This window comes from Musa acuminata, chromosome BXJ3-1 (assembly GCF_036884655.1).
Source record: "Musa acuminata AAA Group cultivar baxijiao chromosome BXJ3-1, Cavendish_Baxijiao_AAA, whole genome shotgun sequence".
Classification (NCBI taxonomy): domain Eukaryota; kingdom Viridiplantae; phylum Streptophyta; class Magnoliopsida; order Zingiberales; family Musaceae; genus Musa; species Musa acuminata.
The window spans coordinates 10381163-10640036 of record NC_088349.1 but is presented as its reverse complement, the minus strand read 5'-3'; the positions used below and the strand labels follow the sequence as shown (position 1 = coordinate 10640036).

General features: G+C 39.0%; 29 protein-coding genes, 5 long non-coding RNA genes, 3 other non-coding genes and 1 pseudogene across 59 annotated transcripts; 12 read left to right on the top strand and 26 right to left on the bottom strand.

Moving 5' to 3' along the window:
* The first annotated feature begins 909 nt into the window (after nucleotides 1–909).
* On the top strand, nucleotides 910–14214 carry LOC135629072 (omega-amidase, chloroplastic-like). Its single transcript, XM_065136223.1, has 10 exons — nucleotides 910–2402; nucleotides 2485–2601; nucleotides 3888–4112; nucleotides 4420–4513; nucleotides 6441–6515; nucleotides 6856–6934; nucleotides 12329–12344; nucleotides 12953–13033; nucleotides 13250–13332; nucleotides 13730–14214. Exons 1-10 carry the CDS (start codon nucleotides 2178–2180, stop codon nucleotides 13806–13808), a joined length of 1074 nt encoding a protein of 357 aa, XP_064992295.1. The 5' UTR covers nucleotides 910–2177; the 3' UTR covers nucleotides 13809–14214.
* A 3675-nt stretch (nucleotides 14215–17889) lies between these two features.
* Nucleotides 17890–19294, bottom strand: LOC103991089 (protein BIG GRAIN 1). The gene has a single exon (XM_009410453.3). It carries the CDS (start codon nucleotides 19170–19172, stop codon nucleotides 18099–18101), a length of 1074 nt encoding a protein of 357 aa, XP_009408728.2. The 5' UTR covers nucleotides 19173–19294; the 3' UTR covers nucleotides 17890–18098.
* A 4117-nt stretch (nucleotides 19295–23411) lies between these two features.
* LOC135628412 (uncharacterized) lies at nucleotides 23412–28644 on the bottom strand. Its single transcript, XR_010492843.1, has 2 exons — nucleotides 28538–28644; nucleotides 23412–23861 (listed from the first exon to the last, which is right to left on the bottom strand). It is a non-coding gene; the product is annotated as an uncharacterized LOC135628412 (long non-coding RNA).
* On the bottom strand, nucleotides 28254–28402 carry LOC135630108 (small nucleolar RNA snoR135). Its single transcript, XR_010493633.1, has one exon. It is a non-coding gene; the product is annotated as a small nucleolar RNA snoR135 (small nucleolar RNA).
* An 11938-nt stretch (nucleotides 28645–40582) lies between the features above and the next one.
* Nucleotides 40583–44097, bottom strand: LOC103995048 (AP2-like ethylene-responsive transcription factor AIL1). Its single transcript, XM_009415542.3, has 9 exons — nucleotides 43709–44097; nucleotides 42501–43098; nucleotides 42338–42420; nucleotides 42205–42213; nucleotides 42017–42105; nucleotides 41878–41951; nucleotides 41733–41783; nucleotides 41511–41587; nucleotides 40583–41366 (listed from the first exon to the last, which is right to left on the bottom strand). The coding sequence occupies exons 1-9, from the start codon at nucleotides 43953–43955 to the stop codon at nucleotides 40825–40827; spliced, it is 1770 nt and encodes a 589-aa protein (XP_009413817.2). The 5' UTR covers nucleotides 43956–44097; the 3' UTR covers nucleotides 40583–40824.
* Nucleotides 44098–46218: 2121 nt separating this feature from the next.
* LOC135628295 (uncharacterized) lies at nucleotides 46219–49013 on the bottom strand. Its single transcript, XR_010492817.1, has 3 exons — nucleotides 48703–49013; nucleotides 47281–47374; nucleotides 46219–46634 (listed from the first exon to the last, which is right to left on the bottom strand). It is a non-coding gene; the product is annotated as an uncharacterized LOC135628295 (long non-coding RNA).
* Nucleotides 49014–51875: 2862 nt separating this feature from the next.
* On the bottom strand, nucleotides 51876–54499 carry LOC103991100 (growth-regulating factor 1-like). Its single transcript, XM_065135209.1, has 6 exons — nucleotides 53690–54499; nucleotides 53190–53521; nucleotides 52703–53111; nucleotides 52524–52623; nucleotides 52178–52436; nucleotides 51876–52082 (listed from the first exon to the last, which is right to left on the bottom strand). The coding sequence occupies exons 2-6, from the start codon at nucleotides 53518–53520 to the stop codon at nucleotides 52075–52077; spliced, it is 1107 nt and encodes a 368-aa protein (XP_064991281.1). The 5' UTR covers nucleotide 53521; nucleotides 53690–54499; the 3' UTR covers nucleotides 51876–52074.
* Nucleotides 54500–54999: 500 nt separating this feature from the next.
* Nucleotides 55000–61378, bottom strand: LOC103991112 (E3 ubiquitin-protein ligase SPL2). Of its 2 annotated transcripts, XR_672185.3 has the most exons (7): nucleotides 60969–61378; nucleotides 59285–59392; nucleotides 59009–59179; nucleotides 58782–58903; nucleotides 58389–58508; nucleotides 55564–55895; nucleotides 55000–55445 (listed from the first exon to the last, which is right to left on the bottom strand). XR_672185.3 is itself a non-coding variant. In XM_009410473.3 (6 exons), exons 1-6 carry the CDS (start codon nucleotides 61329–61331, stop codon nucleotides 55616–55618), a joined length of 1164 nt encoding a protein of 387 aa, XP_009408748.1. In that variant the 5' UTR covers nucleotides 61332–61378; the 3' UTR covers nucleotides 55494–55615. The 2 variants fall into 2 exon arrangements, 1 of the variants encoding a protein (XP_009408748.1); XM_009410473.3 differs by lacking the exon at nucleotides 55000–55445 and having other exon boundaries at nucleotides 55494–55895.
* A 327-nt stretch (nucleotides 61379–61705) lies between these two features.
* Nucleotides 61706–62619, bottom strand: LOC135629066 (germin-like protein 3-1). The gene has a single exon (XM_065136216.1). It carries the CDS (start codon nucleotides 62559–62561, stop codon nucleotides 61842–61844), a length of 720 nt encoding a protein of 239 aa, XP_064992288.1. The 5' UTR covers nucleotides 62562–62619; the 3' UTR covers nucleotides 61706–61841.
* A 151-nt stretch (nucleotides 62620–62770) lies between these two features.
* Nucleotides 62771–67499, bottom strand: LOC135629065 (oryzain gamma chain-like). Its single transcript, XM_065136214.1, has 8 exons — nucleotides 67234–67499; nucleotides 67038–67159; nucleotides 66837–66952; nucleotides 66558–66631; nucleotides 64223–64487; nucleotides 63843–63974; nucleotides 63557–63692; nucleotides 62771–62906 (listed from the first exon to the last, which is right to left on the bottom strand). The coding sequence occupies exons 1-8, from the start codon at nucleotides 67443–67445 to the stop codon at nucleotides 62866–62868; spliced, it is 1098 nt and encodes a 365-aa protein (XP_064992286.1). The 5' UTR covers nucleotides 67446–67499; the 3' UTR covers nucleotides 62771–62865.
* Nucleotides 67500–69238: 1739 nt separating this feature from the next.
* Nucleotides 69239–71140, bottom strand: LOC135629068 (uncharacterized). Its single transcript, XR_010493144.1, has 3 exons — nucleotides 71008–71140; nucleotides 69749–70867; nucleotides 69239–69380 (listed from the first exon to the last, which is right to left on the bottom strand). It is a non-coding gene; the product is annotated as an uncharacterized LOC135629068 (long non-coding RNA).
* On the top strand, nucleotides 71106–74084 carry LOC135629067 (guanine nucleotide-binding protein subunit gamma 4-like). The gene is made up of 5 exons (XM_065136217.1): nucleotides 71106–71255; nucleotides 72413–72465; nucleotides 72907–72951; nucleotides 73025–73069; nucleotides 73784–74084. The coding sequence occupies exons 1-5, from the start codon at nucleotides 71106–71108 to the stop codon at nucleotides 74061–74063; spliced, it is 573 nt and encodes a 190-aa protein (XP_064992289.1). The 3' UTR covers nucleotides 74064–74084.
* Nucleotides 74085–75255: 1171 nt separating this feature from the next.
* LOC103991192 (SPX domain-containing protein 5) lies at nucleotides 75256–81680 on the bottom strand. The gene is made up of 6 exons (XM_065136215.1): nucleotides 81270–81680; nucleotides 81075–81207; nucleotides 80099–81006; nucleotides 79870–79978; nucleotides 76051–76780; nucleotides 75256–75976 (listed from the first exon to the last, which is right to left on the bottom strand). The coding sequence occupies exons 1-3, from the start codon at nucleotides 81579–81581 to the stop codon at nucleotides 80633–80635; spliced, it is 819 nt and encodes a 272-aa protein (XP_064992287.1). The 5' UTR covers nucleotides 81582–81680; the 3' UTR covers nucleotides 75256–75976; nucleotides 76051–76780; nucleotides 79870–79978; nucleotides 80099–80632.
* LOC135629156 (uncharacterized) lies at nucleotides 75493–75939 on the bottom strand. Its single transcript, XM_065136344.1, has one exon. The coding sequence runs from the start codon at nucleotides 75937–75939 to the stop codon at nucleotides 75493–75495; it is 447 nt and encodes a 148-aa protein (XP_064992416.1).
* Nucleotides 81681–83903: 2223 nt separating the features above from the next.
* LOC103991210 (protein TIFY 10b) lies at nucleotides 83904–86090 on the top strand. Its single transcript, XM_009410576.3, has 5 exons — nucleotides 83904–84184; nucleotides 84421–84631; nucleotides 85170–85447; nucleotides 85526–85583; nucleotides 85684–86090. The coding sequence occupies exons 1-5, from the start codon at nucleotides 84028–84030 to the stop codon at nucleotides 85781–85783; spliced, it is 804 nt and encodes a 267-aa protein (XP_009408851.2). The 5' UTR covers nucleotides 83904–84027; the 3' UTR covers nucleotides 85784–86090.
* A 2043-nt stretch (nucleotides 86091–88133) lies between these two features.
* On the bottom strand, nucleotides 88134–92478 carry LOC135628789 (uncharacterized). Of its 5 annotated transcripts, none has more exons than XR_010492989.1 (9): nucleotides 92075–92478; nucleotides 90561–90708; nucleotides 90316–90466; nucleotides 89480–89605; nucleotides 89310–89390; nucleotides 89001–89193; nucleotides 88902–88928; nucleotides 88658–88821; nucleotides 88432–88571 (listed from the first exon to the last, which is right to left on the bottom strand). XR_010492989.1 is itself a non-coding variant. In XM_065135695.1 (8 exons), exons 1-8 carry the CDS (start codon nucleotides 92294–92296, stop codon nucleotides 88330–88332), a joined length of 1434 nt encoding a protein of 477 aa, XP_064991767.1. In that variant the 5' UTR covers nucleotides 92297–92478; the 3' UTR covers nucleotides 88134–88329. The 5 variants fall into 5 exon arrangements, 3 of the variants coding, with proteins under 3 accessions (XP_064991767.1, XP_064991768.1, XP_064991769.1); XR_010492990.1 differs by having other exon boundaries at nucleotides 88902–88925; XM_065135695.1 differs by having other exon boundaries at nucleotides 88134–88571; nucleotides 88658–88928.
* Nucleotides 92479–96571: 4093 nt separating this feature from the next.
* On the top strand, nucleotides 96572–107645 carry LOC103991246 (uncharacterized). Of its 2 annotated transcripts, none has more exons than XM_009410634.3 (11): nucleotides 96572–97040; nucleotides 97154–97296; nucleotides 97381–97563; nucleotides 97715–97814; nucleotides 97909–97939; nucleotides 98561–98603; nucleotides 100770–100922; nucleotides 101525–103694; nucleotides 104458–105841; nucleotides 107065–107148; nucleotides 107253–107645. In XM_009410634.3, exons 2-11 carry the CDS (start codon nucleotides 97235–97237, stop codon nucleotides 107309–107311), a joined length of 4269 nt encoding a protein of 1422 aa, XP_009408909.2. In that variant the 5' UTR covers nucleotides 96572–97040; nucleotides 97154–97234; the 3' UTR covers nucleotides 107312–107645. The 2 variants fall into 2 exon arrangements, with proteins under 2 accessions (XP_009408909.2, XP_064992281.1); XM_065136209.1 differs by having other exon boundaries at nucleotides 96572–97070.
* A 143-nt stretch (nucleotides 107646–107788) lies between these two features.
* Nucleotides 107789–115114, top strand: LOC135629063 (uncharacterized). Of its 4 annotated transcripts, none has more exons than XM_065136212.1 (7): nucleotides 107789–108043; nucleotides 108403–108817; nucleotides 110455–110560; nucleotides 111057–111759; nucleotides 112115–112362; nucleotides 113036–113127; nucleotides 114178–115114. In XM_065136212.1, exons 4-7 carry the CDS (start codon nucleotides 111111–111113, stop codon nucleotides 114794–114796), a joined length of 1608 nt encoding a protein of 535 aa, XP_064992284.1. In that variant the 5' UTR covers nucleotides 107789–108043; nucleotides 108403–108817; nucleotides 110455–110560; nucleotides 111057–111110; the 3' UTR covers nucleotides 114797–115114. The 4 variants fall into 4 exon arrangements, with proteins under 4 accessions (XP_064992284.1, XP_064992283.1, XP_064992285.1 ...); XM_065136211.1 differs by having other exon boundaries at nucleotides 110455–110663; XM_065136213.1 differs by lacking the exon at nucleotides 110455–110560 and adding an exon at nucleotides 109168–109176.
* Nucleotides 115115–115843: 729 nt separating this feature from the next.
* On the top strand, nucleotides 115844–121056 carry LOC103995067 (phosphoinositide phosphatase SAC2-like). Its single transcript, XM_065135069.1, has 15 exons — nucleotides 115844–116200; nucleotides 116436–116640; nucleotides 116710–116875; nucleotides 116988–117210; nucleotides 117275–117351; nucleotides 117423–117610; nucleotides 117676–117773; nucleotides 117836–117969; nucleotides 118043–118165; nucleotides 118248–118575; nucleotides 118651–118772; nucleotides 118845–118925; nucleotides 119058–119207; nucleotides 119814–119963; nucleotides 120792–121056. The coding sequence occupies exons 1-15, from the start codon at nucleotides 116111–116113 to the stop codon at nucleotides 120886–120888; spliced, it is 2232 nt and encodes a 743-aa protein (XP_064991141.1). The 5' UTR covers nucleotides 115844–116110; the 3' UTR covers nucleotides 120889–121056.
* Nucleotides 121057–121390: 334 nt separating this feature from the next.
* LOC135628133 (small ribosomal subunit protein uS2y-like) lies at nucleotides 121391–125028 on the bottom strand. The gene is made up of 5 exons (XM_065134609.1): nucleotides 124844–125028; nucleotides 123250–123512; nucleotides 122967–123164; nucleotides 122217–122424; nucleotides 121391–121752 (listed from the first exon to the last, which is right to left on the bottom strand). The coding sequence occupies exons 1-5, from the start codon at nucleotides 124968–124970 to the stop codon at nucleotides 121607–121609; spliced, it is 942 nt and encodes a 313-aa protein (XP_064990681.1). The 5' UTR covers nucleotides 124971–125028; the 3' UTR covers nucleotides 121391–121606.
* A 5832-nt stretch (nucleotides 125029–130860) lies between these two features.
* On the top strand, nucleotides 130861–136502 carry LOC135628662 (uncharacterized). 2 transcript variants are annotated; one of them, XM_065135467.1, is made up of 5 exons: nucleotides 130861–131025; nucleotides 131999–132877; nucleotides 133016–133216; nucleotides 134737–134932; nucleotides 136115–136502. In XM_065135467.1, exons 2-5 carry the CDS (start codon nucleotides 132041–132043, stop codon nucleotides 136297–136299), a joined length of 1419 nt encoding a protein of 472 aa, XP_064991539.1. In that variant the 5' UTR covers nucleotides 130861–131025; nucleotides 131999–132040; the 3' UTR covers nucleotides 136300–136502. The 2 variants fall into 2 exon arrangements, with proteins under 2 accessions (XP_064991539.1, XP_064991540.1); XM_065135468.1 differs by having other exon boundaries at nucleotides 131984–132877.
* Nucleotides 136503–138549: 2047 nt separating this feature from the next.
* On the bottom strand, nucleotides 138550–141348 carry LOC135629548 (ethylene-responsive transcription factor 1-like). Its single transcript, XM_065137069.1, has 3 exons — nucleotides 141041–141348; nucleotides 138907–139817; nucleotides 138550–138796 (listed from the first exon to the last, which is right to left on the bottom strand). The coding sequence occupies exons 1-2, from the start codon at nucleotides 141282–141284 to the stop codon at nucleotides 138919–138921; spliced, it is 1143 nt and encodes a 380-aa protein (XP_064993141.1). The 5' UTR covers nucleotides 141285–141348; the 3' UTR covers nucleotides 138550–138796; nucleotides 138907–138918.
* A 3808-nt stretch (nucleotides 141349–145156) lies between these two features.
* On the bottom strand, nucleotides 145157–145228 carry TRNAP-AGG (transfer RNA proline (anticodon AGG)). Its single transcript has one exon. It is a non-coding gene; the product is annotated as a tRNA-Pro (tRNA).
* Nucleotides 145229–145362: 134 nt separating this feature from the next.
* On the top strand, nucleotides 145363–145434 carry TRNAP-AGG (transfer RNA proline (anticodon AGG)). The gene has a single exon. It is a non-coding gene; the product is annotated as a tRNA-Pro (tRNA).
* Nucleotides 145435–146313: 879 nt separating this feature from the next.
* Nucleotides 146314–147946, top strand: LOC135628798 (uncharacterized). Its single transcript, XM_065135707.1, has 2 exons — nucleotides 146314–146587; nucleotides 147440–147946. Exons 1-2 carry the CDS (start codon nucleotides 146504–146506, stop codon nucleotides 147881–147883), a joined length of 528 nt encoding a protein of 175 aa, XP_064991779.1. The 5' UTR covers nucleotides 146314–146503; the 3' UTR covers nucleotides 147884–147946.
* A 265-nt stretch (nucleotides 147947–148211) lies between these two features.
* On the bottom strand, nucleotides 148212–153539 carry LOC135628590 (26S proteasome regulatory subunit 7A-like). 2 transcript variants are annotated; one of them, XM_065135338.1, is made up of 6 exons: nucleotides 153229–153539; nucleotides 152329–152410; nucleotides 150513–150604; nucleotides 150259–150320; nucleotides 148865–149014; nucleotides 148212–148661 (listed from the first exon to the last, which is right to left on the bottom strand). In XM_065135338.1, exons 1-5 carry the CDS (start codon nucleotides 153310–153312, stop codon nucleotides 148900–148902), a joined length of 435 nt encoding a protein of 144 aa, XP_064991410.1. In that variant the 5' UTR covers nucleotides 153313–153539; the 3' UTR covers nucleotides 148212–148661; nucleotides 148865–148899. The 2 variants fall into 2 exon arrangements, with proteins under 2 accessions (XP_064991410.1, XP_064991411.1); XM_065135339.1 differs by lacking the exons at nucleotides 148212–148661; nucleotides 150259–150320 and having other exon boundaries at nucleotides 148886–149014.
* A 7-nt stretch (nucleotides 153540–153546) lies between these two features.
* Nucleotides 153547–155797, top strand: LOC135628591 (uncharacterized). The gene is made up of 2 exons (XR_010492902.1): nucleotides 153547–153803; nucleotides 154297–155797. It is a non-coding gene; the product is annotated as an uncharacterized LOC135628591 (long non-coding RNA).
* On the bottom strand, nucleotides 154101–155788 carry LOC135628589 (uncharacterized). 4 transcript variants are annotated; one of them, XM_065135337.1, is made up of 6 exons: nucleotides 155591–155788; nucleotides 155277–155510; nucleotides 155069–155155; nucleotides 154856–155005; nucleotides 154572–154769; nucleotides 154101–154470 (listed from the first exon to the last, which is right to left on the bottom strand). In XM_065135337.1, exons 2-6 carry the CDS (start codon nucleotides 155373–155375, stop codon nucleotides 154321–154323), a joined length of 684 nt encoding a protein of 227 aa, XP_064991409.1. In that variant the 5' UTR covers nucleotides 155376–155510; nucleotides 155591–155788; the 3' UTR covers nucleotides 154101–154320. The 4 variants fall into 4 exon arrangements, with proteins under 4 accessions (XP_064991409.1, XP_064991406.1, XP_064991407.1 ...); XM_065135335.1 differs by having other exon boundaries at nucleotides 154106–154470; nucleotides 155281–155510; nucleotides 155591–155760; XM_065135334.1 differs by having other exon boundaries at nucleotides 154104–154470; nucleotides 154856–155155; nucleotides 155281–155510; nucleotides 155591–155786.
* Nucleotides 155798–160088: 4291 nt separating the features above from the next.
* LOC103991330 (protein NEN1) lies at nucleotides 160089–163962 on the bottom strand. The gene is made up of 6 exons (XM_009410743.3): nucleotides 163569–163962; nucleotides 163311–163468; nucleotides 163068–163114; nucleotides 161855–161918; nucleotides 161050–161714; nucleotides 160089–160466 (listed from the first exon to the last, which is right to left on the bottom strand). Exons 1-6 carry the CDS (start codon nucleotides 163945–163947, stop codon nucleotides 160232–160234), a joined length of 1548 nt encoding a protein of 515 aa, XP_009409018.2. The 5' UTR covers nucleotides 163948–163962; the 3' UTR covers nucleotides 160089–160231.
* Nucleotides 163963–169336: 5374 nt separating this feature from the next.
* LOC103991337 (transmembrane emp24 domain-containing protein p24delta9) lies at nucleotides 169337–172141 on the bottom strand. Its single transcript, XM_009410758.3, has 4 exons — nucleotides 171782–172141; nucleotides 171469–171678; nucleotides 169999–170075; nucleotides 169337–169666 (listed from the first exon to the last, which is right to left on the bottom strand). The coding sequence occupies exons 1-4, from the start codon at nucleotides 172025–172027 to the stop codon at nucleotides 169522–169524; spliced, it is 678 nt and encodes a 225-aa protein (XP_009409033.1). The 5' UTR covers nucleotides 172028–172141; the 3' UTR covers nucleotides 169337–169521.
* Nucleotides 172142–177415: 5274 nt separating this feature from the next.
* LOC135629092 (cystathionine gamma-synthase 1, chloroplastic-like) lies at nucleotides 177416–183329 on the bottom strand. The gene is made up of 11 exons (XM_065136266.1): nucleotides 182709–183329; nucleotides 182190–182293; nucleotides 182012–182085; nucleotides 181760–181928; nucleotides 181455–181514; nucleotides 181153–181356; nucleotides 180987–181073; nucleotides 180548–180655; nucleotides 178042–178137; nucleotides 177856–177974; nucleotides 177416–177717 (listed from the first exon to the last, which is right to left on the bottom strand). The coding sequence occupies exons 1-11, from the start codon at nucleotides 183184–183186 to the stop codon at nucleotides 177591–177593; spliced, it is 1626 nt and encodes a 541-aa protein (XP_064992338.1). The 5' UTR covers nucleotides 183187–183329; the 3' UTR covers nucleotides 177416–177590.
* Nucleotides 183330–184087: 758 nt separating this feature from the next.
* On the bottom strand, nucleotides 184088–217188 carry LOC135629059 (uncharacterized). Of its 2 annotated transcripts, XR_010493141.1 has the most exons (6): nucleotides 205995–206302; nucleotides 203086–203142; nucleotides 202780–203000; nucleotides 201378–201449; nucleotides 184616–188239; nucleotides 184088–184485 (listed from the first exon to the last, which is right to left on the bottom strand). It is a non-coding gene; the product is annotated as an uncharacterized LOC135629059 (long non-coding RNA). The 2 variants fall into 2 exon arrangements; XR_010493142.1 differs by lacking the exons at nucleotides 201378–201449; nucleotides 202780–203000; nucleotides 203086–203142; nucleotides 205995–206302 and adding an exon at nucleotides 217051–217188.
* Nucleotides 203213–205592, bottom strand: LOC135628278 (protein BOBBER 1-like; annotated as a pseudogene).
* LOC135584871 (uncharacterized) lies at nucleotides 206502–208416 on the top strand. Of its 6 annotated transcripts, none has more exons than XM_065136199.1 (5): nucleotides 206502–206650; nucleotides 206818–206984; nucleotides 207124–207246; nucleotides 207698–207800; nucleotides 207976–208416. In XM_065136199.1, exons 2-5 carry the CDS (start codon nucleotides 206890–206892, stop codon nucleotides 208297–208299), a joined length of 645 nt encoding a protein of 214 aa, XP_064992271.1. In that variant the 5' UTR covers nucleotides 206502–206650; nucleotides 206818–206889; the 3' UTR covers nucleotides 208300–208416. The 6 variants fall into 6 exon arrangements, with proteins under 6 accessions (XP_064992271.1, XP_064992272.1, XP_064992273.1 ...); XM_065136200.1 differs by having other exon boundaries at nucleotides 206520–206650; nucleotides 206827–206984; XM_065136201.1 differs by having other exon boundaries at nucleotides 206525–206650; nucleotides 206859–206984.
* Nucleotides 208721–211430, bottom strand: LOC135629057 (29 kDa ribonucleoprotein A, chloroplastic-like). The gene is made up of 4 exons (XM_065136196.1): nucleotides 211047–211430; nucleotides 210695–210796; nucleotides 209578–209874; nucleotides 208721–208989 (listed from the first exon to the last, which is right to left on the bottom strand). Exons 1-4 carry the CDS (start codon nucleotides 211404–211406, stop codon nucleotides 208927–208929), a joined length of 822 nt encoding a protein of 273 aa, XP_064992268.1. The 5' UTR covers nucleotides 211407–211430; the 3' UTR covers nucleotides 208721–208926.
* LOC135629058 (expansin-A10-like) lies at nucleotides 214817–216430 on the top strand. Its single transcript, XM_065136198.1, has 3 exons — nucleotides 214817–215254; nucleotides 215337–215649; nucleotides 215738–216430. Exons 1-3 carry the CDS (start codon nucleotides 215122–215124, stop codon nucleotides 216042–216044), a joined length of 753 nt encoding a protein of 250 aa, XP_064992270.1. The 5' UTR covers nucleotides 214817–215121; the 3' UTR covers nucleotides 216045–216430.
* A 15868-nt stretch (nucleotides 217189–233056) lies between the features above and the next one.
* On the bottom strand, nucleotides 233057–254277 carry LOC135629659 (ATP-dependent 6-phosphofructokinase 5, chloroplastic-like). Of its 3 annotated transcripts, none has more exons than XM_065137373.1 (14): nucleotides 254058–254277; nucleotides 239762–240125; nucleotides 239464–239545; nucleotides 238697–238770; nucleotides 237800–237911; nucleotides 237160–237255; nucleotides 236960–237061; nucleotides 236776–236850; nucleotides 236419–236559; nucleotides 236154–236270; nucleotides 235980–236066; nucleotides 235490–235570; nucleotides 233741–233869; nucleotides 233057–233452 (listed from the first exon to the last, which is right to left on the bottom strand). In XM_065137373.1, the coding sequence occupies exons 1-14, from the start codon at nucleotides 254206–254208 to the stop codon at nucleotides 233285–233287; spliced, it is 1779 nt and encodes a 592-aa protein (XP_064993445.1). In that variant the 5' UTR covers nucleotides 254209–254277; the 3' UTR covers nucleotides 233057–233284. The 3 variants fall into 3 exon arrangements, with proteins under 3 accessions (XP_064993445.1, XP_064993444.1, XP_064993446.1); XM_065137372.1 differs by having other exon boundaries at nucleotides 235980–236084; nucleotides 254058–254275; XM_065137374.1 differs by lacking the exon at nucleotides 254058–254277 and adding an exon at nucleotides 250060–250236 and having other exon boundaries at nucleotides 235980–236084.
* Nucleotides 254278–255807: 1530 nt separating this feature from the next.
* LOC103991426 (transcription factor ILI3) lies at nucleotides 255808–256468 on the bottom strand. Its single transcript, XM_009410890.3, has 2 exons — nucleotides 256240–256468; nucleotides 255808–256149 (listed from the first exon to the last, which is right to left on the bottom strand). Exons 1-2 carry the CDS (start codon nucleotides 256339–256341, stop codon nucleotides 255994–255996), a joined length of 258 nt encoding a protein of 85 aa, XP_009409165.2. The 5' UTR covers nucleotides 256342–256468; the 3' UTR covers nucleotides 255808–255993.
* Between the last annotated feature and the right edge of the window lie 2406 nt (nucleotides 256469–258874).

Below are 258874 nucleotides of genomic sequence, written 5' to 3'. Positions count from 1 at the left end.
CAAGAGTGGGTGAGGAAAAACTCTGTACGAGCAACTGTTGGAAGATGCCAAACTCTATCGGAAGGAGAAAATGGATTGGAGAGTGTGAGCATATGGGAATCATAGATCATAATGGATTGGAGATCCTGACATCAAGTTCTTGTCCTCTCATTCTGGATTGGGTTTGGTGGTGTGGCCCGCTTTTCTTTCCTTTTTGTCCTTGTTCTGGGCCTCCACTCTGCCATGCCCTGTTTTCAATGTGCGTCTAAGGACAAGGTATCTTGCTACTCCAGTGATAAAGATGGATTGGTGTCCTGGGGAGCAGGACTCGTAGTTGAAGGGTCTGGCTCATGCTGTGCTCTGCTTTCTTCTCCTACTTCCAAAGCATCATATAGGTTAGGTTAGGTTAGGTAATTGGATACTAATTGCATCAGTGGTGGCCTAAAGTTTTGGATTTTGGGTGTAGATAGAGACGTTCACCGGAAAAGCATCATGATTTTGGGTGTGGATATTAATTGACGTTCTACCTTTAGCCTCCTTCCTGCTTGGTGGACAAAAGACTTGGCGTGCCATCCCATAGAACATGATCTTGTGGCATGGACAATGTTGATTGGATGATTGTACCCATGGTTGGTAGACCTGGTCCAAACACTAGTTATTCTATGCATGATCCATTTCTTGGTGTGGGTATATATATATATATGGTGAAGTCGATTGACTCTTAAGCACAATTATCATAAGAGCAATCGACGTCAGATAGTGTATTAGCTTTCGTTGCTTTCAGTAACATCATTGACGGGGACTCGAGAAGGCTAACATTGCGTGCAAGGGAAAGAAATCATGGACGTTTTGGACCAACATATCCATCCAAAGATCATCAAAATTGTGGAGGAGAAATATTTAACGGATGGATTTTGTTCTTCCCCTTCGGTGGTGATCTTGAAGAAGCAATCTCCAAACTAATCCTAACCTTAACCTCGACCCCTGTTAAAAAGATAAAAAGATCGGCTAAGGTTACAATTAGTTTGAAGGTCTTAGAGAAGCATTAAGAATTGGTTAAAAATACGAGTCTTGAGTAGAAGTCGAGGTTTAGAAAGTCCTATAAATAATATCAAGAAATAGATGAATCTTTTTAGTAACCTTTAAACAGTAGCATAAAGGAAAGAACTCCTATAAATATAGGTATCAAGAAGGTCGATCGCCTAAATAGATCAACCCCAGAATCCGTAAGGGTTCTATCATCATTATAAGAATTTATCCCTACTTGAAGCTTTGGAAAAGGAGGAATGCAATATATCAAATCACCGTGCCAAAAGGGTCTTAATTCATGGATGAGAACCGAGTCTTAATGGTACCATCTTGTTCATGCATCAGACTTATTCCAAGAGGAATTCTTCCTGCACAAATCATCTCCTTGCTTCCAAAACCAAGATAGGATTAGCTAGATCAACTAATGTAATGAATCAGACTTGTACCGTCAGAACTGAGATCTGAGAACAGGGGACCCTCTCATTACAGGCATGTTTCTCGTACCAGGAGACATATGCTAACACAAATCCAATCTAACAATATATTACCTATATATGGATAATTTTAATATTTCTAACGTATCGAATATTAAAATTATATTTTTTATGATAAGATCATTACAAACAAAAGAAATATTAAAATTATATTTTTATCTTTCATTTTCATATCGATCCAAATATCAGTTAAAGATAAATAAAATTATTTATTTTATTTTTAGGACTATAAAGATCTTAATATAATTTTTTAAATATAAAGATCGATACGAATAAGATCATAATTAACCCGAAGAATCCCTCTCATCAACACCAACAATACAACACGAGATGAATGGCACCGGACCAGAAAAAGAGAGGTCTTGAAGTAAATTGAGAAAGAGATAAACCCTAGAGAAAGGGGAGGGTCGTACCTGAGGGATCCGACGTGCCACCACTGCTGAGACGGAGCAAAGATCGGAGTTGCGTCAAGGGCTTCGGTCGGAGCAAGAGAGGACAAGGGAGGTTCCTTTAGGGTTTCGAGGGTTGAAGAGAGAAAGAGAGACAAGTGTAATTTGAGGTACAAGACGAGGGTATACCGTGAAATCTTTGGCCGTCTCCGAACCTTAAAATCCTCCGACGGTAAACTTACCATACATCGCGGTCGCGACTCAATATATCGCACACGACTAGAGTATGAGAGGGGCACTCGCCGTCCGCCCGTCTGTCGCTCTTCTCGCCGCCGACCTGTTCCCCTCGTCTCGCCGCGGCTTGCTCCTCCCCCACCGCCGAAACCCTTGCGTCGCTCCCCGGCCGCCTCGCCACCGGCTGTCCACCGTCTCCGCCATGGCCTCCGCATTCAAGCCCGAGGAGTCAAGGGTTCCGCCGGCGCTCCAACTACCTACTCCGCGCGTCTCCAAGGTGCGGTCTTTCTTTAATGTCTTCTCCTCCCCCTTCGGCTCTGGATCTGCAAAGTTCTGATCTTTTTGGCCTATTCTTGTAGTTCAAGATCGCTCTCTGCCAGTTGTCAGTGACTCCGGACAAGGAGAGGAACATCGTCCATGCTCGCAAAGCGATTGAGGAGGCCGCCCGGAAGGGGGCGCAGCTTGTTCTTTTGCCGGTAGATTCCGTCAAATCAGATCCTATGTTCTTGGAATGCTTTCTGATCATACTTCCGTTTGTTATTTCGATTATCCGCACATAATTCAGTTTGAATAAGCAAAAGAGTATGATAGGTAAATGTTCCATCTTCCATTTGTTGATTAGTCTTCTCAATTCCTCTTTATTCTGCAACCAGAAAGCTTCTCCATTTAAATACATTATTCAAAAAAGCTCTTCTCTAGCTTATCTTTTCTATTAGTCAGCAGCATACTAAAATGAGTTTATTTAGAGAAAACATTTGCTACTTTCTCAAGGTGGCAACTGCAGTTAGAGCTCTCAAGATTTCATTTGCTAATGGGATAAAGCCATCTCAGAATCAGCACCAATAATTAATTGTAATCTTCAACAACAGCACTCAGTCTGTTAGGAAAAGAAGAGTATATAAGAGAAGAATAAAGAAAATGACCAGCCTCATTAGCATGCCTCAAAGGGTTACAAATGTATATATACACATTAAGAAGCCATGTGGGAGAAAGTTTTCTTTTTCGGAAATCTCGTTACCCACAAAAGAGACCTTTGCAACTCTTTAAATATCACTTTTGATATACTAAACAATTTGCTTAATGTTTATGACAATTTTATTTGAATCTTAGACACCAAATAGACTAAGAAAATGGGACTCTAGGGGCTTCCACAATATAAACTAAAACAATGATGGAATACATATGGAAATGATAGAAAATAAATATTTAAACCTATTGCTGGTAGGACTTTGTAGAAAGCTTGATTAACCTTTTCTTCCCTAACTTGACCAGGAGCAGATTGAAACAATGTGGAACTTTATTTACTTTTAAGAAATGGTATGTGCCCAAGGGATCCTTTCTGCCTACTATCATTTTGCTAAGTGAAACATGATGCAGAGACACTCATGACCACAGAAAATAAATTTAGGTATGACACTTCTCACAAGAGCTTAGTTCCTTGAGAAATGAACCTTTGATAAACATTTTTGATCATCGGTTGACCATCAAATGGATCCAGTCTGGTTGGAGAATCCATTCCATTAATTGGTTTATCCTCTTCCTATTCTATAGAGGTCAATGATCCTGTAAAGATTGATAACTTCATGGTTGCTTAGATCTCTTGAGGTGACTATTTCATTTTATTATAGAAGGTGTCTTTTTCATGTAAATTACAGTATTTTTGTTAGGAATTTACTTCAACGATATTTTATGCCCTTACTGTTATCTAAATCACCACCTTTGATTAAATGGTTTTAGAATTGATTGGTGTAATTGTTGTTAGGAAATATGGAATAGTCCATATTCAAATGATAGCTTCCCAATCTATGCTGAGGATATTGAAGCCGGAGGTGATGCAGCTCCATCATTTTCAATGCTGTCTGAAGCTGCTCGCAGTCTGCAGATCACTATAGTTGGTGGATCGATTCCAGAACGTTCTGGTGATTGCCTATACAATACATGCTGTGTATTTGGCACAGATGGAATTCTCAAGGGTAAACATAGAAAGGTACAGGACAAGTGCTTCTGTTAGTTCTTTCTACAATGTGCTTTTGACGTCATATGTAATTCAATACTTCACCTTGCTTACATGAACAGTTTTGCTGGCGTGTTTTATATGACTGTTTTCGCTTTTGTATGTCTTTTTCTTTAAGAGATAATTGGTGAGGTGACAATTTTATGAACAGGGTTTACAGAGTCCTAAAGTCTTCCTTTTTCTAGTGGCATATCTCTTGTGCTATCTCCTATTGCTTTTCAAAAGTTCTCCTCATGATATAAATTTGACAGATATTTTATGTCAATATTTGATGAGGCAGATACATCTTTTTGACATTGATATTCCGGGGAAGATTACATTTAAGGAATCAAAGACGCTTACAGCTGGGGAGCACCCTACTATCGTGGACACAGGTGTGGAACATGGCATTCAATCATTAGTTTAAATGCATGCTGCTTACAGGATAATTTGCATTGTAAGCTAATCAAACTAACTTATAGATCAGAGTGCAGCCTTTTTTTTCTTGATTTATTTTAATTGTACTCAAATAAACTTAATGCATATTATCTTATCATATGAATTGCTTTCTGAATTGTGTGTATCATTGTTGTAGTGTATGCTTATTTGGAAATGTTTTTATGGATTTGCAATTTTATTTATTTCTATAAGTTTCTTTCATCTTGTAGTTGTAAATAAATGATTTTCCATCTCTTGAATAATATGATAGCTGTTTAAAGCTTTTCCAGTTCAGCTGGGAATTTTAAATTTAAAGTATCTGGGACAATATCAAACACGAAACATTTGTCCTTTAAATTCAGTTTGTATCTGAACTTAAAATAAATAACTTTTGAGTGGTATTGATGCTGATTTCCTATTCTTTATTTCATAATATTGCCTATGAATGGTGAGAAACTGAGTGCTTTAGCTGATGTTTTGTTCTGGAAAAACTTATAATTTACTTTTCTTGCGTTTATGCATATCTTTTACACTCATCTTTACTTTCTTTTTTGTGTAAAGTGGCCAAAAAGGATGCTTCTGTGCAACAAAAACTCCATCACAAAGGGACTGAACTCTGTTTTAAGGTGCAGAACTCAATCGTAGAAACATTATCATTAGGATTATATCAACCATATTAGTGGACTAACAAGAATATGAAAGCAACTGAGGGAGCATCAAAGCATTTACATTTTTTAGATTTAGCCTTAAGAACACATATGCTTGAAGTGATCCATTTGAGGCAGGAGGAGGCTGTTCATGGCCTGATAAAGAGGAGGTAAATTATTGGAATGTGAGAGAACCTGATGGTGACCACATATATAGATGATACATTGGTGAAGAAATGGAAAATTTTCCTTTACTTCTAACTTTGAAGCCAACCAAGATGAATCATCAGTTAAGGTAGCATTCATTTCTCATGGAATGTGTCATACTTTGTTGCAACCAAGAGAAATATAGCAGAGTCTTAGAGATATTCATTTGATAATTTAAAAAACTCCAAACAGGATAAATTTAAGTGCAACTAGTAAGAATCCCTGTGACAGAAACAGTAAAAGGACCTGCATGATTCTATCGAAGAGAATGTAACTTCTCTAGGGTAGGTTTCCTTCTTAAATGCTCAGGCCTTACAAAACTATTCGGTCTCATGATAGAGATGAAAGTGATATTACTGAAATTGCAGATATAGGAGTCATTGACAAGTAATTTACAACAAGCGAGGACATATGAGTTAGATGATTATGGTAATGGTTTTTGGAGCAGCAAAACCATCAAATGTCAAAGGTGAGGCAAATGAATTGTGGAAGAGTGAAGGGAATATATGACCTAAGTAATTGGAGAATTCATGGCGATTGGAACACCTGAGAACTTAATAAAATAAGAATATAAGAGAAAAGGAATGATGTGTGAAAGAAGCAGTAGAATATAATAGAAAAATATTAACAAAGGATAGAGGAACATCAGAATCTAACAATATTCATGAAGTACTGATTGCTGATATCAGTATCAGACTGGTGGATAAAACCTTGATCTGTGGTGTTTGGCTTTTGACCTGTTGCTATCGGTTTTCCATTTTCATATCGTTTGCTAACTTGTGAAAGTAAAAGCTTCATGGATTGCTGGAGCCAGAAATTTTTATTCAGTTACATGAAAAGCTTGGTTGAAATTGCACTTGATATTTGACTAGCTAAATTCACTTTGTTCGTAGTTTAACATTTGGTTTGTTGAAATTGATGTATTATGGTTTCTTGCCAATTTTTATTTGAGTGTCTAATTGTTTATGAATTTTGCAAAATTATAGATTGATCCTTTAATATAAGCTTTCTCCTATTATTTTGGTTGCAGATGTAGGACGCATTGGTATTGGTATTTGTTATGACATTCGCTTCCAGGAGCTAGCCATATTATATGCAGCAAGAGGTCCACTTCGTTATACTTTTGGAATATCTGCACATCTTTTTTAAACTGAAAGGCTTGTTTTAAATGAATTTCTGGTTTATTTTACCATGGCAAACTGGAAAGTCTCAACTATATCTGCATTCTTGGGGAATATTTGTCATTGCTATTTTATTTGTGAATCACTATCTTTTTACTATTCTCCTGCATTTTAGTTATGGTTCATTTAGTTTTTTTTTTTTTTGGACATCATAATTATCTTTCGTTAATTGGCTAATGTCTTTTTTCATTTAGTAGTTTCATTGACAATTGATCTATTGTATCCATTCACTAATTGTATAGATATATATTCTTTTTGTTTCAGGTGCTCATTTGCTATGCTATCCTGGGGCATTTAACATGACTACTGGCCCCTTGCATTGGGAGTTGCTGCAAAGGGCAAGGTAATCATTGAGAAATGATGGTATTTTAGCTAAGTTCTTGGCCATGATATATTTAAAGAGTTACATGCCTCTGCTCTGATATTTCTTTGTTCATATGGATATGTCCAAGAAACGAAATCCTGGATCTATATGAACAATGGCGATATACATAGGGTATATCACCAAAAAAAAATAACAAAAATAGTTAAAACGATGGTATACTTCAGTACAATATAGTATATTGCATATTTGATACTTTAGTTCTCTATAGCAAGGTATGTAATTTCGAATAATACTGCCCAGTATATATATATATATACCGAGCGGTATATCAAACGGTATACCGCTCGGTATACAGTTTCATATCGTACCGAGCGAACTGTCACGGACAAACTTCTAAATAGGATGTTTGATGTAATGCTTATGTATGTCCGTGTCTTTTGGTATGTTCATGCCTTGTACAATATGTAGAGGGACGGTCGAAGGCTTAATAGTCCCATTTTAGTTGGGTTGGTGGCCTCTTTAGGCTTATAAATAAAGATTGTGTCATGTGGACACGTGCGAGAGATTTTCGATATGTAATGGATCATTTTACCCTTTGTTGTGCAACTGTTCAGAGCTTGTAAAGTCTGTTTGTAATTTGCATTGTCTATGAAGTGTTTTTCGGAGATGTTTGCTTGTGGATCTCGATTGAGGCGTTCTCTCTAACCCGTTCTCTCTTTTGTTGGTCCTAAGGGACAATTGGAGGCTTCGAGGAGGCTGACCTTTGCGGACAGACACGCAAGGGTGCCGCACGACTTAGGAAAAACCAGCTAAATCCGTGACAGATGGTATCAGAGCGGGACAAGCACTCATAGAAACACTTAGCATGCAAACGTGGGGGACCTAGCGGGGCTGCATTGAGGGCAGTCAGCACACGCGCGACCGTTTGGGGGAAAACGGGCATGGAGATGTAGGGAAAAGGAGTCGTTCGGAGGAGCGAGCATCTGAGATTGGCATTCAGAGGAATGGCCAGCCCTTCGCGCAAGAGGCACCACGAGAATAGGCAAGCCTAGAAGAATGCGGAGCACACAAAGGCTGGGATGGTTGAGTTTGAGCTACGGCTCAACGTTGACAACAACACTTGATGGTGCTCAAGATAAGCGAGGCGCTTGGTAAAGGATGAGACCATGCAAGGTAGAATGAGTTGCTCAACGACCAAAAGAGTTATGCAAAGCTCACAGAGGTGAGGGGAATTGCTAACTCGAAGAATTTGGTACTCATGCATGGGCTTGTATGCGGACGATGGAATGTTCGTGGTCATCCCAAGGCGACCGAAACTCGGCATCATGGAGCATTGAAACTTTCTCTTCGGCATGTGAAGGATACGTCCGTAGGAGGCTGAAGTGTGCAACGAGTTCAGCATGTTACTAGGCCTTGAGTGGTGCAGCGGGGACTGTATTGACGTGGAGTCGCAATCTAGCAAGTGTGTTTGCAGGAGACAGAATAATGCATAGTTTGTTCAGCAGATCGGAGTAGTCCAAGGGGATGGTGGTCTCCGAAACGAAGAGAGATGTTGCTCCAATGGGACAGTTATCTAGGAGGGATAAGTCACGGCTCTCCAGAGGGAGAATCATGTGGGACGGACCTCACATGTTGAGGAGGAGTACCTCGACAAACAACAACTCTACGAAGCTCAATGGACTGAGCAAGCGGCGAGGAGTTGTCGCATGATCTCGCTCAAGAGAATGCATTGGTGGATGCATTGCGAGATCAAGTGGGGGAGCGACCCAAAGCAACTTAAATGAAGGCACACTTGGAGTCGATGTGGAGATCGGACTCAAGGGAGGGCTGACCCGTGGAATGGTGGGCGCGAGGGCCACCATCGACTTAATGCAAAAACGAGGAGCGGAGTAACTTGTGTGTAACTTGGCGAAGTACCCAAGCCGCATGAAGAGAGCCAGCATAGAAGTTGGAACATGGAGCGGAGGCACAGTGCTTTCCTTAGACAGAGGTCAAGGACATGAACTCTTGCAGAGGCAAGAGTAGAATCATGTTGTTCCATGGGTCCTTCATTCTGACGGAACGGACTCTTCTTGCATGGTGCCAAAGACGAAAGGAGCTTCTGGGCACATGCACCTTATCTCGGAGAAGCATTTGATAGAGGAACTAAGGCGACTCAATTTGCGGAGGCGAAATTGGGTTCAGAAGGCCTTAGCACGGGGCAAGAGGACTCGGAGGTGGTACTCTTGAAGAATATGCCACAGTGTTGCCATTCAAGTTGCCATGAAGGAAGCGGTGTGCAGCGGAGATTGTACTGGTAGGAGCAGAGACCTAGGACCTAGACAATGGTGCACAAATTACAGTGAAGTCGGTGGACTTCGAGAGCTACTAGGCGACGGACTATCCTAGAGCGGTGCTTCATCTAGGTGTGACCCAAGAGTGGGTGGATAAAGGTCGATTGCCAAAGAAGCGAACAAAATCGAAGGTGGAAGAGACTCTGCGATGTATTGGCAGAGGCCACACATGGAGGGTTCACAATTCGAGTTTATTCCATAAGGATCAGAATGCAATGGAGATGTCACCAGGAGGCGACATGGTGCAGCGAATCGTGGTGGAACAGTTCGTGGCAATACGATACACACGACATAGTCCTGTGAGGGACTAGATCATACGGAGGTATGATCGGGAGCTACTGGAAGCTCCACTTCGGTGAACAACACGACGGCAAGAAAGGCTATGGATTCAAGGAGTGAAGGCCATGGTACCGTAGAGGCGGATCTTCCGTGAGTGCATCGAATTTTGCATCGGATGAAAACCTTGGTCATCAGCATATGGGGGCTGGGTTCCACCGAGGGAAAAGTTCGAATGCAAGTACCAGTGAGTTCCATGGGAGGGACTTGATTATGCAGAGGTATGATCGAAGCAGCTGGAGAGTTGGACTGCTTCAGAGCTCATATTCGCTTAAGGGAGCCCGGCAAGTCAGAGGACAAGGTCGAGTAAGCGAACGTTGCTACCAAGGAAGCTAAGGAGAACAGAATCGGTGCAAACCCTACAACGTGATGGCAGAGGCCATGCATGGGAGTTGCAGTCTGTCTTTCCATCGACCAAACAGACTGCTCAGAGAACACAGAGGTGTTGAAGCAAGGGGTCGAAAGGGGCGAGGAAGCGACGACGAGTCCAGAGGGACTTAGCTACCCAAAATCAAGCATCAGTTAGAATGGAGGTAGACTTGGAGGAGTGCCATAGAGGCATATCTACTGATTGTGAAGAAAAGGGATGCAGATGCGAGGCGACGGATAGTAGTGCCATGGGCATGGCAGCGCCATGGTACCGCGGAAGCGGGACTTCCGTGAAAGTCATTGATCCCTTGCTCTCATGGAGGGAGAGCGCTTGGTCGTGAAAGGGGCCGAGGAGGTGGAGCATGCAGAGGCAATCTCCAAGTACCGAGACAAGGCTGAAGGGCAGAGGCCGAGGAACTTCGTAAGACCGGTGTCAATGAGCTTCTCATCAAGATAGCCGAAAGTGAAGGACTTAGGGTCATGCAAGAGTGCATAACCAAGGAATGAAGCAGGCAGTACGCGGTGCTGTCCCTTTGCTACTCAGTGGAGTAGGCGGCAGGGTTGATGGAGAAGACGGTACAATCCCAAAGGCGACCAAACCTATGAGAGAATTACTCCAAGTTGGGGTGAAAACTTCCTGCATTCAAGAAGTACGATGGCATTGAGAAGGTGAATCACAGTAACTAACTCAACGCAAGGAGTGCAAACACTTCAAGTGCTTCAGAAGTGTGAGCAAAGAGCAGGCGAAGGCCAGTAACCAGCTCGATGCATGGAATACAACCTCGAGGAGGCGAGCGAAGTCAAGTAACCTTTGCCTTCTCAACTCTTACGAGAATGGGTGAAACCGAGTACCCAATTCTCTTATCTATCCAGCAGAGGAGCTCTGCACAAGTTCAAAGACCCTTCGAAGATAATGGAAGATAATAGTTGTCAAATCCTCACCAACGGTGATCAGTGCTACTAAGAGTAGATTGTCCGCTTCATTTCCCAACGAAATGCCAATCGAAAGCGGAAGTGATGCGAACCTACTTGGATGTGACAACTAAGTGAAAGAAGAGTCAATGAGCAAATTTTGTGTAGGAAGGACCCAAAACTTCAGAAGTTTGCGAGACGATGCTCGTTAAAGCTCCAACAAGTATCCACCCAGTTCAAGCAGCATGAGGAATTTGAGAGACTAGCACAGTAAGGATGGTCTTTTCCTTCATCTGGGGGATCCGCATGAATCAACAAGGATCAACACAATTCAGCCAACCCCACACCAGAGTCCGAGTCATTGGTGAGTTGAAGCAGCATGGCGGATCAAATGTTCGACTACTCAAAAACAACAGCGGAGAGCAGCTAGGAGCCAAGAGGCGCATTGTAGCTAGAGCAGAAGATTGAAGACTCAGCAAAGGCGATGAGTTGTAGTGTCGACAAAGGCTTCAACGAGGACGTCGAAGGAATAAGTGGGGGAGAATGTCACGGACAAACTTCTAAACAGGATGTTTGATGTAATGCTTATGTATGTCCGTGTCTTTTGGTATGTTCATGCCTTGTACAGCATGTAGAGGGATGGCCGAAGGCTTAATAGTCTCATTTTAGTTGGGTTGGTGGCCTCTTTAGGCTTGTAAATAAAGGTTGTGTCATGTGGACACGTGCGAGAGATTTTCGGTCTGTAATGGGTCATTTTACCCTTTGTTGTGCAACTGTTCAGAGCTTGTAAAGTCTGTTTGTAATTTGCATTGTCTATGAAGTATTTTTCGGAGATGTTTGCTTGTGGATCCCGATTGAGGCGTTCTCTCTAACCCGTTCTCTCTTTTGTTGGTCCTAAGGGACAATTGGAGGCTTCGGGGAGGCTGACCTTTGCGGACGGACACGCAAGGGTGCCGCACGATTTAGGCAAAACCAGCTAAGTCCGTGACAGAACGTCGAAACTCCGGTACGGTACGAAATTGCATACCTTACTCTATAGTACATACTCATGCACAGATGTTACCTTGACATCCTTGCTACTTTATGCTCAAGGATTTTGCATAGGAATGCACCAGACAAACCATAGTTTTGTTCATTGTACATAAAGGTTGTGTAGATAGCTTTGGTGTCTGGTCATATCTATCAAATATGCTAGGCTTTTGTTTTCTACTGTTCCTATTGCAGTGCAGCCAATGACCAACATGGAATTTTTGACTTTGGCATCTTTGGAATAGAATGTGCCTAGCCTCATGACGGAACTTACAACCTGTGTATCTATCTTTGCCTTCATGTTTGTGTTATACTAGTTTGTTGCATGTCATGGCCTGAAAGAAAGCTTGATATTAAATGATGGTGCAACTGTAGTTTTATTTTCATGGTTATGTAAGTTTTACTAATACCTTTTTTGTTTTTTTCACTCCAGGGCTGCTGATAATCAGGTACACAACTTTCCTTCTGATATGTATTCTGATTTGCATTGCTGGGCTGAAAATTTGAGCATTTTAGTAAATGAGAAAAAAGATCTAAGGCATGCAATTACAAGAGATGAGATTATAAAGATAATATGTTATGTGCTTAGTCAAACTTCATAGTCATCAGGAGCTAATGCACAACACTTGGTCAAAATTTGAGCCGCCCGATTGAACTCTGATCTCTTTATTACGAGCGTTGCTGTTTTGTGACTTTTGAATGATACCCTAAGTATCGCCTTAGGGTATCATCACAATATCTTTATTTTCCATGTTAAGATACACAGGTTGATCACAGAGAGAGGCTTTGCAGTTAGAACCGTTTTGCCCCTTGAAATGCTCTTGATTGCATAGTTGCACTCTTAAGCCGAACTGTCTGATTATATGTTATGTGTACATTATGCTGTGTTTGAATAAAAAGAACCATGGCAGAGGTTTCGACAAGACTGTGTGCACAGTTTATTTGTCATGAAATGATAAAATATGTTTGAAAATACATAGGACACTCTCAGCATATTTTATCTGTATTAGTTCGGACTCTATTGGCTCTATTTTTGTGTTTGTTTCCCTTTTCTCAGTTATTTGTGGCAACTTGTTCGCCCGCTAGAGACTCTGGTGCCGGTTACATTGCTTGGGGACATTCCACACTTGTTGGACCTGTAAGTATTATCTGGACTGCAGTGTATTGTGTGTGTGTGCTAGATAGTTTGTGGGAGGATTGAAGGATATTGACGTCACTTTGGAGTCATGATGTCAGTATATACCAAATATTGCAGCTGTTACATATTTCTTTACTAAATAATACTGCATTGATTATCATCATTTTCAAACTGATAGCTGAGTTATTTTTTTATTTGACTATTTGACTTGATCAGTTTGGAGAAGTGATTGCGACCACAGAGCATGAGGAGGCAATCATTGTTGAAGAGATTGATTATTCATTGATTGAACTCAGAAGGTATTTTATTAACATACTGATAAGTTGCTGATTATTTGAACAGTTATATTATTAATCATTCAAATCCTGCTCTTCAATAAGATCAAGAACAAATCTGAGTTTCATTGCCATCATACGTTGCCAGAAATTATAAATTATGATTTATTTACCTTTTTGATCCCCGGTGTCTTGAAGTCACATACGCCTCATCTGGAGTATGTGATGCATACGGTGTTAAGTTGATCCCATAGCTCTATTAACATGAATCAAAATAAAAGAAAAAAGCAACTTCAATAAGAAAACTAAGTATATAAACCACACCTCGATTCTGGAATTAGAAAGCTTATGCATTTTATTTCATTTTCAAGGTAATAAAATGTTGTTGCGTTTTCAAGCTGTTTCTGCCTGATTGTTGCAGGTCAAACCTGCCTTTGGCAAACCAACGGCATGGCGATCTGTACCAGCTAGTCGATGTTCAGAGGCTGAACTCAAAGTAGATGATGCTAAGGGTTGCTGGTGCTTTCTGAAATAATGCAACAGATTCACATGCATGTTGAAAGACTTCTTTAGCAAATGACTTCTTTAGCAATCGGTCTCATTCAGAATTCTTCCCGTGTTGTGGTGTTCGCTTCTCTGGATGAGAAGTGAAACAAGGAACTGACTACTTATCCTTCCAAATAGTGTGATAGAAATTCTGACAAAAGCTCCGATGGATCTTTGATCATAGAATGAGTTATTGGATTGCTATCATGCTGGCTATAATGGTTCCGATAAGGATAAACGTTTTGCTTTGACCATAGGGGTTGTAACTGAGGGTTTGAACAGATAGCAACAAAGATGTGACTGTCCAATCCAAATTGACTTTGATGTGTGTTAGTGCACGCGGAGTGGCCCATTCAGATACATCAGTATCTATTAGATACATGTTGATTGGTTTCTTTGGATCCTTCGTTTCTACTCACTTGTCGGGAAGTGCTTTGTCATAGCCACTTAAGTCAGCGTTGTTGAAACAAGCATCTTTACTCCTAAAGCAGTTGGTGTCCCTAAATCTGTAGTCAACAAAGGCTGCATTGTGGTGTGCAGTATTGTCCACACTCAGTTGGCTTCGGTTGTGTTTGAATCCTTTGTCTGCTTCGCAATATGGACGTGTGCGTGCGATGATGGCGATGATGATGATGATGATGATCTTAAATCCATCTGCCTCCTGCACCGTACTGAACAATGAGGCGAGCAATGAGTGACGGTGGGTGATGGAGGATCTCCACTGGATGCGGGTCCCAAGTGGGAGACACTTTGATCGCGCCCCTTCTCACCGTCGCCGCTGCTTCTGCTTCTTTCTCCTTCTTCTTCTTCCACCACTACCAGTACTCGCTGCTCTTTTCTTCTTTTGCTGCTTCGTGTTTCCACGCCTTGCAGCGTCGCCTGTCAGAACCCTGCGCGCATTAACGCGGCACGACAGCTCTCTCTCTCTCTCTCTCTCTCTCTCTCTCTCTCACTAGCTCATAAAAGAGCCCACCACTTCCTCGTGAAAGCATCGGACATCAAATCCACTCGGTTGCTGCTGCGTTGGGACTTTTAAAGCGCAGCAGCAGCAGCAGCAGATGCCGTCGTCCAATGACACGTCCATCAGTAGTGATCGGGCCCGGCAGCTTCACGGGATCCCCGCGTTCCTCCATGGCAGAGACCCACTCCCAATACTTCAAGCCCTACCGCACTGTCTCTCTCTCTCTCTCTCTCTCTCTCTCTCTCTCTCTCACACACACACACACACACACAAAGAAAGACCAAGAAGTAAAGCAGGATTGGATTCGATACAGGAGAGAACGGGAGGAGGAAGTCGCATGCACGTACGCAGGTGGGGGTAAACGGGCTATCCGTTCCACGCGTGGAACAGTGTGTGTCAGTTCGTATACATTATATATATATATATATATGGAGACTTGTGTTGCTTTGGCATTGCATATTGTATGCAATAATAAATCGAAGCTTGTACCGCAACCACTGCATAATGGATCGGATGTTCTGATGCGGTATAAAGAAGATAGACAGAGAGAGAGAGAGAGACAGAGAGAGAAAGAAAGAAAGAAACAAAAGAGAAAGAAAGAATAAAAAGCAAAAGAGAAAAAGCTAATGCTCCTCCTCCTCCTCCTTGGCACTTTCTCACTCCTCGGGATCGTCACTCTGTCTGTCTCTCTATCTCTCTTCACTGTTTGTCTTCATCCTTCTTTGATTCATTCACCCCTCTCGACTCCTTCAAATACCAAGAAAAAGAAAAAGGCAAAAAAAAGTAAGAGAGAGAGAATGAAAGAGGCTGGCGAGGACTTCTTGGAAGCTGTACACACTTGCATGCGCTGAAGGGATGTGATTTATATTAATATCCAGTAAAATATTTTTATTCATTATAAATTTAATCTTATTTTCAATTACATCATATATATATATAGATATATAGATAAATATAATCGAAAGATGAAATATACTTTTGGAAGTTTAAACCTAAAGCCTAAGTTTCAAGGGACTATTGCAACAATACCAATAAACACCTATCACTTTGAAGAAATATAGTTTATATCACTAAATAACATGAAGAAAAATACATTACTGGCTAAAATTAGCATTGAAAACAATTAACATTTCATATACAGCACAAAGAGAACGATTCAAAATCATTAGGCTGTTCTTTCAAACCTTGGATTCAATGAAGCTAATTAGGATTTGTGTATAAGATTACTTACTTGTCATGTTCAACTAGCTAGCATCATATTAGCATATATATATATATATAGCACAACAATTCCTCTCTCTAGTTCCTCACAATTATCAACATACTTACATGTAGCCATCGTGCCACAACATGTCCTAACATGACTTAAGCTTAGGCGTGATGTTCAAGTTCCAAAACCATGTGCATCAAAACTCCTATCTATGAAATAAGATGTTGAGCTCTCATGCTTTAATCTTGCATTGTTTCTAGTATCCCTAGAAGACTACACTACAATAACACATGTTCTATCTCCCTATAGAGGGGGAGGTGTGGAATGCTTATTAAGCATTGATGTGGTCTTTAGTTATTGTCATCTTACTTGGGAGAGGGAGAGCACACAAAGAAAGAGAAAACATATGTTCCTATAGATAGGTAGGATGTAGTTCACAATACTTGATTTGCATGAGAACAAGTAATATTAGGTCAAAAGTTGAAGAGGTCTGAGTTGTTCAAACTTGATGAGATACCAAATTCGATGTAATTGATTCCTCTTGTCGATTTCAATCTTTAGCTACATGTCCTCTTGTTGATGTGAGGACACTAAGCCATGGCATGGATTATTCAATTGCTAGGCTTGAGTTCAACCTAAAGCTATCAACATCAAAAGCCAACCCTATCCGAAGCAACTATGGGTCATCTCAGTAGCAATCACCACAAATAGGAGGACAAGGACTGTTCTCAGTGAGCAATTCTAATTTCTCTTTGCAAGTTGCTAATGGCCTCATGCATTTCATATTTGCATGGATGACTGATTAGCTTGCAAAGCAACATCATCAGAGTGCCCACCCATAAGATCCTAATCTTCCTCCACCATTGATTCAATGCTGGAGACCACTTCACCAACCATAGATAGGGTTGTCATAGAGAATGTTCGCATGAAACCTTGGTAAACTAATCCCTTAAAAAGAACATTTTTCATGTGAGAGGTAGGTGGCTTTCTCAAGAACCCTAGAGATAGAGATGCTCAATGTTTTTTTGATGTTGGCTAAAGGACAATCACTAGATATTTTAGTGTAAATGATCACAAATCTCCATTATATTTATCGCATGATAAGATAAAAAAATCTATTTATACTTCACTAAAGAAAAATATTTAATATTTAACGAAAATTTTAGATAAGTGTCGTATTAGGGTTCGAAATCATGTTTGGTATTAGTTGTTTACCGAATAGTATTAAAATTTAATTGATGATTATTATCTAGTTAATTTTTTTATCATAATCATGAAATTTGATGTGACAAAGAAAATTTTAATATTATGATATGACTTGGATTGGATTCCACTTTGATACGACATGAACGAACGAGTAGGATGGGCTCAATCTACTTTGTGCGCATCTCAAAGCATGATTGACGTTGGTGAGGGAAGGAGACCATGGGAGGAAACTATGGGAAGGGGGATCCTCTTCTACCCATCCATCATCATCATCTATTGACTGAGGAACTCATGAAGGCTGAAAGGTAAAGAAGGTGAGGGAAAGGCCACACCACCACCGCATCTAAGTGGCACTCTCATTAGCTCACACACCTAAGAAGAAGAATAAACTTTGGGTGCTGTGAATGATCTCAAAATGATGGCTACTTTGATCGAGGCCCAATCAAACTGACCAAGTTTCTATTCTAAGCAAGTGTTCCATGGAATCCCTTTTTATCTACACCTTACCATATAATAACAACATATCATGATATTCTAATTATTTAAGATCAATCAAATGGATAAAGCTCCTCCAAAAAATAAATATATACTCCTTAATATATCCATGATATATATATATACACACAAAGTCATTGCCTTGAGATTCGTGAGAAAACAATTCAACTAAGGAATCCCACAATTTTATTATTATTATGGGATATTTCATGTCAGTTTTCCCAATCAAAATAAAAACCATTTTCCTATTTGCCATTTTTTATTTAGAAAAAAAGGCTAAAACTACAGAGAAAATTACATTTTAATTAGATTTTTTGGGGGGCTCCCATCTGCTTAATTTTCCCCATTTGATTCCAAATGGTTTCTTTTTTGTTACACGACAATACCACGAGAAATGGCGCGATTGGTACCGGGATGCGTCGTCTCGTAAACGGGAAGCTCGTGCCTGTAACCAACTCCGCCTCCTCCTCCCGCACCCATAACCGTCAGATTCTCCAGCTCGAACAGATCCGAGCTCGCATCGCTCATGTCGTCTTCCTCGTCCTCGAACCTTCTTAGGAGCTCCTCCACCCTTCTCCTCGCCTCATCCCTCGACTTCCCCTTCGCCGCCTCGGTCGCGAACGACCGCCGCCTGATCTCGGTCCCGGCCCCCGCGGCACGATCGCACGCGTAGACGCTCTTCTGGCCGCACGGCCGCAGGTCCTCGCCCATGATCACGCTCACAGGGTGGAACCTCACCGACCTCTTCACGCCCTCGTCGTCCGCCCCCGGCGCCCGTCGCGACGACGGCGTCTTGACGAGGCACGGCCGGGAGTGGGACGACGCCGTGGAGCAGGCCGGGTCGCCGACGTGGACGGCTGCGGCGGCGGCGACGGTTAAGGTTGAGGTTTTCGACTTCTTGGGGTTCTTCGCTGCGGCAGAGAAGAGGGCGTTGAGGAAGCGGCCGAGGCGGGCCCCCGGCGACGCCGGCGCCTTGGGTCGCCCCGGATCGCTGCGATTGCTGCGGATCGAGCCCGACTTCGTCTTCTCGCTGTGGTGGACGGCGGGCTGCGGGGTGGGAGGAGGAGGACGGAGGACGGAGGGGGACCGATCCGGCGCCATCACGCCGATCCGGATAGGCCTGAACCGGGCGCGGTGGCTGGATGCAGACTCGGGCTCGGAGGAGGAGGAGAAGCCGCCGTAGCTGGAGTTGTCGGAGGAGCTGGAGGTGGAGATGGGCAGGAGGCGGCCGGGTGGGGCTACCGCCTTCCCGCTCACCGCCGCGGCAGAGCGGTAGGACGGGGCGGGCAGCCTGGGGGAGGCGAGGGCGGCAACTGACGGGTTAGGCTCACCGCAGCCGTCCGACTCATCCATGGAGCGGTAGATGGCGTCCAGCAGCGTGGAGGAGAAGGACGGATTCTCGTGGCCACGCCGCGGCCGCTCCTTCCCCCATCTCTCCATTTCCATAAACCCGAAACAGAGTAATTCCAGTCACTCTTCTCTCTTCTTTCGAGTCTTTGCTGCTACGTCTCCTCTGCAAAAGAAGAGAAGCGAAGAGCGGGGGAGAAATGGAAGTGGGGAGGAGGCGGTGACGGGCTCTCCTTTATTATGGTCACTCGATGCGCGTGCGAATGCTGACGTGGCTCTTTTCTTTCTCTTTCCTCTCCCTGCTCTTAAGGTGTGGGGCTCAGATGGTCTCCACCGTTCGATCCTCTTCGATGTGCGGCTGATCCGGGGAGCCCACGCCCTCCAGGTACGTCCACCCGTTCGTTTTCTGGCGACTTATGTTACGATTGACTCCTCCGCAGGATGAGGAGGCCCCACGGCGAGAGTCGTGCCGCTTCACCAGTCGCGAGGCAGGTAAACGTAACGGGTAGATATTGGTTGGTGGCAATAGTGCTGCTCCTGCTACTCTCGCTTCCTGATTTTGTCGTAGTGCGCTAGTTCTAGCCGCCGCTTAACTTACGACCATACCGGCGCGCTCCATTCGCGGGTCGTGACTTAAAGTGGCGGGTGGATCGTGTGACTCACATGAGGCCGACGGAAGGCAGCGTGACGAGGTTCTAAATATGGCACCATATAATGTGGCGTTAAAACAAGTGGACTGGACCCGTGACGCCAATATTCCTCACCTTAAGTGGCCCCCACTTGTCATATCGGTGGGAAAGCCCGTTAAAATTAGCGGAGCTCGAGTCCACACGTTGCTTTGGACTCGGGGGTAACGGGTGGGTAGGACTCGGAGGGACAGGGGGCAACGGATGGTGGGGTCAGGGACAGTGCTTGGTAAGTAATCTATTGGTGGTATGCTTGTGGGACCGCCGTCGCAGACGGACGGGCGCACGGGGATTCCAATCTTGGAGTCGGGGAAGAGCTTTTCTTTATGGACATCAAGCTGTCCCCTCCCAAAGAGGGAAACCATTCTCATGCCTTTCCAATTCTTTGGATTAATCCGTGCATTTATTTTCTCTCTGTCTCCTTCCAAAAACGATAAGAAAAAGAAAACCTTGTCACCTTAATTGTATGACACATCAGGATAGTCAGCAAAGTAGTGTTCTTTTTATGACTTGGGATGATCCTCACAAATGTCAAGAAATATCTTAAATAGGAGTGTTCTGCTTATGATTTATGGAATATGACACAATGGATTTAATCTTACAATATAGGATGACTCTTTCTAAACATTGGTGGCATATATAGTAGAAAAGCAAATCGTGGGTATAAAGGTGTTTCTAAGAAAATCTACAGATATTATGATTAGATAAGCTGAGTGAAATAGGGTTCATTTTTCAAGAAAAATAGAGAAAGACCTTAGAATAGTATTAAAAATAATTAAAATGGTTTTGGTTTAATTACAGGATGATGAAAGCTTATTATTTGGTAGAGATATTATTTGTGAATTAATTTGTTGCTATTGCTACATGTTTTAACAGGCATTGTATCACTTCTCAAGAGAGAGAGAGAGAGAGAGAGAGAGAGAGCAGGTACCATCTAATGCCTCTTAAATTAGTCAACAACTCCTAGATGATTAGATCAACAACAAGTTTCTCTAATCTACAAACTTGATGCCAGACAAAACCCTAATTATGGGGCTATGTAGACTTGTAATATGAAAAAGCACCATAACATTGAAAACTGGACATCCTAAGAGTTGACTTAATGTCTGCAGACTTTCTCCACTTGCTGCTCCTAATATTAAAGATTATGTCTTAGTTTATGTGCTGCATGCCTAGTATTACAATTGATCTAGCAATACTTGCATTGTCCATGCCCAATTGGCTGATTGTAGCAGCTAATTAAAGCATGTGTTGTTGGGTTATATAATTGCAGATTTAATAGGAAGCTTGGGATGTGGATGTGACTGCTAGTTTAAAGGGGTGCAAAAGGGTGAGTAGGCCTTAACAAAAAAATCACAACATACATTTTAGTAGGTGAAGCTCTAATCATTTGTCCTGATGGCACCTGTTGTAGGCTTTTAGGCAGTAGGGTGCTCACTCCAAGCTGAAGTCTAGGCAACATGCTTGCTTCATTTAATTATTTTATATTAAAAGTGCATAGGATGTGGATGTGTGTAGGACTGTTCATTATTCCGTCTAATTCTTTGTTTTTTCTTAAAAAGTTTAGTTTTATAATTTATATGATTTAATTTGATTACTTCTTTAAAAAATCAAGTCAAAATAATAAGTTATAGTTATATACAACTTTATATTCTTTTATGAAGTTACTTTCAGTACTCGAAATTTTAGTTACACTCACTCGCTGCTTTGTCATACAGGCAAAATAAAAAATAAAAAAAATCATATTAGTAAATAATAATAATAATAATAATTATTATTATTATTATTATAGTTTTGATCAGTAATACTGAGTAACTGGAAAGGTTTGGACTGAGTTAACTTTCATATATGTCATATATGGTGGAGTATATATATCACTATAGTGGCTTTTCGCCACTTTGAGTTAAAGCAGTGTGTCATGGGGATCAGAGAGAAAGAAGCATGCAATTCACATATATTCACATGAATAGAAAGAAGAGCAGCAGTAACAAAGAAGATAGATAGATAGATAGAGAGAGAGAGAGAGAGAGAGAGAGAGAGAGAGGGCAGTCAAGGTGGAGCGATCCCTAGGAAGGAGGTGGGGCTTAACGGGTTCGGGTCGGATCTGAGCCGGGTCCGGTTCAATTTGGGTGGAACCCAGTGCCACATAGCCGGCGAGGAATCTCGGGTTCGGATCTGGTCTCCAATTCCAAATCCAATTCCTCCTGACAAAGTCTGACACGCGTGAGGCCGACCCACGTGTGGCCGCTTCTATCTTTTGCTTTGGTGAGTTCCAAGCGCTCATGGGTGGGTTAAACCGATGGAGATCTGCCGAGCTACTTTGGCGGATCCTCTTTTAGCCTTTTATCGAGGTTGTCCATCTATTCTTTCCTTGTTCACCACAAGTCACTGTCTTCATGTGGCGGGGTGGGCTTTTCCTGTGGTTTCTTTCTTTCTTTCTTTCTTTCTTTCTTTCTTTCTTTCATCTCTTACTATTCACTGCTGTGAAGTAGTTTTTGGATACTTTCAAATATTTATATATTTTTGGGCTAATGACTGATCAACTGTCCATATTATCATGGCATTACCATTTTCAAACTTATATATACATATATAAGATACAATATTCGAGAAAAAACAACTTTTTTTTTTCCGGCTCATTATGATGTATGATTACATTTTATTTCAATTTAATATATCTAATATACCTTTTAATTTATAATTTAAAATTAAACCAGTAAACACAAAATGTATTAATTAGTAAAAATATACAAACTTTGTTAAGGGTATTAAAGTTAGTTGTAGTGTTATTGTGAGATTTTTGAGTAAAATGTTCATAATGATATAAAAAAGTATTATTGACATCTCATCATAATGTAGTTGATACTGACGGTTTCTTATTATGTGATCGATACATCAATTGACACTTCATGATAAATTGAATTTTAGCATCTGACCGTTACGATCTTATTCACAACTACAACATAAGATTGTTTGATAACACTCCACACACCGTAGAAGACATGTAATCATTCACGATATTAAATTACGATCACAAGTGCAACAATCATAAATCTCATCTCAGAGGGAGAAAGAAGGTCGAGGATTTGTGCCAGAGCAATAGAATGGTGGCGCATAGGATCCGACATGATCGCACCACCGAAGCTCCTTGAACCGAAAGGTTAAATCATGTCGTTGCAATGGCCTGATTTAAGCGATGGGTGGGCGGCGTGGGAAACTTGATGTGACGATGCGTGACACAAGTCACTGAGAATCCTTCTAAATATGATTATATAATACCATATCCCCGTTTCCAAATAAGGTCAGATGATTTAAATTTATCCTTCTCTTCTTCTTCTTGGTGGGTGTTTGGGAAGAAGTCACATGAGCTGTGGGCAAAAGACGGGGAGGTGATGAAGGGATGTGAAAGGTTTTCTGTTTTTTCCTCTGGTTGGTCGAACATGGAAGAATGTCGACCACCACGAGGGCCATGTTGGAAATCTTGTGTCATCCCACCCTCCATCCACTGCTGCCTGCAAGGCAGGCAAGACGATCACGGTCTATAGCAGCTGTCGCCCCCCGCCCCCACCCCCCCACCACTTCATGGCTGGTCCGAGGAACATGATGGATTATGTAATACCATATCCCGTTTCCTCTTTAGATCGTTCCAATATCATACTATCGATTGTACTACTTCTTTTACTTAAATCTAATATTTTTGTACTTTAGGGTGTTTACATCAGCACACCATTACCCCTGATTCATATTTCAGAACAATCTTTTACTCTCTACTTTTTCGTCATAATCCTCCTGAGATCTTTGCGTGTTGTTGCCAACCTATTTTGAAACATCTATATATCCACTGAAGGGAGGGGCGGTGGTTGCGGCAGTACCTGGTGAGTGTCCTGCTTCAGATTCCACCAGCAACAGAGCAGACAAGCTACTACTTGAAGCTGTGCGGCATCTGCAGTAGTGCACCAGCACCCACCATATCTACAGCTCCTGCCTGCTAGGGTTGAAAGCACCACAGTCTGCATCTGACATTGCCGCATTAATCCCTCTCATGCATATAAAGCCATGTACTCTCTCACTCTCATCTGTAGCAGCTTGTCAGGGACCATACCTACAGAGATTCAAGCATTTTTCAACATTTCAGTAAAGCTATCAGAATCCACTAAACTTAGAATAAGAACTTCTCGCATGCAATATTTATTGGGATAAATATTGAACAATCATAACCACATGTCCACATTAAAGGGGCAAAGTGTGACATCTCAAGGATGCTTCCCAAAACTATAGCTTATAAATAAATCGAAGACAAGCATCCAAGGCACTGGCGAATCAGTCGTTGGCAGTTGATCCGATCATCCTATCCTCAGATCATAATGGCCCAAACATGGGAAGCCTTGTTTTTCACAGGCTTAATGGGCCACAGCTGGTAGTTGACTTGTCTCAGTACATATCCTTCTTGGGATACAAATTGGACACCATAGGGAGGCTTAAATTTTAACAAAACACAGCCCAGTGTACAAAGGCTCCAGCAATTGCAGGTTTGAGGAAGATCCACATTTACAGTCTCATCTATACAAATAGACGATCTCCGTTACTCGCATCACCGAGACCACAAAAAACTTAAGACATCACTAAAAAGTGGATAAAGCATTTCGACAAAAGCCAAACAAGGATCTAAATCATGGATACATCGCAAGAGAACAGTCTACAAAGTATCTTGTTCATCATGGAATTCCACTACAAAAGCTATAAATCACCTTAACCAACTCTGAAACATTTCTATCAAAAAGAATGTACATGGCGCGAATCACATACAGGATCTCCCCCAAATCAGCAATTATGCCATTTAATCTTCAAACACAGCAGGGGAATGAAGTGGAACCAATTGGATTGACCAGCCAAAACCCAGAGAAAAAAAGAAAAGAACAGTACGATCTGCATCAACAGTCCAAAGGAATCATTCCCTTTAATGGAAAATAGACTCAGCATTTTTTCCATCCAGCACAAGTCCAATGATGGAAAACTCGAATGTGACCAAATTATTTTCAACATGACAAAAAAAAGGGACAATCTTTCAGGAGAACCTACCGCAGACCTGCCTGGCTCAAGTTTTCATTTCAATACATAAACCATCCCCACCCAATTAAGAGAGAAACTGGTCTGACTTAAACTAGTCAGGTAAGTGTGGGTACTCGAAAAAATGAACTCATTGCCACCAAGGAATGACAACAAAAAGGATAACTACTCAACCGTGCAAAACTGTCTCAAACTCATCTTTGGGCACCTGTTTACATACATATAACCATTCCAAACCTAATTAACATTTTGCCATGGGAAACCCTGCCATATAAGAATGACAATGGGTAGGGCACCCACGAATTTCAACTCTTATCAATTTGTGAACCGAACAATCCAGACACCTTAAAGAAAAAAAACTATGCATACACCAAAACCCATTGAAAGCTCAAGTTGGATATCTTTTTGACACCAAGTAATTGCTCCTAACACAACTAGGGACTCTAATCTGACTTGTGTCAGGATCCGACTTGATGGATAACTTGCCTATTAGCACAATCTGATGGAGACAGAATAATTGAACTATATATTTCATTGAACCTAAACCTTCGGCTATTAAACTAAAATTAATAATACTAAATCTATCATCCTTACAAGTCAATCTTAGTATTAGCACACTTCTAATGTGAGACTAATATAAGTGCTGTAATCTCCCCCATTTAAGGGTTTGACGTCCTCATCAAGGCCCAACATAACTCAAAACTAAACTTATGCATGTGAGATAACCCAATGATGGCTCCACGTGACAAGTACTCCAATGCCAGCTACCCTTCCACAAGCTGTTCTCTCTTTCTTACTCAAACGGTTCACCATGACCCAACTCTGATAACAATTGCCACAACACAATCTTACGTGATAATTAGCTTATTAAACACAACTTGAAGGGATAATTAATCTAATAACTTCAACCTAAATGACTACCAAAATACTTTCAGTGTGTGACTAGATGAGGCGCTTTAACTTAAGTGAATTGGAAAGACAAGTACCAAAAAGAAAAACACAATTAATTCTCATCCCAATGGGTGAGCCTGGTTTGGTCATTTAGCTTATTAAACACAATTAACATTTTAAGCATAATTATGGATTTAAGTAACTTTTGAACTGATTTCCAAAAGCATTGATTTAGAGAAATTTATTAATTTTGTGTGGTTTATAATGGCTAGATGAGTAGCAGAATGTTTTCAGTTGGAACAGAGCTCACATAAATAAATTTCATATGGACGAGGCCTAAAACAAACATGGCTTGGCCCATTACACCATTATTAACACTGATTCTACATAAAAAATCATTTTAATATAGAAAGTGATACTTAGCAAGCAACACACAACATAATATTTTTAGTGGAGGAAAAAAAAGTTATGTAATCATCCACAAGTGGGGCCGACTTTAAGAAAAAATTAACCTTTCTATGAAAACTTATATAAACCTGGCCAGAAAAATCAAGCACCTCATCATGACCAAATACATAGATCAATGCTAGACCTTATGCTAGCTAGCTATGAAAAAGCATTTTGGTACTTTACATTTTATATAGTCTTTAAAATGTAAAGTACCAAAATGCTGTAGGTTATATAGTCATCATGACCAAAGTCTTTATATAGTCTTTATATACCGAAGCGTACCACTCGTAACGGGCGATACATACCGATCCGATAGGTTACCGATACACGGACCACCCAATACTGCTACAATGCTACAATGCTACAGTACTATACTGTAGCACTGCTACAGTATGAAAAGTATAAAATTATTCGGTACACCAAGGTGTACCGCTCGATACGCCCTGATGTACCACCAGATACACCGGTACCGTACCATACCGAGCCCGGATCGAAACACCGGTACGATACGATACGATAAACCTTGCTTTAAAGAACAAAAAACCTACGTTAATCACAGTTAACTTGAAGGCATTGAAGACAAACAACATATGCAATAAATTTCATATTTAGAGATACATCTTATGCTAAAATTTGTAATAACAAATATGTTGTTTCCTAACTTTGCAAGGATATATATGCAAAACACCATAATTTTTAGTTAGAAAGAGAATAAAAAATCATCAAAAGAGTTTTCTAAGAAAATAAAATTGGTTAACAAAACATAAACACACCATTTCTTGGACAAGAAATCATAAATACCACATTTCTTGGTCAACAAAACATAAAGACCCCATTACCAAACTACTTAGGGAAGAAGGTTAATTGATGCCCCAGTCACACCACAATGGATTTGAATTTGGACATGAACTAGAATATAAGAATTATACTTGTTAAATAGGCTATAGACCTTTTATGAAATAATCAATTTATACATTCCATTGCCTCACAATGGAACAGGTTTATACAACAATCGAAATGTTGCACATAAACCTGTCACACTAATGTGAAAAAAGTCAAATTGACCAATTGTCAAACTATTTATCCTCTTTCCACTTAATGCAGACGGATATATATATTTAATAAAAGAAGAAAATTATAACTTGATACAAATATAAAGGGAGATCAAAGGAATTAAATGAGTGTATGGCTAGGAGGAAGTAGTGCAACAGGAAGTGCAAAGCATGAAGCTCCTAAAGTATTGATCAGTTATTTACATTTAGTTTAAGACATGTGGAAAGTCCATAAATTTTATGCTTCAACACAACTAAGCATGCCACAGTGACGAGAGGGAGAAGGACAGTATAGGTGAAGATGTTAATGATCAACTATTAAATAACCATTCTTAGAGCCAATGTAATCAACTGTGAAACAGCCATCTAGATTGATCGTTCAATTCTTCAAACATACCATACAAAATGTCAATTTAAAATAATTTGTTGCCAGACAAATTTTATCCATCCATCATCATGTCAAAGTAACAAGGGAGACGTATTTCAATGCCGCTGAAAAATGAAAATGTCCAAAAATGTAAGCTTATCTACTCAAATGTTGCTCCAGAACAAGTCAATCAGAATTAAACAATTGGCATTAGATGAATGATTAAGGCAAAGTCCAAGTCAACAAATTTCGTCAAAATTTAACCTGGTGGAGAAAAGTTCTAATATGAAAAACAAATAAACATATCATTGCTGATTAAGAAATAACGTCGCATAAGCCCATAGAAGACCTAAACATAAGATCTTCACTTTTAACACTACCTACATTTTTGCCTTCACCAATGTAAGACTAATTTTCCTTTCCAAGAATTCCACAGCTTATTTTTCCTTTTTCTACAGAAAAACGAATGTGAAAGACCTCATTTTCACTTCCTTTTAATTTATCACGAAATGCCGAAAGTAACATGACCATAACCCGAAAAAGTTGAGCCTAATTCCACCTTGTCGTCAACTACCATAAAAAACCCTCCTTCAAGATCAGGAACAACAAGAGATCCTAATAGAACGAGAAAAAACAAAAAGAACGATAACGGTACTGCTTTTAGTACGGTTGTAAGGAAAATGATTGTCGAGATACCGGTTGCAAGATTAGGGTATACCAACTGCCCATTTTCCCCAATATTGATCTAGCAGGAATCACTTTCGGCAAGAAATGCATGGTAGAATAGCATCACGCCGATACACACCATCCTGCCTTCGATCATTCGTACCGAAAGCCCAAACCCCCAAACGAAACCCAAAAACGATCTACAGACATAAAAAAGCGATCGGAAACCCCCAACACAAGAAGAAACCAAGTAACAAGGGAGGCAAAGAAAGAACTATCCGATACATTAACGAGAAACGGTGCCATGAGGAATCAGAGGATTCATCAGATGACGGCGAGACTTTCAATCTCCAGCCGCCATCGCCGTCGGGGAGGAACAAAGTCGGTCACAAGAGGATGTATATATAGAGCGGGAGAGGACACCGCTACTTAACCCTATTCTGTTAATAACATCCGTTATATATAATATAACGGGTTTCCGATGTAGCACATTTGTTGAGTCCGTTACGTCAATGGTAACAATGCTAAGTCTCATTTTGCACTTTGATTAAATATCTTATTTATTTACAAGATAATAAAATTAAATGTGTAAAAATATTATTTATAGACTCAGAAAGATAACTAAATTATTAACTTAATAAGTTTTTAATCATCACTCTAAAATATTTAAGATCAAATTAATTATAATAGACATGTTAGTTTTGATACTAGATGTATACTATTAATTTCATAAGGTAGCATGTTGGATAAGAGAAAATAATTTTATTTTTATTTTTTTTACAAAGGATAAATAATGAGGGCATGATTGATCCTATGACTTTCTATCTCGGAGGTTGATTGGACTCCACGTACGAAGTGTTGATTAATTAATAATAATAATCATATTAATCATCAAGCAACACATTATGTAGTCTTCAGTGTCAGCCATCACCCTAATTTATCAAAATTCAAGCTTCCTAGTGTTAGTTCAAAGATAAATCATCAATTTGAATTATGAAAATTATATACCCTCAATTCTAAATTTTATACATTTTAGAGATTGTTCAACAATAATTTTTTAGGGGATGTGAAGAATCTCCAAATCAAATCTCTAAGTTAAAATGAGATGAGAGAAAAAAATTTTACGTCCGAAAAAAAAATATTTGTAGTATGAGATTCTTAACCTTTAGCAAAAAAAAAAAAATTATAGTCATAATCTATTTCTTTCTATTGCTCACGCGTATAAAGAAAAATTATGATCCAAACTTGAGATCATAAGAGTGTCCGAGGTGACTTTACGATAGCCCTGAGGTGGCTTGAGATGAAAGGTGTCGAGCTCTTAGAGCATCATCTATATTAAGATAGATGTTAGCGAAAATTTTCTGAATCAATTTTTTTGACGCTCAAGTAGTAACTAAGATATCTTTATATATATGAATATTTTTTAGGAAAAGTAATGAGAATTATCTTTTATATATAACTTTGGAATGAACAACTTGTAATTACTTTAATGTCTCGCTGTTATGTTTTATCCATATGGATGATAGGGAAAGTTAATCTAGAACGGTTTACTTTCGACCTTTATAGTGAAGATTGACTTGGACCTTTTTTTTTTACATTGACTTTCATATAATGTTTATTCATTGAATGATAATTGACATAATAGATGATATATATTTCTATCATGCTTAACTGTTAACATATGATGTTTAACCATTAATATATTTTCCATCACAATAGTAGATATATACTTTGGAAAATATCTCTTCCAATTATATGACATGATATATATATAATCACAACACTGTCTTCTAAAATGTATCTAAACTTGCATGGATATATACCATGAGAGATCATTTCCTTGATCATGCAACATCTTATTGTGGCATTTTGATTTATAGATACACACAGAATGTGGTGGATTCATTCAGATAATTTCTCATATAATTTCTGATAGCTTTGTCTACGTTCTTCCACTCCATCCATTAATGCTTTCTCAATCCCCGACCGAAGCTGACGCTGCATCCTTGCTTTCTGCATCCTTCGTCTTTACAGTACTCTTCCCATTTTCTTTGTCTTCAACTTCTGTTTCAAGTTTGCAAAACCAGCCAAATTAATCTTAATAATAGATTCTAAATGTTCCATTCATTTTAAATCTTGTACATCCTAATATATATATATATATATATATATATATATATATATATATATATATATATATATATATATATATATATATATATATATATATATATGAGTAAATGAGTGTTGATGGAAATCTCTACTTACCCCTTTGACGGCTCAAGGAAGGTGCAGCTTTTGGTTTCTCATGCATGAAGATTTTGTTTCTAAAGTTTTGCACCATAGGATCAGGTCTGTTGAAAAGAAAATTCAGTGACATTAGAAAAATGCAAATCTATCACAAGATGTTCTTTAGCATAGTATTATAAGTTTAATCACAGAAGTTTCTCTTCTTATTTTAAATGGTGTACAGTTAATTACAGAATAGATGAAATTATTTGGATGGATTCAACAATGAGTTTTGGAATGCTAATTCTGATTAAGTTGGTTGATCTATCAATTTTTTATATACATTAAACTATTCTTTGTTGGAATCCTTTTCTTTTTATTTTATAAATCAAGTCTATCTATCTTATTTTCATCTTTTTACCTTATATCATATATATTATAAATCTGATTAGATTTTATTTATAGTTATCGGTTAATAAAAAAATTATTTATGATATAATTCGTAATTTTGATTGGAAGGACTCTCTTAATTATTTATTTTAGACATTCTATTCTCACCTATAAATAAGTAAGACATCACTCAACACAAGAATATTATATGATAATATGCATGAGATTTTTTATTTATTTTTATCTCCATTTAATCCTTATTTTATTATTTATAGTGGTTCTATAAAGGATAAGAAGAGGATAGTTCTCCTTACAAATCAATATTATTATATTTTATAGATCGGATTGTGTTTAGAAAATCAAGTAAAGATATTCAAAATGAAATCCGAGAGTACACACATCAAAAGGTATTCTATAGATCGGTGTTGTTGCTATTTGATTTCAGATTCTAACATTAAGTTTATTCCACATAATAACATGATTATGATTTTTATGCTTATAATTGATATCAAAACTAGTTGTTTTAAAATAAAATATCTTAAATCGTAAAAATATATAGATATATTTTTGAATAAAAATTGTGTTCTTGTCATCACTCTCACTTGCATGCAAACGATGCAAGTTTCCTCGTATACATGAGGTTGCTACCTTGATACGTGTCGACGGGCCATCGTGGTTGATTTGTTGTCCATGGCGATGCAAGGTGTCGAGCATTGGAAGGGATGCTATCAATGTTGTCATAGATGGTAGCCTGTTGCTATCGATACAGTGTAACGGGTGGTCAACAACCTACTACATGTAGTGGAGTTATCACTATTGCCGGCGACAGCATAGTAGAGGGTGACAACCTATTGTGATCGTCGACCTTACAGTGGGCCATGACATTGTTGCAACGATGTTACGATAGGTGGTAGCCTCCTATTATTGCTGGTCCAATCATTGTGAGCGATGTCGAAGAGGTAATGAAGGGACCATAAAACTTTGGAGATTATTTCTTATTCATTTCAAAAAAAATAAATTATAAATTTTTTATAATTTTCTCATATGAAATATTAGTAATTTTTATTATTATGATATTTAAATTTTAATTATTATTTTTAGATATTTGTATATTTCTTCCCATGTATATGTTTAAAATTACGAAAGAATATTTTTTTTCACATAAAGATATGATTTATGTTTTATCATAATTATAATAATCATATGAGTTTTTTATATTGATTAATATTAAATAATTTTTATAGTTATTATTTTATTATTATTGAATTATTTCTGTATATATTAGATTAATAAAATTTGATGAATATTATTTTAACTTATATCTCTAAGTCTTATCTAAATAGTAGCTATCAAAATGGCATAAGATGATAAACTTGTGAGATGTGAATTATAATAAATATTTTATTATTTATAAAATATTTTAAATTTTATTTTATATTATTGTATTAATCCTTTTGTCATCAATATGGTTTGGACCAATGACTTATTTAATTATATTAAATAATTATTTTTTAAATAATATTAAAAAATAATATTCACAATGACATACATAATTAATAAATTAGAATAATCCCAAAATATATTAATAATTCATAAAAACTTAAAACATTAATTTTTTTTTATAGTGATATTTTCATACATTCTCAAGTTTTTAATATTCTTGCACTCTCTTACTCAAATTATTCAAAATTATTAGAGCATATTCAATTTACATTGGGTATATTAAATCTTGACCTAGTATTGCTTGAAAGGCCTATAGATTTGATTGATTATTTTATTAATTATCTAAAAAATCTTAGGAATATAAATTTTATTAACCTAATTATAGTATGAGAATAATACAGTATGGTAATACAAGATTCCTAGAAAATGATAAAATCAATAAAAGTAAAAAATCTTGAAAGATTATTTTTAATATAAAGGAGATATGGATTGATGCTTCTTTATCATTTCCTATTCAAGAGGTATTATTTATGAGATTATTGAATGAATTGATGTGGGTGAATAACAAAATAACATTAATAAACTATTATATGATGTTAATATCATTATTAATAATCTTATAAAATAATCAAAGTCAATAATTTTGAGAAAATCTCAAAGGAAAAGGAGCTCTATTTTTTTGTGATTATATAGTACATAGGAATCGAAATAGATCCCTTATCATTTTCACAATATATGAAAAATAATAATTTTGAAAGGTGATACAACGTAAAAAAAGAAGAGTTAAAATTGATGTACTATAATAGTTTTTAGGAACTCGTTGAATTATCAAATAAATATAAAATAATCAATTATAATAAGTTTTAAAATAAAATATGACTCAAGGGGTAATATTATACAATATAATGTTAGACTTGTGGTCAAAGATTTTTCTTAAAAAGAAAATATAAATTATAATAAGATTTTTTTTTAGTTTCTATAAAAGACACGATAAGGATCATCATGACATTAGTAACTTATTATGATTCTAAATTATATCATATGAATGTAAAAATAATATTTTCGAATGAAGATTTAGATAAGAAAATCTACATAGATCAACCTATAGGATTCGCAAAGAAGGAAAAAAAAGAAGTTAGGCTTATAAACTTAGAAAATCTATTTATAACCTTAAACAAGTTTCTAGATAATGATATATAAAATTTTATAATACCATTACTTCTTTCGAACTTGAGAAAAATATTATTGATCAGTGTATATATATTTGAAGGTTAATAAGAGTAAATTTATTATATTGGTATTATATAGAAATGATATTTTGCTTGCCAATAGTAAATGTGGTTTATTGTATAAAACAAAAATATTTTTTACTAAGAATATTAAGATAATTGATATGAATAAGGTAGCTTATATTATTAGTATTAAAATATTGAGAGATAAATCTCAAGAATTATTGTGACTATCTAAGAAAAAAAATATTGATCAAGTGTTAGAGAGATTTAGTATGCAACTTTGTTTAGTTAATGAGATAACTATTATCATAGGTGAAAATTTTAGTGAATGTCAATATCTTAAGAATGAATTTGAAAGAATCAAATAAATAATATTTCTTATATATGCATAGTTGAAAATCTGTGCTTATATCTATATGAAATCAGATATCAATTTTACAGTTTGAATGTTGGGTGGATACTGAGGCAACCCTAGAATGGAATATTAAAAGTTATAAAGAAAATAATGAGATATGTATAGAGGATGAATGGTTATATTCTCAAATATAATAAATCAAATCAGCTTGAAATAATGGAATATTCAAATGTTGATATTATAAATTATCTTAACAATAGAAAGTCTACTTCAGGACTAATATTCATATTAGCTTAAGGGATAATTTCTTAAAGAAGTGTAAAATAATCACTTATTATATCATCAACAATTGAAGTTGAAGTTGTGACATACTTTGAGGTCGGAAATCAAGTTTTATGATTATGAAATTTCATTTAAGGTCTTAGTGTGATCGACTGAATTATCAAATTGCTGAAAATATTTTATGATAATACTATAATAGTTTTATTATCTATGGATGATAAGTACTATAGTGGTTCCAAAAATATATTAAGATAAACTACTTGTTAGTTTAAAAAAAATCTAGAAACAAAAGGTATCAAAACCTAAGTACCAATTTGATAGTTGTTGATCTAGAAGGCTTTGTAGTTTAAAATATTTAAAAAATATATTCTTAGAATAAGGTTTGTGAATAACTCATAAGAGATATGATAATACATATTTAAGTGGATATTATTATTGATATTTTTTACCTAATTAAAAGTATTTATTTTTATTATTCTCTATATATATTTATGTATATACATATTATAGTTGAACATCATAATGTGATTGTCTTAATAAAATAAATTATAAGAATAATTATGAATTAAATTAGGAAAGACTAATAGTATTGTGATACATAAAAAGAAATATTGATGATATATAATCACTATGACTCATATTAGTAATCAGACTTAATAAAATATTATTATATTTATTGACTTGTTTTAAAATTTATGACATGAATAAAAGATTTTTTCAAAAATTTTTAGTTTAATCATAGAAGTTTCTCTTCTTATTTTAAATGGTGTATAGTTAACTAATTATTTCGATGGATCGAACAGTGAGTTTTGGAATTCTAATGTTGCTTAAGTTAACTAATTCTTTGATTTTTGACATACATTAAACTATTAACTTATTGTGAGCTTTTTTTAATACTAAATTAAGCGAACCTATTTTGCTTATATCTTTAGCATATTTAATTATATGAGGTATATTATACATTTGATTGGATTATAATTATAGTTATTGACTAATAAAAAAATTATTTATGATAGAAATCCTTAAGAGATGATCTTGATTAAACGAACTCTTCTAATTATTTATCATAAACCTTTTGCTATCGCTTATAAATAGATAGAACCTTATGGGGTTCAATATAAGACAATGAGATTATAAATCTATTATTATCTTTATTTAATTTATATTTTCTTACTTATAATAGTCATGTGAAAAAGAAAAAGAGAAGAGATGAGTCATTTATGAATATTAATTTTATTACATTCTATGAATTAGGTTATAGAGCATGTTCTATGAATCAAATAAAGATATTCTAAATGACATTGCAACGAAAGATATGGATAGTCTTTCATTATCTTTTTTAATTTTAATTTTAATATTAAATTTATTTTATATAATAATATAATTATAGTTTTGTGCTTCATGAAAGAATACAAAGATATGTGATGTGATAAGAAGTATAGCATTAAAAGTAGCCCTGACATTGCATATAGTGAACTTAAGCTACAAAAAGTTCTACGTTACCTCAGATATGTTTGAGGAGATGGACCCAAGTATTGATGGCATTTCGGGCAAGAGTGCAATGTACCATCCTGGAAAGCTCGATATATACAACCCTTGCAAACTACAAGATTAACCAATTATTAGAGGTTAGTGGTTTGTTCTTGCATAAGCTTATCTAAATCTTGATGTCGAAAGAAGAACAACACAAGCTGATGCAGCAATGTGGAGGATATATATTAGTCTGATGTGATGATAAGAACTTGGAATGATGAATACAAATCTAGGAGTCATTTCTACAAGGAAAGGTAAGAAGATCATTAGAAACAAGCATGAAATGATAGCTATAGTTACATGTATCCAGGCATGCAGTGATCGTTGTCGCGTCGTTGATGATATCCGAACAAAGATGACAGGTTAAGGGTTTGACGATCGAACTCTTTTTGATCATCACACAGCCATCTTGTTCCATCCTGATCTGGTTCTTCAAGCTTGGCTTCACTCTTCTGAAGAACTCAATCAACCTGGTACCTGAATTCACAGCATTCAACGATGCAAAGTGATCAAGATTTCGCATTCAAGTGATTGCATGTAGGTTGAAGAAAGAGCAAATAAATGAATGCCGAAGAAAGTTACCGGGATGGGGTTCGAGAGGAGAGATGAACTGCAATTTGCACAGCTTATATAACATTCTCCAAGAGAGAGAGAGAGAGAGGGTGAGATGAATGAACTCCAAAATGGGAAGGGAAAGGTTCAGGAAGAAAGGAAATCGAGGAAAAGATTCACAGTCGGGAAACACTGCACGTTCATGGCGGAGAAAGGAGAAGAAGTACGCGCACTTTCCTTGTGCATGAATCGAATGTCGAAGGAGAAACGCATCAAATCACAAATCTTCGGACGAGGATCGACACGAATTGCTCACGTGTTTGAGCTATTTTGTTGCGATCCGACTTAATAGGATAACTGGCTCTTCAGTTCTGACTGGGCTTCACGTGTCAAAAATTGATTGGATACCACTAAACATCATTTGATTATAATCTCTAATAAAAAGAAATATTGTAATTGAGTTCTCAACAAAATTATATATATTTTTATGATATATGAGTCAACGCAATAATAAATGATACGACTATTGTAATCCAAAATTCTTAAAAACAACATTATATATATATAATGTATATACACATCCAAAATCAGTGTCAAAGCTAAGAACTCTTGTACATGTTGATTCTTCACTAATCAACTATCATCTGGTTCCTAATTAAAACTCTAAATTATATTAGCACCCTTTAAAGACTCATTATGATTATAATAATATCGGCTACATTTTTAGCACTTCAAATTTTGTTGAACTTAAATTAGCTAATGTTAACTGTAATTAAGGATGATTACATATATGAATGATCTTAATGATTGGATATATATATATATATATATATATATATATATATATATATATATATATATATATATATATATATATATATACATTATTATCAAGATTTTAAGCATAAATATGTTATAGGATATGTATGTAAGAAAATGATCTTACGTATAGGTGCAAAATTAGGTAACATCTTAATTAATAGCATAGGCTGAATTGTACGATATTTATACATGTAAAACAAATGATAAACTATGAATGATCTCCTCGTAGATACTTGTAATATTTTGTTATGAGAAAAATGATAAAATTACTAGCATAAAAATAATGATAAAATATTCTAATTACTTGGGTTTTTATTGCTGGTAATATTAAATTATTATTTTGTGGCAGTTTTATATTTTGGATAATTTTCTGTTTTTAATTGATAAGTAGGAATGAGATATTAATAGCAATCGTGGCACTTCTTATCATACAGTGATCAGAGAGATCTTTTACCTCAATGTTCATGAATGACAAAATAAGATCCCTGTGAAAGGATTATGATGTCCATTACAGTACCCCGGAATTACTGTTATTCCATATACAATGTCAAAAGCTGATGGCAAGATGAGATGGTTGCTGTTGGGTGTAAAGAGATGAGACTGTTCGTGGACAGAGGCAAAGGACAAGCTGTAGGTGGGTTCTCTTTTGCCCTCTCCTTCCCATGCAAGGCAATCTCGAAGGGAAGGAGTTTGGCCATGGCTTGCATGCTGCCATTTTGGTGCTACAGACAGGGTTGGAAGTTGTGAGGAAGAGCCGTGGGGGAAGGTGGGGATCTGAGTGTGACTGCATGTTGGAATTGAAGACACAGGTGACAAATACATGGAGAGGAATGATTGGAAGTAGAGACGGTCCTTGTTCATGCACCTGCTCAGAGGTGTAAGACATTATCATAATGTTTTGAGCTCTGATAGGCATGTAACATTGAGAGAGGGAGCGAGAGAGAGAGAGAGAGAGAGAGAGAGAGAGAGAGAGAGAGAGAGAGTAAAGGCTAGGGAAGAAGAAGTGAGAGATAGTGTGCATGCATGGTGCATGCATTTGTCTTGGAAATGCTGCGCTGCTTCGTTTTTATTGCTCTTGCCCTGAGCACCTTATGGTTAAACATAAAAGGAGGATGGTTCTCTCATTGACATATAACATGAGAAGGATTAATGTGGCTACTTTATTCTAGAGTTGCAAAGATTACTGTAGTGGCTTCATGATGATGAAGATCACGAATGAATGAATAAATATATAATCATTCTCTTCATAGTTTATGCATTGTTTGTCACCACTGTCACAAGGAGATTACATTTCGCTTCTACATGTATTTTTAATCTTTCACATAGTTGGATTAAGTTGTAAGTCAAATCGTATAATATATCTTATAACTTTACATCAGGGTTGATGCTGACAACACCTGTACAAGTTCATGAGATTCTGATCTCAAGTTATATATTATTATTACTGTGCATTCATCTGAAAATTACTATGTTCATATTATTAATATTTCTTTTCATATTGACAGTAGCATGTCAATATGTAATGCCTTTTGGCTCACAGGGATGCTGAACTCTGTGGGAATGGTTTCTGTTGCTGTTCATAAAGAGAGAAGGCGTGAGTGACATGTATTAGATAGCAGGAAGAGGGTATCTTGTCCTCTAGATCTTGTCTGCAAAGTGCCCTGTAGAGAGAGAGAGAGAGAGAGAGAGAGAGAGGTGCACGAAAACAAAGAAAGCAGTGTGGCATGGGAAAGGTGAGAAGAGGAGCAGGAAGACGGATTCATTCAATATGGAAGAGAAGAGGAGAGGTGGCGTTTGCCAAATGAGGCACGCAAGGTAAGGCCATCAACCCGCCTTTTAATCTTTCCGTCGCCACGCCACCTCCGAGTCAAACCATGCACTGTGGTCTTCGACGTCTTTGCACGATCCTATCATAACATAATGAGGAGAGAGAAGAGAAAGGCTTCCATGGCATTAGAACTGCGTAATAGATTGGACGAATTTTCGAAAAAAATTCTTTTTTTTATTTTTATTTTCTCGAGAAACGTTTCTTATTTTTAAAATTTTCAAACAGATTTTTCACTTAATATCTGAAATATTTGTTTTCTTTTTTATTATCTATGATCGATTGATAAGGGAGAATCAATCAATCCGATTATAATATATATGTTTATATTATATTATAGTATTTTTAGTAATATTACAAAATATTATAATATAACATAATATTTTTATATAAATATTATAAAAAATCTTATGTTTAAAAAAATCAATCGATCCATAAGAAAAATAAGCGAAAAATAGTTGACAAAAGATATTTCAGGCATTATGTGAAAAAGGGATATTATTTAAAAATTTTGAAAATGAAAAGTGTTTCTCAAAATATATCTAAAAAGAGAGACTTTTTTGAGAATTCATTCTACTAAATTCATGGATGCATAAAAACTAGCATATTATTATGAAGCTTATTATTTATGATCCCTTTTTATTTATTATTTATAATTTTTATTATTGATAATCTTTTAAAAAATAAAAAAAATTATTTTATTATTTATAACCTTAGCATTATCGATTTTATTTATTTTTTCCTTTGTGTTTCTTTCTCGTAATCCTTTATTTCATCTTAGCATTATTGACGTCATTCGCTACCACCGATTCTAATACCGCTCAATCGTCTTCTCAATATTGTACTTAAAAATATATATAAGAGGAGAAAGATGAGAAAAAAAGATATTTACGTTTATTTATAAAGAGATAGTTTAGAAATATTATAATAAAATAAAAAATAAGGATTATGAATACTAAAGATTGTAAATAGTATATATATATATATATATAATTAAATGGTTTGTATTTGATCTAATAGTTTATCAATCTAATAAGATTTATAGGAACTTACAATCCCAATAATTGATCTAAGAATATGATGATTGAGGAATTCTCCTTAAAAGATCAATGACCAATCCCAACTCTTTCAAAGAATATCTGTATGTGATGTTTATCTTTCTGAGGGCCGCATTATTTGATTTTGGTTTGAATATAAAGATTCTAGTCAATAATGCATTAAAATAGTGTCTCGTCTCTCTGCCATGTTCTTTTCAGCTTTTCACCGTAAAGCCTATAGAATGAGGACTTGTTTTCTTCTTTCTTGGATTGTGCTCCCCATGCCTCTATCCCAACAAATCCTTCACGCAAATAACATTTATTTTACGGGGGTTTCCTTCTGATCATGAGAGAGACGATCTCTGACCTTTTACCAGTTACAGAAAGTTCATGGGGAACATAAGTCTTGGCTGCCTCCTACCAGCTGGTGTTAGAGCTCCAAATACTAAAGCAAACAACGCAACACATCACCACCCACATCATACCATCCACCCCAGAAATAGAAGAGACAACAAAGCACAAGCGTTTGCGAGAGCTCTTCCTGTCCCTGCTAGTTCGGATTGCCTTTCGGCAGCAGCAGCAGCATGCATGATCTGCCTCTCGACGAAGATGAACGCATCAACATAACACTTTTTAACTGTAATGTAGGATAAAGACTTCTGAAACATTCATTACATGGATTGTTGTCATCTTCTTAATCGTAAGGTAGAAGCAAATGACATGTCAAAAGTGTCTACTAAACAAAGATCTGATAGGGTGTGTCACCAGTAGACCGAACACAGCTAACTGTGCTTCAAAATTGCTGTCATCTTTGTAAGGTAGAAGACAGAAGCCAAAAAGATACCTAAAACCCACCTGCTTTGAGCTTTTACTCAGTCATTCCATAGGGCAAACATTGGAAGTTGATTGACTGCTGGCAGTTCTGTAGGCCGAGCTGCTGCCACCATCCAATTCATGCTTCCTCCATCCCCATTACCTCCGTTACTACTGCCATCCCCACACTCATATTTCATTGCAGTAGGGTACAAAAATGCCTGAGAGAAGTCCCCACACATGCTGTGATACGAGATGGGGTTGCCCGGAGAAGACGAAACCACCGGTGCAACCTCGGCTACCAGCAGCCGGTTCGAAGTGTCGTCAAGCTTGGGGTTACATAACATGTCGCTGAAATCATCATCAGCACCTGCAATGCCCGACTTTGTGACGGCAGGAGACGGCCGGTGGTCTGTCTCCAACGACATGGGGCTGCTGTCCTTGGGCGGCGTTCGTTTGGCGAGATCACCGCCGATGAGATGGTTGCTCGAGCAGATGCGCTTCACGTCGTACCTGCCGATGTCAAAGTTTGTCACCGCATTCGGTCCCCGGAACTTGATTGCTGCGATGTCATAGGCTTCTGCGGCTTCCTCCTGAGTGCCTGCAGATGCATTGCGTCGTCACAATTTACATCAAATTGTAGATCATTAGATGCATTCGTTGGGCCTAATGTAGCGAATGATCGAGCGAAAACAAGAGAGCCAGAAGAACCATCCATGATTCCATGCATGAAGAAGGAACTCACTGAATGTCCCAAGGTACAAGTCCTTGTTGCCTGCCACTCTGCCGATTCTAGCTTGCCATCTACCATGCTGGTGGTGCCTGCGAACATAGAAGAAAGAGAAAAAGCTCAAGAGAAAGCATGGGGATCATCATGGCACCGAGTAATTGGTTGAGGATAAAAGCTGCAAAGCAGCAAACCAAAAAGATGGAGTTGAACGAATGCTAAAGTTGGGCTTGACAGGACCTCGTCACCCCTCTATAAACAGATGCTCCTCTTGAGAATCCACTGCTTTTCCTGAAACAAAAGAAGACATGGGAAAGGCTAAGAGAGAGCGAGCGAGCGAGCTCATATGAGCAGAAAACCAGCATGCTTGTGCCAAGAACAAGACCTTCGTAAATTGGCCACAAACTCTTGTCGACTCATGTTCTTCATCTCTTCCAGTTCCTTCTCGTAGGTGCTCAGCTGCGACGAGCAACCACAGGGGATCAAAGAAGCTGTAACGATGCCAGGGACTGGGAACCACTTACAGGTAAGTTTGTGTGAGTCGTTGGTCCCCAGTACTTGAGTGCAGCCAAGTCATATGCTCTTGCTGCCTTCTCTTCCTTGTCATACCCTCCTTTACATCGCCGGCATCAGAGAAACATAAATCAGTACATGGGTTGATGAGAGAATTCAACCGACCAAGCTTTAATGCCACTACATCACCTTCCCTTACCTAAATAAACTGCCGGAAGGAACGGGAATCGAGCGAACAAAGCAGTGAGAGAAAGACAAGAGTTAGTGACCTCCCTAAAGAACACTCACAAAGACAGCATTCGACTGGGATTCGAAGGAAAAGGAGTTGCTACCTTGCCTTCCTTTCCTCGTCTGGCCTTCCTTTCTGCAGCTGTTATCCCACAGGTGGGCTTCATACCTTCCCGTCCACCTATGCCTGCAGCGTTCATTAGCAAAAGACATAGCAACGAGGATGAATCGAGGAAACCACACCACCGTGTCTTCACGGAGACCCACCTTGTGACTCCCCTATACTGCGAGGTTCGTTGCCCGAAGGTCTCGATGGACTTGCGGGGAACCGTCTCACGAGCTGCGGATTTAGCATTCAAGCGGCTCGGGTCGTCGGCAGCCTCCGCCGGAGCCAATTCATGAGGCACAGATTGCAAACCCAAACCAGGACTCATCGAAAGGCTTAGCGATCTGACGCCGTCGGCCGGTTGCTTCTCCGGGGCATACGGGTTCTGCCGGAGCCACGACTTCATGCCGGAGATGGAGATGGAGCCGTCCGTTCCCACGCTGTAGATCGGATCCGTCGCGAGTGGTGAGGGCCGGAGGGTGGTGGGATCCTGAAACGGGTGGAAGGATTGGATGTAGTGATACGGGTCATGCACATCTTCCTCTGTTCGTCCCTCCGCAGCGGGGATGATGGAGGGCGGCATGTTGACATTGATTCCAGGGTACATGGCATGGAAGTGGGAGATGGGTTGCTGCAGGTTTGGACTCTCTTCATTGGTGTGCTCAGAGTAGCCACCCAAGAAGTCCTCGAACTTTGGCCCTTCCTCTTCTGGGTTGGAGCTGCCGTCGGTGGTGGTGGCAATTGCACCATACTTCCAATCTACATGCAACCACCGCTTGATGTGTCATATATTCCTCAAGATCATTTCTTGAATTAACTAGATCGAGGTTCGGGAGAAGGAAGCATCAACATCCTCACCAATGCAAAACCCTAATCAGTGAGAGCTTTTAGGACCGAAAGGAAATGATGATGAAAAGAAATCAACCGAGTCAAACAAGGAGAAACATCAGAAAGCAGTCAAAGGAGACGAGATGATTACATGATGGAAGATCGGAAACCGAGTAAAAGAACATGGCAACAATTAGTTACACCACCATATCAGAAAGGAAAAGGAACAAAGCACAAGCAGGAATACCAACTAAGATCATCTTTTGTTGATTGGCAACTGCACAAGAGCTGCTGCTATGTACTACAATGAAAGATTTGTAGCATGAGAAGCCATAAACAGAACCAGATGAAATCATATAGCAACAACAAACAACAACACAAGAAGGAAAATATAAACCCTAGTCGAAGGCCAAAACACATCGAAATATGAAAGCCAGTCATGAAGAAAAATGAAAGATTAGAGGAAAAAATGGGTAATAATATATACAAATAAAAAAGTGAAGAGACTACCAAAGAGGAGGAAATCGATCAGTTTGGCTACCTGAAGCACAAGGAGTATGCCTCAAATGTGGCGGCTCCATGAGGCAAATGGAGCCATCAGACCGCAGAGGCATGAGAACAAGAGGATTGGAAGAAGCAAACCCCAGCTCAACCCTACCATCATCACCTCCTCCTCCTCCACCGCCGCTACCTTCTCCACCACCTCCGAACTGGTCCTGCTCGCAGCAGCAGGAGCCGTCCCCTCTGGAGGAGGACAAGGAGAAGCCAAGCCAGCCGCTCATCTCCATCACATGTACTCGATCGGCACCCAAAAAAAAAATAAATCCAACCCAGAAACCAAGAAAGGAAATGATGAGAGACTCGCTGGGATCCCAGTCTCCCTCTCGACTCTACCTGGTGCTCAAACTCCAAAGCTCCCACCCCCCCTCGCTTCCCTTCCCAGACCCAAGAACGAGGTGGTGTGCAGATTAAAACGAGCATCATGGGCTTGGCCTTGTGCGTAGTAGAATTTATTTATGCGTCGACAGAATAGCAAATAAAATATAGGATATGAGGAAAGGAGAGAGAAACCCTCCCATCTCTCTCTCCCTCTCTCTCTCTGTCTCTTTCTGTCACTGTGTCTCTACGTCTGCGTCCCGGGTCTTAGCTTTCTGTCCTCGGGTCTCGTTCCATGACTCCCATCATAGATACGTCTTGCAGTGGGGAGCAGACCAAACCCATCTCTCTATCTCTCTCTCTCTCTCTCTCCCTTTTCCAGGTGCAACCTCACACACTCTTAACAATTACAACTCAGTCTTGATGTGTCCATCATCACATATTGTTTATATTAATGATAATATAATATTTTATCAACCATAGATAAGCAAAGAACTACAGTAATCAATACACTGTCTTATAATGTGCAGCAGAAACATAAAAATATACATAATTAATCAGAAATATTTTCAACCAGATATATATGCACACTGCTTGCTACAATCAGTATTCAAATATGAGAACTCTTACAACAACTGCATGAAGTGTTGCAGCACTCTAAAAACAAGTTCGTAACTCTCACAAGACATAAATAACAGCCATTGATTGATCTTACAATGACATGATAATAAAAGTTTACATGTGCCACTGATATCATATAAACATTGGCATCTTCTACACAACATACAGTACCAGTGCACAGTTGCCTCTGATGTAGGGTTCCGGGATCATGTCATAGTCTCATGTGTACTTCGGACTGCATCTTGATGTACCAAGGTTGACCTTCGCTCATAATGTATTGTCTGCACTCCAACATTGTTTCCTAAAGACTCTACTCGACACTTGCAGCGAGATTAACTGAGCTTGTATTAGTGTATGACCTGCAACTGAGGACTGGCGTTAGATATTAATGGTGGAAGACACCAAAGACCATGAATGATGCAGTAGGGCAGTAACATCAATCCATGCAACAAGGTGTATATTTACATGCCAACAGAACATTTCCCAACTTAGTGCTACATGTTGATCTTGCTCATTCTTTACATGTAGAGATCGCTAATGGGTGAAGGAGTTTAGTTTGTGGAACATGGCGAAGCTGGGGTTGTTCTTCTTGTAGGAGCTCCTAAAACCCGACCGTCACTGTGACCAGTTTGCTCTCTTCTTGTCGTGGCACCTGCCCACATCTGTCTTCTTTCTGCTTCTCTTCTGCTACATCGATCTCATCCTTTGATGCCATGAACTCCATGTACCCAAGAGATAAACTTCGTCGTCGTCACGTTGAAGAAAAATCCGAGCTTTGCCTCTTTGCCGCTCGGTCGACATGTCTCCTCTACTTTTTCTTCAAGGCACATGCATTGCCGTCTCTCTCTCTCTCTCTCTCTCTCTCTGTATATTATATATATATATATATATGTATGTGTATGTGTTCTGTGTCTCTCTTTCTAAGCTAGGCTACATCAATGGTAAATAGCTGTGGGAAGAGCTGCTGCTAGTTTTCACTGCAGCAACAAAGGCTAAAGTACAGATCTAAGTTGGCTGATGTATACAATTGGATTGAAGATGGAATGGGTGGAGTTCCCGAGGAAACCGTGAGGGGGATCTTCCCAGGGATTCAGATGCTTGATGCGAGTCAAGAGAGGCCTTCTTCGCAGGGATGCAGCAGCTGTGTGTGTCCCGTACATGATTTGAGCTTTCATCTGACTTATTAAGGGGGTTGGAAGGGAGAGATTAGGGTCCCAAATCACAGGTTATGAGGCATTAACAATGGGATTTATTGGATTTAATATGAAGGAACAGTATTTTAGTCCACATTATCAAACACAGGAGCTTTTTAATCTGTTGAGTTCAAACATGCAGTCCATATCAAATTTTGTTAGTTGCATTAAGTGGGATTCCTTGGGAATCAGAAAGTTGTAGAATAAGATGAGCCTTAAATGCTCAGTTGTGCAGGAGAACAGATTGTGAAGATGACCAGCATCCTGCTATGAACATGGATCAAAGAACAGGAGAACAAATTCAAAAGAAGATCACAAGTCCACACCATTCCATTACAAAGTTGTTTCAGTTCTTTGAACATTACCTGCAACAACAAGAACAGAGATGTTGAGTTTATTATGCATTTTAACAGTACATGAGAGACAAATGCTAACCCAGTTTTTAGCTTTAGGACATTGGGAGCCCATTACAACTGGGAAACAAATCAAAGAGTGTTCAGTACTTTCTCTTACATGTGAAATTTACAAATCACTCTCATGGTAGAGAAAGAAAAGATCAGAGAGAAACACCTAAAGACATCTTTGCATCCTTGATCTCGACTTATATGCTACATCCACATCCAAATCATAGATCGTCTCCAAATGCAGTTATTCCGAAAGCACTTTCTTGTATGTTTCTATTGAGACTGGAATGGAGCTTGAGACTTTGGTTGACTTGATTGCTCTAAACAGCCTGTTGTAGCATCCGAATGAGCAGATTCCAAATCGATTCCTGGTCTAGCATTCAACATCAACGAAAACATTCAACATCATGAAGACTCAAATTAGTGTCGATAAAAACAATGAAAAATGATGGACATGACAAATTATGATTGTTGAGCTAAATTTACAGCTTATACTTGTTTTATTATTAAGACAATTAAGGTTTGTGGTACACCTTCAATACCCAATAGTTTCATACAATACAAGAATAAGCAGCTAGTGCTGGGAACAGTGAGGGCAAAGATAAACAGGGATAAAATTAGATCCAAGAAGAAATAAAAAGGATAGGAAAACACATTTATTTTTAACTATGGATACTATAAGGGTTCATTGAGACAGTTTCCATTTTTTTTTTTTCTCAGCTGATATGTAGTATGAGAAAGTGTCAGTGTCAGGTGCTCAACAAACAGACGTGACTAAAATATCTGTTCGGTATAACAGATTATATTATGAGATATTGGTTGAATTTTTTTCTCAATAAATAAGACAAAGATAAATTCTCATATCGGACTACATAATCTGACATACAGACTATAAAAAAAAAAGAGCATGGATCTTGACATGGTCCTAAATAAGAAAATTTACATGGCTCTGTGGCTTGAACAACACTTATGCTACAGCAATTGCAATCTAAAGCAAAAGGTGATAAACTCAGGCATACCGTTTCCACCAGTAGAGAACCTACAGTTGTGTGGAAGATGATGAACTGGATATTGGGGTTTGCCCTAAAAATAAATGAACAGTTCATTCTTGCCCTAAGAAAAATACTGAAAGTGAGTAGGATACAGGAAGCATATAGAAAATAGCAGTAACAATGACAACCACATGCAGATGGAACAGCAAAATTTTGTTTGCAGAGTAGGTTCGGTTTTGTCTTGCGTATTGGTTTGCAAAACTCGAATTTGCTTTGCTTATATCTTATGAAAACAGTACATCATATAAAAAAGACGAGCATGGGGAGTCTGATCTACACATAGGAAGAATATGAACTGAACTTCACATAGTCGAATATAATACATACATCATGGAACATTTCTATATAATGCTATTTACAAGATAAAAAAGACCTCAAGCGTCAATCGTAAACAGAACTTGGGTAGAGTCCCACAGATAAAGGAGCAAAGGAAATTATGATGGACCAACAACAACAACAACATCAACTACTTCGGATCGACTACATAGATATTTCCTGTAGTATCTAACAGCTTGCTGGCTTTCGGACGTGCACAAAGAAATTGGAGCATAGAAAAAAGTTATTCGGCATCCGAATATTCTTGTAATGCCCTATCTACTTGCTGGCCTTCGCGCGTGTACAAATGGTATGGTGCATAGAAAAAGGTTAATCAGCATATGGATATCTAAAAAATGATGGAACCGTAATACAACGAGCTTAGAACAACATGACCCAAAATACATAAGCCTGAGATAATTGTGTAGGAGGCAGATCTAACCCTATATTTGATCATATCCATTCTCTTGCTTCCAACCTGGATCGAAATCAAGGTGTCACATTTACTTCGGCTACACAATAGTTAAACAACTTTCACAATCAACCGGTTATTAGAGGTCTCATGGTGCTTAGTTTCAGAAAACAACCTGAATCCATTAAGCTTCAAGAAGGAGCAAATTGGCTTCAAAGTTACCTCGGTAATGGGATGAAAGCATCGTTCATTACTTGTTCATAAATCCTTCAGTGTGCAAGTCCATTATGCTTGATTAAATCAGCACTACCGATGTGTGAATCAAAGGAATAACATTTTTAGTCGTATTCTCATAATCATGACCATAATGACTTTATGAACTTCCCGATGTTGAGGATCCTTCATCAAGATCAGCAGATAAATAGCATATAAGCGAGCCAAGAAACCATAAATCTGCGCGCATCAAGAGATAATAGGACAATAATTCCTTGCGCAGTTTGGAAACAATTCAAGACAAAAATCACAAAGGACCCAAAAAAATGCCTTTCACAGAGATGTTTCTACCAAACATTCAAACAGTCAATTCAGCAGACGAGTGATATGCAAGCAAGATTGTTTCTAATTTCACAATCCAAATAAGGGGAGGAAAAAAGAAATCAAACCAACGGCGTCGGTCGGAAGCGCGGCAATGCCTGCCTATTCCTCCGGGGACAAAGATGCAAGTGGCGGTCCTTCGATGGAGAAGCCAATCGTCAGAGGACACGGCGGCCATGAAGCCAGGGTGAAAACATGAGACGAAACCGGAGAATACGACGTCGTCGACGACGACAAGAGCGCAACCTAGAGGGGCCAGGCGGCGGAGGGCGCCGGCGATGGAGCGGAGACGTCAGGAGATCGAGAAAGAAGGTTCGGTGGCAGGCAGTCACGGACGGAGATCTCCTTGTGCCACGACTTACGTCACGAATTCACTCGAGACTTGTTGTGATTAAAAATTTTGTTGGATAAACAAATTTCAGTAGCAATTGTGAAAAGCATGAAAAATAATATAATATAATATATATATATATATATATATATATATATATATATATATATATATATATATATATATATATATATATATATAAAAGATAATTTGCATAAAAATCTCTAACCGGGTCGTCATGCACGCACAAGAACGAGCTATCAATCGACTGGAGCCCGACCAACACTAACAAGCACTCATTCCCGATCACATGCCCACCTCGTCATTCAGCTTACTTAACAAAAGGCTCCCGATATTGACTTGTAGATCAAACTGTGTCGACTTATCAGCCACGATATATTTGTTCACTAACATGTGAATAGCATGAAAAAGAATATATATATATATATATATATATATATATATATATATATATATATATATATATATATAAGATAATTTGCATAAAAGTCTCATTTTTCTTTCTTTTTTTTCCAAGCATCCCGTTTTATTTTTTCTAATTCGAGTAATGCTCAAAATATCTCTTATCAACTTTAATAATATTTTTTTTCTAATTTTTTTTATCAGTTTTGAGCCATTACAGTATTTTTATTTGATTGGTTTATAATGTTCTTCAATAGCATTACGTTTTTTTTCAATAGTATTACTGTATTCTTATTGAGGCGCTGAAAATATTTTAAAATTAATAAAAAAATATTATAACTAGAATCATATTATGGTTTTTTAGTTGTCATTACTCATAAATCATTAAAATATTATAATTTTATAATACTTGTACTTGGTTCGATAATGGTTATAAGTTTATTTTGATTGTTTATAGTGTTTTTAAGTAAGTTATATAGTATTTTTATTATGGTGGTTAAAACATTATAACAAGCTAATTTTTTATCCCTATTTGGATGATGTTATTTTTAAACTATTATGATATATATCAAATATTTTTAATATGTTTTGATTTTATTTGTCTAACTTACAATTTGTTTTAATATTGTAATGTTATTGTATTTTTGTTGATATGCTAAAAACACCATGAGTAACATCATAGTATTTCTTGATAGTTGTCATTGTTCTTGATCATTATAACATCAAATTTATAATATTTTAAAGTAAGTTTTTGATATTTCTATTTTGGTGACTTATAATATTCTTAAGTAAATTTTATGGTATTTCTATTGTGGTGATCAAAATAACATGCTAAAAAACACTGTAATGAACAAAAAAAAAATTCATTTGGATTGATCATAGATATATTGGACATTATTTGGAAACAAGATTATCATTTGTAAAAAAATAAAATCCAAAAATATATTTTGAGAAAAAATAAAAATAACTTCGTCTTCTCTCGCCTGAATGATGGACATGTATAAGAACACGAGACGTGGATACGTGATAGTCATTGAGAGATTACGGTTCCACTCTCGTTCTCTCTATCTCTAATTCATCAATATAAGTGGTCTCGTAAAAAAGACAAGAAGAGAGAAAAAGTTTCATAAAAAAGATAAGAAGAGAAAAAAATGATAGTCAATTAAAAAAAATAATCCAAGAAAAATAAGGAAGAAGAACTAGATTTGCTCCTGAAAAAATATTTTATTTGTCAGTTAAGATAAGATGAATGACCGCTTGAATCAAAAAATTATTAATCGATAGTGATTTTAAGATTAGTAGACGGTGCCCATATAAATTAGATAAAATTCTTTTCAAATAGTATCGAAAAGTACGATCCTAAATCCAAATCTATTAGTATTTAATTTCTGAGATTAAAATTTTTCACGTAATGTATAATATATTATTAGTTTTATACTTACATCTCTCATCATCTTGCTTTTGAGCAGAGTGTGATTATCTCTCCCAGACTCGGCTTCCAATAGATTGTTGTTTATCTTTCCCAGTTTTGCATTCCATCAAACTCTGATTGCCTGGCTACCCAAACTGGGCTTCGTCTCCATTGGAAGCTGGCTGTGTTTCCAGAAACAAGGAAGCAAGCACCGAGGAAACTTGACATCTCTTTTGGTCATTCAATTGATCTTTTTTGCTGTTCCAGTAGAAATGAGAAAAACCACCAACCTCACTGAATCTACAGAGACCTCCATACCATGTTAAAATTTGCAGTCCATTTAAACACTTCAGCTGATGGATGGGAGAGGATAAATCCATTTATATCTTGAATTCATCTTGTGTCTCATACTGTAATGTGCTCCAAGCTTCACATCAAGCTTTGGTAGCCATTGGGACAACTCGTCAAAAACCTTCTGTAAATGAGCAGGTGGCACTCTCGTAGTGTTAGCTATTAATACACTGTGCTTGAACGAGAGTTCTTTTGCGGACACCAACATACTGCAATGAACGCATCACACATAAACTCTATCCAAAAAAATATTTGGTTATCCCTTTCTTTGGGAAGAATTCTTCGTTTTGCATCAGTGAAACAAAGTAAAGCACCACATGTTCTTGCCCATTTTAGGGCTTATCCAAAATACAATAATTGTTGTAGGCACCAAAGAAGATTTCTAGTTGATGTTTTCTTGTCTATTTTAGGGCTCATCTAAAAGTGTTGTGAGAGCAAAGGATTTGTTCATCGCATGGCTGTGAGTTCTACCATGATATTCCAGATCTGGTACCACACAGATTCACAAAATCTAATGAGCATCGTTCAAGAAACAAGGCAGCAAAAACTGCTATTCCATCACTGGAGCTTCTTAAGACAACACTGCAGACACTATTAACTGCATTAGCATGAAGAAGACGGAGGAACCTATCATCTGTTTTGCTGCCTTTATTTAGTGAAGGCTAGTGGTTTATTTAGTTGGACGTGTCTCGATGTCCAATCTCCATCGAGTTGGGAAAGTAGAATGAATCCAGTGAAACTGAGCCAAGTGAGGAGAAGTCACATCTTAAGCAGGTAAGTGAAGATACATGGAACTCGAGAAGGTCTTTCCAAGTTTAAGAACAGAGAGAGAACCGAAAACAACAAAGCAACCGCTCTTCGTTCATCTCAGCAATATATCTGTCGGCAGGAGAGGCAAATCATGCGCAGCCATGAGACTTTTACTCAACCATCTGCATCAGAAAAGGCAACGATGTGAAAGATGAGAAGAAGGTGTATGAAGAGGAGAAAAGAAGCAGCAGTGTGGAACAGGCAGCGAGGGTGGCACCACTGTAACACGGCGGCGCAGTCACAGGCATGTCGTGATTCGCCACAGGAATGGTGATGGAGAGCCGCGTCTTCAGGTCTGGCGCTTGCTTCGACTGATCCACCGCCATGCCCAACCAAGAATCCACCACCCTCGATGGTTTCTCATCAAGAAAGCAGTGGAATGGCCTCAGGTTCTGTGCTGGCTCCTCCCTCTCCGCCTCACCTTTTCTCTGTGTCTTGAAATCAGCACCAAGCACGAAGTAGTGCTTCTCTTCCTCCTGAACCACCCACAAACAAACTCCGATGTGAGAACGACTGCTTTGCATATGGACATGCCTCTGTTTTGTCTTCTCAGGAGAGCTCACCTCCACTGGGCCAAGCCTGAACGGCATCTCCCTGCCACCCCTGCAGGCTTCTGAGAAGAAAGGGTGTTCGTTCACATCCTGCCTGAATCCAAGGATGCTCCTGCTCTTTAAACATTTCGATAAGCTTCACAGCCCAACACCAGAAAGACTGAAAAGGAAATGGTGGATGCAACGCATACCTGTAACCGGAAGAGTCATCCTGTTGTGAGTGCGCCATCATGGGAGGAGGCCTCGAAGAGGAGGAGGAAGAGGAGGAGGAGGAGGAGGAGGAGGAGGAGGAGGAGGAGCAGGGGAACAGGAAGTGGTGGGTGTGATGAGGTGTGGAGAGTGAGAGAGGAGGAGGAGGAGGAGGAGGAGGAGGAGCAGTGGGAGGAGGGAAGTGGGAGGAGATTGGGGTGGTGGCCAAAGACAATTCCACAGGCTTTCTTGAACGGCTCTTCCCCCTGTGCATGTGCCTCTCGCAGTACTTGGAGTCAGGGAAGGCCTCCTTGGAGCACCGCCACTTCTTCCCATCTGTTCTTCTGCACCTCCCTGGCTCCGGATCCACTGCCTTCCTACCGTCACCCACCTGATAAGCTTCCCATCCAACTGAGTGCAGTAGACCAGCTTCGTCTCAGGAAACAAAAGCATCCAAATGGCAGAGAGCGAAGGAGAGCAAACACTCACCCGTGGGGCGATGAGGAAGGAACGGAAGAGTTTGAGGCTCCACGAAGAGGCTCCTCCTGATGCAGAGGATGAGATCGGGAGGCACGGGGATGCCTGAAACCATGTACTTGAAGATGAGGGCTTGGAGCTCCAACTCTTGCCACTGGGATGCAGTGAAGGGATACCTGCTGCCCCCGCCCACCACCATCATCATCATCCTCCTCCTCCTCACTCGAACCAAAACCGCAGCACCAACGAAGAGAAGCGGGGGAATGAAGAAAGAAAGCTGGCACTGGCAAGCATCAAAGAAAGAGAGGAGGAGGAGAGAGGCAGCGGCATCAACTTGTAACATCCTGCAATAAAATAATAATAAGCAACTTTTGTCTGGTTATGTGACAACAGTAAAGAAAGGGGGTGGTTTTGTTTGCATAGGAAGCGTCATTCAGTCAAGGGGAGGGAGAGAAGGTGGGGGAAGGAGGAAGGGAGGGGAGAGGAATCGCAAGACACTGTTGGGGACGCACCACTGCACTGTGGTCAGAATATGGCTTTAGCTTGCGTTTCGATTGCAAAGCAGTGTGTTTAAAATGAATGGTGTCAGGAGGGGGTGCAGCTGCTGACACTGCCACCTGATGACAGTGCGCAGTTCTTATTGCGACTGACATCAGATGGAGAAGCAAGGGCAGGGTCAGGGATGCAGCGCTCTCCTCGCCCATCTCTGAACCCAGCTGCTGTTCCTCTGCTGCCTTTTGTTGCTGCTGCTGCTCTCTGACTCCCCTGCCACCTTTGCAGAAACCCACAAGCAAAAGGAGAGCGGGGGGCGGGCTGCGACGAGCCTCAGAAGACAGAGGGAGAGGTGATATTATAATTGGACGGCATGTGGGTGTCTGCAATCTGCCCGAGCGACCGAGGAAAGAAGGGTTGGAGTACAGTGTACTCCCACTTATGCTTCTCACTTGTGCACTGCTTTTTTTGAATTTCCAACTCTCAGACAAAGTTACTGCTACTACTTGTTCACCTGATGCCTTTTTTTTTTTTTTTCCCTTTCTCCATTTCATTTCCTGTGCTGCTTTCGTCTGGGTGGGTGCCTCTTCTTCTTCTTCTTCTTCTGAGGGAGGTGAGGTGAGGTGTTCCTTGGTGATGCAGTAGTTCTCCATGGTACCCTGCTAAATGCTTCCTTCGGGTGCATCAATTCACACAAATGTGATGATGACGGTGATGAGGCAGAGGAATCCAAGAGGGTTTTCCATTTTCATTCGGTTCTTCTGCATCAGAGAGAGGCACTGCATCTTTTGATCAACCAGATGGCTTCCGAAGTAGAATTCTAGGCCTGTGAAAAAGGTCTGCAAGTGAATCACTGTTTCCTATCAGATAAGATTATGACCAATAGTAGAACTGGAAGCACAAAGCTGAAATTACAGTTGATAATTAGATCACCTCACAAAAGTTGATGCAGATAAGGCACTATTACCTCTGAATCAATGCACAGGTGGAATGCAAAATTAGAAATAGCAGCTGCATCCATTTCTGCAGTTAGAAGCTCTGATATTACTGATGAGATGGAAACAAGACACAAACAAGTTAGCAAACGGGGAAAACACAACTATATTAGTCGGATCTGACACACATGTTGATAACCATGGGGGAAAAACAAGTCTGCCCATTCAATCTCCTCTTCCATTGGTTTTGACCACATAGAACAACTCCAGTCTATATGGTGCATTCAAAGAATTTTAACATAGAAACTAAGAAGTCAGTTTGAACTGTCAGAATTTAGTAGCATGAAAAAGCAACTAGCCAAATTAAGCATCAGACAAGTCTTAAGAGAACATCATACATGAGATGAACGGTATATGAAATAATGTTTGTGACAAACTTGAGATGAACAGTATCCTATAACATGGTGGTCGTATGGTTACATCATACGGTAAAAAAAAAAAATGTTATCACCTGGCAGAAATGCCTCTCATCCGGTTGAAACAGGAAACTAAAAAAGTTCAACAGTGTAGCTATCAATTACAAAATTTAGCAGATGATTTATGTACAGCATCACTGAGATCACCTATCTTTTGAGTTGGAAACCTTCATGAACTGCTGGCCCCATAAGTTAAGGACTATTCTGATCAGTAATCATGTATGATGTTCCTTCCAAACAGCAGGTTAGCGAACAAACAGTCAGAAGCATTAACCAGCCGTAAAAGTGAACATAAAAGAATCCTGCATCGTCTGATTCTAGGCTCGGATAATCTTGTGTTTCCAATCTTCTAGCCATTCTACATCCTGTGACAAAAATAAAAAAAATATGAGAGCAAGCATGAGTCAGATATCTCTGCAACTGTCTGCTGATTTTTCCAGATCCCCTTTCATTTCATCTATCAAAGATTAGTTATAGGTTTACCATATCTGTCCAATTGGTTACCCAAAAATGAGATCCAAAGAGTTCGTGTTCCTCAAGATTCATATATTCTAATGGAAGACCGAACATCTTGACAACACAAAGGACACTTTGGTGAGGAGTCATGCACCACAGATGTTGCACAGTGTGGACAACAAACAAGATGCCCACAAGGAACAAATGCAGTTCTTCTTCGTCTTGATAAGCAGATGACACAAAGTTCCCCATCCGGTACATCCTCCTGTTCCATGCTGCTCCTGGACAAAGCCTCATTATTTAAGTCCTCATTCTGTCTTCTTCTCCTCAGTCTCCACTCTTTCCATTTCCACCAGTTCCTGCATTATTATCAATAAATTGCTGACCTTATTATATGATTTAACTCATTATTATACATGATGGAACATAATATGAACATAATATCACCAAATACCAGGGGACATGCCACCCCCAAAAAGTTTCTAAATACATAAGCTACGCAAACACACTAATGCCGTCCACCTCTGCACTCACAGATCCGAGTCATATAACTAGAAAATAGATATTTCAGTGATAGAACTGTCTCATGTGATTACAGAAAGCAATACTTCATATTCTAGGTTAGAGAGCTGAATAATGGAAATTCTTGAGGACCAGTGTCATGGTTAGTACGACATAGAAGAACAAAGACACCTGCAGTCTTTTGTTGTCCTTGTAAAATAATATCTTCCAGGTGCCTAAAGCGTACCACTTTTAACTCCACAAACGCATGCAAAGCATTAACAGGAATATATGAGCATTGTATGTGAGTGCAGTTACACTTTAAGCACACGTTCTAATAAGGCTATAGGTGGAGGTATATGCAACAGGAAACCAAGCCAGTCTGGTGCTGCCGAACCGCATGAATAATACACTAAAAGTACATTTGCAAAACATGTTATGAATATAGCATATCACTTGCACATCTAATGGAGCTTGAATCACTATACCTCATGTTCCTTGACATATATTATACTGATATTGACAATGACAACATACAAAAGAGTTTGCAGATCAAGACAAATAGGAGTGAGATAACTAGGAAGAAGTTACAAGTCAGCCAAAAATTCCACTATCAAATCAAGGTTTTGGTTACTATATATAGAGGCCTTATACACAAAGTAACATAATAAGACTGTTGATGAGTAAAATGAAGAAGGCAATTCAAATAGAATCTTCAACCTAAGGTCTATATGTATGCTGCTACTTAATCATCCACTAAAGTAGAAATAGTAAACATTTAACAAGAGAAGAAATAGCAGCAACTAATCCATGTGATGATTTTAATGACAGTTTGATCTTTAACAGTGAACTCAGAAAAGAGAAATACAAGGATTTAAATACAGATCCAATACCAATTTTGAAAACCCATTGGATAAGTGCCGTTCCTGTATACTGGATGATATACCAAATTATACTATCCAGTATCATCAAAAAAATAAAATATATCTTAATTATTTTAAATTGTAATGTTATCCTATTGATATCAGATATTTGTTCTAATATTGCTACTTGGTCCTTACAGATAAATACTGAGCACTTACCAGTTCAATCAACATTTGATTACTCAAAGAATATTGTGTGTGTTGAATACACATGAAAGCCACCGCTCATCAGATATAACTAAATTCACTTGCAAGAGCATTGCCAGCACAGTATACCAACATTTTTCACCAAACAAGGACAATAAAGAGATGAAGAACATTGGCTTTTAATTTGGACTTCAACAATTGTTTTTAATTTGGATAGCAACCAAAATAAAATTTAGAGAAAAGAAGGTTCTCTCTACATTACATATTGTTATCCATCTCTAAAATTAATGGCTTGGTGGCAACACATGTACATTATGCAGCAAAAAAGTTCACACTAGTTGTCAACCACCACCTTTGCTCCAAGAAAATTGGAAAAGCACTTCAGTACATTGAATATAAGAACTATGGAGATATTTAGAGTTCCATTGACTCTTGAGAATTAAAATTTAAACCATGGCGTGGAAACTCTGGGATAGGATTACTGAAAAATTTTGGATATGTAAGAGAATCTAAGGACCATATTGGTTTCAGGCTAAAGATTAATGAAAGAAGTTATTTACTAAGCAACTGAAAAGTTCATCAAGACAATATACTTGCACAATACATATACTAACTTCAAAAAGAACATAACAGTGGGGAAAAAAAATTACAGTAGATTTTAGAAAAAAATATCTCGGTGGTAAGTTTACGACAAGTAGGACAAAAGGTCGTGTAATAACGATCAAAAGGAAAATTCTGATGGCGCTGGGGTGTTTGCCAGCTGCCAAAACAGTTTGTTCAGTGGATACCAGCTAGCTAACTTGGTTATTGTGCCCCTGAGGCTGGAAAGCAGGATAAAATAGGAGGGGATGATGACAGGCAAAATAGGGAAGCCAGAAAATAAGGAACAATATTTGCCTATCATTTTGCAAATTAGACCTCTTTTTTAACCTTTCCAACAACAATTAAGAAAGGCCAGCAGCGGATCTCCTCCCAAGAGGTACCTAGGCTGTGACCCCCTCTTGAAGTCAGGATCCATGATGCCCTATTCCCCTTCCTAGGCCATGATAAATAAAAAGAGTCTTTAAGTTGAAGGACTAGTTTCTCTTTCAAGGTTGATCTGTTTAAACAAATCCTATAAACGAATGGATTCAGGCCTCACATGAACCAGTTTCAAGAATCAATTGGTTCAGCATTGTTCATATGATAGGAGCACAATTGGTCGAAACTGAGTCCTTTCATGTTAGTATACACGTTCATCCTTATGCATATGTATGTGTCCAAAGAGTGCACAAACAATACCTAATGACGGCATAACCTAATATACCAACAGACAGAATTCCAAGCAAAATGCCACTCCAGAACAGGACTCCAGCATCGAAATTAAGCTCAGCCACAATTTCATCCTTTGTCATGTCAGACCTGCACCAAATAATAATAATAATAATAAATACAAGCAATGATACATACCTCCATATAATAACAAGGAAACATTTAACAAATATGCAAGTACTTTATATGGAGTGTGCAAATTCTAAAGGTGAATGATAAATTGGAAATTTAACTACAGAGGCAGCAAATTATCTGTCCTTAGATGAATTTGACCATAACAACACTTAGATCCAAAACTAACAAATTACACATAAAAAAACAGTAGCCTATGGAAGACACTGAATGCCCAGAGTTGATGCTTACAAGAAACAAGGAAGCTCCTGGCATGATTTTATCTCAATAGCTTCATCTCTTGGTCTGCAAATGCCAATTGCAGTAATCTCCTTTCCAACTGGAAGGATTTTTTCTTCATCCAACAAAGCCACCTTTAGAAACACAATTTTTCATCACGAATACTGACAAAGCGAGCATAACTAAAACTAATGTGAAGAAGACAATACAAAAAATGGAATTAGAGAACAAGAACATACAGGATATCCAGAACCAAAGAAGACCTGGAAGAATGTGAATGGAGGAACTTGAATAGGGTGCAGCTCATGATAAACTGTAGTGAGAGGTAGTGGGTGGGCTGACCCATCCAAATTAACATGAACATAACCAGAATTAGGCCAGTCACCGGCTTCAACAAGAACAAACGAAACCTGCAAAATCAAGTAGAACATCTTCAACATTTCCACATTTACAATAATGTTTAACATATATATGCAACAAGTAAATTTAAGAGTTTGTGGACAAAAAGTATTCACCGATTTCAATAAGCTTGAGCTTGACCTTTGTTCCTTCAAAGATTTTGCAAACAGTGCATGGAGATCAAAATTCCATCTGAACATTCCCCTCCATTCATTGTACAAACACTTGATCATCAAAAGAGAAGAGAAGTGAGATCATAATGCAAACCACTTTGGTGTTATATCAATTCTAAATTAACCACTTTGACATCTATTCTAGATCTGAGCAATGCCGTTTTAGATTGAAGGCAAGTTATATAGTAGAAGTGTCATGACTCAAGACCTAAAAAAGCAGTACTCAGAATCAGCTCTTTGTGGATGGATACTCTCACATGCTAACCAAAGTGATAACCCACAATTAAGGTCAGACTACCATGGGGCATGACAATATCCCACACTCTAATAATGGATGTCATTTATCAGATCAATCCACATCACTCACAAGTCCACATGAATCACTAGGAATCCCCACGGATGATGTATAAGGAATAGATAATGGGTTGAACTATTATTTATCATTTTTTGGAACTTCTGATCAGATCAAACATGCAAGTTTGAGGAAATTAATTCACCCTTAGCATCAGCGAGATGGTGAAACGTTATGGAAGCGATGGATATCTGTATAAGCTCTCTTTGTGGTAGATTCTATATTTTTTATTATTATTTTATTCGTTTTATTTTCTGGTCCCAGTGACAAAAATTACTTGATGCAGCAAAGGATTACTTGCCTTATCTTGTGAAAATCAGGCACTTGAACTCCATCATCTTCACTGTCAGAAGTAGAACCACATAGACATCCTCTGATACTAGATTATTATTTTAAAGCTAACCCACAAATAAGTTCAACCATCAAAACAAGTTTTGTCATAACCGTGGCCACAAGTGATCAACCACTTATCTTCTCAAAGAATCTTAATCTTAAAGTCAATTAACAAAATACTTGGCAAAAAATGTGTACATTTTTCATCTAACCATCATTTCACAACTGCTATTAATGTTGTGGTGAGAGAAAAAAGTGTCTGGGGGCAAACCATACTTCTTGTTCTCTCCCATTTCCTCTCCATTTTTCCATAATGTCTGTATTGAATTCAAACATAACCCTCTTTCCCATCTCCCTTTTCCTACTCGTATTTCCAATTCTCTCGACCTAGCTGAAATCCAATATATCTCTTGAAGCCATGCCAGAATGATGCATGCTATGGCTGCCTAAAAACCCAAAAGCTGAATGAGACATGTAACCCTAGGCACCTAACTAAATTTGGCTTGATTCTGAAATCTAGTTAAAGTATAATAGAATTAGGTACCCAAATCTAAATTTTCACAATCATCCAAAGGTTTGACAATTTCTAAAATGGAAATATCGTTTTATAAGAACATCAATCTAAGTAATAGAATTATTTATATTTTCTCTTAGGTTAAACTGCTTCCTACATTTTCCTTTGATGCTTAGTGTCCCCACAAGAATTTGCATATGATTGGAAAATGACTTCAATGATTACAAGAATTTACCAGCAATAGCATACGAATATTCAAGATATGTAACCAAAGTGTGTTTGCAACGCTGAAATAGTTAAGGGCATAAAATGATCTTGTACTAAAATTGGAGGTATAATTAGGTTTAGTTTGGAACACCAACAGCAGCATGACAGAGTCTTTTTCGCACACCTCCAAGAAAAGAAAGTGAAGAAAGGGAAGGATTTACCATTTGGGTGTTGAGGATGGCGACGGCCATCTCGTCGGAGCCCCGAGGGGTGAGGACGCCGTTTGTCTCGGAAACCGCACCGTCGCTGAGAGCCTCGACGGCGGAACTGGGCTGGACACGGCCTCGAACGACGACGAGGAGAGGATCTTCGTTCAAGTAGTCCGCGGAGGAGAGGATAGCACGGAGGCCAGAGATGGGGGCGGAGGGAGCGCAGCTGATGCGGTCGAGGGCAGCGGAGGTGGTGGCGTACTTGACCCAGGAGGCTGCTGACACCGCGGCGAGTGCGAGGCCGAGGATGGCGCCGTCGCAGGCGACCGCGAGCCGCGCGAGAACCGCTGCCGTCCCGTGGTTGCGCAACGGCATTCCCGTCGACGAGTTCTCGTTCTTGGATTGGGTCGGTCCGGGCTGGGTTTTTGCAGGCCTTTATATATATAAATATATATATATATACGTATATGTACACATATATATACGCATATATACATACATACATATACATACACACACATATATATATATATATATATGTATATACATATATATACGTATATGTATATGTATACATATACATATATATACATACATATATACATATATATATATACATACATATATATATACATGTATATATATATATATATATATATATATATATATATATATATATATATATATATATATATATATATATATATATATATATATATATATATGAACATAATTCTCATTAAGTGAAGATGATGGTATTTAGTGGAATGCCATTATAACAGTAAGATTTCAAGATCACGCATATTGGTATAACAGTAATAGAACGGTGTTCGATCGCAAGTTTAGTCATGTTCATAGATTTTGTGCATGCGTTCGACAACATGATCATCCTCCGAGGTTCCTCTGAATCCTCTGCACATCCTGCCCAGAAATCTTGAAGGCCTTCTTCAAGACCTCCTCCGGAAACCGCGGGTCCGACCGGAACAATGTCGTGGAGGCGAGCTGTGCCCCGGGATTTTGGCTGTTGAACCCCGACAGCACCACCGCCGGCGTCGTCGGGTCAAGATTGTACAGGAAGTGGACCAACCCCCTGGAGAACAGGAACGTATCGCCGGGACGAAGTTGTTGGGTGTAGAGGCGGTGTGAGGTGTCGACGAAGCCCACCAGCAGCGCCCCCCGGAGGAGCAGCGCTGCCTCGGAAGCGCGGGGGTGGGCGTGGGGCGGGACGAGGCCGCCGCCGACGATGTCGACACGGGCCATCGCCAGGCCCTGCGCGTTGGCGCCGGGGAGTGTGGTGGCGTTGGTGGTGGTGACGCTGAAGCCGAAGAGGGCAGTGGCGGCGGCACCGTTGGGTTGGGAGAGCGCTGAGGTGGCGAAGTGGGCAGACCGGGCGAGGGTAGGATCGATGCAGGGGCGACCATTGAGGTGGAAGGTCTGGGCAGCGACGTCGGCGACGCAATAGTCGAGAAGGAGGTCGGGATCAGCGCGGGAAGGAGAGAGGGAGAGTAGTAGTAGTAGTAGTAGCACAACAATGAGAATGGCTTGAGAGGGATCGACGACTCTCTCCATCGATGCACTTGTTTGGGAGGAAGGATGAAGAGACATGGAACTCGAGGATGTTTTATGTTTGTGTCGTAAATGGATGCACGAGGTCGTGGGTCATGATGCTGCTTGAAGGTGGAACAAAGGTCAGTCATGTAGGTTGCCTTCTAAGTAGGGCTGTGTGATAGTCTAATCTAAACCTAGCTTGTAAGCTTGAGCATACATAAAGTACAAAGATGCATATGAACGATTCCAAGCATTCACAAGAAATGTAATCAAAGTGACATCATCATTTTTTTTACTTTTTTATTCATATTATAAAGATATGTTTTCTTCAAATTCATATAATAATCGAAAATGTTCACCTTTATACAGCAATTATAGGATAGGAAGCACAAGTTGCAATGCCTGCATGAACAATTCCCAAAATTAGTTTCAAGATGTGTACAAGGCAATGTCACTAAAGGATATTCTACATCTCGAATGAAAGTACACCAAAAGGGGAAGACAAATGGTTGAAGCCAAAAACATGTTCATGGAAAAGACCAGCACTCTGTAGATTTGAAGTAAACTACATGTAGAAAGTGAGTTTGTGTGACATGGAAAGTGCAGCAATCTAGAATAAATGGTGGAGAAAACGATACAATGATATTGAACACATTTGATAAACATCAAAAATTTCTGATAAGGAAAACGATAAAGATGATAACGGTCAAGAACTTTGTTGATAGCACATATTAGAGCATTCTAAATAGCAGCCAATGTTATGAGGAGAGGACTTGATTATGGTGTTTTTTCTGATCATAGGGTAGCTGACGTCATAAAACGTGAGATTTTGTACTAGATAAGTAGATATTTATCGATGTAAATTGTAATTCTGGAGTTCAATCTAACTAAATAATATGACATGACAACAAAAAATGGTCCTAATTAGACTGTCCAAGTTACAGTTTCTAAACTTCTAGTTCAAATTCATAAAACTTAATTATATCTGAAGATATATATAATGATTGCGGTTCAGTTATTATCGTAGATACTGCATTCTGAGATTTACTCACCACACATGTTCTTTCCCAACTCCATCTTGAAGTAGCCATCAAGACCCCAGTCGCTGCCCCAAGAGTTCTTGATTAGCCAATATGGAATGCCATTCTCGACGCCATAACCAACAGCTAGAACAGCGTGATTCACATCCTACATATCATTTTTCACATAATTTCAGAGGCCTGCTCGTAGTCTATTCAATTTAACCATCCTATGTGATAAGAAGAATTGGGAGGACTATACAAATCAAGCATCTACTAGTGACAAACAAAATCAGATAATGATGCTATTGGAAGTTACCAGTTCAGTGTTGCCACAGGTCTCACTTGTGTAAACTCCTCCCTTGTAGAATCTGAAATCCCTAACTACTTGAAATGCGACACTTACTGGACGAACCAAACCTACTGCATGCTTTAGTTCATCTTCAGCACCCTATAAAAATAGTTGAAACATAACAAGTGTTGCTATGTGCATCTATGCAGTTAGGACAAGAACTAAACTGTTTGAAAATGCAGATATACTGAAGACAAGATAGTAGTAAATTTTATGCTTTCTTTACTAGCCACTGACCAACTGGTATATGGGAGGGCAGTTTACATTTTCCTTCATCATCCACAATTTATTAAACAAACTAACTACCATGTTCTTATGAAAACTAAGATAAAAATATTGTCCCTTACCTTGGTGATGTTTACTGAGGCAGTGACTTTGACACCAACATTCTCAGGTTTAAAGCTACAGATACCATTTGTTGCAGAATACGGATATGACTCTTCAGTATCAATTCCTCCATTATACTTTATGTATTCAAAGGCTTGAGAAGGCAAGCCTCCGTTGCATCCAAAGTTGTTAAAGGCACGAGCACAGTCGACTAGCTGCTGTTCTGATAGAGAGATGTTCTTCCCAGTCGCCTGTGCATAGGCTGCCTCCAGCGCCCCTGTCGTGCTGCCAGAACATAGGTCATATCAGTTGCATTCACAACATGGTGAGACCGCTGCTGATAACTTAAGGGTCCAATTGGCACACCATAGAGCCAGCAACGTGCTTTTGCAGGTCACTTTCCAATCACATGTTTACAGTTATACATAAGCATGTACTCCCAAAGGCATGACATGGCATGGCATTCAGCACAATTCACATGGGAAATCATGAATGAAGTTAATGATGAGAGAAACTACTGGGTTCAGTCTTAGAAAAGATAAGTTGAAACTGCATGATAACTTCAAGAGCAAGTTGACATGCAATTGTTGGTAAAGAAAAAACTAGGAAATTCTCTGAACAATCTGCAATATTAAAACAGATCATTAAGAAAAGGTTTACTATTCCACTACTGTATATTTTCCCCAACAACATTAACAAAAACAAAAGCATCAATGAAGGATGTAAAGATTGAACTAACCATTACCTACCATCAGCAGAACAAAGGTGAATGGCACAAATGTTATATTGAAACTTTGGTTTCACCTTTGGATTTTCGTGAAACAAATCTTGGAAAAATTAATAACAAATTTAGTTTTGGGCATTAACTGTTAGTAAACCAAATATAATTTAATTCATAATGGGAGAACAGAAAACAAAAAAACTACGATCAAATTTTGGTTTAGAAAAGTTGATTGTACATATGGTTTAGGTTGGCTTGAAAATTCAACTGGATCAGAAGTTCTAGCTCTAGTTGTGGCTAGCAAATTAAAACATAAAGCCAATAAACTTCATGCATGATATGGTAAAGCAAGAATAAAAAATCTAATCTCCAGTTAGAGTGAAAACATGTTAAAATTATTGGAAAATTAAATAAGAAGTTGACAAAATAGAACAGAAAAAAACCTAATAGTTGTCTTAAGCATAGTCCTAGGTTCCAAGCGAGCATTCATTGAAGAAACAACCAAAATAACAATCAGGGGAAACAGAAGCTGTGGAAAATAGTGACAATATCTCCCATGTGACTAAAGGCAATAGTTTTTGGTGCATTGCTGCTACGTGGAGCAACATGCCACGTGACATGCTCGCTTGTTGGCACATGACAATATCTCCCATTTGGCCAAAAGGACTATTTCGATCCCTTGAATAGTTTCATTTTTATAGTTCATTTTACTATTTTCTACTGAGCTTATTTTCCTTTTGATTTTTCTAACAATTTGTTCGATTTATTTGTGTTGCTGGTGTCAGATTGTCCTCCTAATTCTCCATGAACCTACATGTAACAGATTCAAGACTACATTATATCTTGGGTGGTTTTCTCAACGAATGCTTGTACGAGGCCAAGGAATACAATTAAGACAGATTATGTGGCTCTGGGTTTTAATTTGTCATCTCTCTTTAAGTTTAACATCGAAACATAGATTTTTTTTTTTTGATCTGACAATTTAAGCATATTCCTCTCCGATTAAGACAAAACAAGGTGCTAACCCATCAAGGAAACAAAATCTCTAATATAATGGACATAACACAGGAAAGCTATGGGAATAGAAGCAAGTCTAGAAACTAAATTTTGCATTTTGCATTAACAGCTTAGATTTTTTGCATTTTGCATTTTGCATTAACATCTAAACTTAGATTTTTTTTTTTTTTTGATCTGACAATTTAAGCATATTCCTCTCCGATTAAGACAAAACAAGGTACTAACCAGTCAAGGAAACAAAATCTCTAATATAATGGACATAACACAGGAAAGCTATGGGAATAGAAGCAAGTCTAGAAACTAAATTTTGCATTATTATCCTATACTGTTGAAACTATACTTCTGTGTCATCTAATTGGATAAGAAATATATATGAGGTTCATTTGTGCGAACATCAATTCAAAGCAGTGCTGATTTGAATTCCCATTTCAACATTTATTTCATCTATTTAACTAATATAAAGAATGACTACTTAAATTCCCAGTGACGGAAGTTCCAATTTAGATCTGATGGGGAATGACAATTTTGAAAAACATGACTAACATATTTTCAAACTCTGTTTCACAATTGGTCTGAAGAAGCTGATTTAAAGGAATTTAATTAACAAGATTGGGTACCTGAAGGTCCAGCAAGATCCACAATGACCTTGATTCTTGACTGGGCTCACTATCCCTACCTCCCTCCAGTCTTTCTGCAACAAGGGTAAAAATATAATTTTAATTATGACACCTTGTATCCCAAAATTTTAATTAAATTTTGTGGATGAATCTCTGACGTCCATGGACCGACCAAATGCTATCTTGATCATCATTTGATCCAGATCAGACGATGACCATCGTGATCCATGCGAAAAGATACGAAAAGGAAAGGAGAGAGAACGAAGGTCTCCGTGATACCGTATCGGGGACGACTGCATCAGTCAACAGATAGTTTCCGCGGTCGGTGGCAGAGCAGTTCTGAGCGGCTCCGAGTCGACCCGCCTGGAACTCTTCCCAGCTCCAATCCGCGAATCCTGATCCATATCAGACGGCCATCAACAGGTCAATCGATCGCATCATAGATCAGACGGCTGGGACCCCACTGGTCAGTAAACTCACGGTTGATCGCTAGGGTATATGGCAGTCCCCGGCGGTTGGTGGACCGGATGAGCTCCAAGTTCTCCACAAATATCCCGAACCGGCGCCGTATCTCCGCTGCGGACCCGTAACTCTTCCCGTACCTGGGAAAGAAGAAGTGCGTCATACGGCGGCCTGCGGCGACGAGAAGAGTGCTGGGAGGGGTCTTCGCGGTTACCTGTGGGCGAAGCGGGCGAAGTCGAGGGCGTGGCGGGAGAGGCCGAGGGCGCGAATGACGGTGGCGTCGGCGGATCTGACCCGGTCGGTGACGGATCGGATCGGGTTGGCCTCGTCGAAGGTGGCGAAGGCCGTGGACGAGGAGAGAATGAGGAGGAGGACGCTGACGCCGACGGCGACGGCGAGGGCCGGGTGGTGACGATCGGTGGCCATTGAATGGTCGATCGATGGGCGAGGGCGTACAAAACGTGACGGTGTTTTTATTTTTATTTAGCAGTGGTGAGTGGAGAGGGTTGGTGCATGGATGCGGCTGCTTTCTTTTAATATTATGCGCCATTGACCGCGATTCGTACCTTCCATGTCATTGGGGAATCCAATGGAACCCAGTGTGGGGGCAACACGTAGGTGATACGAAACAGCGGTAAACATGTGGCGAGACGCAGTTAGTATCCGAAGGCGTGCGTTCGATTAATGCTGCCAAGCTGTCGGGAGTCCATCCGAGCCGTTCATTTCATTGCAATCTGACAACTCAACGGTCCATCTGATTTCATGATCATCCAGCACTAATGCGGCGTGCTCCCTATTTAACAAGGAAGAGTCCATCCAAGCCGTTCATATCATTGCAATCTGTCATCTCGACCGGCCATCTGATTTCGTAATCGCCGTGCCCTTTTATGGAAGAGGCAGTTTGAAATCCAAACTCGACGCATTTGGTAGGTTCACGACAGATATAACCAAGAATTAGTGCACTGGTCGGATTCAAAGGATTGCCATCTGGTCACACACCGAGAACATAAAAATGACTCGCTAATCCAAAAAATGTGGCAATTCAATTCTTTCCCTCTTCGACGATTCTTATCAAAACACTTCGGATAGAGTCCACGACCGAGGTCGTCACTCAAGAGGCACGACAGACAGCATTCTCAAGCAGTAGAAATAACAAAGACCACCACCAAATAGCAGTGCCAGGATGGAGCCATTTCAACAATCACAATCAACAGCTTCCAGTCAACCATCTCAACCTGTGTAGTGGTGAACAAAATGTCCAAAACAATCCTTTGGTGCCAAACAGGATTCCCTGCCTGAGTCGACAGGAAGGAAGCGCAACTACTAGATTGAGGAAACCAAGATATCAATAGCAACATTTTGATCCTCAAAAAGTTATCATTAACAGTTTGCCATGCATGCATGTGTCCGACAGAATTCACCTTCTAGCCACATTCTCTACCATTTCTTCCATATGTTTCAGCATATCCTTTGAATAGATTCAATCCCTTTCAAGTTGCTTCGGAGACACGACAATCTGAGGGCTCCAAACTCTCCCTGTGTAAAGCTTCATAAACATATTTTCTTTGTTTGTCATGGGTTCCCTACAGACCAGCTTCATCTTAGTTAAGCACACAACATTGCAGCATACCGATTCTACAATAAAATGCATGAATCAATGAATCTATATCAGAAACCAAACTGGTGTGATATATTAACTGATTCGTTAACTTCAAGAACGTGAACCCAGGTCGTGATAGTAGACTCATCTAACACTACAAACTAACTCAAATCTCATCTTACTTTTGGTACAAGACTAAACTAGCGTGTCCTAACATCCCTCGCTTATAGTTTGATGTTCTCCTCGAAACCAAACATAGCAGAAAGTAAAATCTTAGTATGGTGTATTTAGATCATGACATGTCTCTTTTTGTCATGAGTAGTTCTTTACCACCGAGGTGCCATACCGTGCCCAATATACTTTCGTACTAAGGTCATTCATCATGGGCAATACTAGGTTCGGTACCATCCAACACAATTAACTTCATAAGCTTGTACCACTGATACTTATGCTCAAATTAACTGTAGTTGACTCAACTAGCCCTATAAACCAAATCAAATCTCAATACGTTAGATGTGAGACTAAACCTGAGTGTCCCAGTTCCCCAACTTATGTCCTATATAGATAGGATACATGGTATGAATGATTCGTACCACGACATAGACTTGCAGCTACCACCTTACACAAACATTCTTCATTCAGATAAAATGGATATAATCTTCAAAGTCTACAAACTCAACTATACTATCAGCAATTGCAATTGCAGATAAGATAGAACACAAACATTAACTCTCCACCTCAGCAAATCCAAATTGATCCGTCTGTAAACAAACAAACAAGAATTAAATGAAACAAAAAGTATAGCACACAAACTAAGCATCAAAAGGTTCAGCAAAATTCTGGTGAACAGCATGTGTACACCAATGTCAGGTTTGTTCATGAAGGCCAATAACAATGACATAGATAACAAGAACTTGTGATGAAACATGACCAAAACTAAACTCAAAAGCCTTGACATTATATGAAGCATATAATTCTATGTAGATGCTCATGACAAGAATCAGGTCCAAGCTTCAATATCGAAATTTATAGATCAGAAGCATATTCTACATCTAGAATGCAACCAACAATTTCAAGCACAATAAGTAATTAGATGTGCCAAGAATTCGATGTACTTGTCGAATCATACGAGTCAAGCAGTGAGCACGACAGCGCCACCGGCGGCCTTGATCTTCTTCTCGGCGATCTTCGACACCAACTTGGCCTTGACGACAACGGGGCAATCCGGGGGCAGCATCCCCTTGCCCAGCACCTTGAAGTACCCAAATTGGGTGACGTCAATCAAGGGGGCAGCATCCCCTTGCCCAGCATCCCCTCGTCATCGCGCCGCCGCTACCTTCGGGTTAGGGTTTCGGGAATGGGGAACACAACGGAACGAAGAGTAGTAGATTCCCAAAAGCGGGGTTGGTTTGGGGGGGGGGGCAACGGTATATGATGCTACCAAGGAGTTTACAGGCTTACGGTGGCCCAGTGGACCTGTTTAGCCCAATTGGCCTACTAAGGTTCAGAGTGGAATTGACAATTATTTATATGATAAATGATTTTTAAATACTAGCTAAAAATAAAAAAAAAATATACATACAAACATAAATAATATTTTCTAAACATCCCCGATTTTTTTTCTTTTCATTAACATAAGCCATCTCATTACCATCATCATTCTCCACAAGAAAAGGAGGATTGATTTCTAAATTTCAATAAACATAATATTTAAAAATAAAGAATGATATATTATTTTAGTTTTAAATATTTTAATTGCAAGAAAAGTAAGATTAGATTATCAAAGCCAACTCCACGTGGTACATTTTTAGCAGGTAAAAGAGGGGACAGTAAAATGTGGTGTAACTGAGAAAGTACATGTGGCAGCATCTTTATGGCCCTCCTTTAACTCAGACCCAGATGCAGAGGACGCAGCGCCATGTACGACTCAGGGATGAAGACCCCCAGGGCCCACCATTGACTAAATGCCTCTGCCACACACGTGTCCTCTTGTACTCGTACCCACTTGCTTCGCTGTCACCACCCCAACTACGCAGACCAAAATTAAGTTAAACTTATTTCTTTAAAGAAATTATTTATATTCTATCTAATTATTATTATTATTATTATTATTATTATTATTTTGTGCAGAACAACTGCTTTGGTGTTGCAGCAGTCTATGAGCTTTATTTGAAAAGCTGCAGCATTGTCCCCATGCTGCTGCAAAATCCACATGTCACCTGCACCCATCCCAAGTGATGAAGCCCCCCTGCCATATGATACAACCCATATATATATATATATATATATATATATATATATAAACACACGGGAGTAATAAAAACCGGAATGGGAGCGTGAATAGGCAATGGGAAACGAGAAACAGGAATCGCGAGAAACGGATCTTACCGCTCGTAACTTCCGGCTGCAACTCCCTCCGCATTTAAGCGAGACAGCGGTCCACGCTCGACCCGAAGTCGTGACGCTTCGCCGCCGACTCGAGACCGATGGCCGCGGCGGAGGCGTTGGAGGAGAAGCAGGCGGATGCTACGCAGGCTCCCCGGCCCCGGTCGCCGCGGCGGTACACGGACCTCTGCGGGCGCCACCGGCTGCAGGCGCGGGTCCAGCTCTTGAGTCGGGAGATCGGCTTCCTTGAGGTAAGACTCTGCTTCCCCGATCTCCAATGTCTCGATGCCGATGCGTGGAGATAGAAAGGGTGAGTTCACCGTGAGGCGTCTTTGGTTTATCCTGTGGTCCTCGGAATGATCCGTAGATGAGACCACCCTGGTACCTACCTCACATGAACTGGATGCACGTGAAGTGCAGTGGGAAATAGGACCAAGACATTGATCCACCTTTGCCTTTTTATTCGATCTAATTTTCATGTTGATCAACAGCCATTGTTCAAGCCTGAAGAAGAAATTTTATTCAGTAACAAGAACGAATGAGATTCAACTTTGTATATTACATACAATGTTAGGCTATTTGATCGCATTTTGTGATCTGGGAGGAAGTAATGGAGGAAAGAACAAAGTCTATGGACGAGCAACAGGAGCCCTGTTGCTAAGTACATAGTTCAGCAACTCTTTTCTCAGTGTACAAGACAACTTGAAGAACAGTATTACTGGGTAAAGAATTGCTGGTACTTAACCAAACAGAGGTGGGGGTAGTTTCTTTCCCCACCATTTTGTTTGTTGTCCATTTGTCCTCTGGGAAAGTTTAGTACACTTTAACAGTTCCTTTTACATGTTTTGCCTGAGTCCAATTGTTAATTGTCTCTGATATGTGAAGTATTTTTCTTTAGTGTGAAACATTTTGGATTCTGTTCTATGAAAATTTTATGAAGTTATTTTATGTTTTATTTCTAACTAATTTCAAGGAAGAACAAATGGAGTTTTTGCTTTGTTCTTCCTTAAGTAGAGCAATCTATCTTTTCCTTCTCAAGAAAAAAGAAATCAATCTGTTATCTTGGGTATATTACTCCATGATGGGGCTGTAGCTGTAATACTTGTTAGAAACTATGGGAAGGGCTCCTCACAGGTTGAAAATAAACAATTAGTACTTTTGGATTGTACAAAAAATACATCTTCTGTGCTTGGTTCTTCAACAATGCACTCCCATTCTTTGTGCTCTTCATATAAAACCAGCACAAGTCTTCTCATGGTATCTGGGTAATATTGTGAAACTCATGTAGCAATGACTATGGGTATTTATTTTACAATGTTTTTCTACCACTCAGATTTTCCTATGCAGATCTGTTCTGATTTCTTTTTCTTCTTTTTTTGATGAACTAATCAAGACTTGATTTGATCAGGAGGAGTTACAATCAGTTGAAGGGCTCCAACTTGTCTCTGTATGCTGCAAAGAGTATGTTATATTCAGCTTCTCTCTCTTAAACAAGTACAATTATGCAGATTGGTGATTGAGAGGGAAAACTAAACTTTGATAAGGAATCAATATATAAATCATTTGAGGCATATTGCTCCTATTCTTTTTTTTTAATGCAAGTAAATGTGCATTAAGAAGAACAAGATAGTTACATACAACACCAAAATTTCTGAAGATAAGAAAGTTTTACAGTAGTAATGAAAACAAATTTCAAGAAGAGCATTAATCTTACTGATTGCACCTCCAAGCTGATATGGAGAAATATTTCTCCTATTCAAGTCAGCTGATCTGCCACATGATTTAACAAATTCAAACTGAAAAGATCAGATACTAGTATAGGATTAGTCTCTTTGCAAAAGCCAACACTTTCTAACTATTTCCTACTTTTATAGCAAGTAATCATTGTCATGGTGTTGTCAGGGTTGATAAATATGTAGGGACAACTCCAGATCCTTTAATCCCAACGTAAGATACTTTGAACACACTCTTTATTTTGGAGATTCTTGCTAATATACTTACAGCATCCTTTGGTAATCAGATATAAGAAGAGACATAAGTCCTGCTGCTTCTCGAGGTGGCTCCGGTAATGTCTATTTCTTCCAAGTCCCTAACGAGAAGTGCATTTTCCTAACAAAAATTGTGTACCATCTTAAAAGCCTAACACTGGTAGTTCTGTACAAAGTTACTTTGTTTCCACTTCTTCTCCTCTAATTATTTCCTTTTAACATAAATTGACTTCTTTTAGTTCTGTGAAGTTATAGCAGTGTTTGAAAATGGTCTATGTAAAGAAGCAAAATCTGCTGACACACATGAAATCTCAAACTAAATAATTGTGTTCCTTATTATCTCTGGCTACTGGTATGCCTGCTATGTGATGCAATTGCTACTTCTCTTTCATTCTTCATTTATTTATAGGCTTTTGCTCAGTTTATAAAAATCTGAATAATGAGTTATCACACTTTTTTTTTCATGCACTACAAAGGAACAAAAAAATAAAAAACAAATGCATGCTCAAGTGCTATCATACTGTTTGAAGTATTACCTGGAGGGTAGAAATATGTACTTGCACATTCTTATGAGGTGAATATCTTACCATCATCTTCTCCCAGCATTATATTCAGCATATTGAGAATCCTTGCATAACAGTTGTTACTCTTTGCATGCTGATGTTGTCATTAGTGTCATCTTGCTTTCTGCCATAATGAGTGACCATCTACTCCTTCCACTAAGCACTTGGTCTTCCAAGTTGCTGCTTCATGTGGCTGAGATCTTAACAGAGGAGTTCATCTGTGGGCAGGGCAATGGTTTGCTTCAATGCGACATGCTTCACCGGTGGTTGCTCGAGCTGGCAGAACAGACCTTGTTGCACTCGTAGACCCAACGGGTCCTGCTCCTCTAGTGGTGGATACCCTAGCAGAAGCTGCTGCAGCGTTTCCTGCTCCAGATTGCGCTGTGTCATCCCAAGTCTCTCATGTCCTGGATATTCTTGTGGATGTGTCTGTTCTTGTTCCAACTGTACCAAGGTACGCCTTTGCCCTACATGTTTGTGTTGTATTAGCCACTGTGTATGTGAATAATAGATCACTTGATGTTCTTCAGTGTGCTGATTTCTTACTAAGTATTTGTACATCTCTTCTTTCTTTTGGTATCTTAATAATTGCAATTAATACAGAAACATGCCTAGTGAGCACTGCTTTTCCAATAAAAGAACAGGTAATTTCTCTCTGTTTCATACTTGGTTTATTCTGTTGCCTACTGAAAACAAAGGCAAATATCATGTTGATGGGATTCGAAAGGTAAAAGCTGTTCACAACACTTTCCATAATCTTAAGTGCTTGACAAAACTGGGATACCAACCTCACATACCTTCTCTATCATGAAGCCAGATGCATTATTATGTAGTAATTTCTGGTTATTCTGCATTAAATCAAGCTACCAATCATATGACAATATCCTAATAATTCTTGTTTCTGAAGTTGTGTGTGGCCTCATATTGTACTCTCTTTTATAGCTAAATCTGTGCATACTTTGGAGGGTGAGTCACACTAAACACCTCTGATATGTGAACTAGAAAGATTCACCTTCGAGACAGATAAGCTTGGCACCATTGAGAAGCATATTTTGACTAACCATTATGCTCTTTTTCTACCTATGAGGCCACATATGAGGTACACTTCAGCTATATTCTCTTTCGGTGATCTACTTTTAGAGGCTCTGTTGATTTGTTCTAAAGTATCCACTACCAGTTGATCTAATTGGTTTTTTAGAAGCATGAAATGGCAATGGGAACAAGAAGATATCTCATACTGACATCTTGTGTGTGTGTGTGTGTGTGTTTTTTTTCGTTACACTAAAATGGATTATCTATGTTTTTTTTTTTTCTCAACACAGCTTTCTATATTTTTCTACCGAGGTTTAGGACGAACATTAATAGTGTTGTAAATGATTATCGTTAGAAAGGGAAAAACAAGATATAAAAAGATGTGAAATGAAATAAATATTTTTTTATTAATCTTAATGATGATAAAAGAAAATAATTGGGACTTACGATCTTGTTGTTGTACATCAAAACGGATAATAGTAAAGAATTTTTAGTGAAGACATGTTTCAAAAAATAAAATTTAATTGGTCTTTATAAACTCAATTAGTGACACCTTCAACCAAAAAAGAAAAAAAAACACTTATTCTCACCTATATTTTCTTCACTATGTGTCTTCATAATCTCGACTACCAAAAACACAAAGCTGATTCCATTCTAATGATATAAAATGAGTCTTGAAGATGGAATTCTTCCATTCTCAGTGATTCTTTTCACTTCAAATGACAAGTAGTATGTATACTTGTGAAAGAAGAAAGACTCGTGCATAATCCAGCGGAAAATTTGTGCAATTTTTTTCGCATAACATAAAACTACTCTTGGAATCCTCGAGATTAAGCAACGAGTTTTACTCGTTGGAAATTGGAAACGCTCCCTTTCTGTTCTTCTTTCATTTTCTTTTGCTTTTCCTATGCGATTCGATTCTTATCCTCATCCGCCAAGCAAATAAAGGTCGGAAAGCCTCTCCGGGTCCGGGGCCCAACCATGGTTCGGGGGCTGCCCGGGGTCGACCGCACAGCCCGCGGTGAGTCGAGGTTCCGCCGGAGGAGCTGCCTCACGGCGGCGATCAGCTGCTCCGCCGGATCCACCGCTGCGGCCTCAGCCGAGCGGAAGCTTCGGCGGAAGCTTGCATGACGGCCCATGGCCTCCTCGAGCGAGATGAGGGGCCCGGAGCGGCGGATCTCGTCCTGGACGGCCTCGGCGCAGAGACCGCAGATCCACCGCCCGCCGTGCCGCTCCCGTACGCCGGCGATGTACGCCGGCGTGCACTCCTCCATGAGCCCGCAGCAGTCGCACGCCGCGAACTCCACCTCCACCGCCGCAGCGTCTCCCCCGTTTTTCACCGTCGCCGACATGACCGAGAACAAATCTAAAAGCACGCTTGGCCGAGATCTAAAAGAAAAGAAGCCCCGGATTATGATGTGCTCGATCTAGATCTACGAAGAAGGGAACGGAACTGCAAGTACCGAATTGGAAGGGGCAGGGCGGGCGATAGATATGATGATATGCAGGTGGGTGGTGGCTACAGCTCCGTCTCAGCAAAGGCGACCGCGTTGGTCGATTGCTTCTCTCTTTCGTCCCCACTCAAAGCGGCCGCCGATGGCACCTTCTTCTCTTCCTCTTGAACTTCAGAGGACGCCATCTCTCTTTCTCTCTCTCTCTCTCTCTCTCTCTCTCTCTGCTAAATCACTTGTTCTTGCAATTTAGGGTGAGGGCGCGTCGAGGGCATTTTATTTGGTGGCGAAGAGGGCGTGGGGAACGAGAGCGGGGCCGCAGCCGCGTCAGCAAGAATGGGATGGCATGACATGCCCTGCTCGCCTCGGAACGAGGCTTTCTCCCAACGCTACCCTTCTTTCCTACCTGTCCTCTGATTACTTAGCTGGAAGCATTCCCAATCAGAGAGCAGGTAGCCAGAAGGGCCCGTTAAGTGGTAGGTCTCCAATTCTTTGAAGGCGATTATCACGTCTCTGCGACGACAGTGCCAGCTGTCAGCCAACTCATCTCCGGCGACCACCACTACATGCCACCTCTGACGCTATCCCACCGGTGACACGATGGAGCGACGTAATCACGGTGCTACGTGTCGCGTTAAGGAATCCCGATGAGCAGCGCAAACGACTACTTTACCCTTCTATCTTTTGCTTGGGCCTGTCGTCCACGGATGAGCCACCTCATCGCACCCGTCAGCGTCCGAATCTGACGGCAGCAAGCAAGCAAGCAAGCAAGCACTTGACATGATAAATAATTAACTAAATAAACAAGAAAACTACTACTATTCCCTAATCCTTATGCGCCACAAAAACCAGTTGTAATCATGCCACCTCGATGAAATTAGTTTTCTATTTTTTTATTTTCTTATTGGCTATCCAAATATATTCCAATTTGCTACATCCGTTGACAGAATGAGATAGAAAAAGAAGGCATCTAATTCGGATTCAGTAATAACGCATTAGAACAGAAGGGTATGTTTGTCAACACAAAGACTAGTTATTGGTAGCACAATTGACAAAACGACCACATCCGATGCAGTACCCATTACGATTAACTAATGAAACATGAATTGATGATCCTTAATTGGGTGGGGCCATCGTGTACAATGGATACTCCTGTTGTCTACTATTGTACTTGATGGTTTGGACAGAGACGCAAGCAAGAGGCAACCCATCATTCATTCACCCACCAAAGAAAAGGAAAGCCACAACCACCTTCTGCCTATCAACTTGGGACTCCGAGCATGGCAATGTATCGATAACATGTAGATTTCCCGTCGACCCAACACAATCGAACCCCACTCAGTCATCTCATTAGCCTCAAATGCTAACATCACTGTTCCTGTAAATTCAACATCACAAGCATCTCAATTGCAACAAATAATAAGCTACCAAGATCTTGCTTCGAATAATATTACAATTTTGGATTTTATCAGTGTATAATAATTGGGAGATATCTAGACCCCCAAGTGTTTAGATTCACATCATATCGGCCTTGCCTTGCTAATCCATCAAAATGCACCTTCATAACCTAGTGTTTTGAAATCTGCCTACATCATTACCAATGTCAAGACTGTCCAAAGCGTGTATTGTAGTCTCTTAATTATCATACTACTGCAACAAATATATACCATCCATAACACCTCAACATAGTTCCTCCCGATCGTCAAGCGATAAGAAATATGTTGTCATTGTACGATAAGACCACCAAATCGGGGAATTCACCGGTCTCCAAGGTAAAAGCATCAATGATATCACGTATTTTGTTCAACAACTATATCAAATCAGGTAAGGATCATTAAGCATACTATTCCTTCCACTGGATTGTTACCCAGGTTGCTTAAAAGGGAACGGTGAATTATGGTTTTAAGCTTCATAGCAATGCACTCATGCCACGATTTATACAAGCCTAAAAGTTTTACTTTATGACGTTGGACAATTTTGTAAAGAATTTTGATGCTATATATGACCAGCATAAATTGATGGACTAATATGTCTTTAACAAAGGAATTCTGTAGGGCTTACCTATCAACTATTTATGTTTCTCTTGATCTTAGGAGTAGGGTGGTTCAATGTACTATCGTTTGAAAGGGTAAGGTATAGAAATATGGTTTTCATTTGTTGTTTGACATGTGTTCAAAAGACTGAAGTTTGAACTTTAAAGTTCATGAATCAATGGTGGCAATTGTTGTATGATTTCTTGTTCTTGTCATTGCTAACATCACAAAACACATCCCAAAACTTTTTATTTTTCGTGTTTCGCTTATTCAAAGGTACACAGACACAAAAAAACTTTAAAGCCAGCCATGGCTAAGAAATTGTCTTGGTTTTCGCCATTATGACCCATTGGGTGGACCTAAAAGTTCATTGACTCCAAATTTCTTAACTTGGATCAGAGGATTGACCAACCATGTGAATGACAATTCCACAAAAGTTGGTCATTCAGATAGTTCTTCTCATCAAGAATATAACATCACAAAACACATCCCAAAACTTTTTATTTTTCGTGTTTCGCTTATTCAAAGGTATACAGACACACAAAAAAACTTTAAGGCAGCCATGGCTAAGAAATTGTCTTGGTTTTCGCCATTATGATCCATTGGGTGGACCTAAAAGTTCATTCGACTCCAAATTTCTTAACTTGGATCAGAGGATTGACCAACCATGTGAATGGCAATTCCACAAAAGTTGGTCATTCAGATAGTTCTTCTCATCAAGAATATAACATCACAAAACACATCCCAAAACTTTTTATTTTTCGTGTTTCGCTTATTCAAAGGTATACAGACACACAAAAAAACTTTAAAGGCAGCCATGGCTAAGAAATTGTCTTGGTTTTCGCCATTATGATCCATTGGGTGGACCTAAAAGTTCATTCGACTCCAAATTTCTTAACTTGGATCAGAGGATTGACCAACCATGTGAATGGCAATTCCACAAAAGTTGTTCATTCAGATAGTTCTTCTCATCAAGAATATAACATCACAAAACACATCCCAAAACTTTTTATTTTTCGTGTTTCGCTTATTCAAAGGTATACAGACACACAAAAAAACTTTAAAGGCAGCCATGGCTAAGAAATTGTCTTGGTTTTCGCCATTATGATCCATTGGGTGGACCTAAAAGTTCATTCGACTCCAAATTTCTTAACTTGGATCAGAGGATTGACCAACCATGTGAATGTCAATTCCACAAAAGTTGTTCATTCAGATAGTTCTTCTCATCAAGAATATAACATCACAAAACACATCCCAAAACTTTTTATTTTTCGTGTTTCGCTTATTCAAAGGTATACAGACACACAAAAAAACTTTAAAGGCAGCCATGGCTAAGAAATTGTCTTGGTTTTCGCCATTATGATCCATTGGGTGGACCTAAAAGTTCATTCGACTCCAAATTTCTTAACTTGGATCAGAGGATTGACCAACCATGTGAATGGCAATTCCACAAAAGTTGTTCATTCAGATAGTTCTTCTCATCAATTCCTAATTGAACAAACTTCCCACTTCTTTGTTGGTGACACAATTACTTTGTCTAAAGTCATACCCACAAATTATTCATGCATCCTTTGTGTTTCTATACATTAGAGTCAGTAACACAGTGAGTTGGTGCCTTGTTGTGTATGCTCAGTTTAAGGTGGATAAATATTTACTTGATGATGGCAAGAGTTATAACGTTTGCAAAGAGAAAATGGAATGGTGCAATGAACTCTCTATATCATTGTGAAGAAAGGGGTGAGCAAGAAACCCTGACAACCTAATCTGTAATCAAAGAATCAGGGAGAGGAAGACTCACCGACACCTTCTTCTGAGTGGAAAGGCACACGAAATCCTTCCCTCGCACGCCGCTCGACGCGATCCCGTAGGCCAAACCCATGCTCCGTGCCGATCCCCTTAGGAAAACCCTGGAACCAGATGTAGGGCTCGCCATGGCTTACTTGGGAACAGCAAATTCGTAGGGCTCGACAAACACCGATCCCCTTAGGAAAACCCTAGAACCAGATGTAGGGCTCGCAATGGCTTACTTGGGAACAGAGAATTCGTAGGGCTCGACAAATGGGTGGCATACGGCGGTCGAAGCCGGCACCGATTCCACGGCTCTCCCTTCGGTTGGATGGTGGAGTTGCGCATTAGGGTTCGGCATTGGAGATCGGAGAGTGCGACGGCGACGACGACGACTGGAAATAGAAGAAGCATTAGAGATGTCTGTTTGCCTCTCCCGCCGCAAGAGCTCTATATGTTCTCAATCTCCTATTTTCTATTTATTTATCTTTTCTTTTTATTTCTTTCTTTCTTCACTTTATTCTCTTTTTTTTTTTCCTCAAATCGTTTCCTTTATAAATTTTATTTTCTTTATCATATATTCTATTTTTAATATTTCTATGTATTTATATTTTTAATATTTCTATTAGACACTTTAATAAAGATATATATATATATATATATAATTAATGGAAGGAGGATTCATTTGATGCAAACTGGTTGTTGATACATATCATGTCTATTGCACGTGACGACATGAACACATGAGATGGATGATGATGCACATCGAGCGAGCATCAAAGGATGGGAATGGGCGAAGGGAGCTGCAAGGAGTGTAGCAGATCAGCGTCCGGCAAGGTCAGAGGCGGCAGCGAGAAGTGACCATAAGTTGAGCTTCCCCTTCGCAGCTCTCGCATGGTCACCAGCGCAGCAACTGCGTTCCTGAACACTCTCTGCTCAACCATCATCACAGCTTCGTCTCGAGCTGCTGTTGCTGCTGCTGCTGCTGCTGCTGCAGGGAACATAGAGTCCATGGTGCTCTCGCAATCCTTCACCAGCTTCGAGATGAGGTCAGTGGTGAAGAAGGGCTGCTCCAACACCTTCTCGATGAAGGGCAACCTTAGCAGGCCTCCGGTTCGCTTGTCGTACTTCTTCAAGATCTTTGCGAGACCTGTGATGACAACAACTCCAGTGAAGCAGCTGCGCGTATAGCAGAGAAGAAGAGGTGGGTTCGAGGACCTGTGTAGTTGACGCTGCTGTAGTTCACCAGCAACACCATCTCGCCATGGAGATTGACCATCTCGGTTCCGATCCTTCCGTACTCTGCCGCCGCCGACGTCGCAGCTACCCTCTTGATCCTCTCCTGCAGCTCCTGCATGAACAGCATAGGAATCCTCAGATCATGTCATCCAAGAATTACTGTGATGATCGCACCATCTGCCGGATGATGAACTCCTCCTCCTGGTCGACGAAGAAGGCGTTGAACTTGTCGATCTCCGAGTCCAAGAGGCAGATGAACTCTGCCTCGGCTTTGGAAGATGGTTGGGTTGCAGAGATGAGCTTAACCAGCTTCTTGAGGTCCTTGTAGCACAGAAATTTGTCCCTCCACTCGGGCAGGCTTTCCTCAATCTGCCTCTTCAGCCTCTTTCCAAACTTCATCGCCCTCTCTCTCTCTCTCTCTCTCTCTCTCTCTCTCTCTCTTGAGCTGCCTGCATAAATGCGTAACGTGGTGACAGAAGTCACCATTTATAATCATCTCGAGAGCATTGGAAGAGTAGAGGGAGGAATATTTGGAAGCATATGCTAAGCTTGCTGGGCAGGGTAGAGAGAGATTAAGGGTAAAAAGACAAATGAAAGGAAGCCACGGAAGGAGGGTGAACTCAGATCATCCTCCGGTGCAACAGCATATTCCATCAGACAAAAGCTACTTAGTCTCACACTTACTGTGCTATTCCAATATGTTAAAGACGGACACTATCCATCCGCCCAAAGGGAATTTGTCTTGATGTGATTCATGTTAAAATATGATCAAATCTTATCATCATATCTTTTTCAAGCTCAAGTTAAAATATGATCAAATCTAAAGTGAAAGAAAAACATTATCTTGTCTTGTCTAGAGAGAGAGAGAGAGAGCATTGAACCCTTTCTTTATGATATTTAGGATCTGACACTGATCTGATGTGATGATTATCTTGGTTGATATTAACAATATTTATAGCAATTCCAAGATCATGTGCCACTGCATGAGTGGTACGAAGACCCTTGATGTGATCATCCACTGTATATTTTAAATATAAATTAATATTCAATATCATTTTTTTATATTATAGTTGAATCAGATATTATATTAGAAATGTTTACATGTTGATGGGTAACTAACATGAGCATTCAGTATTCGTGGTATGTTAATATTATTTTTTTAATTTCTAAATTTTCCTATAATATTTTTTAAAATTATAAGATTATCAAAATAATTTAGCAAAACACCAACATATTTTTTATGATTAGTAAGAAATTAATATTATTATTATTATCAAAATAAATGAGTAAGAAACTATTATTATTATTATTATTATTATTATTATTATTATCACTTACCTTTGCAACAAAATTTTTTTTTTCTATAAGATAAAATTTTATTTATTTATTTTCAAAAGATATTTTATATTTATTTTACATAATTATATTTTATATTTATTTTATATTTGGGTCATACAAAAATGTTTGTAAAATTATATATAGTTATTTTTATTTTATTTAAATAAAATATGTGTATTTAGTTTTAAATAAATATTAAAAAATCATATAATATTCAATAGACTTTTGAAATACGACTTTACTAAACAAACACCAATATCAATATATATTTTAAATGTAATTATTTATCAAACACTCGAAGCATTCCATAATTATATATTAACTCAAACTCTTTTCTTCGATAGTACACTAAAAATATAAATATGTTGACCGACAAAATCTGGCTCAAGAAGTTAATTATAATCGAGATTGTGGCTTAGTGTTGTGATTTTTCATGTTACCAATGATTTTTCTCAAGAGCGAAACTTCGCTTTTCTCAACGACGTTGGTCGCTGGCCAAATGTAAGAGCAAAGCTTTACTTTTCTCACTGTTCTGATACCAAAAAGAATAGAAGATAAGAACAATTATTGAAGAAGCGAAGAAGCTTTATTGAAGAAATGCTCATACAGTTGGAAAAATTTTATCTTCTATCAACGCTCTTTCTCCCCGACATAATCCGATAGCAACACAACATCTCCATCTCACTAAATTAAGCATTCAAAGGTGAACGATCAAAAGTGACGATGAATATGCCATGTTGCTTCAAACCATAGACTTCAAACTAATCAGACGCAAGCATCTCACCGACGACATCACATCAGTAACCAGTGGAGCATAAAGGTCCTTTCTCTCGAATCCATTAGGAATATGGCATCAGCATTATACTCCAATTATACATACTTGTCCAAATAAAACTAGTTTCTATTAATCTCCTTTTGAGAGCCTTCTAAGCCTCCATTTTATGAGGCCACAAATTTGTAGCCTAATCAGCATTAACAAAGCCTAATAAATAAATTAATGTCAAGAATAAGTTGGATCTTTCTTTTTTTTCTTCAAATTAAATAACAAAATCTATTACGATTTCAAAAGTCACCTTAACACAAAATTTTTGATATAAAACACAATACTCGCTCTATGATATATTAGTTTATATTCAAATCAAATGTGTAAGGAGATTTGAGCTAATTTACATATAGTTTTCTTTTGTAATTGATATGATTGATCTATTATTGATCAATCGTATCAATTACGGAGCAAGATGTCTTTGGTCCGTGACAGGCCCAGTAAGGGCCCAAGTCAGCCCAAAACGATATGTACCTTTTCCTACAAATAACAAGAGTTAAGGGGCTTATATGTAAAATGAAGTCAATACAGCTAACCTCTTCGGCTACCGCGGTTTCCCGTCGCTTCAAAGGATCACGTGCTTTATATCCGCCTCCTGTTCCATGTGCACACTTACTTCGATGTATATATAAGACATGGCGAAGGTTGTGTGAAGGCAAAACGAAGGCGGGAGGAAAGGCGGCGGTGACCTTATCACCAACCAATAGAAGAGAAGAGGGGGAAAAAAGGAAGACCTTTAAAGTGGAGCTTCGGAGGCGTGGAAAGGAAGACATGGATGCCGCGATGGGGCGGACGCAAGGGAGGTCCGGGGAGAAGTCTAACTTCGCTGTCGTCTGCAGCCTCCTCAGCCAGTACATCAAGGAGAAGGGCAGCGTCGTCGCCGACTTGGGCCTCGGCGTGCCACCACCGCCTCTGGACGCGCCTAAAGGTGAGAGCTTTCCCCTTGTTTACCTCTCTTCGCTTCAGACGGTTTATGTCAGAAATTTCTCCTTTTGATGAGGGTTTCCAGCTGATATCTTCGATCATCGGGGGTAGATTGGAAATCCCGACCACTGAAGATGAATCGAGCAGAAATTGCCATTTCTTCCTTCAGATTTCCCCTCCCGGAGAACCCTTTCTGATCCAGAGTCGCTGATCCTTGTTTGAATCTTTGTTAATTTGTAGGTAAATCTGAAGCGTTCCGGCCTCCTCCGACCACCATGATGTTGTTGCCCGGCGCGGACGTATCGGGCGGCGAGGGAGAAGGGGAGAGGACGGGCGAAGAGGAGCTCCGTGTGGACACAATGGAGCTGTTCCCGCAGCGTGCCGGTTTCGGGCCTTCCTCCGTCACGGCTTTGGCGGCGGACGGGAAACTCGGCGACGCATCCGATGTCAGGTCTGCATCCCAAACCGTATCCCGCAGAAAACGTTTTTGCCTGACGGAAACATCCACAAGAACCAAGAATAAGTCGTTTTATTAGCATTTCTGTTTTCCGTTTTCTATGTGTTTAGAAACATAAACACCGAAGACCAAACATGCTATTCACATGCTTCAAAACAATAGCAATTTTGGATGGTGGAGGAGGCAAACAACAGGTCTTGCCCTCCTATTTGTGTTTCCTGTTTTAGGAATTTTCACAAGCACAAGAATTTTCACAAGTCTCAACTATCTTGGATGAGTTATATGGATCTTTTGTCGCGCATCCAGAAAAAAAAAAAATTAATTAAGTTTAGAACACTTAAATCTTTTTCTCTATCTCTCTTCGTACGACGAGCATTAATTATTTCATTTCTTTTGACTGTCGCATCCAGAACAAGTTAACAATTACGGATAATTGTATGTTCTTATGGAAGACAGCAACTGTGTACTTCTGGAAGCAACATCAAGCACTGTGTCTCTAATGTTCTTTCATGGGATTATGGGATTCTTGCAGGGAACCAAAAAGGGCACAGTTGACAATCTTCTATGGTGATAAAGTCCTGGTTTTTGACAGTTTTCCATCTGATAAGGTGAAGAACCTGATGCAATTAGCAAGCAAGGTGACTTCCACCATGCAAAACTCCTGCTATGTGGAACCTTCATCATCAGCTTTGGCAGCTGCAGTCGTGGATCATACTACTAATTTGTCCGATCAAGAGACCAAGTTCACGACTTCTTCTGTGAGCAATTCAGTCGCTGCTCACAGCGATCTGGAAAGAACAGCGCAATCTGGTAATAAGACTCTTCTTCAGCTTGGTTTGTAGAGTTGGTTCCTGTTGGTGCTTATTGTTTGTGCTGGTTGGAATGCAGATCTTCCCATAGCTAGAAAATCTTCGCTCCAGCGGTTCCTCGAGAAGAGAAAGGATCGGTAGGTGGAACTCACTCATGTCGTTCGCTAACCTGTAAATGAGTTCAATGTTACAAATGGTAATACTAGTTTTCTTACGTGAATATTGAAATATTCACAGGATCAGTGCGAAGTCACCTTATCAAGTTACTGGTTCCTCTGAATCACCTGCTCCTGTGAAGCCAGAAGATGGCAAACCATGGCTTGGCTTGGGTCAGTAGAACTGGAAATGCAGACTTGGCCTAAACTTAAAAAGAGGAGCAAATAACCATACGTTGATGTACTAGGCAAAGACCTGCTTGCTGTTCTGATCTCTCTGAAGAGGAAGAGGAGTACTGCAATTTTTAGGACGGACAAGCACAAGAATTTGGCTTTTGAGGGTTCAGAAGTTGTAATGTTGTCATGTTGGTGAGAAAGGGGATTCTGTCTTTGTAGGCAAACTCATGGCTGTCATATGGAACCCAAGATGAAAGTGTAGCAAGCATCTGTGTTACTAATTGCAGATGATCAACTTACCTTTTATGTCTATTGTTGGCAATTTGGATTGTTCTTGATAAGTAATGAGTGTTTGATAGGAGAATTCTCCAATGTACAGATTTTGTGATATCAGAAAGCATCAGGTTGGTTCTTGTGAACCTTCAGAACAGAAACATGAAGATGTGCTTTACACAACAACAATCTGATTTATATCAACCTCCCATCTCTTTTCTTGGCTAAATCATGCAAACTCCCTCCCTCTTGGCAAATGGGACATCAAGGAAGAGAAGATGACCCTACTGATCCCTGATACATGATTAAGCTTGAAAAAGTAGTAAGCTTATGTTGAGTCATCCCAATCAAGTTCTCACACAATTTGATCTCCAACATAAGGATAGACTCTCAATCTACTCGCTCTAGTGATGTTGATATAAAAGAAAGAAGCCACTCATCAACTCATAAGGGTTAGAAGCGATTGTCTACCAGAAACTCCTCTTGTAGATTTTTAGTGTACAGCAGACATAGACCGTGCACCTAACCTTCAACCACTGAGGCAGAATGATGACCCAAACAAACACAATCCAAATCACAGCTAAATTGTATGGCTTCATAAAGGTGTTCAATGATGCATTATGGTCGGTCGCTTGACATAAATAAGACCAAGTGCAGAAGAAGCATTTGTCGTAATGAAGGTTTCAGATGGACCCAGCCAAAGTCATGCCTTGAAACGGAAGTTAAATCTAGTGACATCAAGAGGCCTCAAGAGATAGGCATGCTCCTGGAAAGGAGTTCATGGAATGAATGATTCAGGGACATGAAGATGGGGGAAGAACAAGATTTCTAAGGATTAGGAAAGTGACAGGGACATGAAGGTGGCCTTACACTCGTTGTTTAGTGCCCCACCTGCACGAGGTGCAGAACCGAAGACAGAGACTGGTGGGGGGAGAGGGTCAAACTTACAGCTAGGTTTTCAGATTCAGTAGGTGTACTTCCTTTTTCTGAAATGATATTATGGAGCTGTCAAATGCCTTTTCTTGCATTTGAATGGGTCCATCACACAAGGGTCACAGTTACTTTAATCACAAGTGGCCACCCAATTTGATCACCATGGGCCAGATTTTTGGCAGCACTCTTGTGTAGCCAACTTGCGTTGCAAGTTTGACTGGTCCTCTCTAATTGTGTATGGAGAATTACAACTTCCAATTAGCTCTGTGACCAGGAATTCATCCTGTCATGCTCACATTTCAACCATTAGTTTGTGCTGGGGCTGGCTTACCAGTATGAGTTCCACCCACCGGCCATATTTCCAATACCTCTATCCTCAGTGGACAACTGAGTTGTGACAAAAGAACATCATATACGTAAAGCTTAAAAATCCAACCACAAATCTAAAGCACTACATAAATGGCCAGGAGATGATACATCGCATGAAATCCCCCATTCAGGAAAACATTTTGAAAGAACCTTCTATTTTATTTTACCTTTTCATCGAGGAGGTGTCCTTGTTGGAATAATTTATGATCCTGTATGTTGACTAATAAAGTTGGTTGACCAAGCAGAATTATCACCAGTAAACTTTGGTGGCAACCATTGGGAACCTCATGTGGATGACATTTTACTAGTTACTCACAGTTGCAACAGCTACAAAAGACTATTCTTTAATTTTAAGGCAAACAAAAAGATGCAGTTAATAAACATGCATTTATTAATATGAAATGCAATGTGGCCTGATACCTTGAAAATAATGTGGATGACACAAGACACAGCAAACCTCAATCAGAGCTTTTGTTGCAGCATAATAATTTCTTTGATCATGATCATTCTCTGATGAATATCAGCTTGATATAATATTTATTCCTGATGCACATATATTGTCAATTTCAGCTTAAGGAATAAAATCATGAAACTTAGAATGTTTCCTTAATGTAGACAAACAGTAGGAGAATGGCTCACACACCAAAAACCCTTGATTGGGACTTAAAAAGATACATGTTCTGATGAAATCATGCTGGCCAACCTAAGTAGCATGTTGGCAACCAACGAAAAACACACAAATCAATTTGGATCCAAACAAACATATGATTAAAAAATATTAAAAAGGAACCATCAAGCTTAACATAAAATTATATTGCATGCATGTTACACTATGAAAAATGCAGCCAAATACACTTGGTCAAAACATACATGTTACCTAAATATCTGCTAGTGTGTCATGCAAGAATTGATTTTGATACCCAAGATGTGTATGGCAATATACATCTATGCCCATCCTATACGTTCACAACCACAGCTAGTTGGACCATACATGTATCAAACCTTGCTTGTTTCCCGTGTAGATTTCATTTCTATCCTCATCATAGAATAGAGCAGTTACATCTTCAAGGGCTTCTCTAACAGTGCTCCTAATAGAAGACCGACCTGTTTTGCCTCTTCTCTGAGGACTGGTCTGCAATGCAGGATCACTTGCAGATATCTTAGCTATGCACTTCCCAGTCAGGATGTTGCTCATATTGATGGAGCCCACAGCTGAAACTGCAGAGACATACAAAATAACAAAATTAGGAATGTTCTATATGCATTTCTATCCCAACAAAGCAACATGGGAAGGCATTCTTAACCGTCTCCCTCATCACCACACCCTTCTTCAGCTTTGCAATAGGAAATTATCAGATCTTGGTCACTGGTGATATAGATGTTATTGGTATTACAATCAGGATGCCAAAGCAAATGGTCCTCAAAAGAGGTGACTAACTCCCCACGGAAGTTCCATACAGCCACTGTCCTGTTGCGAAATGTCAAAAAAAGATGGTTCTCATACAAAAAGATGAATGCCGATGGTGTCATGAACTCTGTCCTGCTAACCTCAGTCAACTCTGAATTTCTCACCTGCTTCATAGAAAAGGTAGCTGTTATACTTGTTAGGAGCTATCATTAAATAGGCAGGAGAAGAAAGATACTTACGTCAAGGATTTGAAGGTTCTCATTTTCTTGCTTGACCAGAAGCTTCTCATTGAATTGCTCTATAAAGTCGACCTTTTTGTTTCGGTGTAATAGGTGATTAAACGATTTCAACACAGTTCCATCCTCAATGGAAAGTATCTTTAATGGAACATAACTTGGTGTTCTATTGAATATTAACAGCATAATTCCTGGGCTGTCATAAGTTAATTTGGGAATATTAGATGCATACAAGATGAATTTTAATAAAGCCAATAACAAACAGTAGCATCTATGGGTACTTATGGGGGAGAAACATTCAGAAACAAAAACCTGATTTTTATCTCCTGCATGTTCTTATCTGATATCGCATACAAAAACTTGTAGTTCTTGAGATCAAAGACCTTGTAGATGCTACAAATAATACATACAATAGGAAATTAATAGAAATGACTGCATGTTACCATGACATGTAGAATAAATTCATCAAGGAGATTGCTTACCCATCCTGGGCTGAGTATGTCAGAACTTTGCCATTTACATCATCAAATTCGACAAAACCAGGCCACTTGAGAGATTCACTTTCAAAAAGAGGGAACCCAGCATCTAACTGGTTCCTTTTGATGTACCTGTCAATAATTAATTTAATGCAGAGTGAACTTTAGATATCAATATTCTTTATATATGACTGAAGTTGTTATTAGAACTAACAACTAACTATCGCAGCATATACTACCAAAACCAGATGCAAACAAACATCAGAAGGACAAGAAATTGAAGTAAGCCAAACATCAGTTCTATTTCAGTCCAGAAGTCTGACATTGAACATAAACATAATTTGCACTTTCCTGGATTTAGCTTCAGAAATACACTACTGAAAACAGATTTTGAACCATAATCACCATGTTTTCTCCCTACTACTAGCAGTCAACTGCAAGCCAACAACACCAATAAATTCTATTATGAAGAAGTAAATAACAAAACAAAACTGAGAAGTAATTTGCATCAAACAAAAATAGATGAGTCATTCATATGAAATTACATGCCAAAGCAAAAGTCAAAAATCCTAATCTAATAGACCCTTGACAACTGTTATTGCTAGTTCATTGATGCTTGAAATTTTAGTTCTACTTAAGAGTCTACTATGCCTATGAAGTATGGACTATAACCATTTCATATCTGGCCTTTTGCACACACAAAGCTAATTCATGTAATCAATCAAGATACAGAACATATTCTTCCTCACAACACAGCAATCCGGTTTGAAAGAACTCAAAGAAGGAAAAATTCATACCAATCATTTCCAAAACAGTTTAGCTGAAACAATCAAGACTCTTACTCTATTGGAGTTGTCCTGCACTTCAAGGAACTGAAATGATCTGATGCATAAACTGAGACTGTAATAAGTGAATCATTGTTCTTATTATAAAAGAGACTTCTAATCACTTCATCAGGACTTATATTCAAGAAGCATATTCGTTCATTAGTTGCTGAAAAACAGAAAAAAGCATTTGTCAGCACTAAAGATCAAGAGAACAAATAAGGTCCAAAAGGACAAAACAAATATTAATCCAAAAAACTTACACCGACTAAAAGCAGCACATAGACCAGAGTATGCAAGAGCAAATATAATGTCCTTTGCTGAAACAATCTCGATGATTTTTGATCTTTTTTTAAGAAACTGCAGCTTTACAAACCAGTGAACATTGTGATCATAGGCGTCAAACTCCTCCTGAACCCAAAAAATAATGATTTCAGTTCTAAGACACAATGGCACAGGTTTTAGGTGAAAATATAAGCATAAAAAGTTAATATGAAGCTATAAATCCTATGTTCAGAGTAAGATATTATCATGTTCAAAATATCCCAGAAACAAACACAGAAGGGCAGATGTCTGCAACATGCTTCCAACATGACCATGTTTCCAACAGTCATTTTAAAATGATGAATGATAATAGGGTACTTATCCAAGTTAGTTTTCGACATTGTCTTGTACAAATCACACAGAGGAAGTAATATGTTGGCAAACAAAATTATTAATAAATGGATGAAAATGGTCCCCTTTCATGATTCTGAAGTTTCATCTTTGTCTTCTGATTCATATATAAATAATGGTGCATCTACAGAATAAGTTTCTAGTTCCACAAAATAAACCACATATAACTAATAGCTGAGCTAGTCAGGAGCTCCTAAAGCATGCCAATATCTGTATTCCGATTACGAAATAGAGAGGTACATTTAACCAATCGAACACCATAGTACCTTTATGAATTGTAACGAGTGGCCCCATGGCTTGAAAGATGATATAATTCAGATTTTGACAGAAAAGCACAAAAATAAATGCATAGAGATGGTTGATATATGTGATAATAAAACAAGAAAGCATGATCGTTAGATTGTGCAGACTCTATATTGTCGCATAAATAATTAGGTGCCTAGGTCATACATGTTGGGTGCTTAAGTACTCGGCAGCACAGCCTCTCCATGTTTCAGGTGGAGAAGCTACTCAGGCATAAGTTGGTGCCTACGCCAGCTAGAAGTGGCATAGATTTGCACATGAAATAAGTGACAAAGTAACTATCTTTGGATAATAGATGAAAAGTACTTCCCCAGGAACCAATTGCATCATTTGATCATATACTTCAGCTCCTCGGAAAGGCCACCTGGAGATTAACAACTGCACCTACATCCCCTTAGTTCATTGCTCTAACCATGCAATGTAATCACATCCCAGCAACCGCCATCATTCCAAACCATATTTACACGGCAAAATAGAGCCACCATGCACTTCAATCAGGTTTCAAAGAGAAGGTTGTACTTCGCAGGCCGATCAATATTCTTAGGCACAAAGCTAATTAGAGTACTCCCAAAAGGCCTCTGACACCAAATCCAAATCGAACCTTAAAACAAACACAGCATTCCCAGAAAGAACAAGCTTCCAGCCCGTAGTTGCGACCTATCGTCACGCAGTTAAACGCTAGCAGCAAATATCAGGCCCAAACTCCGAAAGTCGGTCAGCAATTTCAAAACCCTAACAAGCGAATGCTCTAATTCTCACAACGAACCATCAAAAAGCAACGAACAGACCCGAGACGCACCTGAAGCTGGATGTTCCGGAACTTCTCGGTAGCGTCGGAGGCGACGCCGCGGGCCATGCAGGGGAAGCCGCCGATCTCACGGCGCTGGAGCTTCCACACGGAGTTGACGCAGTCCAGGCGCCTCCGGCGCTTCCCATCGGTGGAAGCGCCAGTGTCACATCCCCGCTTCTTGGCGGTCACGCGGAATCGGACCCGGACGGGGGTCTTCTTGTGGTTCTCCATTCCCCCGCTCGCTGCGCCCCTCTCCGGTAGCAAATGGGGGGAAGGAGAAAGATAAGAGGGGTTAGATGAAACCGAGTGGGTCTCAGTTTTGGGTTAGGGTTTCGGCGAGCTCCATGGAGAGAGAAAGAGAGTCCGTCTCGTCCTCCGACCTCCGTGGAAAGATGTCAAGGAAGGAAGCGGTTCACATCCTCAGAAAAAGAGATCTAATAAAGCCGGTGGCGCGGGTTTGAAATTTGAACCCGGTTTCGGTTAAAAGTGCGGTCAATTTGGGTCTTAAAACCCGAACTCAAGTCCGACCCAAATTTCTCGGACATCGATTTCCAAACGTCAATCCATTAAGCTATCGGATCGGATACGCATCGAGGACATCCATAATTTTTCACATCAATAGACAATCCGTAGAGGTTCATAATACCGTACCATACCAACATTTCGATGTTCGCTCGATACGATACGAAATGATATAACAAACGATATATCGAACGGTATATATATATATATATATATATATATATATATATATATATATATATATATTTTTTTTTTTTTTCCTTCCCCATGCGAGACGACAACGTCGATACGACATGACGTCACCGAGACGATACGACGTCGCTTCGTTTATTTAAATATATAAATATAAATAATATATATATATAATCCGAAATAAGTGTCTTGGTAACATTGTCGAATGTCACATTTTTCTAAAATATTTATATATAAATATAAATAATATATATATATATATATATTATTTTTTATTCTGTCCGATAACAGATAGTCCACATATACTATCGGAACGGTATATATTCGGTGTATCTCTCTCTATGTGTTTCCTTTAGTGGATGAGAGAGAGAGAATCAAATTTCTTTCACCCCGTGTTCTTTCTCAAGTCTTATGAGTGAACAAAATATAAGCATTCCACTGGAACAACACTCATTCAACTTCTACAGAGCATAAAATTGTCCAGCTTTTTCTCTCAGACTTCAATGTGTTGGTGTCTGAAAGCAATGGTTTCAGGACTTCAGCTGCAGCAGTCTCTCTCATCTCTGTGCTCCTTGTGTTGTGTGCGTGTGCGCGTGTGTGTGTGAGAGAGAGAGAGAGAGAGAGAGAGAGATCTCAAATTTTCTTTCACTCCATGTTCATCTCGAATCATATGAGTGAACAAAAGGAAGCTTGAATCATTTTTCTATTTAGTAAAAAGGCAAAGAAGTATCAGAAAATAATTGCACTGCATAAGAGCCAGTGACAGCACATGAAAGAAAAACTTATAGGCCATAGAATGCACAACTTTTTCCTCATGCCTCAAAATGTTGGTGTATGGTAGCGGTGGTCCAAGATTTAAGCCATACACACACACTCTCTCTCTCTCTTTCTCATCTCTCTCAGTTTTCCTTTTCTTTGTTTGTGTGTACGTGTGTGTGAATGAGAGAGAGAGAGAGAGAGAGAGAGAGAGAGAGAGAGGACTCTCAATTTTCCTTCACCCCATTCATGTTCTTCTCAAACCCTACGAGTGAACAAAAGGTAAAGAGGATTGAATCATTTTCCTTTTAGCAAAAAAGTCTTACAAGTATCTGAAATTAATTGCACTGGAACAGTACTCTTTCGACTTCTTCTAGATAACATGGGATGCTCGACTTTTTCCTCATGCCTCAAGTGTAGGTGTCTGGTAGCAGTGGTCCAATTCTCTCTCATCTCTCTCATCTTCTTTGTGTGTGTGTGAGAGAGAGAGATATATATCATGTTTCCTTCACCTCATATTCTTCTCAGATCCTATGAGGGAACAAGTGTTCTCGTCAAGGCCAGCCACATACCTAACAAATCAAGAATGCAGCAGCACACTCATTCCATGGCTGATCTCTGCACACATTACATGCAGGAAAACACCTTCTGCTCCCCAGCTTTATATATATGACATTTGAGCTATTGTTGAGAGAGATACTGAACTCAAATAATTTCTAATGTGGTAATGACTTAATATCTGCCACTATGCCTCACACCTATTTTCAGCTATCATGTTCAATGTCTCACTTTTATGAACTAAAAGTACCCAATTGATTTGTAATGAAAATAACCAAACCATGTGTTTAGATAATTTATTGAATGCATTGGGAAAGTGGTTTAATTTTAATGTTAGTGACAATTATAATGAGCAAAGATTTTTCAATATATATACTAAATGGAAAAAAATATAGATTTGACTCATCATCTATGTATATTTCTCAAGTTAGGTTTTTGTTTATTTTGATATATATATATATATATATATATATATATATATATATATATATATATATATATATATATATATATATATATATATATATATGACCAATTTTACTCATCATCTATTGGCTTTGTTTTTTCAAAAAAATGTAAGTAATGAAAATATTCATGCAATATGCATATTTGCCATCTCTTACATGAATTGTGTGTGAGTCTTTATTAGCTATATGGATATCAAGATGATGTTTAATGAGCCTAATGCTTAATTTTGTGTTGGCCATATGGCAATGAAAAAAAAGACCTCTTTGCATAGCTTTTTATATCACAAGATCATGCTTTATCTGACAACTACTGAATTAAGTAATGTTAATAATGTCAAGTCTAAGATATGATTCTCATGAAGCCTAAGATTGATAGGTGCAGACACACATTTAAATAATTTATCCTCATGTACCTCATTATAAATAAGCTACAATATTGTATGTACAATCCTTCAAACTCAAAACTCTTGTGAAACTATATGTATATTCAATAACTTGTAACAAAAAAATGAAATGTCATAATTCTTCAATGTTAAAATATTCTAAAACATGATTGGCACAGACAGAAAGAAAGAAAAAAAGTTCCATTTTAAGGTAGAATATACAGATAATTCTTACAAATAAAAAGCAATTTGCACTGTATAAAATTTCCAAGTATGAAGTGACAGTGTATGTTCTACTGAGACAGTCATAAACTTCTACTTTGCATGTCAAAAATACCTCCTCAGCATCTTCATATTTATTTGTTCAGCTTTTTTTTTTGCTGAACTTATTATCCATAATTAATGTGTTATTAAACAAGTCAAGTATTTGGTTAGTTTGATCACATAAGATCAAAAAAGGGATCAATATGACAAGGACTTTTGGTTAATTATTTTTGATATGATTGGGCAACAAATCACAAGTAAAAAACAAAAAGTGCTTTTACATATCTATCCTTTTAAATTTTAGAAATAGTGTGTTTTGGTGTCTCATGTAATCCCTCCAAATATTTAAATCTTTCATATAATCAATTAACATTAATTATTTTTAGTTAATTTCTTTTTTCTTCTGATTATTATAATCATATATATTTTTTAATAAAAATAATTAATATTAATTAAGTTTCAACTAACAGTCAATTGATATAGAATATACAAGTATATTATATATGAATAACATGAAATATGAGTTATTTTGCCTAAAGGAAATTGATAGGAAGCACTTCTTCCCCTCAAAGCTATAGTTTTTCTAAAAGAATGATAGCAGTTGTTGCCAACTATTCACTGCTCATTTAACTAAAAATTCATGTCTTCACCACTTATCATGCCACATATTAAAATAAGCTAATGTTAGGTTGATTGCAATGTGGAAAATGATCAACTAAAGCTCCAACAAATATAGGAAAGAGTGAAGTCAACAAAGCTGTGTTATATTGTAAACCACACTTCTTGATCACAGTGCAGAGGGAAACAACACATCTGTTCATTGGCATCTTCTTGTTGTCCATCACATAGATAGTTTGCAAAGAGAACTTTGATCATTTTAAGTAGGCAATGCTATCACTCATCACCTAAATTGATGTAGAATTAGCTACAATAACCCAAAAGAGAAGTTTGATGTTCAAAAATGTTCCTCTATAAAATAGGACTATTTATTTTATATTAAAAATAATAAATCATTTATCATTTTAACACTCTTTTTTTCCTTTCAGAGTTTTATTTGTTTTTTTCTTCCTCTATACCTTCTGATATATATAAAAAATATATAGATGTAATTTTATTAAAATAATAAAAAAATTATTTTATGTATACCAATAATATTAAAAATTTAAATTGAATCAAAACATCATATGGAATTTTTTTTATTGGTGGATTGAAGTAGAATAAAACATTTTTGAAACTGACACAAATATCAATTTCATGTTATTTCCTACTCCAGTGAGGGGTATAATAGGCAGTTCATGTTTCCATCAAGCGCCGCTAAAAGCTGTCTTAAAGCCCCACAGAACACGCTCTCAAAACATATCAGCCTCTTCTCTCTTCTTCTGTCTTCTCCTCAAGCTCTCTTTCTCTTCCCTCAAGCTCTCTTCTCTCTATCCATCCGAGGAAGACGAGATATAGAGCGTGACGAGTACTGCAAACGCCACCTTCGACCATTTCGTGACACTACGTTCGGACTCGGAAGTCTCCTGCATCGCTCCTATTGGCACCCACTTCGGTCTCTTTTTGCCCGGATCCCAGATCGAGACCGGGGATCCGTGGAGGCGCCGCCAAGGTGCGTTTTTGATGAGATCCTAGAGCCGATGCCTCACCTCCCCGCGGCTTGAAGACCTCGACCGGGCCATCGGGGGCTTCGTGGCCTCAACCGGCGCTCGATGCCCCCGCATTGCCGGCGCCCGTGGCGAATCTGTCGAATCTGCGGGAGTCCTTGTGGGGGCGTTTGTTTTCTGTCTGGGCCTTTGACTTCGAGGTGGATCATCTGGTGGTTGGTTTGATCTGGTAGATCTGAGTTACTCTTCCTATCTTGACGTGTGTACAAGATGCGATTTTTATTACTTAGATCGGCGCACGATGGGGTTGGGTGAAGAGGTCGCCTGTTTGAAATCTTGCAGGGTTTGAGTGTTCGGGGATTTTGGATCGTGGAGGAGTGGAGTTGCCACTGAACTGATAAAGGAGCCACTTTGCTGTGTCGAATGATGAATTCCGACGCTTCTCTCGATTGCGCTTTGTTTGAGCTCTCGCCAAGGCGGTCACGGTGAGAATGCTCCTTCAAGATGGTTTCGAGGTTCCATTTTTTTGGCAATAATATTGAAAGGAAAACAAATATCACCTTTTGCAGGTGTGAATTGTTTGTATCGGGAAATGGGAAAACGGAGAAGATTGCATCTGGTTTCTTGAAGCCGTTTGTCACACATTTGAAGGTTGCAGAAGCACAGGTCGCACGGGCGGGCAAGTCAATAAAGCTTGAGGTTGATAGATCGAGGAATGATGGCTCATGGTTCAACAAAGGAACTCTTGAAAGGTTGGATTGAGATATGCTGCGACCTCTGCACCTCAATTTGGAGTCTTTAGACCATTTTTTATCATTTATGATGTAGCATACTCCATGAACTATTAATTGATTGAAAAAGAGCTTATGTTCAATTTTCATTAAGAATAAGTATTGGCCGCAGGTTTGTTCGGTTTGTTAGTACACCTGAGGTGCTGGAATCAGCCAATACATATGATGCGGAGATGTCACAGTTGGAAGGGGCTAGGAGAATATATTCACAGGTGATAAATGCACTTAATTGCAGAACATATTTATTTGGAATCTGAATTAACTTTGTTTCACTATTGTCTGAAAATGCACTACTTTTTAATCCAGGGTGCAGGAGATATGCTTTCTGGCACATTAGGTATATCTGGTTTTTCCATATGGTTGTTATCTCAGATACCACTTTCGTTTCTTGATGAGATAATGTATCGTTAGAGAGCCTTCTTACTGTATGTACTTGCATCTAGTGGAATCGTTAAAAAAAGTGGTCCTCTTCTATGACATCCACAAATAACCCTATTGAGTTTGGTGTGTCTTGGATATGTGCAGCATTTTATATGCCATTTATCCTGCAGATAGCTGGAGACTAATTTTTATTACTGTGGATGACTTGTATACATTTGCACTGTCCAATTAAGCTTTAAATCCTTTAAATAATTATATATTCTTTTTTCACTTTGTTATCTCAAATTCTCAAATTGTGTGGGCTAACCTTGCCAAATCATCTTGATGACTGTAGGTTAGGAGAAAAAGTAGCATCAATTTTATGTACATAATGCATGCTAAGTGTGATGGTCCTCTATACATTAGAAACTTATGTTTTCCCAGTTTTAAGTACCTAATCGTTTTATGATGCCAATCAGAATCTCGTAGACATTTGTAATCCATGAGCATGCCTTTGGTGTTCTTGTTTTTATTTGATTTATAACTTCTGTATCAGTTGCATCTCTTGTTAATGCAAATTTTTTGGTTTTCTATTCAGGTGAAGGCGATACAAATACTGTAGCAGCTACAGATATAACAAAGTAACATTATCTTCTTCTTGCTTACTTGAACAAACAAGGATGAAATTTATTATTTGTTGTGGCAATGGCAACATGAATTCTTATTTGAAGTACCATTCTCTTTAACTTAGAGATGGACCATAAACAAACAATCAAATCAATAATGCAATCCCAGAATAACTTGCCTGCTAATTTTGCTCTTATAATTTTAGAAAAAAAATTAAAAATGCAAATCATGAAAGAAATAAGTGGTTAATATTTTTATTTGATTATGCCATTTAACTTCAGTATGATTATTCTTGGAATTATTACTTAACTAGGTCTACATGGGCATAGTATCACCTTTAAACTTGAAATTTCTAATAAGTTGTTTCTTTAAATTAGACAAGGGGACTTCTCTCTGACATATTAGTGTGTATGACATGTACAACTGACCAGTTTACAAATTTGCACCTGTACTCAGGTGGGTGCTGATTGCCTCCCTATTACCTATCTTTATCTTAAGGAATCCTATTTTACTTTATTTTTTTTCCCCAAAAACTCCCTGCTACTGTTGAGCACAGTAGTATTTTCTTTTAATATCTTAATCTTTGGCTTTTATTAATTCAAGTATCTAGTCTTATCCTCAAGCTATCTTGTTGCTAGTCTTTATTCTTTCTCTATGGACTGCTTGGCTGACTGTGGGCTTGTCAAATTAGGCCTATAGCACCTGGATTTCAACCTGTTGGTTGGTGTGGTTAATCATCATATAGCAACGAGCAGAGCGCTAAGATATACAGACAGAGAGGAAGTTAGAAATAGTGGAAGGAGGGGAAAACGAAATTGAAGGATAATGATGAAGATTCTTCTCCTTGTTATTATTATATGGTTTTAAGAAACATATATTTGTTAGGAAAGGCTTTCTTCTGATAAGTTAATGTTGGGGGGAATCCTAACAGTTAACAATGAGGACAGCTGGGAGTAGAAGAGTGTGCCCAGTAAAGCTGACATCATTGTGGCATGGATGCATTATAAGTTGGACTGCAAACTGCAGGTTCAGTGATTGACAAATAAAAAGTAAGCTTAGCTGAATGTAATCAGGACAATTGGAATCATTGAACATATGTAGGTCACAGTACATTTGAAGGCCTAGTAGGACTTGGGATGTCAGAAAATATGGAGATTGCAAACACTTCAATGAAGGTGATTCTGACTTTGATAGGAACTGATAACATTGTAAATTGTTTTGTATACCTTTGCATTTACTCTTCCATTAGGCTTCTATCAAATTTTTTTTAGGTCAGAAATTATGGAACTTCAGATGTTGTCCTTACTTTTAATCCTCATTTACAAGTGAATTACCTCCAGTTTGTGATTGGACAATTCCTGCAAACCGATTTCATTCCCAAGTTTCACCTCTCTGATTTAACCTAACACTTGATTTATAATAAACTCTTCTGCTCACTGCATCTGAAGCCTAATAATGAAATAAGAATTTATAGCAAAGAAAATGTTCAACACAGCAAGTATATGATTCTTTGTATTGAGAAATTAAATAGAGGATATTTACAGGGGATTAATTATTTCTCATAGTTGTACATTTTCCAGGAAGTAACATAATAGAACTGAATTCTACTGTAGACCTTACTACTAGCAATAAAATTATGCATGATTGCTCTTATGATGAGATTAAACCTGCTCAACTCTAGGGCCAAAAGTAGTTCTTTTAGATGCATCATATCTGATTTGGCAAACTTACCTTCATGTTGCCCATGATCAGTATGCACACCTGGCTGTTAAGAAGTAAGAAAATCAAGTTGAGCTGATACAATAACTAGATTGGGTTGTAGTTAACTAGTTATATCTTACACATTTGTATCGTATACTTTACTGCAGGATATCATGCCATGTGGATCCATAAAAACCGTGATTCTGAGATATCTTTCTGTTTTTTCTTAAACCTGCAATTTGATTTCTTTTGGACATCCAGTAGACATTGTCATCAATCAATTCCACTGTTTGTAATTGGGAGTATTTCTGTGCCTGTAAATATGAAAATAATCTGCCAAGTTCACTGAATTTCCTGTATGCATTTGCCAAAGGCTCCAAGTCTGACAATTAGTTGAAGTTGAAAAAGTAAAAGACTAGTGATAAAATTACTTCCTGTTTCTTCAGCTAGTAGTATGTCATTTATGGTTTCCTTTGCAGGAAGGAGCTTCTGAGAGCGATTGATGTAAGGCTTGACACTCTTAAGCAAGATCTGGCCACAGCTTGTGCTCGGGCATTTTCTGCTGGTTTTTCCATTGACAATGTCTCTGAGCTTCTTCTCTTTGCAGAATATTTTGGTGCAAATCGCCTAAAGTAAGTTTTGGATCTCTAAATCCGATATATTATTTATACAGCCAAACAATGAAAAATTGATCTTTTTACCAGATGTAGCAGTTGAGGGAGACAAAAATTGGTTAATAGTCCTTGGTCTAAATTTGTGTTGATGTACCGTAGTTCTACTGCCAATTAAGATTTTCTAGGCCTTATAATTTGGGTAAAAGGTGTTGTTTGACTTTAACTTCCCTAGATGTTTGGGTATTTTGATAATTATTTGCGAACATAGTGAAAATTTTAATCTCGATTTTTAACCACAATGTGGAAACACCTTGCATCCAATTATTGAAGCACTTTATCTGTGGCACTGAGATTCATCATGGTAGTTGAGGGGTTTTTTCTATTGTGATGTTGAGGAAATACTCTGTGTGGTCTATTTTAGTCATATGCATTTTAGCTGAAAACATTCATATTTTTTAATCATGATAAACAGGATACTGAGATTGCATATCCAATTTATTTTTCTTTCTTGTCTGTGTTTGCTGTTGATTTCTTGTTTTTCTCATATCGACTAATGTTTTCTGAATTTACAATGATGTTGATATTGATAATAACTTCCAAACTTGTGGTGTTGGCAACAGTGATGCATGCAATAAATTCATCGTGCTTTGCCAAAGTCACCCTGAGCTTACGAGCCAGCAGCAGTTGCAGTCTATGCCTTTACATTTGAAAAGCTTTGCTGATGTGAATACTCGATCATCCTCAAGCTCAGACATGTCAATAGATGAGCCAGAGTTTGAAAATGATGGTGCTCCTACACCACCTGATGGTGGTGATATCCAGCTTCACAAGTCCAACATAAGACAACCATCACGGCTGAATACAACAGAGTTATCAGGCACATCTCAACAGGCCAAGCCCATCCAATGGCGGAGGGCAGTGTCGGAGGAGCCTCTTCCTTCTGCTTCATCATCTAATGAGCCAGCTCAGCTGGATGTAGGAGGGAGTTTTAGGCGGCTTAGTGTGCAGGACCGGATCAACCTCTTTGAGAACAAACAAAAAGAACAGTCTGCAAGTTCTAAAAATATCAACACTGCAGGTGTTGTTAATAGGGTAGTAGCAGGTAGAGGGGAGCATAGGAGGCTCCCTTCTGATGTTTCAGAGAAATCAGTGTTGAGAAGGTGGAGTGGTGCTAGTGACATGAGCATCGACAACAGCAGTAATAGTAATAGTGTTAATGGCCAGAAAGAAAGTGGAGGTGCTGTTGGAACTCCTGCAACTGGCAATTTACAGCTTCCATCAAAAAATAAAACTGAAGAGACCGAGACACTTGGGTTGAAGGATACTGCAACATCACAATGCCGGTTGGATCTTAAAGAAAGAACAACAGATACTTCTTCTTCCTTACAGTCCGAGTGCAGAGGATTTTTTGGCAGTAGAGATTGTCTAAAGGATGAGGATGTCAAGTTCACTGTAACTAAAGTCGGACCAGACTTGGAGGAGGAGCAGGGCAAGCATCATATGAGTGCTTCTGTGAGCAGGGTGGATTACTGTGGACTGGGTGATCAAGATGCTTCTAGGACCCACCAAATAGGCTTTCCAGAAACTAGCAACAATGCTGACCTGAAAGATCATGCAGCCTGTGTTATCCAATCAAAGGAAGAAAAACATGTGCAAATGGAAGACCAAGCAGCTTCGCCAGAAATATCACAAGCTCTATCAACTGCTAGTGAGAAGGTTAGTTGGACAGATCAAGAAATTCTGCCGCCCCCAAAAAGAGGGGTTCCTTTGCAAGCAGATGGTAATGGGGTGAAGGACCAAGCAAGGCTAGTTAACCGATTTCGAAAATTTGGGAGAAAAACAGATGCTGAAGTGAAAGAAGTGAAAGCAAAAGATCCATCAGATTCTCAGTTCAAAGTTTCATCGGATTTTCCTTCAGAGAGTGATCTACAGAATTCTCAATCTCAGAGGAAAACTTTTCCTGTAAGAGTGGAAGAAACAGGGGGAAGAAATGCTGGTACCTCTCGTGCAACAACAAAAGAAGATGCCAAGTACCAGGGTTTAAATTGGCGTCAACAACCATCTGTTACTGAGAGAAGTGTGGATGAAAGAAGACGTCATGAAATAAATCAACCGCTTGCCTTTCCTTTAGAGATTGCTAAGGAAAAACTGGAGGTAGTTGAACCACCTTTTGCACAATGGATGGAGCAGGTTCAGGTTATGATGCCATTGAAAGGAAACCAAGAGTTAAATGATGAATTATGGATGAAGGCTAATGAGTTGGAAAAGCTTTTCGCTGCACATAAGCTCAGAACTCTCAGTGAGCAGACAACTTCCTCTCGAAGAAGCAGACCAGTGGATGTCCAGGAGGATCATGTTCCCATGGTAATGGAGAAAAGACACACAGTGGTCCTTCCTGATCACTTGCCAGAGAAAACACTTATGAGGGAGACTTCTAACAGTAAGGTAGACTTTGATGCCAATTTCCTGGAGAAGGTAGGCAATAAGGAGTATGCTAGTAGCATAAGCCAAAATCTTGAAACTCTCAGTCCATCAGATGATTCTAGAGGAAAGTTTTATTATAAATACATGCAGAAGCGGGATGCAAAGCTATTAGAAGAGTGGGGAACAAAAAGCGCTCAGAAGGAAGCAAAAATGAAGGCAATGCGAGACAGTCTGGAACGTAGTCAGGCTGAGATGAATTCCAGATACTCCAGATCTGCTGATAGACAGGGTTCAAAATACACTCATCGTCTTGCAGAAAATCTGAGATCTTTTAGCAATAGCTCGACATTAAGAAGCAAAAACCAGGTGGTGATATAAATTGTCCTTGTAACAATCTTTTATTTTTAATGTTTGTGCGTAAATTTCATCTAGGGTTGTCATAGTATAACTGCATATTAATTAGTCTCCAGATTATAGAAATGACATCCTTAGATCTGGAGTAAATCCTGACTGCAATTTCGGAATACTCAATGAGCTCAAGAATTTTCAATTTTCAATTTTCAATTTTCATGTCTGTTTCTCTTCAATTACATGCTAACTTTATGTAACTAGTTGAGTTCATGTTGTGAGATATATGTCTGACCAAAATTCTTACTATGGTTATGTCTGTTCTAGACCAAATATAATTGCAGAACACATTGGCCCTAGCTCTCTGCATTGGTACAAACCTCCTGATGTGCTGCCTTTTTTGTCTATTCAAGACTAGAGAGGGCTGAAATTAGCAGTCAAGGAAAAAAAAGGGAAGGACATCATAGCTTGTCTGATCACACTGAATTTATAGTGAATTCTTTAGGTTCTATTTTCACTGTTTGGCACCAATCAAATATGTGGTTCATATTTTTAAAATCATTATAACATGTATAACAGTAACTGAATATGCATTTTCTTTGGAATATTTGTGATCTCTCTTTATTCTGTAGCAAAATATCTTCGACTCTTCTTTTACTTGCTTGTAGCTGTTGATAATCTGCTGATCAATCAGTTGTATTTCCTTTAAACATATTGTACAGGTGATCTAATTTTTCTACAATAGTTTTTGGCTAAACAAAAGTTGTGCTTCTGGTAACAGGCTGTCGGCTCTGCTCAGGAAGAGGAGGATGACCTGGAAGAATTGTATGAACAAGTTGGTCAAGGCCAAGATGCATCATACAATGGTCCATTTGATGATTATTCTTCTAGAAGTGCTAACTCCATTAAACTTCTCCCTGCAAGAACTTTGCCTTCTTCCACACTTCGGACATCAGTAGCTTCAGCTCAAAAGCCTTCTGGAAAGTCTGCCAAATCTGTTTCCACAAAACACAGGTCTCAAACTGAAAATCCTCTTGCTGAATCACTTCCCAACTTCTCTGACTTCAGAAAGGAGAATGCAAAGCCATCAGCAGCAGTTAATAGGGTAAACACACGAGAGAAGGCAAAAGTCCTTTCTAGAAGCAAGAGCATCATTGAAGAGACTAACCTTGTTAAGGAAGCCAAGCCACGAATGTCTCAGTCAATGAGAAAGAGTACACCTATTCCTGTTGAATTCAAGGACCTTTCTCCTGTCAATTCTGATAGCCTTGATCTCACATCCTTTGGGTTTTCTAGGGCACAAACAGATTCTGCTTTTATCAATAAAATCCAGAAGAGTGGGGAGTTTAAACCATTCTTAAGGAAAGGGAAAGGTACAGGTTCTGATTTTGGAGCTAATGTAGCTAAACCTAAAGCCTCTATGATTTCTGAGGTAAACAAGGATGGAGAGCATTTTGAAGGCAAAATTCAGCAAACGGATTCGCTTGACCTGGATAAACATGTATTGGAGAGATCGTCTGTCGAAGGAGATCCTAAGGTTGCTGATTTTCCTGTTGACTCAGATAGTGAAAAGCCAAGACAGAGTGTAGAATATGAAAATTCTGATGATTTTGTCTCAGAAAATGGTGATGTTCAAAGGTTCCTATCCCAAGCAGATTATGATACAGCTACTGCTTCTCCAAAGTTCGAAACTTCTGTAGGCAACGCACAAGAGTCACCAGGAGAAAGCCCTCGATCATGGAACTCACAACACCACCATTCATTTTCTTGTGTTCATGAGGCAATATCTGTAGATTCACCTGCAGGTAGTCCGGCATCCTGGAATTTACACCCTCTGAACCAAATGATAGAGGCAGATGCTGCTCGAATGAGGAAGAAATGGGGAAGTGCTCAGATGCCTATGATTGTTGCTAATGCATCCCAACAATCACGCAAGGATGTCACAAAAGGTTTTAAGCGATTATTGAAATTTGGAAGGAAGAGTAAGGGTGTAGAGTCTCTAGTAAATGACTGGGTGTCTGCTTCAACAGCTTCAGAAGGTGATGACGACACAGAAGAAGGTCGTGATTTGGCAACACGACCAACAGATGATTTGAGGAAGTCGAGAATGGGGTACTCACTTCCAAATGATGGGTTCAATGAAGGAGAAATCTTTCCTGAACAAGGTAGCATTCTTTTCCTCTTGTATAACTTCTTCACCATTTTTGACAAATGGGATTCTGTTATTCCTTTCATAAATGTTGCTTCCTCTGATCATGTATTTTACCGCAGTTCAGTGTATCCTAAATTAATGAGTCCTTTTTTCTTCTATGCTCGGTGCATGGTGGTATTGCTGTATCATGCCAGGCAGTTCGTACTGCACAGATATGGAGTCTGAACATGGAATGCACATACCAATTCTATTGATTAGTACCCCCTTGGTTGGTTTTACCGGTTGAATATGTTGAATCCTCTAAGTGACCCATTACTTATATAAAGTAGGATTTGGTCAATGGATACCTCAATTTCGCCCTGCCAATTCATGGGTTGCCCTGAAGGCTTGACCTATGAATGCCTTTTCTGCTGGCTAGTCGCTAAGGGTCAAGAACATTGGTGCTTAAGTGGAAATTATATTTTTTGCATATCCTAATTTTCCTTTCTCTTTCTTTGTCTCTTCTTTTATTCAATGTTAGTACATCCACATTGATACGATGATGTACTGTGCCTTACCTGTTACATGTGGTGGCAGCCACCTGGCATGGAATTTTTCTATGAAAAGGGAACTAATTAACTTATCCAAAAAGTCATCATCAGATATTGACTTGTTATATCAAGCTTGAATTCCATAAGGTTCTTGTCTAGATGATTGCTCTGCTTTTTCACAGGCTTGTCAGAAGTCCTCACTTGCCTGACCAATGCTTTCTTTTGTAGTCACCAAAATGTGGAAGTCTTCAATCATGTAATGTTTAGCCTTGGATGCAACCAACTCAGAATAACAAAAAATTTCAGCTTCATGCAGTTTTTTTTCATTTTGATCATCGACTGTGAGAGCCATATTATCAGAAAACAAAGATAGGGTTCAATTCAGGAAACAGCCACTAATAATAGGTGATGGGATGGCTGGTTTAAATGGTAAAGATTATATAAACAAAATCTGATGGTCTTTGAGCTGTTGCAAGGATGTAAAACGTCAATAAGATACTCAGACGTGTTCTTAACCTTGCAGTTAACCATATAACTCCGTCAAAGAAGGTATTTGTTGGACAAAATATAGAGTGACTTTGTATATCTTTTGATGACCTCCTGATCCATTGTCTTTTCTTCTAATTGGTGAATCATGACATGAATATATAATATATAGAATTTAGAAACTTATTATGCTAAGATTGCATATGTTTGTTATATGCAGCTCAATTGTTGCGCAGCACCATTCCAAATCCTCCTTCAAACTTCAAACTGGGAGAGGATCCTCTAACCGGAAGCTCCCTGAAAGGTAACAACAGCATCCTGATTCTGGACCTCACATTTGCCGAGTATTTCCGTGAGATATTTTGTATCTTGAATTGGCTTCTTACATAGTGCCTAATTTATTTGCAGCACCACGCTCTTTCTTCTCTCTGTCTTCATTCCGGAGCAAGGAATCCAAGCCCAGGTGACACTGGATTACCTAGAAGCTCAAAGTAACGACACGATATGGCTTAGGTACATATTGTTACAATTTTCCAATAGATGCGATGTTGCAGCTCTAGTGTGTTGTATGTATCCTTCCATCTCAGTTCTTGTTCGTGGGTTCTCGACCACAGTCATCTGTTGTTTTGTTGTAGATTTGGTTGAGTAGAATTTGTTAGGCTATTGCATGGCCGACCGAGGTGTTCTTTTTTCAGTTGTAGCATGTCTTTATATTACCAAAATTTGTCTGAACAGGAACAAGCAAGAGTATGGTAGTAAGCAATCGATTTGTACAAATGAGAAGGCTTGCTCTTTATCTTATTCTTCTGTTTCTTCCTTTCTGTGGTTCATATATTCTTGTCACAGAGACCAATCATTCATATGTTGTTCTATATATGCTGTGCATATATTAGGAGGTTGTGTGTCTCTTTACAAGAAACAGTTCTTGGGTTACTCTTCGCCAAGTAGGCCTCATTGTAAGTCCATGAACAAGCCTATTTTGGCGCTCGAGTTCTTTCTCCGAACACCTTCGGTGCACACCTTTGGCCGGTGGTCGAGGAACGGCTCAGCGTGGATGCCGGAGTACAGGAGCAGGTGCGGCCCCGAACACCTCCCGTGGCCATCGACCGTGATCGATGCATCGTTCTGGTTAATCGATCGAAGGCCGAGCTACTCATCTCGTCATTGAAATTATGGTTCTGATGAGGGGTCTGATACAAGTATGCTCTCTAATACCTTCTCCTGCCTACGTTCTTCGGTGTCGATCACCTATTCTATCGTCTTTAGAGAGAAAAAGAAGAGAATTTGTAGATCCTCATCGGAGTATTTACCTGGGCTTTTCCATCATTGAACCAAACAGGCATCGAATTCCTGTTTCGCCTGTACATATGCCTTCCATTCTTCCACTATGTCTTCTCTTCGATCATTTGGACTTCCGAGAAAGCTTCCATCTTGTCTAATCAATGGAATGAATACATTAAACTGCATTCTACTTGATGCCTGTAGTTGTGCACTCCATTACGCGATCTGTTCTCTCTTCTTCCTTCTTACGTCTGTCTTATCCTTTCTGTGACTGCAGGTTTTTATCCTCAATAGAGAAGAATGGAGCACCATCAACTCAAATAAATTACGAAGTCAATTAATGCAGCACGTCCTTCCACCATTCATGACGACAACCCCACACCAAATCTTTGAGCTGCAGTAACCCACCCACCGCAAAGCAAGACAGAGACCCGCCCTGAATGATTCCGTGGCGACGGGGACTCCACAACCGCCTCATCTCCCACCTTCCGTCACGGCAGATGTTGCGCATCCTCGTGGCCTCACCGCTTATGGTGAGATGGGCCTCGTCCGGGGGTCAAATCTCGCTTGAAAGGCACGGGAGAACTCCCCTTGCCGCGCGAGCCAAAGCGTCGCGTACCAATTGTTTTCTTAAGCGGTCTTCCATGGGTTAGAGCCCCAAAAGCTCCCTGCTCCCTGTTCTTCCTTGGCAGGTGCGCATCTAAGACTTGTTTCTTCTCCTTTTCTCGATTGCACAGGAGCTATTCATTATGTTTTGGTCTGCATGAGTCAGTATGATTCAGATTTCTGCTGTTTTAGTTGTCCATGCATGTGATAAAGCAGGAGTGCATGCTCGTATTTGTTCTTTTGCTTCTGTTTCTTCATCTCAAACTAAATGCTACAATTGATATCATGGTTGATGCATTCAAGATCTGTTTTTTCTCCCTTTTTTCCGCCGTTAAATGTTTGATTGTACAGGACTTCCATCATGCTTTTGTACAGATGTGTCCGTACAATTCAACTGTGTATGCTTGTAATTGCCCATGCATGTGTTGTTTTGCAGGAATCTGCAGTAAGTTATTTGCTTCGTGATCAAATTTGTTATTTTGCTTCTGTTGATTGGTCGATGGATGAATCTCCTTAGTGAAAAGATGCCTGCATTCAATTCAGAACCAATGGGTTCTATTATCTTCCACAATTCAGAACCAATGGCTATTCATGTTCTTCTTATTTGGTTCTAGTCGCTTCTTAGTTTTGCATCTTGGTGTTTGGATAAGTCTGTTTGACATCAATCGTGCGAAGATATAATGTATTTTTAAGCTCAAATGCTCCTTGCTGTGAATTCTCTTTGCTGTTTCTTACTCTGGCTTTAAAGTTTAGGCCATCTTTGTGATTTTTTTCATTTGATTTAGTGTTGAAGCATTTCACCGATTGTCCAAGAGGGCACTAAAGTCTCATTTTGGCAACAATTTATCATTTATTTTGGTTATATGGTGGGCAAGATGGCCTACATGGTTTATTAAAAGATAAATATCAAATGGGGCAGAGAAAAAAGAAACAGACCTTGAATTGTCTATATATTTGGTTTAACAATGTTTGCATCTCAACAATTATCTGTGGTTGCTGATTACCCTCGAAATGTTTGACTAAATGCATTACTGCAGTTGGATTTCAAATTCAGGTGGGTAGTATAGAGCTCTGCTTTTTTTCTTCTCCGTCTGCAGTTGAACTTTTCACAAACATTTTTTTGGGGGTAAGTTCCACTAGTATTTTCTTTGACCCAGAAGGGCACTACCTTTCATATTCCTGTTGTATATGATACCAACATGAAGACCTTTCAATACAGATCTACCAAGTGAAAGATTTACATCTGTATCAGTGGTATTATGCCTGTAGCAAGTAAAAACCTGCTGAATTTTCTCTATGGACCATTTCCAATATTAGACACTGGTATGATAAGAGAATGGTACACCTTTCAATAATTTATGCTCTAGCTTGTTCTCTCTGTGAACTAGTTTAAATAGTACTGAAAGATATTGATAGGTCTAAAACTAACTCATTTTGCAACTTGAGGATAAGGTTTTGAGATTTAAATTATTTAGTTTCGTTTCTTTAAAAAAGAAAAACAGAAGGGTTGACCCATAAAATATATCAAGGCCATCTGTTTCTTTATGAAAATCAATATGATTCTTCTTTTAGTTTTGGATTTGTGGAACATAACTAGTTGACTTTGGTGAATAAAATAGGAAAAGAATGAGATCTGTATGCAGCTGTACAATATTAGAATAGCCTTAATCAATCTGATGCTCATCCCTTATGGATTTATTTTGTACTCTGATGATATAAACAGGAGGAACCATAGCAGACAACTACCTCAAAACAAAGTATAGTGAAACATTATAATGGGAGTGGTTCAGTGAGCACAAGTTGATCCTGGGTGTACTTGTGACAGATTTGTAAGTGGTGTTTGATGACTTACAAATTGTCATCCGAGAGTAATATTCTTTATCTGTGTAGAGAATCAGTGCAGCACATATTTATACCCGATGGTGTTTGATTGTAAGTAGTATTTGATGATTCACAATCTGATGCTTTATCTTGCAGGCTTTAACAAAATTCCTTGTGTTTATATTTGTTGTGGTTAGAAACTTGCCATTATCTTAGGAGATGCAAGTTTGACAATGAGTCATAAAGCTCTAGTTATTATTTTTTTAGAAGAAAGCAAACTCTTGAATTTTATGTGGTGTGCTCTAACCACATTGATATGTAATGTAACTAGTTTTATCTTCTATGCAAGTTATTTCTTACTATTAATTTCCTATACAAAACATTCTGTTTCCTTTCAATAATTGATTGTTTGATTTAAAAAAAAAATTGAAGAATGTATTTTCACTTTTATTTCCTTGATATTACTTAATGTGTGTTTCATGTTATTCTCTGTTCTTTGCACAGTTGTTGTCACTTCAGAGTTCAGACATATCTAAAGGTTAGAAGGGGAGGAGGAACATGGCATCTCTTACTCCAGGGGTACTAATAAAGCTTCTCAAGAACTTAAATACTGACATAAAAATATGTGGAGAATACCGGTCAGTTCTTCTTCAAGTAATCAGCATTGTGCCTGCTTTGACTGGCTCAGAGCTTTGGCCAGACCATGGTTTCTTCATAAAGGTCTCTGATTCTTCGCATTCGACATATGTTTCATTATCTAAAGATGACAATGACCTGATCTTAATGAACAAGCTTCAACTTGGGCAATTCATCTACATTGACAAAGTTGAGGCTGGAACCCCAGTTCCAGTCCTTGTTGGTGTGCGACCTGTGCCTGGAAGGAACCCGTGCATTGGGAATCCAAAGGATCTAATGAATATGTTGGTATTTTCTGACGCTTCAGATACAGCCGATCATTTAAAGAACACTTCCAGGTCATATGAATTATTTGAAGGGGAAAAAGAGAGCCCAAAACATAGAGTAGACATCAAAGAAGAGAAGAATGTGGTTGCTTCTCGATACATGCAAGGTGTTTTAAGGAGTAATGTGAAAAGTTCTGGTTCAGAATCTTATTCTATTAATGATAAAATTGAAGAAAATAGTAGTGTTATTGAACCAGAGAAGAAGACTATTCCTTCCAGAGTCAAGCACGAGACTAAACGTCAGGGTAAGCATTCAAGCAAACACATCTTCACATGAAAGTATATAGAGATCTATTATTATATTATGCTCATGACTTACTAGTAGCTGATAAAGATAGACAGGCCCTGAAAATCCTCATGGCATTACCCAGCTAATCTCTCTCTCTCTTTCTCTCTCTCTCTCAATTTCTCTCTCTGAATGACAGCTAGTCATTGTTAGTATCACAAGAGTAATCATAATCTCCCTATTATCTATCTTTATGAAAGAGCTGTGTCATTATTCAATATGGACAAGTCAATCTCTATAGCAGTGAAGTTTCAATGTGTAAATTAGTATATAGAATTTCTCTTTAGATCATTGATGGTTGTTCTTGGTGCTAGTATTGCAGCCGAAACCTACAATTCCATGTATTCAGAACAAAACAGTCAATGAAAAGCAGGAAAATTATGTTGCTACCCTTAAAGATGATGCAAAACCTCTGAAGAACATGTCTGTCAAATCTAATCCTATTATAAAGAAGATGTCATCTTCCAACACCATGTCCTCTTCATTGAGCAGCAATAAAAGAAGAGTTGCGGATGCCATCCCATGGGACTCTCTTCCTGCCAGCCTAATCAACCCTGGGAAGGTAATTGACAGTATCATAAATCACTTGCAGAGAGTTCTAGTTGGCATATAAGTTTATAAGAAAGCAGTCTAATCTAAGACAAGGAACTCTTCCATCAATACATGTATGAGTAATTAGCAAATTTTGATAGTTGGAAAGTCCAAAAAATGAAAAGGAACTCATATCGACAATCTAATTTTCTTTTGTTCTTAATGTTTGAACAACCATTAAATGTTCAGTTAGACAAGGAGATTTATGTTAAATCATGCTAAAACATACCTTTTTTTACTGTTCTTATGCCATGTTTAGGTAGTTGACACCCTGGATTTTAAACATAGAAGTCTCTTATCAACATGCTAGTGGGATAAACTTAGAGCATGGACAAATCTTTCTCTTAAAGCAATTTCTTATGAGTGATATCTGTTTTTCTATCTTTTGCAAAAGTTTGTTTATTCTCACATCTAGACCCCTTGTCTTCAATGCCCTGGTACATGTATATCTTTCCTTCGGTTCTTTGTTGGTGTCAGTCTCGCCTCTTAGATATTTCCATTGCAATTTCTCCTCAAGTGTAATCAAGTTTTTCTGTCATGAAATTAAAGTTGCTTGATCTACATATTTTGTTCTACATTATCACTATGAGTTCTATATCATGTGCGTGTACCCTCCACTTACTTCTTAATTGTTCTCTAAATAGGGAATGGTTAAAAGAAAAGAAATAGCTTTTCTAGTAGCAGCTGAGGCCCAACGAGAAGCGGCTACAGCTGCAGCTCTTGTTAAAGGCCTTAGGTGAGTATGTTATTGAAAATATTTGTCATATTTTTTTCTTCATATTATCACAGTTATTAAAACTTTGAGCCAATCAAACTTTTTATGCATCTTCCATCTTAAATACTCTTGATGCTGGTTTCCCAAGGGAGCTGAGGTTGTTGTTAATCATTGTTTTATTCTTCTGTAACTGATAATGTGGTTTCTCCTATGAGTACTTAGGTTTTTGTCCCAGTAGATAAATCCAGGGTATTTTAAAGTTTAGGGGAATCACAGATGGCTCTCTTAGCTGGGCAAGCTCAATTATTGGGATAAAATGGTTAATTTTTTGGTCTAAATTCTGAATGAATTATCACAACCCTAGTGAAGCACATTTCTTAGCTTAGATTTTGATGGAACAACCATCTCTACTTAGTTTTTCATGTTGTACTTAAGTAAGTGATGCATTCTTGTTAATTTAAGCACAAACTTGCTATGCTGTTAGCTTTCTCGCTCGTGGAAAAATGTTTCTAGAAGAACTTAAAAGAGTATTGATTGCAAGGTTACATGTTATGTGCAACAGATATGATAACTTCAGTCCCATCATAAAAGTTGAAAACTTCCTTCTGTATCATCCAACACAAGGTTCTAATGCTTAGATCTATAACTATGGTTGTCTCCCCTATAAAGATTTGCATGAGCATATGCAGCCCCTCAATGTTCTAACCTCTGTATGAAATATTATGGATTCTGCTAAATGATGAAATCAAATAAAAATGGTGGGTATGAATGATTGTGCATGGAGTGTTATAAATTTCCAAATGGAACACGTTTGTGGTTTTCTTAATTTAAGTTAATTTCATTAGAAAAACTAAACGAATGAAATCTATAAATGAGGCCAGGAAACCTTGGGCATCACCTGCTATATGGTTTCACATAAATTCACATTTTCAAATGATAGGATATTCATCTATTGAGAAATGGATAGCCTATTATTGAACTAATTCAAGTTTGATGATCCTTTTTCCACTTCCTGTCTGTTGTCATCCTGCCCTTTTTCTGAGCTAAAAAAGTCATGCTTCTGGTTTTCAGCATATTTGCAGATCTACGCAAGTCTTCTATGGAGGAGAAGCTCCATGTCTCTCTGGCAAAGTTCTTTTCACTACATCAGCTCTTAGATCAGCCAAACATAGCCATTGAGAAAGATAACTTGACTGGGATACCCAAGCAACTGGCTCAAGAAGGAGAGAAGCTGATTATGAAAACTGCATTGCCTAACAGTAGAAGGGTTCTAAATGCTCCAAACCCTGCAGAGGCATCCTGTGGAAATGAAAAGATAACATGGTCCAGAGGGGATGGCTTGAAGGAGATCCAAGAACTAAGGGCCAATCTCCGACAGGAATCACGGTCATGGTTCTTGAGTTTCTTGGAAAATGCTCTTAACAGTGGCTTCTATGCAGAGTCTCGAACGAAGAAGGGTGTGAAGGATCGTAGCGGAGGGCACTCCAAGGAATCTGATGAACTGATTGCTGTAACACTTTCACAGCTCAAGGATGCAAGTACCTGGTTAGATCAACTTCGAAAAGATGCAGGCACTGAAGCAGATGGATTACTCGGGACCATCGATCGGTTGAAACAAAAGATCTATGTCTGCTTACTTGAACATGTCGAATCAGCTGCATCGGCACTGGAAGTACGAAAAAAATCGTGATTGATGTTTCTTTCAATTCTGAGCTTTTGAGGCTCTCAGGTTGCAGAATCCTCTGAATACCACATTCGACTGGAAGGTCCTTCCTCTAAAATGGTGAAGAGCATTTCCAGGTGAAGAAAAAAATTTAGCATCTGCTTGCAGACATATACATGTTTCCTCAGAAATTGTTCAACTAATTTGCTGTTGTCAATCGATACAGTTTACGCACCAGAAATACTTGTTCTCTCACTCAACATGAGCTATACTTTGTTGGTTGATCCAAATTACTGTATGTCGATATATGACAAATTTTAGAACATGAATGCTATTTATTTTGCATTTCTGGCTTCCTTTTGATACTTCCAAGTTTAGGATTGAGATATCATGATCCACAATTAGATCAGCCATATATGTGTGTGTGTGCACGTGCAATTTATAAAGGTAAAGATGCTATTTTTAACTAAAAAGAATGCATTAAATATTTTAGATAGTTAGATTCTTATTGAAATTTAAATATTTAGGGGTAAATTTATAAAGGTGATTAAAAATATTTTATATATTTCTAAATATTTCTAATTGAAGTTAGATAACATTAACTACAATTAGCTATGTGAAATATCTTAGTATTCGAAAGGATATATGTGAAGGATTTTTTATCATGAAAGATATGCATATTATATTAAAATTTATAAGGGTAAATATGATATTTTAAAATTTTAAATAAAATAGCATATGAATTTTTTTTTATATTTTTGATTTCTTAGGGATATTTAAATAGTTTAGGGTAAATATGCACATTTTAGATATTTAAATATTTCTAACAGAAATTAGATAATGTTAACTACAATTATCTATGTAAAGAGAGAAATATATATTTGAAAAACCTTAACATTTGAAGTATGTATACGTGACATATTTTTTTTATATTACCATAAAATTATAAGGGTAAATGTAATATTTGTAAATTTTAAAAGGATATATATGTAAAACCGTCTTTTTGGTTTCATAGGTAACTATAAATATGGAAGACCGTATCTGTAAATTTGACCGACGAGAATCTGACAGGGATTCCGCCGTAATCTTCTTTGTTGCTCCGCGGAGCTCGCGATTTCAACTGTCACACGAGTTCTGCTTCCGGACGCTCCCCCCTCCTCCAAATCGGGTGGTGGCGAGAACGAAGAAGGCATCTCCATTGTTGTTCTATGATCAATACCTCTTCGCTCCCTTGTTTGCTCTCGAGAGCAGACCTTTTCATGGCGGATTAGTCCTGTCGCTTGTCATTTTCCTTCGGTTCGGTATCGACCGGCCGCGGAGGGCGAGACGTGGGGTTGTCGCATGGCAGCGGTGGAGGAAGCTGATGCCGTCGCCGGCGGCGGCCGCGGCCGCGGGCGCCTCCAGAACTTCACTCTGTATGCGGCTCGATCGGTGAGTGGTTGATCTTAAGTCCAAGATTGGATCTTTTTATCCCGGGTGGGAAGATCTTGTGTTGTTTGAAGTGGTTAGGATCTATGTTATCCTCTTCTGCTACTTCTCACCATCGATTCTTTGTTTCCTACGTTCTTGCATTGTTGCGTGAAGGATTCTGCTTCAGGCAGATTTTGCAGAGTTCTTGAGATCGATTCAATTTAATACATGTGTTGGATGTCCCATTGTGCTGTAGATGTTTTTTGTAGTCGGAAGCGATGAAAGCAGGAAACAGTGGAGAGTTCTGAAGATTGATAGGTCGCAACCTTCTGAGTTGAACATCTATGAGGATCCCATCACATACTCGAAAAGTGAATGCAAATGTTTGCTGGAGCAATTAGATCATGAGAACAATGTAACTGGTGGACTCAACAAGATCAGTGTGTGCTATGGGATTGTTGGTATGTGCAGCCTCGATCTCATGGAAAAGCATGATAGAGTTCAGATTCATGCATCTATTTCATTTGCAGGGTTTGTCAAGTTCTTGGGCCCTTACTACATGTTGCTCATCACTGGGAGGAAGAAGATTGGTGCCATCTGTGGCCATGCCATCTATGCTGTCACCAGAAGCCAAATGATTTCACTTTCAGATTCTGCTCAAAGCTCCTACCTGCCCTTTGTTGGGGCTGAATACAGGTTACTGTTAATCCCTTCATGGGATTTCTAACGGAGATAAGAAATGATCAGTCCCAATCCCTTCATATCATTTGTCTTGGAGACACCCATCTTGTTTTGGTGATCTATGTAGATACAAGAGGCTGTTACGCGCAGTGGATCTGACAAAGGACTTCTTCTTCAGTTACTCCTACAACATAATGTGCAGTCTTCAGAAGAACATGTGTGATGGTGTGCCAGAGGAAGCTCTATATGAGACCATGTTCGTCTGGAACGAGTTCTTGAGTTGCGGTATCCGCAATCATCTCAAGAACACCGCGTGGACTGTTGCATTGGTACATGGATCTTTCAAGCAGGTAAGGTCTGGAAAGCTTGGTTCGACTCTGCTCTCAAGACTTGATCTTTTCATGGCTTGTTCAGGGCAAACTTTCTCATGCCGGCAAAGATTGCACATTCACTCTCATTGCCCGACGATCTCGACATTTTGCTGGCACCAGGTTACCGGTAACTCTTCTCTTGCACGGTGGATCTTCCATGAAGTGCTTGACAGTGTCTATGCTGATCACAGGTACCTGAGACGCGGTGTCGACGAGAAGGGAAGAGTGGCTAATGATGTTGAGACGGAACAAATTGTGTTCTGCGATCAACCAGATGAGATTCCCAGAGAAATAACATCTGTTGTGCAGAACAGAGGATCCATACCTCTGTTCTGGTCTCAGGGAACTCGAAGACTAGGATTTAAGCCCGATATCATCTGTAAGTTGCAGTGAGTGGTGCACTTCGGAGACCGATCGTTAACGAGATGTTCCTCCTTGTTTCAGTGGAGAAGAAGGACGACAACTTCGAGGCGACACGGCTTCATTTTGAGAACCTTGTGAACAGATACGAGAACCCCATCATCGTCTTGAACATGATCAAGGTAGCAATCTATCAAGAACTGATCTTTTGGGACATGTAGTGATCTTTTTGTGATCCATCCAGAAGCAAGAGAAGAAACCTCGAGAATCATTGCTCACCGAAAAGCTTGTAGATGCAATAAATCATATAAACAAGGATTTGCCGGAATCGGATCGGTTGATATACTTCCACTGCGACTTGCAAAGTATCTGTCGAAGGTATGTGGTGGCTTTGCTTCCACTGTGCTCTGTTCTCGATCTCTTCTGATCCAAGTCGATGAAATTGTTGCAGAAGAAGCACAGAAGCATTGGCATTGTTGTGCAAAGTGGCAGCATGCGCAATGGATCTAACCGGCTTCTTTCACTGTCGACGAACGCCAACCATGGATGATGCTCTCAACTGGCTCAGCCTTCTGTACGCACTACAATTCCCAACCTCGACATGTCTTGTGACATCCTCGTAATGCCACGATTCCTTATACTGCGACATGCTACAGGAACGACGGCTCCGAACAGAGCTCTGATATCTCGCAGAGTGCGTCTTCTTCACGCAGAACCCAACAGGATGGGAATGGCTTGGCTACACCACAGAGGAGACAGAAAGGGGTCCTCAGAACAAATTGCATAGACTGCTTGGATCGCACCAATGCTGCACAGATTGCATATGGTTTGACTGCTCTTGGTCATCAGCTGCATGCATTGGGGATTAAAGATGTCCCAGAGGTTGATCTAGAAGACCCATTGGCTGATGATCTGATGAACTTTTATCGCGAAATGGGAGACAGACTTGCTCTACAATATGTTGGTTCTGCAGCTCATGACAAGGTATTTCCACTTGCAGAGTTCTTATTTATGTGCAAGTAGCATTATCTTCTATGAACTTAATTGCTCTTGACACAGATACCTTACAAGAACAATGGCAGATGGGTGCCATTAACACTATGGCCAGGGTTACAGAGGAATCTTCAAAGATATTATAGCCATGCCTTCATGGATGCCAGGAAACAGGAGGCCATCAACTTGTAGGCTGCAACATTTTTTTTTCCTATGAATAAACTTTTTTTTTTCTTCTGTAAACTTACTTCTTGATGCAGGTTCCTAGGGCACATTGTACCCTGGCAGGATAAACCAGAGCTTTGTGATTTGGATTCAGATCAGCATCATGATGTAGGGAGGTACCTTCATATTTCTTCTTCATAGCAGTTCCACAAGTAGCTAACATAGTAGACAAGAGTGTGTTCATTGATTGATTTGCCTTTCATTTGTAAGACTAGAATTCTGGCTAACATTGCAGCTTTCCATTTCAGATCACATTTCAGAAAATCCCTATCAGTTGGCAATGTCACATGTGAAGTCAACAAAGATGAATCCAATACTGATGTAAGGACAAGAAGAAATGTGATCTCAGAGCTGCTTTCATATATGGATCTAGATGAGACTGACATGCCATATTCTAGGTGAGCTACTTCAGATTGCTCAATCTTTGTGCAATTAGAAGCTATTCTTCTTCTGATAATGTTTCTGCAGATCAATGCATAAGCACTGCTCATTGAGTTGTTCTATCTAAACTAAGAAATCAACACCATAGTAACTGTAATCTAATTAAATAAAACTTTAAATTTCTTTTACTTTTATTCTATTCAGTAGATCTTTGTCTAACTTTCCCAAGAAATTTAAGATTACTTGTTGGTCCCATGTCTTCCTAAACACAAACAGTACAATGCTCTTTCTTCTGGACAATAGGTAGACACTAATAAGTTCATCAAACTTGAGATTTCTTGACCTTGATTGGATTGCATCATCCAGGAATTCATATTAATTGGTAGGTAAACATTTACAAATAAATCATCTTCAACTTCTCAAATATTTGGTCAGGAATGTATGTGTAATTTTTTTTTTAAATTTTTGTTAAGCATGTTTGGACACTACTGATTATTCAAATAACAATAGATAGCTAATAATGCATCATGCTACTTTTTTTTTTCACCTTCATGTATGGAAATGAGGCTCATTATGTTTTTTTAGAGACAAGAGTTGTAATTACTTGCTACTTCTCATTTCAGACCATTGTTAAAAAGATTCCTATCAGATAGCAGCATCCAACATGAAGTCCACACATATGCATCTGTTTGTGATGCTACAACAAGCAATCATGTGATCTCAGAGCTGCCTTCAACCATGCCCCTCAATGGTAGTGATTTATCATCTTCCAGGTGAGCTACTTGAGATCATTCTATTCTTTTGCATGTTGTGTATGACCTTTATTTTTTTTTCACAGGAGTAACTGTGAATGTTGCCATCATGTGTCTGAGAGGAAAATAGTTTTTATATCATAGAAAAAAGTATGCATGAAGTCAATGACTTGTCATAATAACCTAGGGCTAGTCAATTTAAACTGGACAATGTTTTACTCTATGCAAGTTCATCAATCCAGTAAAGAGTAGTAGTACTTTGGTCATTCTACATACATTCAGGTGAAAAAAGAAAAAAAAAAAAAAACCTAAGCTGTAAAGTAATTTAAATAGTATATGAAAGTGATATTTGATCCTGCTAGCTGCAAAAGCTATGAGCTGTGCAGTTTCAACTCATGAAATCTAATTTTTAATGACAGATAAACAACCTTGAAGCCTTGTATGTGCATATATATGGATCTTGTTTTCTTTCTTGTGCAGCTAGTGGTTGAAGAACAGTGATAGAATTCTCATCTACATGGAATCTGATAGTGGATTTCAGGCTTCAATACATAACCACTGATGTTAGCATAGACACACACTGGTAAAAATAATTGAGTGGGCAATTGTGATTGACTTGATGCATTGGAATCATGACAAGCACATAAAGTGCATTGCTTGTATCAAAATCAGGTTAAGAAGAGGGTGTCCTAAATTGATTTCATTCTCTTCCTTGATGGCTTCATGATCTTATTGTGGGTGAAAAGGATAGTCATGTACTTTGATCAACACAGGTCTCCACACGAAAATAATAACATTGTATAACATAATTTTGTTGGCATAATTGTTAATGCATATTGTGTATTACAGGGAGATGCGTTTGATGGGTAGATTTACCAATCTTGGACAATATTTTGCTAACTTAGAAGAATGGGTTGCTTGGGTAGGGACACTCTGTTCTAGATGACCAGGTACTCAATTTGCTTTGCAGAGGAAAAGGCACTGGTATTGATGTCAATAAGCCCCAACTCCATCGGAGCATGTACATATGTTGACAAAAACTGTTGCATGAATTAGTACTAGTATTGAACATGAAATTTCTATGGCAGTAAGCTCCTGTGATATACTATCTTAAAGTAGATTGTTGATATGTGCCAACATGAAATAAAAAGTCTTGCTGTGACAGATGATTTCCTTCTCTGCAATGGGTTTTAGTAGAGCTTTCAAACAAATCCGTCTTGTTTGAGTTTAGCATCACTCGGACGATGAGAAAAAGTTTGCATTTAGCATCTCATGATCAGGGAAGTTGAGTATCTTTGATCCCCAAGAAATACTGCTAAAAACCATCCATTGGTGAGGATTGAGTCCTAATATTAGCAATGAATACAATTGACATCCATTACTAATTGTGTATAGCAAGCTTTCATACTCCAAGATACATAAATCCATAATGACAATGAAATAGAAGATAAAGATGAAAATGAGGTAATGCATCAAATTTATAGTCATGGTTCTAAGACATCAAGGAAAAAGAACAAAAAGGAGAAAAATAATAGGCGGATAGGACTTGTTTCAGAGCTAAATAGTCAGATAGTAAACAAAAGCATGATAGAAGCACCAATGTGCTGCCTAGATAAAAACTAATCGACGCACTCGTGAGTTGCCACAGGCATATTGGCCTTCGGTTACTCCCAACCTGAGGGAGCAGTAGTAGGTTGATCAGCCTCCCAACCAGATGGAACACCAGCAGGAGCAGCAACAACATCCACCGGTGGAGGTGGAACTGGAGCTGGAGCTGCAGCTGCATCCCATCCATCTGCAGCTACAGGTGCTGTTCACAGAAAAACCAAAATATGTTACACATGATCCTTGGAACACAAGGAATTGCACAAGTTAAGATGTTCTTTATATGGCTCAATGTGTAGATTGCCATCAAGAACGTAGTTACTAGAATGCACATAAAATATTGGTCGCAGATATAATTCGTTAAGCTTTTCATAATAAATAAGTAAACAATTAACATATTCTGCACAAATGTGAATCTTAAAAGTGAGATATACTGTTAAAAGCAAATAATTGCACATATTCTTCTTAAGCTTGAACAAATAATTCAGAGGGTAAATATGAAATATCATTAACCTATGTCTTGTTAGGACAGAATATTAGCATAATCTCATGGAATTCACTTTTTTTTTATTTCGGGATTGGTGTAACTGAGACTAACATCAAGATGGCATCATAGTGTATAAACAGAAATAAAACAATATATATCACCATATGGCCACTTCAACTAACCTTGACCAGCAGTCCACTCAACCCCAGCAACTGGAGGCACAGCAGCAGGTACAGCTCCCACTTCAGGCATCCACTGTTCTGTGGTCCATTGATCATTTGGTACCATAGCACCATAATCAGGAACTGCACCAAAATCAGGAGCAACTGGAGCCTCTTCTTCTGCCTGTTCCTTGGCCTCCTCAGGATCTCTATAGAAGAACAGATCAACCTGCAAAGCCCCAGCTTAGTTGCAAATGAAGATACTCAAAAGACAACAGACAAGACAATAAAGTAAAAAACCATGTTTTTAATTATATAATTCTTTAAGTACAAAGCTGAATAGTTATTTAAAGAAACTACTTTCTTCACTTATAAAAGATTAATAATATAGTTATTTAAGAAAGGTCCAACTTATTTGTCAATGGGAAAAAAAGACCAAAAATGGCACAGTAGTTTAATGAGTCTTTCTTTTTTCCTTGTATTGGAACCAGGGGACCCTGCAAGCAGCCAGTTCTTGAGTGTTCTAAAAGCTTATATTGATGGACACAAGACAATTCTAGAAAAGAGCATGTATGGCTTAAAAGATCTGTGCTTCACTGTGCTCCTGATTTACACAAATGGTTCACCATGCAACTGTTTGCAAAGGCTGCCAAGAATATACATTTAATAATGTAAAAATCAAATGAACCATGTATCAAACTGAATTATGACTTTTCAAAAGCCTAAAAAGGGTGGTTAATCAATTAATGCCTTACTATGATGTAACCTTACCATTACTTCCCATTTACGCCCAAGAGGAATAGTGCCACGCATCTGCAGAACCATCCTTGCTAAAAGCCAAAAGAGGCAGCCAATGCTGTGCTTTCCTTTATTGTTTGCAGGGATTCCGATGTCAACATAACGCATGGGAGAGTCCGTATCACAGAAGGAAATTGTTGGAATGTTTCCCAGAGCAGATTCCTTGATAGGCTGTTTGTGAAAGGATCAGGCATTCTTAACTAATCTATTTTAGCCAAACAGAAAAAAATAATTTCTTTCACTGACTTTTTTTTACCTGGTGATCAGTTCTTGGATCAGTAAGGATTAGAAGACGAGGCTCACTAAAGGATGTCTGAAGCTGATTGGTAAAGGTTCCAGGTGTGTGCCTCCCTGCAATAGGATGAGCACCTGTGTACTGTGCAAACTTCAAAACAGCTCTCTGACCATATGGCCTTGCAGATTGGACAATGATATCCTGAGGGTTCTCAATCGCAACTATAACCCTAGCAGCTAGCTGAAGCTTCTCCCAAGTTTTGCCAAGGTTGATGATGTGGACACCTGAATGATTAAGTAAATGAAGGTTTGAGAAACATAGCTAAGTACATCATGGCGCTTAGTTCCATAAAAAACAAGTTAACGGATTCACAATAAAAAACAAAAAGAAAGCAGAGATAAAAGTAAAGGAATAAACAAAGTGCAGTTGTAATGTGATCAGCAAAGTGCAGTCCTATTTCAGATCCAACTGGCCTTTCAATGAATCAATTCATCAATGCTGATTAGTTTTTTTTTAGTAAGATACCTCATTACTTCAGTCATAACTAATTTAGACCATCAATACTAGTCATATTTTGGAGTATCAAAAGCACTAGAAACAATAAAGGATTACTGGTAAGGGTTTCAATGTTGTACATTTGGCATTATAAAATTTCATTTCTTTGCCAGAATTGACATACTGCTAACCACCTTGCATATGACGAATGGCAATCACTACATAAATAAAATATACTAAAATAGTTCCACTCACAAGAACTCCATATTTATGAATGCAAACCATCACAGTCAGCTTACTACTTTCCTTGTTATTTGCTAATGATCATTTTCCAAGTTCTTGAGAATAAAATAATGCTAAGTACTTAATATAATTTGTGTTAATGAAAATTTGTAAAGCAGTCAAACTAGTTGGTTACATATAAAATGTGAACCAATACAACCTGTAACCAACGACTAAAAATATGATACGGCATTCTCAAGAAACAATTCACCTCATTCAGGACCAATATGCATTCTTTGATGTAATTTTCAGTGTATAGAGACCCTTGCGCTCACCTTATTGCTTTCTACCTGCATCTTCATAATGATAACATAGCTAAGCACCCTCCTCGATTACCTGTTTTTTCAACAAAACCCAACATAATCCACAACAGGAAGCCTCCAACACCATTAGTGCACATCTTCGCATCATAAAAATGAGATGCCATTTGCTTGGAAACCTTAGACTTTTCACACAAGGCCCAGCACACCGCAAACCTATGATTTTACCTATATTATGGACCAAGCTCAACGTTCTACACCATAAAAGTTCCCATCTTTACTTCACCACAACAATCTCTTCCCGGACAAACAAATCCTTCCTCTCACAAATGGAATAACAGTCACAATCACTTATAGCGATCGATCATGTTTACTCCAAAATAAAGCCTATAAATTTCCTCCGACAACGACTCAAATGGTTTCTTTGAATTCGTTCGTCGCCACTCGCATCTAACATATAGCATCATAATGGGAAATGGAGTTCAGAAACAAGACAAGAATAAACTGGAAGCACCACCAAATGCTTCGGAAGACGGATCTGGCATAAAGAGAATAAAGAAAGTGGATCGAGAGGTTACCGTCGTTTCGTCGCTTGTAGACGTAGCGCTCCATCTGGAAGTCGCAGTTCCTGGCGCCGAGGTGGACGGCGGCAGCGAGCATCATCTGTATGTCCTGTTCCTTCTGAGAGAGCACCCGCGTAGCCATGGCCGCAATCGGGGTTTGGGTTAGGGCTAGAGGAAGAGAGGGAGGGGGGGGGGGGGGGGGAGAACCCGAGCCTTGATCTGGGAGCAACGGCGGCGAAGCGTGGAAGAAAGTCGAGGCAAAGCTTCTTATCGCTCGCGGAAAAACCCTAAGATTTCGTTTCTGGTGATAAGGACTAAATTACCCCGCTCATTGGACCACGGTCTCAACCCGGTTCTTGGACGGTTCGATTTCGAGCGGCTCAATTGACTACTCCGTTGTTTAAATATTCTTTATATCTAACTAAATATATAATAATTCGAATCATTTAACATAATTACTCTAATTTTTATCCTAATTATAAGATAATATAATATAGTGTTCATATTTTTTGGTATCTGATTGGTTATATATATTGCTAAGTCATGATTCCGAGATGATATGTCAGGATTGAGCCAAATAAATATTCATAGGATGATTAAGTCAGTAAAGGTTTGAAGAGATCGAGAGTAATCAAAGAGTATTATTCTAAATTAACTAAAAAACGCACTTAAGAGGCTTTTTACAGTGAGCTTGTGTAACTCTTGAATTTAAGTTAAAGTTAATTCATGATATGCTTATGTAAAATCATCAACCATAATTGAATAGTGAATATGTGCAATTTATGTTGACTGCTAGGATTATCAGCAAATTTGAGTGGGTCTTTTGTGCTTGCATTGCGTCGGGTCAATGTCACTGTAGGATAATTATTTGGTTGACATGTTAAGTTGATGAGATATACAATGGGATATAATCCGTCATTAGGTTATTTATATATATATATATATATATATATATATATATATATATATATATATATATATATATATATATATATATATATATATATATATATATATATATATATATGAAGTACCTTATCACTTGTGAGGATCGAGATATAATAATCTATTTAAAATATGCTATTTGATCGCGTTATATATTATTTGAGTGGTTATGTTAACCTCATATCATTAGAGGTATACTTTATGATTGAGTTCAGTAGTGTCATTGTCTAGTAATACTTTATGGTCGATTTGACCACATTATAATCAAGAGATATTTCATAGGTGGATTTAACTACATCTTGATCGGATCACCTATATCTTATCAGTTTGGGCTCCATATTACATTATAGACACTATGATGATTCAGTGATTTGGTTAGTTTTTTTGTAAGCATATCATTTTGATTGCATGATCCAATTTGATTTAGTTTCTAACTATTCATGATCATTACTTAATGGTTAGTTTTGAAAAGTCAATCGGAGGACTCTATGTTGAGATTCAATCAAACTATCAATGATCCAAGGAGATAGCAATCTCAATGCTCAATCTTCTATAACCAATCTATACCCACCACATCTTCTTTTTAGTTAGACTACGAGCAAGCCAAGAGATAAGTGTAAGAATTCAAGGGTCACTCGATCGGGGGTGTCCAATCTTTGTTTTTTTCATACCTCTTGTGAAATTTGAGTTTCAACTTTTTTTTATTTTTATGCTTTAGAATACTTAGTCGACTCCCAAACCCTATATTCAAAAGTCAAAGATTTTTTCTTCTTCCTCTTGATCTTCTTCAAGTTTAGACCAATCACCTCTCATCCCCTCCTTCAGTCACTAGTAGTCCCATGTCTCCTCCTTTGAAGATGTCATAGTTGTTACGACGAGGGATATCACCCTTTTAAGGGTGATGCTTTTGGATGGCGAAGCTTAGAATTTTATATTTGGCTTATTCGACTTTGGTTATCATAGTAGTAATGAATACTTAATTACTTAACTTAGTAATTGGTTATATACATTGGATTATTATTTTTGCACTTAAGATGCATTTGATACGAGGCTTTAGATATCTCTTTATTTCCTTTTGTCGAGGTTTTTAAAATATAAAGATTTTACTGAATTCTTGACACTATTTTATGTATTTGTTACGGAATATTATGATCTTGACATTAACTGATGCTAATACTATTATGTGCTACTATAATACATGCTTTAGAGGTTTAAATTACTTTCATTTGTCTTAAAATAGTTGCAAGATATGGACGGTTTCGAGCTCCTATAAGGGTTGAAAGATTTTTTTTTTTATATTTCTTAAATGAGGGGTGGTCTTTTAGTCTTATATGGGTCATCTAAAAATTTGCTAATACTCCCCAAAAGTTGACTGGAGTTAAAAATAAAAAATTTACCCAATTATCTAATGCTTTGTCCACCGAGACAAAACAAATAGTGGTTTATAAAGAACAAACTTAATCTTGTGCTTTAAAGTGAGTAATTGGGGCTTTCTCATCTTTATTTCTAAATCTTAACTCTTATAATTTTTAATTTAGTTTTTACCATTTTAGATCTCACTAGAATATTTTCCCATGCTATCAACAAGAGGAGGGGTAGGAAGAAGTCGAGAGGTTTCTCTTGGTTAGCAGAGAGGCAATAATAGGAGTATTTGTGGGAGTAGTTACAAGTGTCATCCAATCCTCAAATTGGCCACTTGTCCATGTCGAAGAAGGAGAGGTGAGCTTTGGCTTAGTCCTTGGACAATTGGTTAGTGGACTAAGAATCCTCTTAAGGGAGTATGAGGAGGAGGATTACCAAATGCCCTAGTTCTCGAGATGGAGTAGAGTAGGATCTCCATGACTCCTCCAAGGGGAGGCAACGATAAGTCATCAGGCACCTCCTTCAAGCTAGCCTTATGACGTGACTCATTTATTTGTATATAACCTTTATCCTATCAAATGAGAATGGTTCATATATGAATTCTTTAGTTACTAGCCTGAGCCCAGAAAAGACCCCTTACAATCAACATGGGGGCTCTCAATAAATTTTCACCCATGAGAGATTTCATTATAGATCATTCGGTGGAATTAGTAGATGATGCACTCTAGTTTGATAAAAAAAAAATATGGAAAGGATATCAAGTCCCTTATCGACGAAGACTATAAGTAGTTGGTCATGGTAAGTATCCAAGTCCACATGTAATATAGTTTTCACATCAAACTTCACCAACACTTACAATTTTGATTATAGGGGCCTCACCTAATGCTCATGGTGCTCGGTTCAGCCCATGATATCTTGATCGACATAGTGACCCTCCTTTGGGAATAAGCTATTCATCAAAATAAGCTAGCTAAGGTGAATTGTCATATAGGGGAGACAACCGACTTCAAACATAATTGGACTAGTTAGAAGTGGTAAAATGTCTTAAGGTGGAAAGACTTTCAAAGGAGGAAAGGCATCATTTAATGAGGTTTGGGTGGATAGGCACCACTATATTGACTTAGTATTTTAATTTTGGTCATCAAATGTCGACCTTTCTCACCGAGAGGAAGAGTTTCTTCAATAACTCTAAAGAATCTTTTTACCCCTAATATAAGACTAAGAGTTCTAAAGTTTAAAAAGTCTAAAAGATTTGATATCAGAATTCATAAAAAGACATAAAAAAAAATGAAGTGAATGTCCCCTTATATAAGAGTTGAATGACTTGACTCTTGATGACATGACGATCATAGGTTTGTTTATAGAAGATTGAGTATTGAGATTAAATCTTATTAGATTCTTAATTGTTTGATTGAATATTGACATGAAACCCTCTAATTGGCTCTTGAAACCCAACTATTAGATAATGATCATAAATGAGTAGAAACTAAATTATATTAGATGTTGTAAAGAATGTTAAAACGTTAAAGACAAATCATATGAATGGATATTAATCATCATATTAAGACCTAAATTAATAATAACCAATAACACATACGACACACAAATTACTAAAGTGTAATAATCCAATCATGACATACCTAAACCTAGCCATGAAGTATTGCTTGACGATGATACAACCAAATTTGATTATGAAGAATCTCCTGATTATGATTCGATCGAATCCGACCATGAAGCATTGCTCGATGATAATATAATCAAATTTTATCTTATATTATTTCTTGATTATGATACGATTGAATCTAACCATGAATCATTGCTCAATGACGATGTGATTAAACCCAACCATGAAATATCTCTTGATTATGATGTGATCAAATTTAGCCATGAAGCATTACCCGACGATAACATAATTGAATTCACTATAGAGTATCTCTCGGTTACAATATCACTAAATCTAGCAATGAAGGATCATTTAACAATGATATTACTGAGTTCAACCATAAAATTTCTCCTAATTATGATGCAACTATATTCGATCATTAAACATCGCTTAACAATAACGTGACTAAGGTCACCAAACTTACTAATAAAGCATCTCTTGATTATAATGTGATTGAGTGTGGTCATAAAGTATTGTTCGACGACAATAATAAATCTAATTATAAAATATCCTTTTATGACCCAAGGTCAACATAATCACTTACATATCCTATTAAATCAAATATTATTTCTCAACCTATAAACACTCGATGCTAACATAAAGGTTCATTAAATTTTACATATTTATTAATAGTCTCCGATATTAGTGTAAAAATATTATAACATGATTGATGATTTTGCCTAATAGTTTTGCTAAGTAACTCGTAGTTGAATTCAATAGTTATCTCTAACTCTAAAAAAGAAAAGTTACCTTAGACTCATTATATAAAATCACCTACATATCTCTTTGACTTAATCTACCATAACACTCCTTGATTACTCTTTATCTCACCAAGCCTTGCTTAACAATTAGAGATCGACATTGGATTTGTGACGAATTCAAGAACAATGTCAACTTAGGATTCAAAATTTGACTTCACACACATGCACATGAAACTATTTTTTTCTCAAACATTTCAGCCTATAAAATGCAACTATAACCCACACAAAGATAGTCAAATGCGTCCCCACTACTATTAATCACAATTATGGATAAATTTAGTAAAAATAAAAATAAATACCTTTTAATGCTTAATTAAAACATAAAATTAACAGGACATAGATATTACGCATATATGTAATATTTTGAATGTTGTTAGCATAGTTACATATCAAATTTTGCAAGAAAAATATACATAAATTTGTCACATATAAGGTTTTAATGGATACCAATTTGCATTGGGATTTAGTAAAGGAACTTTACCATATTATTATTAGGGTGAATTCATAGAGAAAAATATTATTTTTCCCGCTTCATTTTTTATTTTCTTTCCACCTAATGTCCTGACTTTTCAAATTTTCAATATTATTAACTACATAAATATTAATTTTTTTTCCCAAAAATATTCCCATAGAGTCTCTCATTATCACAAATACTCACTCTATAGAATCTCAGTAAAATTAGATTTAATTTAATTAAGTTTTTATTAATTATTTTTTTGAAAATTGTGTAATTGTTCCATTATTGAGTTTTTTATTCAAAAAATACTCAAAGTACTTTCTTATTATAAAACTCTCATTGTAGACCATTAAAAAAAATTAGTGTAAAAACTCAATTTAATATGTTGAAATATTTTATGTTTATTTATTATATTATAATATTTACTGAAATATTTTTCGGAGTATAAATATCTGAAATTTATATTGTCATAGATTCTTAATTATTTTATAATGTTTAATATTTTATGTTAAACTTTAAATTTTATTTCTGAAGTTTATTATTTTAGTAAATTCTTATTTGAATCGATTTGTTAAACCAAACTGAAATGGTTAAGAAAATGATTAAAAATATGAAATAAAAAGACTCTTCACCTTTTTAGGCATAAAATTTTAAAAGGAAAAAAACACTTTGCAAACAAAATAAATTAAAATGGGATGTATTTTTTTTAGGAAGAATCCAAATCAGTAGTTTTTATTTTCGGAAATTCGTTACTAATAATAATAATAATCATAATCATCATCATCATCATCATCATCATCAAGCTCTATTTTTAACGTGATGCCGTGACGGCTTCACTAACTTCTCGACGCCCTTCGCCTTCCCCATCGTTTTCTTGCCTTCCCCGCCAAACAAACACGATAGGAAAGAACTCGCTCCTTCTCCGCTCTCTCCGATCGCTCCACCATCTCTTCGACCTCCTCGAGACCGCCGCATCAATCCGTGATCCCTTCTTTCCGGCATTCCATTGGTGAGCCGCGACCGATCCCCGTTCCCACCCCATTTCTCTCTGATTGATCCTTTTCCGCTTCTTTCTGGAGGTGTTTCTCTACTAAATTTCTAGGGTTTGTGAAGTTCGTTTCTTCGTGTTGAAGAATTCTAAAGAATACTTTCGTTTGCTGTTTATTTTTCTGGTCGTTCTGGTTTATTCGTAGATGTCGATGATGTGAAGGCATGTCTATCAAAGAATGCTAACTTTAATGCTCGTATTATAATCTAAAGAACCTAGGATTCACAGAGATATCGATTGAATAATATGCTAGTGATTGCAATAAACTTTGATCTTTGTTAGATATGTTTCGTTTTTCCGTTTTGGAGAAAGGAATTATCTTACGTAGGTATAACATCCAAGAAATAGGTTTAGGTAGGTCAAAAGCTCGCTAGATCCCAGGTAAGGTAAATGACACCTAGCGGCACTTTGGACTTGGGCCAGTTTCGATTTAGCCTAAAGTCTGATAAATTATTTCGTGTTATGGCTGTATTGTGGAGTCTCCTGAGATTGCTCCCAAGCAGTAAGGTACATAGTACGACTAGCATTGTTGTTCTCAAGGGATATGTTTAACATGCGTTAATATTGTGAACTTCAAAGTGCAGAAAATTAGATGGATTGGACTTGGAAGATTTTGAGTTTGTTCTACTACTTCTGATGCTACTAGTAATTGAGCATGTTACAGTGTTTGCACCCTCAGAACCTGCATTTTCTTGCTCTTTTAATTTTTTTTCGTTTTAATTTTTGTTCAGTACATTTATTGGAAACATTATACTTTAATAGCTGAACAAGATAACTTTAGGGCAAGATTATGATTATTCTAATGCAATGTTTTAATTCATTTGTTATGGTTATTCTAATGCAATGTTTTGATTCATTGTTGTGATCCTGTTTGTTAAAGGAATGTTTTTTACCATGATTTTGACCTCAAATCTGAAAGCATGCTGTGCTCCAGGACAAGCTCTGTTATCTCACAAGTTTCACCTTCAATGAATCCATGGTGACATCAGAAGAAAGAGTTTCATACACCTCATTCTCTGAAGAAGACAAAGTTAGTCATCATGATAGAGAGGAAGTTGGTTTCTTTGTTGATCATCACAAGAGTTATGTGCCAAAAGTGTCAATACCGTATAATCTATATCAATCATCACCAGAGCATGACTTCCCTGAGCAGGACGATCCAGCTCAAGACCCTGGTTATTCAAGTCATCTCAGGGCTAATCCTGAAGTAAACTTGAAGAATGTTTTGAGCGGGTTAGTTGCGATTCTTATGGGCCGTAACCGAGTTAATGGTTCTATTCAATCACGACAGCTAAACTCCACCTCAGATGTATCATTTTTAAGTTCTGAATTGAATGGAGATAGTTTTTTGCATCCTTCAGTCTATTATGTACCAAGTGCACCACCCTTTGAGGTAGAAGCTATTGCCTGTAATGCACATAAAGAGGTACTTGTAGCAGATCCTCCAGAGTGGCTTCCAGATAGTTATTCTAGAGTCTGCATGCAATGCAATTCCCCATTCACAGCCATTATTCATGGTAGGCATCACTGCCGGTTTTGCGGTCGTATCTTCTGCAGAAACTGTACAATGCGAAGATGCTTGTTACCAGTCAAATTTCGGGAGCGAAATCCCCAAAGAGTCTGTGATACTTGCTATGACAGGCTTGAACCATTGCAGAGAATATTGATTATCTCGAATAGCAATTGCGTTCAGTCAGCTAAACATGATGTTACTGACTGGACATGCATGAGAGGATGGTTAAATTTACCTGTGGGCTTGTCCATGGAATATGAAATATACAAGGCTACGAATATCTTGAGGAGCTATTGCCAGGTGCAATTTCCTACTTCTGCTTTTGAGCTTTTTATTCCAAATTAAGGGATCTCCTTTTAACTTAAATTTGAGGAACCTTCTTTAAAAATATGAACATCAGGTGCCTTCTATTTAATTAGCATCTTGTCCAATGTGCAGGTTGATAGGTTTGATCCTGAGAAATCGATTCCCTGGGCTGTCCTTAAAAGAGCAAAAGGGCTTGCCATCCTAACAGTAGTTAAAGTTGGTGCACTTCTTACTTACAAGGTTGGTACTGGTCTTGTAATTTCTCGAAGGATCGATGGATCATGGTCTGCACCATCTGCCATTCTATCAATTGGTTTAGGATGGGGAGCACAGGTATGCATACAGTTAGATGGCCAATCTTCTCTTTTGCATCTGTTCTAACATGCAATATTTGGTAACTGTCTATTTTCATAGCAACTATAAATGCCAAGAATCAGCATATTTGTCTCAGTTTAAGTTTGTCTGGAGATATGTTGTCACAACTCATAAACAATGATCAATTAGGAAATTTCAGGAGGAACAACAGTAGTTGAGATTAAACAAAAGAACTTAAACAAAACAGAATAATTATGTGCCTTATGATTAAAGATTAGTGGTGTAGAAAAGATTGGAAATGCCAAAGGTATCTGAAAAGTAATATAAATTTTGCAGTAATGAATTATAATAACTGGAGATATTCCATCTTGTGCAAAAATCTCATCAAAAGGACAGTCCTCCATCCGTGCTTTAGGTGAATCATCTTCGTGTATAACACCAAAAGGAGAGAGGAAACATAAAACAGTAATGTTATGTTGGGATTGAGAATAAGGCATCACTTCAGTATTCTATTGGTATATTGGGAAGTATACCAACCTGTACCACCTAGTATCATCGGATAAAATAGTAGAAAATAAAAATGTATCATATATATATATATATATATATATATATATATATATATATATATATATATATATATATATATATATATATATATATATATATATATATATATATTGTCAAGCTATCTATTTATTTGAAAAAATGCTATTTATTTTGATATTATTATTTGGTCAAACTAATCAGTATATATTGGTATTATCAACATTGAAAAACTTGAATGAAACCACTGTCAATTTCCTTTGAAGCTTTCCCCAACTCCTTATGTTGGTGGCTTGTCTCTTGATTAGTACCTTTTCACTGGTGTACTCAGTTTAATGTTTTGTTATTTATTTGTACAATTAGAAGGCATATAAATATCAAGTTTACTGATATATATATGATACTTGTAAATAAAAAAATCTTGTGCTTGGGCATGCCATTCCAATTCTGGAGGCCGGTTGGTAAGAAATTCATCTTGATGTAAAAGCTGCATAGAGAACATATAATAAAATGAGACTAGAGTCCCATAATTCATCTTAAATGTGGTCTTCCCATATAGTTACTTCATAAGTGGGCATTATGTATTGCTGGTTAAACCATGCTTTGAATGATCAACATGGACACATTACAATCTTGCATTTCAATGCGTTACATTGCAAATGAATTTGTCATTGGAGTTTAATCACTATGACTATACTACCTCATGTAGTTACATGCTAAATGGCATTGTGCTAAAAGAAAATTTGCAGTTCTTGATTTGCTGCAGATCATTTAGATCTAAGGAAATGGTATTCTATCATGCTTTTGGCTAATCAATTGCATCAATCTTTACAATTGTGTTCTACACCTTAGTACTTATAGTTTATGAAAGCATTTCTTCATTTTTCATAAGCTAAAATCTTGCCGATGTATTTCTTGTCACCTGCCTTTAGCTCTTTCTTTAGGTCCATACATAGTTCTTGTTATTTGATCCTTTTCCTTATATTACACAGATTGGTGGCGAGCTCATGGACTTTATAGTTGTGCTTCATGGCTCTAAAGCTGTGAAGGCATTTAGCAGCAACATGCATATTTCACTTGGTGCAGGTTTGAGCTTTGCTGCAGGACCAGTTGGCAGAGTGTTTGAAGCAGATCTTCGAGCTGGCGACAAAGGGTCTGGCATGTGTTATACATACAGCTGCAGCAAAGGTAATTTTTTTTTTATTCTATATAGATGCATGCTTCCAGCTAAATGACTAGTTAATTTGTAGATATATTTTAAGAAACACCAAACTTCCTGAACGATTTTCTATTCATTTCTGAACATACATCAATGATGGTTTTGCACCAGGCATGAGCTTTGAGTTATCAAGCTTGACTTGTAATTAGTTTACAGTGACACTATTAGCTGATGACAACATTTTAATTACTGAGAGAAGCATAAAATTAAATCTTAGGTTAAAGCAATGGATAGACTTTTGGAGCTACAGAAGGATCAAATAGAATGATTGAGTACAGGTTTACTTCTAGAACACTTTTGAGAACTTATCAGCAATAATGGAATTTGTTTAAAATTCAGCATTCACAAAGCAAGAGAAGAATGGTTAAATTGGAGAGATAAATCTGATGTGTTGTATGCCTGTAAGATATTATTGCCACTGTGAGGAAAAACTTTGGTAGACATCCGTAAAAAAGGCCATAATTTACATGTCAGAACTTGGATATCCAGAAGCACTATATATAAAAAGATGCTTTAGCTGCCACAATGATGATAATGAGATGGATGAGTAGTATTACACATAATTTCAATATCTCTTTACTTTTGAGTTAAAGGTTGCACCAGCCTGAGAATAAGATAAAATTGTTTGTGCTGATAAGACAAAAGTGTTTTAAGCTGGTTCAGACATGTACAATGGCATAATGTGCATTATTGTAAATGACGGACGAGAGATTTGAAGGGGTGACATGATCAGATGATAAATATTAAAGAAAACCATGTTAGGAACATGACTGCCTCTTATCCACCTGAATCAAACACCGGCAGGTTTGTTTTGTGTAACTAAATATAAGTTGCATCTAGCTAGAGTTTGTTGCATTTGTCGGTTGATGTGTGATATCCATCTCAGCTCAAGTCCAACCTGATAAGGATTTTTTTTTTTTACCACAACCTGATAAGGAGTTTTGTTGCACATGTTATGCCTATTTTGTTCTTGTTCCCTTTCCGGGTTGGGATATTATGGCTTGTTGTTGTTATTATCATATTCTCTTTCTGTGCAGATGTAGTACCGGCAACTATAGTGGTGCATTTTTCGATGCTCATTTGATAAAAATACTTATTTTTATGTCAACCATTGTTGCCAAAAGATTATAATCGGAATTGGTAATTGACAGGTGCTTTTGTTGGGGTATCACTTGAGGGGAACTATGTAGCAACCAGGACGGATACAAACTTGTGCTTTTATGGTGATCCTTACTTGACCACTGGTGACATTCTCTTTGGTACTGTGGGGAGACCACAAGCTGCTGAGCCATTGTACTTGGCATTGGACGAGCTATACTCAAAGCTTACAAGTTAGTCTTCCTCGAGGGATCCCTTGTACATATCCAGTTCTCTCCTGGCCGCCTGATCATCATATAATCTTTGGTGGCTGCCTACCGAAAGCCAAAAGCTGTAAACAAATGCTTGCTGTAATATCCGTGGCCTACAGATTAGAAGTGTGCAAATTGTACAGTCAGGTAGTGTACATATAGCAAAAATAATGACAAATCATTTAACTGATTCATGTGTTTCAGCTTTAGATGACGAATGACCAAAAAGGTAAGATGAAATTGGTGCTTACAGTCTAAACATTGCAACTGGTTTGTCTTGAATGTGTATTCCCCAAAGTTGTTTACAAGCTGAAGATCAGAAATGGGTGCTTTCCTTTGGTAGGTGATTTGTGCTCATTGGGATAAGGTCAGTACGATCTTTCAGGATAAAAGTACATTGCACGTTGCATAAAGAAAATGCTTACTGTTTTCTTTCTGATCATGTAACAGTTTTTTTACTTTGTGCCAATACGAAGGGCATACTGCTTGCTACATTGCATTAGGTTGCTCAGTACATAATGTACTTCATTGTCTCTAATGTTTATTCCTAAACAAACCTGGATGTTTCATGATCAGGTCAAGAGTTAATTTAAAGATGCCTAGATATGTTTTCTTGTAGATTTTTTAGATTCCTTCATCAGATCATGGACATCTTGCTCAACATGCGGTAGCCATACATTGCTAGTATGTGTGTGCACACATGAGACATAAATAATTGCATTATTGTGCTGGCCATGATGTGTAATTGCACCTACGTATCTCCTACCTGTCAAGCCATCATCTGGTAGACATCAAGTCCCAGTTGGTTCCCATCTGGACCCTACATGTATGAGGCATTCACCAATGTGGTGCCCGGAAAGGATTAATACATTCTATTTACGATATATTTGTTGAGATATATCTTGATGGTTGGCTCAAATGTCATACAGTTAAGGAATAACTTGTTTACAATGAAGTTCATATTATTATCTTTGTTTGATAGCATTTGTTTCTTGAAAAATGGCTGATGTTTCCATTTGAAGGGCAGACACAATCTAATCTGCCTCCCATCGTTAACTAGTGACATGGCAAACCTAAATTTAAACTGGTGCAGAATATGACTTAAAATTCTATTAGAATGGCCGACATTATTTATCTCTCCATATCATTCGCTTGACTGATTTAGAGGGTGGATTGTGATGTCACAATAAGATTACTCCTCTGTGATCCAAGTGATCGAGTCGTTTAATTGTCCTGTGATGGAAGGATTCATTAGTCGACTCTTCTCAGTCCTCGTTTTAAGCGTTCAACTCAGAAAGGTTCCAGCAAAAACCAGCGTTGAAATGGTAAGAAAGAAGAAGGTGAAGAAGAAGAGCAATAAGATAACAGACCTAGCACATGCTTGCTTTGCGGTCTTTGATGACCTTGTGATCCCCCTTCCCAGAAAAGCAGCAGTTGCGATGCAACATCAAACCCCAAGAGAGAAAGCAATAGTTCAGTTGTTTGTTGGTACATCCTTTTTCTTCAGTATATAATTACAACTTGCCCTCTACATATACACACACACACAGCTCAGCACACCTCCAATTAAATTAAACCATGTAGAACCAAGAAATCTCCATCTTGCTTTGATACCTTCAACCTGATGAGCCAATCAGCTGAGATATGAGACGAGGTGTACTGGGTAAATGTTTGAAGCAGCTTGCAAAGACGAAAAGGAAACAAGAAAGAGTCACAGGAAAGAGGCACTTCGATCCACAGGTATGACTTCTCAACAAGCTTTTACCTCCCAATCTTTCAGATCACGGCTTTAAGATGTAAGAAGCCACACTGCTTGATTGTCTCTATTTTGCTCTCACATGAAAGTGCCAAATGAGTATCAAAATGCAACAATATAATCCAGCAGCATCACTTTCTTGTATCTTTTACAATGCCAACTGGAAAACATTCCACAAAACCACTGATCAAGGATCTGCCACCCACCATTTTTGCTTCCCCCCCTGGTTTTGAAAGGCATCTGATTAAATACTATTTGATCCATAAACAAAGGTTAACGAGTTGCATTAAAGGACGTGTATCCAGAAGCGACAGAGATCATCATAGAGGAATCCAACAAAAAAGTATAACTGATATATTAACCGCATCACAGGGTTTGGTTTTCGGTCCACATCAAGCAAAGAAGATCTGAAGATGATAGGCACAATGTCCACCGCGACCAGATTCAAGTCGATCAATCATCAAGGAGACACCGATGAAAGTAAATAAAGCAGGGGAAAATCTACCCCAAGTTCAAAAGCATGTCACAGAACAAGAACTTGCAACAGACACACCAATCGTCAGCATAATAGTAAATGTGAGTCCATAAGCTAAAAGCCAAAACACTTTAAAAGGCAGATATAAAATGTTGTTTCCAAAGATTATTCTGCAAATGGAATCATGTTCAGATTCATGACACCCCATAAACAATTCTGGCCCTCCATAATCATCCTTCATCAACATTGGTACCTGAGAAAGTAAAAAGAATGTAAGGGAAACAACCAATTGCTCATCTGAATAAGGAGATACATAAAGATGACATGGCTAAATAGAAAGAATGTCATCCATGGAATGCTTACTTTTATCCATATTTACAGAGAACCAGTAGCCAGGGCCGAACTCCCCAAGTAAACACTGCCCTCCATGGGCAGATCATCGAAGCTCCACAGGTTCACAGCACTCAGATCATCCTGAGCCAGTTCACCACCAAATAGGCAGTCAATTGACAAATTGGAGCTCTCCTCAAGGTAAGGAAACTGCAGGATTTTCATGTATGAGTCATAAGCAGATATGTCATCAGGGAGTTTAACTGCATTGCTCTCTTCTGCTGACACTTCCACTCCACAATTGTCTTTCAAATTCGTCTGAGGGTTATCATGTCCCAGCAATTCAGTGACATTGCCTTCGATAGCAGCAGGAACATGAACTGGCATGATCTCTGGGGTTTTTGTCTCATATTCCCATACAAAGTCAGGATGGCCAAAAGAGTTACTTCCCTCATCAGAAGGGAAGTTGAGAACTTCACAAGGTGCAGAAAGTTCTTTTGTTGCAGTGCGGTTCCAATAGTCAGGTTTAGTTAGCACCTTCTCTTCCAAGAAGCCCATAGTAGAATAGACATCACAATCCTGGTCATTCAGATAGGTGTACTGCTTGAATTCATTTTGTTCAGACAGATTTGGCATAGGTGGTTTTCGAGAAGTAGGCTTCTGAATGCGCTTTTGGCCACCAGACTTTGCTGTAGTGGGGAAATTCACCTTTGCCTTTTTGCCACGGATGCGACGAGCTTCAGCATCATAAGCTCTTGCAGCCTCTTCAGCTGAGTTAAATGTCCCGAGCCAAACACGGACTCCTTTGTGAGGATCTCTGATTTCCGCTGCCCATTTGCCCCATGGGCGCTGGCGGATTCCACGGAATTGATTCTTTCTCTTCCTTTTGGTTGACTCAGCCGCAGATCCATCATAGTCTCCTGGTTTTAGAGTGACAGAACCCTCTGCAGTACAAATAGAACAAGATTTTCAGCAGTTTTTACACTCCCAACACACACAAAACATAACCATATTACTTGGAAGCAACTAAATCACTGCCTTCCCCCGCACCAAAACTCCTCATTCAAAAGCTAATCAGATTAGTGAAGAAAAGTAACCATAATTGTTTAGATCATCTCCATCCATAATCAATAATTTCTTCCTGTTTCTCTCCTCATCCGATGTGTAAAAACTAACATAATATAAGGTGTCTAGGTAGTTCCCTTTGATCCGATCATCTGCTAGTGAAATTCTAGGAATTTTGATTCTCTTACACAAGATTGCAAAACCTCACCTATATCCAACAATCAGATATCAGAAAAATACAACAAGTTACAATGTTGCACTAGCCTAGAGTAGATAAGAAACTTATTTTTCTCATGAAACAAAACATTAGCACTCGGACAAGGTTCCTATTTTTAGACTTTAGCTCACATCACCAAGAATCTAGGAAACAAAGATCTAAGCTTCACCATCTTTCTCAAACCTGAATGGAAAAAAGCCCAGCTTTTTCACTTCTTACATAAAAGTTTCAATAACCTCCCCAAAAAAGATAACCATATTCACAACGTGTTATGTTTCAATGAAAGAAAAAAATCATCTTTCTTGTTTTCAAGAAAATTAAATTTCTCGAAAGTTGAAATAATAATCAACTCGGGATCATTAGCACCTACAAAAAGATTTAAAGTCAAATCTCGTGTTTCTTGATCACTTGTTAACAAAAACAAATTCTGAAAAGATCGTTTGAGCCACTGCCAGAGTTTGGGTACCTTTGAACGACAGAAGGCCGTAAAGAAAAGATCCACTAACAAATCAATGGAAATTACACAATTCCGTAACATAAGAAATCTCAAAGATTATCATTCGATTTGCTACTTCGATTTTCTAACTTTTGTCCTTCCAGAACAAAAGCCGAAGAAAAGCTCTGCAAGAACTAGTCTTAAATTGGCGAAAAATTGCAAGACGGATGATAAAAAAGTAACACCATGTGTGAAAAAGACAAAACCCACCTTCATTTTTGTTAACTTATTATTACTCCGTTCTTCACAACTCAAGAAAGAATCTCAAGTCATAAACCTATTATAGATGAGATCTAGTTAAAATAGAGGATATGCAATTAGAAGAAGATAGAATAAAAGTGATATTTCTGGTAAAAATCGCAACTTTTTTCACAAATTTCCTCAATTACCTCGAGAGAAGGATGATCTCCGTTGGACGGTCTTAAAGCTGATCTCGCCCTCCTCGAAGTCATCGAAGTCGTCCTCCTCGGACTCGTCGTTGAACTCCTGAAAGTCCGTCTCAAAGTCATCCTCGACCTTCACCCTCCGCTGCTTCCCCCTCCTGTTCTTCCCGCCCGGCCACAGGTGCTCCGCCTTCACCCGCCGCGACGCCGACGGCGGTATGAAGTCGGAGATGATCGCTCCTCCACACATCTCTCCACCCCTCTAAAGACTACTCTTTTACGGGTTTTCCTCCACGAAAAGCAACGAAACAAAGGAAAGCGAGGCGTTTTATTGGAGAAGGGCTGGAGGGTAGGTGGGGAAGCTTTATGGTTGGAGATAATTGTGAGTTTGGTGGGAGGGATGTTGGTTAATTAAAGTATAGATATTATTTAAGTGTGTTAATGTCATTTTTATTATTTATAACTTTTTTTAATTAATTATAAATAAATATGTTCATGTTCTTCTCATTTTTCTTTCTCATTCTCTTTTTTCTCTTTTTTGAGGGATAATATTGAGTGGGGTCAGACAGCATCAATAATATTATAGAGAAAGAAAAAAAATCAATAATATTATGATTTTATTATTTTTTAAAAAGATTATCAATAATAAAAAGGGACTGTGAATAGTTTTAAGTGGTAATTATGATAGTGATAAAAATTATGTATATATATAATTTTATTAATATAAATGAAATATTAAAAAAATTAAAAGAGGGAAAAATTGAGATAATGTTGACATTAATCAGTTTGTTTGTGGTAGAGATGGAAAGAAGGGATGTATGAAGAGAGAGGGGTTGTGTCAAGTCACCTTATGCCAAAAGAAGAGTATGAGCTATTGGATTGGGACAGGTTTGACTGGCCTATTAAACTAATATTTTATTTTGATTTTGACATGAACAAAGTCTCATGATATGTCAATTCCCTTGATGACATTATTTATGTCCAATGGGGTTTATTTACATGATATTTTGAATCCTCATATGAATAAAATTTGATTGAGGAAATGAAAATTGATATTTAGTTAGACTTGGGAATGGAATTAATCCACTAATCTCTTTTCTTGTTTCATAAAAGATCTCAATTATTACCTTTGGAGTACAATTGCTTAAGTGTTTGATTTGGTTTTGACAATTGTGATTGGTTCAGTTGTGGATATAAGTAATTTTTCCAAGAGATAAGCACCAAATACATGCCAAGATTAGTGGAAAGAACACTGGAGGATGAAGGGCAGGTGCATCCATTGAGTCTGTGGTGAAACATTGGGAAAAGGGACAAGAGGAGAGAAGGAGACAGAACAGTCAGCTGTGTGGGACATGGCCAGGAGGCCAAGAGAAGTTTCTGAGAACAAAGACAACAGCACAACATCCACATGAGACTCCTCGACTGTTGGATTAACTTTCCCTGCACAAGTAGATCAGAGATGGCACTGACCACAACTTCTTCTGCAGCCTGGCATTGGACTTTGCTGAGGGAGATCAACTTCAAGCTGCATCTACAAGTGGGTGGACCAAGTCAATACAAAGGTGATGCTGATGGTGGATGCCAATGTGTTGACTTCATGATTCATGTGCAGAGTTGCAGCTAACCTGAGCTACCATTACCAGAAGCTTTGCAGAATGGAGGTCAGGACTGACAGGACTCACAGAGCTTGAAACTGTTTCTGATTACTAAACTTTCCAGAATGGAGCTCAGGATTAAAAAGAATCAGAGAAGTTTGAAACTGTTTCTGATTAAAATTCTCTCTGTTTGATACATTTCCTTCCAGTATTAGTCTTTATTTTTCTTCTTCTGCCAATTGAACTTGAACTCTTCACCAACTTGAAATTTATGGTTTACAGAGGGAAAGTATGCAACAACCATTCATAATTGTGTTTTCTGATATAACATCAAGAATGGAAATTTCCATGGAGAAAAGCTATTATATATATATATATATATATGTTATAATAAATAAATAATAATCCATCAGGGCTGAGCATGTAAGTTTAGTTTCTTCTGCTAGCTTTTGGTTTACATGCTTGATACAAGTTTGCCAGCTGCAACTATTAAGAAATCATCTTTGGCAATCACAGTAGACCAAATATGTTGAGCCTGAAAACTTCATTCAAGTTGGCTCCAGAATCAATATTTCTCCCTCCCTGTAATGAAAGAAACTATGTTGAATACATAAATATGTTTATGTCTACAATGCTAGCCTAAAGAAGAAGAGTAATCAATGTTGAGACAATAGATTTAACAGTTGATGGGGCCATTGTTGATTATCCTTCTGAGGAGCATGGAGAAGACAAAGACATAATAGTTCTACTTGTGACGGCATACCGGTAAGGTTGACTTAGTTAAAGAAGGAACCATTAGCAATAGAAAAAGAAGCTAACAACAAAAGTTTCATCTCTGGCACTGAGCTCACACATCGATATCTAATGCAACTTGCAGCAGCACTGTACTGATTAAATCCAAGAGCATTCCATGATTACAAGTAGATTCTGCTTTACAAGTAGATTGTTTTATGTCCATTTGTTGGCTGAAGTTATCAGCACTCATGTCATTCATGACCATGGCATGGAAGTCTGAATCTTGTGATGACCATTTTCCTGGAAATTTAGTTATTTGAAGTGCCAGACCTCAATAGGCATTTATTAGGACAAATTGTTCAAATCAAATGAATATGGCATCTATTCTTTTCTCCATTGTAGCATCAAAATATTTGTTGTAAAGAAGCTAAAAGATGCATTTATTCATCAGAATACTTTACCTAGATGAATTGAGCTAATGGAGGCAAAAACCGGTGCAAGTTATTGCTGCTTAACAGCAACATCACCGCAACCGATATGGTCAAAGCACCATGGTGAATCCTTCTCATAAATCATGTTGTCTGTCTCTTAATCTGAAGAAATATGGATTTTCTGATGTGCTTGTCATGATTTAGACATACTCTGAACTTTCAATTTATAATCAGAAGAGACAAAGTGTGACACATTGATGTAGGATTTTGCAATGCTTGTTTAAGATATAGAATTAAATTTGATCAGAATATACTCCTTTTGGAGGTGTCTTCTTCCATTGATGATCCTAGCAATAGTGGCAATGAAGTGCTCAGCCACCAACCTCTTTTGGGATTTGAGTTGGTAGCACAAAGCTTGCGATACATTTGTTCTTCATAAAAAAGAGTTTTCTTTCTCACCATTCATGACATCTAGAAACGATGCCTTTCATCAACTAAATTAACGGTTTCTTATCGGTTTATGCAAGAAATGACACGACAAGAGATTGATGGCCGCAAGTCAAATACTCCTTCCACCTTGTTGTTAGTTGATACTGAAAACTCAATACAAAGTCTCAATATAACAGTGTCAGATGTCAGCTGGGCAGGTTGGAAACAGATGCCAAGTAGTCAAGATTAGATCAGCATCTCTCTCTCAAGTATCACCAATTTCCTTGTTGTTCTGCTCAACAACATGAGTTTATCTTAATCAGAACAAGTCATATCGACAACCGAGGCAACACGGATTTTTCAGGCTGCAACCTAAATTAATCAATTAGTTTGGAAAATAATTTGACAATTTAGCTGGCTAGATTTGGTTCAACCACTAATCAGAAACCCTCTCTCTACAAAGTGGAACAAAAGGTTTAGTCAAATGCAGCATTCAGAGAACAAGAAACAGCATTGTTGAGTTTGAAATCTGTGTAAACTGCATGTATCAGATAAAAGTCAGCTTTACATGTCATACACAGTTTCTTGGAGGAAAACAGCATCATTCTCACTGTGGAGGCATACAACTTCAAACTCATGTATCAATGGATCATTGAACTTGTTTCCAGCTTCTTCTTTTTACACTGCAAAGCTTGATCTTTAGAATAGCAAGTGAAACTGCTCCAGTGACTGACGTGTGTTCATCTACAGAAACACTTGTTCATCAATATTTGCCCTTTCTTTTGACACTCTCATAGATCAATTATGACAACCAGTATAAAAAAAAAACTTCGCAAATTATCGCCCTTTTTTGTTTTCTTTTTCCCTTTTTAATTTTCTTGATTTGTGCCACATTTTTTTGCATTAAAAAAAAGGATAAAATAAGAAATTTTGGGGCATTCCGAGAATTGAACTCGGGACCTCTCGCACCCTAAGCGAGAATCATACCACTAGACCAAATGCCCTTTGTTTAACAGTTAATATCACTTTAATTATTATTATATCTTATCTTTGACATCGAACACATTTCCCATCTACCTAAAGAATTGCCAAAGTTAAGATGTAACATAAAATAAAGTGATATTAACTGTTCATCAAAGGGCATTTGGTCTAGTGGTATGATTCTCGCTTAGGGTGCGAGAGGTCCCGAGTTCAATTCTCGGAATGCCCCAAAATTTCTTATTTTATCTTTATTTTTTTATGCACACCTGTTGTGCAGTGATTTCTCTACAAAAAAAATGTCTCTTTTCTTGAAAATGCTGCATCTGTTCTTGCACTTCGTCGAGCTGTGGAATCAAGAAAAAAAGGAAGATTCATTCTGGGGAACGAAGCAACTGTCGACGAGAAGATTCTCTGACGCGTAATCTTTCTCAGATCATCTCCAAGAAAGATCTTTAGTACATGAGAAAATCCAGAATCTTTATAGGTTTCTGCAGCCTTTCTAGTGCCTGACATTGAGGACTGCTCAGAAAACGCAATCGGACTTGGAACAAGACACACCATGTTCTACGCCGTTGTCTTTGCCTTCACGTCCGGCACCGTCACATGTTTCTACCCCACATGATTTCTCTCTCAACAAAGCGTACCATCTTCTGGTCGGCATGAGAAGTTACAGCAGTTACACTTACAAGGTGCCATAGATTTTATGGTTTGGGCCCTGTTCTTTGTCAGAGATGTTGGCTCAGGAAAGAGAATTAATGCTGACAAGAAGGTAGCAGAGCCGATTGTGTTCTTGTGCTGTGTTTCTCCTGTCAGGATCTTTTTATCTGCACCAAACTACTGCTGATGCTCCACCAAGAAAGACCAAGCTGATAGCTGCTCTGCTTACTTCAGAGCTAAAGCAATGCTGATGGGGTATTAGTTCTCCTCTTGTCTTGTTCCAATTTCCTGTCTATTTGCTGTCCCTCTACTTTTTCTTGTCTGATGATAATGACTCGCATCTCTTTCCAAGAAAAAGATGATTGTCATCTTCTTCTCAATTTTTGTTCATATTCTCTTTAGCTTTCATTTAGGAGACACAAGCTCTCTACGCTTTGGACAGTCCCTAACTAGCACTCTAGAACAAGGCAGCCCGTGCTTTCTTGTGGAAAGCAAAATGATCTGGAATTTCTTGTAGCTTTTCTTCATAATAACACGGCAAAGCACTCGGGTACAGATGATGCTTCGGTTGCGGATTATCCTGTGCTTCATGGACACGCTGATCCTCTCTCTGTACTCTGTCTCTGGGTTGCAGTAGGAAGATGAACAAGTCTCCCATTTTCCCCAAAGATGAACATGGGAACTGCGGCGAGCTTGGTTATGATCTCCAATTGGACTTCTCAAAGGTACTTAATTTGCTGTACCTTTGATTGATTCATCAATCTTTCTTTGGTTGTAAACGTATAGCTTGATACAGATGCTCTGAATTCTGTGAAGCCCCTCTTTGTGGTCTTATTTTAGGCTTACTGTGGTGTTCATTTGGAGTTTCTTTCCGTCATTTGCCATGTAGTCATGTCTTGCAGTGTTTCAAGTTCTCATCTGATATGAAAAACTAGAATGAACAATTTGTAGATTCAAATGCAAATAGGTTCATTCTTTACTCTTCTGTCACAAACAGACCACAGAATGGTGTAATACTTGTGAATTTGAAGTTCTCATCTGATATGAAAAACTAGAATGAACAGTTTGTAGATTCAAATGCAAATAGGTTCATTCTTTACTCTTCTGTCACAAACAGACCACAGCATGGTGTAATACTTGTGAATTTGAAGTTCTCATCTGATATGAAAAACTAGAATGAACAGTTTGTAGATTCAAATGCAAATAGGTTCATTCTTTACTCTTCTGTCACAAACAGACCACAGCATGGTGTAATACTTGTGAATTTGAAGTTCTCATCTGATATGAAAAACTAGAATGAACAGTTTGTAGATTCAAATGCAAATAGGTTCATTCTTTACTCTTCTGTCACAAACAGACCACAGCATGGTGTAATACTTGTGAATTTGAAGTTCTCATCTGATATGAAAAACTAGAATGAACAGTTTGTAGATTCAAATGCAAATAGGTTCATTCTTTACTCTTCTGTCACAAACAGACCACAGCATGGTGTAATACTTGTGAATTTGACTTGTTAAGTTCTCAAGCAACTCATATGTAGTCCACTGCTAAGTACATTGTTTCACTTCTTTGATCAGTTCCTGGAAGAAGCAAGAAATCATGCTAGCAATATCCTCTCACTTCCACAATCCGACTCGCTCGAGAAGGTGAGAATGAAAGATACAAAGAAGAAGAAGAAGACATGGCCAAGATCTGTATCCTTCTGGTTTAAGTTTGGAAAAAGTGCAGGAGAAGAAGTAACATCCAAAACCAATAATACGCTGAAGGACTCCTCCTCCTCCTCCTCCTCCTCCTCCAATCCTTTGGATGCAGATCACAGACCATTGTCGGGTCGGATATTTGGAAATGGAAGTAAATTTTCTCAGCTTCATCGAAGAATTCGACAATCTACTTCAGGACCTCTTGCTTGTTGCTTCACTCCTACAAGAGCAGAAGAGACTGAGGTGCCTTACAGATTCTTGGACCACCAAAACCATCCTTTGAGAGCTCAGGCTTTTGGTCCGATTTACCTGGTAACATGAGCCATGGATCTTGAATGGTGTTACTGATAGATTAAACCTTTACCACGGAGAATTTTGCCACCATTTTGATTCAGTTTGCTTGTTTGATAATTGCTGCGCTAGAATCATTTTTTTCTCAAGATGAATCTGACACAAATACCGACTAATGGTTATGAATTATGGAATGTGCTTCCACTGGGCTTCTTGCAAACATGTTTATGAGATGCTAGAATTGTTGAGACCACCAAACATGCTGTCGAATGAATGCCACTGACTCAATAGGACGGACACATTGAATGGATGTTCATCAAATTGAAGAAAGCGTATCATGTGCACATCAACTGCGCCATTAAAATGAATCCCTGCCTGCTCAGCGTGAATACCTCCCCTCCCTCCTTCAAGAATAATAGCATGGACGGATGGTAAGGGTTACAACAGACAACCGTTTCGTTGATAATTTAATTTATAGGAGATTGGATTTGAATGCATACTTACAATTGAAGTGAGAAAAATGGTAGAGATAGATTCTCAGCAGTAAAAATCATAAGAACACAACAGTTTCACTCAGATGCTTGACAACCTGAAAAAGCTGGCGAACCATCCGAGCCCCTTCTCCAACATACTTTTGGACAAGCTCACTTCCGATGACACGAATAAAGCAAGCATCTGTTCTGTTAGCTACTGCTCTAGCTAGTAATGTTTTGCCAGTTCCTGGGGGCCCGTAACAGAGAACACCTTTTGGAGGATCAATACCTAGTTTGACAAACTTCTCTGGATGAAGCACAGGAAGTTCTACAACCTGAAGAAAAGATATGATGCACAAAGAATGTCAATAGATTAATATGCAAGTTGATGACCATGTGAACTTAAAAGCACACATTGCAAATGGCATAACATATGTAATTAGATTTTCTCCTGGTAAAAGTAACATATGTTATATAACCACTGGTAAATAAGTTAACCCTAAAAATTATGAAAAGATAAAAGACAAGTTCTACGCACTTCTCGCATCTTCTCAATTTGCTCCTTGCATCCACCTACATCATTGTATGTAACATCAGGCTTGGCTTCTCTTCAACCGTCATCATTGTAACTCTCGGATCAATCTTTGGTGGCAAAGGAATTTGGATCTGATACTTGTTCCTGTCAACTCTGCAAAGACATCCATAGAGAAATGATTCTCTGTTGCCTTCTTTTACTAATACCAAATTTGAACTTAAGACAGCAAAAAGTACTCTTGATATGAAGAGAAGATCACCAGGTTTAAAGGATGAAAGAAAACACATGCAATAACTGTAAGTGCAAATTGTTGATCATCTTAGCCAATATCTCTTTAGTAAAAGATTGGAGAGCAAATTCATTCAACTTTTCCATGTACCAGTAGACGAAACTCTTTTGTTAGCTTCCACCAAAGGGACTATGTAAATATTATGAAGAAAGGGTTTTTTTGACATAATCTGAATCCCTTAGCAAAATAGAAACACTTTTTTATCAAAGATGTCTCTCTATTTTTCTTGTATGGGCATTTCTGCAACCATCAACTCCAAAGAGCAGAACCAGAGTTTTGGATAAGAACTGTATACGTCCATGTAAAACAAATGTTTGCTTAAATAAAATTTCTAGGAGGGTTTGAAATTTAATATACTCTAAATTAAGAGACAATTTCTAAACGTTAAGACATAAACGTAAAATCAAAACTATGCATTTCCTACTTAAACTGTGGCACATGACATATCTCTCCTTGTGAAATGCATGATCAACCAAAGGAATGCTTATTCTCCTACAGCAACTCTCTCTTAAAGCCCATGAAAAGGCATCTCTAATCACCTCACCTACTAAATTACAAGCATCTAAAGAACACAGCTGGAATTTAACAAATTCTGATAACAATGGATATTATTATTTTGTACAAATCTGACAAGACAAATGTGCTACCTGTTGCCCTCTATATAATGGTTCATTTTCCCATCATTTAAATATAGGTTACTGTTTCTTTATCAATAATTACTATCTGAAACAACCACTTACCACCCATAGCATTCTTATCCCACCTAGCAAGAGTCAACTATGCATTGTAGACCCGACTATAAAAAGATGACATCCCATAAAACTCTTTTACAGTAGAAAGATAGTTAGTGAAAATGCTTTCCTACCTTGGTGCAAACCTGAAGTATCATCATACCACACACCTTATAAAAAGTTCCTCTTAAAGGTTCAACTAAGTACATACTCCAATGAGTCCAATCCAACATCAACTAGCTATTTTAGCTATGGTACTACCTCAACATTAAGCACTTTTTTTAATCACCTGTACCAAACTTTATTGAATTTTGGCTGTCAGCTCAAATAATAACAATAATATTGTCACATAAATCACATGAAAATATCTTTCTTACCCTACTCGCATCCCTTCTTCAATGTCAGTGGGAGAGACTTTATCTCCTAGTCCAACCACAAACTGCATGTGACAGACATTCCTTAAATATTCAATGTCAATACTTAGTAAAAAATATTAATCCCATTAAACAAGTCATTCTGTGTTTGGATTGATGATCTTTGTACATCTTGCGACCTTAAAGGGAAATAAGTAACTGATTCAAAACCAAAATAAATAAAGAGAAGAAACATAAGACCTCAGGAATAGAACTACCTGAAGAGGTTGCTCCTCCTGCATCATCTGTTTATTAGAGACTAAATCCCATTGACTTGGTGTTGCTAAACCAGTATCAGATTCCTTAATTCCTATTGGTTAAAAAGAAAAAGAATTAATAATAAACTCCATCAAGAATTGCTGATTAATAAAGGCTAGAATTATAAAAGAGCAAACCCTATCACATATAAGCTTTCTTCAGTGCAACTTTGAACTTACTATTATTCAATCCAAACCAAAAACATTTAAGCAGGACACCAGTAGCATATAAAACGTAGCACTACATTAACCTTTATGAATAAGCAAAGGGATTTTCTTAATTAAAATTCATCTCAATCATTTTATTCTTCTGGATAAAATAAGTATCAATAGCAAAGGAAATATACGGTCACAGAAGTATCATTCACAGAATCTAATATCCATTGAACCCATCCACCTAATGCACCACAGCATATCCCTTTTTTTTTTTTTTGTTCTCCTACAACAACCAGAATGTGGCTGCTGCTGGCAGACTGCTATGACCACCACCTCATTATAATAATAGATTTGCAAAAGTCAACTTAGAATCAACTGATTCCAACCAAGTTTCAATCAATAGCCAGTGATTTTGCGATCCAGCCATGAAATCAGTTGCATTGGATTACTACAGTTGTTTCTGAACCAGACTGGGTTGGGTTGAACCACTAAACAAATTACTCTGAAAGTTACACACAACCAAAAGTATGCAGGATTCAGTTAAGAGTTAAATAAACCAAAAAATCTCTGAAAATCAAATAGCACATTTAATCTTTACTAAGATGAAACTCGTATGATATCAGAAGAAAATTAATCAAAGACCATTGTTGAAAGAAAATCCTAACTAAAGTAAATATTTGAAGAAGACTATTATATAGTGGTTCTACTAAGTATAAGGAACTTATATTCCTAATGGTAACCACAAGAAAGCAATTTTCCTGTTACATCTGTCAGCAGTCTAATCCTTCTGCAATATTCGTTTCTACATAAAAAATCTCTCCATTTTGCAGCAAAGATTCTGAAACTCAGTTTTTATCTTAGCTTAAATCTTGCCTTATGCTTATTGAACTCTCATGTTATGCACCTAATGTCACAATTCACCAAGCAATCATGAACCTCCTAGAAGCGCAAAACCGTGTTATTTGATTCTTTATAACAGATTCCCCTTATGGTAATAATTACTGTATTGCCTCTTAACTTCAATTTTATCTATGAATCACAAGTTTTCAATACACTAGTATCATATTCTCATCTTAGTAATGCCCATAATCCACACATGGACCCATTTCATTGCCCAACAGTTTACAAGATGAACCACCACAGCAGACGTTGCCTTATTTTTGTTAGATTGCTAAGATTGTTAAACTCAAAATATTTATTCACTCACTCGATGAAACATAAAGACATAATCCACCCATCTACAGTAGCATATGTGTCTTCATTCTATAGTGTGATTCATGGATGGTTAAATTGAAGTAACGAGGTTCTTGATATCTCTAGGCCAAGAAATCAGTTTCCAGCATGCTTACATAAATCGACTTACCTTATTTTGTAGTGTGATTATGTAGCTTCACTTTAACCATCAAACTTTATCTCATTCAATCATTTCTTACTAGATTGTTATTGTAGAAAAGTAACTTCATAGCTTTCCAGTACATGCTATTCCAAGGGTTTACTAGCAATAACCATACAGTAGTTTCAAGGAATTGTCAACCAACAAATTCCTCACTGATCCTGGAAGGAGGAGAAAAAGTCTGAAATGCAATAATTAAAGAACAAGAATTTCTGTTCAAACACATACCACATAAATCATTAACCCTCTTTGCTAATTCCTTAATTTCTTTCTCGGTCTTCTTAATGCTGGCAGAGTAAGGCCCCAGACCCTGTTATCAAACCCAGACAGATCAATAACCAGAACATGAGTCACTAAAGATCGGTAACTACACAAAACAAGGTATCCCACAAGCCAAACGTGAACAAGAAAACGATAACCTAATGCAAAGAAAGTATTCAAACTGATGCAAGCAAAAAGCCTGATCCAGCTGATGCACAAGAAACCACGAAAAGCGACAGATAAATATTCAGAACGTATGGAATACAGATTTCTGAAACTATCTTTTGCATCCCAAAGATGAAAAGAAACTCTGCCACAAAAAAAAGGGGCAAAAACCAGTTTGATCCATACATCAATGAAGGCACCAGATGGATCTTTGCTAGATATGAATCATACGACTACGACCGAGACACACATTAAGAACAAAACTCTAAATCACACAGCAAAAATCTAGACCTTCCAGGAAAAGATTCGATTGATTCAATCTTGGACTCGAAGAGAGAAAAGAAAAGACGAGAGAAGGCGAAACTGAAGATTATATGACAGATCAAAGAGAGAGGGACCAAAAGGAAGCCCTTAATCACACCTGACAGCAAAAAGTTCAAGAACTTCTTGAAGAAAAACAGACAAAAGAATCGATCTTGGTCCCGAAAGGAGGAAAGAAGCGGCGAAGGAGGAACCGAAGATTATACGAATGATCAAAAAGGACAGAGTGAAGAGGAAGAGACCCTGGTTCTTGATAAAGAACCGACGAACGACTCGATCTTGGACTCGAAGAGATGAAAGAAGGGGGAAGAGAAGCTTAGATGACAGATCAAAGAGAGGGAAGGAAGAGGAGGGCGACGCAGCGGAGGAAGGGCAACTCACGTAGGTCTTGAGGAGGGCGATGTCGTCCTCGTCGAGGGGGCGAGGGTTCTTCTCGCTGGTGTCATCCTCGGGCTCGGGTGCCATGCCGATCTCTCGTCGCTCTGGTCTCGCTGTCTCCCTTCCCCCGCCTTGCCGTATGAATTTGCCGCCGTTATTCGAGAGAGAGAGTAGTGATTTGACATAAGTTCTTATACCATCAATGAACGATTGAGATGTGATGATGGATATTATGGGAGAGAATCTTGACCGTCCATAGGTCTTATAGCAGGCGTCTTCTCCCAAGCGCCTGCGGTTGCGCCATCACCTTGGCGGCGTCCTTGCCCTTCGACGGCTTTTCTGCCGTCAACTCGGAAGACTCGTCAATTGACCCTTCCGCTACTCGGCTCCGTCTTGTTTCCCTGCTGCCGAAGGTAATGCTACAGCAAGAAGAACGACGAGCACCGGTAGAAAGAAGGCGGCAAAGATCTGTCAGAACTCCTGTCAGGAGGCACTCGGACGCCCATACCCTATATGATTCGATTTCTTGAGACTCGCACGGAACGGAGATGAGAAGGCTCTCAAGGAGGCAGATTGAGGTACGATTGCACGCGAGTGCCACGCTGTGCCGGCACGGCAGCGTATCAAATGAACCGTGCTTTTCCTATCGTCTCGGCTTCTACTTGTTTGTGTCATGCCCTCTTTATGTTTGTATTAATTTCTGACCAAAGCAAAGACCATCAGTGGTAAGGTTGGATGCATTCCAGGTTCAGATCTTATCATCAACGCGACTGTGAGATTTGCCTGCACCTCGTGCAATGTTTTTGATTCAATTGCATTGACAATGTGACCACCAACCATTCTACTCAAGCATTACAAGAGCACCAGAATATATATATATATCATTGTCTTGATCACCATTAAAATTGTTGATCCATTGTTGCAGCTTCTTTTGTACACTAATTTTTCCATGTCATACATTTTGCTGCGTTGTTTTGGTATCTTGAGATACATTGAAGAATGCGTTGAACAAGAATTTTTCGTCAGAAAACAAATTAGATCACGAGATTTCTTCTTCTGTTTTGTGGACAGGTACAGACTTCGTTGACTTCAAGCTCAGGAGATCCCTCTCAGCTCAGAAGAAGTTGCTGGAGTTTGAGCTGCAGCTCCATGTTTCTTCAGTTTCTCTCTACGGAACTTGGCATAGTCCGAGATCAGGCCGACATCCACTTCGTGCTTCATCTTCTTTAACAGGCTCCTCAGAAGCTGCAGCATCCAAGCTAACATTGTCAAACCTTTTAGCCCTTGTCAATCCATCAAAATCCTAAGGAGCATTGAATTATTGGCTTTGCAGTCATCGATCTTACTGTATCAGCAATACTTCTGAGGACACCTTCTGGGACTAGTTGAAGGACCGGAGGAAGGATCATGCTGATGCCCATCTCCAGATGACCCATGAGCCTCCTGCTGCTGCTGCTCCGATCTGGATACAGCACTCCCTGGACACTGAGAGCAAAATGTGGTGGCATCTGGATGTCCTGCAGGCCTTGGAGCTCCCACCTGGTCTGCAAGCACACGTCGGACGCTTGAGATGATTCCGAGAACAAATGGTACTTAGTTGAGACCGCAGATGAATGATCCAACTAATTACAGCTTGAAGCACCAGGACACTGGTGGCATGTCCAGGGACACCGGGCGGGTAATCTTCCCCACTGGATTTGTGTCTCAGCCGCATGACGACAACCGGGTTCGCCGATGCAAAGAGGAAGTGGATCGGCAGCATCTGTATCCTCCACTCTTCCTGCAATGAGCCAGTTGTTACAGTTGGTGCAGAAGGACGGAAACAGAGACGAAAAGGGCTCACATCATTCAGTCTCTTGCTTCTTCGTTTGTCTGGAAACATGGCTCGGAAGACTCGAGGTCGATCGCAGAGGTATTCATCAAAGGAGACCTGCATTGTAAGTGCTTCTGGTGAGAAAAATCACTGCCAATTCATCTGAAAGTTGAAGCCGAGTGATGAAACAGGATCTGTTCGCTCGATGTTCTTGATACACAGACTGAGAAGGAGATGCCTGCCCCGGGAGTTTCGTGGAGGGGAATGTCGGTGGAGATGTTGGAGGAGAAGGTGACGACGCCGGGCCGGGAATCGAAGCCACTGATGTTGGCGTCATTGGCTGAGCTCCTGGCTGCAGTTGGAAGGGGTGGAGGATGAGACCAGTGATGCAATCTGTGCTTCTTGGTGCTGGCCATCTCTTCCTTCCTCTTCGGCCATCTCCAAATGGCAGCGTCTCTTCTACTACCTGCAGCTGTTTTGAAGCAGTAGCATATATCATATGGTCCACTGTGGGCATCGAAGCTGAGGCACGGGTCTGGGCAGCAGCTTTACCTCCTCCACGGACAAGGGGAAGTCTGCTGAGGCTGGAAGATCCACCAGCTGCTGCAACCTCAACCATCCCTTCTCTGTCTTTCTCCCTCTCTCTAGGTCTCAAAGAAGGCAAATTTATCATGTCCCAGCGAAAGCTATCTGTAAGAGCATAGATTGGGAAGAAAAGGACCAATGAGATGTGAGGTTTGAGATTTTGTCAGATTTCAATGCTTGTTAGCATCTCCCTATCGTCTCTTGGCCAGTTGAGGCTGGCGCATGTTCAATGGACCACCTGGAGTGCACGCCGCTGGTTCCAAGTCAGGTCCCCGTTGACTTCAGTTAAATGATTGGTCGGATTCGGTAAACGGCGGCACTCCTTGTCATCCAACTTAACCAAACCTCTAACACAGGTTGTTTCTTTAGAGGTTTGGTTAACTGAATAGACTATGGTGTGATAAGGTTTTTCATGGGGTCTATTTGTGACATGAGAACTGGTTTTTATAATGTCTCATAAGATGTTTTTTTGGGTTCTAATAAAATGACCTTGAGTATCAAAGATGGATAATTATATATTTTTTTTTATAGTTAGTTATGTTTAGTATTTCGATTTTTAAGAAGTTATGTTGGTATTCATATACTTATGAAATTGAAATATTTAATCTTATTTCTCCTCACGTCGTTGTCTCTACTGATGAAATATTTAATCTTAATTAGCCCGATAAATTTTTAAGAAATTATTTTCCTTTTGATTTATCATAATTCTTGAAATATCTCCAATATTTGATTATACGTTTTGGATCAATATATACAGTGAACCTTTTCACCGATTTATATCAATTATCATTGTGCTATTAACCACTTAAATCCTTTTAATGATCTATATTTGTTTATTTCTTGTTTTACTTTATTGGCACGTACAAGCAGATCTTTATATATCAGAAACCCTCTAGAAGATGAACTATCAGTGTAACTCAACATGGCTTAGTTGATGTGCAAATTCTATCGATAACCCATATCGGTTTTCTTTTTTATTTATCATGAAAGATTTGATCATTACATAAATCAACATATTTATATTTTATTACACGTAACTCTTCCTGCGTCAAGATTGGACCGAATAATAGCAAACCGAGTCCGAGTACTAATAGTACATCAAAATCACATTTTTCATCATTATTATATTTGCTCACCATAAATTAATGATTGCATCTTCATGCACTGGTGGCACATTTATCTCGGATCTATGCACGTGTTAGCATAGCATCCACCACTGTATCGATATCGTAGCAATCCCTTTCTTTAGTCATACATTAGTGGTGGCACATTTATCTCGGATCTATGACTTCAAAGTCACTATTCTTAGATACATTAATTTGATTATGATCATTCCACGAAAATACGGATTGTGCCAAAAAGATTAAAAACAAATTTTCTTCTTTTTCTTTATAAATTTTTCTTTCTATTTTATTAGAAAAAGAAGATGAAATAATTATCATGGATTTAAAATTAAAATTGATTCTTAGGTAAATCAATTGCGAAATGGTTTTGTAGAGTGTCCGATATCTCTTTTATGTGAAAATATTCAATTCTCATAAGATCTTCTGGACTCTTATTCAAAGGTCCAATAATGTATGTATATCTAACCTTTTGAGATAATTATAGGTCTTGAAAGGTAATTCTGATTGATAAATAAAAATACATTTCAATGGAATTTCTTTTTTGTTTTTCTTTAGATTAGTTAATCTATCTTGAAAGGTAAAAATGGGTAGAGTAAACCTGTTTTTATTTTCTTTAAAATTAATGTCTTCTTCCTTGTAGAAAAGGAATAAATAAATCAATTAAATTACAAGAAGCTTCACAAAGTGCTTCCTCAGGTGTTAAACTTCCATTCGTCCATATTTCTAGAAAAAGTATCTCTTGTTTTTCATTCTCATTTCCATAAGAATGAATACTATGATTAGCATTTCGAACCGGCATAGATACAGCACCTATAGGATAACTTCCATTTTGAGAGTTAGTTGTTGGCTTCGTACGATATCCATGATCTCGCCTGATTTGTAATCCAATACACAAATCAATTGGTTCCGTCATGTTAGCTATATGTTGTGTTGTGTCAACTATTTCCACGGAAGGTGGTGAGATGATATCTTGAGCGGTTACGTATTTAGGGCCCCCGACGCAAATGGATGTGTCTCTAACTCCATATATATATATTACTTCTCAATACAATTTCTTTCAAATTTAGTAAAATTTCATGTACCGAATCTTCAATACCTATTATCGTAGAATATTCATGCAGCACTTTCTCCGAGTTTGCACGTGCGATACATGTTCCTTCTATTTCTCCAAGTAAAGCCCTTCGCATGGCAATACCTATTAGTATCGGCTTGACCTTTCATAAGCGGGGATAGAACGAAACGACCATAATAAAGACGTTTACTGTCTACTCTCGATTCAACATACCTCCACTGTAGTATTAGAGTGGCTCCTGCTACTTCCTCTCGAACCATACTATACTAATACTATTATTTGACCAGATCATTGAATCATTTATTTCTCTTGAAATCCATTTTTTTCTTATTTCTACACACGTCTTTTTTTAGGGGGTCGACATCCATTATGTGGCATAGGTGTTACATCACGTACGAAACTTAATAGTATACCACTTCTATGAATGGCTCGTAATGCTACATCTCTTCCGAGACCAGGACCTTTTATCATAACTTCTGCTCGTTGCATACCCTGATTAACTACTGTACGAATAGCATTTAGTGCCGTCGCTTGAGCAGCATAGGGTGTCCCTCTTCTTGTCCCTTTGAATCCGGAAGTACCAGCGGAGGCCCAGGAAACCACCCGACCTCATACATCTATAACAGTTACAATGGTATTGTTGAAACTTGCTTGAACGTGAATAATTCCTTTTGGTATTCTATGTCCAATCTTACGTGAACCAATACGCTCATTCCTACGTGAACCGATTCTTGGTATAGCTTTCGTCATATTTTATCATCTTATAAATATAAGTCTGAAATATTCGGAAAGAAAAGATACGGAAATATCCATTTCATATTAAAAGAAATCCTTTACTTTTGTCTTTTCTTTAGAAAGTTCATTATCCCTTATAAATATAAGTCAGAAATATACCTTTTCGACGTATGCATGCATGCATGGGATAAGAAGATGCCAATAACAGTTACGTAAAAGTGAGCCTCTCCCATGACCATGCCCATGCCCATTGCCCTTTGCCCTAATCTCCTAACCGCCCAGTCGTCATGCTTCACTCCCAACATCTCCATAAATACCTCCTCCGAACCATAAACCTACTTCCATCCTGTTTTTGGTTTCTCCTCGTTCACCACCATGGGGAGAGGATTCTTGTTCGCTGCCTTTCTCGTTGCGGTAGCATTCTCCGGCTTGCCGTTGGTTGGGGATGACATCGCGTCGGAGGAGAAGCTCTTGGACTTGTACGAGAGGTGGCAGAGCCACCATGGCGTGTCACGCAGCGTCGACGAGAAGCGCATCCGCTTTGATGTTTTTAAAGAGAACGCTAACTACGTGTTCGCGTCCAACAAGAAAGCCAAGCCTTACAAGCTTAGCCTCAACAAGTTCGGCGATACGGCGAGGGAGGAGTTCAAGAGGACGTACGCAGGGACGAGGACGTTCAAGAGTAAACCTGTTTTTATTTTCTTTAAAATTAAGAAAATAAATTGGGAAGAAAAGGACGAATGAGATGTGAGGTTTGAGATTTTGTCAGATTTCAATGCTTGTTAGCATCTCCCTATCGTCTCTTGGCCAGTTGAGGCTGGCGCATGTTCAATGGACCACCTGGAGTGCACGCCACTGGTTCCAAGTCAGGTCCCCGTGACTTCAGTTAAATGATCGGTCGGATTCGGTAAACGGCGGCACTCCTTGTCATCCAACTTAACCAAACCTCTAACACGGTTGTTTCTTTAGAGGTTTGGTTAACTGAATAGACTATGGTGTGATAAGGTTTTTCATGGGGTCTATTTGTGACATGATAACTGGTTTTCAAAAATATCGTGAATCACTGTCTCATTGGATGCTTTTTAGGGTTCTACTAAAATGCCTTGAGTGTCAAAGATGGATAATTATATATTATTTTTTAAATTAATTATATTTAGTATTTTGATTTTTATGTTGATATTTCTATACTTATGAAATTGAAATATTTAATCTCATTTATCCTCATGTCGTCGGTTCTTTGTGCAGCGAAAACATGATGCCTCTATTAGTAATTTATTGAGCTTAAACATTTCAGGCAATGTCATTAAAAGTGGTACTCAACTTATTCTATTCACCAATGCATCAAACATTTCTCAGGACACAGTTTGCAACGTAAAAGGTGGCACATAACAAATAACTTGGCAATCCCAGCAAATAAATAAGTTGGAACAGTTTAGTGTAGTAGCAAATACATTGAAGATTGTAAATCTGAAATGTCGAGTGAGTCCATTAGGACTCAAATGCATGAAATTGCTCGGTATATGTTAGACACATGTTAAAGTGATCAACAAATATTATTAAGCATCAGGATAAATCAAATAATAACTGAACAATTACACTCACATGTTATGCATAATGTTTCTACATCACATGTTAATGGTGAGCAGATTCTACCATATACCTTATATCAAGCTCTTCCTATCTGGAATTGACAACCAGTCTTCTGGCCACCAATCTTATACCAGCATTCTGTTGGTAATCATAGATGTCTGTGGAGAAACAAGCATCTACAGCAGTTCCTGAAAGAAATATTTGATCGAGCTCAGCAGCATCTAATTTACTCAACTCAAGCTTCTGCATGTTCCCACGAGGGTCCTTCTGGTATATGTCTATCGAGGAAACAGCTCCATCACCATTTGCCACGGTTGGGATGCTGTACGACAATGTCAATTAATTGTAAGGTTCTAATCAAAATGTAAAAGGCACAAAAAGGATCAAACACATGGAGTACACATGCACGCCCCTTAAAAGATGGGCATGATAAACCAAAACTGAAATCTGTGCAAGGAAAACTTATGGATGAATAAGCTTTCGATTAGTTTTTCGATGCTTAATTTTAGCAGGGGAAATAGGAAAGGGAAAATCTAAGGTCAAGTCACCTTGGATTTTGCAGCAGTACATCATATTCCAACTCTTTCTGGGATACAGAACTCCTTTAGTTATGTGATAAAATATTGCAGAAAGTATAAATCATTTGTTTTCTTTTAGTTATAAGCATAGGACAAAGGCAAGAACATGCAAAACACTGTGATTATCACACTAACCAACTTGGTACCTATTTGCTGAATTATTAGCTACTTAACCTGTTCCACAAAGGTCTTGACAAAGTGCATGTCCCAAAATCTCCAGAACAATTTATGCTAAGATTGTTGGATAAAGGTGTAAGATACTTAGACCACAGGGAACTAACTCGCCGCAGATGAATGGTAAAAGTATTTAGATCTCAGGGAACTTACTGCAGGCGAATGGTAAAAGTATTTGAGTAGTCATTCCTCTTTAGCAGAGTTCGCCATTCAGAGTTGCTACCAGAATTTTCAGATGATATTTGAGCAACTTGGTCGCAGACATCCAAAACCTTGCACAAGTTCTCTGGAGCATCAACCACAATACTAAGTTTTGGCCGTCCGGCATAGTCCATAAATTTAGAACTGACCCCAAAATGGATCCTCATTCCCATACAACAAAGCTGCAAAGGGCAATCTCTGTGAAGTAGGATTGTCTTGCGACTACCTTGGATCACGGGTGCACTGATCTGCTGTGGCAACACTTCATCAGGCTTCAAAAATCCAGCATGACTACTGGAACTTTCAGATGCGGGAGTTGTGGCACAGGGCATCTCAGAGTTACATGCTGGTTCTGTCTGCAAGGAATCTATTTTCATCTGCTCCATATGTGACGCCAAGTCAGAAGGAACCCCTTTTGATATCGGCATACTGGATCCAGCTCTATCATTGGGCTCCAATATAACCTGGCTCAAGTCTGATTTTTGTTTCCTGCTGAATGGAACAACAGAAGAGTTTGGACTTTGATCAGCAGAAGTACGGCCATTAGCCTCAGTTCCGGATGCTGTGTGATTGTACTCCAAACTGGCCATAGAAAACACATCTGGGAGACTCGCCTCCTGTGGAAACTAGACTTTTAGCTAATTGTACCCCCAAATAAAAATGAAAGGAAGGCCTTAACCAGGCCACAACCACTGGAAAAGTTTATACCTTTCCTTCAAAAAAAAAATCACACCATGGAAAAAAGTTGTATACTTACCAAGAAAAGAACGGTAGCACAATACTTGAACACTTCTAGGTTCATTCGAACATCATCTAAGCTCCTGACCAGACAGAGATTTATGAAAAGACATTAGTCTGGAATTATATCAAAACTTATTGTTAAATCTAGACAAAGGCCAAGCATGGATCCATGTTTGCAGTCATTTACTCATTATGCAAGAATTAGACAAATGACCAGAACAAAGGATGAGATTGAATTGCTCCTCATAGTCCTGTAGGATCTATTGAAGTCCTTACTCTTGCTCAGTTGTCTCTGTTACCAGGCAATATAGCATGAACAATCACATAACTATGATGACAGAGGAACACGAATACGCTGTGCTACATGATCCATCAAGCTTGGCTGAATATGAACAGAACAATATATTTACAAAGAAGGGACAAGAGATTCCACATAAGAATTTATTGTGCTAATTCAATGGAAAACATGTGGATACCCAAATGAGGAAAGAAGGATCCAAAAGCATACATAGATAATGGTCATTTACATAAAATTCAGGGTATCAGAATGAAATAAATCCAAGAAGGAGAACATTTAAGCAGAACCGTGACCAGAAAATATATGGAACAACTTGTAAATTATAGAATATCAACTGAAAGGCGAAGTGAAGACCTAGAATTTGTCAACCTTTTGGAATGCTGTATCTCTATTTTCAAACAACTAATGGAGGTATCATCCACTAACTTTTGTCACTGTTCATATCAACAATCAAAACTCTAGGAAGTCCACTGGAAATTCTGAAGGCAGAAGTCTTAAAAACACTCCCCTTCAATATACGGTGCATTTTGGGTACTCTGCCATGCTAAAGAATGATCATACCTCAAATTAGATAATTCCATGCTTTTTTGGATTCTCAAACTCAACATAGCTTACTATCGATGACATCAAAAATTCGATTGATGATCAACGGCTTGGCTGCTAAAGGTTCATCTACAACCGACCTCTATATTACTGTTTTTTTCTTGCCTGCACTAAGCAATTCTAATTACAGGTTAAACAAACTGTAGTATTTACCAACTTCTCATAAGCATACAGATGCAGGCATCTTAATACAATAGCGATTCTGCTAGTTCAGATCAATAGCAGGAAGCAGACCAATGAAACTAAAAGAATATAACACATGTCTCGCTCATAACCTTGATTAGAAGCAGAGACCTTTCTCAGTTTAGGTTACTGGTAGAATAGATACCTGTGTGTCTGTTTTCCGAGACCAAAGTAAGACGCCAAACTAGCCATCTGCAGAAAAGATCATCCCAATCATGTTTCCGTTAATCTAAAAAGCAATTGGAGGTAGCTGGGACGGTAAATTGAGATACGCAATGTCCGAAACCCTAGAAAGTTCCACTTTTTGGATCCGAGAACAAGCGCTAAGCCAAAGCAAGCACAGATGGAGAAGACCAAGATTAATACATCTGAAATTGGGCAACAGTACCTTCATGTCGCCAGCCCTTCTCCCGAAATTCTTCGTGAGCAAAGGCAAGGTATCGATTATGCCTCTGGGCTCGGGAGCAGGCCGCCCGATCTCTGAGAACGCCTCCCTTATGCGAGGGCAATCGAACCTCAGAATGTTGTGCCCAGCCCACACCCGTCCTGTTCATCAACAGCGCACTCAAGGATCACAACCAACACGAGGCAACTCGGCGGTCAGAAGTGGAACAGAGGGCAAATAGAAAAGGAGCGAGTTTCTCACCCTGGAGGACGTTGAAGACGTTGTCGGCGACGTCTCGGAAGTACGGCGCGGTGGCGACGGCGTCCCTGGTGATGCCGTTGCATCGGACAGAGGCGGTGGAGATGACGCCGAGGTCCGCGGGGCGGATGAGGGTGGAGTAGCTCGCTACCTCCACCAGCCGCCGCGGGCATAACACGATGGCCCCGAACTCCAGCAGCGAGAACCCGTTGCCGCCGCCTCCGCGGCCCGGCACCGACGTCTCCACGTCGAAGAACGCGATCTCTACCCCGCCCGTCTCCATCTGGTCGGCTTCGTCCTTGCTCTCGGGTTGATAGGCTGTCCCGTTTCTTGTACTGCTACGGCGGGCCCCCGCTTTGCTTCCGGTCGAAGTACGCGGCATCGCCCGTTGATCGTTGAGGATGATGCGTCGAGCGAGCAAATGGACGGTGGATGTACGGTTAAACAAAGATGCTCGAATTGGTGCGAATCTGTGGGTGAGGCTCGAAAGCATGGAATGGATTGTGGTACGGTGATGGGATGGCTTGTGAGACTCGCTTATAATCATTCCAAGCTTGTGGTAAGGTAACTAACTTTGGGATGTGGAGTCCGAGGTTGCTTTTGTTTTTGATTTTTTTTTTTAAGAAGGTAGTTAATCGTTGGGAGAAATCAAGGGAATATGAATTTTTTTAGAAAAATATATATTACATAAAAAAAAATCAAATGCACTCACTCTCTAAAAATAAATAATATCTAAAAGAGATGACGTTGTATCGATCATCTAGTTCTAAATGTTCGTTGTTATTTTTGAAATCAGACTCAATCCTAATGTTTCGAATGTTTCATCATTTAAAATAATTTATATAATTTTTATGTATAATATATGTTTGCTTTATAATATATGTTTTCAATATATATACATTTATCATTAGATTTTTTTTACGACAAGACCTTCACCCTCATTTTTATCATGAATTCATTCTAATTAATTTTATATCATCCATCCATATGTTATTCTTATTTTGATTATCGAGGCTTTCTAATTGTTCCCAATGAATATCGTACTATTATTATCAGTCTTCCAAATAAGTCAAAGGTATATAACAATTAAAGAGTCTTGATATTAATAGACTCGATAATCGAAATCATATCTTCTTCATTTATATACCTCTAGTTTGACTTGTATAATATCTCAAATCTTGTTAGCAAAAATATATCAAAAAATAAATAATTAATTGATTTATATTTTTGTTAACATAAAAGACTACATTCTAAGTCTCAAAACATACAATCTCTCTAAGGTAAGGATACATGATATATAAATATTCAACTTTTTTTTTTTAATTCGATGAATAATTGAAAACTTAGTACCATACACTATCTATCCCTACCATGGATGTGACTTTTGAGATTCGATGAATTGACATATAGATTTTTCTTGTTTTAGAAAAACATAAGTTTATAATAGTATTGTTCACTATATTATAGTATTTTTTGATATTATTGAAAACACTATAACATAGTGTAAAAACATAAATTTTATTATTGGTAGGCCACCTTCCTCCTTATTGTTATTAAGTTGCTTAATATTTTATATGCTCCTTTCACCACAAATACTCCTTTAGGGCTTTTTGTCTAAACTCACTAATCATTATCAAGGGATATAGACACATAAATTCCACTAACCACCTCTTTCACACGAAGAAAAAGAGAATCATATTTGTTCACATCTCAAGCTGTCATTAGAAATCAAATCTAACGCAAAAAAAAATATGAGAAACTATCCTCACATTTACAAAAGTATGCCAAAAACATAATGATGTATAGGAAATCCATGAGTCAGCCCACATAGAAATCATATTTTTTTATCGACAATGATTTTAAATTCCTCTCTAACCTTCCTAAGTTGGTTATGTATGTTTTTATTACAACCCAACTCAACCCATAGGTGAGGAATGTCATACTTAGCTCTAATAACTAATACCTAAAGTTACTAAATACCATTAAAAATGAGAAGGAGTCTTTGGGCACAAATTGCTTCTTTGACTCTAAAGAAGTCCTTATTACCTAGACCCCCTCCTCCTTATCCTTATAAACTATATCTCAACTAATGAGATGGAGTCTTTTAGAATCTTACTTATCATACCACTAGAAATCCCTAGAGAGTTAGGACATGTAATGAAGGATCTTCTCAAATACCCAGCTATTAAGGACATGGATTCAGAGGGCATTGAGCACAAAATTAACCAAGACCAATCTTTCCACTTTAATAAGGTATCTATTGTACGAGCAAAGATTGATGGCTTTTAGAAAGCCTACCTAAACCTATAAATGTTCTAATATATTTGAAGGACTATACCCCCCTCCTTGATACCTAATGAGTTGCAAACCTCATGTATGATGTTGAAAGAGGCATTTTTGAAAAAATAGATATTTGATTTAACCACATTGACCCGTAGACAACACCTAGAGAATCCTTAAAATTGAAATATAAGATCGATGAGTAGCTCTAAAGGAAAGGATGAGATTGTTTGTAAATATAATATGAGAGATTCTCATCACTTTCAGGTTGAAAGGAAGAATCCTCTTATTAGAAATCTCATAAGAAATCAATGAGGAGAGAATCGATTAGATTAAAAAAAAAACTATGAGAGTGAATCCCCCTACCTAATCCCTTTTACTACAGAACTAGTTAGAGGTAGTGTCATTGATAAGATAAGTAAAGCTAGGAGATGAAACACATGCAACCACTCAATGAATCTAGAATGATAACTTAGTTGCCTCGTTACTAACTCATTTGAATCGTAAGTTTTTTTTTGGTCTAGTTTAAAGAGGATCAAATGAGATTTTTCTTTAAAATAAGATATAGAATAAATAAGTTCAAATACTATATTTATATCGTCATATATATTTCTAATGAAAGAGCCAAGTAACCCTTTTATCCTATTAGCAATGATTTTAGAGAGCAATTTATAGATGACATGATATAATGAGATTCATAAAAAATCCTTGATCGTACTAATATTCGCACATTTTGATACCAACTAGTTGAGATGGTAATAGTTATTCCAAAAATATAGATAGAAATTTATGTTAAATTTATTAGGGTTTAGGCTTTTGACTTTGCCTAAATGCTTAAGAGCCTTAACAATTTTCTCCCTTAAGAAATCTTTCACCAAAAAATCATGGGAGAAAGAAGGAATATTATGAAGAAAGTTTTTAGGGAGAAGAGATATTTGAAAGGCCAAAATACTAATTAACAAATTCTTATAGAATTGATTTAGGATTAGAAATCTTAGTTACTTCATAAGACTTGAGGGTTAAAATAAGATTATTTTTATGTCTAGAGCGGGCCACCTTATGAAAGAATTTAAAATTTCTATCCTCACCCACTATCCAATTCAACTTAGCTCTGATCCACCACTTATGAAAGGATTTTGATAGCCTCATAACGGGAGAATGATAACCTTCTCTATAGACCTTAGGTTTAGATCCAATGTTGACACAAGTCTAAAAGGATCAAGTCCAATCCTTCTAGCTTGAGTAATGGGAAAAAGCCAACCTCGAATGCATCCTCTTCAAACCCAACTACTCTAATAAGTTCATGATCTCTAAGCTTTGGTGAAATCAAGATTAGCTAATCCTATGACAATGCCTCAACCTTAAGCTGTCATTTAGTGGTCAAAGTTCAAACATGGCTTCCTCTTCAAGATGATCATTTAATGCTATTGATCATTCTTTCTCTTTATAGTCCCCCTTGTTGTCATAGTGTCAGATAATCGTGAGAGATCATGCTAGCAATTCCTTATCACTATATTTAATGGTACCGTCTCTTGCTACAACCTATAAGGGTAGATTGAAGAAAGGCAAGGCCATCCCCACTTCCTAGGTTAGTCCTTTCTCTAAACCTTTTAGGGAACCCATCTCGCTTCCTCTCTCCAACCCCTTTTTCCCCCTTCTTTCTATCGAGACTATTGTCACCTCAGCTAACCCTTCCTCTAAATGGGAGCCTTTACTCTTCGTGTCTTTTGTTTATACAAGTGTTCATAGCAAGAGGCTCGTATTGTTGACACGACTCACTCCTCCCTTTGATGCTCTAGGTTGATAAAATGATAACTGCATTCAAAAAAATCATTGACGAAAGTGCTATAATGGGTGACAACTTGTTCAATGGAGACTGGAGCCAGAATAGGCAGCCTCAACCCCTAAATATCGAACCAGAATATGATGTCATCTCCGTCAGGAAAGCCTAAATCACTTCCTACTTTCATTTATGTTCTGTAATAAAAAAAGAAAATGTGATAAACCTACTTCTCTTTTGATTTCTATTTTGGTTGAGACCTTTGTCCCTCCATTTTATTTTTCCCAACATTGTTTCTTCATGAGCATGAATATACTTTCTTGGAATTGTCAATGGTCCCTTAAGAAACATTACATGGAGATCATTTTTGGCCTAATTCGATCATTTAATTTGGATTTAACTATTATTATGAGAACTCACCCATAGAAAGACTCAAACAAGACCTTTATCATAAGACTGGGGAGGTTATGGAGTGGTGACTTCTCTTATGTAGCAAGTTGATTCGAAAATATCTTGGTGCTTTTGAAACACGCCAAATACAAAGTTATCTTGGTGGGTAAGAATACGTAATCCTTAAACTTAGTTATTCAAAAGGATAATATGTCTCCTTGTCTCATTTCAAGAATATATGTCAGTACTTTTTCGACTTTACAAATGGAATGATTTTTTTTTTCTATTGGACTATTATCTAATATCCTAATTGTTTGTGTGGGGGATACGAATGTCATCTCTTCCCCGGTTGATAAAACTAATGATGGCAAACGAATTCTTTTGCAAATGATGTCATCCTAAAAAAAATGGTTTTTAGGATTGGGTGGGGAGAAGGACGACGAGTTAAAAAAAATGGTTAGGAGCGGTAAAAGATCCATCACAGGGAATGGTTTTGATCTGAATTTATTCTGTGATGGATCTTTTACCGCTCCTAATTTGCCTGCAGGACTGGGATTCGCTTTCACCTCATCTTCCAATGTCATCGTTGAATTCGGCTGCTCTTCCTGCAATGGCGGAGGCAGCAGCAGCTCTTTTGGAAGGTCTGAATCAGGCTGTGAAGCAATGCACCGGAGGAATATTTTGATCTGCATCCATGCCTTGGCCATTGCTAACTCTGCCACTGGTCTGCAGCCCACAGCTTGGCATCTAAAAGCAGTCATCTTTGATATCAAATCCCTTTTGGATTAAACTGTCTCCTACTTCCATTACACATCCACATCCATTTGATATCAGCTCTAAGAGAGGAGGTATGTCAATTTGTGCACAAGGTTGGTTAACTAAAGCAGGTATAAAACACTCATTGGCAGGTTCAATGCTCCAAGAGAAATTTGTAATTAAGTTGCTGGACTAGGGTAAAAATTATAAGGCACAATAATATTACAAAAGGTGGGATTCTTAGATAGGAAAATGTCAAGAACCCAAACATCATTGTAAATCTCAAAAGTAGATCCATTCACCAAGTTTTTAGAGAAACCAGTTTTCGGACGGTCAAAAACTAGAAGAAAAAACTTCAAGCTCCAACTGATTGTAACAAGAATACGGATATTGGAAGAGTCAATATGATCATATTTAATTTTAGAAACAGTTACCCACGAATTGCTGTCGCTATCAAGATAAAGATATGCATTTAGTCTGAAGAGTAAATCTAGTAGTATGCATGTAAATATAGTATATCACAAAATTCTTGGACTAAAACAGGAAAAAGAGAATCAAGTCCAGCTTAGAAGCAAACAATATTTGACTTGGGACTTGTGTTACCTCAAGGGGTTTAGAATTCAGATAAAAGAGTGTCTGGAGAACTCAATGCCAATGTCTGATACACCAAGTTCTCCACTGGAATTCTCCTCCATAACATCCTAGTACAAATAAATGCCATAAAGTATGAGATAAAAGGCTGAACCAGGACTAAAGCAGCTTCTTTCTCTCGAAAAATGTCTTTAGATGCCATAACTGCAAGCCTGCCACCGAAAGACAGACGGCAAGTGAAAGGAAACTTAGCCAAGCCATCCTAGAGTTGGTAGATCTGTTCATGTCTTGCATCTGCTCCTCCCTGGATGGTTATGAGAAACAAAACAAATGACAAGCAAAAGTTAAATTAGCAGCAAGCTGGATCTTAGGTATGATGAAATTATTCAACTAATTCTATTGATTTGGCAGCACATAATGTGTATATAAAGTTAGTGGATCAAAAGCCAAATTATTGGTTTAAGATAAGTAGTTTAACAATCATCACGACGTAACTAACAGAATATACGATTTCACATCAGATGGTAAAATCCTACTGAATATTTCCAGTGTGCAAACAGACGCAAAGCTAGGATGATGCCTTTGCAATTAATGTTGCTAATGCTGGTTCAGATAAATTTTATACAGCATGTGTACCTTTCACGCAGATAGAACATTTCATCATGGATGGACTTAATAGTATCTTCCAACTTCTTCAACTCCAATTCCATGACCTACAAAAGACCAAAAGAAATATATGTGAATTCCGCATCTTTGCCCCACTCCACCACACACACACACATTCAACAACACCATCACCAACAACAAGGGAGGAAGAAAACAAAGAGACAGCACAAATTTTGTATGCCAAAGTAATAATATGGTAATGCAAAGGGTGCCTCTAGTAGTTAATTACACCAAAATATACTACTTGTTTATAGAACATTTATAGAGGAGGTGTACCTTACAGCAGAGCTTTAAACTGGCTCAACTCCTTAAAAGAACCACACAGATACATTTTAACAAATATAAATAACAGTAAGAGATAACAAAAAAGAATAAAAGTAGAAAGAACAATCAAATTGACAAAAAAGAAAGATGAAAGAAGAAACATCACATATCCAATAGAAAGCAGTCTTTTTCATTAATCAAATTTGATATATAAAAAACATTTTGTCAGTCATATACCCTCTTTCTTTACGGAACAAAATCTATTAGAAAATTTTGCTTTTAAGAGAACATGTAGTCTCACAGATTTTCAAAGAGAGAAAAAAAACAATGTAAATCACCAAACAGACCATAATGATTTTTTTAAAACCAAACTTCAAATAACAGGACAATTTGACATCACATAAATCAAACTAGGATCTAAACGTTCGCTGTAAACAACAATCACACTTTCTCCTTAAAATCATATAAACAGTCATGTTCTCAATGCTTTTGCTTGCATGTAAATGACCTCCTCTGAGAGTCTGAGCAGCTAGCTTGATGATCTGATTGCTCATTGACAGCATTGAATAAGTGGCAACCGAAATACAAAATACAACAGATGCCATGAAAGATCCAATAAAGATTCAGTTCCTGAACATCTGTAAATATAGCTAGTGTTATGGCATAAAATGTACTACAGGCGTGATATCTATCAGCCTCTATGCCAATGGCTTTTTATATGAAAGAAGAAAACAATGACGATGCTCCCATGCTCTCATCTCATATAACCCTCTATTTGTCGGATCATGCAGTATCGCAGACTCCATCAATGGAGCACATATTTTTGCAAACCAGAAGCACACTACATAAGCCTGCTTGGACTTCCGTGGCCTCTTGGTACAAAATGGCTTATCAACACTAGCTAATTATCATAGGATCATTCTTTGTGATTTTACCCTAAAAATGTATGTGGTTAGATCAGTTGAAGATGAGAGATAGGTGACTTGTATCAGATTCAGGGGTCTTTCCATGCAGAAATGTGTGGTTCCTTAAATCAAAAGGTTTCCCTTGAGAATGAAAGAAACGCTAAAAATAATGAACACCTAATAATAACCAAACATTCAAGGCGAAATATTCATATGTAAAGGTTCTAATTAGACATGCTGACAGCATTAGAAGAGAAAGCAATTCGCTTACATCGATCTGCCCCTTCTTGGCGACGTTAGGCCAGTCCTTGGCAGTGACGCCGGTCCGCCACTCGAATTCCACCACCATGGTGGCAGGCGGCTTGTGATCGGGCGCCCACAAGCACGCCAAGTAGTCGCCTTCCTCGTTCGATGTGAACGCGAAGTTGCCCGAGTCCACCAGATCCGCGTAGTGGATGCTATTGCCGTACGGCGATGTCACCTAATGAGCGACAAACAAGCCACAGATCGTAGAACACATGAATCCAACACAAACAAAAACAAAAGAGGGATTAGGGTTCAGGAAGGGAGAGGGGGGTGGTTACTCTGACGGTGATCTTGTGGGAGTCGAGGAGGGGGCCCGAATCGGAGGGGTTGACGACGGCGTACTTTCCGACGGACATGGCGTGGAGTTTGATGTCCTCGGAGATGCACTTGGTGTTCCCGGATTGTAGCTCGAACCGCAGCGCGCAGGCGGGTGGCGCCGCCGCGAGGAACGACGCTAGGGCGAAGGTAAACAAGTAAGCGCGGAGGATCGCGCATCTCCTTCCCATCATCGTTCGCTCTGCCATCTCTTATCTCTGCCCTAATTCTGGAAGACGAGGACGGACAGCTCGAGCGTCGGAGGAGAGGGAGACGCAAATGACTGTTCTTGCGTTCGATCACTTGCCGCGTGGAGCTGGAGTTGGTCATCCTGGACAAACACGAATCATAAAGGACATTCTGCGTCCAGGGAAGAGGTCAATTGATTATAATATTCAAGATATTAAAAATTAATTAAACACAAGTTTAATTATATCCATTAGATTAATATTTCAAGATATGAAAATTATTAAATCTAAACAATTGGTGCAAATCCTAATTAATTATAATATATTTATAAATTAATTCAAATTCTTACTCATTTTCAAGAGGAAAACTAGTATTACAGTAAGAGTCATTAAATACTAAGTTCCAAGGCTCTAATAACAATTCTCAAGTTTAATTAGCCGAGATTCATATTCGAGTTTATATCCAATTGAGATGTCAAAGATGAGGGATCTAGCTCGACACTGTAAAAAATATATTCGAATTGTACTCAACAAAATCCATTTAATGCTTAAGTTAATAAGAATTTAAGTGGTAAAGTTGTTAGAATAGTAAAAACATTAAGAGGGAGGATGAATTAGTGATTTCGAAATGGAGAAACGATATAAAAATTTATTTAACTTATAATATAAATAAGTGTTGTAAGTAATTAAATCAATAATAAATAGCAGTGAAGAGCATAAAAGGAAATGTAGTTCGGTCGTCGCGACCTACGTCCACTCTCGATTCCTCCTCCGTCGAGGTCATCGGCTTTCACTAACGATCTTTCTTTCAATGGACGAAGATCAACTATTATTATTATAACTATTTTTCCCTCTTTCACATGTCTAGGAGAGAACTTTTACGACTCTCTTTTATAAATAATCTTTACATCTCCCTTAGAATGACTTAGAAACTTAAGGAGGAAGAAACTCAACACTTTCAAAGGAGTTTACACACATATAATCACAAGTTTTTCGTGCTCTTTTCTTGTTATCTTAAATAAGAATAAGTAAGGTATTTATAGGCCCCAAATAACTTCAAAAATGAAGCCAAAAAGTCTCATCCCCGGATTTTCGGGGTACTAGTAATACTACTATTAATGCTGGGCGATACTACCACCTGCAGTACTGAGCACTGGGATACCACCGCTTGACATAATTTAAGAGACTATGTCCTAGCGATACCATCACTAGTATGGGTGGTACCATCACTTAACACTAGGCGATACCACTGTTGACCTTAGTAGTATCATCGTTGGGTTTTCTAAAAAAATATATTTCGTACTTTCCAACTCACAAGTGGTTTCATCGCTTGGTCTAGTGATGCCACCGCCTCATTTGATAGTGTCATCGCTTGACTCAACTTCAAGTCACTGAATTGACCTTCCATTAGGCTCAATTCAACTTTGATTCAAGCCCAATGGGCCCTTAATTAAGTTGATATGGGTATACTTAAAACTAACTCAATTAAAACATAAATTACTTCGATCAAGACACAAATGATTGAAAACATGAATCATATATTGTCTGGCATGTTATTAGTTCCTCCGACACTTCATCTGAACTTCTGGCGTGTCATGATTTCCTTCGCGTATTGCCCAATCCATCGACATGTTGACCTCCCGCAACATTCGATCTTGGCATAATGCTTGATTCTTTCAGCCCGATGCCCGATCTCTAACTTCGATCTAACGTTTAATTCTCTTGTTTCAATCGATTTGTCTTTTTACGATCGAAGTTAGTGCTACGTCACTTTTCTCAAACATTGATTATACTATAAACTTATCAATTAGTTTCATCGTCAAAATCAGGGATTCAATAAAAGTAAACAAGTATATTTGATTAGAGAGTATTTTCAGAGCTTAAGGATACATTCCACGTAGGCCATGGTCAATATCAAGAATGTTTATATGTATCATTTAATCATCAATGGGTAATAGTCAAATATTGAAACAAGGTTATGGTCAATATCAGAAATGTTTATGTATTGTTTACTCATCGATGGGTCATAGAATCGAACTTGGGCATATGGAGCAACGATTTGCTAAGTCAACTTTTTCATTAGTAGCATGTGATTGACCTCGTAGGGCTAAGTTGATGTCCTCATTGGTGCCATACGATTAGTCTTATAAAATTAGGTCTCACCTAACATGTCAATTGAGTGGGAGTAGGATGTTAGCAAAGTAAAAAAGATGTGTCGATCACATAGGGATGATATGCCGGTGATTGTCTTATCACCTATCATCTATTAAGCATCGAGACATGATTTACCATTTAATAGGCTGTCCCATTTATAAGATGTTTCATGATCGATTCGATTAGATCACTTAATAAGAATTTAAGTGGTAAAGTTGTTAGAATAGTAAAAACACTAGGGAGGATGAATTAGTGTTTTCGAAACGATATGAAAATTTATTTAACTTAGAATATGAGTAAGCAATTAAATCAGTAATAAATAGTAGTGAAGAGCATAAAAGAAAATGTACATCAAATTTATAGTGGTTCGGTCGTCGTGACCTACGTCCTCGATTCCTCCTCCGTCGAGGTCATCGACTTTCACTAACGATTTTCCTTTCAACCGGTGAAGATCAACTATCATTATTATAACACTTTTCTTCTTTTCACATGCTTAGGAGAGAACTTTTACGGCTCTCTTTTATAAGTAATCTTTACACCTCCCTTAAAATGACTTAGAAACTTAAGGAGAAAGGAACTCAATATTTTCAAAAGAGTTTACACACATATAATCACAAGTTTTTCGTACTCTTTTCTTGTTATCTCAAACAAGAATAAGTAAGGTATTTATAGGCCCTAAATGATTTCAAAAATGAAGCCAAAAATCTTTATCCCCGGATTTTGGAGATACTAGTAATACTACTACTAATGCTGGGCGATACCACCACTTACAGTATTGAGCACTGGGGTACCACCGCTTGACACAATTTAAGAGACTATGTCCTAGCGGTACCATCACTAGTATGGGCGGTACCATCACTTAACACTACACGATACCACCGCTGACCTGAGTAGTATCATTGTTGGGTTTTCTTAAAAAGTACATTTCGTACTTTCCAACTCACAAGTGGTTTCATCGCTTGGTCTAGCAATGCCACCACGTCATTTGGTAGTGTCATCGCTTAACCTAACTTCAAGTCACTGAATTGGCCTTCCACTAGGCTCAATTCAATCCTGATTCAAGCTCAAGCCCAATGGGCCCTTGATTAAGTTGATATGGATACACTTAAAACTAACTTAATTAAAACATAAACTACTTCGATCAAGACACAAACAATTGCAAACATGAATCCTATATTATCTAGTATGTTATTAGTTCCTCTGACACTTCATCCAAACTTTCGGCGTGTCATGCTTTCCTTCACGTATTGCCCAATCCATTAGCATCTTGACCTCTCGTAACATCCGATCTTAGCATAATATCTGATTCTTTCGGTCTGATGCTCAATCTCTAACTTCGACCTAACGTTTAATTCTCCTATTTCAATCGATTTATCTTTTCATGATCGAAGTTAGTGCTATGTCACATTTCTCAAACATTGATTAGATTATAAACTTATCAATTAGTTTCATCGTCAAAATCAGGGATTCAATAAAAGTAAACAAGTATATTTGATTAGAAAGTATTTTGAGAGCTTAAGGATGCATTCCACATACGCCATGGTCAATATCAAGAATGTTTATATGTATTATTTAATCATCAATGGGTAATAGTCAATATCCAAACGAGGTTATGGTCAATATTAAAAATGTTTATGTATTGTTTACTCATCGATGGGTCATAGAATCGAACTTGGGCATATGGAGCAACGATTTGCTAAGTCAATTTTTTCGTTAGTAGCATGTGATTGACCTCGTAGGGCTAAGTTGACGTCCTCATTGGTGTCATACTACTAGTCTTATAAAATTAGGTCTCACCTAACATGTCAATTGAGTGGGAGTAGGATGTTAGCAAAGTAAAAAAGATGTGTCGATCAGATAGGGATGATATGCCGGTGATTGTCTTATCACCTATCATCTATTGTGTTTCGACACATAAAGAAGCATCGAGACATGATTTACCATTTAATAGGCTGTCCCATTTATAAGATGTTTCATGATCGATTCGATTAGATCACTATCATGGGACTTTTCTTGACTTCGATTTGATTATATCGTCGTCATCGTAGAACAACATGATAGGATACTTCTGGATGATTCGAGCACACCGTGTGAGCTTAATCCCCCACCTTATTCATATCCTATCTTCTTTTTTTTCCTTTGTTGGTTAGGATTTTGTGCATTTTATGCATGTATGGATCTCCAAAACGGCCACTTTAGGAAAAGAAGAAGAATGCTCGGCAGCATCTACAGGTTAAGGAGTGTGCCACACATGGCACTCGGGTCGACCATCGTCGACGAGCTCCATGACATGGGGGACCTCTGTGGGCACTTTCAAGTATGAGATTTGTAGACAATCAATGTCCACTTTCTAAGTTCGTCTTAGTTAAAAGTATGGGATCCAACTCGTGACCTATCCGACAAGACCACTCTGATAATTAAGTCAATAAGGATTCAATTAAGTATCGAAGCAAATGAGTGATTTAAAGCATCCGCCATTAGGTTGAGAAGTTGGTAAATATCAAAAATAATTACATGCATTGTTCGATCATCAATGAAGCTATAAAGTAACGATTTATCAAGTTACGGTTGAGTCAACATCCTCATCAGGATGTCAGCCAGATGAAAATGTCATATCAACCACGTAGGATGTTGATAGTGATCCTTTACATCGTGGTAGAGCGAGGTAGCATGGCTTGGTTCAAGCCTGGGTGCGTAGGATCATCCACGTCGGCGTTCGGTCGACGACGAACATAATCTGGCGGGATTGAGCTTGGGCTCTGGTTTCAAAGTCGGGGACTTCCTTGGGTTGACCGTCTACTTCTTGGCCTCCGGTCCATGCACAAAGGTCGGGATCGAAAAGGAGCTCCCGACGTCGACCCCTCTAAAGATCTTGTTTGCAAGACGATGTTGTACTCAGTGGGCATCGTCCCGATCTTTGCAAGACGATGTTGTACTCAGTGGACGTCATCCCGACCTTTACAAGACGACACTGTACTTGGTCAACACCGTGCTAATCCAATCTTTGCGGGTCAATGCGATACTCGTTCGAAAAGGTCGGAACGACACTATACTTGGTCAACACCGCCCAACCTTTGCAAAATTTGCGTCGATCAGAACGATGTTATCTCCCTTGTCAACTAGTGTACTTGTATCAACGGCAAGAGACAATGGCATGCTTGTAGGGTTGCATCAATCTGATGCTGCAAGATTTGGTTCCCTGAGTGCATCAGAAACCTGTCATGTTTCATGCAGATTCTTAACACTGACACTGCATACAAGTAATTCATCAGCAAGATATTATGTCGAAGCATGAAAAATAGAAGTAGACACATAGCAAATTGCTGTTTATCTTCATGACCAGTCTAGCTCAAATAGTATTTAGGGGACTAATGTAAGCAAAGCACACATATGGCTTGATCAGGTTCACAACACAATACAATAATGCAAATTAGATCTTTTCCAAGGCCTGAAGGATATCAGCCTTCAGATCCTCAAAACCCTCAACCCCAAAACTGAACCTGACCAGATTGTCCTTGATACCATATTTGGCTACTCTTTCCGATCCGCTAAGGTCCCTGCACAGGGAAGATGAGTTAGAAACCACATACCGATTTATCTTTTTGTAAAATTTGAAGATTTTCTGTGTCTTTTAAATGTCCAAATTCTGGCTCCATGATCTACTATAAAATAATAATGTAGACATGTAAAATTACCAGTAAGACATGATGGCAGGTTGGTCTACTATACTCTCACAGCCTCCAAATGAAGGGGCAATGTAAGGTATCTTTAAAGAATCAACAAATTTCTTCGTGGTGTTCAAGTCTCCAGCCACCTGCACCAAATCTCAAACAAGTTAATGAAACCAAAATGTTGATGATGCAAAATAAGATGGACCCTACCTCAAAACTGACAACACCACCAAAACCAGTCATTTGACGCTTGGCAATGTGATGCTCTGGATGACTTGGCAGGCCTGGATAATAGACACGAATTATCTGGAAAAAATGGTATGTCAGATTTCTGACAAACAATGTGTAAAAGTAAAACCAACTAGTGGTTCTCCTGTGCACCATATTGTTTTAGCTAAATGAGCAAACATGAAAGAATGTGAAAGTAAAACCAACTAGTTGTTCTCCTGTGCACCATATTGTTTTAGCTAAACGAGCAAACATGAAAGCCAGAATATAGGATCCAAGATAAAAGTTAAGCTTGGAAACTACCGACATATATGCTGCAGCCTACTTGCAAAACGATAACAGGAAAAAATAGACAGGTTCCTGTAGAACACATTTAAACACAAATCTACACATGCTTCTCAGCGTGGAAAGAGGGGTAGCTCCAACTGTTCTAAAAAGTAGCCCTGATCCCTGATATCTGGTGGAGAAGGTACAATGTGAGGCACTACTTTGGTTTGTGCAGCTGAATGAGTGGTAATAGTATGAGATAATAAGAAAATGAGAACCGAAGGAAAATAGATAATGGGCCAGTTGGGATGCAATGAAGCAGAAAATAGTCGGGAGATAGAGGAAGAGAAAAAGAAGAATGAGATGAAGTAGAGAGAGCGATGTGGAAGTGGCGGAGATAAAAATGTGATAAGAAAAGAACATATAGCAAAGAGAATGTGTGACAAATGGGGAAATGCATGTCATCTAAATAAGCGTGAGGGAGCAAATGCCACCAAACACTAGCTTGTTCGTTATTTGCTGCAACGGGGAGGTTTTATCATTTACTGTCACACAATCAGCAATAGGGAAAATGAAAGAATTAAGTTGAGGCGATGGACCACTCAACACAGTAGTTATTAATCACTAAAATAGTTCATTATGTATAACTAGTTACAATAATACAAAAGTCTACGCAGTCAATTGAGAAGGTGAAAGCACTTGCAGCTGCATGGAGTCTTAGGCAGAAGGAGTAATCAGCTTCTAAGAAGCAACTAATAAGGTATACACAATGAAGTCTTAGGCTGAGGGAGTAACACCTCATATGTAAGGCCACATCTTAACACTCCAATATCTAAAACCATCAAAAGAGCCAACTACACCAAACAGTAAAAATGACTTATGCAATATTTGGAGGGTGACAATTTCAGCAAGTTTTGGATATTTATACAAAATCAAGCAAGCCAACTGTTACCAAACTGGTTTCTGATTTAAATAAGGAAATTTACATATATCTAGTAACCTTTAGAACAAAGAATTACAGTTTTCCTAGATCATGACATTAATTGTTCACTAGAAAGGTGTAGCCACTCAACCTATTTACATTTTTCAGTATAACGGAAACCACATGAGCATTAGAAAAAATGTCATGCAATTAGTTTTTGAGCCCATGTCTTCTACATGAAGAGATGATGAGGAGAATACAGATTGCAAATGAGATGCAAGGGCAAAGCATGTCCTAGTCTTCCTGGGATGTCATTATTTAAGCCTGATCGCTCTTTTCCACAATCCCTCGTTTTCCCTATAAATAAGATCCCCTTTAAAGGTTTTGAGATTCATAAACACAATTCTCCCCAAAGATATCCAATCTTGGAGGTCATCATCTGAAGGAGACAAATTGCAATATAATTTTGGAATCACAAATGGGTTAAAGCAGGTTGGTGAGCAAGCTTGGAAATTTATGCCACTCATTTTTTAAAGTTCACCAGATGGCACTGAAATGTGGGAATCACATGTTACAACATGATGCCTATCATTTGCTATTGCTACTGTGAAAATTTGAGTCATGGACAAATTTTCAAGCAAGAAGGCTTTGGTAAGATCAGTTCAGGAGTGAAAGTAAGATCAGTTAAGAAGTGAAAGATATTGTTCAGCAAGTGTTGAACATTTGCAAAAAGGCTATGAGCTAAACAAAGATTAAGCCATCAAAAGAAACTCACAGTGAGCTAATTTTTTCCCTATTTTATGATTATGTTACACTTTTTCTGGATTATGTTACCCTTTTTCTGAACTCAGTACAATTTTTCTGTTTTTCGATGTGAAGAGAAAAAAACACTCTTGAGATAATCAAATCCAATTGGTATCACGCAATACAACAGAATGATAATGATGCATGTGGGCATTGCTAGTAATGTTAAGAATGATACTTTCACTCATATGTTCTTCAGGCATACTATTATTCTAGTTTCCATTGTACTAATAATGCCAAGGATGATAGAGAAAAAAAGAAGTGTTTTTTAATAGCACTTTCTAAATGAATGTATCCAAATGCAACAGTCTTGATTTAATTAAGTATAACTTTCCTTGGATTTATGCCACCAAAACAATCTTTGTCATTTTTTGAAGAAAAAGTTCAGAAAGAATGCAGATCCTAACAATCTTGATTTTTATCGTCCCTAGATCATCCTGATCCCAAACCCAATTTTGAGAACTATACAAAAGACCAAAGGTTGCATTTACATACCTTGGGATGTTCCTCTAAAAATTGGGCCATCCTTAGTGCTGTACTATTCTGATTCTGTACACGAAGATGCAGCGTCTTCATGCCCCGAAGAATCATATATGCGGCATTCTGAAAATATGATCTCATCAGCTGAGTGAAAGGAAATATTTGATCTGTTTCCTTGCAAAGATAAACATGTAAATCTATAGGCAACAGTTCACACAAGTTTGTATCAGTCATTGATGACCGACTACTGTACCAACACACTCATAACAGGTCAGTCATTAGGGAACCAAATAGTGCTATAGAAGCTGCCATATAAAACTTTCATAAATAACAAAAGAGATAAAAGAAATTTTTTTCCAGGTACTGTTAAATCTTGATGTCTGAAGCCTCACAACTGACTTCTTGTATCTATCAATCAAAGACAACTACAGAAATGCAATGGTTATTCACTTACAGGATTGAGAACACCACCAATAACGTGATGATGCAGGCTAATTTTGGAGATAAGTTCCTCTGAACCACTGATGCAACCACCAAGAACCTAAAATGGATAGTATTTCTACAATTTAATCCGAAAAATAATTACCATGAACACAATTTTATCGCTTCATTTGACTTACATCATTGTGGCCACCAATAAACTTTGTAGCAGAATGCAAAACTAGATCAGCTCCCAGAGTTAATGCCTTCTGATTGACAGGTGATGCAAAAGTACCATCTATGCAAACCAGGACACCTTTGTTGTGGCAAAGTTGTGAAACCAACTCAATATCAACACATCGGAGGAATGGATTAGTTGGAGATTCTGAAAAGAAAAGAGATACCTGAGAAGAAAATACATTTGTTAGCTGCCATTCAATTGGAGAATATGACAAAATATCTAAAATGATGAACATAACAAACGGCAGCATTATTTACTCACATTATTTTGATCCAGTGAAATTTTTAGAGACTCAATGTCAGCAGGATCAATGACAGTGACCTGAATTTCAAGGATAATGAGTAATAAATAACACAGTGGCAAATAGAGTTTGTCATTTGGGCACATAATTGTATGAAGAAAGATCATCAACAAACTAGCAGGGACTAAGTATTATTTATACATCATTAACCTCATGGCATGAGTATAAATTGAGACAGCTTTCTAGCTATTCAAATAAGATAAAATCAGACTTGAAGATCAATTAGAAAAAGATTATATAGATGATGCAAGGTTTCGAAAACTACCGAAATTCCCATTTTGGGAAGCTCATTTTCGATGAAGATTCTTGTCTTCCTATAACAGTCGGTAGTGATCACAATATGCCCACCAGCAGGAACCAGAGATGACAGCATAGCCACACTGGCATACATGCCAGATGACACAAACAATGTGGATTCAGCTCTTTCCAGGGCACTGCTCCAGCAAAGAAGTAGCATCAAGATGCAACACATTCAGCAGTTGATGCCAGATATTCATTATGCATGACCAATACCCACCTCATCTTCTCCTCCAATGCCTGTGTAGTAGGGTTTCCATATCTACCATACTCAAAACTAGCATGCCTCTTTTCCTACAAAAAACCGAGCCAAAATTTTCAAAATTAAGACCTCAAAGATCATGAAGAAACCAGAAGAGACATTATTAAGTATTAACACTTTAAAAATTGATACAAACCTTGAAATCAATCAGCTCATCCGAGTTGTTAAACCAGTAAGCAGAGGTATTAACAACCGGGGTGGTAATGGCATCTGTGGTTATGCCTCGCCCAAATCTCTCACCTAACAAAGTACCATGACAAGAATATATTTATAACAAAACATGCAAGACCTCCAAATTCCAGTTGAACAATTATTTTGACAGACCCAGCAGATTAGAAAATTGAACATGCAGACAATCTATAACAATTTGGAGTAGTCTCCATTGATGTTTCTTCTTGAGAAAAGACCAGCTTATTAGTGTTAAGATTTTATATTTTTTCGGGTGAAAACCTAAAGTAGCTAATTGGAGATGTAGAGAATGTCAAAAAATATGGGAGTAGGTGTATGTGAATGACAAAAATAGCTTTTTTAGTCCCAAAATCAAACATTTAATTTGAGCAAAAACCTAATCTTCAGTTTTAACATCAAGATCTTAAATCATGAGACGAAAAGAATAAAATGCAACATCAAAGAGTAAACGAGATAGATCAGTCACCAGCATGAACCGCGAGACTCCCGTCGGAGCTTAGCGACGCTGCAGCCTTTGCAACGGCGGCGGAAACCTTCGCTTCCCCCACCGGCGACTCTACAAACCTACTCTCAGACCCACCACCGGCACCGAGGTTGGCGTCCTCCGCCGCGACCTCGGGAGCCACAACGGCGTCCGCGGAGACCGCGGACCGTGGGGCCTCGAAAGACTGCGAGCTGTTCGACCACGAAGCCGCCACGATCTGCGCGACACCGATGTTGCTGCAGTTCCGACGCGCCTTGGTGCTCAGCTGGCGCACGAAGTTAGGGGGGAACCGCAGGATCGTAGCGGAAGAGAGGCCGGAGAAGCGAGGTGCGCCGCCGAGGAGAAAGGAGGAGGAGCCCAGCTTCTCGGGGCGAGGATGGGCACCGGAGTCGGAAGTACGGCGGTCTCCGGCGGCGGCGGAGACGAAGTAGGCAGGGTAAATGGTGGAGGAGACGGCCATTGATGTCGGCGGGCTTCCAACCCAACTCTCCTTCCGAAGCAAGAGAAATGGAAACCCCAACGCCGTGTCTTATCCTCGCTCGTGGAGTTACAATCTGACCGTGTCTTCCTACCACGACTTAGGGTTCGACAGGATCACTGAATGAAGCGCACGCCCTGAGATCATATTGAAAGGTGACTCGTAGGTTGTGTCGTGTCGTGGAAGAAGAAGTTGTCGTTTATAAGAAGGAAGGTCAGCCAAAGGAAAGCGTTGAATGGGTCCCACCTGTGGTCGGGTACTTGGTTGGCCAATGGAAGAACGGGTGGCCGTGGCTGGGTGGACTCCGCGGTGGGTTTTGGGTGAGGCGAAGTGAGATTGCTTTCTGGGCTTTGGCGTGTTGACGCGGGCGAGATATACCTCCCCTCTGTGAGAGAAAACAAACGTGTGGGCCCCACATGTCGACTTGTAGTGGGCGGGGAGAGAGACAGATGTGGGTGACAAACGTGGATGGGGTCAGAAAAAAAAGTGGAGATAGAGAGTCAAAAGTGGCGTGAGCTGTGCCGCACGCGTGACGCGGGAATCCGACGAAATATCCCACCGACTACAGGGTGGGAGTTCGGATCGAGTTTTGTAGGAAACCCGATCCGCTTTTTATTGTTTTTTGGATGGAGATTATATATATATATACATATATATATACATATATATATATATATATATATATGGGTTTGGATTGTACATTAGGTGAGTGAATGGTGGATACAATTTGGATTGGATGTGAAGATTCGCACCCGACCCGATAATTTTAATGAAGATGTTTGTCCATTAGAATTGCACATGTTGCAATATAAAATATGTTTGAATTCATTAATGACAGATGACGGTGGAAGACATTTTGCACTCGAAGAGTGTAGACTTCCTGTAGGTCTAATACAAATAGATTCATTTGTATTATTGCATTTTCTTATTATGTATATGAGAAAACAAAAACAACACTGGCGTACTTGCCCTAGTTTTAACAGATTCAAGCACACTTGGAATCTCTTATAACACTTTTCTTCCCGGAGTCATCGCAGCCCACATTTTCTATCAGTATAACACTGACAAGTCTAAAATAACAGCAATTAACACATTTTCTCTGACAGTGCAATCTAACATGACAATCTTGCACGTGAAATCACCGAGTAAGCTTCATATCCAGCTTCCCAATAGGCTTTGTTTGGTGACAAAACCGTGCGTCCATACTTTGGATAGATTCTCCATGTCTGGCTTCTGATGAAGACAACATCCAACTCTAATCACCAAGAGCCGTTGGCCATACTGTAGATACAGAACGATGGATGTCAGACCCAGTTAGTGACATCCACCAACCATATCAAATCATGGCAATTGAATCAGTCAAACCAAACAGTGGTAGAAACAAGAACAAGATAAGATTGCCACGTCTTACTCTTTGTGGCATATCTGGGTAGGTTGGATCATCACATATACTTAAAAACCAGCTGTTGTCTTCATGCCCTTACGTTCATCCATCAACAAGTCCACCTGATCTTTTTTTACTTTCAATAAGAAAACACAAGATATATATTAAAGAATGAAGTAGTGCATTTGAGAAGTGACAAGAGGCAACCCACAACTTGATACTCGGTATAAAAAAAACTTGCACCTGAAAACATCTCTTTCAAAAAGTGGCATCAGTCTGTTGTTTGATGCTTTGTGCCCAACCTGGAAGAGGAATTTGCTGCTTGTTTTGAAGATAAACCAAAGAAATTTTGTGTGTTCTGGATAGCTATGTCACCTTTATAGGATGTTGCACACAATAAACAACTCAAAAATGAAGCAAGGATCCTTGTTATGATCTATAATCTTTAGTCACTGAGCTCAGGTGAGAACAATATGCTTAGTGATCTATAAACTGAAGTTGATCTATTCCAAGATGACTCACACTTAGAAATGCACTGAAAATGAATAACAATGAAAAGGAATACCAGAGCGGTTCATTGACAAAATCATATCTCATTATGTGAGGGATGATAAAAAGGCTGTGTACCTCCGAACTGCATCTGTCTTTAACCAGAAGGTTGGTGGTTCCACTTAGGAAGTTGTAATTCATTGCTTCAATTCACTCTGCCCTTGATTCCACCTCAAATCTCATGAAATAGCCCAGAGCTAAGTTCATCGAGCCATTTCCATGTAATTTGGGATATAGATAAGTGCCTCCAGGACACATGGGTGTCATTTGACAAGCAGCAAGAACTTTAATCACATGTAAAAATTGAAATTTGTACCGTATGCATCTGAAGATACAGCATTACATTCCTTGGAAGCATGAAAAGATGATTTTCAGGTTGTTTCACAAACTAGAACCCGATGAAATCCCATATCTAGATAGGACAACAGCTGCAATGCTGCAGCTGATAAAATAAAACCAGCAGCAAAGAAAACAAAGACAAGAAGATCATCCTTTAGCAAGATTAGTGTTATCACTAGTATGAATTTCTTTCATGAGCTTGAAGCACCACTGTTTCCACTGTCACCACTGCAGCAGTAGTGTGGCAACTTAACGCAACCACAACTCCTGCAAGGTTATATAAAGTGACGATTTTCTCATTCAGAACCAGGTGTCAACAGAAGCAAACAAAAAAACAAACAACTGACATGTTCCGAGCCCTATGCAGCAAAGATCTAAACAAGATAAGACATTATCCGGCAATGATCAGATACAAGGTAGACATAAGATAGCTTCTGCTTTTCTTGCTAGTCATAGGTGCCCAACAAGTCAATCACGTGAGTGATGGCACGTGTGACTTGATACAGAATCTTTTTGCTTATTATATTTTGGCGTATATCACTTTATAACTATTGCATAAATGCATATATATATTATGATGTCCTTGGATTTGTGCAATGGGAATCGGATCGTGATGAGATCACGATAATGAGATCGATTCACCTTCAAACACATATCCTAAATAATCCCGGTCATAGGTTACTCGAGAGGGACATCGTGATAACCGGATAGACTGGTGTGTTGTATACCCGTCCATATGATAGATGCAGCTGGTCTCATAGCTGCTCGTGTAGGGACACTAGGGATACAGTACAGGTGCTCATTGGAGAATAAGTTCACTGATTGATCCGCTTACAGAATGCTGGATGGTTGATGATGCCTTATTGTCAGACAGCAATTCCGTAGTCCTAGTGGTGTATCTGGTCCTTAGACTTGAGACACCAAGGATGTCCTGTATGAGTGCTCCACTCTTTGATACCAGACTTATAGGTTTGGCTGTCCCAGATCTAGTACAGCTGGTCATTGGGAGTGATAGTCGACCTTACGAGGGCTATTGAGTGTCGATAGAGGATCATCCACTCTCGGCGTCATGAGAGGAATATCCCATGTGTTCTTGCTCAGACAAATCCCTGGCCAGGGTCATTCGGGTTGAGAGAGAAAGAGTTCTCCGGGAGAATCCAATTAGAGCGAGACTCGAGTAGAAACCATATGGGTCTGACAGCACCATGCTCGATATATGGTCTCTGGGATATTAGATGGATGAGGGACTAAAAGTACATGGTAACTGAGGACAGACAGGTCCAATGGATTGGATTCCCCTGTATCGTCTGGGGACTACGGCGTAGTGGCCTAGTACGTCCGTAGTCGATGAGTCGAGTGAATTATTATAGAGATAATAATTCACTGAGTTAGAAGGAGTTCTGACAGGTATGACTCACGACCAGCTCGATATTGGGCCTAGAGGGTCACACACATATGGTAGGCATTGCGATGAGTAGAGGTTCGGATATGAGATATCCGACGGAGCCCTTGTCTTATTAGATGCAGATCCAATACCCACTAGGGAAGGACCCATTAGGGTTTGACACGGGATCTCTATAAATAGGAGGGATTCACAGCCTCATAGGCTAGAGTCTTTGCTTGCCTTTCCTATTCTCCTCTTCCTCTCCACCTCAGAGCAGGCCTGGAGTCTTGAGGAGCGTCGTCGCAACCCTGCTGTGTGGATCACCGCTAGAGAGGAGGACGCTTGACCTCCTTCACCCTCTCCTAAGGATCTGCAAGGAAACAGGGATATACGATCTCCCTAGGTAACACAATCTATACGCAGTTTCATGTTTCGCGGATTTTTGCGTACCAATCTTTGCACGACGACGAACATCTCTTTGGAAATCGGGGATTTTGTTTTCTTGTTCTTCCGCTGCGCATGTGATGTCGCCCCCATGATTTCCCAACAGTGGTATCAGAGCCAGGTTGTTCGTGCGAATGATTGGTTTTGAACTGCGTGTGTTGTGTTTAGGAAGAATATTGACGTCAAAATCGTTGACGCAAAAACGAGGAAGGGCAGCAACAGTTGCTGCCCTCGATCTGCATGCCTGCAACGGCAGCCGCAGCCAGGCAGCACAGCGCCGGCGCAAGCGCTGTGCCTGCAGCAGCTGGCCGGCAGCCTGCTTGCAGCAGGCTTGCTGCCGGCGGGGCTGGCAGCCCACGGGCAGAGGCGCCGCAGGGCAGCGGCGCCTGCCGCCGCTGCTCCCGCGGGCGAAACCCCCCCCCCACAGGGGTGGCCGCCCGGCGGGACAGCACCGCCTGCGGAGGCAACAGCGCCCGAAGGGGGAGCCCACCTGCAGCAATTCATAAACATTTGAGGTCACTAAGAAAACATTCAGATCAAAAATTTCACTTCTATAATCTATCAATTCATAACCCTGTGCAATTCATAAACATAGCACACATCACTCGATAATTTATACAATCTGAACTCAACTCATCAAAATAAAAACCACAATGTAAATCCACAAGTGGGGAAATCTATGCAGTCACCACAATCATCGATTTACCATAAGTTCATATCATTACACGAATTTAATTTAACATTCCAAAACCCTATACATGAGGGATCCTTTAACTTACACAAAATCCACAGGTTTAGATTCATAGTCACATTTCATTAGATGCAACGTAGCTTATACACAACTACATATATGCTAACAAAAGTTCTGCCCAACGTCTTCTAAACTTTCCACTGCCTCAGCCCATTCTTAACATTTAAGCAAGCGATACGCTATCCTGAAAAATTTATCAACAAATGGGGTGAGCATAAAGAGCTCAGCAAGTGACTAACATATCCATATCAAAATAGTACAATTTCCAAAGAGATGCAGTTTCAAACACAAAGCAGAATATACGATTTCGTATACATAATATCATTAGGAGCAGAATCATAATTGTCCTTTTTAATCATACATATTTGGTTCCTGACAGATGGGGCATAGAGTAATTGGAGCATATCAGAAACAAAGGAGACATATCGGAGCTTATCAATGGCATATAAAATGTTCCAAATCACATCAACGACATAGGGAACATTACGAAGCAAAATCAGCAGTGAATGAAGCATTTCAGAGCATATCAAACTCATATGACGTACAGAAGCTCAAAAGTCGTCCTTGACGTTGCAATCATATCATAACTATCCAGAGCACGAACAGAAATAACTCACCAAAACTCTGGATGTCATATCAAACATATAGAGGGTGTAGTGGGATCTCAGTCAGAATGTGATTCATCCAAGCAATATCCCACAAAGCGGGACCCCACAAAGCGGGCAAATAAGCGCATACCAGAATATCCCACAAAGCGGGACCCCACAAAGCGGGCAAATAAGCGCATACCAGAATATCCCACAAAGCGGGACCCCACAAAGCGGGCAAATCAACGCATACCCTTTACCATTTCTGGCAAAGGTCCAGACAATCCCACACACCAGAGTACAAGAAGGCAGTTTCAACAATAAGTAGCATATAACGGAAGCACACGCGGAACAACCAAACGTACATGTGCCTTTTCAAAAGCAATGTGATGCAAGGAACAAATCTCTCACAAAAGTATTCATTTTAGGAAAGAAATGAAAGCAAGAGTGTACAGGGATTCCAAACAATCATAATCAGCTCAATTCCAATAAGAAGATTAGGCGAATTCAAGTATCCAAAGGAAATGGAACAGAATACGCGAAATCGACCAAAGCTCGATTTCGGACAGAATTCCAGTGGCACATCAAACAAATATTTCAGAATAACAATTATGCTCCAATACCCATAAGAAGGCTATGGTCGAACCATATATCAATCTATATTCGGATGGAACAGATTTCATATGAAACAGGGCTCCCAACACAGAGTTACCTCTGATTTGGTAACACAAGGTCAAAATCACAATCACTGTTTTGCAGAATTTATAAGGTCGGATTCAACAGACGATAGGGTGGGCAATTGAACTCCAAAATTTTCAAACTATATGTCAAAAGAGATAATTTCAAGTCTAGTTTCAAATAAAATCAGTTTGGTACAAACCAGAATTTTCAACAGGGAGTTATAGGCGTTTTAGTATCGAAAGGTCAGAAATCTTGAACTCTGTTTTACAGCGTCTGTAGGCTCTTTTGAAACAAATTTTTGGGTAAGTATTCGGTGTCCAAAATCTACAAAATCGGTGTCAAAAGAAATATATACGAGTCTAATTTCAAACAAAAATAGTTCCTGCCTGAATCCTCATTCTGTACTAAAACTTATAGCTGAAACAGTGCTTAGGGGTCAGTTTACCGAAAAAAAACTTTCAGATTCCATGGTTTTATGTCCAAGGAGAGACATATCAGTTTCTAAATAGAAATCTTCCAATTTATTTTGAATCAACATAAAAACAGAGTCTAATACTGCTGTAGGATGGGGTTAGAACACTTGCCTTTGGAAATTTTGACCCGAAATGACAAGATTAAAACAAGAACCCTAAAAGCCCCAATTTTCTTTCTCTTCTTCTTCTTCTTCTTCTTCTTCTTCTTCTTTCTTTCTTTCTTTCCCTGATCACCCACGAGCTGCCTCCTCTGCTTCCTTAAGAACGAAGGCAGAGAGGCTTAGATATTGGGATTGTCCCAAGGACCAAATCAAAAGCAAAATCATATTTGGAGGTAATCCAAACAAGTCATCCTGGGATACATTAGGCAAGGAGATAAATAATGTCCAATACTCTCAAAATAAAAGATCGGCTGATCAAATATGCAAAAAGTGATCATTTGTTATATACTAATCCATACTGGTATGATAAGAAGATAGCCAATCCATACCAAGTATAATATCATAACTCCAAATCTCTAGGAGAACTAAATCAGCAAAAGTTCAAGTTCTCCAACAAAAATCAGACAAGAGGACCAGATTCAAGTTCGTTATCAAAGAATCTCCATTGATTGTACTTACATATATCACATAATACAGTGGTCTAGGTTGAATACCCAAGTGATAGGCAACATGTTACGAATCAAATCGTAGATAGGACCCATGGTCAAACAAATATTTGCATTCTTTCATAAACATGTATAATACCTTTGATCACTAATTCAGAAGTTTTAGAATCATATTCAGTGATAGCATACACTCTGACATGGGCTGATGATTTATGAGGCAGTGACTCTTTCTTATTGTTCAAATGGCGGTCTTTTATTTCATGATCCAACTTTCCGCAAGCAAAATAGACTCCAGTCACCTGAAACACAAATTTGTTTCATAATTTAACTTATAATTCACACATGATTGAGTCTTTTGCGGTGACTTCCCATTTCAAATCCAAATGTCTTGACCCTCTTGTTATCACTTTCTGATTCATTTCCAATCACATTCTTATTGGTAAACTTGTCCTTATCATTCTTCTCACTGATCTCCAAAAATTCTTTTCATTGTTCTCATTAATGATCAGCCTCTACTTCCAATATAAGGCAGCAAAAGAAATCTTTCGATCATCAGAACAATTTTGTACATCAAATATCTTCTCTGTTTGCATCATCCATTTTTCTACCACCAATGAAATTAGGTCCACCATGCTTCCGCTGCGCCACTCTGATTCAATATCCCCGATTACCCTTTCATCCCACTTAATTAATCAAAATCAGATGAAGTAGGAGGACTAAATGTCATCGTCATCCTAGATTCCTAAAATACATCAAAGAAAATTTTCACCAATCACTGTAGTTCACTAGACCTCAATATATTTTGCACGTCAACATATCAAATATTCCAGTGATCCTCAAACCATGCTCTGATACCACCTCTGATTCATACTCTATTTCTTTTGTCAATTAAAATAGATGCTTACGTTATCACCAGAAATTTATACGAACATTCGGAAATGAGTAGTGTTACACTCTCCCCCCCTTAAAAGAAAAATTTAGTCCTAACCCCATCGGGTTCTTGCTTTAATCTTGTCATTTCGGGTCAAAATTTCCAAAGGCAAGTGTTCTAACCCCATCCTACAGCAGTATTAGACTCTGTTTTTATGTTGATTCAAAATAAATTGGAAGATTTCTATTTAGAAACTGATATGTCTCTCCTTGGACATAAAACCATGGAATCTGAAAGTTTTTTTTCGGTAAACTGACCCCTAAGCACTGTTTCAGCTATAAGTTTTAGTACAGAATGAGGATTCAGGCAGGAACTATTTTTGTTTGAAATTAGACTCGTATATATTTCTTTTGACACCGATTTTGTAGATTTTGGACACCGAATACTTACCCAAAAATTTGTTTCAAAAGAGCCTACAGACGCTGTAAAACAGAGTTCAAGATTTCTGACCTTTCGATACTAAAACGCCTATAACTCCCTGTTGAAAATTCTGGTTTGTACCAAACTGATTTTATTTGAAACTAGACTTGAAATTATCTCTTTTGACATATAGTTTGAAAATTTTGGAGTTCAATTGCCCACCCTATCGTCTGTTGAATCCGACCTTATAAATTCTGCAAAACAGTGATTGTGATTTTGACCTTGTGTTACCAAATCAGAGGTAACTCTGTGTTGGGAGCCCTGTTTCATATGAAATCTGTTCCATCCGAATATAGATTGATATATGGTTCGACCATAGCCTTCTTATGGGTATTGGAGCATAATTGTTATTCTGAAATATTTGTTTGATGTGCCACTGGAATTCTGTCCGAAATCGAGCTTTGGTCGATTTCGCGTATTCTGTTCCATTTCCTTTGGATACTTGAATTCGCCTAATCTTCTTATTGGAATTGAGCTGATTATGATTGTTTGGAATCCCTGTACACTCTTGCTTTCATTTCTTTCCTAAAATGAATACTTTTGTGAGAGATTTGTTCCTTGCATCACATTGCTTTTGAAAAGGCACATGTACGTTTGGTTGTTCCGCGTGTGCTTCCGTTATATGCTACTTATTGTTGAAACTGCCTTCTTGTACTCTGGTGTGTGGGATTGTCTGGACCTTTGCCAGAAATGGTAAAGGGTATGCGTTGATTTGCCCGCTTTGTGGGGTCCCGCTTTGTGGGATATTCTGGTATGCGCTTATTTGCCCGCTTTGTGGGGTCCCGCTTTGTGGGATATTCTGGTATGCGCTTATTTGCCCGCTTTGTGGGGTCCCGCTTTGTGGGATATTGCTTGGATGAATCACATTCTGACTGAGATCCCACTACACCCTCTATATGTTTGATATGACATCCAGAGTTTTGGTGAGTTATTTCTGTTCGTGCTCTGGATAGTTATGATATGATTGCAACGTCAAGGACGACTTTTGAGCTTCTGTACGTCATATGAGTTTGATATGCTCTGAAATGCTTCATTCACTGCTGATTTTGCTTCGTAATGTTCCCTATGTCGTTGATGTGATTTGGAACATTTTATATGCCATTGATAAGCTCCGATATGTCTCCTTTGTTTCTGATATGCTCCAATTACTCTATGCCCCATCTGTCAGGAACCAAATATGTATGATTAAAAAGGACAATTATGATTCTGCTCCTAATGATATTATGTATACGAAATCGTATATTCTGCTTTGTGTTTGAAACTGCATCTCTTTGGAAATTGTACTATTTTGATATGGATATGTTAGTCACTTGCTGAGCTCTTTATGCTCACCCCATTTGTTGATAAATTTTTCAGGATAGCGTATCGCTTGCTTAAATGTTAAGAATGGGCTGAGGCAGTGGAAAGTTTAGAAGACGTTGGGCAGAACTTTTGTTAGCATATATGTAGTTGTGTATAAGCTACATTGCATCTAATGAAATGTGACTATGAATCTAAACCTGTGGATTTTGTGTAAGTTAAAGGATCCCTCATGTATAGGGTTTTGGAATGTTAAATTAAATTCGTGTAATGATATGAACTTATGGTAAATCGATGATTGTGGTGACTGCATAGATTTCCCCACTTGTGGATTTACATTGTGGTTTTTATTTTGATGAGTTGAGTTCAGATTGTATAAATTATCGAGTGATGTGTGTTATGTTTATGAATTGCACAGGGTTATGAATTGATAGATTATAGAAGTGAAATTTTTGATCTGAATGTTTTCTTAGTGACCTCAAATGTGTGTTTGGATCCTGGGTTAGTTGTGGCGAAAAAATTTAAAATATCATGGATATTTTTAGGGGCGTGACAGCAGCAGTAGTAAGAGGGAATTAGGTTTTTGGGCAAAAAGATAGTTTTGCCCCTGTGAATTTGAGAAATTCCAGTTTCTGTCTTTTGTCAAAATTACGAAAATACCCTTAAGAATTGAGAAATTCCCTATATATCCCTGATTTCAAAAATATTAATTAATTAAAAGGTTTAGTTGATTATTATTTTTATTATTATCTAGTAGTCCTACATGATAATGATTATTTATACATGTGATGTATGATGTGTGGACGGATGATCATGGACCGTGTGATGTGTGTACTTGTGATTATTATTATTGAGGTCTGCGAACCTCCATTATATTTCTCGTTTATTGTCGGGCCTGCGTGCCTATGATTAAGTTGTAATCACATGAGGAGGCGCAGCGGGAGCGTGGATGCGTTAGCGGGACCCACGAGACGGACGATCGTGATGCATGGAGATGCATCAAGATGTCGACGGAACCGACGAGGACGAGATGGACGATCACAGGGCATGGAGATGCACCGTCGCACACATAGATCTTGATGTGAGTGATTAGGCCTACTGGCTCGGGCCTAATCATATTAGGTTGTGGTCCATGATCATCTGGTGTGATTACTTATACACATACTAGATATGTATATATATTTGCATGCGATGTAGATATATATTAAATATGTATATGTGTGACATGTCATATTAGGAGACCAAATTATAGAAACATCTCTCGATAATATTAAGTCGGTAAACATGAGGCAATTAGATTGACCCACGTGGCCTTCCATCGTTATGAGTAGGAACCGATTCCCGGTGTAGGTTGAGTTGGTCGAGTCCCTCGAGGGTATATCATCAAATCAGACTCATCTTGTAACGAAGGTGTTGACTTAACCGAGCATCATGGTTGGTCGAGTCCCTCGAGGCCATGGTGATTCGGAGGCCGAACAGGACGGGAATCACAAGGAGTTGTGATCGGCAAGAGTTGCCTACCTTTTAGGCTTAGTGTGATTGGTCGAGTCCCTCGAGGTTACACTAAGACGCTGATTGGATCCTGATCCCCACTAGAAGTCTGCCGGAGACTTCCGTTTCACGTGCTGAGGGTGTCGCGTGACTCGTTAGTAAAATAGTGGGAGCATATTAAGATAGAAGTTCATATCTTGATAGTTTATTTCTTGCAAAATCTGCATGTTATTCATTTCTGCTACATCTTTATTTTCAGAAAATGTCGCTTTCAAATCCCTTACGTGACATACTTGATGTCAACCGCCTCACTGGTCCAAATTATACGGATTGGCTCCGTAACTTGAGAATTGTTCTCACAACGGAGAAAATCGTGTACGTCCTTGATACAGTGATGCCTACGCCCGAAGAAGGGGCAAGCGAGGATGAGATCGCTCGCTACGTGAAGTACATTGATGACTCCACTCTTGCTCAGTGCTATATGTTGGGCTCTATGACTCCAGAGTTACAGAGACAACATGAAAAGATGGATGCCAGATCCATTCTCCTACATGTCCGCAAATTGTTTGAGGAACAGGGAAGGACTCAACGATATGAGATATCCAAGAGCCTTTTCCGCGCTAGGATGACTGAGGGGATACCGGTTCAGAACCATGTCCTAAAAATGATTGAGTGGATAGAGAAACTCACAGGTCTAGGAATGGTCCTAGAGGATAACTTGTGTGTGGACGTTGTGCTTCAGTCCCTACCAGATTCCTTTTCACAGTTCATAATGAATTTTAATATGAACAAGCTTGAGGTGACTCTCCCAGAGCTCCTCAATATGTTGAGGGAGGCAGAGAGTACTATTAAGAAAGAGAAGCCAGTTCTCTACACTGGTGAGACCAGAAAGAAAAGGAAAGCAGAAAGGTCCCTTAAGAAGGGAAAGGGCAAGGGCAAGACCCAACAAAGGACAAAGGCCAGCGCTTCGACTGTGGTAAAGATGGGCACTGGAAGAGAAATTGCAAAGAGTACCTTGCAGAAAGGGCGAAACAAAAGCTTGATGAAGCTTCAGGTACATTCATGATCAGTCTCCATTTGTCAGACTCTTATGATAACACATGGGTATTGGATACCGGTAGTGCTTATCATATATGCAATTCGTTGCAGGTTCTGGCAAGACCTAGGAGACTAGAGAGAGGCGAGATGGACCTCAAGATGGGTAATGGAGCAAAAGTTGTTGTATTAGCTGTTGGCGAGGTCGCCCTACATCTGCCTAGTGGAGCTTTTATTGCATTAGATGCATGTTATTTTGTTCCTTCTATTATCAAAAACATTATCTTCATTTCATGTTTAACAGTTAGTGGATATAAATTTGTTTTTGAGAACAATGGTTGTTCGATATTATTAGATGATAAGATCATCACGAAAGGAACATTGCATAATGGTTTATTTATGTTAGACACCACTCCACATATCATGAATGTAAATGTGTCCAAAAGGAAACGAGATGAGTTGAACAGTGCATACCTGTGGCATTGTAGGCTAGGTCACATCCATGAAAGAAGGATTCAAAAGTTGCTAAATGATGGATATCTAGATCCATTCGACTATGTGTCATATGCAACTTGTTAGCCTTGCATTCGTGGAAAACTGACCAAATCTTCATTTAGTAGAACTGGAGAGAGAGCCAATGAGTTGTTGGAGCTCATACATAGTGATGTATGTGGACCCATGTCATCAACTCATGCCATTGGAGGTTACTCCTACTTCATTACATTTACTGATGATTTCTCAAGGTATGGATATGTGTACTTAATGAAGTACAAGTCCGAGGCCTTTGAGAAATTCAGAGAGTATAAGACTGAGGTGGAGAACCAGACTGGAAAGAGTATCAAAACTCTTCGATCAGATCGAGGAGGTGAGTACTTAAGTACAGAGTTTACTCAGTTCCTCAAGGACCATGGGATATTATCCCAATGGACACCTCTTTATACACCTCAGCTCAATGGTGTCTCTGAAAGGAGAAATCGTACATTATTAGATATGGTACGGTCCATGATGAGTTTTGCTGACCTACCCATCTCATTCTGGGGATATGCCCTAGAAACCGCAGCTTACATTCTGAACAGAGTTCCAACTAAGTCGGTAGTGTCTACACCATATGAGATATGGAAAGGGAAGAAGCCTGATCTTAAGGTTGTTAAGATTTGGGGCTGCCCTGCCCATGTTAGAAGACACAACCCCGATAAGTTAGAATCAAGGACAGAGCGATGCAAATTTGTGGGATACCCCAAGGAAACTTGTGGGTATTATTTCTATCATCTCGAGGACAAAAAGGTCTTTGTAGCTAAGAGAGCAGTGTTCCTTGAGAAGGAACACATTCTTGGCGGAGACAATGGGAGAATGATAGAGTTGAGCGAAGTTAGAGAACCAAGCTCAAGCACCACTCTACAGCCCGAGTCTGTTCAGGTACCTAATACACAAGTATCAACTTTACGCAGGTCTGATAGAGTATCCCATCCTCCTGAGAGATATGTGGGACATATTAGAGCAGAGGATGTAGAGGATATTGATCCTCAGACCTACGAGGAGGCTATTATGAGTATAGACTCCGAGAAGTGGCAAGAAGCCATGAATTCTGAGATGGATTCTATGTACTCCAATAAGGTTTGGAACCTAGTTGATGCACCCGAAGGTATTGTACCCATCGGTTGCAAATGGATCTTTAAGAAAAAGATCGGAGTAGATGGAAAGGTAAAGACCTATAAAACAAGGCTAGTGGCTAAAGGGTATCGTCAAAGGCAAGGTGTTGACTACGACGAAACCTTCTCACCCGTAGCAATGCTAAAATCCATCAGAATTCTATTGGCTATTGCAGCACACTATGATTATGAGATCTGGCAGATGGATGTGAAAACCGCATTCCTCAATGGGAACCTCGAGGAGGAGGTGTATATGATGCAACCTGAGGGATTCGTGTCCAAGAACTGCCCAGATAAGGTGTGTAGGTTGCTTAAATCCATTTATGGACTAAAGCAAGCTTCCCAAAGTTGGAACATAAGATTTGATGAGTCAATCAGATCTTATGACTTCGTTAAGAACGAAGATGAGCCTTGTGTGTACAGGAAGGTAAGTGGGAGCGCTATCACCTTTTTGGTGTTATATGTGGATGACATCCTCATCATTGGGAATGACGTAGGAATGCTATCCACAGTAAAGACTTGGTTATCTAGACACTTCTCCATAAAGGACTTAGGGGAAGCATCCTATATATTGGGGATTAGAATATATAGAGATAGATCCAAGAGGATGCTTGGCTTGTCCCAGTCCAGGTACATAGAAACCATTGTCAAAAGGTTTGGCATGGAAAATTCCAAAGGGCAAACATGAATATGATACCTTATGCCTCAGCAATAGGGTCTATCATGTATGCCATGCTATGTACTAGGCCTGATATAGCGCATGCTCTGAGTGTCACGAGCAGGTATCAGGCGGATCCAGGCTTGGAGCACTGGAAAGCAGTAAAGTGTATCCTTAAGTACTTGAGAAGGACTAAGGATCTTTTACTAGTATATGGAGGTAATAGTCTTAAGGTTGAAGGCTTCACTAACTCAAGTTTTCAGTCTGATGTCGATGATAGCAAGTCGAATTCAGGGTATGTGTACACCTTGAATGGAGGAGCAGTGTGCTGGAAGAGTTCCAAGCAAGATACCACTGCTGACTCGACCACAGAGGCGGAGTACATTGCTGCATCAGATGCAGCAAAGGAGGGAGTCTGGGTGAAGAAGTTCATCACAGATTTGGGAGTCGATACAGATAGCGACAAGTCGACTTCCTTATATTGCGACAACTATGGGGTGATTACTCAAATAAGGGAACCCGGGTCTTATCAGAAGTGTTCTGAGGAGGTTCCAGCTTATAAGAGAGATCGTAACCCGAGGATATGTAGTAGTGGAAAGAGTTCCATCCGAAGATAACATTGCAGATCCACTGACAAAGCCGTTGTCTCAGATTGTCTTTGAGCGTCACAGGGGTCTGATGGGGATCAGACACATAGGTGATTGGCTTTAGGTCAAGTGGGAGATTGCTAGTCATAGGTGCCCATCAAGCCAATCACGTGAGTGATGGCACGTGTGACTTGATACAGAATCTTTTTGCTTATTATATTTTGGCGTATATCACTTTATAACTATTTCATAAATGCATATATATATATATTGTGATGTCCTTGGATTTATGCAATGGGAATCGGATCGTGATGAGATCACGATAATGAGATCGATTCACCTTCAAACACATATCCTAAATAATCCCGATCATAAGTTACTCGAGAGGGACATCGTGATAACCGGATAGACTGGTGTGCTGTATACCCGTCCATATGATGGATGCAGCTGGTCTCATAGCTGCTCGTATAGGGACATTAGGGATACAGTACAGGTGCTCATTGGAGAATGAGTTCACTGATTGATCCGCTTACGGAATGCTGGATGGTTGATGATGCCTTATTGTCAGACAGCAATTCCGTAGTCCTAGTGGTGTATCTGGTCCTTAGACTTGAGACACCAAGGATGTCCTGTATGAGTGCTCCACTCTTTGATACCAGACTTATAGGTTTGGCTGTCCCAGATCTAGTACAGCTGGTCATTGGGAGTGGTAGTCGACCTTACGAGGGCTATTGAGTGTCGATAGAGGATCATCCACTCTCGGCGTCATGAGAGGAATATCCCATGTGTCCTTGCTCAGACAAATCCCTGGCCAGGGTCATTCGGGTTGAGAGAGAAAGAGTTCTTCGGGAGAATCCGATTAGAGCGAGACTCGAGTAGAAACCGTATGGGTCTGACAGCACCATGCTCGATATACGGTCTCTGGGATATTAGATGGATGAGGGACTAAAAGTACATGGTAACTGAGGACAGACAGGTCCAATGGATTGGATTCCCCTGTATCGTCTGGGGACTACGGCGTAGTGGCCTAGTACGTCCGTAGTCGATGAGTCGAGTGAATTATTACAGAGATAATAATTCACTGAGTTAGAAGGAGTTCTGACAGGTATGACTCACGACCAGCTCGATATTGGGCCTAGAGGGTCACACATATGGTAGGCATTGCGATGAGTAGAGGTTCGGATATGAGATATCCGACGAAGCCCTTGTCTTATTGGATGCAGATCCAATACCCACTAGGGAAGGACCCATTAGGGTTTGACACGGGATCTCTATAAATAGGAGGGATTCACAGCCTCATAGGCTAGAGTCTTTGCTTGCCTTTCCTATTCTCCTCTTCCTCTCCACCTCAGAGCAGGCCTGGAGTCTTGAGGAGCATCGTCGCAACCCTGCTGTGTGGATCACCGCTAGAGAGGAGGACGCTTGACCTCCTTCACCCTCTCCTAAGGATCTGCAAGGAAACAGGGATATACGATCTCCCTAGGTAACACAATCTATACGCAGTTTCATGTTTCGCGAATTTTTGCGTACCAATCTTTGCACGACGACGAACATCTCTTTGGAAATCGGGGATTTTGTTTTCTTGTTCTTCCGCTGCGCATGTGATGTCGCCCCCATGATTTCCCAACATTTCTAACTTTTGAAAGTCAGTTCCTCCTTTTAATAACTAAAACAGTGTTAAAGAGCAAATTGTGAAATCCCGGGGGGTGGGGATTTATAAATGGAACTCTTTCCAAGGGCTCGGTGTATATCTCCTGTAACAATTTCTTGATGATATACCTTTTCTTTTCACTTTGGAAAGTTGAGTTCGAAAGTATCATGGACCACCAAATGTATCCAGATCCCGAGCATACACTACACAGGCAATCGGCATGCATCATATCTTACAGGCTTGGCAGTAATCATGTACATATATGGATTCATATTTCATCATATCTATCTATATAATCATGTCCAAAACAAGTCAAAACTCCCAACAATCACTGTTTTTGCAGAACAAGCATCAACTTGTCACATACAACGGCTTCTGTTTGAAGCACAATCATAAGTTTTAATCTCAAGAAAAAAGAATATACTGTTCTGGGGTTTAGTGCTTGGTCGTTGTAGAATAAAAAAGATATTTTAGATCCAATCTGTTAACAATGTTGTCATCCTTCAGCTACTAACTTTGTGATACTTAGCATTCAGCAGAATTGGAAAAACTCTATTCGTCCTGCATTTTAGTAAACATTCTAAATCTAAGTGAAGAGGTGATACAGTGTACAGCAGTAGCACATACTATCTTACTGGCTTGTTGTTGCTAGATAACCCATGCAATCAAACAGTCTTCCCACTCATTTCTCACAATGATAACTGACTCCAATTGTGACCAGTTATTCTAGTTGTTTTGTACATCTTTTTTTTTTTCTGGAAGAGGAAACTGGTCACCAAACTATTTGCCATGATTATGTAGCTCATTTTACAATCCATTGAAAAGACATTCATTTAAAATAGACTCTTTGTGAATAATAGGATGAAAGATTTTATACAGTTGAACTTTTAACGTGGAATTGAAATTTATCTTAGCCATTGCATGCTTTCACTTCTTTAACTACAGGCCTGACATATTGCAACAATATTGATAATTTGGTCAATTTTAAACCGCTTCATGATGGACTACTATCTTTTAATTCTAACATCAAACAGAATAAATAGAGGAGTTATAAGTTGGAATGCTGGTGAAAATTAGCTAGAATAATCCAAAATTGTAAACATGAATGTCCTCCACACATAAAAAAGGTGCATAATTTATGGGTAAATGTTATTCCAGTAAATTCTATCCATCACAAAGTTGCAAGTTGCAACAAAAATTTAATGGCGAGATTTGCCAAAAACAGACCTACAACATAGAGAAAGAAATCTTACTTGCAACGGACAATCGCTGGAACAGGTTTTCGAGCCTTGGGTCCATTCCGCAGACCTTTCTTATGCCAACACCTATATTGCAAACATCATCGTAAATATTACTGGGCGACCTCATAGAAAAATACTGGTACATGCTGATGCATAAAACAGTAAGTTGGAGCACATGTGCACAGAGGAAACTGTCAAGAATATGACACAGATAAAGACCAAGAGCATGAATCAGAAAAGAAAAATACAACAAACTCCAGTAAAGTGGCAGCAGTTATCAGGAAGTATTAAGTTTGCAAAGTAGATGCTGATGGTAAGCAAACCGAAAAACCAAACTTTAAAAAGCAGTACAACAAAGACATGGCAAATCTTTTGAGAAACCAATAGTCCACAGAAAAGTAAAAGAGAATGTACTGAGTTTAGGATGATTCTTAAAGACATAAAACTTTCCATAACTCATAGTAACTATTAAGTTCAATTATTCTGAACAGGGAAGATATGCCAGCACTAAACACAGATTGATGGAAGTCAAAGCATAATAAAATGTGAGGCACAATTGTATCTCAAGCTATATAAAGCAAACCATCAAACAGCTTCTGGGCATGTACTGAAGGGGTCCAATTGGAGTCATTCCAGTCTCTACGTCAAACCACAAAGACATGCAAAAAAAGAACCGACGGAAACTGAAAGAGAACACAGAGACTTCTTCCAACGATACAAGATCCAGAACCCAAAATTTCGAAGGAAAGAAACTAACTTTACAGCATTCAACCACATTAGTCGACTTCAAGGATCATATAAGATCAAGAAAGAGACGGGGTAAGGGTGTGGTGCACCTTTTTCTTGAGAACGGCCATGAGCTCCATGTAGGCACCGAAGGAGAGGCTAGGGATGGAGGAGGGCACAGCGGAGGAGCAGCGAACGAAGGGATTCTCTAGGGAGATGGAAGGAAGGTGAGGGATGGGGAAACGAGAGAGATGCGAGGAAGCCTGACAAAACAAGGGCGCCCCAGTTCGAAGAACAAATATATATAACGATAGCAGCTAGCAATTCGAAGAACTAACCATCACTTAATTGTCAGCTAGCACATCCACCATCCGACAACGACGGCTGATATGTAATGATGTAGAATATATATAATCATTGTAATGAAACATTCTAATTTACTGTTAATCAAAAACATAGTAGTGCTAAGTGCAAAGATGAACAAATAAGAAACCCTTTCTCTAAAATTTGGATGTTTCTTGGAAAATAACCAAAAATTGGGATTGAGATGTGGGAATTTCTATAATGATCTGTAGCAATTCACCTTTCAAGGCACCCATTCATGGAGTATAAGCCACTTATACGAAAACCGCAAAGAAAATAAATGGAAATATCAATTTCCATTAGTAAGAAGATAAACGAATCCCACCTGCAATTGGTTATCGGCTAAACACTTGTAATAAGGCAGAAAGACTCCAACCACGGAGCCTTCACATGTTTAAGCTGCTAGAAAAGTTCATATTCTTTAACATCTCCCCTCAGGTACAAATCAATCTAGTCTTAAGACCAGATAACACTTGCTGCGCAAAACACCTCTTCCAAATTCTCCAACAGGGCTCTTTTTGCTCTTGAAAAGTCAATTTATGGGTGCTGCACAAGTAAAAGTCAAATTTTAAATGAGATTAGCAGGTAGTCAAATGCTGATTACAACAATTGAAAAGAGGTGGTCATTCACCTATCTTTTTCAGAATTTCTTGCTTCTACATATCATCACTTTCTGCCACTGCTCAAACTGCAATGAAGAAAAAGAAAGAGTCAAACTAGCACAGGACAAAAGATAGGCGTAGCCTCTTCGAATTGTTCTAGCAAACCTAATAAGTACATTGCCGCATTACAATTTCACAGATGGATCATGGCATATAAGTTCTATTACGCCGATTTGAGATTTATGCGAAACAGATATAACTCGGTGTCCAAACACAATAACGATCCAAAAGGAGTGAACCAAGGAAAACAAATCTCCACAAAAGCATAATTACCCAGAAGTGTTCAATTTTATTGAAAGAACAAGAGTTTACCATCATTTTCTGTAAAATCTGCCAAGTTTCACGATCCAGATCAGATAAATTGCTATATTCAGGTTCTACTTTCTAGTGTATCAATTTCAGGGTCACCCTTTACCACACACTTCCACCATTCCATCTGATTTTGCTTGGTCAAAAGTATAGAAATGTATTGTCCACCCTATGACAACATCGATTACCAGTAAGTATGAAGAACAGTTGGAAGTTGTTGCATGAAATATATGTAAAGTAGCATAAAGATACCTATGCTCCAGAAGCAATCTTCTGTCTTCACTGGTCGATAAAGATCTCCCCGGAAGAATTACAGAAGAAACATGTGCAAGTATAAGAGGAAGGTGCTTTCACCTCAACAAAGGAAGTTTTTCTATGAAGTGTTGTAATATAAACTTGTGAAACACATAATCCACTATCCAGAGACTTACAGAGATAAATGAAGGTTGTCCCTTTAACCCAACTTTCAAATGGGTCTTCTTTATCTCACGAGTAACAAACCTTGATTATGTTCCCTGAGGAACAGGAATGCTGATGGTAACATCTTGAAGTGTCCAAGTCCATGAATACTTATAATAAGTCGAGACCATTTTCAGAGTTTGGCTCTGCATGACAAGGAACGATAAAGGGTAATATTTATTCCAAAATGAAAGCTTAAAAAACTCAAATTAGCACTTAATACAAAGGCATAAAAAATTCAATACTGCTACATGTAAGAAAATAACGTATTTTATAACTTATATTTTTCAGACACCATGAAAAAAGCTCTTTGACTGTTCTAACCATTATAACAGAAAACCATGCATGTGGTAGTCATGCCTTAAATGAGCAACTGGCATCAATATTTACAGCCCCTTCACTAGCAATTCCAAGAGGTCTTGCATACACATGTGATCCAAATTGAAAGAAAGAAATCAACATGAATTGAACCAATGATGTTTCATTCAAGAACCTCAATGCACAGGGTACCCTGGTAAAAAACTACCAAAGGACATGTTAGCTGGAAAAACCATGCCATTAGCTTCTGCATTATATATTTTTAAGTATATAAACTAAATCTTTTTGCCTTTAATCTAACAAATGTGACTATATTAACAATGCTCGGTTCCAATAATAGCCACCAAACTCTGTATTCATGAAAGAGAATGAAACTTTTAGAATAAGAGGTGTTATCATCAGATATGTTATTCAAATGAAAAGGGGTACAAACAAAAAACTGATGATTCTTGGAGTCATCAGCTGAGAGGAGAAACCAGGTTTGTAATTCATGATTATAATGGTGGTTGTTTTCTGGTTGCAAATTAAGATATAACTGTTCTATCTTGTTTTGTGAAGCTTCTGCAATCAATGTACAAATTACTCGAGAACAAAGGATCAAGGTGAAATTGGATGCTCTAGTCTTCAGTTGATATTCTGAACAAGAGTTATTGACCTCCATGGACATTTTGAACCTAATGAAGGATATTTTTGGCTTCTACATTTTTCTTTTAAATTCAAAATTAACCATGTATTTAGTAGGGGAATTGGATTGTCAATTAGACCAGATAATTCTACTAGGAATATTAGATTAAATCATACAGAAAGGAAACTGACCACGTGAGCTACAATCTTTTGCACCTCGATACACAATGTGTTTTTTGGAAGTGTTATAAACAAGGTATGAAGATGCGAACAACACAATTTACTAGGTCACAAACATTTTGCACTTACCTAAATATGTGTAAAAAAAACTTGTGAAAAAAATAAAAGTTTGAAGATGCCAACTAACTTAGCCAATAAAGACTTTGATGGTTTATTGTAAGGCCCTGAGTTCGAATCCCACCTTCATCACTTACCCTTTGCAAAAAAAAATTGTAGAAGGAAATGGAGTGTATCATTTTGCTCTTACCTAATTCTATTAATAGCTCAATATTTAGAATGTATCATTTGCAATGTCACCACTGCCTTATATACCTTTTCTTGTGTTAAGAAAGTACTTGACAAGCATCTTTAGGAATTAGATTGCAATTTTTCTTTAGCACAAGTGGGTTATAGCTTTCAATTTGAAAAGGAGAAGACCAATACTAGATGACCAAACTCTGAGCCACCTCCCTATGATGTCTCGAGTCTATGTTCTGAGTGTAGTCATCTATAGAATTTCGTACTTTGCAGTTTTATTACCCGCCATCATCAAGTTAAACAAGCCAGCACAAATAATGCAGGCACCATGAAATATCATCTTTCCTCCATCCAAATTTTCAGAGTAAGCAAGAACCACTTGTTTGCCGTTCACAAAAGTCCCTAGTCCCCGTAAGCCTTTCTTTTCTCCTATTTACTAATGGTTTATGAGCAAGAAGGTAAGCAAACACCTCTATGTAAACACAAATGGAATCAAATAAATATGGATTCCGATTAAAGTCTATTTGCACCTTCAACAATCCCAACCAGTCATAATATTTTCCTTACCTAGTTATTTCCAAGAACCAAGCCCTATTTACCGCGACTCATGGTAGATGAGAAAGTAGGTTTATCACGAGACGAGGTTCAAGGCCACAGATATAAGGGAATCAAAAACAAGCAGAGAGCTTACTCTGCTCGGCCTTGGTCGCCGCCTTGTCTGATGACTTAGATCGTTGGGCGGCGCGTCCGACTCTGTCCTCTGGGCCGCATCCTTGACCCACTTCTCGGCGTTGGCAGCCTCGAGGAAGGGCATCGGGCTCTTCTTGGCGAGAACCGAGGCCAAAGACTCCTCGTCGGGATCGACCTCCGGGGCGGCGATTGGAGAGGAAGAGGAGGAGGAGAAAGAGGTGTACTGCTGTTCCTGGGCTTCTTCGGAGATCTCGGCCATGGCGGCGTGCACTTCGAGCCGAGGGAGAGAGCAAGAAACCACAGCGGGACTACCAGAAAGGTGTGTGACTTATATGTTGGAGAAGTAGGGTTGAGAGGGAAAAGAAGCCTAGAAACTTCGCCGACTTGAATCCAATCCTGAATTATACGTTCATCGTATACCCGTGAAACTTACCTTCACTGTGAGTGGACATGCTTGTGGGGCTTTTGCTGCCTCGGTGACACCGGTATTAAATTTTCGGATTCGGATCATATGGATCGGGTATCTTTCTGCGTCCGATTTCGTATTGGATTTAAGTTGGGCTCAGTATTGGACGTGCCCAATACGATGCATCGAAGGTGAAGTCTTCCTTGCGCCGCTGTCCCTCTGCATCTCTGCGTTCCCTGAAGAACCCTCAGGTGATGATCTCAACGCTTCCCTCTTCTGCGATCGCTGATCATTTGAGCGAGACGAGAGATCTTTAGTGATATTGATTACATTTTCTTTATCACGGTGGTAAATGTTTGTGTTTATGCCTGTACGTAATTATGCTTGCACGCTTGATGTTTGTGTTTATGCCTCCAAGAATTGGTAGTTGGTCGCCGGTCTCTCTCGAGGCAATAGCAGGCAGATTGCATATAGTGGGAAGCCGGAAAAGATGTCGTACATGCGAGGAGACCTCCTCTCCAAGACGAGGAAGTTGGTGAAGGGCCTCGCCAAGCCCACCCCGGTGTGGCTCAAACCCATGGAAGAGTACGCCCCTCTCTCCTTCCTCTTACAAGCCTAATTGATGCAGTTTGTTGGACTAGGACAATCTGTTCGACCCTTTTAGATAGTGTCTCTGTGTCCCTGATCGTAGAAAGCAGATTGATCTCTGGAATTGGTTGTGCAGGGCGCCACCGGTGACGTTCCCACGGACGGACGGGAAGATCAAGAAGATCGAGCTGCCCGAGGATGTTTACATAAAGAGGTTCTTTAAGAAATATCCGGATTCTCTCTACCATGATGCTATCAAGTAATCACTTTGCTCTCTCTTACTCTCCTATTCCTTGTGCTAAGATATCCTATTCATTTATTGTCTGATTCTTTTGATTAATTTACCTCTGATTCCATCATAGGGGGCTTTCCTTTTAGGCAATATAAGTGTTTGGAATGAAAAGGCAACATTTTTGTGCTTGCAGTGGTAACATTGATACCTTCAGTTTTGTTCTTGTGGTCAATGACCAAATCTTGTTTGTAGGTAGTCTTGCTATAGTTATTTGTCTATTACTTCCGGTCTAGAGTTCAAAAGGTCAACAGCTATTGCATTATTTTTTGTCACTGCTGCTTGTGTGGAGATGAGTTAATTTTGATAAAGAATCAACTCAAGTAAACAGATGAAGCATTTGAGCTATCAGTTTTCCAGATGGGGCTGTAGTAAATGTAATGAAAGTGCAGATGCTAATGTGGTTCTATAATTTCAACAGGATAAGTGGTTTTGATCCTCCTCCAGCACGAGTTTTTGCTTGGCGTGTTCTGGAGCTGAAGGAGCAAGGTGTTGATGAAGAGGAAGCCATGGCTGTAGCTGATGTATATTCTCACTCACAGTGCGACATTGATTGGTTTCAGTAGCACGTCAGAAGATTTAGAACATCGTTTTACAAAAGTTTCTTGGTTTCTAGTGCTCAGCTTCTTGACATATTGATTGTGCTACTGAATATCTAATTAGTAATTTTTAGTAACTTGTTCCTTGATTTTTCATTAGATGGAATATCGAGCTGAGAAGAAAGCAAAGAAGAAGGCATACTCTGAGCTGAAGCAAATTGCACGTCTGCAAGGGAAGAAGCCACCTCCAAATCCCTACCCAAGTGCCATTAAAGAAATACAAGCAGAGGAGAAGAAACTTGTCCGGGATCGTTTCTTCAATCCAAAGATACTTGAGATTGTGCAAAAGATGAAAGCAGAAATGGCTGCAGAGAGGGAAGAGAAACAAAGAGAAGCCGGCACTGGAGGGGCTGGTGGCAGTGGCCAGCGTGGTGGATGGAATGGTGGTCAGCGTGGTGGATGGAATGGTGGCCAGCGTCGGTAATTGCGATCCATTAGATACTGAATTGTTATTTGCTTATTGTTACTTTGCTACGGAAGTTGCCGTCTCCATTTGTTTGCTGTGAGTTGCAATAATAGAATATTATGGAACTTTGATACATGTCTTTTGCTTTCTTAAATTTGCTATTCAATCACCTGAAGAAAGATAATGGATCTTTTCATGGATCATTCAATCAGCCTTCTCCATTTGTTTGCTCTGAGATGCAATAATAGAATATTATGGAACTTTGATTCATGTCTTTTGCTTTCTTAAATTTGCTATTCGATCACCTGGAGAAAGATAATGGATCTTTTCATAGATCATTCAATCATGTGACTTGTATATTCTCATGCTGTGATTGGATGGTTTACGAAAAGATAAAAAGGGGTGGAGTCACTGAAAAGGATCTCAAACACAGATAGGATGATCCAATTAGGTTTGTTTCAAGCATCAAAATTGTGCCAATTGCCACAACTCATTGAACAAAAGATAAAGACTGCTTGGTCAAGTTCCAGCATTACAAACATACAGAGACAGATTGGTTGCTAAATCTGATATATGACCAGCTCTTTCATTGCCAGAGCTTCCAAATGAAATTAACACACACAGGTTTACGGCAACTCTAAAGAGTCAGAACTCACGCCTAGCCCTTGGTTCTGCCACTGTAACGCGTATTGATCTTCCATTCAAGTCCTGCACAGAGAAAGGGTGTATTAGCAGTAGTCCAATATAACATTGATCAACTAAGCAGAGAAAATTTCAGGTTAGCGCACAAGATTCATGGTAGGATTAAGTCAAGGAAGACTTGGCTTAATGAGCTACAAGCTTCATGGAGCAGGTTTGCCGACATTGCAAGGTTACTACGCCCAAAATATTGTTAATAGGGCACTCAAGTTGTACCAGCTGATGATGTCCATCATTATTTTGTCATGTAGGACTACTTGGTGTCATTCAGGAAGTATGATCCTCAACCCTTGCGAATGGAAAACGATGACCGACTAAAGAAACTGTGTATATGATCCTCAACCCATGGGAATGGAAAACGATGACTGACTAAAGAATCTGTGTACACTAAAACATGATCCTTAACATTTGGGTCTCCACAAGGAACTGGGTAGACTAAAGAAAGATAAAAGAATATGTTCCTTTTGAGCTGCTTGTCTGCAACATATGTATACAAAACAAAGAACAAATAGTCCTAATAGAAGCACAAGCAAGCAGACAGATATCCAACACAAGAATTTTCTTGCGAGGCAATGAAGATAGGGAAAAGAGACTTACAGTGCCATTAAGTGATGCTATAGCATTATCAACTTCCTCAGCGGAGCTGTAAGTGACAAAGCCGAAGCCTCTTGATCTACCACTCTCCCTATCATAAACGACTTTGGCCTCTAAGACCTTGCCTTGTTCACTGAAAAGTGTCTCGAGAGCCAAATTGTCGACGCCCCATGAGAGATTTCCTACATAGACCTTGTTTGCAGCTTCAAGGTTGCTAACAGTTCGAAATCCTTTAGATGGAAACTCATCTCTTCGTGGAGGCGGTCCTGAGTTCACCCTCAACGATCTCCCTTCAAGTGTCTGTTGGATCACAGAACCATATTATGGCAAAAATATCCACTTAATCTGTGCCAGTTTTTCGTGGCAGGCACAGAGCAAAACCTAACTAAAGCACTAAGTGATGAATAATAAGCACCGAGACCTGAACTAAGTAAAGCAGTGAAATAAGTAGAGCATGCACTCAATTTTTCGTGTCATTTGTCTGATAAGTGCATTGGTCATGAGTCGATCTCTATACAACCTGACAAGGGCTTGAACATGAGTTGCAAAAGACCCAACAACTAATTAAGAAGAGAGAAAAAAAAAAATTTATGAGAGGTCTTTGGTAGATAGGGCAGAAAAGATCATATGCTAGCTTGTGAAAGAGCATTGTCTCCGTTGTATAATAAAGATTTAAAGGTAAATTAAATATCACTTTTTGGTTCTCCTAAGATCAGCCATTAAAGAACCAAAAAGGAGAAAATAAAGTTGAAGATGAAATGTAGTCTCAGCTACAAACTTAACAACAGTTTAAAAGCCAGTAAATGATGTGTGGATCAGGATCGGACTGCGTTATTGATCAAACTTATTTAATTACTAAGTACCTATAATTTTTTGGGGTTTTTGGGAGTTCATGTTACATTATAACTTATCACTTTTTGTTGGTTCAAGTTGGGTCTTCATCCAGCTCACAACACTGCTACTAGCAAAAATAGAGGGCAACAACTCAACTAGCAACGGAACAAAGCATCATATGCATCATATAACTTAAGTCTGCCATGGGGGGTTTCTACTTGGAACACATTTATGTATGTACAGGTTAAGACTGATATCATAGTTAAGCATGCACAGAGTGACTTACATAACCATTAAACTGCTGAATAGCTGCTTCAACCTCGTTGATGGTAGACATTGTCACAAATCCAAATCCTCTACTTTTTCCGGTTAGCTTGTCATATATAACCTGCAAATTAGAACCATCAAAATTGCATCTTTACAAAAAAAAAAATTATGTTCAAGAATGTACAAAGAAAACAAAAGATAAAGAGAAAATAAGCAGAAAAAAATGTCAGAAGCACTACAAAACTATTCAAGCAGTCACAACCACCAGACAATAAAAAGCAGCAGCAAGAAGCTGTCAAGCAATTACAGATTCTACCAGGGGAGATAAGCTATATACCAAGTACAACACATTTAACCTGGCTTAGTCATACCTCGACCATCTCAACATTGCCGGCCCGTTGAAAGAGGCCAGCGAGTTGGGCACTGTCGACGCTGAAGGGGAGGTTCCCGACGAAGAGCTTCAATTCCGGCGAGTATTCCGCCTCCTCCTCTTGCTCCACATTCGACGAGAGCGCCACCTTGAGAACCATCGCCGAATCCAAAGCTGGCGCCTTTCTTAAGACGGGGAACGAGTTATTTGAGGGAAAAGAGACACTCTTGAAAGGAGAGCAGGGTTCGGAGGAGCATAGCGAGAGGGAGGAGAGAGCAAGAGCACCGGGCTGGGGCTTGGAGGAAGAGATGGTGGGGATTTGGGAGAAGAGGGAAGGGAGGAAGAAAGAAGACGCCGCCATGGATAAGGTGGGGAATGAGGGCGAAGAGGAGAGTCGAAGGGTATTCGCATATATAGGAAGATATTTACAATTTTGTCCACTAGATATTTATCAGGTATTTTAAGAGGAAGATATAGCTGTGCTCCGTTCATGAACAGCTAAAATATTATTCGATTAATGTAATATCATTTATGCAAATGAATGTTAAAATTGATTGATGATTAGTTGATTGAAGACTTCGTGCATGTTGATGGGAGGATTCTTTGATTGGAGAGGTAACATGGTATAATTCGACCCCAAAAGTATAAATTCATTCTTTGAGGCTAGTATTGGCGTGAGAGTGGTACCCGAGCAAGCAGTCGAGATCGCAGGGGGCTCCCTAAAGTGTTACAGGATCTAGACGGTTGATTCTCAGTCGTCTCGATGAGCGATTTATCTGTTGAAAGAGGTTCGAGGTCGTCTTGTGATATGTCTTGCCTTTCTAAAAGTGTACAATATTGCTCCAAGGTGTTTTTTAGACGTGCCTAGGTCCTGCACAAGTGGTTGAGGTGAGAAAAATATCCTGACATAACCCTCACTCAAATCAGTAAAGTAGGGGGAGAGGGTTTAGTAAAGCTCCAAAGAGTTAAGATTGAGTTTGCTTACCTCCTGTCTGGTTCCGAGGGTTGGCTTTTATACATAATTCATCGATGAATGGTGGTCGGTCGCTCATCCTCGTTGGAGTCCTTCGTATCGTTAGGAACTCATTTATGTCGACGGCTAGTAAACACGTCTTCCTAACGATTGCATCAGGAAAGGACGATTGGAGGCGTGCTATCTATTAGGGTAAGAGCGTGCTTGAAACGGATACTGGATGAGGCTCGATGTCAGGTATCTCGAGAGGAGACATGGGCCACGCTGTCTAAGATTAATACTCCCTATAATTATGTGTGCAATCATTTCCAAAATCATGATCGAGAGCGATGGGTTGTTGATGACTAACGATGCAATCGAGGGGGGAGCCGAGAGGGCAAGCTCGATCGTCGTGTATTGATGATCGACTCGTACAACTTTCTCGGAGATCAAAGCTTCGGTCGATGATCACGTGAGGGGGGCAGTGGGGGCTCTCGTGTGTGCATGTTGACCAAGTGGCAGCCCACTGGGCAATATATCGTTGCAATGCTTGTGTTGCTTCTCATTTAAAACGAATTTATAGGTTTTGGTGGATCAGATTAAAATACAATTGTGATATTGCAATAACAATTTGTATACTTTGTTTTAAGCATACTCACAAACATCCCATACACACAATTATAGACTCGGAATTCCCTTTGTAAAGATATGAATAGCATTCTTTAGTCAAATGTAGTCAACACACAAAGATTTACTACAATCACATATGCTAAACTTAAATTCACATGAATAAATACAAATTATATATATATATATATATATATATATATATATATATATATATATATAATGATTGCACGTTAGAGCCGAGCCGGCAGTATGCGACTCAACTCGGACCCTTTGTTGCCTTCGGCCCAGAATCACCATGGCTCGAATAAAAAGGGCCAAATAAGTTAATACCCCTTAAATGAAGGCCCATTTGCAGCCCATTTACAGCCCATATAACCCAACTCAGAACGCAGGAGGCTCCGCAGCGGCACCGGACGAGGGTGCGGCCGCAGTCGAGGAAATCGACGTCGTCCGGATCGAGCACTCTGGCGGCGCCGCCGCCGCCGCGGCGAACGGTGGCGCTGATGCAGGTTGCCGACCGGTGACGTCGCTGCCCGGGCTACGCATGGCCGTCGGCGCAGGAGCTGCCGCCGCCGTCGCTGCTGCTTGTCTGTACCCTAAAAAGAGTGCGGTTGCATCGATGACGAGCTCCATGGGCAAAGGGTATACTAAAGATTCAATCTTTATCTAGTTTTCGCCTTTCTAGTCAGTGCTACGAAACCTGCAATGCACTGCTTGAAAGACTGCAATGCCTCACGCCATTTGGTGAGTACTTGATGATCACAGAAGGCCTCTTCTTGCGGTAGAAGATTGAGACAAAATTGACCTTCTTGTTCTTCGGGAGAGTCACATAAGATCCACAAGACCAAGGAATAGGTACACTGCCAACCTTCCTAGTTCAACTCAGTAGGTGTTTAGGTACATGCCTTTGTCGAACTCCAACACCTAAAGATGACCATAAGACGCTGTCATTCTATCATGTTAATTGATACTTCCTAAATCTTAGGAAAGGACATGACTTCCTTCTAATATTTCATGCATCGAAGAAAACGAGAACCTGTGTTTGGCGATTATCTATTGCCTGTGATCCAACTCTGTAAATTGCTGAAAAAAAAGTTCAATCTACATCAAGTTGGTAACTATGGGTTGATTACAGCAGATTGAATATTGCTGGTAAATGACTTGGAGAACCCACCTCCTTTTCTCTACTACAACTTGGTATGAATTCTTGGGCAGGTCCATGAAAACAAATCCTTAAAACAGTGGAAAGAGTGGAGTCGAAGATACCCAAGATTGTGGTGGAGTACCAAAGCTGAGATCATGAGCAGGGAGAACGAAAATATCCATGGATGAATGGAAAGGAAAAGTGCAGCAAAAGGAGTGGTGGTTGGAGAATGGCATTGATTTAAAGGGATTATAATAGGAGTGTCGGTTATGGACAGTTGAAAGTGCTCCATGTGTCCAACCTTCCACAGTATAATGCTTTGGGAGGTCAAAGGTTGCAACTGAGTCAGCAATGGCTCCCGACATCCATCAGTATTAGGTTTGATAACTGCAAGTGCACGAGCACCTGATCTCAGAATTCAGATTTGCTTGTTATTCTTTTCTCCAATGTAGCATCTGGTACCAGTAGATTGGATTTGTGCCAGAGCTCAGCAGCCAAATTCCAAGGAATTAAGCTGCTGCTACTCTTGTTCTGAGAAGAGGGAGGAAAATTATTGTAGTGAGTTGGAGTTTGAATGTAATTATGATGCTGTGTCACCCCCAATTCGTGTGCTTCATGACCCAATCTCTTTCTTGTACTGAAGCTGAAGCTTTGTGAGATTACAGAGTCATAAATTTTCTGCTACCTGTAATCCAAGATGAAATGTTAAAGGTAGCATTTTCAACAAATAGCTCTGCAGAAGGGGAAGAACAAAATTGAGGAGCCAATTGATCATACAAAAAGTTGCCACTTTGGTGATATGAAAGGACTAATTAGCTGAACACCAAACTGTGTTTTGCCTGAGAGGTTCTTTCTTTCATTTTCTTGTATGATCAGAAAAGAATATTCTTTGAGTGTCATGAACTTTAGTAAATCTGGAAGTGCCATCCTGATCTGATTCAGCAAAAGATATGGGATGATTAGCCTACTAATATTCCTGTTGAAAAGGCATAGGGCTTCACACACACAAACATGTGACTCTCAATACAGCAACTCTGCATACACTGTCCTTTAAGCAATATGTCTTCTTCTTTTGTGGGGAGTGGTGATTTCTCACCAATTAAATGTACCTTGAAAACCACAAGATTTCAATTCCATCACCAACTTCCTGTCCAGAGATGTTAGTTGGAATCCTGCCACTCTCATTTAACTGTCCTGCTTAAGCCTTCACAGTTATGTGTCAGTCGATTGGAAGGTTGAAAAGGCAGGCGATCATCTATTTATGCCTCCATCAGCTGCCTCCTCGAGCAAACCAGAGCTTCTGCTTCCTCTCTTCCCTTACTCTTTGTCTCCTCCTTCCAAGTAAGGAGAATGACTTCTCTTGGTCTGGTTCTGGTTGCCTTTCACTCGGTGTTCTCTGCTGCATACGGGTATGGACACGGAGGGGGATGGTCTGCTGCTCATGCTACCTTCTATGGAGGAAGTGATGCGTCTGGGACAATGGGTGAGTGAGTTCACAGAAGACACCGTCGTCCATTCGTCATGCAAGAGTAGGCGGCCATTGATGCGTTGAAGTTGGTGTGCAGGTGGAGCTTGCGGCTACGGCAACCTGTACAGCCAGGGCTACGGCACCAATACCGCAGCCCTGAGCACCGCCCTCTTCGACAACGGGCTCAGCTGCGGCGCCTGCTACGAAATGAAGTGTGTGAATGAGCCGCAGTGGTGCCTGCCGGGCTCCATCGTTGTCACAGCCACCAACTTCTGCCCACCCAACGATGCCCTCCCCAACAACAACGGCGGCTGGTGCAATCCTCCCCTGCGGCACTTTGACCTCTCCCAGCCCGTCTTCCTGCGCATTGCCCGGTACAGGGCTGGCATTGTGCCCGTCGCTTACAGAAGGTTGGTGAGCCAGAATCATACTACTCTCTTTATGATCCATATGATCAAGTCTCTTCTTGTTCTTGCTTGGATTGGTTTCGGGGCGCAGGGTCCCGTGCAATAGAAGGGGAGGAATCAGGTTCACCATCAATGGCCACTCCTACTTCAACCTCGTGCTCATCACCAACGTGGGAGGAGCCGGAGATGTGCATGCTGCGTCCGTCAAGGGGTCCAGCACTGGGTGGCACCCCATGTCCAGGAACTGGGGCCAGAACTGGCAGAGCAACACCTACCTCGATGGCCAGGCGTTGTCCTTTAAGGTCACCACAAGCGATGGCGTGTCTGTGGTCTCCTTCAATGTGGTTCCTGCAACCTGGTCTTTTGGCCAGACCTTCAGTGGTGCCCAGTTTGCTTAATTCCTTTTAACCCTTGCAACAGCATCGGGTCAGTAGGAGCCAGTCGTTGAGTCACCATGGCTGCGGAGTCATGGGTTCGGGTAAGAAGAGCTTGTTTTACTTCGGCTCTTCATAATATCAAGTGATGAGTTCCATCTTGAGAGGCCTTTGGGCTGGTCATGAAGGAGAAGAGCGGGATGGATGCTGCTCTTCCCTTTTGGGCAGCGGTGGAATCCTACCACCCGCCCAGTTGCAACTGAGTCAAAAGTCCTTTTTTATTTCTTCTTCTTCTTCTTCTTCTTCTTTCTTTCTTTGTGTTTACCTTTTGCTGTTTGTGCTCTTAACTCACTGTTGGGAGCTTAAAAAGAGAGTTCCTCCCAGGAATAATCACTGCAAGTCTTCCTATCTGGTAATGGAGTTCATATTATCTTCTGAGCTCTGAATTTTGCTCTGTGGAATCTTTGCGAGTAATTCATATCAAAAATATGTTTGGTGCATGAACGAAGAGAATAATGATTGGAACATTCCTTTGAATGACTTCTGCTTCGTAAATTGGCTTCCTTTAAATGATTTCTATTTGATGTAAATTCCATAAAATCAGCACTGCAACCCTGACTTCAACTGACACTGGATTCATTGTTCTGCTGCAGTTGTGCCCAAACTTCAGTCAGCTGCAGTGCTCAGATTTAAGAGAAGAAGTTAGTTGGTGAACAGGTAGCTGGGGTGAATTTATTGGAGGGGGATTACTTCTTCCTCTGGCTTTCCAATTTAATGAAGCAACAACTTTGAAATTGATGTAATATCGAAGAAACAAAGTTCTTAAAGACCAAGATCAGAATCCATACAATGCTTTCTGCTAGATGCAAGTGCATTTCTAGGCTCTCTTTTTCCATCATGACAGCACAGCAAACATTGGTATCATGAGGTTGTAAGCATAAAAATTGTAATTATGCTAAGTCAATAATACGGAATTAACCTATATGCCAGGATTGAAATCAATACATAGATCTAATTATACGATGCGTACCTTTTGATACCATCCGTTCAGAGATCTTGTTTGATCTGCTCAGCACCGTGATCCAAGATTGCTGCAGGCTCCGTCTTTAATTCGATCGCACTGCGGAATCTGCAGGGAGTGCGAAGAGTAGACCCTTTCTCCTCTCTTCCTATCCTTTCACAGGATCACACAGATGCTAAGTCAATGATGGGGAGAGGGTTTTGGGGAGAGAGTCGAGGATAATAACTGAATTCCTCAACGGAGAGATGCGTCTATACGTGTCAACGTTATAACGCTCTAACACACTAACACCCCTCAACCCGTAGAGATCCTGTCCTTTTATAGGCGAGAGCAGAGGGTCTACGATGAGATGAGATCTTAGAAGATTTCCTCATATCTCCGAGGAATCGTTCAGTGGACTTAGTCTATATTGGCTAAAATATCGCAACGGAACCCAATTAGTTATTCTATTATATATCTTATTCAATTATAAAAGGGCCACATATTCTAACATTCTCCCACTTGGCCCATTAATTGATAAGATATAAAAGAGATACAAAATCAAAACAAACAAAGCCAAAAATTTGTTTGAAAACAATTTTACCTAATTGGATTACAAGAAATTTTGAAAAGCATTTTATACATGGCCATGTTTTAAAAATAAGCCAATAAGTCCAATAATCATAATAATACTATATTAAGTCCAACTATCAATGCGAGTCATAGCGGTTGTATTTCATCAATGTCATACTCCCTTCTATGTACCACAACATTGTTAGTCTTTCCTAACATAGTCCATAATGACCCATGTAATTTGTCTTGTCAAGACAATCCTGTTATTATATTCAACCATAATATACATAAACATAAATGTAAACAGGATAGCAGAAACATATAACTTTAATTAAGTAAAATGTCAATAATAGCATCCACATAAACATGCATCACCATATCCTTTATGACTTGCTCACAAGCCCCATTCTAAGAACATGTTCTTTGAATATTTTGCACTGTAAGGCTTTTGTCAATGGATCAGCAATCATCATAGTGGTGCTCAAGTTCTCAATTGACATTTGCTGTTTCTGGACTCTTTCTCTAACCACCAAGTACTTTAACTCAATGTGCTTGGAACCACTAGAGTACTTGTCATTCTTAGAGAAGAAAACTGCTACGGTGTTATCACAAAATATCTTCAACGGCTTGGCAATTGAGTCGACCACACCAAGTCCTGAGATAAAATTTCGCAGCCATAAAGCTTGATTTGTGGCCTCAAAGCATACCACAAATTCAGCTTCCATTGTTGATGATGCAATAAGCGATTGCTTTGCACTTTTCCAAGAAATTGCCCCACCAGCTAACATAAATACAAATCCTGAAGTGGACTTCCTACTGTCGAGGCAATTTGCAAAATCAGCATCTGAATATCCAGTTACTTCAAGCTGATCAGATCTCCTGTATGTGAGCATATAATCTTTTGTCCCTTGTAGATATCTCATTACTTTCTTTGCAGCTTTCCAATGTTCCATTCCTGGGTTGCTTTGATATCTTCCTAGCATTGCAACTGCAAAACTGATATCTGGTCTTGTATAGGTTTGAGCATATAGTAGACTTCCAACTGCGCATCCATAAGGAATATTCTTCATTTGATTCTTTTCTAAGTTATTTCTTGGGCACTGGTTTTGACTGAATTTTTCACCTTTAGTAATAGGTACATCATTGGTTGAGCAAAGCTGCATATTAAATCTCTCCAAGATATGATCAATATATCCTTTCTGAGACAATCCTAATAATCCTTGAAATCTATCCCTGAATATCTCAATGCCAATGACATAGGATGCCTCATTCATATCAACCATCTTAAAGTTCTTGTTGAGAAATATCTTGGTTTCGTGTAATAAACCAAGACCACTACTGGCAAGTAAAATATTATCCACATATAAGACCAATATAATAAACTTGCTCCCACTTACCTTCAGGTATATACACTGATCAACAGTGTTTTCCTTAAATCCGAAGGAAGTAATGATATTATGAAACTTTATATACCATTGTCTGGAAGCTTGTTTAAGGCCATAAATGGATTTCTTAAGTTTACAAGCCCAACTTTCTTTTCCCTTTTCTATGAATCCTTCAGGTTGTTCCATATAGATTTCCTCATCCAGATCCCCGTTCAGAAATGTCGTTTTCACATCCATCTGATGCAACTCAAGATCATAATGAGCTACTAATGCCATAACGATTCTCAATGAGTCCTTTTTAGAAACAGGAGAAAAAGCCTCATTACTATTGGGAAATCATGGGGGGCGACATCATATGCGTAGCGGAAGAACAAGAAAACAAAATCTCCGATTCCCAAAAAGATGTTAGTCATCGTGCGAAGATTGGTGCGCAAAATCCGCAAAACACAAAACTGCGTATAGAGATTGTGTTACCTAGAGAGATCGTATATCCCTGTTTCCTTACAGATCCTTAGGAGAGGGTGAAGGAGGTCAAGCGTCCTCCTCTCTAGCGGTGATCCACACAGTAGGGTTGCGACGACCCTCCTCAAAACTCCAGGCCTACTCTGAGGTGGAGAGGGAGAGGAGAATAGGAAAGGCAAGCAAAGACTCTAGCCTATGAGGCTGTGAATCCCTCCTATTTATAGAGATCCCGTGTCAAACCCTAATGGGTCCTTCCCTAGTGGGTATTGGATCTGCATCCAATAAGATAAGGGCTCCGTCGGATATCTCATATCCGAACCTCTACTCATCGCAATGCCTACCATATGTGTGTGACCCTCTAGGCCCAATATCGAGCTGGCCGTGAGTCATACCTGTCAGAACTCTTTCTGACTGAGTGAATTATTATCTCTGTAATAATTCACTTGACTCATCGACTACGGACGTACTAGGCCACTACGCCATAGTCCCTAGACGATACAGGGGAATCCAATCCATTGGACCTGTCTGTCCTCAGTTACCATGTACCTATAGTCCCTCATCCATCTAATATCCCAAAGACCGTATATCGAGCATGGTGCTGTCAGACCCATACGGTTTCTACTCGAGTCTCACTCTAATCGGATTCTCCCGGAGAACTCTTTCTCTCTCAACCCGAATGACCCTGGCCAGGGATTTGTCTGAGCAAGAACACATGGGATATTCCTCTCATGACGCCGAGAGTGGATGATCCTCTATCGATACTCAATAGCCCTCGTAAGGTCGACTACCACTCCCAATGACCAGCTGTACTAGATCTGGGACAGCCAAACCTATAAGTCTGGTATCAAAGAGTGGAGAACTCATATAGGACATCCTTGGTATCTCAAGTCTAAAGACCAGATACACCACTAGGACTACGGAATCGCTGTCTGACAATAAGGCATCATCAACCATCCAGCATTCCGTAAGCGGATCAATCAGTGAACTCATTCTCCAATGAGCACCTGTACTGTATCCCTAGTGTCCCTACACGAGCAGCTATGAGACCAGCTGCATCCATCATATGGACGGGTATACAGCACACCAGTCTATCCGGTTATCACGATGTCCCTCTCGAGTAACCTATGACCGGGATTATTTAGGATATGTGTTTAAAGGTGAATCGATCTCATTATCGTGATCTCATCACGATCCGATTCCCATTGCACAAATCCAAGGACATCACAATATATATGCATTTATGCAATAGTTATAAAGTGATATACGCCAAAATATAATGAGCAAAAAGATTTTGTATCAAGTCACATGTGCCATCACTCACGTGATTGGCTTGCTGGGCACCTATGACTAGCAATCTCCCGCTTGACCTAAAGCCAATCACCTATGTGTATGATCCCCATCAGACCCCTGTGACGCTCAAAGACAAAATGAGACAACGGCTTTGTCAGTGGATCTGCAAGGTTATCTTCGGATGGAACTCTTTCCACTGCTACATATCCTCGGGTTATGATCTCTCTGATAACTTGGAACCACCTCAGAACACTTCTGATGAGACTCGGGTTCCCTTATTTGAGTAATCGCCCCGTTGTTGTCGCAATATAAGGAGATCGGCTCCTCGCTACCCGGAACAACTCCCAAATCTGTGATGAACTTCTTCACCCAGACTCCCTCCTTTGCTGCATCTGATGCAGCAATATACTCCGCCTCTGTGGTCGAGTCAGCAGTGGTATCTTGCTTGGAACTCTTCCAGCACGATGCTCCTCCATTCAAGGTGTACACATACCCTGAATTCGACTTGCTATCATCGATATCAGACTGAAAACTTGAGTCAGTGTAGCCTTCAACCTTAAAGCTATTACCTCCATATACTAGTAAAAGATCCTTAGTCCTTCTCAAGTACTTAAGTATACACTTTACTGTTTTCCAGTGCTCCAAGCCTGGATCCGCCTGATACCTGCTCGTGACACTCAGAGCATGCGCTATATCAGGCCTAGTACATAGCATGGCATACATGATAGACCCTATTGCTGAGGCATATGGTATCATATTCATGTTTGCCCTTTCTTCTGGAGTCTTTGGGGACATACTCGTAGAAAGCGATATCCCATGTCTCATCGGTATGAGACCTCTCTTGGAATTTTCCATGCCAAACTTTTTGACAATGGTTTCTATGTACCTGGACTGGGACAAGCCAAGCATCCTTTTGGATCTATCTCTATAGATTCTAATCCTCAAGATATAGGATGCTTCCCCTAAGTCCTTTATGGAGAAGTGTCTAGATAACCAAGTCTTTACTGTGGATAGCATTCCTACGTTATTCCCAATGATGAGGATGTCATCCACATATAACACTAAAAAGGTGATAGCGCTCTCACTTACCTTCCTGTATACACAAGGCTCATCTTCGTTCTTAATAAAGTCATAAGATCTGATTGCCTCATCAAATTTTATGTTCTAACTTCGGGAAGCTTGCTTTAGTCCATAAATGGATTTAAGCAACCTACACACTTTATCTGGACAGTTCTTGGACACGAATCCCTCAGGTTGCATCATATACACCTCCTCCTCGAGGTTCCCATTGAGGAATGCAGTTTTTACATCCATCTGCCAGATCTCATAATCATAGTGTGCTGCAATAGCCAATAGAATTCTGATGGATTTTAGCATTGCTACGGGTGAGAAGGTTTCGTCGTAGTCAACACCTTGCCTTTGACGATACCCTTTAGCCACTAGCCTTGCTTTATAGGTCTCTACCTTTCCATCTACTCCGATCTTTTTCTTAAAGATCCATTTGCAACCGATGGGTACAATACCTTCGGGCGCATCAACTAGGTTCCAAACCTTATTGGAGTACATAGAATCCATCTCAGAATTCATGGCTTCTTGCCACTTCCCGGAGTCTATACTCATAATAGCCTCCTCGTAGGTATGAGGATCAATATCCTCAGCATCCTCTCCTCTAATATGTCCCACATATCTCTCAGGAGAATAAGATACTCTATCAGACCTGCGTAAAGTTGAAACTTGTGTATTAGGTACCTGAACAGACTCGGGCTGTAGAGTGGTGCTTGAGCTTGGTTCTCTAACTTCGCTCAACTCTATCATTCTCCCACTGTCTCCGCCAAGAATGTGTTCCTTCTCAAGGAACACCACTCTTTTAGCTACAAAGACATTTTTGTCCTCGGGATGATAGAAGTAATACCCACAAGTTTCCTTGGGGTACCCCACAAATATGCATCGCTCTGTCCTTGATTCTAACTTATCAGGGTTGTGTCTTTTAACGTGGGCTAGGCAGCCCCAAATCTTAACAACCTTAAGATCAGGCTTCTTCCCTTTCCATATCTCATATGGTGTAGACACTACCGACTTAGTTGGAACTCTGTTCAGAAGGTAAGCTGCGATTTCTAAGGCATATCCCCAGAATGAGATGGGTAGGTCAGCGAAACTCATCATGGACCGTACCATATCTAATAAAGTACGATTTCTCTTTTCAGAGACACCATTGAGCTGAGGTGTGTAAGGAGGTGTCCATTGGGATAATATCCCATGGTCCTTGAGGAACTGAGTAAACTCTGTACTTAAGTACTCACCTCCTCGATCTGATCGAAGAGTTTTGATACTCTTTCCAGTCTAGTTCTCTACCTCATTCTTATACTCTCTGAATTTTTCAAAGGCCTCGGACTTGTACTTCATTAAGTACACATATCCATACCTTGAGAAATCATCAGTAAATGTAATGAAGTAGGAGTAACCTCCAATGGCAAGAGTTGACATGGGTCCACATACATTACTATGTATGAGTTCCAACAACTCAGTGACTCTTTCTCCAGTTCCACTAAATGGAGAGTTGGTCAATTTTCCACGAATGCAAGGCTCACAAGTTGCATAAGACATATAGTCGAATGGATCTAGATATCCATCATTTAGCAACTTTTGAATCCTTCTTTCATGGATGTGACCTAGCCTACAATGCCACAGGTATGCACTGTTCAACTCATCTCGTTTCCTTTTGGACAAATTTACATTCATGATATGTGTAGTGGTGTCTAACATAAATAAACCATTATGCAATGTTCCTTTCGTGATGATCTTATCATCTAATAATATCGAACAACTATTGTTCTCAAAAACAAATTTATATCCACTAATTGTTAAACATGAAATGGAGATAATGTTTTTGATAATAGAAAGAACAAAATAACATGCATCTAATACAATAAAAGCTCCACTAGGCAGATGTAGGGCGACCTCGCCAACAGCTAATACAGTAACTTTTGCTCCATTACCCATCTTGAGGTCCATCTCGCCTCTCTCTAGTCTCCTAGGCCTTGCCAGAAGCTGCAACGAATTGCATATATGATAAGCACTACCGGTATCCAATACCCATGTGTTATCATAGAGTCTGACAAAGGGAGACTGATCATGAATGTACCTGAAGCTTCATCAAGCTTTTGTTTTGCCCTTTCTGCAAGGTACTCTTCGCAGTTTCTCTTCCAATGCCCATCTTTACTACAGTGGAAGCACTGACCTTTGTCCTTTGCTGGGTCTTTCTTAGCAACCTTTGCTTTACCTTGTTTGCCCTTGCCCTTTCCCTTCTTAAGGGACCTTTCTGCTTTCCTTTTCTTTCTGGTCTCACCAGTGTAGAGAACTGACTTCTCTTTCTTAATAGTACTCTCTGCCTCCCTCAACATATTGAGGAGCTCTGGGAGAGTCACCTCAAGCTTGTTCATATTAAAATTCATTATGAACTGTGAAAAGGAATCTGGTAGGGACTGAAGCACAATGTCCACACACAAGTTATCCTCTAGGACCATTCCTAGACCTGTGAGTTTCTCTATCCACTCAATCATCTTTAGGACATGGTTCTGAACCGGTGTCCCCTCAGTCATCCTAGCGCGGAAAAGGCTCTTGGATATCTCATATCGTTGAGTCCTTCCCTGTTCCTCAAACAATTTGCGGACATGTAGGAGAATGGATCTGGCATCCATCTTTTCATGTTGTCTCTGTAACTCTGGAGTCATAGAGCCCAACATATAGCACTGAGCAAGAGTGGAGTCATCAATGTACTTCACGTAGCGAGCGATCTCATCCTCGCTTGCCCCTTCTTCGGGCGTAGGCATCACTGTATCAAGGACGTACACGATTTTCTCCGCTGTGAGAACAATTCTCAAGTTACGGAGCCAATCCGTATAATTTGGACCAGTGAGGCGGTTGACATCAAGTATGCCACGTAAGGGATTTGAAAGCGATATTTTCTGAAAATAAAGATGTAGCAGAAATGAATAACATGCAGATTTTGCAAGAAATAAACTCTCAAGATATGGACTTCTATCTTAATATGCTCCCACTATTTTACTAACGAGTCACGCGACATCCTCAGCACGTGAAACGGAAGTCTCCGGCAGACTTCTAGTGGGGATCATGATCCAATCAGCGTCTTAGTGTAACCTCGAGAGACTCGACCAATCACACTAAGCCTAAAAGGTAGGCAACTCTTGTCGATCACAACTCCTTGTGATTCCCGTCCTGTTCGGCCTCCGAATCACCATGGCCTCGAGGGACTCAACCAACCATGATGCTCGGTTAAGTCAACACCTTCGTTACAAGATGAGTCTGATTTGATGATATACCCTTGAGGGACTCGAACAAGCATACCATGCCCTCAGGTCACCGGTGACATCTCTATGTCGTAAGCAAGATAGCGAATCGCGATATAGGTGAGTCTCGAGGGACTCGACCAACTCAACCTACACCGGGAATTGGTTCCTACTCATAACGATGGAAGGCCACGTGGGTCAATCTAATTGCCTCACGTTTACCAACTTAATATTATCGAGAGATGTTTCTATAATTTGGTCTCCTAATATGACATGTCACACATATACATATTTGATATATATCTACATCGCATGCAAATATATATACTTATCTAGTATGTGTATAAGCAATCACACCAGATGATCATGGACCACAACCTAATATGATTAGGCCCGAGCCAGTAGGCCTAATCACTCACATCAAGATCTATGTGTGCAACGGTGCATCTCCATGCCCTGTGATCGTCCATCTCGTCCTCGTCGATTTCGTCGATATCTTGATGCATCTCCATGCATCACGATCGTCCGTCTCGTGGGTCCCGCTATCGCATCCACGCTCCCGCTGCGCCTCCTCATGTGATTACAACTTAATCATAGGCACGCAGGCCCGACAATAAACGAGAAATATAATGGAGGCTCGCAGACCTCAATAATAATAATCACAAGTACACACATCACACGGTCCATGATCATCCGTCCACACATCATACATCACATGTATAAATAATCATCATCATGTAGGACTACTAGATAATAATAAAAATAATAATCAACTAAACCTTTTAATTAATTAATATTTTTCTGAAATTAGGGACATGTAGAGAATTTCTCAATTCCTAAGGGTATTTTCGTAATTTGGATAAAAGACAGAGACTAGAATTTCTCAAATTCCGAGGGGTAAAATTGTCTTTTACCCAAAAACCCTAATACCATTTCCCCTTTTCGCTGCTGCCACCGCCGCCACCCTGCCGACAGCGGCCTGTGCGACGGGGCGAGGGCACAGACCTCGCCTGTAGGCGGCACGCCCGTTGGTGACGCTGCCGCTGCAGGTGGGCTCTCCCGCGGGCGCCGCTACCTTCGTAGGCGGTGCTGTCCCGCCGAGCGGCCGCCCCTGTGGGGGGGGGGGGGGGTTTCGCCCGCGGGGGCAGCGGCGGCAAGCGTCGTTGCCCTGCGGCGGCAGACGCCGCTGCCCTGCGGCGCCTCTGCCCGTGGGCTGCCAGCCCCGCCGGCAGCAAGGCTGCTGCAAGACGGCCGCCGGCCGGCTACTGCAGACGCAACCCCTGTGCTGTCGCCTTCGGTTGCGCTTCACGCACGCAGATCGAGGGCAGTAACTATTGCTGCCCTTTCTCGCTTTTGCGTCAACGATTTTGACGTCAAAATTCTTCCTAAACACAACACATGCAGTTCAAAACCAATCATTTGCACGAACAACCTGGCTCTGATACCACTGTTGGGAAATCATGGGGGCGACATCACATGCGCAGCGGAAGAATAAGAAAACAAAATCCCCGATTCCCAAAAAGATGTTCGTCGTCGTGCGAAGATTGGTGCGCAAAAATCCGCAAAACACAAAACTGCATATAGAGATTGTGTTACCTAGGGAGATCGTATATCCCTATTTCCTTGCAGATCCTTAGGAGAGGGTGAAGGAGGTCAAGCGTCCTCCTCTCTAGCGATGATCCACACAGCAGGGTTGCGACGACGCTCCTCAAAACTCCAGGCCTACTCTAAGGTGGAGAGGGAGAGGAGAATAGGAAGGGCAAGCAAAGACCCTAGCCTATGAGGCTGTGAATCCCTCCTATTTATAGAGATCCCGTGTCAAACCCTAATGGGTCCTTCCCTAGTGGGTATTGGATCTGCATCCAATAAGACAAGGGCTCCGTCGGATATCTCATATCCGAACCTCTACTCATCGCAATGCCTACCATATGTGTGTGACCCTCTAGGCCCAATATCGAGCTGGCCGTGAGTCATACCTGTCAGAACTCCTTCTAACTCAGTGAATTATTATCTCTGCAATAATTCACTCGACTCATCGACTACGGACGTACTAGGCCACTACGCCGTAGTCCCCAGACGATACAGGGGAATCCAATCCATTGGACCTGTCTGTCCTCAGTTACCATGTACCTATAATCCCTCATCCATCTAATATCCCAGAGACCGTATATCGAGCATGGTGCTGTCAGACCCATACGGTTTCTACTCGAGTCTCGCTCTAATCGGATTCTCCCGGAGAACTCTTTCTCTCTCAACCCGAATGACCCTGGCCAGGGATTTGTTTGAGCAAGAACACATGGGATATTCCTCTCATGACGCCGAGAGTGGATGATCCTCTATCGATACTCAATAGCCCTCGTAAGGTCGACTACCACTCCCAATGACCAGTTGTACTAGATCTGGGACAGCCAAACCTATAAGTCTGGTATCAAAGAGTGGAGCACTCATATAGGACATTCTTGGTGTCTCAAGTCTAAGGACCAGATACACCACTAGGACTACGGAATCGCTGTCTGACAATAAGACATCATCAACCATCCAGCATTCCGTAAGCGGATCAATCAGTGAACTCATTCTCCAATGAGCACCTGTACTGTATCCCTAGTGTCCCTACACGAGCAACTATGAGACCAGCTGCATCCATCATATGGACGGGTATACAGCACACCAGTCTATCTGGTTATCACGATGTCCCTCTCGAGTAACCTATGACCGGGATTATTTAGGATATGTGTTTAAAGGTGAATCGATCTCATTATCGTGATCTCATCACGATCCCATTCCCATTGCACAAATCCAAGGACATCACAATATATATGCATTTATGCAATAGTTATAAAGTGATATACGCCAAAATATAATAAGCAAAAAGATTTTGTATCAAGTCACATGTGCCATCACTCACGTGATTGGCTTGCTGGGCACCTATGACTAGCAATAGTCGATGCCTTCCTTCTGAGAAAAACCTTTGGCCACAAGTCTGGCTTTATATCGTTCGATATTGCCCGTTGAGTCATGTTTTGTCTTAAAGACTCATTTACAACCGACTCATTTACAATCATTGGGCAATTCAACGAGAACCCAGACATCATTCTGTACCATTGATTTTAACTCTTCTTTCATTGCATCGTATCATTTTTCAGAATCGTTACTTTCTATGGCTTGTGAAAATGATAAAGGGTCTCTTTTTATTCCTATATCATAATCTGATTCTTGTAGATATACAACATAATCATCAGAAATGGCATGTTTCCTTTTCCTTTGAGATCTTCTCAAATCTGCCAATTGTGATTGTTCTACAAGATCATCAGCGGTGACATCAACATCATGTGAGAGTTCTTGGATGTTATTTTGTTGTTCACCCTCATCAATACTCTCATTGATTTGAGGAACAACAATCTCTCGGACAGGAGATGATATGGGAGAATTAACCTGAATCTCCTCAATATCAAAATTAATCCTTCGAGATTTTTCACTCCCACTGATTTCGCCATTTTCTATGAATTTTGCATTACCAGATTCTACTATTCTCATACTATGATTAGGGCAATAAAATCTGTATCCCTTGGATTTTTCTGGATAACCAATAAAATATCCTGAAATAGTTCTTGGCTCCAATTTCTTTTCATGTGGATTGAATACTCTTATCTTTGCAGGACACCCCCATATATGTAGATGTCTTAGACTGGGTTTCCTACCAGTCCATAACTCAAATGAAGTCGATGAAACTGACTTGCTAGGAACCCTGTTCAAGATGTACATAGCTGTCCTAAGAGCTTCACCCCACATCGACTCAGGTACAGAGGAGCAACTCATCATGCTCCTAACCATATCCATCAGAGTACGATTTCGCCTTTCAGCAACACCGTTCTGCTGTGGCACACTTGGTAATGCATATTGAGCACAAATACCCCGTTGTTCTAGGAATCTAGCAAAAGGACCAATATTCTGACTAGATCCATCATATCTGCCATAAAATTCACCACCTCTATCAGATCTGACAATTTTAACTTTTCTATCTAATTGTCTCTCAACCTCATTTATGTATACTTCAAGAGTATCAACGGCTTGAGACTTTTCATGTATTAGATAAACTTTGCTATATCTGGACAGATCATCTATAAATGTGATGAAATATTTTTCTCCACTAAAACAAGGAATATGGAGTGGCCCGCAGATATCAGTATGAATAATCTCAGGGAGTTCTTTACTTCTTGTGGCATTTTTCTTTATTTGTTTAGTTTGCTTTCCCTTAATGCAATCTATACAAATATCAAAATCAGTGAAGTCTATATGTTCCAAAATATTATCCTTCACTAATCTTTCAATTCTTTCCTTGGAGATATGCCCCAATCGTCTATGCCACAATATAGAAGATCTTTCATTATTGAAACTACGTTTTAATCCAATATTTGATTGCAGGGTCATTAGTGTCTTTGCAAACTCAAGATCCAAATTAATTCTGTACAAACCATCACAAAGAATTCCAGAACCAACTTTTATTGAATCGTAAAATATGCTGAGTTTGCCACTACCAAAAGAAATACAATATCCCAACTCATCAATTCTAGAAAAAGAAATCAAATTTCTAGAAATTGTAGGGACATAACATGTGTCAACAAGATCCATCAAGTGACCCGTCTCTAAGCGTAGACGATAAGTTCCCATTGATATCACTTTCGCTTTAAGACGATTTCCCATAATGATGAATCTTTCATGTTCTTTTGGTTTCCGAATTGAAAGGAATCCCTGCATGTTATTTGTAACATGAGTTGAAGCACTGGAATCTATCCACCAAGTGTTAGAAGGAACTTCTGTAATGTTTGATTCGAAACATACAAAGGTCGAGTTAATACCTTTCTTTTCGAACCAAGTCTTGCGTTTAATGCAATCCTTCTTCACATGTCCTTTCTTGCCACAAAAGAAGCACTTTACAGTAAAGGCTTTCTTTTCATTAGTCTGTTTAACATTTCCAGACTTAGCAAATCTCTTCGATGGATGATGCTTCAACTTCCTTTTCTTATTACCACCTCCTTGAGTAGTCGTCATGATATTATATGAATTTTCCTACCTTAATCTCAATTCTTCCTGAACACACATGCTAGTCAACTCATTCAAGTCCCACTTATCCTTATTTGTATTATAGTGAATCTTGAATGGGCCAAACTGAGAAGGAAGAGAATTAAGAATAAATTGCACGAGGAAAGATTCATCAACATTCATGCCTAATGTTTTAAGTTTTGCAGCTTTGTCAGCCATATTGAGGATATGATCCTGAATTCCTCGAGTACCATCATACTGAGCCGTAGTCAGTTCTTTCATCAATGTGCCAGCCAATGACTTATCAGCAGATTTAAATCTGTCTTCAATAACCTTTAAATATTCCTTTACGCTAGTTGCAATCGGTAATGAAGTCTTTATGTTATTTGCAATTGTCATTCTTATGAACATTAAACTAAGCCAATCAGATCTTTCCCAAGCCTTCATTTCATTAACTTGTTCTGCAGTACTTTCATCAGTCAAGTCTGCAGGCTTTTCAACAAGTAATGCTAGATCAAGATCTAATACACCCAGTGTGAATTGCACATGCTCTAACCATTCTGAATAATTTGATCCAGAAAGTACAGGGACACTTGAAGCATATGAGTGTATATGCGGAAGTACCACTGTAAAAGATATATAACAACATTAATGCTTTGAGTTTGTCAAAAATTGATGAACTATTGATATCATCTATATTACACCTTTTGAGTGAAATATTGACATATCTAGTGTTCACTCAAGAATATTTTGGAGGACTGATACCATCCTTGAGGAATAGGTATTATTACCTTTGGGTATACAACCCTAAACTGTAAGGATATCTAAAATAGTATCATCCTACCCCATCACATAATTATTTGAATTAGATTCTCCTTTGGGATTATCTAAATCTCATAATTATATGTGCCATTATGAATATTATTTCTTTAATATCATTTAAGACTAATTCTTTAATATTATTTTATAAGTTATTAGTCCAGGTCACTTTGGTGGCTACAAGACTAATGCCATGATATAAAATAAAAATGTCCTATAAATGATAAAACTTTTATTGTAATTCATATCACAAAAGTTTATCATCCTAGGCCACTTTGGCAGCTACTAGTCAAATAGAACTTAGGGAAATGAATTACAAATAATATTCATCAATTTATTTAATTTTTGCTAAGCAATTCAATAATAAAATGACCATAATAATTATTGAATACTAATGCAAAACAGTTCAATAATAAAGAATAATAATTATTATTAAATATTAATGTAAAACAATTCAATAATAAATAACCATAATAATTATTGAACAATAATGTAAAACAATTCAATAATAAAATAACAACAATAATTATTGAACATTTATATAAAGCAGTTCAATAATAAATGACCATAATAATTATTGAACTTTAATACAAAATAATTCAATAATAAATAACAATAATAAATATTGAAATTTAATGCTAAGAAGTTCAATAATAAATAATCATAATAATTATTGAATATTTATGTAAAGCAGTTCAATAATAAAATAACCATAATAATTATTGAACTTTAATAAAAACTCATATGATAATTTCAAACATATACATGTGAATAAATAAATAAAAATTCCAAAAACAATAATTGGATTTTAATTTTATTTACCACATATATAATGAATAATTCATATGAGAAAACCATAAAATAAACCATAATTTATAGTTTTTTTAATCAAAATTAAATCCAATCAAATAATCAAAAAATATAATCATGATTAAAATTAATCATAATTATAATAAATGATATTTATCAATTTTATAATTGAGAATATAACCTAAATTTCTCAATTTCATAATGATAAAAACCGAAAATATTTGATAGGATATAAATCGAAAATATGCGAATGGCAGAACTGTAATTTGGCAGAAATTAGACCCGAGAGCAAAACCGTAAATATGTTGACAGAACATAAATTGTAATTACGATATTTGAAAAGGGTAAAACTGTAAATTTTCAAAAACCCTAGCCTCGAGGACAAAAACGTAAATATGCCAAAACCCTAATCTGCCATCGTCGCCGCCGCCGCCTGCGCGAGCGGCGCTGCCGCTGCTGCCTGCGGCTTGGCCGCCAGTACGCGGCTGCGGGCTGCCGCCTGTGCGCGGCTGCCAGCGACCGCCTATGCGCGGCTGCCAGCGGCAGTTCTAGCCTGTGCGCGGCCACTGCCGCCACGGCGCTGCCGCCGCGGGGCTGCTACTGCTCACGCGCGGCCGCTGCCGCTGCGGCGGTTCCTGCCCGCAGGTGGCTGCTGCCAGCACGCGGCCGCCGCCTGTGCACGGCCAACTCACGCATGGCCGCCACCTGGGCTGTCTGCCTGCGTGCGGCCGACCGTCGCGGATTCTGGCCGTGTGCGACCGGGGTTCTGTGATGCCGTCGCACGGACGAGGTTCTGTGATGCTGTCGCACGAACGGGGTTCTGTGATGCCGTCACGTGGACGAGTTCTGTAATGTCGTCACGTGGACGAGTTCTGTTCTGTAATGCCCGCATATAGGACAGGTTCTGTGATGTCCGTGATTTCAAAAACCTGATACCAATTGTAAGCATAAAAATCTGTAATTATGCTAAGTCAATAATACGGAATTAACCTATCAATACATAGATCCTTTTGATGCCATCCGTTCAGAGATCTTGTAGGAGAATAATCTATGCGTGTCAAGGGTCTACGATGAGATGAGATCTTAAAAGATTTTCTCCGAGGAATCGTTCGTAGTGGACTTAATCTATATTGGCTAAAATATCGCAACGAAACCCAATTAGTTATTCTATTATATATCTTATTCAATTATAAAAGGGCCACATATTCTAACAGAAGTTTCCTCTTATCTTCAAGAACAATAGCTTCAAGCCACCAAACATGGAGTATCTTCAATCCCTAATGAACTTGGCAAGCCAAAATATTTCTATTCTTCTTTGACAAGTACAAACAAAAAATTTGATAACCAAAGTAATTATAACCACCTGGTACTTCAATTATTTCTATTCATTTGTAACAAAACACTGGGAATGCGAAACTTTGAGATCGCTGCTATTTCCCTTCAAATTTATTACATAGAAGAAAAAAAATGACAACCTACGTAATCAATGTGAAGACGGATCCGAACTAACAATGCCCCCGACTCCCCATATTACGATGGAATCTCAACTAACGAACTGCCCCTTGAATGTTATATACTTCATTCGAAGTCAGGTTGGCCAGTGGATGTCAGGCATCGGTGCCACATCCTACTGTTCGGGTCTACATACCTGGTAGATGCAATGACCTCTGTAACAGGAAAGTAGACAAAATGTGTATTGCATATACCTGTTGTGATGCCACTGAACCCAGCAAATGCACCATGTACCTACACATTAAGCAACTGCACCTCAGTCCCCAAAAAGAAATTGCCTAACCACTAGCAGCTGACTGATGCAGAGGCCAGAAGAACTTTCAAGCATTCACTAGCCATAAACATAACTTTGTTCTTAAGGATCAACTGGTCATATTTGCAAAGGTCACAATTTGCTGCAATAACTCTTTTAAGTGTTTCTAAATATCTCGGATGTGGTTGTTCCTCAGAAGCTTGCAATCTAGATTACACCTAGTTTACAAGAGATATCTCTGTGAGAGGTAGAGAAATGCATAGACTTACAGCATTCTGGCCTAGTACAGTGCAGAGGATTGCATCAGACGCATTGGCACGGCAAGCTCGGATCATATAGGTTGGATCAATGTATTTCACATCTGCTGGAATGCCTACATCCTTGAAATGTCTTTTGATCTGTAAAATATGTCATGTTATCCAGAAAAGGCTGCTTAAATATAAGTAAATGCATAAGCTGATCATGTCCTGAACAAGACAGCTCAGATGAGGAAAAATTATGTTGGCCTAAATTTGACATTTGCAGTAGCAATCATTAGATGAAAAATACATGCTTTCTATTAGATGCATGTAACCAACCGCAGCAGTACAATGTTCAAGCTTGAAAGTAGGAAGCATAGCCGTCCCATCTAGAAAAGACTACAACTTATGTCATTTAACTTTGAATTCAAATTAGGATTTCTTGTTATAAATAACGAAGAAACCCTCACACAAATATAATAGACTAAAACTATAAAGTTAAAAACAACTATTCATGAGAAAAGCTAAAATCTAGGGCATGAATCTCTAATTCTCTTCTCTGCACCAACCACACACAAATATGCATCCATACATATTGGCACCTTAATATAAACATGGGTACAACACCAACAAGATGTCATAAGCTTCAATTTTTTGGTTGAACTACATGGATCTTTCCCCACCACTAAATGAAGACTAGGTCTAAATAAGAATCTTCTCTTGCAAAATACTTACAAAGAAAATTCTAAGAGGATATAGTTGCCAGAAAACAAAAGGTTATTTAACTTACACCTCCTATCGTTGTATATTTGCTAAGCTAAAATTAACTACTACTAAAGGTAGAAACAATAGAAATTGATACGAAATGAAAAAGAAAACAAGGTCAAAAGAAGATATGTAATGTTTTCTCTCCATCTAATTATCTCATCCATCACCTTTAGTTTTGACAAACAATGACATGTAAATATACATTCACTTGATCAAGTAACCATATTGGTTATTCGATTCTTTCTAGTTTCATATGCTACGAGTTTTCTACAATAGGGGATGAAAATGTAGATGTAGTTCACATAGATTGCATTAAAAATAATAGGCTACTAAAGATGGAAATTTTTGGTAGAAAACAAATAATTGTTAATTTTTTTATTGGGAAAAAAATATATGACCTTAAATAATATGAACTCACTATAAGATGCATGTCTTATACTTTCAAGCATAATAAGGTGAAATCATGGCCGATTACATCAGCTGGAGACACAAAATATGAGCAATTGAAGATGTGAAAACAAATAACCCTTATATCTTTTATGTTGGAAAGACATGTATGATCTTAAACAAGCAACAAACAACAACATAGATGACATTTTCCTGAATAACCATGAAGTAACAGAAGCCTGGGCCATCAAGCAAGTGTTTGGGCAAGTGGCAATTGATGGTCCTCCTATCTCAGCAGCACTAAGCAAGAGAAATCTCTTCATGCCACTGCTTATTCATTTTAGTGGTTTAGCAGATGTGATGTTTAAAACCTTAGCTTTATCTAATTATCAAACTGCGGTACCCCAATCAGTACTTGCAGTAGCCATAAGGTATTGAACATAATACTTTCTACCTCATTTATTCATTCAGCACAAATTTTATTAATGCTTTAGTTAACACATTTAATAGTTGTCTATTTCATAGCAATTTTCCACTTTACTCTCACAGACTGCACAACACATTGTTCCTTTTAGCCAAAGATTAACTAGATGGTTCTGAAAGAAGGAATTAGTTACAATGAACCTGCTGCTGAACATGAACTCCAATATCACTGAGAACCACATTCCCTGATGCATCTGTTGTATTCGACTTCTTTAGGTATTCCTGAACAACAAGAACAGGCTTGTTATTAGATATGTCTCGAGGAAACTAGTCTTCTACAGCAACAGAAGTAGTAACTTATAGAAGAGTACTCTCTCTAAATCAAAGTACATTCAGTGCCCTTGCATTTCAAGGTGATGTGATCAGGAAGGTATCTATATATGCACCCAGGAACTCAGTGCACTGGGACTGTGAAACATATCATGAAGTCATGCATTAACTTAATGGTGTTCATGAAACTTAGGATGCATAAAGTTTTGCTTCCGGGCATACCATATATTTCAAATCCAAAATATGATAATGTCCTGATATAAGCTGCATAAATATAGAAGAATTCTCTAAATGTATGTACTCAAAAGCACATTATCAAACATAATTCTACATGAGGCTTCAATAAATATCTATAGCTTACTTGTCCTGCTCCTTCAGCAACACAAATTACAGCATTTCCCTTTGTTTTCAGCAGATACTCGAGATGCACTAAGACTCCATTTGGCCCCTCCAATTTAAAAGGTGCCTTCAGTTGCAGGTGGTTCAGTTAATGGTTGTGACAATAATCTGAGAGACTGCTGTGGATACTACTAACCTCTGGAATCAAACAAATGTCAATTTGACCACTAGAAAGTGATGCATGCATGGCTATAAACCCACTGCTTCTTCCCATCAATTTGACCAATCCAATGCCATGGTAAGCACTACGAGCCTAAGTCACAGCAAAGTAAGCAAGTGACAAGGAAAAGTTAGAAGATAGCGTGTTTCTTCTCTGAAAGGAGCAAAGACAGTAATATCAGAAATAAGTTCAAATTCTCTGATCAATAATTTGCATATTGGACAATAAATGAACTTCTTACCTCAATATATGCGGAATTGATTGCCCGCTGAGCTTCCTCTACAGCAGTGTCAAAACCAAATGTTTTGTCCATTAGTAGTATGTCATTGTCAATAGTTTTTGCAACACAGACAATTGATACTTTCAATTTTCTCATGCGGCACTGGCAAAGAAAGGGAACTTATCAACATAAAATTAAACTACAACAGTAACTACAGCTCAGTGTATGAAGCAACATTTACATGATTATCCATAACCTCATAATGATGATAAAGAATAGTAAGGACTTTTACCCGGATACATGTTGTAAGTGCATAATGCAGCACTTAATTAAATGCATAAGGTCATCTCAATTTACCAAGATAGAATTATGCAATACCTCATTATGTATGGCAAGTGCCCCTGCATGTGTCCCATCTCCGCCCAGTACAAAAAGCATATCAATTCTCTTGGCCTGAGTTGTCCAAAAATCACAAATTAGTACCACAGTTGTCAAATGATGCTGGAGAAAGTAATCAACTAAAACTTAACCCAGCTCATTTGCTGATAAAGAACCCAGATACCTGGATGCTATCAACTATATCACTGGTGCTGGGACCTCCTCGGGATACTCCTAGAAAACTTCCACCAGTGAGGTTAATATTTTGAACCACTTGACGCGAAAGCTGCAAAGGAGAAGGATATTTGTTGAATTCAAAGAAATGTGTGTGTAGAGATCCCCAGTAAAATCTTCACTTATGGGAATCGGTGGAGATGTTCTAACCGGCACTTCAGATAATCCCTCATCAGAAAATCCACGGAAACCATATGGAATTCCAACAATATTTTTTACCCCATATTTTTCAAGTGTGAGCACTATCTGAAACCACAAAAACGAAAGTATTATGTCTTCTTCAAAGTAACATTTGATGATAAAAGACTGAAATCTCCTTCTGTGGTACTGCCAAGTATAATAAAGATACTGAACAAGTATCAAGCACACAAGTCGATTACCCTCAGCCTGGGCACTTTATTCAAACAACTATTAGCATAAAGCTAATAGGAGTTCCATGCACAAATAATTTGATAAAGTCTAAAAAGGTCCAAAACAATCTGGCAAACTTCTGAAGGGCTTAAGTTTTAACAGAAACATCAGGCTTGAATCCACTACTTGACAAGCCTTTTCAAGCTAAAACTCAATATAACATGAACCCTAGACCAGAATTTGATATTCTGAGTCAAAAAAATTTTATCATTGATTTATTTTGCTTTTTTTTTTCTTTTATGAAGATGCATGTCTATTGAAATAGATAAAAATTATAGGAATGACATTCAACAAATACATTAGTGCATAAAAGGTGTGTTCTAATGAATCTGTCTGTAAAGATGTAAAAATTAGGTACAGAAAGATCATGATAACCAACCTGCCTAATTACATCATTGAGACCAGGACAAAGCCCTCCACAAGTAACAATTGCAGCTTTTACCTCCCTCGGTTCATAGTATATTTGCTTACGTGGTCCAGCACGGTGCACCCTACAAAGATTAAAAACCATAATTACTATAAAAAATGGAGTAGGAAATGATCATAAACCAAACTACATGATATTTTTGGGATTTTGTACAGTTTTAGAGATGGAAATGATTAAATAAAACATTACAAGAGCCATATCAGAGTTTTGAAAATTTTGTTCTCCAGATACAGCCAAGTCCAGTTCTGATTTACATAAACTTTTAGTCACCTTAACTCATGTTTCAGCATTTTCAGCAACAAAATACAGTATATAAACTTAAAAACTTGGATAGATACATTCAAGCCAATCAAACAAGACATCAACTTAAAAAATACTAGCTTCCTTTTATCATCCAGGTGTAGCAGGGTTTTGATTTCATGCTAAAAATTGTTGAATTCCATAAAGAAAAATCCAATATTACAAAAAATGAATTATCATACTTTTTCAACTTAATGATAATCAATAAAAGGTTTTCTATAATTTAAATGAAACAAACAGTGGAATCCTTTTAAGACTTTATGGCCTCCACAAAATTGGAAGATAGGAGGAACCAGGAAAAAAAGGGCAGAAGAAACAATATCTATTTTACATTATGGCCTACAATTCCACTTGGAATACACTTGAAACCACATGTAGTTTAGAGGAAATTAAAAGAATTGTATAACTGTTGGAATTTTAGATAATACCTCAAATCATATATCCATTGTGGATAACTTTCAACTCATATGTACAACACATACAACATAAGAAAAAATAAAACACTATCATGCTATCAACCGCTCATAGAAGAAAATCACTAGACAATACCATTGTTCTACCCAGCTGCAATCAGGGTCAATGCTCTCAGCACCAGCAGAAGTTGGGGAAGCAAATTTTATAACCTGACAAAAAAAAAGATGTTAGTCTGAACATATACACGTATGTTTAGTATTCAAGGCATTCAAGACCAATCTCTTAGATGATTCATTTGCCGTTGGGGTTAAAGATCTATAAGGCTAGCATACAACTAAAATACAATGAATGAAATACTAAATTGAGTGAAGAAAATATTTAATGTCTCATATGATTAACAATTTGATGCAGGAAATACAGTATTAATGGCCATAATTTCAATTCCACATGGCAGATCTTCCTTCTTGCTATTTCAATATGACATGTTTAAGAGTAAGCATGAACTTCAGGAACATCTGGGAGCCAGCTGTCTAACTACTAATTGGTATGCTCATGTATCTCCTGGAAAAAATGATGATAATAAACATCGAACACAACCAGAGCCATGAAAATGTTTAAAGATAACTGAATATCTATCTAGTCACAGACCCATAGTCATTCTGCCATGGCTCAGTAATCAATTATATATGACTCAAGAAACACTCAAGGCATTCAACAAAAGATGTAATGGAGAAGAAAATTTTGATGGCACTTCATGCAGCTTGAAAGTTGATTTACTTTATCAAACTACAGGCTTTACAATGACCTAGATTAATTAGCCCATGAGAAGCAACATATACTGTATCAAAATACTGAAATGATAAGTAAAGAAAATCAAATATTTATGATAAGCAAGGAAAGACCTTCAGAAGTGCTCTATCATCATCACTCACAAAGCCATTCCAATCTTCTCTTGCTGCACCATTACCAACATCTAAAGTACCTCTGTCAAAACCAAATAACAAAAACAATACCATATACTAAAGACATGCTCTTGCAAAAATCAGCAAGCGGCAGCCATTAACAGGTACAGGCTGCACTGATGAAGAAAAACTCTCTAGGCAAAAAAGAAATCTTGAAGGAAGATTAAACATTTACTAATAATTACACTAGAAGACAAAAGTAAATAAAAAGGGTTGCTTTGCGTAGAATACAAGTCACCTGGTTTTGAGTGAGAATGTAGTTGGCCTTGGCTGAATATCCAGAACATCCCTCAAATGTGGTAAATTGAACCGCTTATCAAAATCCTCTAGGAATTTTTTTTTCCAGTCTGGATCATTAAAGTCAATTTCTGGTTTAACAACAATTGGTCTAGGATTTGTCATCTGGGATTCAGCTCTAATAACTCTCTCAAATCTTCTGATCTTTAAATTTCTGAAATTCACCAATGGGTGAATTGGGCAAAACTGTCTACCATGTTGCTGCACATTAATTAAATCAACTCCATTAATTGATGAAGCCAGAGCCATTCTCCAAATGTAGAAGAGTTGAGAAGATCCAATGAAGCAAACTGGAATACAAGAACCTGAAAGTATCAAAAGGTTGTAATTTATGACTACATTCAATTTTCAGTTATTATGGAGAACCATGTTGAGAAAACTAAAAATAATAACGATTAAAATGGACCTTGCAAACATATAATGGAATCCAGTCTTAACATAAATAAGCATATTACTATTCTCAAATAGTGTGCAATCAGGATGCATTAAATCTGTCCAGAATATGATAAGAAAAACATATTTAAGACAATTTCAAATAATAATTTGTATGAGCTAAAATTAATCACATAGAAGAAAAGAACTTTCTTGAGGCTCTAAAACTAAGACTTTCGTTCTATACACAATATTAAAAAAGACATTCCAACGCTGCAGAAATCCAGTAATCAGCAATATGTAGCAGTAAATCACTGAGAAATTAATAAAGCCAAAAGGAGGGAAACAGATGTTGAATCTCGGATTTTGATGATGAAGTCAATTGTCATTTGTTGTCTAATGTATGTGTTGAGATAAGTGTGCAGGATTAACTACGATGAAAGTAAGACATGCAGCAGGAGTTGCGCCGGAGTCATAACAATGATCACGTTGGGAGTTCGATGGCTCGACGGAAGTTCGGACAGTCGTCGGAGGTTCTGCGGGAACAAATCCGAGAAGTCCAGAAGCTTGCCAAAGGAGCTCGTCGGAACTTGCCAAGTGGATCGTCGCAATCCAGGAGTTTGCCAGAAGTCCGCAGGAGCATCACCGAGGGTTCATCGGATGATCGACGGAAGTTCGCCGGAAACTCGCCGGAAGAAGCGAGTGACGCACTGAAGCAAGCTGCAGAATATGTCTTAGGAAATAATCGTAGTTAGCACTTTGATTAAGTTAGAAATGGGAGGTGATCCCATTAGCTTAATCCTGGGGCAATTGGGCCCTTGAAGAACTCAAACTGGGTCGAATGGTTCAACCCATTCGGACCCAGGTTGCTGTGGGAGGTGCAACCGCCCAGGCAGGGAGGTAGCACCGCCCAGGCTATGTCTCCCAGCGAGACTGGGCGGTGCAACCGCCCCAGCCAAGAGGTGCAACCGCCCAGAGGCTCAGTCTTCGAGCTCTGCCAGGCGATGCAACCTCTCCAGTCAAGCAGTGCAACCGCCTAAGCTCGGTCCTCGAGCTCTGGCAGAGAGGTGCAACCACCCCTGACAGAGGTGGCACCGCCCAGAGGCTCAGTCTTCGAGCCCTGCCAGGCGGTGCAACCTCTCCAGTCAGGAGGTGCAACCGCTTGATCCCGGAATTCCGGGATTTGATCGTTTTGAGCTCCAAATTTAAACTGGGTTGGGGCCTATAAATACCCCACCCATTCAGCACTGAAGAGATACAGACCTACACCGAATTCTTGATCTTTTCTGTGATTCTAAGAGCTCAAATTTGTGTAAAGTCCAAAAGTTCTCCTCTTTCTGTTCTTCAAGTCTTGAGTTGTAAAGAGAGGAGAGAAAGGTTCTGTAAGGGTTGTCTCCTGAGCCCGTCAAAAGGAGTGAAACTGTAAAAGGGCAGTTGGCCTTCGCTTATTGAAGGAAGGCCTCTAGTTGACGTCGGTGACCTCGTTGGTGGAGGAAGCCAAAAGTGGAGTAGGTCAAGACTGACCGAACCACTCTAAATCTCTGGTTTGCTTTTATTTTGAGTACTTTATCATTACTGCAAACCTCCTACATAGCTACTGCTCTCTGCGCTTTTACGAACAAGTTTCTAAGTTCTGATCTTTCCGAATCTGCATTCAAACGTAAATCGGTGTTTTCGTACGATCTTTACATTGCAGTTTACATTTACGTTTTGATTCTATTTATAACTGCAAACTGTCTTCTGCGCTTTTACGAACGAGTTTCTTTGCAGTTTACGTTTACGTTTTGATTCAATTTTTAGACGCAAACTGCACTTAGACGCAAACTGCGCTTAGACGCAATCTGAGCTTAGACGCAAACTGTGCTTAGACGCAAACTACGCTTAGACGCAATCTGAGCTTAGATGCAAACTGCGCTTAGATACAAACTGCGCTTAGACGCAATCTGCATTTAGACGCAAACTGCATTTAGACGCAAACTGCGTAAACTGCGCTTAGACGCAAACTGTGTTTGGACGTAAACTGCACTTAATCATAAGTAATCTTAGAATCGGCTTTTGCATCAAAACAGTTTTTATCGAACGAACGCAGCTTTCGTTTTTAATCGCTGAAAGATTTTCGCTGTACTAATTCACCCCCCCCCCCCCCTCTTAGTGCTCTCGATCCTAACAATTGGTATCAGAGCACGGTTAACTCTCAAACGGATTAAAACCCAAGAGAGATGGCTTACGCCGGAAACCAAGAGGGCCATTCCATTACACGTCCACCCATGTTTAATGGGACGGACTACACCTATTGAAAGACCCGAATGAGGATCTTTCTTATTTCTATGGACGTTGAACTCTGGAATCTTGTCGAGAATGGTTTTTCAAAGTCTTCTCTTCCAATGATCGATTGGAACGATTCGGAGAAGAAGGCTTTCGCTCTTAATGCAAAGGCTATGAATGCCTTATTTTGCGCACTTGATAAAAACGAGTTTAATCGTGTTTCGATTTGTGAAACTGCATTTGATATTTGGCACACACTCGAAGTGACTCATGAAGGCACAAGTAGAGTGAAAGAGTCAAAAATCAATCTTTTGTTACACTCTTTCGAACTTTTTCGGATGAAACCGAGTGAGACTATTGGCGACATGTTTACCCGTTTCACGGATGTTGTCAACGGTCTAAAAGGACTCGGAAAAAGTTTTTCGGATTTTGAGCTCGTAAATAAGATTCTAAGATCCCTTCCTAAGAGTTGGGATCCTAAAGTCACTGCTATTCAAAAGGCAAAAGATCTAAACAACTTCCCTCTTGAAGAACTAATTGGGTCATTAATGACCTACGAGATGACTTGCAAAGCTCATGAAGAGCAAGAAGACATCCTTCCAAAGAACAGGAAGGATATGACACTTAGAACTTTGGAAGATCACTTGAAAGAAAACTCAAGTGATGAGGACTGTGATGATGACTTGGCACTTCTAACAAGAAAATTTAAAAAATTCATTAAAAGAAACAAGTTTAAGAATGACACTAAAAGTAAACTTGAACCCAAGAAAGACCAAGTTATTTGCTATGAGTGCAAAAAGCCAGAACACTACAAGAGTGATTGTCCCCAAGCCAAAAAGAGAATAACAAAAAGGGCGCTCAAAGCAACATGGGATGATTCGAGCGCATCTGAAGAAGAGGAGTATAACACCGAGCAAGTTGCTCATTACGCCTTAATGGCCATCGGAGAGCAGGTAACGAATTTATTAGATGCTGATTTATCTTTCGATGAATTATTAAATGCCTTTCATGACTTATTTGATGAATGCAAGATTATCAATAGAAAATACAAATTGCTGAAAAAGGAGCATGATAGTCTTACTTGTGATTTTGATAAGTTAAAAATTGAATATCATGATAGTTTAAATTCATGTATCAAATGTCATGATCTAGAAACTCTCCAAAAAGAAAACCTGCTACTTAAGGACACCTTGAAGAAATTCGAGGTTGGTAGCAAGTCTTTGAACATGATCCTTGCAAACAAGGGTCACGTTCCAAAAAGAAGTGGAATTGGATTTGTGAGAAGTCCTCACCTAAATCCAACCACCTTTACAAAAGGCCCTATCTTACATGTTCAACACCAAGCAAAATGTAACTTTTGTTGCAAAATTGGACATAAGACGCGTTATTGTCCATTCAAGAAAATTAGTCCAAACAAATTGATTTGGGTTCCTAAAGGAACCATGATAAGCTCTATGCAACATGATAAACAATGTAGATCTATCTTTGAGGCACTCAAAAGCAAATGGGTACCTAAAAATCATCCTTTCTTGTAGAAACCCACACCATCGCAAGCTAGGAGCAAGAGATGGTACCTTGATAGTGGATGCTCAAGGCATATGACCGGAGATCCATTCTCTAAGCTCACTAGCATAGACGAAGGCTATGTCACCTTCGGAAACAACAACAAGGGTAAAATCACAAATGCGACCTAGATACAATCCTGTTTAACTTTTCAAGAATTAGAAGCGTATGATTCCCAAATTCACATATCCCTGGATTTTCGAACCCATCAATTTCATCCTTTCATAACCTTCTAATTTAACTCGTATCATGAAATGACTAACTCTGTCATGAACTTGCAAGACTTATCAACTTGAAGAAACTATCACAAACATGTGTACGACATTGAGAATGTGCACATTAAAAATCTACCTTGATCGAGCCAAAGTCCCTGTCTTAAAATGAAAATTCTTACGTAATTACGTAAGTAAAGTTGATTACTGGGAATGAAAACTCTCCTCAGAAAAATTCTCAGATCAGAACAAGTGTTCACCAGGCGGTGGCACCGCCCCAGCTGGAGGTAGCACCTCCAGCTGTCACATGTTGCAAGCGGTTGCACCGCTCCAGCCAGAGGTGCAACCGCCCGCAACTCTGCCCCTTTATAACTCTAGCTAGGGCCGGCGGTGAAACCGACCCCAACTCATTTCCTTCCCTCCTCTACTCTCCTAAGCCTCCGCCATCCCCATTTCCCCCATCTTAGCATCCCAAATACCCTTCATTTCGAAGCAAAGCATCAACATTCCTTCCCTTGAAGATCCCTCTCTTGAAGATCACATTAAGGTACTCTCTAAGAAGCCCTTAAACTCTGTTCATTTACTTTTGCTCATCACTATTATTCTAAACAGCAGTAGTTATGGGATCTAGAAGATCCTCAAGGGACAAAGGAAAGAGGAGATTAGTAGAAGACTTTGATTCCACCCTTTTCGATTCAAAATACCATGCTGAAAAATTTTTCTATTTTGAACTTAGGAATGTCAACAAGGGAAAATACATAGATTTAAGTGAGCTAAGAGGCTTAGAGACAATCCAGTGGTTTGTAAACTTAGATCTACTCCCTATCTTACAAATTAATGAACCCATCTATCCAAGACTAGTAAGATTGTTTTACAACAACATACTAGTAGATGAAGAAGAAAGGATGTCCACCTATCTCTTAGGACAACATATTTCAATTACGGATAGATTCATTTACGACATGATAGGCATTCCCATGAAAAGTAGAGGACTTTACTTTAGAGGATCATGGGATGATGAAAATGTTGGAACAACATACGTTGAAGCTCTACAAACAATTTTTGCCAATCCGAACTTAGAATTTGTTCCTAAAAGTTGTGAACATTTACTACCTCTAAACACTAAGGTACTTCATCACATCCTAACTAGCATCATTCTTCCTAAACAATATCATCATGATAAAGTAAGCCAATTAGAATTAGGAACTATGTATATGATCATGAAAGGAAATGACATCTGTCTTGGTTATCTTATCCAACAAAACATGTTGGAACTATCTAAGAAAGACATGATGCTCCCATATGGTGGTATAATAACTAGAATAATGAAAGCCTATGATATTCTAATACCACCGGAAGAAGAAGTAATAAAAGTAGATAGATTTAGCATAATTAATAAAAATCTACTTCACCGATTAAGATGTTTTTATAGAAACGGTAACTGGGTTAGAATGTCAAGAAGAACTGATCCCTCTCAACCTGAACCAGAACCGGAAACACCAGTCTTTAGGGGTACCCAATCTCCTCCGATCTGTCCCTTTGAGGAAACACATCCGGTTGAGCAAACTCACACATCATCTATCGAAGATATTGGGATTCGAATGGACCGATTCGAACAAAGACAAGAACGGCTTAAACTTCGACAAGATTAAATCCTAACTGAGCTGCAGCAAATTCATCGACAATTTGACTCTTTATTTAGGCACTTTAACCTTCCACCTCATGAATGAGCTTGTATAAACACAATCATCCGTTGTTATAAACTCCTCATGGACTTTGTCCTTGATATGGCATGTTGAAAACTCCTTATATTACTCGTCATGAAGGACTTTGTCTTTGATATGGTTACCTGATATGTTGTAAACTCCATATGTTACTCTTTACCTTGATCTATAAGCATATGCAAAGTTACAAACATCTCTTGTTGTTTATTGAAACTAAATGTTTTTAAAAATCAGTAGCTTACTCATATCCGAATGCATGTAAGAGTTCATCTTATTTTCGGTTTGAATACTCCTGTACACTCTTATGAAAACTTTTTGAAAAATGAGTTTCCTCCTTCAAGCAACGAACTATAACATAACAAGGAGAAGAGATATTCAAAGTATTATATGTGTCATGCCTTCTTTTATATGCTTGATAACCTGTTGGAATCACATCTACCATGCTTTTTGATAATGCTACCATGCTTTTTGTTGATGACAAAGGGGGAGAAAAATATGAATCCAAAAAATATGAATTGATATGGTTGCTATTACTGATGTTATGATTAGGCCATACCTGCTATCACTGATAATGATATGGTTGCTATTACTGATGTTGATATGGTTGCTATCACTGATGTTATGATTAGGCCATACTTGCATCACCAAGAAATATATGATTGCCATATGCCCTGTATCAAGATATCAAACAAATATTTGCATCGTACGAACTGATATCTTACCATGTGATGCAATGCTACACTTGCTAAAATATTCGAAATGTGTACATCATGTAATGATATCAAAATCTTGCTTCACAGTTTTACATGTCGATATCTTACAATATGATGAATTGCTACAATAACCATCATTCAAATTTGTTAATGTATGTCAAGCCTTGACATCATCTTCAAAGAGATACATTATGATAGGAATCATGATGGGAATATGTCTCTTGAATTTATAAAGTTTTAAATTCAAGAAGTATGGCATATAGACAGGGGGAGTTAAGGTTAACTCCATTATCAATTGATTATCATCATCAAAAAGGGGGAGATTGTTGAATCTCGGATTTTGATGATGAAGTCAATTGTCATTTGTTGTCTAATGTATGCGTTGAGATAAGTGTGCAGAATTAACTACGATGAAAGTAAGACATGCAGCAGGAGTTGCGCCAGAGTCATGACAATGATCACGTTGGGAGTTCGAGGGCTCGACGGAAGTTCGGACAGTCGTCGGAGGTTCTGCGGGAACAAATCCGAGAAGTCCAGAAGCTTGCCAAAGGAGCTCGTCGGAACTTGCCAAGTGGATCGTCGCAATCCAGGAGTTTGCCGGAAGTCCGCAGGAGCATCACCGAGGGTTCATCGGATGATCGACGGAAGTTCGCCGGAAACTCGCCGGAAGAAGCGAGTGACGCACCGAAGCAAGCTGCAGAATATGTCTTAGGAAATAATCGTAGTTAGCACTTTGATTAAGTTAGAAATGGGAGGTGATCCCATTAGCTTAATCCTGGGGCAATTGGGCCCCTGAAGAACTCAAACTGGGTCGAATGGTTCAACCCATTCGGACCCAGGTTGCTGTGGGAGGTGCAACCGCCCAGGCAGGGAGGTAGCACCGCCCAGGCTATGTCTCCCAGCGAGACTGGGCGGTGCAACCGCCCCAGCCAAGAGGTGCAACCGCCCAGAGGCTCAATCTTCGAGCTCTGCCAGGCAGTGCAACCTCTCCAGTCAGGCGGTGCAACCGCCTGAGCTCGGTCCTCGAGCTTTGGCAGAGAGGTGCAACCGCCCCTGACAGAGGTGGCACCGCCCAGAGGCTCAGTCTTCGAGCCCTGCCAGGCGGTGCAACCTCTCCAGTCAGGAGGTGCAACCGCCTGATCCCGGAATTCCGGGATTTGATCGTTTTGAGCTCTAAATTTGAACTGGGTTGGGGCCTATAAATACCCCACCCATTCAGCACTGAAGAGATACAGACCTACACCGAATTCTTGATCTTTTCTGTGATTCTAAGAGCTCAAATTTGTGTAAAGTCCAAAAGTTCTCCTCTTTCTGTTCTTCAAGTCTTGAGTTGTAAAGAGATGAGAGAAAGGTTCTGTAAGGGTTGTCTCCTGAGCCCGTCAAAAGGAGTGAAACTGTAAAAGGGCAGTTGGCCTTCGCCTATTGAAGGAAGGCCTCTAGTTGACGTCGGTGACCTCGTCGGTGGAGGAAGCCAAAAGTGGAGTAGGTCAAGACTGACCGAACCACTCTAAATCTCTGGTTTGCTTTTATTTTGAGCACTTTATCATTACTGCAAACCTCCTACATAGCTACTGCTCTCTGCGCTTTTACGAACAAGTTTCTAAGTTCTGATCTTTCCGAATCTGCATTCAAACGTAAATCGGTGTTTTCGTACGATCTTTACATTGCAGTTTACATTTACGTTTTGATTCTATTTATAACTGCAAACTGTCTTCTGCGCTTTTACGAACGAGTTTCTTTGCAGTTTACGTTTACGTTTTGATTCAATTTTTAGACGCAAACTGCACTTAGACGCAATCTGCGCTTAGACGCAAACTGCGCTTAGACGCAATCTGAACTTAGACGCAAACTGCGCTTAGACGCAATCTGAGCTTAGACGCAAACTGCGCTTAGATGCAAACTGCGCTTAGACGCAAACTATATTTAGACGCAAACTGCATTTAGACGCAAACTGCATTTAGACACAAACTGCGTAAACTGCGCTTAGACGCAAACTGTGTTTGGACGTAAACTGCACTTAATCATAAGTAATCTTAGAATCGGCTTTTGCATCAAAACAGTTTTTATCGAACGAACGCAGCTTTCGTTTTTAATCGTTGAAAGATTTCCGCTGCACTAATTCACCCCCCCCCCCCCCCCCCCCCCTCTTAGTGCTCTCGATCCTAACAACAGAAGGGAACAGTTGGTGGACAGGAAGAAAATTTGGGGTATTAATGAAGAATTTCAGAGGGAAAGAAATGGGAAGGATCCATAACGGGTGTAATAACTTAGATACCTTCTGCATTTCTGACTTATCTGGCAACACCTAATCCTAATGTAAGATCGAGGTAGGGCTTTAATCCTAATCTTAAACCAATTCCCATAGGCGAAAACTGTGCTGATGTAGCAAGAATTACAAAAAATTTTAGGGCTTCCCAAGATCACATACAGAATTAAGGTAAGAAGGTGCATAATTAATCATTTTCCAAACAGATAACCGTCCCAAAAAAGAATATAACCAAGCTCCATGTAAGAGATAGGATCAATCATAGCCTCAAAATCTAATCTTGCGATTAGAAATTGCAAGAACTATCTTGAAAGTTCGGATCCATAACTCCAAGTTCTACATGTAATAAAGCACAATCAAATCCAATACCATTCCACAGCTCATTTACTACAAGATTCACAAAAGGATCAGTGACTTCTTACCTACATTTTTTTTAATCAAAAAAACCAAGATTCATGTTATATCTTGGAACGAAACCCATCGTTGAAATTACTAATTAGAAGAACCATCTTCAAAATTCGAATCCACAGCTCCAAGCTCTACATGTAACCAAGATAACAACCAAATGCAATACAATCCCACAACCCATCTACTACAGGATTCAGAGAAGGATCAGCGATCAATTTTCTCTCAGTTACCTACAAATTTACGTCAAGAAAACCAAAAACCCAAGCTCCCTATCGAAAACAGGTATCCGCACAGCCTACCGACACACTTTCTTTAAATTATAAATTACAACAACTATCATGAAAACTCGGATCCACAGGTCCGAGCCCCATGTAACCAAGATCGCGATCAAATCCAATAGAGCCCCACAACACATCGACCACAAGCTTCACAGCACGATTGGTGACCAGGTCTTTCGCACTTACCTACAAATTTACCTGACATGGCCTTGAGAGCTTAAGCTACAAGAATCAGCTTCAAGGTTCAGATACAGGACTCCCGAGTCCCACATATAACCAACATCACAGCCAAACCCAACGCGATCCCACAAACCTTCAACCACAAGATTCACAGAACGATCGGCGATGGTCATTTTCTTTTCCGTTCACCCAAAGATTTACGTCAAAGAAACACCCAAGAAAACATTAGAAAAATCCGTCTAAGAAGGAGAAAGCGACCTCGGGTTAATCGGGAAGCCGATCGTAGGGCGGGAGAGGAGATGAGAGCCTTTGATTCTCGAAGGAATCGCCCTTCGCATGCAACAAACACCTTCAACGGTCGTCCGCCGGAGCGGAGAGGGGAAGGTGGGGAGGGCCTTTTATTATGCACGAGCGCAATGCGGTCAACGGCGTACCGGAGGTGGTACCGCGGTCAGGTTACCGCCCCTGCCGATTTCCTCGGAGAGCGCCGTGACTTGGGAAGGCTGGTTACGATTCGTCCGTTCTTTCTTCGTAAATGCACACCCGTCGGCATGGAGCGAGTCGCCGCTCGCCTGTGTCGTGTAAGTCACCGGACAGTGAAGCTTGGACCTGCTGTCACTCGGAAGCTTGGCCCGCGTTTTCTCATTGGTCGCCAGATGCGAGCCCCACCGATAGCAACCAGCGGAAGCCGCCTTCCCATGTCTGGTGCTCAGACCACTTCGTTTTATCCACCAAATTTTAAAAAAAAAATCCAAAAAAATATTAAATTTTCGCTTTTTTTTGGAAGAACGACTCTTTTTCTTTATTTTCATTCGTCCTATGTTTAAAAAATAAAAATTATCTCTAGTATATACCACGTCGATCGTTATATCTATCCCTTCATGAGGTTTCATAGTCTGGGCTACAAGATCCGCCATTGTTCGACGATATCAATACGGGAGACAAGGTTGAGAATAATAAGATGGTCAAAATGCGACCTTTGCCTCGTTATAAGACCTGTAGATTTATACCACGTTGACCATTAAGCCCTCACAATGCATCACGATTGTTGACTTATGCAAAGGGGAAGGAGGTAATCACAATGGAGCTTCCCCTTCCTCTTGCCTCACATAATCCACTATGTCAAGCGTTAGGTATTAAGTATCACCCGTACCTCCTTCTCGAGTTGCTTTGCTCCTGTTTAGCACAAGAGCCCAAATCTAGGAGATGGAAGAGGGGGTCGAGAACGCCCTCCTTGAAGATGGTATGACAATAGGCATCCAAGGTGGAGGCAAGGAAGAAAACAACAATAACAGTATGAGTTATGACGGAGATCAACGATAACGACGAAGGCCTTGTGGTAAGGCCTTAGCGACACCTTAGCATTGGCGAATGAGCTGAGATGACAGACAAGAGCAATGATGACGAGGATGGAGGCTATGGTTAAGGGCCTTAGGATAGCAACAATGAACAAGAGCAAAAGCATGCTCATGCTCGAGCGTAATAGATAAGAGTGAGAGTAGAGACGACAGATGAGGATATGATAGACAAGAGGCGAAGGCGATCACGATAAGACAAATATGATGGTCGACGATATATAGGTCAAGGATTATCTTATATTTTAAAAAATAAAAAGCATGATGTGAGAATGAGGCAAAGGGAGAACGCTCTATTGAAAAAATAAATAAATAAATAAATAAATAAATAAATTTTTTTTAAGAATTTACCCTTATAAATTTTAAGTCGGATTAAAAGAAAATAAAAAACAAAACAAAACATAGAAGATTCTCCCTCTTTAGGTCAAGCTATAGAAAAAGGTTAATGACAGTATAAAAAAATTTGCCACTAATTGAACCCTATAGTACGCACAAGGATTGAATGGACATACTAGAAATTTTTATCGCATCCAAGCTGGCGAGGTAGATCCTGTGTACAGTCATACACCGTGTAATCGATCAAAGGTCTACCAAAAACCAACTAGCTATCAATATCCATGAACATTCCATATTCGGTCTTAAGCTTAACCATCAGACTTCTCTCAGCATCATCTGAGACTGTCTTGTCTTCCCAGAAAGGAGTCGTCTTGCCCGGTGGTGCACGTGGTACTTCTCAAAGATGTCCTTGCCTTGTAAATACCAGAAGAGCGTGATCGCTTTGTCGAGGACAACCTCTACATCCTCTTCACTAAAACCTTTCAGGCCATTACAGAGTTTGTCATCGACACACAGGGAAATGAACTCCAAACACTTTTCATTCAGAAGGTGCTGAACAACCTCCACAGGATCCTTCAGTCCCTGTGGATCAGTCACCAACTGTTTCCCGGTGTCTCGAATGTGTGAAGCCATGAGATCTCTTATCGTCGAAACACCTTCAGTAACTCGCAGAGCAAACTGTACAGTCTGCTTAAATCTACATATTCATCATCTAAAAGCATATTAACAAGGCCAGAGTTCTCCATACGAACCAATCCCTTCATGTGGTTAGTGATCAACTCCTTCTCTACAACACGATTTTTGGTTCAGTTTTAGCATCAAGCCACCTCTCAGCTTGTTTAAGGTCCTCGCCACAGTCACAGCTTACAATGAGCTGCTGAGATCGCTGCTACAAAAACCAGCTGAAACATCCAAGAAGAGCTTCTCAAAATCTTTTCGATACACTGAAGATCCCAAATCCATTACCAGCTGAAGCATCCAAGAAGGGATTCTCAAAATCTTTTTGATATTTTGATACACTGAAGATCCCAAATCCATTAGCATCTTTGTTGCATTCCTTATCAACCCTCGATCTACAACTTCACCTGTGCTTTGGTGTGCTCCCTCTTTATGTGTAAGCTCAAAAAAACTGTACTCTGTTCTTAAGCAACCTCAATCGGCTGTGATATTTCTTTTAGGTGGTTTGTCATGGTGGTCACAAGTCCAGAGTACAGTTTTTCTCCATGTTTGTGAAGCACCATATTATAAGCATTCCTGGATTTGTAAGAACCTCAAATGAAAATAAAATTAACAAATTGCCAAAAAAATTCATAGGCTACTAACTTGACACATGAAATTTGGCAAATATTATCAAGGAAGAACAATTGACTCAGCTCTTTCAAAAGCCTTATTGGAGGCTTCTGCTGTTAGAATATTTGCTCATAAACTACTGTTAATATGATACCGGTTGTGAGACGAGCATGGAAATTACTAGTTGATTGGATATGCTGATTGCGAATGGGTAGGAGGTCAAACCTTTGGAGAAGGTTGTGTCCTTGTTTCCTAGTGGCATCAGGAGGCTAGTCTTGCAGTGCAAAGATAAACTCCCATTTTTCGTTTGCAAAATTTATTATATATTAAAAAATAAAAATATTCATGTGCAAGATGAAAGTCGAAGGAGAATTAGAAGAAAGAAGAACTAAATATTATTCTCATATGGCTAAGGATTGAAGAGGATATTAGATATGTTCCATAACCTAACAATATAAGTTTTTGAGTTGTATTGAAATCCGATTCTATGCATATTTGACTTGACCAATTTGACTCCAACCCATTGATTCAACTTTGAGTTGGTTCCACACAAAAGTAGATTTAGTTTTTGTCATAATATTACTCTAATGCATGCTTTCTCGATATCCCCATGAATTTTCTTTTCTTGAATGGTAAATGACGAATATGGGATTTGTTCCTAGGTCCTTGAGATAAGATCTCGAAATGAACTAACAACATATTGCCAGCTAAATTAGTAGCCAATAAAGGAACTATACCATTAACTTAATGCGAGCATGAATAACGCAAGTTCTTGAATGAACAACATCTTTACTAGCTAATTTGGGGGTCGATAAAGGAGTTACAGTGATAATTAACACGAAGTATTACTGAAGTAAGTTTTTGAAAGGCGAGATTTTATCCCAAGACCTTAAAATGAACTGTCAATTATCATCAAAATTAGTAGCAGATAATGAAATTATACTAATAACTCATAGCAAGCATGAGCAAAAAAAAAAAAAATCCTTAGTATAAAGAATATCTTCAGCAGTCAATTTGGTGGCCGACGAAGGAATAATGGAAATAACTTAGAGCACGAACAAGTCAAGTTCTTGTAAAATCTCTTATGGTTTGCGCTGAAAAATCTAACCAAATACACACCGCGAGACGAATGCTCGATGATATGCCTGACAGACTAAAAACCATATCATAGCTCCAGATAACCCAACCAGCGCGTCCAAGTTTAGACCGCCAGAAAATCTAACGATGAAAGATGCAAACTGTTAAATTCAAGGGTCATGGATCAAAATCATGTACCTGGAGAGTTCTTCAAAGCTGAGACCGCCGGTATTGTGTGTGTAAATCTCGTGGAAGGCATTCTCGAGCACCTTCCAGGTCTCCTCGGCGCCAGATTCACCCGACGCTTGAACGCCTCGATATTGAAGTTTCGCTTCTTCTGGGTGCTCATCGGGTCCGGCGAAGCAACCACAGGGCTTCGAAATCGGAGGCGGAAGAGAGGGTTCAATTGATTTAATCTAATCATGTTTCGAGTAGTATCACATCCATTTGATATAAATTTAGTGGTGAGAGGTGTTATTTATAATTATTTTTTTTTTTTGGCTCAAACCTTACTCAGTGCAAAATATCTTTCATTCTTATATGAAGACGGAGAGTATAGTGGGCATGGATTCCATGCCCGTCGCCAATCTAAACCATCCGATTCGACTCGGGTGCTACATTGGCCACCCCATCACGCCTCATTCGACGACCGTGACTTGCGATGTCAGATTTGGCTAACCAAATAGATCGCCCTCGATAAGTCGGCCCGGCCCGCACACAAAAGGCCGGGCCAAATCACCCGTGAAAAAAATTACACAGGCGAATAGATCCACGTGGATAGATTTTCCCTGCGTTACTTAGTCCGGAAATACTAACCCTACCCGACGGCGCTGACCCCATTCTCCCCCTCCCTTGTGAAGGAAGAATGCTCGTGGGGTCCTCTCCCCAATCACTCACAAGGCCCCCTCTAGAGGCTATTCACCAACGTGTACCCAATGTTCGTAAACAATGTGACCGTATATTAACGATGCGATGAAATTTCATTGTGTGTATATATATATAGTCATATGTACTTTGATGTCTCAGTCATGGTGTGTCGAAAATAGGAACAATTAGGCAATCGAGGCCATCCAAATTTATTGCCCACGAGGCTGCAATAAATAATGGGGGACAGATCCCTTGTTACTTCTCAGTCAAAGAACAGGCTTCTTCCCTCACGAAACACCGTAACGCAACCTTAGGTGGTGGAGCCCACGATACATGTTTGGGAGAAATCCTGAGCCTTGTCTGAGCCGATGCGGGAGATCCTCACCGAAGGACAGAGCCGTCTACGCCTTAATTTTCGTGCTCTCTGGGTGTTGGACTTTTTGAGCCAACGCTTGGGGTCTTCTACAGTTGACGTCCGATAGATTATTGGGTGAAACGACGGACCCCGCGGCGGGGCCGACAGTTTCGGCTTGTCTTTTTCTCTTCCAGCACAGTCGTCGGATTGCTTCTTTGTCTCCACTCAGATGCTGGCGCCAATCTCGTGCGTGATCAACAGTCGCGGTGGTCGGCCGGATATATAATTCCCCGGCTTTTGTTGAGGGAATGCATCCAGCTCCTGCCTATTGGATTTTCTTTCTCTGCAAAAAGTCTTGGAGGTTTCTCCAAGGTTTTCCTAGTCATGGAAGATGGCTCTGTTCCGGAGATGGTCTGTAAGGTACCAGAGTTGCAAGATGTGTCCTGCTCTGAGCGTGCAGCACGCCTCGAGCCAACGAGTTTGACCTTACATCGCACGGTATATGATCCTTCTTGTCATATTGATCTATACATGTAGTTGTTTAGAGTCAGCTGGTCATCTCCTCTTTATCAATATCACTGGGTTTTCTCTGCCTTCTTTTATAGCCATGCATATCAAGTAAGAAAGAAACGATGCAATGGAGAAGCCAGAGATGAGCAAGATGGGAGAAATTTAACCATGGACGCGAGCAGAAACTAAGCTACTGATAGGACCTGCTAAGAAGGCTAATACATGATAGTTTCTCCAGCTTGGATTGCCATGAAAGAGACAACTCAAGCATGCAGCTGCAATAACATCAAGCACCATGGCGGTGCTAGTAAACTAGCTAGCACTTATTGTTTGATCTCTCTAACCCACAGATCTCGGTTGGTACTGCACTAAAGAAGCATGAAAACGACAGTACAACTCTCCCTAGGATCGGAGGAGGCTCCTGATGATCTCAGCCTGAGGGCTGTTGCTGTCCATGGTCACCATTAGGCCGGAGAGCCGGTCGCTCAGGTCGTCCACCTCGCGGTGCAAGCTCTTGATGTAGCTGCACGTCTCCTTCAGCAGCTTCGACGCAGATACCTGCAACATAGTCCGCAAACAGCACCGTTAGTGGAGTGCACCACCATCGTAGAGAGGCCGATCGACTCAGGCGGCGTGTTGTCTCCCTACTCTGCCTGTGTTCCTGCGGCGGGACTCGGGGAGCAGCGACTGCAGCTTGGAGACGAGCTCGTTGATCTCCTCATCAGTGATCCTGCTGCCTCTGCCCGACATTTCTTCTGCTCTATTTCCTCGCCTCTGAATGCAGAGACAAGCGCAGGGAGATGGCAAACCACAAGGCGAGGCAGTGCATTTAAAGGCGAAGGAGAAGGGCAAGTGCTTCAGTGAACTGAGCTCACATCCACTGGTCGAACAGTTCTATATCTGTGGACAATATGTAGCTACACAATGGAAAAAGCTTACCCTTAATACATTAGAGCGGATAGTTCTTTAGGTATTGCACTCTGTACCCAAAAGATGCCTTGTGTCTCTTCTGCTTTTGGTGTAGGACATCTCCGGTTGTTGGTGGTATTGTCTTGTCTTGTAGGGTTGTGAGGCTCGTGAATCCCCAAATCTCGACACCGCTAATTGCCAATTTGTCATGGTCGTAGATGGAGACTGAGCGGTGCCCTGGGTTGGGTTGGAGATGAGGGAACACCGATGGCTGTGGTGACCGGCCGCCGACGACTCTTCGGCTTTTGTCGACCGGACACCTGAAGCCACGGGGGCATGCATGTGAGGCTGTGGTGCCGCGGCTGTCACTCGGAGGCCCACCATGCTCACTGGGCCCCTATAATGGGCCTAAGCCCTCTAAATATTTAGATCCAGCGAGAGAGAGAGAGAGAGACAGAGAGAGACAGAGAGAGACAGGAGGGAAAGAGATCTCAAGTGGAGGAGGAGAAGGAGCTACTCTCGTCTTACCACATTCACAATCTCTTTCATTACCCTGCTGCATTGTGCACAGGAGAAGATGAATGAATATGATTTAATGTCTCATTTAGTATCCTTAAACGTCTGATGCTTGATTACTTCTTACAGTTCTTCGTATTTCGGGCATCATACTTATGTTACTGTTGTTTTCTGGTTGAAGAAGATTGAGCAGCTCCTTCATAAGAGAGATGAAAGCTTCCTTCCCTACAAAATGAAGAAGGGAGGTTTGAGGATTGGTGTGACAAGAAAACAAGCTCAGAAGCTTCCTCCTATGATCCAAATTTTGTAAGCCAAAGAGATGTTTATCTATCACTGCTTCATCATTGCACAAATATTCTTGGTGTTCAGTACTGGTACTGATTCCACAAGAACATGCTTGAGAGCACTAGAAATCTCGTCTCAAGATTAATGTCCATTAGGATTCTTAATTCTTCTTGTGATGGAACAGCAGATCCCACCAAAAGTGCCAGAGTCTCTTCTGTCATCTGCCATTCAACTATCTTTCTCCTCAGATTTTTAGCTGCATGCTATTAGCCAAAACGCCATCTATGTCATGTTAAAGACAGTGGTTTCTGTGGCTTGCTTTCTAAAACCTTTGCATGTATGCATTTAGGAAAGAGAGAGAGAGAGAGGATTCTGCTTTTGATGCGAGTGAGGTGGATTTGCCTGGAGTAGACAATCGTGCATGGGATGCCCCCAAAGCGATGTTACACACACGTGGTCATGTCCGAGGTTGAGCGTAGGCATTTCATTATGCCTCTCTCTCTCTCTCTCTCTCTCTCACTCACTCACTCACTCACATACACACTCTCTCTCATGCACATCAGATGATGATAATATTTTTCTTTGAACAAAATAATAATAATAATAATAATACTCATAATAATAACTTTTTTTATTAGTAAGAATTTGAGTAAAATTACACATATATATTCTTTCAGAATTAACTAATTAATACGTATAAGAAATATTACATGTATTCTTATGAATTAGTAATTTTTATATTATTTCCTCTGCATTTATTTTATTTAATGAATGTATCACAGAGTACTTTAAATATTAAATTATAATATTATTAAATTTCCTAGAAATCATGGTTAATGTTGTTTAGCCTGAGATTATTGATAATTGCTAATGAAAGTGACATATATAAATTATTTAGATAACTCTAGATACTTGGAGGGATATATATTGAATCAACATATACCTCTATGGGTAAGAACATAGGGAAACATCACATAAGCATGTCTGGGGTCTAAAAAATAATAATCAATGGAATACCCATAAATTATAAATTCGACTAATTGATAGATTATTTCGACTTAAGGGGTTAGATAAGCATAGCTGACTAAAATTGTTTTTCTTCTTTAAAATATTTATTTTAGATATTACTCTCTTTTTTGGGTACCGAGTAGAGAATGGAAATTACACCACATTTGTTGGAATTTCAAATAATGGAAATTCCACATGTGCAAGTCTTAAATTTAATGTCACATATACACAAATGTATATATATATATATATATATATATATATATATATATATATATATATATATATATATATATATGTATGTATGTATATATGTATGTATATATATATTTATGTATGTATATATATATGTATATATGTATATATATATACATGTATATATATACATATATATATGTATATGTATATATATATATGTATACATATACATATATATATATATACATATACATATACATATACATGTATATATATACATATATATATACATATATACATATACATATATACATATACATATATACATATATATATATATATATATATATATATATATATATATATA

Coding starts and splice junctions, on each gene's coding strand:
- LOC103995048 (XM_009415542.3), bottom strand. CDS start 43,955: ATGGAGATGAGCGGCTGGCTTGGCTTCTCCTTGTCCTCCTCCAGAGGG. Junction 42,421..42,500: donor CAGTATAGGGGAGTCACAAG/GTGGGTCTCCGT, acceptor TGAACGCTGCAG/GCATAGGTGGACGGGAAGGT. Junction 41,588..41,732: donor GTTTATAGAGGGGTGACGAG/GTCCTGTCAAGC, acceptor CTATGTTCGCAG/GCACCACCAGCATGGTAGAT.
- LOC103991089 (XM_009410453.3), bottom strand. CDS start 19,172: ATGGAAATGGAGAGATGGGGGAAGGAGCGGCCGCGGCGTGGCCACGAG.
- LOC135629072 (XM_065136223.1), top strand. CDS start 2,178: ATGAGAGGGGCACTCGCCGTCCGCCCGTCTGTCGCTCTTCTCGCCGCC. Junction 2,403..2,484: donor CTACTCCGCGCGTCTCCAAG/GTGCGGTCTTTC, acceptor CTATTCTTGTAG/TTCAAGATCGCTCTCTGCCA. Junction 4,113..4,419: donor TCAAGGGTAAACATAGAAAG/GTACAGGACAAG, acceptor TTGATGAGGCAG/ATACATCTTTTTGACATTGA.
- LOC103991192 (XM_065136215.1), bottom strand. CDS start 81,581: ATGGTGACTTCTGTCACCACGTTACGCATTTATGCAGGCAGCTCAAGA. Junction 81,208..81,269: donor AGTTCATCATCCGGCAGATG/GTGCGATCATCA, acceptor CTGTTCATGCAG/GAGCTGCAGGAGAGGATCAA. Junction 81,007..81,074: donor CAGCAGCGTCAACTACACAG/GTCCTCGAACCC, acceptor TTGTCATCACAG/GTCTCGCAAAGATCTTGAAG.
- LOC135629548 (XM_065137069.1), bottom strand. CDS start 141,284: ATGTGTGGAGGAGCGATCATCTCCGACTTCATACCGCCGTCGGCGTCG. Junction 139,818..141,040: donor GAGATCATCCTTCTCTCGAG/GTAATTGAGGAA, acceptor TTTGTACTGCAG/AGGGTTCTGTCACTCTAAAA.
- LOC103991330 (XM_009410743.3), bottom strand. CDS start 163,947: ATGCCGCGTACTTCGACCGGAAGCAAAGCGGGGGCCCGCCGTAGCAGT. Junction 163,115..163,310: donor GAAGGGCTGGCGACATGAAG/GTACTGTTGCCC, acceptor TCTTTTCTGCAG/ATGGCTAGTTTGGCGTCTTA. Junction 161,919..163,067: donor CTCGGAAAACAGACACACAG/GTATCTATTCTA, acceptor CTGTCTGGTCAG/GAGCTTAGATGATGTTCGAA.
- LOC103991246 (XM_009410634.3), top strand. CDS start 97,235: ATGATGAATTCCGACGCTTCTCTCGATTGCGCTTTGTTTGAGCTCTCG. Junction 103,695..104,457: donor CATTAAGAAGCAAAAACCAG/GTGGTGATATAA, acceptor TTCTGGTAACAG/GCTGTCGGCTCTGCTCAGGA. Junction 105,842..107,064: donor AGAAATCTTTCCTGAACAAG/GTAGCATTCTTT, acceptor TGTTATATGCAG/CTCAATTGTTGCGCAGCACC.
- LOC135628798 (XM_065135707.1), top strand. CDS start 146,504: ATGAACAAGTCTCCCATTTTCCCCAAAGATGAACATGGGAACTGCGGC. Junction 146,588..147,439: donor TCCAATTGGACTTCTCAAAG/GTACTTAATTTG, acceptor TTCTTTGATCAG/TTCCTGGAAGAAGCAAGAAA.
- LOC103995067 (XM_065135069.1), top strand. CDS start 116,111: ATGGCAGCGGTGGAGGAAGCTGATGCCGTCGCCGGCGGCGGCCGCGGC. Junction 117,352..117,422: donor CGACATTTTGCTGGCACCAG/GTTACCGGTAAC, acceptor TGCTGATCACAG/GTACCTGAGACGCGGTGTCG. Junction 119,964..120,791: donor AGTGATTTATCATCTTCCAG/GTGAGCTACTTG, acceptor TGTGTATTACAG/GGAGATGCGTTTGATGGGTA.
- LOC135584871 (XM_065136199.1), top strand. CDS start 206,890: ATGTCGTACATGCGAGGAGACCTCCTCTCCAAGACGAGGAAGTTGGTG. Junction 206,985..207,123: donor TGGCTCAAACCCATGGAAGA/GTACGCCCCTCT, acceptor TTGGTTGTGCAG/GGCGCCACCGGTGACGTTCC. Junction 207,801..207,975: donor AAGCCATGGCTGTAGCTGAT/GTATATTCTCAC, acceptor ATTTTTCATTAG/ATGGAATATCGAGCTGAGAA.
- LOC135629063 (XM_065136210.1), top strand. CDS start 111,111: ATGGCATCTCTTACTCCAGGGGTACTAATAAAGCTTCTCAAGAACTTA. Junction 111,760..112,114: donor GCACGAGACTAAACGTCAGG/GTAAGCATTCAA, acceptor TCTTGGTGCTAG/TATTGCAGCCGAAACCTACA. Junction 112,363..113,035: donor GCCTAATCAACCCTGGGAAG/GTAATTGACAGT, acceptor TTCTCTAAATAG/GGAATGGTTAAAAGAAAAGA.
- LOC135629058 (XM_065136198.1), top strand. CDS start 215,122: ATGACTTCTCTTGGTCTGGTTCTGGTTGCCTTTCACTCGGTGTTCTCT. Junction 215,255..215,336: donor TGATGCGTCTGGGACAATGG/GTGAGTGAGTTC, acceptor GTTGGTGTGCAG/GTGGAGCTTGCGGCTACGGC. Junction 215,650..215,737: donor GTGCCCGTCGCTTACAGAAG/GTTGGTGAGCCA, acceptor TTCGGGGCGCAG/GGTCCCGTGCAATAGAAGGG.
- LOC103991112 (XM_009410473.3), bottom strand. CDS start 61,331: ATGCCGTTGCGCAACCACGGGACGGCAGCGGTTCTCGCGCGGCTCGCG. Junction 58,509..58,781: donor CAGGAGCTTCCTTGTTTCTT/GTAAGCATCAAC, acceptor TATTTGGTGCAG/GTCTGACATGACAAAGGATG. Junction 55,896..58,388: donor TTAGGTTATGCCGTCATTAG/GTATTGTTTGTG, acceptor ATAATAATGCAG/GAACTGGTGGAAATGGAAAG.
- LOC135628590 (XM_065135338.1), bottom strand. CDS start 153,312: ATGGCACCCGAGCCCGAGGATGACACCAGCGAGAAGAACCCTCGCCCC. Junction 150,605..152,328: donor GAGGGTTAATGATTTATGTG/GTATGTGTTTGA, acceptor TTTAACCAATAG/GAATTAAGGAATCTGATACT. Junction 149,015..150,258: donor GAAGAAGGGATGCGAGTAGG/GTAAGAAAGATA, acceptor ATGTCTTTGCAG/AGTTGACAGGAACAAGTATC.
- LOC135629065 (XM_065136214.1), bottom strand. CDS start 67,445: ATGGCCACCGATCGTCACCACCCGGCCCTCGCCGTCGCCGTCGGCGTC. Junction 66,953..67,037: donor ATATACCCTAGCGATCAACC/GTGAGTTTACTG, acceptor GATATGGATCAG/GATTCGCGGATTGGAGCTGG. Junction 66,632..66,836: donor ATGCAGTCGTCCCCGATACG/GTATCACGGAGA, acceptor CCCTTGTTGCAG/AAAGACTGGAGGGAGGTAGG.
- LOC103991210 (XM_009410576.3), top strand. CDS start 84,028: ATGGATGCCGCGATGGGGCGGACGCAAGGGAGGTCCGGGGAGAAGTCT. Junction 84,185..84,420: donor GCCTCTGGACGCGCCTAAAG/GTGAGAGCTTTC, acceptor GTTAATTTGTAG/GTAAATCTGAAGCGTTCCGG. Junction 84,632..85,169: donor GGCGACGCATCCGATGTCAG/GTCTGCATCCCA, acceptor GGATTCTTGCAG/GGAACCAAAAAGGGCACAGT.
- LOC135629067 (XM_065136217.1), top strand. CDS start 71,106: ATGGCCGCGGCGGAGGCGTTGGAGGAGAAGCAGGCGGATGCTACGCAG. Junction 72,466..72,906: donor GTCTCTGTATGCTGCAAAGA/GTATGTTATATT, acceptor TGGTGTTGTCAG/GGTTGATAAATATGTAGGGA. Junction 73,070..73,783: donor TGCTTCTCGAGGTGGCTCCG/GTAATGTCTATT, acceptor ATCTGTGGGCAG/GGCAATGGTTTGCTTCAATG.
- LOC103991100 (XM_065135209.1), bottom strand. CDS start 53,520: ATGTTACAAGTTGATGCCGCTGCCTCTCTCCTCCTCCTCTCTTTCTTT. Junction 53,112..53,189: donor CCTTCCTCATCGCCCCACGG/GTGAGTGTTTGC, acceptor TACTGCACTCAG/TTGGATGGGAAGCTTATCAG. Junction 52,437..52,523: donor TCAGGCTTGGCCCAGTGGAG/GTGAGCTCTCCT, acceptor TGGGTGGTTCAG/GAGGAAGAGAAGCACTACTT.
- LOC135629156 (XM_065136344.1), bottom strand. CDS start 75,939: ATGTCGGCGACGGTGAAAAACGGGGGAGACGCTGCGGCGGTGGAGGTG.
- LOC135629659 (XM_065137372.1), bottom strand. CDS start 254,208: ATGAGCACCCAGAAGAAGCGAAACTTCAATATCGAGGCGTTCAAGCGT. Junction 237,912..238,696: donor TGCAGCTGGGTAGAACAATG/GTATTGTCTAGT, acceptor TAATCTTTGTAG/GGTGCACCGTGCTGGACCAC. Junction 236,085..236,153: donor ACATTTGTTTGATTCCAGAG/GTTAGTAGTATC, acceptor CTGCAACTGAAG/GCACCTTTTAAATTGGAGGG.
- LOC103991337 (XM_009410758.3), bottom strand. CDS start 172,027: ATGGCAGAGCGAACGATGATGGGAAGGAGATGCGCGATCCTCCGCGCT. Junction 170,076..171,468: donor CCAAGAAGGGGCAGATCGAT/GTAAGCGAATTG, acceptor GGTCTTTTGTAG/GTCATGGAATTGGAGTTGAA. Junction 169,667..169,998: donor ATGTTCTATCTGCGTGAAAG/GTACACATGCTG, acceptor ATAACCATCCAG/GGAGGAGCAGATGCAAGACA.
- LOC135628133 (XM_065134609.1), bottom strand. CDS start 124,970: ATGGCTACGCGGGTGCTCTCTCAGAAGGAACAGGACATACAGATGATG. Junction 123,165..123,249: donor ATCCAAGAACTGATCACCAG/GTAAAAAAAAGT, acceptor TTTCACAAACAG/CCTATCAAGGAATCTGCTCT. Junction 121,753..122,216: donor TGAGTGGACTGCTGGTCAAG/GTTAGTTGAAGT, acceptor TTCTGTGAACAG/CACCTGTAGCTGCAGATGGA.
- LOC135629092 (XM_065136266.1), bottom strand. CDS start 183,186: ATGGCCGTCTCCTCCACCATTTACCCTGCCTACTTCGTCTCCGCCGCC. Junction 181,515..181,759: donor TTCCCAAAATGGGAATTTCG/GTAGTTTTCGAA, acceptor CTTGAAATTCAG/GTCACTGTCATTGATCCTGC. Junction 180,656..180,986: donor TTGGTGGTGTTCTCAATCCT/GTAAGTGAATAA, acceptor TCATATTTTCAG/AATGCCGCATATATGATTCT.
- LOC135628789 (XM_065135695.1), bottom strand. CDS start 92,296: ATGGAGAACCACAAGAAGACCCCCGTCCGGGTCCGATTCCGCGTGACC. Junction 89,194..89,309: donor ATGCAGGAGATAAAAATCAG/GTTTTTGTTTCT, acceptor AACTTATGACAG/CCCAGGAATTATGCTGTTAA. Junction 88,572..88,657: donor GTGTGGTGATGAGGGAGACG/GTTAAGAATGCC, acceptor ATGTCTCTGCAG/TTTCAGCTGTGGGCTCCATC.
- LOC135628589 (XM_065135334.1), bottom strand. CDS start 155,711: ATGATAAATTTGCCTTCTTTGAGACCTAGAGAGAGGGAGAAAGACAGA. Junction 154,770..154,855: donor GTGTCCTGGTGCTTCAAGCT/GTAATTAGTTGG, acceptor GTGTGCTTGCAG/ACCAGGTGGGAGCTCCAAGG. Junction 154,471..154,571: donor TCAGAAGTATTGCTGATACA/GTAAGATCGATG, acceptor TGGATGCTGCAG/CTTCTGAGGAGCCTGTTAAA.
- LOC135628662 (XM_065135467.1), top strand. CDS start 132,041: ATGGTGACATCAGAAGAAAGAGTTTCATACACCTCATTCTCTGAAGAA. Junction 132,878..133,015: donor TCTTGAGGAGCTATTGCCAG/GTGCAATTTCCT, acceptor TCCAATGTGCAG/GTTGATAGGTTTGATCCTGA. Junction 133,217..134,736: donor GTTTAGGATGGGGAGCACAG/GTATGCATACAG, acceptor TATATTACACAG/ATTGGTGGCGAGCTCATGGA.
- LOC135629066 (XM_065136216.1), bottom strand. CDS start 62,561: ATGTCTCTTCATCCTTCCTCCCAAACAAGTGCATCGATGGAGAGAGTC.
- LOC103991426 (XM_009410890.3), bottom strand. CDS start 256,341: ATGTCGGGCAGAGGCAGCAGGATCACTGATGAGGAGATCAACGAGCTC. Junction 256,150..256,239: donor GCCGCAGGAACACAGGCAGA/GTAGGGAGACAA, acceptor ACTATGTTGCAG/GTATCTGCGTCGAAGCTGCT.
- LOC135629057 (XM_065136196.1), bottom strand. CDS start 211,406: ATGGCGGCGTCTTCTTTCTTCCTCCCTTCCCTCTTCTCCCAAATCCCC. Junction 210,797..211,046: donor GCAATGTTGAGATGGTCGAG/GTATGACTAAGC, acceptor TCTAATTTGCAG/GTTATATATGACAAGCTAAC. Junction 208,990..209,577: donor TAGCATCACTTAATGGCACT/GTAAGTCTCTTT, acceptor TTCTCTGTGCAG/GACTTGAATGGAAGATCAAT.